The 253,244-nt window shown below is 40.1% G+C and overlaps 4 protein-coding genes across 10 annotated transcripts in view; 1 reads left to right on the top strand and 3 right to left on the bottom strand.

Annotated features, from left to right (window-relative positions):
• Nucleotides 1-25,521: 25,521 nt before the first annotated feature.
• LOC116995179 (sucrase-isomaltase, intestinal-like) lies at nucleotides 25,522-82,950 on the bottom strand (the record flags this gene model as incomplete). Its single annotated transcript, XM_033057585.1, has 22 exons — nucleotides 25,522-25,614; nucleotides 28,276-28,434; nucleotides 32,186-32,235; nucleotides 33,277-33,365; nucleotides 34,172-34,302; nucleotides 35,939-35,995; nucleotides 38,465-38,549; nucleotides 42,328-42,476; nucleotides 45,027-45,143; nucleotides 45,658-45,826; nucleotides 48,663-48,780; nucleotides 52,920-53,004; nucleotides 53,084-53,200; nucleotides 53,311-53,424; nucleotides 59,136-59,267; nucleotides 60,241-60,366; nucleotides 69,174-69,286; nucleotides 70,297-70,393; nucleotides 71,013-71,181; nucleotides 81,200-81,345; nucleotides 81,433-81,535; nucleotides 82,775-82,950. Coding segments are annotated over 22 exons (2,562 nt in total), but the record flags the coding sequence as incomplete, so codon positions are not given.
• Nucleotides 82,951-87,450: 4,500 nt separating this feature from the next.
• Nucleotides 87,451-172,512, bottom strand: KIF21A (kinesin family member 21A). 7 transcript variants are annotated; one of them, XM_033058914.2, is made up of 37 exons: nucleotides 172,260-172,511; nucleotides 144,399-144,621; nucleotides 142,968-143,150; nucleotides 139,908-140,057; nucleotides 139,075-139,209; nucleotides 135,905-136,072; nucleotides 134,517-134,632; nucleotides 130,322-130,517; nucleotides 129,464-129,653; nucleotides 128,821-128,884; nucleotides 127,905-128,108; nucleotides 124,692-124,730; nucleotides 122,434-122,518; nucleotides 122,144-122,261; nucleotides 120,807-120,995; nucleotides 119,713-119,912; nucleotides 119,230-119,337; nucleotides 118,652-118,720; nucleotides 118,333-118,544; nucleotides 117,476-117,629; nucleotides 115,993-116,193; nucleotides 115,565-115,666; nucleotides 113,751-113,916; nucleotides 113,251-113,271; nucleotides 109,376-109,436; nucleotides 109,121-109,175; nucleotides 107,536-107,750; nucleotides 104,437-104,547; nucleotides 103,763-103,891; nucleotides 102,175-102,213; nucleotides 100,099-100,235; nucleotides 97,555-97,735; nucleotides 97,042-97,206; nucleotides 96,242-96,359; nucleotides 93,221-93,391; nucleotides 90,377-90,576; nucleotides 87,451-88,690 (listed from the first exon to the last, which is right to left on the bottom strand). In XM_033058914.2, exons 1-37 carry the CDS (start codon nucleotides 172,301-172,303, stop codon nucleotides 88,597-88,599), a joined length of 5,013 nt encoding a protein of 1,670 aa, XP_032914805.1. In that variant the 5' UTR covers nucleotides 172,304-172,511; the 3' UTR covers nucleotides 87,451-88,596. The 7 variants fall into 7 exon arrangements, with proteins under 7 accessions (XP_032914805.1, XP_032914806.1, XP_032914807.1 ...); XM_033058915.2 differs by lacking the exon at nucleotides 172,260-172,511 and adding an exon at nucleotides 146,181-146,224; XM_033058916.2 differs by lacking the exon at nucleotides 113,251-113,271 and having other exon boundaries at nucleotides 172,260-172,512.
• Nucleotides 172,513-197,661: 25,149 nt separating this feature from the next.
• ABCD2 (ATP binding cassette subfamily D member 2) lies at nucleotides 197,662-239,434 on the bottom strand. The gene is made up of 10 exons (XM_033057988.1): nucleotides 238,321-239,434; nucleotides 236,795-236,975; nucleotides 232,345-232,466; nucleotides 229,436-229,604; nucleotides 226,282-226,376; nucleotides 224,727-224,872; nucleotides 210,865-211,010; nucleotides 204,420-204,504; nucleotides 203,575-203,700; nucleotides 197,662-201,982 (listed from the first exon to the last, which is right to left on the bottom strand). The coding sequence occupies exons 1-10, from the start codon at nucleotides 239,242-239,244 to the stop codon at nucleotides 201,772-201,774; spliced, it is 2,205 nt and encodes a 734-aa protein (XP_032913879.1). The 5' UTR covers nucleotides 239,245-239,434; the 3' UTR covers nucleotides 197,662-201,771.
• Nucleotides 239,435-252,021: 12,587 nt separating this feature from the next.
• The window catches only part of C4H12orf40 (chromosome 4 C12orf40 homolog), a 10,225-nt gene continuing 9,002 nt past the window's right edge, over nucleotides 252,022-253,244 (top strand). Inside the window, exon 1 of the mRNA XM_033058541.2 lies at nucleotides 252,022-252,139. Coding sequence (XP_032914432.2) covers nucleotides 252,037-252,139 — 103 coding nt within the window. The 5' untranslated portion in view covers nucleotides 252,022-252,036. The remainder of the gene's footprint in view (nucleotides 252,140-253,244) is intronic.

The raw sequence follows: 253,244 nt of genomic DNA, 5'->3' as shown, positions 1-253,244 counted from the left end.
TTCCCCCCGGCTCCTGCACAGGAACTCCCGTGCCGCTCCGTCCCGTCCCGTCGGCTGTCCGGGCAATGTCCTCCCTATGCGTTAGTGAGTGAGGAACCTCCCCGGTGTCTTCCCCTTGGCTCTTGCAGGGAAACTCCCGTTCCGCTCTGTCCCGTTGCGCAGGCTGTGCGGGGAATCCCCTCCTTTCGCGTTAGTGCGTGTGCGGTCCCCGCGCCCCGAGCAGCCTCAGCGGCGGCTGGGACAGCGTGTGCGGGCCAAGCTGCGAGTCCTGGCACGGGGTCATCACTTCTCCCGAATCCCGGGCGGCGAACGCGGGGTGTGCGGGAGCGGCGGGGCAGGGCCGGGGCGCGGGGCAGGGCCGGGGCCGCCAGGGGGCGCGGCGGAGCGGCCGCAGGGTGCGCGCTCCTCGGGCGGTCTCCGGCGCAGGGAGGATCTCCGTGGTCAGCGCCTCGGGAATGCCGATGGCTGTTCCAATTGCACGGCAGTCGAGGGAATAGAGGTGAATTTACCCTGGGTACTGTGTGCATTGACACGCTGAAAAACGGGGCTTTCACTCTCTCACCCGTGCGCAGATATATTCCTTTTTTTCCCCAAGTACCACCGATCCAGTTGCCCTGAATCTGTTCATATGAATTCACAATAATCACCACAGCTCCATCCTTATATGTAATGTGTATAAATTGTATCCATATTACGGCATCTAAGTAGTCTCCAATTATTTCTCATCATGACAGTTTGAAAAGAGATGGAAGTGCTACCATTCCCATGTCACAGGTGGGAAATTAGAGCAAAGGCAAATTAAATGCCATGTAACCACACAATATGTAGGATAGGTTGAAGACATCAACTCAAAATTATGTCTGAATTTCTTCACTGCTCTGTCAGTAGTTTTGCATACAGCAATAAAGAAGTTTGATGTGTTTATTTGTAAAAAAAATTAACTCAAGCCACAAACAGTTTCAAAATACATTAATTTTGAATTTCATTTCTAGATTCTTGTTGCTGTAATTCAAGTTCAATGCTTGATCTCAGGTAGTACATCAAAATAATGGTAAGAGAACCTGAATGTCAACACTTGGTTAGCTCATAGCAAACAGAAGGAACAGCAGTGGGAATGCAGAAGACAGTAACATGTTCTCATGAACAGGAGATACACTCCCTGTGCACAGCACATGTCTGAAACCTAACTGCAGTGGCAGAAACTCAAGGAAGATATCATGGATATTTTGTTCAGAAAATTCTGACCACATCCCAGTTCTAATCTTCTGGCTCTTTGTTTTCAGGAGGTTATTATCTGAAGTCTCATTTCTTTATTTTCATTCTTTTGTCCAGAGCAATTTGTTAAGCACAGAGCAATTTCTCATCAGATATCTCTAAAGTACTTCCTCTTAAACCAACCTGTCTAAAGTTGTCAGAACAGCTGAGAAACCACATACCTTCACAAGTATTCTAGGTATGTCTGCAGGCAGCCAAACCAGTAAGCCCACAGCTGAAATTGCTTTAAAATGCCAAACCACAAAACTCAAACAGAAAGACAAGAAGAAATTTAATTATATCTTTGTCTGTACAGTAGTGAGAAGGGAAAGTGAAGGACCAATGGTGTCTTGAGAGGCTAACGCCAAGTACAAATAAGGTGCTAGATGACTAAAAGCTGAAGAACAGTTTTGGAGAAAAAACCACTGTTTTTTAGCTTCATAATACAGTTCTTCCCTCTTTTATAATCCACTATAAGGATGTAAACAGGATCAGTGTTTCCCACAAGGCATGGCATGAATAACCAGAAATGTATGAAGATTTATTATAGTAAGGATAGTACATCACTATAAATGACATAACTGTTAAAATAATATAGGTGTGAGTAACCTAAAAGTATATCATGTGACATGACTTTACATTATTGTCTACTAATCCACTTTACTTTTAGCTACGTGGGTTTTTTTTTTTTATCCTTTTTTATATTACCTGATCTTAATATTTATTCTGCTTAGAAAAATGGAAATTGTTGGTAATTGTTGATTCCATAAATAGAGCACCCTATGAAAATAATGGAGGAGTTAAGGAAATTCAAGTCTTCAGTGTTGCTGGGGAGATATCCATCTTCTCTCATCACGTTTATAAAGGCACAATTATTTTGTCTTTTAGTGTTTCAGCTTAGAGTAAGTACATAGTTCTCATGCACTGAGAGTGATTTCTATGGGAAAGAAAAACTTCAAACCAAACCAAGGGGTAGTTGAAAGATATGCACCAATGAGACTAAATACACATTATTATCATTCCAGAGAGGCACCTTGTATTTTCTCACGCTTAAATGGCACTGAGGTGTGGGGACTGGAGCAATGCCCAAGTATTAGGACTGAGGCAGTTTTAGTATCTGAAATTTATGTGCAAAATACCTATCAGATTACAGTGCAAAAAGAAACATAAGAGCTGTGTGTGTTATATAGTTAGCTGACATTTTTGAATGACATCAGTGACTCTCGGAAAATTTTGCAATGGAAAATAGGACTTATTTTCCTTGCTTTCTTTTGTGATTGTTACTTTATTATTACTAGCTGTTGCTAATTATCAGATACCTACATAACTTGTTTCAATACCCACTACCTAATTTAAGGAATGAGGGATATATCTGCAGTAATTATAGCATAAACTATGAACAAACTAGAGATTCCAGAATAGCTGTAATGCGTAACACTGGATGATTGCTTTAAAACATCACAGCTTCCAGGTTTCAGCAGTATAATTGAAGCCGAATGCCACAGGATGCAAACATTGATTACTCCCCTCCACCCCCTCAGCTTTCTGCCTTGTAGATCATTATTAGACATCTCAAAAAAGAAGTTTAATGATTAAATCTTTGCGCTACTAAAAAAAATAAACCACACACAAAACCAACACGGACTAATCTGTAGGAACTGGAAATGGCATCTATTCTAGTTATGTGGTAGAATAGGTGGATGATTATAGAAGTGAGCTTCAGCATTACTGGAACAGAACAATGTGACTACAATGCATTTTCATGACAATGACATGCCTACTCAGTCTGTATTTGTGATGAACATACCATATTCCCTTGTTCTTCTTCAAGTATCCGTTCAATAGTTCGCTCAAGTAACATTAATCAAACGTTGTATTTTTATCCTGGCTGCCACCAAACTGTTTTTTTTTTTTTTCAAAACCTGAAGAATAGAGTGAACTTAGCCATAACTTGGTCCTTTCTGGTAACTGAATATAGCACTGAAACAATTCCAATATCCTAATGTACACTACAGTTTGAGAATTGTTATATCTTTCTTTCCTGCCTTTGATTAATATAGTTGATTTCTTCCTTCTTTGCTAGTGCTGATTGTTTCAATCCATTGAAGAAAGACAAGGAATTTGGCATTTGCTGGGACAAGTGGAACCATCAGTGCCACCAGCACTACTGGAACCATCAGCAAGAACTGTGGCTTAATACAGACCACAGGCTTAAGAAACCATCTGTAATAGAACATGCTGATGGATACATTCAGTCTCTTTGTTCTTCTAGGATGAATTATCTCCTATAACTCCATTATTTTTTGTTCTGTTTTCAAAACACACAAATACTGATGAAGGTCTATTTTTGTGAAAGTAAAGTCTAAAGGAGGTGTCAGACTCAGAGATTTGATGTAAAGAAAAACTCTCCACTTCTTTAAGATTTTCACTTTAAACACTAGTTTTTCATGGGCTAATATCTGCAGTCTCACAGGTGTCAAGGGGAATACATTCTTCTGCAAAAAGTATCTAGGCCTTCTGTGTTTAAAAGCCTTTGAAACCTATCCTCCCTGTCTGCATAAGAGCACCTCTGTTGTGAGGAGCTGGAAAACCTTGTCACCATGGCATAAGCTGAGGAAGGTTAGTGAGTCATCAGTGCAGAGACTGCTGATAATTTCACCCTTTCTGTACCATGATGAAATCAGTAATGTATTTATTTGTATATCCATGTACTGTTTCCTTGCAGAATAAAATCACAAAGTATAAATCACTTCCCCTCTTCAAACACACAAAGGACAGCTATCCAACAAATACTCTTGTCTCACTATTTATTTGTTTACACTAGAACTAGGTTATGTATCAAAGTACCTTTAGCACTAGATAATTCTCCTGTATTTTTTCAAATTTTCTTCCAGTTTGATCCAGGCCAGAAGAGAGAGATCAGCAGCACAACTGTAAGGTTCCTTCCTGCCACATCCTAAAGTGTTCTTCCACAGAATCAGGTTAAGTACTGTCAGTTCCTGACACAGTTTTCAGTTAGTTCAAGAGCTCTTCAAAATAGCAAGGACCCCTGAAGCATTTTCAGAGTCATCCAGGAGGTGTAATGGAATCCATTTCACATCTTATACTCAAGACTGCATAGTAAGGTCTCTACGTCTATAAACAGAGGAATTTTAAATCTACTGAGCACTTTTTCTGGCTCTCAGAGTGAAGCAAGTAGAGTGGAACTCGAGTTCTAAAAATTCGACTTGGGAGTATTTTTAGTACAGGTGTTTAACTGTTAACAAAGTCATATTAAAGTTCAGAAGTTCAGGTTTCATTTTAAAGGACAAGGAAAACTTATTAGGTGTTTTTGGGTGAAAAAGTGTTATTCATGCACCTTCAACTGAGCATTGGCCATCCAGATTTCATTTGTGGACAGGCTGCCAGACAAATGTAAGGATGTATTTAAAATAATTTTTCTAGAAAGACAATTTATGACTGGCTCATGGCAGCAGATAATTCTAGGTTCTGCTAAACTATGTGTTTAGTATGGCAGAAAGGATGGTAACAAGAAGATTGTCTGCATACAATTTATCTCAAAAATTCTAAATAACAATGTTCTTTTTAATGGACATAAAATTAGACAGTTCCAAAATGAAACCTCAAGATATTTGTCACAAGATCAGCTGAACAATTCAGGAAAGTATTTCAGTCTCAGAAGATGTAGAGGAGAATCTACTTCTTGCTCTTCAGTTACTTCCCATGTTCTTGGACTACTCTTGATGATTGGAATTATTTTTTCCTTCCCTTTGCTGCCCAATCACTTCTAGGCCTTCTAAGAAATATTAGCTGATTTGCAGAAAATATTTGTTTGCTACAAGTCTTTTAGGAATAATATATTTCAGTTTCTTTCTCTGCTTAATTTCAACCCACATCTTTTCCCTCAGCATGCTTCCAGAATATTCATAAAATCAATGCCACCATTAGCAATACATCTTGGGAGGCCAAGTCTTCTTTTGTAACAGCTGCTTAGTGAATTTGGCTAACACAGAAGAAATTAGCACATAGCCTATAAAATTTAAAGGTATGTTATCCAGTTATTTTCTTCATGGCAACTGAAGTCAAATTCAGTTCTTTCAGGAATAAGATGATTACAGTATTTCTGAACCCAACAGCAGCAATGCCCAAACTGCTACATCCTCCTCCATCATCCAGGTGGTGGCTTCAGTACTCATGCACATGACTTTGTGTATCTCCTGCTAAAGGAGATATTGGGTCACACCATTCTAGGCATGGAAGAAATCAGTAACTCTTCCAAAACAGACACAGATTTAATCTTTGCAAGTAGACTCCAACACAGATTTCATAAAGGAGCACCAATTGCTTTTCTATTACCTAGCTGTAAATATTCAGACAGATGTGTACACGGTGAGGGTTAATCTGGACTAATCTGGTTAAGTGTTGGATCCACTGCTTGTCAATAGTCACACACTTGAACACACATAAATAAACGCTCTAGATGATATATCAGGTTATCTTATCATTTCATCTTCCCAGAAGGATCCCTGTGGAGTCAGGGTAACGCTACATATTCTAATTAGCCAGCAAGAAGTGAACCCAAACTTTTCTGTCAATTGCTTTTTAACAGTTTCTTTCACAAATTTCTCAGTGTAAGCCAGGATAGTGGAATCTCAAAAAACTTGTCACCATATGTTCCCATACCATTTCTATGACTTCCTCATTTTGAAAAAAATACTGGTGGGTGTTTCTGTATTTCTTCAAAGATCAGTGAAATCCCAGCGTGTTGTCAGGTCCCTCCATGTACTATTTTTCATGCAGTCAAGCTTACAGTGAAGCTCTGTCCCAAATTAATTTTGAAGGCTGAGTGTGATTTACTTTATTGGCTTCTTGATTATTTTTTTTCCCAAGATTATATTTGTTTTGTGGAAGAAACTGACAAATGCCCTTTGGACAAAAAGAGACCATGGTTCTGTTTCAGAGAGGAAAAACTTTATGGCTCCTTAAGACTCTCTGTCATATTTGATAACTCACTGTTAAGTACAGAACCAGAAAGCATAAGCCTCTCCCACACAATGGGTTCCTATGCTCTGGGTTCTGGAAAGAGGAAGAATTGTGTCTGGAAAGATTTGTGAAGTTGTGTGAGGATATAAGATTCTGTTTCCCAGCTGAAGGACTTTCTGAGTGGGTAACAGATCTTACCAGTACTATCAGTGATGTCTGTTTGGCTTCCTCAGTTGATTTTATGCCTCCACCTACAAGGACACAAGCAGCAATAACTGAAATAACTGGAATATCATTAAACACCTCCAGTCCCATAATTATCAATTATTAGTGCTTGATAGGAGCTTCAAGGTCATATGCTCAGTCTGACAAAGCAGACTTTAATCCATTGAATCACTTCAGCTTTCATCTCCAGGGAGGGCGTCCAACAGTAGAGGCTTTTTCTTCAGCTATTCAAAGAAAGTTTATCCTTCTAGATAAAGGGCAATTTTCTGAGCTACTGAGTATGGTTGGGTTCTATAGTTTTCTTCCAGGGTGCAGACACCAGGTTTCTCTCAGGGAAGGAGCTGTGCAGTGGTCTGGGTTGGTCTGCCCCTGAGTGAGCCTGGCTCTTTGCTACACAGCTGGGAGATCTCTGCAGCAAAAGGGAGGTCCTTGTACACAACATATATTGAAGAAATATAATTACTGCAGGGCATCGTCTTTTTTTTCTCCCATTTACCAGAAGCAAGCTCCAAAGAGGGTATACAGACTCTCAGAGAAGCTGATTTTAATCACTCATGACTCATTTATAACTATGAATTAAATTTTCCAACTTTACAGCATTTATTTTGATTGCATTTTATAATGAAAGTTGCCATTCTAGTTAACAAACACTAATTTATGATATCGGTTAATTTTGCGTTATTAATGAACTACCAAAAAGGCAGTGTGACTTATAGTACTGACATTTAGCAAGTCACTAAAATATCTGGAGAAAAACTTCAGAGAGTTGCTTCTTTTTTTTTCATGAAAACAGAAAAGAACCACAGATAGAAAAGTGAATTTTGAATATTTCTTCTTTTTTTCATCCTCATTAATGAATTTTAATGTTACATTATTTTCTGTTCAATTAAAATACCTTAAACAAACAGTTAACAGAATGTAGATTGTCTTTTGGGAGCACTGTCCATCAGGTTTTTCTCATTTCATGGCAACATTCAAGCAATTAAGGTTTTAATGAGGCTGAAAATTTCCAGCCCAAATAATGTAATGAGTTTGACTATCTTCCAGAACAACTGTGGCACTAATGCAGGAATGCATTTAACCATATGCTTGAATTCATAACTGTGTTGTTGGGCAGCAGCTGTCTGCCTCTTAAGTGAGGTGTAAAGCTCACACTTAACATTTGCTGGACTTGGAGGGTTCATTGCACCATTGCTTTGCCTGTGTGAGAAGTACAGGTACGATATTGCCATTTTCTCTTGTCACATTCTGCTCTCTCAATGCACTTATATCCACAAATTATTCAAATGATACCTGATCCATTACTTATTTTCAGCTTTAAAATACCACTAAAGACTCCACAATATTTCTCAAATGGGAGGTAAATAAGATTCTGTTACTTAACAGAATATGAAAAATTAAACTGTCTCGGCACCATGGACTGAGCTTTACTAATGAGTTTCAGGACTTCTAATTCTGTATATGTGTTGAGAACCTTTTATTTCCTCTTCTTTTCAGAAGGGTTTTGCATCCTGATAAAAACAGTGTTTGTTTTCCTAAAATGACTTCATACACATTATTTATTTGACATTCATCTTCAAAAATAAAGAACTAATTAGTTTGGGGCAATTGCCAGATACCAGCAGCGTACTTTCCAGAGCCACAGCAGCAAGAATTCTGTGGAAATTATTCCACTATTTAGGTAACCATAGAACAGTTGTCTTCAAGTTATTTTGAAAAAAAGATGCTGGCTTGCTGCCAGCACAAACTAGCATTTGTACCAGCTGAGAAAGTAACTTCATAAACACTTCAATGGTTTTTTTTCTGGTGGTAACAAATAAGTAAAAAGGAAACAAACCACTAGATAATTATTGAAATAATTCTAAAATAAATGTAAAGAAAAAGTAAATGGCCAGTTTTAAAACTGTCACATGGACTGCAATTCTGAATGTGCTTCAGAGATATACACAAAACTTCTTGAAATAAGAAAAGTATTTTATTTGAATAGTGATTTCCTGTTTTATACTTATATGTTTGATTTAAAATTTAACTATAAGCACACACAAAATTAAATCATCTAGTTCAGTAGCTTTTAAAATGATAACTTAACCTTACTTTGAATAATTAAGAGGATTAGAATGATTCTTAAACACATTGGCCAAATTTATCCTTATAGGAACTTAACAGAACTGAAATGATCAATGAACTAATTAACTCTCTTTAATTTAACAGATAATTCAGTACAAATTAATATTGCACTTTAAATATTAACTTCAGGTCCTTAATTATTTACAGTTTTGGTGTATCTTTTCCATAGTGATATAGTTAGCATAGCTATGTGGGGATAAATAGTAATTTTAGAAGAAGTTTGATTGCAAGATGTATTTTGATTCCAGTTTGTGTGTCTCCCAAGCATTATAAACTTTTGAAAGGGAAGGGCACTAAAAATCTTTTACTGTTGAAAGTTTCTAGTTTTAAAAATCCTTTTGAGAAAATACTATGCATTCTTCAGCATTAATCTATATAAAGAACAAACCTGGCTCCTAACACAGGGCTAAACTCCCTACACATAATTGCTGATTCTACATAATACTACACTGCATTATTGCTACACATAACACTAATCCTACCACTCAGTCCGGTTTTAGTCTTGCAGCATACCTAAATCCAAGAACCAGTCCTAATTCAATACAGAATAAAATCCTCTGCTACCTGGTACCTGGTAGAAGCAGACTCCCAACACAAGCATTCTCCTAAGTGCCACTTAGATCCAAGAACTGTATCATGCACTGTATGTCAGAAAGGGTCACTCTCATCTGTAGTAAAAACTCAGCTTCTTTTTGCAGCTTCATCAGTAATCTTGTGCAAGACCAACCTTTGCCTTGGCTTAGCATTAGCTGAGAAGCCACTCACTGCACAAGCTTGGTATGGCAAAGAAAGTTTAGGAGTCTCATGCTTCAAAACCTATTTTATCATTCCTTTTCAAATTAAAAACATGCTTTACCTAGTATTTTCTGATTCTAACATCTCTAGACTTAACAGTCCTTCCAGGTAAAAAATCTTAATTATGGAAATTTGTTATTCTTCATTATTATCTAAAGAATAGTTTTTATCCAGCTTTTTTAAACTCACTTGTTTTCATTTTCCTTATTGCTGTAGATGTTTGTCAAACTATAAATCAAACATAAACCTTAACACATCATGAGGCCATCTTGGCATGGCAGCTAACTTAGCAGGGAAAGCTGTTTCGCATATAGGATAATGCTGGGTAATGTTTCACAATCCAAAGCATTGAAACCTGCTGGTTTTTATCAAAGAATGATGGGATCATTGGAGTTGAAAGTGACCTTCATGTTTCACCTAGTCCTCCTGCTCTGAGCACGGCCATTGTCAAAGCTCTGAGCATAGCTATTGCCAAAGGAAGGACAAGTCGCTCAGGACTGTGTTCAGCTGAGATTTAAAACTCCCTAAGGCTGGCCAAGTGCCCCTTTCCAACATCTAAACACTAGTAAAAATTTGCCCTATGTCCAGTTAGGTTTTCCTTTGCTGCAGCTTGTGACCACTGCCTTTTGTCCTTTCTGTTGTGCACCCCCAAGGCAACACTCCCACATGTCATCAGAGAGCTGCACTAAGGTAACAGACAGCACTGCTCATCCTTCTCATCTCCAGGCTGCACAGGGAGAGTTCCCTCTGCTCTTCTTGCTCATTATGATCTAATCATCAGCTCCCTAATCATCCTAATGATCCTGCACTTACGTGTCTCTGCAGTTTAATGCCTTAATAGCAGAGGTCCCAATGCAGTTCAAAGATGTGATCTGGGGAAAAAATCCCTGCTGGCTCTCCTACCAGAACCTGGAGTGTTGTGGTGTCTGGGGTGATCTCTGCTCATTCATGTTCAGTTTGTTGTCTGCCCAGGGCTTTGCTGCAGAGCTGCTGTCCACCCCTCAGACCCTCTCCTTTACCCATGTCTGGGTGCATCCACACCAAGTGCAGGCTTGTGCTTTGGTCTGCATTGAAACCCCCAGTGCTCCTGTTGACCTGACACAGGGGACTTTCTCAACACAGCAAATCAATGTGATAAAATTTTTATTGCTTATTGTCTCAAACTTGATCAGGGTTGGGTTTTTTGTTGTTTTTTGGTGTCTGATGATAGCTTTTTACAGCACAACATAATGTGGTAAAGCAATAAACATCAGTTTACAAAAATTAGCTCAATTTGGGTTTTTTTTAACTAAACCATTAATTTTTGTTTCTTTCAGAAGTCCAAATCATAGGCAGAATGTAGTGTAAGTCCTAATACCATCCTTGGCACATCTTCCCAAAGAGTTCTGTGAACTTGACATAGTAAAAGAGTCTCTCAAGTTGCAGAAGCCAAGCCATAACCACCACTGACTCGTGTCCTCCTCACAGCCCTTGGTGTTCCTAAAAAGCAAATACAGCACAAGAATCTATTTGGCATTAGATATGTATAGATAGATATATATTTCACTATACAATGAATCTTTGCACTTCACATTTACCTCATTCTTTATATTGTCTGAAACTGAATTTCTAATATTACCATTTTAGTTTATCTCTGTAAAACTCTCTTAATATATGCTGTTTCTTTTATAGTTGCCTTCCTAAATAAGCTTCTTACACACATTTACTATCTAAATCAAATTAATTAAATTGAATTTTCTTTTGTATTAAAGGAAGACAAATAGGGTGAGATATGCAAATAGTAACATATATCACTTCTCCATCAAAGGCTTTTTCTCCCAGTATGCTTTCAGAAAAATTGCTTCTGCAATGCAAATGAAAAATAGTTGATATACAAACAAATAGATTGTATACAGCTTTATTTAACTCTCGTTTTTTGATGTTTAAAACATTTCTAAATGCCACTTTCGCTTTGCAGAGAAAGGCCTTTGAAACATAAATATTTTAGAGCTGCAGAATTGTTCAGATTTTAACTGCTCATGTCCTCTTTCATTTTTTGTGTCAGTGGAATGCATTACTTTATTTACAGTCATAGAGAAAGAAATAGTCTCATGATCTGTTTGTCATATTGAGGAATAGATCAGATATGTAAAAAAGGTCCTACAAGGAAAAGGGACAGCTTCAATTGTATAAGCAACATTATTGCTGCAGACTTTAGAATTGCAGAAGTTATCTATCTAAACATATGGAACTATGACTACAGAAAAAAAATCTATCTTTTAAAAACTACTTGCTTAGAATAAAATAAAGTTAAAAATTAATGGGTTTAAAATATGATGTAATGATTTTTTATGTTGCCACTGTTCCATACCAGTGTTATTATATAAAAGGGAATTCTGAGACCAATGTTGCATTCAAAATCACCTTCAAATTCAAAAAAGAAAACACCTTATATGGAAAAAAAGAATTTATCATTAGTCTAATGAAAATCTCAACACTAATTACAATACAACAGACAATTACTAAGATTAGCCTGACCACAATAATACTTCCTGCTACAGTACAAATTATCTGATCAATTCAGAATAACATTAATAATGGAGTCAAAACTGTTGTACAAAACCTTCCTGGTACATAGCTCTGCTCTTGGGGTCTGCTGTTGGGCTCTCCCATGGGCTTTCATGTTTGGTCCTGTATTTGATGGCATCAGTACTGCTTGAGAAAAAGAGGGCTGCAGCAAGCCATCAGCACCTTGTGCCCTTTGCCAGGGTAAGTGTGATGTACTTGGAGTTCTGATGCAGTTCCTTCTTTGCTGGAAGGAGGTGTATAATGTTGATGGTTTCTGGCTCCCTACTATGAGAACCCTCAACTGGGGCAGTTTTTCAAGACTGATTCTTTGAGCTCCTGCCTGATTGCCCTGCAACTCCATTTTACATTTAAATTTACTGTATATGGTAAGCTTTGCTCTTTCAGCCCTTTTGGCTTTGTCCAGCTCCCAGACTTCACTTCCTTACCAGCCACTGGTGACCTCTTTACAGCACTGGGGTCTCCAGTAGGAGGACATCCCAAGCACTCACTTTTCACCCTCTGCTCTCACAACTGGCATCCTGTACTCCCATTTGCAACGTTTCTGCTATCACACCATGACAATGCTCCTCTGCACCACACCATTCTGTAAGGGTCACAAATATATCATTATACACATAATAACTACTTGCTACTACTATCTGTAGAAAAATTCTAATTATCTCTCTTTTTCAGGTGTGGGTGAGTATATATGTTCTAATTAAGAAGTGAGAACTTCTAGCATAGGCTTTAAAATTCTTCTTAAAGGGAAAATCTGATCATTTAGATACTTCAAGATACTTGTAGGGACTTTGGTACTTCTGGACTTGGTACTTCAAATTCTGTTCTGACCAAAGTAATGCAATAAATGTGAAACAACTAAATCACAACAGACAGCTGAAGAATAGTTGGCACACAGTTATTATTAATAGTTCTCTGAATTCTCAGTGCTCTGCACTGTCCTAACACTGGAATTGTTCCTGCCTCAAAGAGATTAAATTAGGCTAAGGTTCAACATGTGGATTTTAAAGATAACTGCAAAGGATGGGTAGCAGAGAGCACACAGAAAACAAATAATGCTGGATAATTACTTCTATTGATAAAATCTGTGAATGGAGACAATGCAATATAATACATCTAGATTTTACTAAAGGATTTGATATAATTTCTCACCAAATGATGTGTTGATTAAAAATTAGCACTATACAAAATGAATGCTGCACATGCTAAAAAGAATGTGATTCAGAAAGTAATTCTAGAGAGCATCTATAATGGAGTGTTTCAGGATCAGTTCTATTCAATGTATTTATCCTTTACTGGGAAACTTCACAGATAAAACATAATGGAGGCCATTATAAGGAAAAGAAGTAGGTTGATCAAGTGATTGGAATTTTATGGTAATCTGGGTTCCCTGGAATAATGGTGCAGTGCAGTTCAATGCAAATATATGCCTATAAGATGCAAAGATATGGATCATTCACTTAATATACAAAGCCCCGTTTTAGAGAGCAACAAGTTGAACCAAAATTCAAGACAAGATGGATAGCACTGCTAAACAGTTTATAGTGCTGAAGGACAGGACATGTTGTAGCCCTGTCCCCAAGGCACAAGCAGCAGATACTGTTCTCAAGAGGCCTTACAAAATACAGAACAGGAGTCTGAGTGTCTCAGGGGAATTAAATCAATGCACCTAAACCAGGAAAATTATCCCTCATTAACAAACTATTTTGTACACAAGTTTAAATAATAAAAGCTTTTAAGGGATTGGCTGCAAGACAATTGGCTGCAAGGAAAACTACCCTTCCTCAGAACATACTGGCTGTAGTCCACTCCTCTTTTAATGATCCCCCTTTTCATCATATAATCCACTTGGTCAGGAATCGAGTTGCTGTCCCAAGAAACAGAGCTTGGCTGGTGCTGCATCAGTTTACCACGTCACCGCTCTGTTGGTTGGAGGAGCCAGAAAGGTCCCTGTGCTCTAAGCTGAAGTTTGTAGCTGCACTCGGCTGCTCAGCAGCCCCTGGCCCCTGGGCTGGCTCGCAGCTGCTCCTGCCAGCTGTGCTCTGTGCCAGTTGTGCCCTCAGCTGTGTTTGCTGCCTGCCGGGCCTCTGCAGGCAGAGCAGCTGCTCGGCACTCTCAGCTGCAGGCTGCTCCCACGCTTTGCTGGGTTATTTCACTTGGGGTGTTTCAGCTCTTAGGGAAGGTTCAGTGAAGTGCAGCAATGTGGTAAAGTCACTGCCACAGAAAGAGGAGTCCCCAGATACTATGTCTTAAAGATAAATTCAGTCACTCCTTGGGATTACTTTTGTAAACTCTTCCAACTTCAGCAATTTACTGTAGATTTGTAGGATTGTTCAGGCTTTTCCCATCCCTATACCTTAGCTGATTTTAACAGGTATTACAAAATACCTATGAAATGTAAATATGTTAAAGCCTGATATGTTGTCTGTTGAAGTCAGTACTTCCTGCTGTTCCACGGGTCCCCAGAGTATAAGCTGCACCATTTTGACTAAAATTTTGGTGCGAACCCAAAGTGCGGCTTATAATCAGGTGCGGCTTATATATGGACAAAGAAAAAAAAGTTGCTGTTTTAGTTTGGAGGACAGGTGTCTGCTGAGAAAGGCAGGAACTTCTCTTTGAAATGGAGAATGTAAACCCCCTCCCTCCAAATTATTATCATTTTGAAATCAAGGGGCTTTCAGGAAAAAATATGGGAATTAGGAATAGCAGTTATTTTCTAGAGAAATTAAAATAGAAATAGAGTACTACAAAGAAACAAACTCCAAACTCTGACAAAGTCAGAGTGCAACCTGACATCCCGTCAGGCAGGGTGTTGGTAGCAGTCCCATTAAATGATGGCTGCATCCTCCTGCAGTGACAGATGTGGCTCAGTTGAAGCAGTGCTCCTGTAGAAGGTGCAGTTTCCCTCTAAAGGTCCAGTGGTGATGTGGAGAAGTCCGGTTTTCCTCTGGAGTCCAGTGAAGAAAGGGGCTCCCTTAGTGTCCCAAAACCTCTTTTTTTTATTTTGTTTAGAAATGTTGGGCTCTTCCCCCTGGCTGGAGCAACTTCCAATGGGATGCAGTAATTTTATCAGTCCCACAGTGGGACTCAATGGGCCATTAGCAGAAAATGACTCGCTGGAGGAAGGATGGGTTGTGAAAAGATAAAGAACAACGCCCAACCTGGTTTCAATGGATGGCCCATTAGCAGAATATCTGCCATTGAAATAAGGATCACTGCCCCCACCCTCAACAGATGGTGATAGAATAGATACCTTTTATCACACTCTGTATTGTAACGTGCGGCTTATAATCAGGTGTGGCTTGTGTACAGACAAAGAATGAAAAGTTGCTGGCACCCGGAAGTGCGGCTTATACTCAGTGTGGCTTATAATCGTGAAATTACTGTACACCCAAAGAAGGTCCACTGGTCCCTGAACAGCTTACCTGAGCAGAAATAAAACTTTGAAACTAATGCATCCCAGTAACTGCATGTAACAGGACAAAGAGCAAAAGCAAAAGCTTGCAAAAATAATGCTTCAGACTGTGGTGGAGTTTTGAGGTTTTTGGGGTTTTTTTCGGTGGACTTTCTCTCTGCAAGAAATTGTTTTCATTCCTTGTTTTTCTTACAGCTTCAGCTCCACAGTTTGAGTATCCAGCTTTGTCTGCAGCATTTGCTGCATTTGCTGAAGCAACTGGAAAAGAGCAGACTTGTTAGGCAACATCAGTAAGACTGATCACTTACCTATTTTTGGCTGGTTGTCAGAGCAAGATTAAGCAACCAGTTATCCTGCAAGCTAACTTTTAATGGCACCCTGAAGTGCTACTATAGCTCACTTAACTGAGCCACCAGTTAGATGGTCACTACTGTCATGTCATACATACAGGATGCAAATATTTCCCAAATTTAATGCTTAAACTATTAGCCTTGCTCTTCACTCCTTCTTCAGATAAATTTTATTTAAAAACTCCATTTCAAAGAAATCTAAAAAAACAGAGATGGCTCTAAAACTAGTCTAAGGGATTATGTGGTAGGCTCCCCAATGAGTTCAGGCTGAAAGAACCACAGTTTGAATGGGAAGGAGGAAAAGCTCTAAAACTACTGCTCTGTGATCAGCTGTGCTATTCTGAACAGTGCTGATAGTAAAACCATAGCCCATTTTCATGTCTCATAAGTCCATACTCACACACAATTATTGTGTCCCTTCCTACCTGTTGACAAAATCTTTATAGGTTATAGTGTGAATAGCATAAACTGCTTAATTCTTGTAATTGGTCTTGCAGTGTTTTAGTTAACATTGTTTTTCTGCAGCACAATACATTTCATGCTGACGGACAGTTTATGGAAATTATGGTCCACTCACCTACAGTACAAGCTGGCTTACCTTCTGGGCATCAATTCCTGGGAGCCAAAGGACCATCTCAAGAAGGAGCCCTCCCTCACATACTTTCTTGGGGATTCATCCAGGGGAAAAAAATTTCACAGTGAGATTTGCTATTCAGTTCCAATTCGCAGCCTGATGACCTGAATAGCTGCAATTTACAATCAGTTGAAACTCCTCGGATTGAAGTCTTGTTATCTGGTATTAAGGTCTACAGAGTAGGTGTGCATGTGGGGATAGGTGTCTGGGCTCCTGCTGTGATCTGTGAGACCTAGCAAATGCTAGCAGTGGAATCCAGGCTGGGGTGGACCCAGCCAGATGTATGAGCCTGCTTCAGTGTGGGTGATGCATTCTGGAGGTCTGCATTGGTGGCAAGGGCACCCCCAAGTCTGGGCTGCAGATACTGCATTTAAACAGGAGGAATCTCACTCCTCCTCTTTTATTTCTGGTGCTCAGCAAGACCAAAGAAAGCAGAGCACATAGCAATAATCCTGTGGCAATTTATAGTCATAAATGATATAAAACAAATAGCATTAAGAAAAGGCTTGACTTGTTAAACATATGCAAGCATTGGTTGCATAGGAACTAACACATAAAACTCATGGTAATTTTGTCAGTTATAATAGCAACTACAGGGAATATAAATTTCATACTCTCTCTAAATTAGCGTCTCCTGTTTTCTAGAGGTGAAAAAGAAGAAACCATGAAGAAAACATTTGCAGTTTAGGGCTGGATTGTGAGATCTACTTATAATAAGATAATAATTGGTTTTTAAGGTTTGGCAGAAGATATGCTTATTAAGCTTAGTAATGGCTCTATTAAAAACACAAAGCCAAATAATCAACAGTTGTCCTGCCTCACAAGAGTAACAATTAAAGGGTGTGATCTGGAGCAGAAAAAGGAATAACAGCAAAGTAGACAGAAGTGAGAGATAAAACACTCTGTTTGGAAACAGTATTGCAGAACAAAAAGCTATTAAAGAGTATCTGAAGTAACCATAATGCTTACAGTAGAGAATATTTGCCAAGGCAATGAGTATGAATAAACAAAAACTTAAATCACATTTAAAAGCAGATTTTTTTCATAAAGTAGCTTTTCAGTTATGCTGATCTGACCTCTACAACCTCAAAACAAAATAACACGACAGTATTATAGATGTAACATTAGGAATTTGAGAGTTGATTCATTGTCCCATAAAAACTAGCAGTAGCAGGCTAAACTGATAATGCAGAAAGAGGAGCACTAGGAGTATTTTAACATTCTGCTGGGAGTGCTAGAATTGCACTGTCCCTCCAGATGTTAGACTGAAAGTTTTTCAAATTTCTGCTGGAAATGAGCTTTTGCAGGGGGAAAAGATACAGTATGTGTCCTCCCTGATGTGTAAGGATTAGCTCAAACAAAAATAAAAAGACCAAATTTCTCTAGTATTTTTTCCTGATTTCTTTCTGTCCTTTCACAAGTTCTTTTAATCTTTAGGAGATGCTTCAAACCATTTTCAGACTATTTAGCCAAACTGCTGGGCTAAATTTGACCTGTCTAACTTAGAAGTCAGTAGGAATTCTATGCACCACCCAAAATATGAAATTGAGTCCTCAGAAAAGTTAAAAACAATAAAGTATACAAGTATTTTATATAACAGTATAAAATCTTATAAAAATAAAATATATATAACTATAAAATCTTTAATAAAACATTGTGTTATTCCATATTTATTGCCAGCTTGACATGAACATTTAAAGTCTGTTTTTCGACTTTTTCAAAACAGAATTTGAATGGGTATCTGCAAGTGATCTACTAAGAAAGAAAGAAAGAGAGAAGAAGGAGAGAGAAAGAGAAAAAGAAAGAGAGAGAGAGAAAGAAAGAAAAAAGAAAGAAAAAGAAAGAGATAGAAAAGAAAGAAAAAGAAAAAAGAAAGAAAAAGAAAGAAAAGAAAGAAAAAGAAAGAGATAGAAAAGAAAGAAAGAAAGAAAGAAAGAAAAAGAAAGAAAGAAAGAAAGAAAGAAAGAAAGAAAGAAAGAAAGAAAGAAAGAAAGAAAGAAAGAAAGAAAAAGAAAGGAAAGAAAGAAAGAAAGAAAGAAAGAAAGAAAGAAAGAAAGAAAGAAAGAAAGAAAGAAAGAAAGAAAGAAAGAAAGAAAGAAAGAAAGAAAGAAAGAAAGAAAGAAAGAAAGAAAGAAAGAAAGAAAGAAAGAGAAAGAAAGAAAGCCATCTCACTGGAAATGCTGTTTTAATTTCCATTGCTTTCCAGCTGCCTATAAATTCCAGACATTTTAAGTTAGAGCTTCTCAAACACATTCTCCTTTTCTAGCCTCTAAACCTCTATGATCACATGAAACAAATTAAGAAATAATGAAATGCTGCATAGTTTGTGCACTATATTATTTTCTTTTATGTGTTACTAAAAGAATTGTTTCTTTTCTGCCATTAAGTACAGTACTTCCAGCTGCTTGATCTAAAAACACATCAGTGTTATGGAACTGTTCTTTTGTCTTTTTCAGCTTGGCAATGGCTCAGAACAGCTTTCCCATCAGACTTTGCCTGTGGAAGGAAAAAGAGAGGAACATTGCTTGTATCTTCAAAATTATTTTATGAAGTTGTATATATATATATATATGTATGTGTATGTGCATATGCATATATATATATATATCCCATAATTGCCATGCTTTTTATCTCAACTTTCTCTGATTTATTCTCCAGAAAGCATAATCAGGTGGTGAAAAAAAATGATCAACACCCTTTCAAAAAGCAGAGAAAATTGTTTCTTTCCTTTTTGCTTCCTCTGAATTCATATTGAAATTTTTATATTTTATTTGGCCTAATTATTTTTTTTTTATTTTTATTTTTTTTTTACTAGGAGTTTAGATGGATGATTGAAAAGCAATCATGGCATCATGGTCTACCAAAGAAGTATTACAAATCCATGATCTTGACTCTTGATATAGGGGGAAAATGCTCCAAAATGGCATTATTACTGCTCAGAGAAAATATTGGGACAAATATTTACAGGGAAATGTTCAGAGAGATCTAGAATGGGAAACTGTGGCAGAACTGAGATCATCCACCATCATCTATTGATAAAGAGAGGATCTGGAGAAGGCAACTAGCAACTGAGACAGTATTTTTCACAACAGTTTTATTAATGGTTATTCAATGACCACAGATGTCCTGTTAAGTAAACATCTCACTTGGCAGACACAATGCAGTCTAATCATTCCTGACCATGAAAGATAAACTAAAAGTGGTATCTCTGGGGACAGCATAAAGTAAAAGCACGGCCAAAGAACAGGAAGGGTAACATTTTCAGCAGCTTGCCTGATGTGAGCAACCTTCTAGGTGTCAGTTTCAGCAGTATCCCAAAACACCAAGCTCTGCATTGCTGTGCACTCTTGTTTGATAAGTGAGAAATAGATTGTATCTCACAGCACTTTTCCAGCGGAGGGTGGTCTTTTGTTCTCCAAATAATCCCTGTATCTGCAGAAGTTTGAGATCAGCAGCACATTCAATTTCTACACAGCCCCATTATCTCTCCTCCACACGTGTGTTTATGTGGGGGAGAGAGGGAAAAGGCGGGAGGAAGCAGCGTAGTCCTGAGCTATCAGCAAGAGACTGGAAAGATTTTTTTGTATCCCACAAGTGCTGGACTTTGGTTTCACCAAAACAGGAGGTGGGGCTGCTATCAAGTGCCTGAACCAAGGAGTGGAGAGAGCAGAAAACTTGGCAGGAAACTTTGCTTTACAAATAGCACCCCAAAATATTTTTGGTACATCCCTGAAGCTCCATTATATTTGAGCACAAGTTACAACTGCAACAACCTCCCAAGCAAAGTTCAGTGAACAGAAAGGACACACAACTCTCATTACTTTGGGGTTTTTTTCTATTTGGGCCTTTCTCTGTGGTGAAATTCTACAACAACCTTTAGAAGAGTGTCTACTCAATCCCTTCTGGGTCACTAGTCTCACCATCTGTCTCAGGCCTGGAATTGCTCAGAATAGCTCCAAGGCTCTGCTCCTGCTTTCCATGCACCTTTCTCTGCCTCTGCACTTTCAGAACTTCTCCAGTTGACAGCATTGCTCCCAGGAAAGGGTATTTTCCTGTCCCCCCTCCTTCATGGTTTTCACTGTGCCCTGAACGTAGCAGTCAGGACAGTGCACAGGAGTGTTTGGGGACCACCAGCATTGCTATTTGGAACTGTGTTGTCTCCCTAAAATTCACAAGGCTTGCTCATTTCCTTGAGTGACTAACAGGAGAGGACACCAGAATGCTCTAGTGCACAATTTTTTCTTTGGGATAATTGTAGGATGACTTCTTGGTAGCCATTGAGTAGTGGCTACCAAATCTGGGGCATGACCTGGGAGCAATGCTGGAGCTTATAGAAGCAACATTCTGCATCTGTGCTAGTTTTAATCCCTGTAGTTAGTTAGTTCCTAGAGAGAGAACCCAGGTTTGTAGGCACGCCCTCTGGCAGCTCTATGTCCCTCTTGGGATGGAAATGTGCCCCACAAGAGAAAGCCCTGGCAGTCTCCTTCCCTCTGAGCCCAATAGGTTCATGTCACCTTCATTTCCTAATCCTCCACTGCAGTATTTACATTTTATGCATTTGCAGTGAGCACAGTGGCAAGTCTCCAGCCAAGGTCTCCACAGGTCACTGCTGAGGCTCCAGATGCCTCCCCCATGGATCTGGGAGCAGGGAAGCCAAGGTGGCACTTCCAGCCCAGGCCATGGATCCTGCAGGGTCCCTGCACTGGGAGCCTCCCAGGAGAGGCTGCATTCTGGCTTGCACGATGGTGCTGAGCCCTGACATCTGGCTGTTCCTATACCCACCCCTGGTCACATTACCCCATTCCCAAATGCCACACTCACCCTCCTGTGTCACATCAGCAGCTGTGTGGGTTTTGTCCCTGGGCAAGGGGTGAGAGCCAGGAACAGCATCACTGCTCCCCAGGGCCAGGCACCAGCTCTGCGGGGGGAGACTTGTTGTGTACCTCATGCACACTCCAGACTCAGTGATATTTTTCATCTTGGTTGCAGATCTGTTGGCAACATGAGTAGCAAATATTTCCTGCATGAGAATGGCAATGAATTGCTTTGATTTTCAGGTAGATTCAGATTCCACCTGGTGACAGGAAAAAGCAGTTACCAAAACCTTCACAAGAAGTTATTAAAATATATTCAAAATATATTGCATGCCAATATTTACCAAAAATCCAGTCATAGCAATGATATTTTGTAATCTTTGTAGCTCTGTGGAGACCTCCAAAAGCACTGACTTGTCACAGAAATCTCCATATGTTTTGCAATAAACCTACAAAATATCCTTTCATTATTCATTATCGTGAACCCATGAGACACTGCTATGATCACTTGGCATGACACAGGCTAGGAATACAGTTCCAAAAAACTTATTAATTACTGAGCAAGAGCATTTCTTTTAGAAAAACATCCACTTCTCTTATAAAAAAGTCTACTGCAGGAGAATTCACCATAGTTCTTGAAAAGCTGCTCCAGCAATTAAATTATCCGTGTTTGAATTTGTCTAATTTCTTTAACAGACACCAAATCTTACCTTTGCTAATTTAGAGAGTTTCTGCTACTACATTTCTGCCCCCACAGGTACACTGAGACTCTCATGGAACTGAGCCTTCTCCTGGCCATTAGAGACAGGTTGAGCTCCACAGTGCATTCACCAGAAAATGCTTTTTTTTGGGTGCGTTTCAGACATTGTTGTGGCTTTATTTTGTGGCAAGCTTATTTATTTCAGTATATTCCACATACTTCTGATCCCAGAATGGAACAGATTATTCCAACAAGATGGTACCAGTATGACAAACAGATGAGTTATAGCATCTCTGCCTTTACTTGTCCATATCTCTGAGGTTGCTCTACCTCCTTTTTGAATAAATCTTTCATTGGGAGCTCATGCTCAGGTCCAACAAGCTCCCACATCTCCTCCAGCGTCTCCTTTGCTCTAGCAGAGTCACATCATCCTTTGTCTCTTCTTCATTCCAAGACATGCAATACCTCATTGGGTCTATCAGAACCGATTTTTTGTGTTTGGCTTACTGAGCACAGCAGCTCCTTCTGTGCATGTCCCCTTCGTTTAATTTGTTCTGCTTCAGCCATGTAGCTGATTCAGGCTGCCACCATCTTTTCATGTTACACAAAATCAATGTAAGCCTTTTGCAAGAATGAACAGTGGGGATCCTTTGAGATTAAACTTCAAAACATCCATTTTCGATGAAAAAAAAAAAGAAGTGTACATGGGGCAGTATGAAGAATGTTTGTTTTTCCTTTCTCTGCAGAAGAGAAGCCTAATGACATATTCTTAGGAGTGGGTCACTGTACCTTGGCTGGTGAATTTCTGTGTTCTCTTTATGGCTTTGTAAGGCAGGAGCACAGAATCACCAGGGTTTTGAAATGCAAAGTAAGTTTTTTCCATTTACATTTCAACTCCTTCAGATTCTGAGGGACTCAGCTGGTGGGTTTTATGGCTAACAAAGGCAGGATGGAGAAAGCAGCTGACTACAAATGCTTTTAAATTCCAGCCTGAGAAGTTCTCACTCCACTGAAAATCTGTATCTGTAATAAATATAATCCACACCAACACTTGGGGAAGTTCATTCATTAATCCAAACTAACCTTAGAAGACAGTAAAATATTTGTCTGTAGATTCTTGACTCATACCACTTTTAACAGATGATCAGAAGTTTTTGTTGAAGTTGTTATCTTTTTCACAAGAATAAAAAAGAAATTGTTGGAATGGGAACGAATAAGCAGTGTAACCAGAACTTCAAAAAAGTGTAAATAATCCAAAAGTACACCTGCATCTCAATGCTCAGAGAGGATAAATAGCCAGATACACACACATGGCCCCACAGTTTTTCTTTGATGTCCCTATTACAAATGCTGACCAAGGGCTGTCTTGCTTAGATTTTGAAATAAATATGTGAAATCAGAGCCCAAGGCAGACGTATTACTGACTAGTGATTTCCTGTTTTGTTCACTGAAGCTACAAGGCTCAAAATAACAAGAAAGAAATAAAATCCAGGTTGTAATACAAGCTTGAACAGCATATTGATGCTGGTAAGAGTGTATTTTACTGCACTTGTTTTATTAAGATATATGTGCAAGTGGCAGCTCAGTCACTGATTTCACAAAAAACTTGTGAGCACTGGCTGATTCAACATGCTTATCCAGCAAAGAGCTCTTTACAGAGGTGACATGTCCAACATCTCCATTGTGCTCTAGCCACATCTGTGCTCCTGTTTCCACACCAGTCACCTTTTTCACCCTTTGTCAGCAAATTCACCTCCTCTCCTCTCCTCTCCTCTCCTCTCCTCTCCTCTCCTCTCCTCTCCTCTCCTCTCCTCTCCTCTCCTCTCCTCTCCTCTCCTCTCCTCTCCTCTCCTCTCCTCTCCTCTCCTCTCCTCTCCTCTCCTCTCCTCTCCTCTCCTCTCCTCTCCTCTCCTCTCCTCTCCTCTCCTCTCCTCTCCTCTCCTCTCCTCTCCTCTCCTCTCCTCTCCTCTCCTCTCCTCTCCTCTCCTCTCCTCTCCTCTCCTCTCCTCTCCTCTCCTCTCCCAATCCTGCTTTTGCCCACACTGTAAGGTGGATTAGAGAGAAATCCACTGAAACAAAAAAAGCCCTACTCACAAACCAACCAAATTCTGCTCCCCAGTCCAGGCCAGGGTGTTTACAAATTTGCTTTCTCTAATACATTGGTCTCTTGCTCTCTCTCTTTGCTCTTTTGCCATGGTGAGGAACTAACATCCTCATATTTTGAGGAAAACTGAGAGCAGGTACCTCTTGCTATTGCTGCAAAGAAACATGGAAGAGATTGGATTCTGCACAGAGCTGGTCTGCTTTATTGGTCCTCATTCATCCCACATTGTCAAACCATGCAGCAGTTTTCTGTGTTTATGTCTGCCACATGCTCAGGGTGAGCAGGCACGGGGCTCTCACAGGCAGCACGAGAGGATGACTGGCAGTGTGGCCAAGCCCAAGACAATGTCTGTGGCCAGCAGCCTCTGGACCAGCACCTCCTGTGCTGCTGGAGCCCCTACTTGTGGCTCTGCTCTGGGATCTCTAGTGCAGAGCCATGACACACCGTGCAGACACATCCTCTGGGCCTCTGCTCTTCCTCAGGTTTGTGCAGCAAGCACTGCTCTGGCTGCCTGCTGATGGTGTCTGCTCCAAAGGATGCTCTCCTCCTTTCCTCTGTCCCATGTGCACAGCTCTCACAAACCCTGCTAACATCACTAACAGCACAGCGACCTTCATTTGCACAGTCCATAGACTCAGAGTGCCGCACTTTTCAAGTGTTTATTTCATCAAGGACTGTAGTCATGTGCTGTATCCTACATCAATGAAGATAGCTCATCTGTCACCTTGAATCCTCCTTCACCTCACTGCCCATATTCCGCTCTTCCTCACCATCTTCAGCTACACTTTTTTGTAATATCTTATTTTCTCCAGCTTCTTCCCACAAAAAAAGCTGATGTGCAAGTTGCTTGTTCTGCGTTGTGCAGAGCAAACATATGTCCCATCAGATCTTACAGCAAAGACTCTGGAGAGACCAAAGTCTTAAGGTTCCTCCACAAGACCTAGCGCACTTTGAGAAAGATATGCCCAGGCTGCAATCACATTTCAGGATGGAGACAAGAGTGAGTAATCACTATAGTTGTAGATCTTGTAGTCTGGGACAATGGGTTGGTTTTTTAGCTATTATTATAGAATATTTAATATAATACTACATTAATATTTATTAGATTATATATTACAATATAATAATATATTAATATTTATTAGATTATATATTGTATGTATTGCATATTATATTAATGGTAGGTTATGTACTGGGCTATGGAAATTAATTAGGTATTTTAAATTAATTTGTTTTTTTTCCCTACCATAGCCTTGAAAAAAACCCAAACAGTGTATGCTGTGTAGAATATGGTTCCATTGAGAACATTTCCAAATATTATCCCCATCTGTTATGAGACAGAATTTTCAGGATGATTTCTTTTATGCTATTTTGCACACACATCAGTTTATGTTAATATTCATTAGCTACTATTGAAAATTTTATTTGAGGAATAATGAGTTACAAATACTACATAAGAAAAGATCAGTCATCAGTCATCAGGTTCATTTGAAATGTTTTAATGACTTTTTTTTTTTCATTAAAATCAAAGTGAGATCAATATCTGAGGGCCAAAGGTGCTAAATTAAGTCAGTGTGTTCTGACCTTTCTAGTAAAACTTAATGTTGAGTTCCTGGGTAAGTGGAGCAGAAATCCGCAACACCAGTTTCTGTAGGGGGGAAAAAAAAAAGACACACATGTAAAAAAAAAAACAAACGACAAAACAGTTCAAAACAGATATTAAGAACTGAAACTTGAGTTTAGACCTTCATGATTTTTTTTAACATATCTGGTAGTGTGAGACTAACTTGATGGCAGTATGCTGTATCCAATTCAACATCCCTTTTAGAAATTCAGGAATGGTTTAAAATTAATTAATTACATGAATTAAATATTAAATTATAAATACAATATCTGTCCTTCTCTCTCCCTGTTCAGTGTTAAATTTAATGCATTTTGTGCTACTCACATAATTTCCATTTTCAGCACTTCACCAGTTTTATCTTTAGGTTTCAGAATTAATAATCTTTTAAAATGCATGATATCCATTCACTTTGCCAGCCCACAAATTCATGTTAACATTACTCTAACAGTCTGTGCTTACTTAGATGACTTTGTCAAATTATCTAATATTTTCATCTTTCATCAGAAACAGTTCTCTACCACTGCTTAGTGAAGTGGAATTCCACTTCTTGAATAATTTACCTTTTCTTCAAATACAGGAAAAATCCAGACAAAAGTCCTGCAAAACCATCCAGACTCTAACCTGAAAATTGCCAGGCAGCCAGAGAGGCTACTCCAGACTGCAATACTGCATGGACACTGGGAGCTATGGATGTTAGCAATCTGCACTTCCCAGAGGATGCAAGTGTGATAAAAAGAACCTTCCCTATGCCCACTGTCAGCACAAGCCTGGCCAACAGATGTAGCCTTCCAGCATCCCTGCTGCAGTCACTGCACAGTTCCTTAAGGCATGAGACTCCAGAGGAAAAAAAGATAACAGATTCCTAATAATAGGAAGATTCTGTGATATTGCAAATGTCAGATCAGGGTAGCGCTGCATGAATCAGAGAAAGAAGTGGCTTATTACTAAGCAACCTGTTTCTATTTATATACAAATAAATATGGCTCAATAAGCATTTTAGCACTGCTATTAGGTAAATTTGCTTTCTGTAAAGCAAAACCAATATGGTAGAAGTTACTTTCTACTGTAGCCCTTTAAACAGTGGGGTCTCTGCTTGTAAAACTATTATAAGAATCTAATCTCACTAAGACTGTAAGAAAGTGGCAAATTCGCCCTTTGCATTTTATTTTTAAAATTAAATTAGTAAGTTTTCAAGATATAAACCCAAGGTGCTGCTAGTGCTCTTTTAGTTTTTGTTTTTAATTATTAAATTTTTTTATTAGAGGGTCAAACATGAGAGGAATATAGGTAGTGACATTGTAACATCTGTTCAGGTATTGTGGGAGAGGTTTGACTGAATGTCTTAGAATTGTGAGAGGAATATATTTATCTGGTGTAGAAAATTTAACTCTTTTGCAGTTTTGGATCCCTACATCATCAGCTTGATGGGTTTTTTGCTCCAGCATTCGAAGTAGATCTTAAGTCACCAAGATAATATTTTGCTCTTAAATCAAATTTAAAATTATATTTTTGATTTTTTTTAAATCATCTTTGTACGTGAGGCTGCAGTTATCTTCTGTATTTCTGTGATTGGTACCTTCAAGCATGTCTCAATGGAATGTTTTCTTTAACCTGCTACATTTATGTTGCTTTCAGATTGCTTAGAGGCTCTTAAACAATTTCATCCCTTGAGGCAATACTGATTACATTGATTTATAACATTGTCCCTGAAAGGGAGATGTTTACAATTCTCCAAGGCAGAAATTTATTTTCAGCAATTTTCTTCCTTTGCAGATTCCTTCAATAAAATAAATGGTAGTACAGGTATTTATAATGGAGATCACTCTTTGGTTACAAATGAAACTTAATCGCTAAGCCAGGTGGGTAGGGTAACACAAGGTGTGACATCCACTACTTGTTGCCTCAGATATCTTTCACTGCATGACTTAGTGGCATTTTGCAGTGTTAACACCAGGAGTTCCCTAGATGCAGACCAGTGCTGAGATGTGAGTACACATCTCAGAGTGTGAATGGCCACTTCAGCTTGGCGGCTGGTGACAGATATGGGAAAGTGGCCAGAGGAAAGGAAGAAAAAGTTCTGCTCCTTCTGTCTACACTCCTGTGCAAAACAAAATTGGGACCACAGAGGCTGTTGCCACTTAGGGCTTTTCAGGGGTGTTCAGTCCATCCCCTCTGCAATGTCCCCGTGTTGGTGCCAGAGAAGAAATGCACAAGCAAGTCATGCATTTTGCTCTGGAACACTGAAGCTTGGCACTTTAAGATGATGAAATTATATCTCTTTGGATGATAGGGAGATGCTCCTTAGAGCAAATTACACTGGAATAATTTTTGGATACCAAGTAATCATGAGAAAAAAATCCACAACACTTCTTTTCAGCAGCAGATTAAAAGCTTGGACAAGTTTTGTCATTTTATCAGAATGATAAGAATGCCCATAAAACTACTAACTGCACTCTCAGCTCAGGGATCTTTAGCTTTTTTCCAGTATTTCATTAGTTTAAAAATTTGTGTAAGTGGCAGACATTAAGTAAAAGAGAGATAAACATTAAGTAAAAGAATTGGTGTCTGGTTGAACATGTAAAGGGGTGTGGTGAGAAACAGTTCCTGTCCTTCAGTGACTTCATCTCTCTTCACTGTTCTTCACTCTCCCTATGTTTTTTCTTAACCTCTCAATTCAAGTCTTACCCCATTCATCTCATAGGACACAGCATCTCCACGGATGGATTTTCCATTCAGAGACACAGCTTGAGGTCTCAGTTTCAGGCCAAGAATGGTAATTTTGTTGTACTTCAGAGTGTCAGCTCCACGGTAGCCATTTTTAACTATTTCTGTCTTCAGACTTCCCTGGAAAAAGCCACAGAGAAAACTTTAGGACCATGACAGCTCTTTAGAGGTGACGTGCTGCACAGTTACAAGATTTCATCCTTGTCAATGAACATACAGAATGCCTTCCAACGTAGACACTGAAGTCATAAAAGAAAAAACAACAGTCAATTAATTTGTACATAAGAAAGGTTTCATGTATGATTATTAACTAAGAAAGTAAATAGTATTTACAGAATTTATTGGATTACAAATAGAAAAAATGTCCAAGAAGACATTTTTCTTCTTTTAATCAATGTAAATTTTGTTCTTGAATCCATTACAGAGTACAGTGGCATATGCAAAGCCAAAATCCAGATACAGAGATTCAATTAGTGACCTCAAGACAGATTTAATTAACATCCAAAACTAACTGCTTTAAAACACTAGTATCTTCCACAAACATTAACTGCTAGATGTTTTGCCCCTATTTTATGTACCACATCTAGAAATCCCCCCTATATCCCAGCTTTAAGGGGACTAAAGGAATATTGTATGTCCACAGAACTTTGTTTGTTGTACTTTTTATTTACTATACATCCAATATTTAGGGGTGCACCAAGAGGACATGCAAAGTCATTACACTAATTCATTTGGATCATCAGTGACAGTAATTTCCCATACATGCAATGAAGAGGAATCATCGCATTTGTTATGTGATCAAAGTTGTTGAGGAAATAAAGATTAATTACACTGCTCAGGAAATGATGGACTGCTATGCAATCATGACTTTTTAAAAATATGCCAAGGAGAAACCCATGATGGAACCTTTTGCATAAATTAGCTTATGTTATTTCAGTAGTGCATTGTAGGAGGGGAGCAGGAGCTAGATCACAGTATGTGTAACTTAGGGCTATGCTTAGACTGCTTATTTCAGGCATCCACACTAAAAATAAGTGCTAAGCCCCAGTACACTGATTTAAACTGCCTAAATAAGGAATGTTGGCTATTATTTAGCAAATGAGGAGAGGCCTGCAAAAGCCTCCAGAGAATTTTTTAGGGTACCTGTTGCAAGTGGTGTCTTATCCCCTCTGGCAGAGCTCCAGCACAGAGGGAGGCTCAGTTTAGAGAGAGCACCTTCCTAGGATGCTTTGCTGCTGTCTCAGGTGTGGCTAAGCAGGAGAGCCAGCTCAGGTGGCCACACAGATATAGGAAGCACAATGTGACATTGAACTCAGCTCTGAAGCTCAAAGGCTCAAGACAGGACTCTTCAGCAGACACCATTTTCCCTGACCAAGGTGTAGAACTGGAGGTCTTGGGGAAACAGAATCACAGAATATGCTGACTTGGAAAGGACTCATAAGGATCATGGAGTCCAACTCCCTGCCCTGCACAGGGCAATGGGATGGTCCAGGTGGATGTGACCTTCTCCTCCCCAGGCATCTAATGGCTAAAACAATTGCACAGGAAGGTCCTGAGTTATTGTTCGAGGGAGTTATGGATATCACTCAAAACCAAGCAACATGAAGCCTTTGATCTGATGTCAGAAACCAGAACAAAACTTGTGTGTTGTCCTAAAACTAGATGTGATTAAATTATTCTTCCGTACTTTTTAAAGAATATAGAAATGTGCAACAAATACTAAGACATTCATACATTTCTCATACCTCAAATTTGCTATATGAGATGGACTGTTTTCTTTATAAACACATGATAAAAACTCAGCATTAAAGATTATTGGAACGCAGATAGGGAATTCACTCATGGATTTACAGGCAGAAGTCAAATATGAGCAATGAGAAATGGAAGTACCAGAGAAGCAACAATCTAATTTGCACAGTTCAAAATTTAATATAAAACTGGATATTGTTTTTCTGTAGCCCTCCTGCAATAAAATACACAGACTATAGAAAACCTAAAGTGATGTTTCTTCCTTTTTGCTGTTGAAATATTCTTTTTTCTCTGAAGAAGAAGGAATTTTTTCTTGGTAAATCAAGAACAAAATAAGTTAAATTTAAAGTTAATGGTATTAAACTAATACCATGTAGTACTAGTTCCAGGAAAATATCTCATGAATATACCAGTCTACATAATAAAGCCCATTGGCTTACCCTGGATTGTTCTTGCTCCTGGAAGACAGATCTTCTAAGATCAGTATCACAATAGGGATTAACATGATTTTATTGTTTTGACTATTTTCTGTAGATTACTTTGGGGCTTTTAGGACAGTAATTTCACGATTATAAGCCGCACTGAGTATAAGCTGCACTGAGTATAAGCCAACCGCACCAAAATTTTAGTCAAAATGGTGCGGCTTATAATCGTGAAATTACTGTACATGGCATGAAAATAATGAAATAATTTATGTTGGAAAATACCTTTAAGGTTATCAAGTTCAACTATTAACCCAGCACTGATAAGTCCACCACTAAACCATGTCCCCAAAGGGCAATAGCTACATGTCTTTTAAATACCTCCAGGGATGATGACTTCACCACTTCTCTGAGCAGCCTGTTCTAGGGCTTGACAGCCCTTTCAGTGAAGAAATTTTTCCCAATATCGAATCTAATCCTTCCCTGGTGTAACCTGAGGCCTCTGGTCCTATCACTTGTTACTTAGAAGAAGAGACTGACCCCCACCTGGCTCACCCTCCTTTCATACAGTTGTGGATAGCAATAAAGTCTCCCATGAGCCTCCTTTTCTCCAGGCCAAACAGCCCCAGCTCCCTCAGCTGCTCCTCACACGACTTGTGCTCTAGACCCTCCACCAGCTTCACTGCCCCTCTCTGAACACAGGATCTGAGGTGTGGCCTCACCCGTGACAAGTACAGAGGTACAGTCATTGCCCCAGTCCTGTATATTTCTGGTACAAGCTAGGATGCCCTTGGCCTTCTTGGCCATCTGGGCACATGCTGGCTCATATTCAGAAGGTTGGGGACCAAACCATGCCGTAGTCTATATGCAATATCCTATTTCTTACCAAATGCTATAATTGCAGATGAAATAAATCTGTAGAGATAGGTTGTTGAAGTAGGGTAAGGTTTTGTTACAATAACTCCCACAACTTACTATCATATACTTAATGAGCTTATGGTAGATATATTTTATAATATTTTACTCAATTGAATCCTTGACTGTTGGGCTTTTCTATAGATCTTTCTCAGGACACGTCTGCACAGAACTGAGTGCTGTGGGAAAGGCATCAGTGCACTGACCCTGAGCCAATCTGTTCCTGTGCTGCACAGAGCATCTGAGCAGCACAGTGGGTGGCCAGTAGCATGCTGGATCTCTCCACAGGACACCCACCATGGGAGCTGTGTCTGTGCTGTCAGACAAGGAAATGCAAGCTAAAGAATTGAGACTACATAATTCTCTGCACCACCAAACAAAATCATCAAGTGATCGAAGTTAAAAGGTTACTGGAATATCCTGAAGAGAAGATTCTAGCTTTCTCCCACCTGTCAGACTGAAAGTGCTCACTAGGAGGAACACAAGAAAAAGGTCCCTCGTCCCCAGAAGCTGCAACTAAGGAAAAAAATGTTGAAAAAGTGGGTTTTTTTCAGATTCGTATTGCAGCAGGGACGTTAATGACATGTGTCGCTGCAAACATAAAACTGTAGGATCACAGTTGGACTATTTTGTAGCTAGCTGTAAATGAAAGCATTAGGTATCTTATCTGGTTTATAGACTGAGCTAGAAGATAAAAAGTTTTCCAGAGAAAAGTTAGACATCAGCACCTTACAGTGGCTACATTAAAATACAGCTACCTATATGTACGTAGGTGTCTTACTTACTTTGCTGAATGTGTATTTAGCCAAGAAGTAGTTCTCGTTTTCAATAGTATCTGTTAAAACACAAAGCAAAGAGGATTGATATCAAAACAGGCAGCAAAATCCATAAACAGTTCACATTATTGTAGCAAGTGGCTAAGGTCAGGCTAAGATCATTTGTGGGCTATTTAATCTCTTTCTCTGGTCTTAGGTTGATCTCAGGAGAACACAATGTGAGAGATTGCCCTCTCTAGCAGATTAGCTGCTCCCAGTGTCACATGTTTCCCATATCATAACACTGACTTCAACAGCAACCAGCTTTTCACCTTCACAGAATCACAGAATAAGATGACTTAGAAAGGACCCTCAAGGATCATCAAGCCCAATTCCTGGCCCTGCACAGCACCATCCCCTAGAGTCACACCCTGTGCCTGAGAGCATTGGCCTAAGACTCCTTAAACTCTGTCAGGTTGCTTCTGTGACTGCTTCCCTGTGGAGCCTGTTCAGTGCCCCACCACCCTCTTTGGTGAAGAACCTTTTTCTAATATCCAACATCAACCTCCCCTGACACAACTTCAGGCCATGCCCTCAGGTCCTGTCACTGTCACCACAGAGCAGAGATCAGTGCCTGCCCCTCCTCTTCCCCCCATGAGGAAGCTGCAACTGCAGCGAGGTCTCCCCTCAGTCTCCTCCAGGCTGAACAGACCAAGCGACCTCAGCCACTCCTCACATGGCTTCTCCTCAAGGTCCTTCTCCATCTTTGTCACCTTCCTTTGGACACTCTCTAATAGTTTCATGTCTTTTATGTTGTGGTGCCCAAAACTGCCCCCAGCACACGAGGTGAGGCTGTCCCAGCTCAGAGCAGAGGGGACAATCCCCTCCCTTTCCTGGCTGTGATGCTGTGCCTGATGCCCCCAGGACACAGGTGGCCCTCCTGGTGCCAGGGCACTGTTGACTCACATTCAACTTGCCATTGACCTTTCTACCATTCAATCTGGGGTCAGCTCTCCAGCTATTTCTAGCAGGAGCCAGTGCCATTATACTGCTGAAAAGGTGGCCTGAGGAGAAAGAGCCCTGTATGCAGGTACTGCTTCACAGCAGGGCACCAGGCTTACCAATGGAATCACCATCATCCCAGAAGAGAGATCCAGAAGCTTGTCCTTGCTCATCCAGGGCAATGAGGAGCCCAAATGGGTTCAGGCGGCTGTTGACAAACATGTTGAGAAGTGTCAATACAAACCTTGGGGCACTGTCCCTTCCAAGTAACTTAACTAAAACTGTGGAACACAACTCCCATTTTAAGGTTACAAAATGGTCCTGACAGAAGAATGACAACAGTGTTCACCAAATGACTCTCAAAGTGATGGCAAAATCTTTGCCTTGCCTTGTCCCACTGAAATCCAGACTTCCCATGGTTTGAGTGCTCATATGGACAAGCTCCCCCTTCTTTTGTGCTCTCAGTGGATAACTGGATTGTCTGGGACTCACCTGGTAACCAGTACTACCTTACTATGGCTGCTGCACAGTGCTGTCCCCTCTCTTTCCTACTCAAATTAGCTTCTGAGCATGGTTTGGACTTGAGACCAGTATATTACCCATAGGCATGGTGAAATATTTTTTCTGAAGAAAGATTTGAGCTTTTCCATCTTGTCTATGGCATTTGGTAAATTCACCCAAGAAGAATTTTGCATTTCCTCTTGCACACATTTCTTTTGAGTGACTGACAGCAGGTCAGTGTGGCAGTAAGAGGTGCAAAAGCTTTTCTGAGCATAATCACAGAACCAGGAGTAGGCGTCAGCTGTGCTAACAGTGACGTGGGTCATCTCTGAGGTGATTTCACCTAATGAAATGGAGTGAATTGTGGTATAAAAATACTGTACTTATCACTTGGGATGGCAGCTGGGAGCTGCAGATAGTCTCTCTTCTGCACTTTCTTTTGATTGATTTTTTGACTCTCTGTGGGTCTCACCCACACCATGGCTGCTTGGTGACAAACACAGGTGACATTACCTCTCAGTAGTGGTTGTGGCTGGTTCCTGTTGTGGCAGAATGTACCCTCCACGGATGTACAGAGGGATCCTGTTCAGTGGGGCAGACACAGTAGCATAGTTCTTCCTCCAGGCACTTGGAACTTTAAGGCCCTACCACAAAAATTAATGCAGTTAAAAAAAATGCCAATCTAGGCACTATACTTATAGACCACTGAAAAAGAAAAAAATTTGATTCCAGTTACATCAGTGAAAAAAAATATGGATTTCAGGAGTATTATTCTAGTTTCCTTTCTAACATGAAAGAGGATCTAGCCCCTGCAATTATGCATATGCCTGAGATAGAAGCATCATGACTGAAAGACAGCAATTGGTCTTTAAAAATGGTATCATTATTCCATATGCTATGAAAAAAACACTCATCAAGACACTGAGCAAAAAGGAAAAGAAACTTTTGCTTCCTCTTTTTATACATATGGAGCCTGTCACAATTGAGTTTAAGGTAAGTGATTCATAGTCATTTGGGAATGTAAACTGTAGATTTTCTTCTCTTCTAAGAACAATTCTTCCCCTTTCAAAAAGTAATTACAGCATTCAGTGAGTGAAATTTGTGTGTGTATAGACAACCAGCATTAAGTTCTCTCATCCTTTTCTGATTTAATGCCTCAAAACCAGCTGTAGGCAAGACATGTACAGAGCAAATAACAGGAAGGCTTTGCTCTTGCCCTCTGTAAATGATAATTATGATTTATGGCAAGTACCCAACTTTGGTTTGGATAAGCATCATGTGCATGACAAGTAAGTGCCAAATACTGGGAGGTGAGCAATGCCGGGGCAGGCACGCAGGCAGGGCAAGAGACACAGGCCACTCTCCCCGTGCCCAGCCCAGTTCAGAGGAAACCACAACGAGACTTAAATCAGTTAAATTATGCATCACAGTCTCATGAAAAGAGAAAAAGGAAAGGGTTGGATGAACATCCATGTGAGGACACCAGCCAAATGCTGAAAATGACCAAACTTATTTAAAAATATTTAAAAATAAGTCTGCATTTCCTCTGAGAGCAGTTCTGTTCTGCCTGCTCCTCTGCCAGGGACACTCAGGAGAGTTAACAATAGCCTGATGATCCTGGGCTCACATTTCTGAAAGCTCTTAGCATCAGGTTAACTGCTTCCATTGAAGCCAACGCTGGGTTTAGCCTGCAGATTGCAGCAGAGCACTTTTGGGAGTGCAGTCCTGGGGATGGTGTTGGAAAGCTCAAGACTCAGGCCCTGAAGAGAAGGCACTGGTATGTCCCACAGAGCAGATTGTTCTGCAGTTCTTGGACACATCTTCCAGAGGGGTGCCTCACCTTGTGCTCCCAATATGCCTTCTGTCAAAAATGATGTGTGTGCAAAAGCACATGCACAGGAGGGTTTGTGGCATGTTCTCAGGAGTGTGGTTTGGGCTTATGCCTCTGTGTGTGGAAGTGTATCAGAACAAGAATTAAAACTGGGGGGGAAAGAAAGAAATCCTGGCATTTTCATGCATGTCTAGGCTGCTCTTGAAAATTCTGTTTGCTGTGTCTCAGAGCTTTACATGGCAAAAATAGAAAATAAAATGTTACTGAAAAGCTGTGTCATTTACTCTCCCATCGCTAGGCTGATGTAAACTTTTTTCCTCTAGTTTTCTTAAATACAGATGCTAAGGTAAAAATACTGCAGAAGTTTGCTAAAAGTTATTTTGCTGGAATTGTACAAATTTAAATTATTTTATTAAAGAAGTAGGAAAATTAATCTTAAAAATACATACGGTATAGTAGTCGAACCACTGTGCATCAGGGAAGTATACAGTCACAGATCTTGCTCCCTGTAATTGTTATAAAGATTAAAGAGATTAAAGTCCTTTTTCTTTTTGCATTTCTGATATTACATTAGCTTTATTATATTTGTGCATGGAGAGATGTATGCTGAATATTCTAATAACGTCAAATTTTGGATATTATGGCTGAGTTATTGTCATAGCAGTGGACTAGTGCTGGATACTAAACAGACAAGCCTATCCTATTTGTGGGGGGTTCACTGCCATAGCCTGGGATGAGTCAATGTTACATGATTATTTTATATCTCTATATCTTACAAATGTAACTGGCCTAGGTGCACTCCTCCAACATCTGAGTAGCCCCAGCAAGAGCTATGACAGACTTTGCAAGACAGGGCCTCAGATCTAAAGTGGGAGGACACTGCTCAGTGCCCCTTGCACCATTCCTGTCCCAGAAACAGGCAGAGAATGAGCTATAGCACACAGAGGCTACTGATCCTTCTCTTCTTGTAAACAATTTAAAGTTGCAGATAAGTAATAATAAATAATAAATGCTTTGCTAATTGCACAATTACTGTACTTCGTTTTGCAGCATGTGTTGTGTCAGATCACTGCAGGGATGAAATCAAGCTAAAGGCACTTTGCATTAATAACTCCAGGAACAGTTGGAATCAAAGCATACTTCCATTTTTGTCACAAATTGCCTATTCTCACAAACAGATTAATTTTTACTCTCAGTGCAGATATTAGCCCCAAGGACTACCACAGGAATCTTGTGGATCAAGAAAATAAAGGTGGAAGAGAAGAGTTAAGGCAAAGCTACCATTTGACATTTTAGGGATTTTAGATATATGAAAAACCCTATAAAGGCAAGATGTTCCCTTCTCCATCTTTTCCCTGTGGTATTATGACAACCCTTGATATTCTGGTCTACAGAAAAGTGTGTAACCACCATCTGAGTTGTGATGATTTCAGGGCCAGGTTGGATGGGGCTTTGAGCAATGTGGTCTAGTGGGAGGTGTCCCTGCCCATGACAGGGGGGTTGGAACTAGATGATCTTTAAGGTCCCTTCCAACACAAACTGTTCTGTGACTCCATGATTCCATGAGCCTCACCATCATGACTCCCTAAATAACAAACCAGTGTGCAAGGCAGACTCCATTCTAATTTTTTTTTGACGTCTCACTTGCTCTCATCCTAGGACTCAAGGAGTGAAGATCAAGTCATCCCTTACTCATCTTCTCTACACAGGCAGATGCCAAGCTGCAGGTTGACAGTCACTGCCACAGTGAGGGGCTCACAGCTCACCTCTGCCCCTGCCCTGCCAGCTGCACAGCCCTGGCTGCCAGCTGTCATGCTGCAAGATCCAGCAATGTGCTGCCTTCAAAGTTCTGCTTTCCTCATCAGGCCACAGGCATGCAGCCTTCCTTTTGTGATGTTCTCCAAAAAACATCAAGAACTCCTTATTTAGACCTTCTTACATTTTACATATCCTTATAATGTCCACTTTTATTCAATTCTTTGCAGCAAGCCTCCCCTGGCTTGTCCCTCCATCTTCATGGGAAGGTTTTTTTCCTATCCTTCATCATCTTACTGGTCTAAGACCCTGTGAAATATTCTTTCTACTCATTAGCTATTAGAAACCTGTGGGAGTCTGAAGATAAAGGACTGATGAATGAAATGCCTCAGTGGGGACAGAATGGTTTTAGAATTTAATTTATATTAAATTCACAGAGACAAAAGGGCTGGTTAGAAAACAAGGTGAGTAACAGTGTCCTGTTTATGTGTTTGACCATCAGCAACATCTAGAAATACATCAGATATTCTGGCAGCATGCTGATTACAAACAGCACTAGGATACATCACATGCAAATACTCAGATCTGCTCAGACATAACTCTCTTTTGCTGCCAGCAGTCAGTGGTGGGCAAGGAGAGAAACACACCCTTGCTCCAGCCAAGCAGCGAGAGCCATGACCCCAGCACTGTGCCCAGCACAGCAGAGGAAAATGCTGCTTTTTAAAACCTGTCCTGTTAGCAGCTTACGTTATCATTATTGTTTCCATAATGACTGCCTTTGCCTGTGATGCTGGGAAACTCCTACCACAGCCCTTGAGATGCTGCAGTTCCAAAACACTGTGGGTGAGCAGTAATATGGATACCAGTTTGCTTTCATATCTGTGTGTTTTCTCCTAGCTCAACAATTACTGCTCTGTGTGTGTCCTTGGGGACTGCTGCCAGCACAATAACAGGAGCATGTGAGGGGCAGAATCCAGCCTCTTTACATCCATTCCTCACTTGGAGTAAAAGGGAAAGGCTGTGCCCTCACTTTCATCCTCCCACTTCAAGTACTGAGACGCTCTGTACTGTCTGCACTGTTCAGAAATTCTGCAAGCTCTGACAGTGGAAAGTAGAAAGGGATAGATATGAGCAAACATGCTCTGAATGTCAGCAAATGCCCTAAGCACCATTCATTTCTTTTATTCCAGTATGATGGCATTTTTAATTACAGTACTTGCCTCTTCAAGAACAGGAGCAATCATAAAGGCAGATCCCCAAAGGAAGGCAGTATCTATTCCATGAGTTTCCTGATCAGAGGTAAATCTGTTTTGAAAGTAAAATACTCAATGTTAATTCATAGTTGTCAGAATTTGCCAAATATTTTGATATTACTCATTGTGACATGAAATCTGCTTCCTCAAAGTATCCTTCAACACAGCCAAGTATTTTTCCTGATTGAGGGAATGCCAAAAGCTGGACAGAGATTCAGACATTTCAGTAGTACGTACCATCCCAAAGCAGACCAGAATTCTCATAAAATTATGAAGCTGATTTCTTTCCAGAACAGCAACAGTGGAAAAACAGTTCACTTCTGCTCAGTGGGCTGAGACTTCATTGTGGAGCCAATGAGCAGGATAGGGGCCAGGCCCAGGAGAGAGAACACAAAGGAAAAACACTATGCTTTAGGATCTAAAGCATTTGTGAAAATCCTTGGATTTGGCCTCCCACACCTTTCACAGATTTACATTTGAAATTGTTTGCAAGGCAAACAGAGAGCAACACTCATACATCTTGTGCATTTTAGCTGCCTCTCCGGAACGGATGGAAAACCTGTGGAATTCAGTCCATTTTATTCAATGCACTAAAATTGTTTTGGATTCTGATCATATTCTCCAGAATGCTCACAGTCCTGTTTGCCTGGCATCACCTACCTTCTCTTGGGAAGAGACCTCTATTCCACCATGCATCAGCTAATGAAAATATTGAATAGCACCTGGCAAAGAAGAGAGATCCTTCCCAACTCAGGAACCTTCCTTTCATCCAGCATAAAATCCTTGAGAATTTAAATAGGTTTTCAATCATCTGTGAGTCTCCTCCTGAGGAAATACTTTATGGATCCCAGTTCTCATAAAAATGCCACATGGACAAAAAAATCCACATCTCAAATCCCCTTTAAACCAAGGTACCTTGTACCTCCTGACTTCTGCTACTCCTCTGCCCCTTTGCTCCTCCAACAGCCCTGCTGCCTTGTCAGAGATAGCAACTGGTCTGGTTTTCATGCATTTTTGACAAATTCACAACTGGCCATTGCATATTTACATATTATTCTCTAAGGACGTACAAACTCCTTGTTTAAAACTTCCTTTACTGTGTCTGTCTCATGGACTTTGCAGCTGCCCCTGTCTAAAGCCAGGTCTCTGTTGAACACTGGCTGGAGCAGAGTGGTTCAGTGTCACTGCTCTGCTCTGCCACCCTGCCTGCTCGGGGCAAAGGCACACACCGCACCCAGCCCAGCCTTACAGAAATTTCCCCAACTAAGTAAAGACAACTTGGCAATAAAAAGATACCTACTGAGTGAAAAAATGCTCTTGAAGGAATGCCTTGAGCTCTGCTTGAAAAAAACTTCAATTTGTTCAGAGTTTCTTTTTCTGTCCAGAACAGTAGATCTTTTGGACACCTTAATCTTGGTCATTATTGCATTTTGACATAATACTTTGTAAATGTTTAAAGCAGATTATGGTTTTTGATGAATTACCTTGTCCTAAAGTTTTTGAAATATAAACCCTGAGTTTTTCTCATCACCTCAATAGGTTCTCTGTATTTTTAATTCCATGGTAATAAAATTGTAATAGTAATAAAATATATTTTGTTGTGGGAGATTGCAGGACAAAAAGATGATCAAGAAATTATGAAAAAAGAAGAATCAATCGTATCTGTACATGGAAACAAACTTCTCACCCTTTCACTCAGCACAATTTTCTCTTGCAATTACAGCAATCACTAGCACAAATTCAGCAAACAAATGAACTTTCCTATTTTGAAAACATAAGCCATTAAAGTATGTTGTCATCTATGAAAGGTCTTTAATTCCGTCTACTACTTCTGTTTAGATGCTGGCCTGTTTTCTGTCACACCTCCCCCTTGGTTAGCCATTAAACACAGCCTTCCCTTCCACTAATGGATTACTACCTCACAGTCTTTTTTTGACACCTGAGATATTGACACTTCTGCTTTATGGAGTGAAAGCCTCCTTGGCACCAAATGCACCTAAAAAAATCTACTGGGATATTGTTCTTGTTTGTTACTTGAAACAAGACCCTAAATGTTCAAAATGGAATGAAATGTCCACAGGAAATCACTATTACTTGGAGACTCCCTGCCTGGGTACACTTGTTTTCATGGTAAGGATTCTGAACCTGTAAGAATTTCATCTGAAAAACTAATGCAGGAGTTTTTTAGTTTTCCTTTGTATTTTTTACAAGTAAGAGGCAAGGTTGATGTAAACTTCCATCATCAATACACTGAAAATTCTGTTTGAGTTCTCTTTCTCAAAACCCCACATTTCTCCTCCTGTTAGCACCTGGGATCACTTTCTCTAATTGGGCAGACCCACTACTAAATTAATATTAATTAGAAATAGTAAGAAATACACAGTAAGTAATAACAGTAAATAACAGTAACCTGAATTAACTAGTAGTAGTAAGAAACACTTCTAAGCCATTCTAGGATCTAGCTATGGCAACATCAGCAAGTGATGGGACTAGGATGCCAGTAGGGGCACTGGGGAGGGAAACAGTTTGATCAGCAGTGTTGATCTCCTGATGCCTACCCTACTTACATGCATTTGAGAGGTTTTATTTCCATTATGGTAATGGTCAGAAAGGCAGCTTTAATGACACTAAAGTAATTCTGTATTAGCAGAGATTAGCTAATATTAATGTCAAAATTAACTTGGGCATTTCCAATACTAACACAAATCACAATAAGCAAAAATAGACCTAAAACAAATACTTGAAATAGCATATAGCTGATTGTAAGTTATGAGTAACTATAAAATTCTCCCTAATTTTATCTAGTAAAACAACATTGCCAAGTAGAAAGAGGAAGGATACTGCTTTTAAAATTTATCAGTTAACCATTATGCTGAGTAAGCAAAACAGATTTTGTGCTTATCCTTTCCATACTTGAATGGTCTGCACTTTAGAGTAACCTCAGTTTAATTTGCAAAAAATGCCTTACCCTTTAACCAGAATATTTTTAATCTAAAGGGAAAATAAACAGTCTATTACATAGCCTTCACCAATGAAATGAAATTGTGGCAGAGCTTCAGGCTTTCATATGTATTGTTTGCACTCCTTTTGCTCTAGTCTTTGCATAAAGCATCTTGAAGTAGAAAATTCAGCAAAAGCAGGTAAAAAACTAATTAAAATATGAGGACAGGGAAACTAAACCTCAGCTGGATTCCTGCTTCTTCCAAAAAGAAAAAATGAGTTGTGCCAAAAATCTGAGTTTAATTTTCAAAGGGGCTTTTCAGTCTGCATGTATTAATCTCAGTTTTGCACCTGCTTCTACACTCAGACATCTCTATCTCTGTTTTCTCTGTGCAATTTGTGGACACAGATGTGGATTTCACAGATAGCATGCAGATGCAAGTGCTAAATTGGAAAAAAAACCCCAAATGCTATGGATCATTGGACTCTCTGTATGAGGCCTTTTAGCATTCTGGTTCAGAATACAGTTTTCATTGATTTCATTCAAGTGCAGAAAATACAGGTATGTGACTCTCATTTTTGAAATAAAAAAGAACTATATATTTGCCTAAGATTAAAAATTTTCAGAATTCTTCTTTCTTAAGTTTGTCTTTTTCACCCCACTGTTAACAAATACAGGTCATCTATTAAAGTAAATTAATTGCATATATTAAGAGTTCTCTTTGTGCATATAATTTGTTTTATATAATTGTTCAACTGTTCTTTTAAGAGAGAGCATGCAATATATAAATAAAACTGTAACTGGTCTCCTAAGGATATCAAGCAGTATATACAAAAAAGTTCAACTACTTTGTGAGCAAATTATGATAAAAAAGAGACTCCAAACTCACTCGTGCATCAGTGACCGCACCACCGTGCCTCCGTAAACGTGAGACTCGTAGAACAGGGTGTATAAGTATGGCAGCAGGGAGTATCTGATCCGAAGAGTAGCACGAGATATCTTGGCAAAAGCATCTCCAAACACAGCTGGGTCTTGTTCCTGTTCAAGAAGAACTTAGATTTGTACTGACCACTGACACAAACTCAGCAGAGAAGCTGTGTGCAATGTAGGGAGAGCTATGGCTGGCATGATGCTATGGAAGTGAGTGCTTAAATAAGAAAAAGTACTTATTTCAAACTATAAGATATATTAAGAACAACATCCATTATTCTCAAATTAGCATTTGTATAAAATTCTTAATTTGAAAAATACCAGTGAGTTAAAAAAAGATCAGGCCCCACCACAACGTATGTGAGCCCTCTGCAACCACCCCTAGCCTTGAGAAGAGAAGGAAGCTGGGCTCCATGCCTGTGCTCAGGAAATTAATTTATCTTGGAGATATAAGCCCTCTCAGACAAAGGAGATGAAACATGGGAAAAAGGGAAGACTGATAATCTGCAGATCAAAGTCAAAAGCATAATTACGTTGGCCATGAATATAAAGACAAATCTACTCAAAAGAGTAAACTTACAAACCTGCTGAAGCAAGTAGGTGTGACCAAAGTCACTGTGTGAGGTACAGAAAACATTTCATCCATTAAGAAACTTGATTTCTCCTCCCATGTGCCCCATTTTAGGATGCCCTGACTGACAGTACCCCCACACATCAGCAGTGCCCCTCACTGGCAGCAATGCTGTCCTGTGAGACAGGGCATGCCCTGTGCCCACCATCGAGAGGGCAGGCTGGAGCAGTCTGTCTGTGTTCATCAGCTGGGCTTGGTCTTACTCCAGCACAGCCTTGGCTCTCCCCTGGGATGGCAGGGAGCATGCAGCCAAGGGCAGTGCTGATATGGGGAAGAGTTACAACTCCTTTAATTCCTCCTGTCAGCCTCTCCAGTGCTAAACAGCCAGCTTACGAATCACATGGCTCCCTCTCTCCTTCATGAAATCTTTCCAGAGTACTCAATTTTCTCATTAAAGATGAAGACTATACAATGAATTCCAAGGATAATGAAACGCAAAAGTAACAGAAGTAGAAAAGCTTTTAATATTATCTAGTGCTTTTCAGACAAGAAAAATATTAATTAAACTGTTTGAAATACCTAATTAATTAGGCAAAGTGGGTATATAAGATTTTATTTTAACACTAACCTAATGTTAATTAAATTCAATACTTAAGTAAAATTTCACTATTATTATGTTTATGCCAGAATTACTCACTAAGAATACTCCCTGCTGACTCTGAGCTCCAGAGCATCCATCTATTATTTCAAAAATTGCACTATATTTTTACCAGTGTTCTGACACTGTACAAACACTGCTTAATTCCACAAAAAAGTCAGAATTCTTAGGTGATGCTGAGTCATCCAAAATATCTGTTCATTTCTTTCTGTGAACATAATATTTTAAATGAATTTAAGCAATCCAACAAAACCAAATATATCTCTGACCTTCAGCACCCATCATATAGACCACTACTCTCTTCTTGTTTATTAAATTGTACATATGAGATTGATATCCACTCACCCAGGTCAGACTCTGTTTGCATGCTCACAGAGCCAAGCAACCACATACATGCATATCACTAACTTTAGTGAAGAGGCAAATAGAAAATAAATATTTTACAACAGCAACAGCTAATACCTCACAGACATAAGTTCTCCTACAAAGAAATACCTCAGGGATCTACAGGCTAATTTCTGGTCCTCTTAATGGTAGCACAATAGTTTATTATTCCTGCATTTGCTCAATTGCTGAGCATCCATCATACTTTCATGCCGAGACAAAGGTCTTCCTGGGAGTGCAAATATTGCAGCATTTTGATGATGCAACTTCAAAGAAACTGAAGGTTAGCAAATAACCTGAGCTGTGAGCATTGCACAGACGGATCAGAAGGAAAAAAAACCTAAACATTTCTTGAACAAGCAGAACCATTTCATCACGTTTGCAGATAAACAGAATAATTACAAAGGCTACAAGACCTTCAAACTTCATAGCTAGAAAAAACCTGATACTTCTTGCTGTTTGCCACAAGTCTTTAAGTACTTTTATGATGTTGAAACCAGGACATGGATTTGGACTAAGGCTGCACTTTTTCATTCATCTCATGGGCTCATTAGCCTTTTCTGGTCTTGGTTGTCTCTTGGCTGATAACGATGTCACTATTGGTGCCTCTCCTTGGAATTCTCACATTTTTGTAACTTGCTTTTAAACAGCAAGGATGATGTATAATGATCTCTCTCCCCTCCCTGCAAAACTTGCTGTAATTACAGAAGTATTGAAACAAAAGTTGTAGCAATTAAGGGGGTAGCAAGATACACTGACACTCACTGGCTCTTATATAAAACTTGGGTTTCAGTAGGTAAAAGATGAAACAGATGAATCTTACAAACAGTGTGAGAAGACCAGCATTTCTATGTTATCTTTACTTTACGGATAGGAAAAATTTATATTTCACTGTGTAATTCCTGCTCTTGGTGCAGCACTCCTTTTCACTCACTGCTCTAGTTTACCCAAGAATGGCAGGTTAATTTTGGAGAAAGTAGTACAAATTACTGTCCCACATAACTGTAATCATAGGCTACAGCTTTATGTAACTTTGTTTACTTACGCTGTTTCCCTCTGCATTGTGATTTCTGGAAAACGGATAGAAAGAGCCAACCTGCATCCAGCGCAGGCAGAGTTCGTAGGTAGTGTTGTAGTTAAACCCGCAGATATCAGCACCAATCTAAGGAAAAATAAAATTGTGTTTGTGATTGTCACTGAGGCCCAAAAATGAGAGACTACAGAAATCTACTGATAAAAATAATTTTTGAAAGGAATCCTGTTTCCAATTACTTTATAAGAATGCTCTATAATGACACAAATTTATCTGTGACTGAGGCTGTACTGTCTCCTAGAGCATTAAGTTCACTGTGAAAGATCTGACTGTATTTTAATACTTCTACAAATTCTCCATCCCAACTTGCAAACCCAGAAATATATGAAGTGGCCCTAATCATAACATACATAATACAAAGAGATGGGTTTTGGATGGCATACATTAAGTCAGTCTGAATCTCGCAGTGCTGTTTTTGTTTCTCTTCAGCAGCCAAGACTGACATTTAGCCTTTTAATCTGTAGTTCCTTAGGCTGTGGCTTACTGCTGGCCACCTTAAGTGGCTTGTATCAGAAAACATTTGAGTTAATTTGAAGTGATACTGTGCATAAGCCACCACCTGCCCAGAGGATGCCAGACTTACATAAGGAATGCCAAAGAGGTTGAATTCCAGGATTCCAACGATTGAGCGGCGCAGGTCCTTCCACTGAGAGAAGTTGTCACCGAGCCAGTGACCACCATGCTTCCCACTGCCAACGAACGTGGACCGACTCAGGACAAATGCCCTCTTTCCAGTGGCCTGCTGGACAACACTGCAAAGAAATGCAACAAGATTATCAAAAACCAGAATGGCAAGCAAAACATTTTATAATCAACCTGAGCACTCAGGCACAATTTTATCTGCAAGGGTATTATTCATGAAACAATTATTATTGTAGTCCCTGATCACATGAAAATGCGGCTGCAAATCTGCAAATAAAAGGAAGATTTATGCAGTGGTCAAAACAAAAAAAACAAACAAAGAAACAAAAATAAATCTATCTGTATCTAACTAAACAATTTGTCTCAGGTATTTTTAATCTTCCTAAATAATAATTTGTGTTTAATTTATTCTCAGCAGTGTCTCAAAAGGAATAGTCAAATCATAATTTTCTTTCTATATTTAATTAAGTGTCTGATGAGTTCCTAAAACACAATATGATAGGTATCTTTTTAACACAGGATTTATTTAGAGATTTGTATTCGTAAACAAAGTTCCAATACCCAGGATTTAAAAACATAAAGAACCCCAACAAAACACAAAAACCAAAAAACAAAAACTGCACAAAAATATTAAAATTATAGCTAAACATCTTATAAAAAATAAATAATCAATATAGAAAGCAAACCTGTAATCATCCAAAATGCCACCCCATCTCTGTAGTATTTTCTCTGGTTTCCTGTCAGTTTTGATATATGAGGTTTCATTACAGCATTAGTGGTACAATTAATTTATCTTTGCTTTTTGAAAATAATTTTGCTGCATCACCAGAAAATTAAGGAATGTGCCTTACTTACAAATCTATTACAAAATTCCTTATAAGAGGATCCTCTTCATACATAATTATAAATTGCAGAATTTTATATTGCAGGAACTCAAATTCCACTCTGCTTTAATATAATATGGGCAACACAATTTAGATTCTCTGGGAAATTCTAGCATGAAATATTAGTCATGTTGTTCACCATCTCCTTCTTTCTTCCTTTTCTTAATGAGATTTCATCAAGAGTTCTTTCACCCATATTCATAATGGCCTAGTGTTTGCTCGTGGTCTATAATGGCACAGAGACTTTAAAGTGCTTCAACACTTGCAAAAGCCCAGCAGCTTTCTTGGAAGACTGAATGTATCAACCTTACCACGAGGGACCTGCTGGTTCTGATTCGCAGGTGCACTGTTAGGCCAATAACTGCACAATACTCTGTGTGCTTTGTATAGATGTTATTTTGGACCCTTTCATGGATGTCTTGAGCAGGAGTGCTCTCCTCTGGCTGTCTTTGGCTCCATTTGCAAATACAGGTGCTAATGAGAGCAATATCAGATCAACTCAACTATGATCCAGATCTGCATAAACAATTTGTAACAAGTAATTTATTGAATAATTTCAGTCTTTCATGAAACACTGCAGAACAGGTCCTAATGTTGTCAAATGCATTTGTTGATATAAATTATCTACAGAATATCATGTGCAAATAACTCTTGGCATTTAGCTATGCACAAACTGATTGCTGCTAGTTTATGTATTCAAATTCAAGCCGTTTGACATAGGCCAGATGACACATTTCCTATTCTCTGTCTGCCTTAGAATAATTCTTAGAATTGTTTTTTTCATACGATTATGAAGTTGTCATTCATTTTCATCCAATATCCTGTAATTGATGCTGGGTACTAAATATTCCTGTCAGTAATTTCATTTCATATATTTTTTGTGAAGAGTGATTGCAGAAAGGATATACAACCAGCCTTGAAAAGAAATGTACTTGAGAAACCCAAATGAATATTTACAAAAAATACTTCACCAAAGTTTCCCAGTTTTGCAGCAAAATCAACCTCTGCATATACTTTTGGTTGTCATCTCCACATTTGGCCAAGCAAAATAAGTTTGTTGGGAGGATCTCTTCAATGACTGGGAAATAGGGGCCCAAAAACCATGGTAAGAAGTCCAGGGTTCAAGGGCTTCCTGTTCTTTCTCTCAAAAGCTGAACTGTGCTTCAGCCAGGCCCATAAGAGCTGGCCAACTACTTCTGATTTTTCCCAGGGCTTCCTTTGCCCTGGACTTGGCATATAAAGTAGAAATGCATAAACAGCAGAATTAGCTCACTTAACCATGTCCTCTGGATGCTATCAGAATCCAGCTTCTAAAAATGAGTGCTAAATGCTGAAATAGGCCACACATGGACCCCTGCTTTGGCTCTTCCATTGTGTTATTAAATTTCCTAGTGTTTTAGCTCAATCCCTGCTGGAAAAGGCATGATTTGCCCATTTCATTTAATCCAACAGCTAGCTTTCCACAGCAACAGTCTGCCTGCGTAAGCTGGCTCTGAGTGCTTCCCAGCTGCAAAATGAGTTTTACAGTAGCTGACAGCAACTGTGCTGCAATGCAGCTCTAACCTCCCGAACCAACTGAGCCCCAAGCCAATTTGCAAAACACGGCCTGCCAGGAGCCAGAGGCAGCTCCAGAAGCAGCCAGGGGACCTGTACAGTTTGGATTCTCCATTGACAGTGACAGAAACTCCTCTACCACAATAGTGAAGGGACAGATAAATACCCCTGACACCACACAAGGCTGTTTCTGCTGCAAGCGCTCATGAGAAGCTCTAACAGAGCACAGGAGAATCTTGCTCTAGATAAACAAAAGCAGTAGCTGAAAACTTGGGCCCTACACACACATCCTGATTTAGCTGAGGAAAGTAAAATTAGAAAGGATTCTGTTTCTTTTTACAAGGTTCTATTTTCCTTGAAACTTCTTACTACTAAATGGCAAACAATAAAATGAAACATGGGTCTGTTTCTTATTAAATACTATTACAGATTTTCCAGCTAACATCAGTGGCTTTTAAAATGCATTTTTATCACTTGGAATCTGATTAGAAATATTTAGAAAACTTACTTGAAAGTTGGTTCTGTCTGTGACCAGCCAAAGAGAGAGTGTGTGTTGTAATGGTCTCCAAGGTAAGTCTTGGAGTCAGGACACAGGGTCTTTTCCGCCAGGGAACGATCAGAGATGCCTGAGAATGATAAAATCATTCTGTAAAATCATATACATCACAATTCAAATGTCTTCAAATTTCTACACATTTAGGGGTGAAAACACCAAAAGGTTTGGGAAGGAGAAAAGCTGAAGCGCTGGACCAGCACTCATTTGAGGTTAGCACATAGTTACAAATACTTGTTTGCAGGCAGGCACGTGCCCTTTGAGAGGGGAAAGGATTGAGTAAACACTGATAATTATTTTCAAGTTCTATGCCCAGAAATTCAAAACATCTGTATAGGTGTCATGTATTCAGTAAGTAATAGTCAGAAAGAAAATTTCTGCTTTGCTGAATTAAGAATATATTCTTTTACACAACAACAAGTTTTAGTTAACAGCAAAAATATTGCATAGACACTGCCTGGTTCTTTGATCCCATATCAAAGAAATTCTGGCAAAACCCATTTGGTGCTAAAAAATTTCCATCCTCTTCAGGTTATCACCATAAAATGCCACATGAAGTTCAGCAGGGCAGGGCAGATAGTTTATACATTTCTTGGGGGTTAGGTTTCTGTCCTTTTGTTCCTTTTTACTTGTAAGGGAATTTTTTCCCATAAGTTGCTAGAAAACACTAACGACTACATACTTAATAAATTATAAAAAGTTAATTTTAAGGAAGTCAGATAAAGCATGGAATAATGTCTGCTTGCACAGCAATAAGGAACTTGTGGTCACATCTGCTTGCTTGTGGTTATGCCCATCCGCACAAAAAATAAGAAACCTGTGTATATTTGCTTGCATAGAACAAAAATTAAGCAAATTATGAAAACTATACTAAGCAAATAACTGCAGATATATAAACAGCTGATAAGTACACATGCAGAAAGAAAAGGTCAAGAAAAAGACTGAGGAAGACAGCGAGCCTTCATTTAAAAGACCACCGAAAGAGGGCAAATGACCCCCTAGTAACAGCCAACGCCTCCGCAGAAGGTAACCATTGATGTAGAATCAAGGAAACGAAAGAAGATGGCGGATACCGGGAAAACGAAACTCATATAAATAAAAAGGTGAAACTAATGCTAATGCATCATTGGTGGAGCAGTGACCCCCCTGGCACACCCAGCGCTGTTTGCTTGCTGCTTTTTCTATTAATAAATAATCATTGGAGAGAGATCATAATTTCTAGTGAATTTATAACATAAAGCAAAGCCTCTCCTCCATCCCTTCCCGTCTGGGCACTGGGATTGGCTGCCCCAGGGGTTTTTAGAACCAAGGCCTCTCCTCCATCCCTGCCTGTTCGGGCCCAGCCGCCATTCCCGCGTGCTCCCCTCCCCACAGTGCCCCCTGCAGGCGCGGGGGAATCACCACACAGGCCCTGCCCGGCCGTGAGCCCACAGCACCCCTGCTGGCCGTGCCCGGAACTGCACCAAGGGAAAGTGTCCACAGCCAGGAAGGGTCCCTGGGTTCCTGCTCTGGTTGGTGTCAATGCTGCAGCTGTTGTTGTTTGTTTGCTTTATCATACACACCAGTAAAGAAATGCTATTCCTATTCTCATATCTTTGCCTGAGAGACCCTCAATTTCAAAATTATAATAACTTCAAGGAGGGGGTTTTACATTTTCCATTCCAAGGGAGGCTCCTGCCTTCCTTAGCAGACACCTGTCTTTCAAACCAAGATAACATTGTATTTATTTTTAGAGATGGAGTTGCAAATGCAATAAAATTGTCTCAAAAAAAAGAAAAAAGAATTCTCAAAAATCCTTTGTATTCATGCTTAATTAGGTGCATGCATTATTGTAAATATTTCTCCAAGAACAAGCAATCTCCCTGCCTAATCACACTTCCTGTATGGTTGCAGTTCATTATCACAATTTCTCTGTACTTGAAACTCCATTAGCCTCTCAATCCTGCTGTGCCACTACAGCTACAATCCTTGTGTTTGGATCTTTAGACACAAAGACTCCAATGTGTGCGATCTACATCAAAAATAATTTATAGGCAATTTCCAAGTAACTTTGACCGATATGTCTTTGAAGAAGACTTTGAAAACTTTGAAGTTTCTGAGGAAAGTCATACTTAATGTCCCAGTGGCTCTTGATTATTAGCCCCATAAATTTAAGGTGGGATAGGAGAGAAAATGCTACGACATGAATCATAGGTTCATGTTTCATTCTTATTCTGAGTATTTTGTATTCTGCCTCAGTAATACTGATTATTTTACAATTGCATATTAATCTTCAGTATAAAATGTTTTATAGAAAATTGATTTGAAGGACATCTGGCTTTAGAAGTTCAAACCATGGTTATGTGTAATCATGGTTATAAAATTTAGAAAGGAGGTTGAAGGCTACACTGGCAAAAAGCCTGAGGGTCTGAGACTGGGACTTGCACAAGTGAAACGACCTAAGACAATAGTGAGTTCCCAGAGCTCTGCTAACCCCAGGGAGGTCCAAATGTATTACTAGACTAAACAGTTTAGGTCACCTCTCATACCTACATAAGTTGAGGGCTTGGACAGCTAGGAACAGGCACCTATTCTATAAAGTGGAAAGCCCTTAAAAACTGGTTCAAAATAGATTCCCTACATGCTGGGATGTAATGCTTAGGGATCCTGGCTGCAGAAGGGAGACCAATACCAGGGAAGTCTCTGGGAAGACCTTAGAGCAGCCTGGTCTGGTATCCCTGCCCATGGTAGGGGGGTGGAACAAGACGGTTTTGAAGGTCCCTTCAATGGTTCTATGATATCATTCTAACACTGAGACACAAGTAGAAGTAGGGGCATATGTGCATGAGTCAAGTCAGAGAAACTGGGCTCAAAACACACCTGTCTTCAGTATCTCTCAGTGTTCTTACATATCACATAGGCCTCTAGGTGTGAGTCCCTTCTAGTAGCTCAGATTTCAATGCTAATCTTCACAAAGCTCAACTGCATGGCTCAGAAGCCACTGCATGAGTTCACTCTCAGTCCTTTATTTGTGAAGAGCTCTGCTCTTTTGGCCAGTTTACCCAGTGTCTCACACCTTTTTTGCAGCTCTGAAGGCTAACAAAAAATGAAGGTAGTTTAAGGCAAAGATGGAAATTCTCATCAGTTCCTGGGCTTTGAACCCCACAGGGTCAGTATGGAGTGGTTACCCCCAAAAAGAGCAAACACCCAAATCATCATTAAAAGCCCTGCTTCTGCTTTCAAAAATTTACAATCACTTTCTAATATGTTGTCATGTTTGTTATGTTTATGTTTCTCTTATATTCAATTTTTTAAAAAAAATTGCAATTTAATAAAGACAATTTAGAAGTTTCATGAGTACAAGAGCCTGAAGGGAAAAAGGGACATTTCCATTACTCCACTGCCAATACTCCAACTCTCAGGTATTATCTTCCTGCTGCATACTAACATTGTTCAGGCAGCTGGGCTGTCCTGGGGAAATGTTGGCTGGATTAACTGCCACACCACTGACAATAATCATAGGTACTCATGACTTCCTGGGAAGAATGAGCATATAATTAACTCAGCTGCTGGAAGAGATTTTCCCATTCCTGTAGGTCTCCCATAGGCTTAGACATTTTAAAACTTATTTTTAGCCCATTTCTAGTAACACAGTGAAAATTTCTTTCCTAAGAGAAAGGAAATGTATTGAACTAAGGCACCAGGGAGATACCATCTCTCTTGTGATGGTTTGTGAGAAGGCAGAAGCTGCCCATCTCTGAGACCAGCAGTGGCAAGGCAGAAGGGTTACTCCATGAGTCTGTAGCTGAGTTACAGTATATAGGTATCGTGCCCTTTTTCTGATGTGGACCAGTTGCTCAGAGAATGGCTGGAAAGGTCCTTTTTCTAGTCCTGTTTCAAGGCAGAACCTTGGACAGAGGAAAGTGATTGCTTTTGATACTTCACCAAAGCTGAGCCACTGGAGTCTTGAACAAATATGTAACTGAGCATCCAGAAGGGGCAGGGAAAGATGGAAAATGAGAGAATGGAATTTTTTTCCCCCTAAAATATAGCCTATCCAGGTTTAAAACAAAACAAACCAGAAAACCAAAGAAACAAACAAAAAAAACCTCCCCAATGAAATTATAATATTATTATTGTTATAAAATATAATATAATATTATATAAAATATAAATGAAAATTATAATATTAATAAATATTTCATGGCAATGAAATTATGCTATTATACTTACTAGGAGTGTAAGGAGGGTAATTGAGTTCATTTTCAGAACATCCAGGCATCTGGCCTCTCATGAAATTGGAGGGTTCGTTCATATCCTTTAATAAAGAGAGTAAGATGTGAAAATCTTAATTTTCTTTTTTTTAAAGAAGGGAGGGCAGATATAATGAGACATACAATCCAGATCCCATCGTAGTCAAGGACATCCTTAAGCTCCAGACACAGCTGGGTCCACCATTCCACTGTCCTGGGGTTGGTGTAGTCAGGAAACACAGAATCGCCAGGAGGCCAGGCCTAAGGGTTACATACGGAAATCCCGGTTATTTTCTCATTTCTATTACACTGCTGCTTTATTGTTTTGAAGCAGCACTAGACAAAATACATCACAAAATTTAAAAACCCACCTGCCCAACAGCAGGAGTCACACCATCAGAGTTGTTCACCCACACTCCCATTTCCTGGCCGAGTTCATAAGCTCTGTAAGTGCCTGGCTCCTCATCCTTGGTTATGAAAGGGTCCTGAAAACAGCAATTACACTTCCTTTATTGCAATCCCAGAGGTAACAATTACTCTTCTATTTGTATATTTTAGAAAACTTTGGTTCATGTTCTTAATGCTGATTACAAAAATATTGGAAGGAAACAGCATTAAAATTTAATAAGAGTTGAGATCACATAATAATTTAGAAAAAGTCATTAAGGATATGTCATGAGTATTTCTTGTGTAAGGCAAAAGCAATGTGAAATGACTAAATACCCTCATGTTTATTTTTTATGAGACTTTCTATGTTCAAATTACTTCAGAGAGGCACTGGATTTTACTCCCCCTCCACCAAGGTCTCTGCTCTTGACTGGGTGCAATGCTGGGCATTCCCACACTTGAGCACCTCTGGGTTTCCTCCACGGCAATCCTTATTCCAGCTGCCTCAGCATCAACAGCTCAATGCTTGAATAACTATTCAAGAGGCTTGAAGTTAGACACATCTAACCTCAAAAGGGCTCTGATAGCCCTCCATTCCAAACCAGTGTTGGACAAGGATGCTTTATGCCAGTCTGATGCAGAGTAACCCAATTCACACTTGTCTGTGAGGCCTTACACCTCTGTTCTCCCCAGACACCAAGACCACAGCATTTCACACCCCACAGCTTGTCCTTTTCTGCCCCTTTTCACTGCTGCCAGTGATATTGACACCATCAAATTCTCTGCTTCAGGATGACCAGCAGTAGCCACCAAGCTGATCCGAAGTGAGCCTGATCAGCTCCTGGGGATGATCGAGACCCACCCACCATGCAGGAAAGTAATAAAGTTTGGAATACTTTGAGATGTCAGTGAATGAAAAGGTATTCTGCAACTCTTCCCAGCAGTCAGCTGCAACCAAAAGGAGTTAAGTGCATTTTACAATGCATCCCTAATTGGAAGCATCTATCTGCTTTGTGTTTTTTAGAACAGATAAAGCCATTTTAGAAGGGAACTCTTTACTTTCTCCTTAGAAAATCTTACTTCCTCAGGTTCTGCTTTAGGCAAAACTTTACAGATATGAAACACAATGGATAAAAAAAACATTGAAACAATTCTTCCACTCTGTTGTAGCATGTGTAATAATTTATGTGAACATTCATCAAAATATGACAGAAGTCTAACTAATAAATGTCTTGAGAAGAAAAAAGTATCAGACCCCAAATGGTAAGTTGCTTTAAAGGTTTGTTTAAATCTCATTTAAATACCCGAATTAATTGCTTGATTTACTTGTGAGCCCTCCAATAGCTACAGCTCTGGTGAGGGAAGTATATTCTTCCATGCCTCAGCAACAGCTACAGCTAAATCCCTACTTCAAGTGTGAAATTCTGTTTAACTTCATCTAGCTCTAGTGTCACCTCCATAAGGACTATAACTGTCCATTACATTTTTAACTTCTTCAATAGTCCAACTTTGCAAAAGAGAAAACTGTCCATCTGCAATAATTATCTTATAATTGTGGTAAAGATGCCTCTCAAGGGACTTGAAGGCTAGAAGTCATCAGCTTAATTAGCTACTCCTAATCCAAACTTATAGTTCCCTTCAGCTGAAAGGTTATTCCAGTGCATAAATCTAATACATTATGCAGGCTTAGTATTGCCCTAAAGAAAACAAAACCTCTCTATGCATGCAGGGGTTGTTTGTGGGGAAGGAGTTACATGCCTGTTAAACCTTCACTCATCTTTTTAGTATTTTGGGGAAGAAGTGCTGAGCATCCTTAACTCCAGCTGACTGCCTAAAGACCTGAGAGCAGCCATCATGTACCCAGACTGATGCACTTCCACCTGTGGCCCCAACCCAAACATATATTTTGATGCACATCCATAAAAACTCATCTCTGGAAATTTTTGCCTCTACAGCTCACAAAAATGAACTTAAAAATGGTAAAGACATCAAGCACAGTTTTGAATCATGAGCATGTTGCTTTTGACTTTTAAGTACTTCGTCACTTATGTCATTTCTAGCTGTTTCTATTTTTGGTATGATTTAATAGATGGCATAAAAGGTCTTTCATTAAAGATCCTCTTTAGTAAAAATGTTTAGAATTTTTCAATGCAGTCATTGTTACTTTAGAATTTCTTTGTTTCTAAAGAACATATCTGTTCTGATACAGTTGAAAGGACAGATTGGCTCAGCTTTTGTCCTTTTTTCACAAGTTTGGTTAAAGAACTAGAGCAGAAGACAGGCCTTAGTTTCAGGTTAGTACAAGGATGAAAGAAAGGCTTCCTATCTGGATTCCCATTAGCTCACTGTATTAATTCAGAGTTGCTATATTCCTTGCATTTGTCTAACAGCTGAATTTATATAGCAACACCTCCCTGCACTGCTGCAGAATGTGCCATCTCAGAAAAAGGCTTTAAAAATTTCATTGAAGTTAAACTCATAAGGAAGAATATAGTGCAGCTCACCCACTAAACCAAGACTGCTTGCCTGTAGCTTCATACCCAATAGGAAGTGCAAAACAACTGGAGATAACCAAGCATTAATGAAAAAGAGATGACCACCATGTATTCACTCAAAGGCAAGAGTGGATAGGAAGAGCTACCCCAAACTCCTGGTATTTTGCTCCTATATTAATGTTTTGCAAACTATTTTGAGATAAACCAATAAATAGGCATGAGGTATTTAATGTTACAGCTCTAAGAGATTGGATCATTTTTAGAGCAGTATTGCAGTTACGAGAGCCTAAACTGCCTAAGAATTAGAAAGATCAAACAGTCCTGACAGCAAGTGTGCTCACTACTGCTTAGTTATTTACAATGATGTATCCATTCAATTTGGGTCTATTTTTGTCTTAAAGTTTTTCTCCATCAAAGTGACTTAGTAATCTGTTATATTTAAATGCTGTGCCTTGAACATTCACTGATGGAAACAGATTTCACTGCTGCAACCCCAAGCTTCTCAGAATGGAACCTTCAGGGGAAGGTATCTTTAGGGACAAATTGCTAGCAAGCAGCATTCACTGCATAGACTGCTGTTTCCATTATCAATATGTAATTGATCACTTGGCCTGCATGGGGTTTTTTTGAGATTCCTAGTAGTAAATGGAATTATAGTACACCAAAGCAAAGATTAGGCAAATAATAAAAGGTACTTTTAAAGAAACTATCAGAAAACTCCCAACTAAAAAGAAAATATACTGATATAGCTGTCTATGGTGCTGACTAGCGCATCATCCTCAGTCATATTCACAATTTCACAACAAATTGTGAAGAAGGAATAAGGACAAGGGGAGGCACTTCTGCCTTTATCCATTAACAAGATAATGTGACTTTTAGATGAGGAAACTGCAGTAGCTTTTGCTTATCTTGACTCCAGATACACTAGCACAAATGAAAGAGGAACTGTACCAATTCAGGGCTCTGCTGTTCAGTCTGTGTCTCCATAAGCCTTTGACAAGACCTCCAGGGTAAGAACAGGAACAGGGCCCTTATACTAAAAGGACTGGATTGACAGGGTCTGAACATTGGTGACCTGTCCATTAGGCTGAGGGAGAACACACTTATTTGAATCAGTGTATCGAGAAAGAAAATAGAAGGGTGAGAGATTAGCAGTTGCAGGTAAGGACAATAGTACCCTAATGAAAGAGATAAACTCACCATTTAGGTAGAAAACAGATTACAAAACTACAGTTACAGCAAAAAGTCCTGAGAGGAGCTCTGTGGGATTGTCCCCTCCTCCTTCCCCTGTGGCTGCTGGCTCAGCTCAGCCCAAACCATGAGAGGTATCTGGCCCCAGCAGCTGTCAGTAGCTCAGCTCAGCTTGCAGACAGGCAGCTTTACCCTAATGTTTGCCTTGAATCTGTCCTACTGCAATTTAAAATGCTTTTCTTCCTATCCTGTCCCCAGTGGTTATGGAGAACAAACTGCAGCCTGCTCTGGGGAGTGCAGCCCTCCTACTGCTAAGTTGCTGGGGGACCCTGGAGAGCAAGATCAATGGATTTTATTAAATTTCTTAATCTATTTTCATCTTTACTTAAATTTTGATTAAATTGGTCTCCAGTTTCCTTGCCATCATTAGTGCTCACTTAGCTGTTGTGACAGAGTCATTTTGGCACAAGGACATGTACAAGGAAGTGCTGGAGAGAAACAGCAAATTTTGTTGGAAAAATTTACTGGGAAAAATGGAAAACTCCAATTTTCACTTGTATCAAAATTACAGTAATTTCACAGCCATAAGGCGCACCAGATTATAAGGCGCACTTCTGGGTGTCGGAAAATTTCCAAACTTTGTCCATATATAAGGCGCACTGGACGATAAGGCGCATTCTTTTTTTGCAGCGAGGATCCGTGCGGAACAAAGTAACGAATTAGTAACGGAATCGCACGATCGTGGTGTTTACTGGCAGGTGCTCAATTTGCAAACATTTTTCACAGATCGGTGTAGCCTTTAAACGCAGCCCCAGGCGCACTCCCTGTGCTGTGGGCCCCAGCTCCCTTGCCTGCCCCCGGCGCCGGCTGGGGTGGCTGGCGTGTCTCTTGCGGCTGGCACGGCTCACGTGGCTCTCGTGGCTCTCGCGGCTCTCTCGGCTGGCATGGCTGGCACGGTTCACGCGGCTCTCATGGCTCTCGCGGCTGGCATGGCTCTTGCGGTTCTTGCGGCTGGCACAGCTCATGCGGCTCTCGTGGTTCTCGCGGCTGGCGCGGCTCTTGCGGTTGGCATGGCTGGCGTGGCTCTCACGGTTGGCACAGCTCACGCGGCTCTCGTGGCTCTTGTGGCTCACGCGGCTCTCGTGGCTCTCGCAGCTGGTGCGGCTCACGCGGTTCTTGTGGCTCTCACAGCTGGCGCGGCTCACGCAGCTCTCACGGCTCATGCGGTTGGCGTGGTTCTCGTGGCTGGCGCGGCTCTCGCGGCTGGCGTGGCTCTTGCCGCTGGCACGGCTCACGCGGCTCCCATGGTTCTCACGGCTCACGTGGCTCTCGTGGCTCTCACGGCTGGCACGGCTCTCGCGGCTGGCGCAGCTCTCACAGTTTGTGGTTCGGCTCGCGGCTCGGCTTGCGGCTCTTGCGGCTGGCACAGCTCAGGAGGCTCTCATGGTTCACAGCTTGGTTCACGGCTCGGACTTCTGGGTTGGCAAATTTCTGAACTTGTGCATGCATAACGCGCACCGGATTAGAAGGTGTACTTCCAGGTTTCAATCAAAATTTTAGTCAAAAGGGTGCGCCTTATAGTCATGAAATTACTGTAGTTCATTTGGCCATATGCCAATATTGGTTAGAGGTTGAACATACATTTTCCACAAATTTGCATACAGGTAATCATCTCTAACACTAAACTTAAGATAAAAAGTAAGTACACGGAAACTCGAATTGTAGTTAATAGCTTTCAGAATGATTAGGAATAGGGGTTTTTTCCGCTATTTAGCTATTTTTGTATGTGTATTAAATTAATTTGTTCATTTCAGGGAAAGAATTGCATAAAAGCAATCTCATGTCAACTCAGGGGCAAAATTTCTCATAACTCAGTGGGGGAAAAGTGACAGAGAATTAATGTTTTGGTATAGAGATGATACTGGTAGAGAGATATCAACTAAAGACAACACTTTTAAAAATCAAATCTGTGAGAAATTGTTCTTCAGCTTTTGTCAACATATGAGAAAATGGAAAATCTGCTACATTAGTATACATGTGTTAGCACCTAGGTACTGCTATAAAGACTATGCTGTGAATAGTTCTTATAAATTGAGAAATAGTTAGCAACATTGTTAGTTTACCAGAATCACAACATTGTGCTTTCCATTCTTCTTCAGCTCCTTCATGAACTCTGGCAGACCAGCAAATTTCACTTTATCATAGGTAAAGTCCAGGCGACGTTCCATGTAGTCAATATCATAATGTTGGACATCCTAAATATTTTTAAAGTAAAAAAATTACATCAATACTTCGTCCAGCTCTGGAGTACTCAGACAGGGAAGACTGGATGTGTTGGAGCAAGTCTAGAGGATGGCCACAAAAATGATCAGAAGGGCTGGAGCACCTCTGCTATGAGGACAGGCTGAGACAGACAGGGCTGTTCAGCCTGGAGAAGAAAAGGCTCTGGGGAGAACTTACTGAAGTCTTTAAATATCTAGAGGGGGCTTGTAAGAAAGTTGGAGTCAGACTTTTTGATAGGGTCTGTAACAATAGGACGAGGGATGATGGCTGTAAGCTAAAGGAGTGTAGATTCAGACTAGATATATAAAGGAAGGAATTTTTTTACAATGGTTGCACAGGTAGATGGTGAATGTCCCATCCCTAGAGACATTCAAGATTAAGCTGGATGGGACTCTGAGCAGCTTGATTTAGTTGAAGATGCTCCTCCTCATTGCAGGGGGGGTTGGATTAGGTGGCCTTTAATGGTTTCTTCCAACTCCAACTATTCGGTGATTCTATGACTGAAGTATCTAATACAGAAATCAGAATGTATGCAACTGCATTTCTAAAAGGCAACTAATGTATGTAATGAAACCTAAGAGATTGTCATTGTAATCCTAGCAATGGACTACAAGAAAATGTAGAAGCCCAAGTTTAGCAACTATTTTGCAATGATCTGCATCAGAAGTTTTTTCATTATTTGTTTTTAAAATGCCAGCACTTCATACTGCATAACAACAAATCCACACCAGAATCACTTGCTATGCAGCCAAGAGCAGCACTTAAACATCTTGTTCACAGCCCACTTTAAATGTTCTTTTAAGCATTATGAGGATACTGCATGCAAACCCACTACATAAGACTATGAATTCTCTTTGTAAGGTAAGTATTTTTCCTCCATTATAATTCTATTCACCTCACTTCAGAGTGTAAGATTAGCAGACACAGTGAAGAATTCAAACTTACATATGGGATGTCGTAGCGCTTCATGCGATCCACAGTTTCCTTTAAAACATCCAGGCTGCCGTAGCCCCAGCGGGAGAGCTGGAATCCCAGAGACCAGTAGGCTGGCATGTGTGGGCGTCCAATGGCCTGCAGCAGGAATGAGAAATACGTAAACACAAGGAAGGAGAGGAAAAGAAGTTATTCTGAAACACCAGGAGAGGCCTCCAGATCATTTAAGGCACAAAGCCCAGGGCACAGACATCACACGCCCATTAAATACTCATTCCTGTCTCTGAGTGGCTCTCAGCACAGCATGGTTGGTACCTCTCCTGGTGGATCCTTGCCCTCCACAGAGACTCCAAGAGCACCAACACTGAGCATCACTTCTAAGAACACCCCAGTGGAAGACATGGTGTATAAAAGCTAGGTTAGTGTTAGCTGTGGTCTCAGCCTCTGCACAGCAGCACATGCCTTCACTCACAGGGCACATGCCAGCAGAAATCCAGCATGGATCTTCATGCCACCAGATTCATGACAAGTCCACAAACCCCTTGGTCAACAGAAGGCAAATCTCCAACAACACACAGCAACACAAGCTTTACAAACTTCTCTTGCCACGTCCAGCTGAACTAACTTCTCAAGAGTCTGATATTTATTTGAGCTCTCTGAAGTTTTAATCATATTTACACACCAATCTGATGAAAATCAGTTACTTATGGCTGACTACTGTCATTGCTGGCCCACAGCCTTGTGTTGCCAGGCACTGACAACCCTTTTCAAAGCCAGAGTTACTATTTGGTCCTGAAATTTTCAACTGAAACACAAGGTAATGAGTTAAATATGATTTTATAAATATTTGATTTCCACTGTCTGAATGTAATCCATCTGTAAATGGCATGAGGAAACTCAATTGAAAGCACAGGGAAGCAAGGCACTCTGCTCTGCATCTGGTGAGAGCTGCTGTGGTAACCTGGGTGAGCAGTGGGCAATCACGATGTGTCTGTTCTGCAAATAAGCTGAAATCTGGCTTTGTACACACCAGTGTTTTCTGGGGGACATCTCCTGAAATCCTTACTTCAGTTATATCCAATGAAACTAACCTTTGATTTGTATTTCTAACACCTTTGCAGGCAATACATGAAAATCTAGTTGCTAGTAAGCACCCATGACTTATTAATCAGCTGCAGCTATTGTCCCCCTTTGGCTAAATAACAGTTCTTGCCTTATTTCCTTGTGGATCTCCACAGTTAGGAGTTATAATTACGCTAAGAAGTGAAAAACAACAAAACTTGCATATTGGCAGCTAAACCCCATCTACTTTAAATAAATAAAACAAGGCACTTCTGGCAGTCTGTGTCTATTGCATTGCTAAACTCTCTGGAGATGCATTTTACAAAGGCACACCTTCCTATGGGATTTTCTGTAAGAAGAGCCTGGCCTGGGAAAGCAAGGCTGAACTTGAAATTGCTCTAAAATACATCACATGTTAGAGCATCAGTACACGGATGGACAAAGTGCATCAGACAGAAAACCACATGTGGGAGAGAGGCAGAGAAAAGCTGAGGATGTTTTCAATGCCCCTGAGCTTGGAAACACACTGGGTAAATTGCTTTCAAACAAGAAAGGCTCAGGAACACACAGTCAAACATTACAAATTTGGCTACAGTGTGCTTTCACTTGCTGAGGTGCTGCTGTTTCACATAAGCAAAACCATAAGGAGGCCATAACCCCTGGTGAGGTTAATGCCTTGGTGTCTCCAGGTGCAGCACTGGCTGATCAGCACAGCTGCCCTGTACATCTGCTGCTTGTCCTGTCCCACCAGGCTTAACTTTCCTGATCCTCCTCAACACCTACTTCTCCTCCAGTTCAGCTGGAGGCTGGAGTTTTCAGAAGAAGCAAGAGCAGCTCTCAGCAGCATGCTCCAGCCACAGAGGCACTCAGCTTCCCCTGCACACTGCTGTGGGCAGGCACATGCCAAAACTACCTGGTGCTATCCCATCTCCTTGCACATGTCATCAGCTTTTTTCCCAGAATCTGTGGACACACTTGGTCACCCAGACCATCTTTCAAGCTCTGTTGGGGTTTTCCCTGGAGGGCTGAATGGAGTGTGATGGCTCAGTTCTATCTCCCAGACGACTTGTGAGCCAGCACCAAGGTGTCCAACACAGCATGGCAAGCATCAGGGCAAGAAGTCTTCTCTGTCACATCCACACTCAGCATGTTAAGGATAAATTCTGAGTCTCTAATTCTCATCTGAGGAGGCAGCAGAGCTTGTTTTAGATCAGCAAAGACTGCAGGATGAGCTTTGTGAACCCACCATTTTGTGCTTCTAAAGCAGATGCATATTTTGCCCTTGCTTTCTCTACTATAAACAGAGAATGACCTCTAGAAAGAAGGTTAAAAAACAGACCAAAACAAAAGAACTCCCTAATGAAATAAAATGTTTTGTGCACAGGCTTCTCATCTTGGACAAGAGAAATAGGGAAAACTGGCTGATAAATATTAATCCTGCAGCTAAATGCAGAGCCCTGTGCCCTGGCAGGATTTCTGCATGGCATCTGCTGCCTCTTCCCAAGCAGGCTGGGAAATGGGAAAGGGGTGACCAGCCTGGGCAGAGACAGTGGAACTGCTGAGCAGCTCTGCTCTGGGTCCTGTGATACCACGGGTCACTCCTGGCTGGGGAGGACAGTCAGTCTGGAACATTGCCAATAGAATGCATTTCAAGAGCTGGATGGGGATTGGCTTCTTCCACCTATCAAGTATCCAGGTGGAGAGCAGTAGGCTGGAGGAGGAGCTGTGGCCACTGGTGTGTCAGTCAGAGCCCTTCCAAAAGGGCATTTCCCCAGCACTGGAGGTTGCTAGGTTCACCTGCTCACCTTATGGGATGGTGCTGTGTCACTGTAGACCACAGAGTGAGACAGTATTTTGTGACAGCAATCCTTAAGGAGCTTGGGATTACAGCTAAACCAACAGAAAAATATCCACATTGCAAGGAAGATACTAATTTTTTAAAGCAATTAGTTCTCCAGGTTCACCAGGCCAGTGCATCTATGGTGAGCTTAATTGAAACCAGCAGAATATTTGAAGAGGAAGGATGAAAACAAGGCAGCTGGGAAAACAAATGTTCTTTTTTCTAATTATGTTGTGGACTCTCTCTAATGGATCCCCCTGAAGCTTCCTGATAAAGTAACTGACATATGGTACCCACTCACAGATGGATCAGCAGAGGCAGGAATGTAATTTTGCAAACCTGAAAACTCAAGTTGGATTTGATGTATATTTAGGATCTAGTTAATTCATACAGTTGCATTCTGCATACAAATGAACAGAAAGTGCAGCAGCCAGACAAAGCCTGCTTGGCAAAATTGACTCCTATAGAATCAGAAAAGGTAGATGGGATATGGCAGGGAAACTGAGGGAGAAAAATGGAGAAACAGCAAACATGTGGGGTATCCAAAATGAGGGGGGGAAAGAAAGTGCAAAAGTATGGTAGTGCAGAAAGAGTAAAAAAAAAAAATTTAAAAAATCCTGTATTCTGTTCCAGAATTCTTCCTGCACTTGCTTTCCTGGTGTTTAATAAATTCACTGTTAGCTTTTCCATGTTTACCTAACTTAGCATTTTGTGGGTTTTTTTCCACTTTTTCAGAGCCACCTGAGAGCTGATGCATTGAGGAGGCACCCTTGGAAGCATTTTGTGATAAGATTGAAGTTCAGTGCAAACAGGTATATCTAACAGATATAACCTGTGTCTAGGGAGCAGGTGATCTGTATTCATTTTCCCTGTGTTGGATTATTGGACAAAAAATGTTATTAATATTTAAATTAAATTAATTTATTAAAAATAAGCATAAATTATATGAACTAGGTTATAAGTTCTACAGAGAAATCAGGATCCTATTCTGTTAACACTATGACCAAAGACTTTGATGAGAGAGACTCAGCTGCAGAGTTATGCCTATATACCACAGGGGCTGGAGAGAGGTACTGTTTCCTGTGCTCACAAAAGGAGCTGAGATGTCCAGCAATGTAGATTGCTAACTTTATTGAGTTAATTAGCCACACAAAATGATTTCTGAAGCTTGATATTTGCTCCAACTCCCTTTCTTCAGAGAGGAGTTACAGGAGGAAACCATAAAAGCCAGGTGGGCTAAGGCACTGGGTTTAGTGCTTCTGTATAGTTACACAGTGGCTAAATTCCACAGGTCTCCTATGGCCCACGGATCTGTACCCACCTCATCTGCTACGACTGAGGCAAGCAGCTGAGTGCTGTGGGCACCTAGTCAGTTAGAGGGTAACCTTCCCTCTCAGTCTGCTAACAGAGACTAAGATTTGATTTATGAGAGCAAAAAGAAAGCCCCTGCAGCTGCTGAACCATAAAGAAGATGCTCACAACAACAAAAAATTAAGGATTTTTCAACACCAAGATCTTCAAATCTTGATTTTTGCTGCACAAAACAATTATCAGCTGTTTATTCCTTCTTGGGAAATTCAGCTGCAAGACCCTCACTGAATCATATGTGATAAAATCTATGCTCAAGCAGGTTCCCCATGTTACCTCTCCAGTAGGAGAGTGGACTGAGGTCCCTTACACCTGTAACTCAGCCACACTTCTGTCAGGAAGAGGCAAACCAGCAATTTTCTCTCCAAAGAGAATTAGGAGACTTACAGTTTGCTCACTCGTAGCTTGTTACTGGATAATTTGTGATAAAATAACAAATTCATGGCCTTTACCAAGAGCTATTAAATATCTGTTTTTTGAACCCTAACATTCCTGAGTGCCTTGTTATGGAGCTCACACGCTATTGCTCTGCACTGTTGGTCTGTTCTGGAAGGCCACCAGCGGTCTTGGCAATGTTGGCCTGTATTAGGTGTGGCTGCAGAGCCTCACCAGCCTCAGGTCAGTGCCTGAACTCTTTAGCTTGTTACTGCTCTTTCTCACCCTCCTGCAAGCTGAGGTGTTTGCTGTTAAAAGTGAGATTTGTGTTACATAACTGTTCTGCACACCAGACCTCTTCTGCAGTAGGAGAAAAATGTGATCACTGTCATATACAGAGAGCTGTACAGGACAAACTTAGATGTCTCAGCTGTGGCAGGAGCAATACCCCACACAGCTCAGGGGCAGGAGGGAGCAGAAGAATCAGGCTGGAGGCTCCTCCTTCCCACAGGACCCTGCCCAGCACATCCCCTATAGCTGCTGCCACAGCTACAGCTGTATCCTACAGCTCACCTCTGCTCCATGCAGCACACAGCAGAGGGACAGAGGTACCAGCATTTACCTCTGCTCCCTTCTCACACCCTGCCTCGCTCTTGGAGCACATTTAAAGGTATTATCCTTGGCCAGGCTGGCATCCAGGGCCACCACAGCTTTTGCTGGTGCTTGTCCTCACTCCAAGGATGCAGTGGCTCTTGGCAGAGCACACACAATCAACCTTATCACCACACTGAGAGCCAAGAGCCCTGATCTTGGCGTAGCCTGGACCCAGCAGCTCTGGCCAAGAATCCACCCTGGGTGCTGGTGACAACCTGGAGGGGTGTGTGGGAAAACTTGCATACTCCAGAGGCCAAATAAAGAGCTTTGTTACAAAGCTGTCCTAACTCACTGTTTTGTGTGGGGACATGTGAAAGCACAGAGCAGAGCTGTGTTCCTAAACCTCTCACAGAAACAAGCATAGCATAGAGAGGTGGCTCAGACATTGAAGTGGCACTGAAGGCAATGGCTGAAGACATTTGTGAAAGGTGTAAAGCGCTTTGCTCTGGAAACAGCTCCCTTGTTAGCTGTGTGTTGTAACCCAATACCCTACTGCTTTAAGAATGGTATGTCCCTTTAACCCTGTAACCCCTGCAAGACCAATGGACTGACCCCTGCGATGGGATTGGCAAGAAGGCAAGGCTATCCCCTCCCCTTTCCTGACCCTTAAAAACCTGAGCCCTCAAGTGGGACTTTATCCTCCTCCTCTCCCACTCTGCCCACATGGAAGCCTAAGAATAAAACAGAATATCAACCCTGGGATTAAGAGCCTCTGATATCTCATCTGTTCTACATGATACAGCACCCCTGGCCAGCTCTGCAGGATAACTGGGGACAGGGCCAGGCTAGGGTGCTGTTTCAGCTGTGCACCTGCTGGCACCTGGCCACCCTGCCACGCCAGTGGGGCCATCCTGGAGAGATAAAATGAGTGGTCCCTGCAAAAAGCAGAGCTTGCTCAGGAGGGAGGCAGTGCTACTCCACCAAGCTCTGCAGCAGTGCAACCTGGTCCCACCAGGGGCTCTGCAGCCAGGAGCTCCCAAAACACCAATTCCCAGAGGAGACCCCTGCAAACAGCTGAGAGAGCCGAGCCGTGCTGCTGAGCAGCACCTTGCAGACATCAGTCACACTTCTCCTCTCTACCCCTTCTCTTTCCCTACAGCATGACAATGACTGCACAGGGAAAATCCTCTCAGTGTGACAGAAAAGACAATTGAAAAATAAAGTCTTTTCTGTCTCCTTCACCTTCCCACATATCTTGTACATAAAAGCCAAATTATTACCCTAGAGAATAATATGGTAATTGCAACATTTTTGACCTTGGAATTTCAGGATGTTTACTGAAGAAGTTATTATTTCACATTGAAATTACTAACATGCATTCTTTAAGATTCCCTAGAGGGTTGAGCACAAGCTCAAAGAATACAGAACAGGGATTTTTTTTTGTCCTGGCATGTGACATGTCTCATTAGGAGACGCCCACTGCTTTCCTTTACCTTGTTTGCTTTGCTCCAGCTCCATTTCCAGAGACAGGGGTGGAAAGTGAGCTGCCACTACCCATCAGCTGGGGAGTGAGAACTCTCTCATTTTATTTTCAGATGCTGACCACCTGCTAAGCCACAGAAATGCTGCCTTCAAACACCAGTAAAAGACTTTGAAAAGGAACAGGCGTGGCTCTAATTTCCATCGTACTGCTGCACTAACTCCCTTGAAATGGGGATCAAAGCTCCAACCTGGGGGCAAGATGCTTTACTTTTCCCTGTGGCACTGGAATCAGAGATGGTGTGTGCTGGTTTGAGCTGGAATATAGTTAATTTTCTTCATAGTTACTGGTATGGGCTGTATTTTGGATTTGTGCTGGAAATAGTGATGATAATTCAGGGATATATTTGATTTTGCTGAGCAGTGCCTACAGAGAGTCAAGGCCTTCTTTGCCCCTTACTCCACACCACCGGTGAGGAGGCTGGGGGTACACAAGGAGCTTGGGAGGGGACACAGCCAGGACAGCAGAGCCCAGCTGACCAAAGGGATGGCCCATATCAAATGGCTTCATACTTAGCACATAAATCTGGGGGAAGAGGAAAGGAGAGCAGGATATTCCGAGTGATGGCATTTGTCTTCCCCAATAATTGTCACATGTTCAGCCATTCCCCCGATTCCTGGGGGTGGCTAAACACCCTCCTGCTCCTGGGAACTGGTGAATGAATTCCTAGTTTTGCCTTGCTTGCATGCACAGTTTTGCTTTACCCATTAAACTGTCTTTATCTCAACCCACGAATTTTCTCACTTTTACCCTTTGGATGCTCTCCCCCATCCCACTGAGTGAGTTACTGTTTGGGGCTGAGTTGCCAGCTGGAGTTAAACCATGACAGACAGCTGGTGGGGTTGATGTGCAGAGGGAGCTGGAACCCTCCAAGTAACAGAGCAGTTGTTCCTGCTCCAGGACATGGAGGAGCACCATCAGCCTCTCACTTGCCTGGGAGGTAGCACCTGAACCTCTGCTTGGGAAAGGAAGGTTTGGCAAAGCCCACCTTCCCAAAACAGCAGCATGAGCAAGTCTTATCCCTTCCTTCACCAAACCAGAACCCAAAAATACCTTCCTTCTGGGCTAAACCCTTTTTCCCTCACTCTGAACCACAGTATTTCTGTTCCCATACAGGCACTTTAAAATAAGGCAAGTATAGGATAGGGGAGCTTTAAAAAAAGCCAAGAAAGACAAAATGTTTTCTAAAGATCAGAGCTCAGGCTCCTTTGAGGGGTGGCACATCTCACTGTGAGCTCTGAGTGCCCAGCTCTGGGATGCCCCACCCTGTTCAGCCTCCTAGTTGCAGCCTAATCCTGCACAGTGACCCCCTTCTCACAGTAATATGCTTACTCCAGCTTTGCTCCACGCTCTTTAGGTTTGACACTCATTTCTTTATGTACACAGCTTGGGTCTGAGGTCACAATTTTCTGTGGAAAGGCCCAGCTGAAGCATCATTTGGTGACCAGGAAAAACATGTTATCTGTTTTTTCTGCACAGTTCTCACTAGATAAGATTTGCATGTGCAAATCTTCCAGATCAGCCATTTGCATGTGCATTCTCAGTTCTCTGGAAAACATTGGGCAACTGGGTAGCAAGTAGTTACACTCCACGAGACAGCAATAAATGCATTGTTGTACAATGCATTTGTATGGGTTTATACTTCAATGGAATTATATGGGTTTTCATTAGTGAAAAAACAGCCTGATGGCTTCAAAATCAGCAAGAGATTTCACTGGCAAATAGAGGCTTGAAGACTTTAAAGTCCATTCAATATCTCTGAAATCCAGCATATGTGACGTTCCCAAACATTCCCATCTGTGCTCTGCCTAGTTTGTGTTCCTGGCCTGCAGTGTCAAAATGCAGTCATGTCATACAGCAAAGACTATAACTGTGATGGCCCAGAGAGGAGTAAGCTTAGACAGATTTCTTTCTATACATCCCTTTAGTGCATTCATCCTGCATCCCATCCTGATAGATTGCAGGAAAGGCTGGAGATGTGCACTGAACAGCCTGCAATGCTCAGACAGACTGTTCACAGATGCTTGAGCATAATCCAGTTTTCCCATGGATCTGAAGCTACAGCTTTGTACAAACGGATCAGGACAAAGCTCTGGGTGCACTACCCTCTGATAGGACTGTGTTACAAGGCACTGCTCCATGTGCCACGTGCACTTTTCTACTAACCTCAGTGTACTGCTGAACCACGCTTTCAGGAGTCGGTCCCATGAAGAGATAGAAGTCGAGGATCCCTCCAATAGTGCGGAAAGTCAAAGATGGGTTTGGAGACAGAGTAACATCTAAAAGGGAAAAAAAGGGTCCTCAGTACAAACCAGCTCTGCACTATACTATACATAAGTCTGAGACTCAACTTGAGGAGGCATTACTTTACTGAGGGAGGTCAAATGCTGTACCAGGCTTCCTAGAGATGTTGTTGATGCCCCGAGCCTGTCAGTGTTTAAGAGGCATTTGGACAATGCCTTAGCAACATGTTTAGCTTTTGGTCAGCCTTGAAGTGTTCAGGCAGTTGCACTACAAGTATGTTTTATGTCTCTTCCAACTGAAATACTCTATTCTATCCTATCCATCCTAGGTGTGTGCCTGGTGGGCTCTGCTGTGCACCTTGTGGGTATGACTGGATGAGCAAACAGGGCCTGAAGGTAGGCAGGCCATTGCCCAGTGTTTCTGTAATCTCTGCTTTCAGACTGGCATGGAGCAGCAAAAATCACAGAAACCCCACAGAGCACATTGCATACCTCCATTTGTCTCAGTTTCATATACATAAAAAGGATCAACAAGTTTGTGTTTAGGGTTCCTCTATACTATTTTAATCTTATTGAAAGCCATTGTCTGCCAGGGGAAACTGATTTTATAGACTAAGTGAAGATTCCCCTTTTCTGAAATTATACCACTAGATTAATGCAGTAAGGTGACCATGGCAACATAGAAAACTATGCTCCAAAGACAGAATATAGGACTAACCTAAACTGATTTGATTTTGTTATGCCAATCTCAGGGGAAATTTCTTCTACGTTCTTTTTTCCCTCTATTTGCATGTATTTTCATTACAAAAAGTTGAGAATGTATTTTCCATGAAAATGCCTAAAAATGCCCAAATTCCTTGCTAAAAATTCATTCTACTGAAATCCCTTTGAAAAATCTTTTAAAAATCTATTAGTCCAGGAAGCTTAGTTAGAGTGCAGTCACTCGCATCCCATTGATAAAGCAATCAGTGAAACAGTATTTTATACTTACTAATCCATCATATTTCTATATGGAGTCTATATAGGGAATACATGTATATTTTTACCTTGTGCATTGGAGTTCAGAAGGAGAACACCGTGGGCATTGGAGTCTGGTTCCACGCACATATAGAAAGGGTGAACTCCATAGAGGTTGGCAAATGACTGAAACAAAAACAGCACACAAGGTATGACTTCAGTTTACCATTTTGTGTAGCTTTTGTTAGGTAGATACATATGCACAGACAAGGAAATAAATTCATTCATAGTTAGAGATTTATTTTGAAAGGTTGGGGATTTTTTAATCTAAATTGGTGTGAAGTCAAATTGACAGAAAAGAGTTATTTTTTCCTGCCTTATCACAATGGAATTTTTTAGTCTTTCCAAGTTACATTTTTGATATTCTGCCAAACCCTTCAAAATGGCATGAGTAAGAATCACTTTTCTGGTTAAAACAGACTCATTAACCACTGACTCCAGTTCAGCCAAATATCTAATGAGTCCTGTTGGAGTCCAGCTTGTTTGGATGAACAGGGATGCATCCGAGCATGAAATGCAAAGCTCTCCTGAATCAGGATCTTGGCACACAATATACTTTTTTTTCCTGAAAACTGCACTCACTGTGAGAAAGGTTCTGATAAAAGGTTGCAAAGTTCCCTCAAAACAATTAATGGCTTTGTGTTTAATGAAAACTGATGACACCTGCAAAGCTTGTGACATTCCATGTTTGCCACCTCCTTTTGGTGACACAAGCTAGGACAACATGTTGCATAGAGCGAATTACCGTTGGTGCCTGGTCCCTGGAGTACATGCCATAGGTAACAAAGTCCATGTTGTGCTTGAAGGTGGGGTGCTCATGCTCACCAAACCCATACACAGAAGTGGATGGCACAGTGGTGGTGATCTGAAGGAATTGGTTGGAGAAGAACAGATCAATCAGGGGACTGTCCCACCTGTGACAAACAGAGAGAGACAGGATTAGTTTGCTTCTCTTAGGAAGGTATAATTTTGAGTTTGTCTGGCTATGTATACTTTTTATGTATTTTGGAGAATAACAGTATTAAAAATCCATTAAATTCTATGCATGCGTCTAATGCACTTAACCTAACACATTAAATTAATCTTGCAATGGTTGAAGATATCTCATCTACTTATGCAAAAAAATGCATCAATATAATTTTTGAAAAGAGCAACTAAAACAACAGAAGACAGGCTATAAATCTATTATCAAAATAAGTAGTTGCTTGTGCTATTTCTATGACAACCAACATGAAAGGCTAAAAATTGTTATTACACAGTGGAGTTCAGAATACTTAATGAGAACAACAGACATTTTATAAGCTTTTTTTAATGTTTTGCTGTATCAGGACCTAAATACCTCCAACTTCATGCAGATGCCTAAAATAGAGATATAGCTTTCTCCAGACTGCTTGAACAAGATGTTTTTATTGTGATGACTCTCTCCTGCTTCTCTCACCAGCTTAATGCATTTATTTCTATTGAATCATCTGTGGACACAGGCTCACATTTTAATTAGGTGCTACATTCTGTTTCCTATCTCTAGAGCTATAATGAGCTGCAAGTTAGATGGGGGAGAACATAGTCAAGCTGTGGAGAAGTGTTTTGTTAATGGTCCTGTGTATGCCATGAGTAGCTCATTTAGATAGCACCCTCTCGAGCCTTGTTTAACCATGAATTTGTTACAGCTAATTAAAATAAATGAGCCCAAGCCATAGAGCACAGAAGTGGCATAACTATCTTTTTAATGTTCTTCTGTCAATGGTTTTGACAAAATTAAATGGTTGATAAAATTGACTGGTAAATCAGAGAAATGGGAGATGGGTAGTGTTGATGGGGAGCAGCTCTACCCCCATGAGGGGAGTGCTCTGGTGGGTGGCCTGCCACCTGTGCCACCAGCACCCCTGCCTGGGGACAAGTGCCTGCTGCTGGGAGGACTGGGAGGGCACCACTGCTCCCATCACTCTGGTGGGCTCTCCCTTGGTTGCAAGGACAGCCTCTCATGGGTATGCTTAAGGCACTCCCTTGCCTCTCCATGCAAAATGCAGGCACAGGCTATCCCTAAATTTTCCTAGACAAATCCAAAGTCACACACAGATACTAAAGGGTTTGTGTATTTTTTGAAAAGTTTATTTGTCCTTTCTTACATGCAGGAAAAGTAAGAATTTGTATATAACTCTCAATTTGTTCTTTTTTGCCAGCAGGAACCACTCCCTCCCTCCTTTCCATCATCTCCACCTACATGCAGTACTGAATAAAATTATTTTCTTTTAGGAGGGTTATGCATGCAAAACATCCCTGAGAATCAGATCCAGTCCTTGACAAATAGAGGCCTTTCTGTAAGAAGCAGTTGCTATATAGGAATAAGGATGGCCTCTGGAGCTATATTCCTGCCCAAAGGAGAGTTGTCACACAGCCAAGACAGGAAGGGTCACTGCTCTAAGCAGACCACAGGGTTATAAAAATCTCAAACTATGCCAGAGGGGAAATGCTTTGGGAAGAGTTTAAATATCTGTCCTAAGTCATTGAGCTCTCCCCATGATGTCTGTTCAGAGGACATGAGGCTTTATACATTTGTGGTACCCACATTATAGCATGGACATTTCCTACCATGAGAACACTTAATGTTACCATGGCATTAAAGTATTCCTTCAGCTCAGCAAAACCCCTCCCTGACCAGGAGGGTGACTGGGGTGGTGCAAACGACAACCCTAGGAACAAGCCCCCTGCCCCACCACATCTTTGCATGTTGTGGAGAAACTGGTTTATGACTCATGCATTCCTTCAAGCAGCTGTCATGCACTCGACCTCTGCATGACATTGCCATAACAGTGCCCTGCTCTGCACCCCTCCATGGCTCAGCTCCCTGGGGGCTGCCACCCCTACCTGCACAGCTCCCCATGCTGTGCCACCAGCCCTGCTCCCCATCAGCCTTGTCTTTCCCTAGACCTCTGCATTCCAGCATGGCTATGTGCTAAATACAACATTAACCATGACATAAAAAGGCTGGCAATTACTCTTGGTTTTTTTGGGCATAATGTAGAGAGTTAGGGACATGCGTACGGAAGATCTCGTGCTGTACAGTTAGTTAGGACACACCCCCCCTCTGTAACCAGACCCCTGCCCTGTACCTGGATGTACCTGGATGTACCTGGATGTACCTTGCTGACGTAAGCAGGAGGAAGTGACAGCAACTACCCAGGCTATAAGAACCCTTGAAACCCCCCAATAAACGCCATTTGTTTTCCACCACGTTGGTGTCAGGAGCATTTGGACCGAGTGATCCTGGGGTTTGGGTCACCGTGCCGGGCCAAAGACCAGATCGCCACGCCTTGAGAAGGCGACAGCATCATTATGTCATTTCCATCTGAAGGAAAGTATGGACAGGTTTTCTGTTTTCCCCTGGCACTACTCTCTGCCTTCCCTCCCAAGCAGCTTCCTTGTGCTCTCTCCAGCACACTGTGGTAGGCTGTTGTGCTACTTTATGACTTTTCTCGTGTGGTGCTGGCAAAGAGCAATTATTTAAATTTTAAAAAAAAAGTCTGTCATTCCTTAAACCCTTGGACACAATAAAAGAAAACGTCATATTTCTCACACCTTCTCTTCTGCTGGTTTAAAGCTAATAGAAGGAAGAAAACAGGAGGGAGCATAAAATGACATCATATCTGCAGGAATTAGCATGGTTCTCCTCCAAGAGTCCTATGTACCATAACAGCACTGTGATGGACTACAGAAAGGGTCTAAAAAATCTTAAAACACAGCTGAACAGTTCCTGTCAAAAATGCAAACTCTGCTACAAGTTAGACAAGGCAAAGTCTGTGAGGACAAGAACTCTTCTTTTTGCTCGAGGGGTAGTAGCTACAATCACATTTACTGCTGAAAGTCTTAACCTGTTACTACTGTGTCTGTGTAGGAACATTCCTGCCTGTGGAAATACAAACCAGCCTCCCCACACATCTGCCTGGCCCATTGTCTGTGAACAGCCAGCAGTTGTCTGTCCAAGGAGTCTGACTGAAAAAAGCTACTCTTCCATACACAGTGCACTATACTAAAGAGTAAACCTCTCTAATTTTTAACCTCTTATCAGGAAAAAAATTAATTACTCAGATTGAAAACGTCTCTGTAAAAATTAACATTTTTTGGCCAGCCAGGGAACTAGTCTCACACCCAGCAGTCAAGCCACTGACTATCAGGATGAAATGTAACTGGAGTGGACCAAGGAAATAGTATTAAAGGAAGATGAGTAGGCAGATAGATAAAATATCCTGTTCATATTGAAGGTGTAGTTCATGACTAACATTGTCACAATGTTTGAGAGGGATGACTAAAAGGCTGTACAAGATGTTTTTCAGGAATGCAATAATCAGTCCTTTGTAATACAAAGTGAACATGACAATTTACCTTTCTGAACAACTACTCTGTTGAGGTTTATTGGAGGCCAATGACTGCAGTGTGTGCAATGACTTGAAGCACTGATGCACCTGCAGTGAGCAACCAGCTGGTGACACTTCTAAAGGTGGTCTTACAAAACCTCCAGATTTAGGAGACTTGGGACACATATATGGTAAATCATTCGGACAGGCATCATGCATTAGCTGGACATTTGAAAAGAATTTTATGTTGGGAGAGGTTTGGTCTTTTTTTCTTCCTGTTGGAATGAGTCCTGTAGAACTGAGCTCATTATTTTAAGTTGTAAATAACTGGTCCACTCAGTCACTCGGAGAAAAATGTCTTCTATAACATCTGCTTTTCTTGGCCTTCAGACCACCCTGTATATTATCTGTGTGCAAATTTAGTTGCAACTTCACACAGCTATCCAAAAAGGGGGTCTGAGCCTCCTGACAAAGCTTGGGCTCACCCTTCCAGAGGGCCTGGGCTATCATAGTACGCATAGTAAAGTGCTAAAGCACCCTAGGGAGTGAGGAGCACACAGCCTATTTTCAAATGAACCTCAAATACACTGACTGACTCAACACACTTGAGCTGCTGAGGAGCATCACCTTAGGAGCCCAGATCTCCATGGTTTTCCACTGATCTCAGATTGCTAAAAATACTTCCACTGACTTCTGCTTTTGCCTGAAGTTAACCTTCTTCATATTAGCTGATACAGTGTGATGTTTTGGGTTTGTGCTGAAAGCTGCTGATAATTCAGGGATGTTTTAGTTACTGCTGAGCAGCTCTTAACAGAGCAAAACAAGGCTTTGCTGCTCCTCACTCTGCCCCACCAGCAAGGAGGCTGAGAGTGCACAAGTAGCAGGGAGGGGACACAGCTGGGATAGTTGGCCTCAACTGACCTAAGGGATGTCCCATACCATATGGCTTCAGGCTGAGCATTAAAACTAGCAGGAAGGTTGGCTGGGAGACTGCTGAGACTGCTGCTCAGGGACTGGTAGGCATCAGTCATCAGATGGTGGTGAGTAATTGTTGTCATTTGCATCACTTTTCTTTCTTGGGTTTTATTATTCTCTCTGTTATTTTCCTTTTAATAACTATTATTATTATTATTATTATTATTATTATTATTATTATTATTATTATTATTATTATTATTACTACTACTACTAGTAGTAATTTTTTTTTTTGTTATTAAACTGTTATTGTCTCAACCCATGAGTTTTCTCACTTTTACCCTTCCAATATTCTCCATTTTTCAGGCAGGAGTGAGCAAGCAGCTGTGTGGTGCTTGGCTGCTGGGTAGGGTTAAACCATAACACTGTTTCACAACAGCTGTATTCATTTTTAGCTGTAACTCATGGGACACCATTGGAGTGCAGAAGGCCCACTAAGACTGAATTTTTATATGTTTATCTTATTTTAAAGGTGATTTGTCAAGTAGGTGGAGAAAACCAGCAGGAGTAATCAACAGATTTTCCACAAACATGACATTTATAAAAACATAAGTGTGGAGTATATTTAAAGTTATTGACACAGTTCTGTTCTACTTCTACTGCATTCATTATTGTGATATCAGAAAATGTCCTATAACTCACTGGACATACAATGCTTAATTTTTACTCTGAAAAACACTTGGCTAAGTGATATACCTACAATACTTCTTGCCTAGATAACATACATCTTAATGATTAGAAGACTAAGATAATGGCTCTTACAAACTAGGAACAAACCCATTCTACTCATGGTGCATGCAATTTCCTCCCCTTGCTTTCACCAAAACTGCAGTTATGACAATAGTATTATAAATCACTCTAATAGTGTTGCCTATGTAAAAACACCTTCATGGTGAGGGGTGTCTGTGCTGACTACCACAAACAATAAAAAAGGCAGCTGAACTCTGCAGCAGCCTTTTTGGAAATTAGGAAAAATCTTTATTAGATTTTGGTTATTTGTGCAGTATATTCCCAAGTGCAATAGCAAACAAGGTATTCCAAATGCTTAATAGAAAGTAGTCCCTATCTGGCTTGTAAAAAATAAATGTTCTGCCTTCCATTATTTGTGTGACATCATGAAGGAAAAGTCAGGATATTAAAGTAGAGAATCAAATCAGTAGTCCATCCCTCTGCAGCCTGTCTCCAGCAATGGCCCAGGCCAGATATCACAGAGGAAGGCATAAGATGTCACTCAGAGCCAGTCTTGCAATAATCTGCTTATACAGGAAGTTTCTGGCTGTTTCCATAGAATTAACTGATGCTGTGAAGCATGGAGACAAAAGTATTTGGGGGTTTTATTTTCCTACAGATGATTTTTTTGTTATGCCTGAATGTGTATCCTGCTAGGCCTCTTGTGCCAGTGCTGCCCTGGGGAAATGAGTGCCACAGAGTAATCACACACTGCAAAATGAGCATGTGTTTGTTATTTATCACTGTCTTAAAGCAAACAGTTCCCAGCCTTTTACTTTCTATTCTTGAGAAAATATGTGCTTTCTTGGAGCTTTCATGCTCCCAGTTGATACCACCTCCTCCAGTGGTTGCTGTTAGTGTGGCAGGAGAAGTAAGGAAAATAGCACTTAACCTGAGTTTATGTGCCACAGAACAACTCACAGGCTGTTTAGCTTCCTCATCTGCCTTATTACAACACAGTATTTTCTTTCTGTTTCTACTAATGTAGGGCCCTTGCCAATGATAGGGCAATTTCCCATTAGAGCTGCAAGATCAACCAGGATATCCTAAGCAAGGATTTACTAAACTAAAGCCAATCTCTTGAACATTTTTCCACTGACCACACCAATTTTGCCAAAGCAGTTATTTTCCAAGCATGATGGGAGTGAAAAGAGGCTCCCTGCGGTCCCCACTGCCCAATAAAGATGGTAGTTTGGGAGCTTCACCTCTGGGGCAGGAGATCCATGCACCAGTCCCTGTCCCTCATGGTTCAGAACTGTGACTTGCAGCCTTAAATCAGATGCAGGTTTCTAGTTTCCTTGTGGAAAGCACCTGATGCCTGCTTGGGAGCAGAAGCTTTGCTGTGTCTCATCATCTGATCCCCTTGGAATCTCCCCAGGGAATGCACCTCCCTAGTGTACATGGACATGGCACCTCTTTACCCCCCCAGCTTTTGATAGCTACTGGCACAGAAAAGGACCTTTCCTGGCTAGTGTAAAAACAGCAGGAGCATTGGATAGGGTGAAAAGCAGAGCAGAAGGATGCAGGGTGAGATGGAACAGAGAACAGGACAGTAGTGGATGAGAAGGAGAGAAGTAAGAGGGAGTAAGACAAAAGAGGTATTACTGGGAGGAGGAAGGGAGGCAGCCCAAGAGCTCCTGGTCCCAGCAGCCCCCAGCAGTGCCTGGATCATCTCCCTACACGACTCTGTCTAATTTTCACCCCATGCAGGCAAAGCAGCAGCTGTCAACTGATTGGAGCAAGCTGAAAATGGAGCAGGACTTGGCCTTTTATCCTTGCTCCTGGCTCTGCATGAGGTTTGCAATCAGCTGTTAATGTCTCTGCCCACACATAGTTTATTCCTCTCCCCTGTTATTGTGATTACATGGAGCCCTGAGTTTGTCCTGCCCTCCTTGGGTAGCTCAGCTACATCTCCCTGCATGCAGTGAGTGTGAGAAATGCCTGTAAAGCACACTCAAAGTCTCCTCTGCCTCTCCCTTGCAGCATTTCCAATGCAGAATGAAATCATTCCTCACAAGGAGGAGGCTTTGCACACGAGTGGCAGAGTGGGGATGGGGTTTTCTATCAAGCAGACAGATAGGAGCCTGACACTCCATTGCTTCACAGCCTACAGCACAGACACAGGTGGCAGGACGCTGCAGCTCGGAAAGGAGGGTGGGGAAACTCAGGTGCGGACTTTGAAAGAGCCACCCAAACCTACACTGTGTTTCTGCTTGGGACAGGATGTTCCCTTCCCAGATAGACTGTCAGCTGTGTCAGAGCATGCTGGGCATCACGAGGGAATTTAGGGTTTTTGGGGGTAGGTCATCCAGCAGCATGGCTCTGCTAGCACAGGATAAGAAGCATAATGAAAAGTAGATTTCTGATGATCTGGGATTTCTTTACTATGGAAAAGCTTTCCTCAGAGATATTTAAAAGGTCCAGCAGAGACCTGGTTTGGTCTCTTGGCAGATACAAGCTGTTACCCACCCACATCCGGGGAGTGCAATTGCAGCACCTGTTGGAGAGGCTTTATTTGCCCACATTGACTGTTCTGAGCAGTGTTTGTGTGCATATGGAAATCAATGATTGATTCAGCTGTTTATTGAGACAGTAAGGCCATAGCTGTTCTCATCTGAAAATAAGAGGCTAAAGTCCTTCCAGGTGTCAGGCACTTGCCTTTATCTCAGGGACAGTCTCTCACACAGCCTGCCCTAACCTGGCACAGAGGCCACCAGCTGTGCAGCTTGATGCCTGGGTGCCCTGCAGCAGCTGTTCCCACTTCTGGAGGGAGCCCAAAGGAAAAGATTTGGATTTTAGCATTCAAACCTGCCTTTGACAGGTTGAACTAACATGAAAATCTACTTAACATGCCAGATGCCACCAGAGCACCTCTGGACTTGGGCAGTCAAGTGCAGCCCCTGATGGGGATGTTCCTATAATGCTGATTGCTGAGGGTTCATCCTTCCCAGTAAAATAAATGCAGCCACCCATAGCTTTTAGGCCAGGATATAAAACCTGCTTCCCTGTTTTGAAAGATTCCATCTGCACAGCTCTTTTGGTGGCTAAGGAGATTGCAAATCCCTCTAAGACAGGCTATGGAGCTATCTCTGAGCACCTGCATTTCCTCACTCTGACAGGATGGACAGGCAAACAAATGAAGGGGAAGCATTTTTGCTCCTCACACGGGGAATATAACTAAACTAAATATCATTCAGCTGTGAGAGGAATGGCTTCCTGACAGGATCCTTCAGTCTACAGTACTGGCTGTGCCATTTCATATGAAACAAGAATTCCCAGGAACACATGATTTCCCTTTCTGTACACAAAATCTCATGTCTCTGCTGATGAGAATATTTTGGGAGCAGCCTTGCCATTGCTCGCAGGACAAAAGCCCATTATCTGTGCATTGTATTCACCCACACTTTCCTGTTTTTGGGGTTGGCTGGGTTTCAGGAGCACTCCTTTACCTGCCTGGAGGCAGTGTACAATTTCCCTCGGGGATGCTGGTGCTGTGCTGGTGCTGCAAACCAAGGCTGCCCTCTGCCTCCCTGGGCTGTGCAGCACAGCAGTGCTGCAGCCCTCACCTCTGCTGCTGCTGGGCACTGACCTTGGTGCACAAGGACATGGAGGGCAATGAGGAGCCTTCCCCAGGCCCACAACAGGCACTGAATGTGCCCTCCTGGAAACCTGCTTGGTGGGGACCGACTTGTTCTCCTCTACCTGTCACTGGAGCTGTGCCTCCTGCAGACCCTGCATCTGCTCCATGGCAGGCCCCTTCCCTTAGCTGGGACATCTCAAGTTTCACCAACCCAGGCTAAATCCTTGGGGTCTGGGTGAAGGTGAGGAGGGCTGACTGACAATGGGCCGTGAGCTAGCCGCTTGTTATGCATTCGCCCCTTGCACCAGCATTCCAATTAATATGCCTTTACAGAAAGAAGAAGAAAACTGGGACTTTAACAAAAGCCCACTGTTTACACAGAACTGTTAAGTTTAATGAGAAATTTAATTATTTTTGTTATCAGAGTAAGGCATAATACATTAATTTAAAATAGCCTGCATAAATAAAACTTTACAGAATTGATTGTGAGGTATAAGGAGATGCCATGAGACTGTAGTTCAAAAGGATGGTCAGCTCATTAAATCCCAGCATAATGGTTCCATCTGCAGACCATTCTAGAGGCTGTATTGTCTTATTTGCATCACTCATGTTAAGCCATCCTTAAATTGCTCACTGCTGCATTCCCAAAAGCAGCTGGCAGGAATGCACCCTGATTGAGACTCTCTTTCTAAGTAGTACTATGCCCTAGAGATGTGTTGATGGAAGCCAAGGAAAGGCGAAATTATGACACCTGGTGACATTTGTTAGTGAGGGGAGCTTTTGCTGAAGTTAAACTTACAGTACTAGCTTGAGAAAATAAATGGTATTTTTGCAGAGGGACACTCTATATCCAGTGCAATTCACTGACATCAGTGGAAATCAGAGGCTCATGGCCTCCATGGCTTTGAGCTTCCTAGACCTGCCTACTGGAAAGTGTCAGGAGATTGGGTGCTCAGTCCCTGACACCTCAAATTTCAGAAATCTTAGCTCAGTGCTTTGATGAGTTGAGTTGACCAGCATCCCAAGCCATGAAACTGTATCATCAGAAGTTTTTTGACTTACTGAATAAACTTTTGTGCACGCACATAGATAACTGTCTGTTATACACGCACATACCCCTATTAATGCCGAAACTCCTTCAGAAACAAGGTATAAATCTGCATTTACATACACCACCTCCAATTTGCCTTTGACCCCTTGTCACACAAACCCAAGCAACAGGGTGCAAGGAAACAGTGCTGATCCCATCACACCTAATTTCTACAAAAAACAATGTGAATCACATGTAGTACTCACAGCACGGTGCCAGTGCTTTTCCTCCTGATCGTGAAGTGCGTGGAATCATCTGAGAACTCAACCTCATAGTTGGCTTCTTCAGCAGTAACCCCAGGGCCATTGATCTTCAGGGGGACTTCAAACCGCTCCTTGTTGGGGTCGTAGAGCTAAAGCAAGGCAAGCAGGGGGCAGGTCAGCTCACTCCTCAGCATGGGTTGCTTTGGTTAAATGATTCCAGCCCCTCAGGTACTCACCCTGAACCGGAGTCTGTCCTTTGTCTGGAACTCCACTTCCAAGACGACCGGGGAAATGTCATTTCCAAAGAGGGTCAGGGCCTGGCGCTTGTTCAGTGTGACTCTGCAGTGGAAATGCACACGTGTTGGTGAATCACGATTTTAAAGAGTTAAGATTTTTGCTTAGGGTTAGAAGTGATTTGTATTGATCAGGATGTAAGTTAGGCAAATGGTAGGTTAATGATTATTAGATGCTTAAACTGGAGCTAATTGTTATATTGTTTGCTGTTGTGAGCTTGCTTATAGAAGAAAGTGGAGTAAGTGAACCATTGTGAGAACAGACTGAAACCAATAAGAACGATGGTCAGCACCTGGACTGTATACCAATTAATCACAAAGCGGGGGGCCTTGGATAGTGCCAGAGGGTCACACAGACCTGATGAAGACTCTCCTGACTTCATCCTTTAGGACCACTTACCCATTTTGAGACCACTCACCCATTGCACACACATGAAAGACTAATAGCCTCATTTTAATATTGAATGGGGATGGGAGGTGCTGGGCTTATGAATATGAATTGCATGTAAGATCTTGGGAAATAAACAGAGGGCAAAGAACCTTGTTCGGCGTGGTCACACCTTTTGGAGATGACTCCTGTGCTGCCCTCTGGTGAATAAACATACCACTTTCTAACTTTAATTAGTTAGAGAGTCTTTGTCCATGATCATATAGATTTTTAACGATTCATTGGTGCACACCACCATCGATCACTGGGGCAGGGCAGGGGATCCAGCCAGCTACAGTAATTTCACGACTATAAGGCGCACCCTTTTGACTAAAATTTTCCCTGGAACCCGGAAGTGAGCCTTATAGTCGGGTGTGTCTTATCTGATTGACAAAGTTGCGAAATTTGCCAAACCGGAAGTGTGAGCTGTGAGCCCTGGGGGAAGCCAGAAGTGCCATGGCAGCCGGCTAGAGGCGGGCCCAGGGGCCCGCGGCACTGCCCCTGCCAGGTGAAGGCGGGCCTGGGGGCCCATGACTGCCGGGTGAAGGCGGGCCTCTGGGCCCGTGGCACTGCCCCTCCTTAATGTTAACGGATAAAATAGGGGCCACCAAAGAAAGGAGACCTCATCGTTTCCTGGGGCACAGCTCCCAGGGTGAGAGGGACCACTCTGTGCCTGCTCCTGGTGTCCTCACCTGTGGTGCAGTGGGAGCACAAGCTCTAATTCTATGGCATGTGCCCAGGGCAAGGTGTCCCTTACCCTCCTTGTCACACGTGTGTTGGAGCAGCTGGGGAACTTTCCAGCGAGAACCCCGGGGTAGCAGCGGTGGCCATGGGACCCAAGGAGCCACAGACACTCACCTCCAGCCCTTGTCCGTCTTCTCGACGTTCCCGCTGCGGGCGTAGCCGTAGGGGCTGTCCTCAGGGAAGAAGCACCAGGGAGCGTTGGGCACATCGGTGGAGCACCAGGTGCAGCCTCGTGCCTCGCAGACCTCCTGCGAAGCGCCGGGCTGCGGGTGGCAGTCGATGCGCTTCTGCACCGCCATGGAGCTGGGGCACTGCGCATCCTGCTCCGAGCCCCAGCACCCAGTGAGGGCTGCACATGGGAAAGAGCAGCAGGGAACCGCGTTAGAAACCCCCAGCACTGCAAACTTCAGTCACGCTTCTTTGGGATGTGCTTTCTCCCCATCTTAGGGCTCGTACCCACGATCCCTGGGACTAAGGTGACACAGCAGCTGTCTGCTCATCATGGAGCCAGAGCAACAACCACTGGGTCTGTGTTCTTCAGCACCCAGAGCTGCCTGTGCTCAGCTGAAGCACGACTTGCTTGAAATACTCATAGAAAGTTAAATCGCAGCGTTATGAAGCTGCTGGTGAGGCATGAAAGCAGCACTGCAGGCTGGCAGAACAGGAGGGGTTCTTCAATAAGGACTGCTATCAATATTAAAACGTTACATTTTCTGTATACTTATGTTATGCACAGATGTTTTCTATCTATAGAGATACAAATATGTGATGAGCAGCATGCACTTGTATGATATAAATAGAAATATAGTGAGTATATGTTCATATTGAGTTTCTTTTCTGCATTGTATGACTACTGTATCTACGTAGTATTAGGAGTTTGTGTTAATACAGGTACAGTTATGAGTAAAGGGAAGATGCCAGCAGTAAAAGAAAAGCCATATATTTATTAGTCATTTGCAGAATTGTCATGAAAATATCCTGTTAGTAAGGTGCTAAATTTTCCCTTTTTACGGCTGCAGGTCAAGCCCCTCTGGTTGAGAGCCTCCCAAGAGCAGGGGGACCACAACATCAGCTCCCTGTTGTGCTGACAAACTGCTGTTAGCAAATATTCTCAGAGAGAGCAGGCATATCACAGGCAGCATACTTATTTTGAAGTTAATTTATGTCATTTTAGTCATTATAGCAATATTCAAAGATTAAATCTACTTGAACGATAATTGCCCTTTTCTACAAAATGACTAATACCTCTGCTTTCATTTTTTTTTCCCATGTGGACTGTTGTGTGCTTGAAAGCCTAAAATATGATTGCTGATGCAGTCTGGGCTTCTCCACAGAAAGAATTCTACAAGCAGATGTGCACAAGCAGTAATTATGTATACTGGAAAAATTTACGGAATGAAATAGTAGATTTTCGCTAGAGAAGACATCATGCTGCAATGCCAGAGTTGATTTCCAAGTGGGAGATATGAACACAGAAAAACAGGAGTGCCACCTCCTTTTTTTTTTTTTTTTGAGAAAACTCTCATGCCCCTTTTATACAGGAACATCTGACACTCAGGTCTGATGCTCCCAGGCTGCTCAGCAGAGCTCACTGCTCACAGCCACAGTGCCTCATTATCATCTTCTAGAGGCTGGAATTAACAGGAATTATCTGGCTGTTAACCTTTGCCAGGTGCTGGGCAGGCAGGATTGGTTTCCACCTCTGTTTTCAGGGGCAGAGAGTCAGGTCCCACAGGCTGACTGCTCTCTGTCCAGCATTCACCCCTCGTGACCTGTCACACAGAAAAGCTCCAAATTCTTATCCTCTTTTTCATCTAAAGCATAATAGGAATAGGAGCATCCTTCTGCAATCCCTCAACTATTTCTTCTTGGAGCATGAAATAAACTAAACCCATCACATTTTATTTTGGTTTAGTGTATGTTTTCTTATGGGAGTCAAATGCAGCATTAGTGTTTTCATTGCTGAAAATAAAGAGTATGACTGAACAAACTACAGCAGATTACTCACGTGGAGTCATTTTACACAGTACAGGTTTGTGAAAGACTTTTACAAACTAATTTGTATTGTAAAATACTTTCAAAATACTTCTTATGAATGATATTTTGAATGAAAAAACTAGTTCAAGAAAAAAAAAACGTTGCCTGAGCAGAAGCCAAGAAATTTCTTCCATTTTTTCTCCCATTAATGCAAAGCTTACATTTTCCAGAAAATTTATTTAAAAAAAAGACTTGCAGGTGTGCGAAGCTGAATAGGGCTGCAACCTTGTTCATCGCTTGTTCCTGGATTTATTTCTGTTCTAGTACCAACACAATAGCAGCAAGTGGGAAGATATAATCTTCCTTCCCTACTGTTAAAAATAATTTTAAAACCATCATTTTCACTGTATTTACGGCCCATGTCTGTAAACGTACAAAGACGACAAAATCCAAACAAGCAGCTGAATATATAGCAACAGCTATGGCTACTTGCTGCTTTTCCATGATAATTTCCATGGGAACAGAAGCTAAAGCAAGGCAGTTGGAAAGATGTATGTGAAAAATAATCCTCATTGATTTTTAAAACCTTGACTTTACTTTTGCAAAAATATATTAAAAACAAGGCATAAGGAAGGAATTAAAGCATTACGACACAGATTTTTATTTAATAGTAATAATCTTTGTATTTTGGGCTCGTCCATATATTTCAAAGGCAGTTGCTGCAGAGGTTCCCTCCTCCAGCAGCAAAATCATGTGTATTCTCCCTTTACTATGCTATAGACCAAATTAACCTCTGGTATGCCGGGGTACAAATTACAGGAAAAAAGCTAACGAAGCAATAGGTCACCTTCAGGAGCTGAATGATCCCACTGATCCCCTTCTGCCTGTGCTGATGCCCAAGTGCTGAATACACTGTAGGACTGGGGCATATTTCTAAATAAGCCAGCTGTGTTGTCCTCCCACAGTCACCTCAGGTGGAGTCAGTGCCATGTCTATTCTCTCCTTTGACATGGAAAACAATCATCTCTTTTAACAGCTCTTCTGTCATTATCACGTACATATTTTGCTTTTGAACCCTACAACAAAATAAAAATGTGGCATATTTACCTGCGAGCACAACAGCCAAGAAACACAAGCTCCTCATCCCTGCCATGGTTGAAGGAGGACTTCCACAGGCAGTCTGAAGCCTTTTATACAAGGCAGGGGCACGATAAGCACTTGTTTTCATACACAATCAGAAGCATTGCAAATATTTTCTCAGCACTCATATCTTTGATGAGATTAATTGCAACATATGACCTTGTCTGTATCAAAGCAGATAAAACGAGTTACAGTCTAATTTTTCCACACACTTCGCTAAATTCTGGATGCCAACTTTGAGAGGAAAACATGACTTCCCCATGACTTCTTAGAATATTAATTTATCCGAGACCACTTTTTTTTGTTTTTTGACACAAACATGTTCAGAGAGTGGGAGTCTAGTGCTTACCTTTTTCTGATTCCATATTATCTTTTGTCACATATGTGGGTTTACAACACGGATGAAGTTAGGAGAAAAACAAACAGTCAAAGAATTCTCCATTAAAACAAAGCACTGATACTGTGACCTTTACAAAATGACATTTCTCTTCCAATTGGCAAGTACTTTCAGAGTAAAGGTGTGAAAGCTTTGTTCTATCATAAGACCTGGTTTAGGTGGAATATCTTTCTGGACGAAAAAAAAATTAAAACTAGATATTTTTATGAATACATTAAGTAACATTGGTGCCTATCAGGAGATAAGTGAAACAAAATATGTGCACTTCCAAGCATCACTGGAGAGGAACATCTGCAGCTCAGGCCACAGCCACACAGCTGGACAGAGGGAAGTTTTTCCCAGGTCTGGTCTGCAAGGGCTTTTGTCCTGAAGTTACAAAACACAGTATTCATATGAATCTTACATACAGCTATGAGTGTTCAGCCCCAAAACCAGGGGTCACACAGCTGTTGGTATCATTTGTGCAGCTTGGCACAACACCTACTGGGCCAAGGAGAATGGGGACCCTCCACCAGGTACAAAAAGCCTCTCATATGAGTCTTGCATGTAAATCCACTCTTCACTGGGAATTTGCTCAAGGTAGTGATATAGTCCCAAATCATTTGTGTATGTCCTTTGAGTAGCTAAAAAGCATGATATTCAAACACTAAGTGGTAGTGCTGCTGCTTATTTTAACTAATTTATACATTGTTTTTTAACAATCTATATAATTCATCAACCGTTTATATCAAAACTTGGAATACATCAGTAACCTCAAATTGTAAGCGGTATTTTCTACTCCTTTCAAGCTGAGCAGAGAAGGAAGTACAGTAATTTCACGACCGTAAGGCGCACCGGATTATAAGGTGCACCTCCAGGAGTCAGCAAATTCTGGGTTCGGACCAAAATTTTAGTCTAAAGAGTGCGCCTTATAGTCGTGAAATTACTGTAATTCCTGCAAGATCAGTAAGAGGCATCGCAACTTTTCCTCGTTTGACAGCCCATGTGCAATAAGGTAAGAGAAGTGTCACCTCATAGGAACAGGAGTTACTTGCTTCATTTTATGTCTGCACTGTACTAAGTGTGAGGGAATCTCCCTAGGGTTTCCTAAGTACTGTAAAAACACAAATAATGGCCAAGGAGAATGGAGACATGGGATATGAGAACAATGTATGGGCTATAGTACTCACCAAGCTACTCTACTGCACTGTGTAAAATTGTGGGGTTTATATTCAACACCTTTGCAAGGGAAGTGAATTTTTTATAAGGAAATATGATGAACAAGACAAAAAAGCAGTTCACATTCACATCTTTATTTGTTAACTACACAAGCTATAATTTACAGACTGATATTTTCTGAATAATAAAAACAAAACAACAAAAAAACCTCAATATCCAAACACTGCTTCTGAATCTACATAAAATTTTAAAATTTGCAGAATTTACAAAATAATTTTCAGAGCAGCTGGGTAAATTATACATCCTCCCTCAATATCCAGGTTCCAAGAAATTTAGAAGTCATACAGGCACAAGATAAGATATTTTCTTTATACAACCATCTATTTACATAGCTTTTTCCAATATACGTGGTTCAGTTCTCAGAAGTAACTGCCAAGGTTTGCAAAACAGTGTATTTAAAATACATTTAGCAGCATATAAAATTAGATAAAAAGGAAAGACAATTTGCTTAAAAAAAGAAAATGTGAGATGATAGAAACAAATCTAAGAAAAATAGATTAAAATACATTTGTCATGACATTAAGAACACCTAGTCATTGCAGAACATAGGCAAAACAAATAAAACATAGCCATTTCTGGGCATTTGAGTTCTAGTCCTGAGCACAGAGTATACACAGCTGCACAACTTTGGTCAACACAGATTATATGCTATCAACACACAAATCATATGGCATTTGCTGTTAGCAGGATACAGCCATGTCAGGTAGATGTATCGTTAACAGCTTCTTCCCATCTATTATTCACTTCACTTTCCTAACAACAGTGTAAGTGACCTTTAAAATCTTCAAACTGCCTCTCATAATCAAAGGCTTATTCCTGGGACACATTCCTTCCCCTGTTACCCTAAAATACAAAACAGCTGATCATACCTGTGAGTGAAATACAGCAGAGCACTTTTGTTATATATTTCAGGTTATAATTTTGAGATGGTCTTTAGAGAAGACTGAATTCCAGTTAATTTAAACTGCAAGTATTACATATGCACACAAATTCAGCCATAATATATAGAGATACACATGACTGTTGAGACTCAAGCATGTTACCAAGAGGTTATTAAATACAGTACATATTTTAAGGACAGCAGGTCTAGTGAAAGAGTTCACGCATTTTCAGTCCATTCCAGTCATCAGTGTTTAACTAATAAACATGCAGCAAACAGAGTGCACCTCAAACTGATCAATGTATTCCTTTATCTCCTCTAATTTCAGTTACTGGCAAGATCTTCACTTGCATCTCCTGTATCTGAGATCTGTCCATCCATTATATTTCGAGCTTTCCAGATCCTCACAGTGCGATCACTGAAAACCAAAACAAAGCAGTATTAGAGCACTGTAACTACACTGGGGAAGAAGGAAGGGTGAAGGGAGGCAGGGGAAGCTTCCTTAAAAGCTTGAGTGTCTTATTCAGAAAGGTATTGTTGGCAAAATAACAGCTCTTTGATGGACATGCAAGGGTTATTCCACCCCCAGGAGACTTTGTAATCTAACATGAACAACACTGAAGATTCCCTAACGTTATCACAGCACTGACTATACCCTTTAACCATCTAAGAAGGTATAAAGACTTTATGCCTAAAGGAAAGAGGCATCAGAAAAAGTAAAAAAAGCACAGAACCACAAGACATGAAGTCCTAACTCTCCAGCAAAAAATTCCCAACGAACCCAAACCCATTTGCAAGCTGCTCTATAGCATATACCAGTGAGCTGGCACTTCAAAGTCCAGACTGTAGTTCTGAATTTGGGAAAAAAATCACTATTTACACAATTTGAAAGTATGTGTAAATAAAATACCACATAGAATGTGTTCAAAACTCTATTATAAATAAAAATAAAAATAAGTAAAATAAATTTAGTCTTGTTAAATAGCAATTTATTCCATGAAAGGGATGTCATGAATTTCTCATAAACATTAACTTGAGTGAATAGCCAACACTGATCCCTCACAATCCCCTCAAAAGAAAGCAGCAGGCAGAGGAGACTTTGTGATAGTTAGAAGTTTTTCCTGACTTGTGCTTTCATTTCACTGTAAGTTGTTAGGAACACTCCAAATTTTTTAGACCTTAAGCCCAGTGCTAGAAATATCAAAAGGCTGAACTTTTTTTTTAATGACAAAAAACATAATAAGTTCAGATGCATGTATGTTCTAGATGGATTAATAATCTTTCGGCAAACAGAGACATTAGCTTTGACACGACCACCAAATACGAACTTGGCAACTTTGAAATCCTGCTATGACTCAAAGATCTGCTTTTAATCCATAAGCTTCCACAACTGGCACAAGAATGTAACATGTCAGCTTTCACAGCTCCTGTGCTCAGACAGAGCCACAAAGAGGCTCTGTTGCTCTCTTGCACATTCTTCATGACAAGGTATATTTCTTGGTCAATTCCCCTGAGGTTTCAGGTCCTCAACTTGCTCACTTTTACTGAGGAAACAAGCCTTCAAATCGAGGTGTTTACAGTACAGTAGGATGGCTTGCAAAACTTCTGCTGTATGCCAGCACTTAAAAACAAACCAGCAGCCATGTGCCATGGCTTTTAAGAGAATTTGCATGGGTCAGGAATTGGTTCTATCAGGAAATAGTCCAACTGTAAAGACAAGCTTATAAAGTTCTCAAGTACTGCCAAATTCTCCCTGCCATCTTTTAGATCAGTGGTCTCCAAACTTTTTTTGATCATGCACCCCACCCCTACCACTAAAATTTTTTAAGCCCACACTGCTGTGCATATTTATGAATTATATACACACACCACTGAATTCTAATAATTTATTCCAGCACCCCACCGAGTCATGTTGTTCGTCCCTTGGGGTGCAAGCATCCCACTTTGGAGATGGCTGTGACAGATCTCAGCACTGAGGGGCACGGACTGGAGAAGGTCTCATGATGCTTTCTATGAAGTGACTTACACATGTCCTAAATACATGTGCATGAACAGAATTTTAGCAGAGGACACAGAAAAGAAAGTTCAATGGAGAAGAACTCACTCTGCTGCTGTAAAAATCTGGCTGGAGTTGGTGCAGATGGCATTTATAGGGCTGTCATGTCCCTTCATCTCCCCAATGGGGGCGAAGGTATCCACGTTCCAGAGCTTGAGGGTGCCTCCCCTGCAGCCGCTGAGCAGAACCGGCACGCCGGGCACCAGGCCAAGGGCACAGACCCAGTCCTTGTGAGCATTAGGAACTTGCTGAAACAGAGAAGGCAGACAAGTCTCACAGAGCTGCAAAAAATTCCAGAGGAACAAGCACACAAGTGGAAAAATCCCAAGATGCAAGCCTGATTCCTGTCCTGCAGCAGTTTTGCTACATGGCAGCTCTGGGTGGTTTCTGCACCTTTAGAGCAAGGAGAGTGTTAACTTCCAATAGTGTTTCTTTTTGTGAAATAGCGCTGCAAAACAAGAAGAAAATCTAACATGCACAACTGACCTAATGTGAAACAGAAATCAGTTTAGGATAATGCAAAGTCTGCATGTTTTCAAATGCATATTTGAATGCATTTTTGAACATATGGTCTCTGTTTCAAGTCTGTAAAACTGTTATAAAACACATAAAAAGAAAATCCAAAATACTGCACCAAAATATGCCAGGAAGACAGAAACTGTTTCTGTATTTGCCTTCTTTCTTTCTTTCTTCTTTTCCCACTACACATTATAAATTGTTTTTATGACGTTGCACTTCACAGAAACACATTAATTCTTTATTGAGTAAGGGCACTAGCATTTTAGTTCTAATTCAGAAAGCAAAATGCTGCACAGACCAGCTGAGAACAACATTCTTTTGTTGTTCTCAAATTTATTTGAGCAAATATGGGGAAAAATAAAAATAGGGGGAAATAATAGCCCAAATTTGCTGTCTTTTGGGGATACCAAAAGTGACTTTTCTCCAGTTCAGTTTGGTAAGAATTTCTTTGCTGCATTGCTCACAGTGGAGTACATTCAGCTTTCTAGGATCACCTTGGTGTTTCATCTACAGTATCCCCAGCTACCACAGCACTGGTAGTCTGGTTCTGCAGCACTTCATGAAACTGAGGCAGGGGGTGCTTGTGGTTCTTACAAATCCCAATTTTGTCACAGCAGGGTTTTGTGATTTGGGATGTGTACACCAAGTGAAGTAGATGATCTCCAAATTCTTTTGAATAGCATACTTGTTAAGGGATATCTGGTTTTGGTTGCTGGGTAGATTAAGATTTACTGCTGTTCAACCTGTGACCTTGGAGGCTTTGAAAGCTCAGCTGGGCAAGGCCTTGAGAGACCGGCACTAACTACAAAGTTGGCCTTGACTGGACCAGCAGGACAACTTCACATTGTGTAACCTCCAGTGGGCCCTTCCACTCTGAATTATCACATGATTAGCAGAGTAACAGCACTTCTCATTCCCTAAGAAAGACAATTAATAAAATTATTTCTATTCTGTCCAATGCTTCAGTCCCACCTCCTTGAAAAACATACAGCATTTTATAGAAATAAAAAAGAAAGAGGGGAGTGTGAAATTATTCTTATCAAGTTCTATTTTTAAAACCAACAAACAGGGGAAGACAAAGTAGAGAAATTATGAAATTATGAAAACAAGAAAAGTGATATAACTAGTCCAATTGACATACTTCATCCCAATCCTGTATTCTTTCTGATGTTAAATTAATTGCAATAGCAAAAATGCATATTGCATAATATTTTAATGAGCCTAAAATGCAAGAGTGAAGACACTTCTTATAAATTTAATGAAGTCATTCTGAGAATACAAAATCTTTCCAGTGATTTTGGTGCAAGCTGCTTAGTACATTTTTCTGGAGAGACAGATGTGAGGGCAGATGTCCCAATATGGCCAAGTGAAGATTTTCTGTAAGAAGCTACATTTATAATCCTTATTTTAACTCTGAAGTCTTCATAGTATTCTGAAAAGGAACTGGCGCCACACTGGACAATTTTGAATGAAGGTTAAGAAAGTTTATATATTTATGGAAGACTAAGTATACCCATATAGAAATTTTCTTTTTAAAGTAGCCAGTCCATTTTTTTCCTCATGTCCCAACACTTTAAAATTCTATTTATTTCCTTGCTATCAATCTGCATATTAAATGCATGCTCCTCCTTTTCAAAAAAATTTTTGCAAAAACAGCACTCTCTTCTGGTATTTGTTTTTCTGTCTTCCAGTTCTCACTCAGTTAAATAACCACAATGATACCCAAAGAACCTCTCATAAGACCTAGAAGAGCAGATCAGCTTATAGCAGGTAGGCAAAAATCAAAGTTCTTCATGCCAAACAAATTGCAAATTCACTGGACTTGAGGTCCTTTTTCCTTTTTGCATAAGGAAAAATATATAGCAAATATGTTCTGACAGCAAGCATTATTATGAGTGTGTTCTGTACATTACATAACACACATACTGTATAAGGAGATGAATCCAAAGTTTGAGACTGGGGGGAGTCAGATAGGCTGTAAAACCTCTTCACAAGAAAATATTCTGTAGCCTGATCTAAAGTATTGTTTCTCATTAATGCGTTCCCAATCCAAAATGTACTAACTTGTCAAAGACAAGTATCCAGTGATTCCATCACAGATGAGGCAAGTGCTGCTTTTATTCTGAAGCAGAAAAACAAACCCCACGTACTCAGAGCTAAAACAGGATAACCACTTCATCACAATTTCCTGATGCTACATGCACAGAAAAGCAACTGCATGTAAAGATCAAGTACATTATTGATTTCTCTTAGTGCTCTATGCATTCCCTATTAAAAGCATCAATGCCTATGTGAATAGTCATTCTATGAGCCTGAACATTTATACAACCTCAAAACATGACTGCCACAGCAGGTCATGATTTTTTTCATTACCTGAAGAAGGTCTTTTTGAGACAAATCCCATTTCTTAATTCCATTATCTCTTGATCCACTAAAAAGGTTATCTCCCATAATAGCAAGTGCTTCAATGCCATCATAATGAGGAGGTTCAAAATTGTGTGTAGGACTTACGCTTCCAAGAGCCCCTTCAGTCACATCAAACATCTAAAATAAATAATAAAATATGTTATGTGAAATTTTCTGCCATCTAACCTGCTTGAAACTCATGCAGCAAATAACTTTAGGGAAAAAAAAACTTGGTAAGTCTTATTACACGTCATATTTATGTATAATGTATGTAGAATTTATCTACCAGAACCACTGTTTTCTCCTCTTCCACTTCTTCCTGAAGTGGGAATACTCCACTGACTTTAGACAAGACTGCCATGGGAAGAAGAGTTACTACTTAAATATCATATACAGTAGTAGCTTCACAGGATGGATCCATATGTACCCTGTGTGGTGGGCTGGAGAAACAAAGCTCATGATTGAGTTTGGGAAACATAACTCTCACTGGGAGAATTGCATGGGTAAGTAGCTTCAGAAAGAGGCATTAATATATTTTTCTGGACAAGTTGTTTCAGTAAGTGTTATATATTATTACACACTGATGCTTTTCATGGACTAGACCTCTCCTTATCTGTGCTCCAAGAATTGGGTGTTAAAACAGAATCTTTAAGAAAGGCTATTTTAACAGTTTAAGCCATAATCAATCCCATCAGGTCTTTTTTGCTAGAGCTGCAGTGTAAGCAATCCTGATTCATTCTGCGTTGTAGGGAGCCAGAACTCACCCAGTGAGACTGAGCTGAAAGAACAGATGAGCTGTAACTTTTTAAACCACCAGCTCTGTTTCACAAGCAAATGTCAAACTTCATCCTCTATTATTTACTCTTTATTGGCCTTTTAGAATGAATAAGCTTGACAGTAGAAAAGGGAGAGCTTGGTAGCGTAAAATAATACTTGTGAGCTAAAAGTATTTTAGAAGTTACCACATTCAATTAATATGCATCAGTTCCAACTGTAACAAAAAATTCAATGATAAACCAGAAAAATCAGGTACCTAGAGATGACTAATATTACTGCCTCAGTAGACAAGACAGTAGTTTCCTGTGGCCTGACAGTCTCTGTCACCAGACCTGACAGCCCAACAGACCTACCCATGCAGAGAATCGCAGATTACAGGGTTAAAATGGCCCTTAAAGACCATCTTGTCTCAAGCCCTCTTCAGCAGTAGGGACACCTCCCACTGTACCAGGCTACTCAAGGCCTTATCCAGCCTGGCTTTGAATACTGCCAGCATTGGGGCATCCACAACCTCACTGGGCAACCCGTTTCAGTGTCTCACCACCTTCGCAGTGAAAAATTTCATGCTAATACCGTAACTTACATTTCCCCTTTTTCAATCTGTACCCATTACTCCTTGTTCTGTCACTACAGTTCCTGATGAAGAGTTCCTCCCTGGCTTCCCTGTAAGCACCCTCTAATACTGGAAAGTTATGAGGTCTCCACATAACTTTCTCTTTTCCAGGTTGAACAGAAGCATTGAGAATTCGTAGACAGCTGCACTGACTATGCACATACAGATCATTTATACTATCCAAAGTGGTTTGACAGCTCTGGAGGCATTCACTTTGGAGAACACACACAGAAATGGCTGAAATATCCCTGGACATTCTAGTGGTGTAAGTCAAGAGGTAGGCAGACTTAGGAGGATTTATGTAGCCTGGTCATGGAAAATGAACATACAAGAAAGACAGATAAACTTCTGTGTGTTGACAGCTTTGTTTTCCAAAAGTCTTCCCACCTCTTTGCTTGTCACATGAGTTCACAGCAGGACAAACTTGCATTACATCATCACACCCTGTTGTTCCCACCAAGGTCCTTCACTCATTACTGTGCCAGGATGGCGGCTCATAACTAACCCAATATTCTGAACTGTGCAGAGAAGTAATTCTCAGAGTACCTGTTTCTGTCTCCCCATTGCCTAAGAATCCCCTGGCCTCTACTATCAGAACACTGTTGATAGGATTCAAATCCACAGCCCAACCTGTCAAACTGTGCACCAACCTCTCAGGCATTTTTTTGCATCTGGCACAGTGCCCAGTGCTTACATCCAAGAATTGTAGAACAATATGAAAAATAGCCCAGTTCAGTGAGAAAGCTCACATAGGTTCTGGATCCTCCACCCCCAGCTGTGTTCATACACTTTTTCCAGGGTGTGAGAAGAACAGAACAAAGGGTATTCTCTCATAAAAAGCTAGAGTTTCTTGCTCATTCTCTCTTCGGCCTCATGCATCACACATTCTTTGCAGTGTGAGGGTCAGCTTTACAGATGATCTACAATTCCCTGAGTCTGGCGATTTGGGTGTAGCCCTGAGAAACAGAGCTTGTGGGTTCAAATAGCCACTGGCTATTATAGCCAGGCTGAGGTGAGCCAAAAACAAAAAGAAAGAAAAAGAAAAAAACAATACCCTCCTCCCAAAAACCAGATTCCATATCCTTGAGTGAATTAATCACAGTTCCAAGAAGCAGAAAAGTGTATTTTGGCCACCTTGGCCAAGAAGTGCTGAACTTCCCCACTTCAGAACACAGGGAACACTTCAGAAAGAGCCTGGGCTAAACCCTGGACTCTTATGTGAGGAACGCACAGTGTGTCTCTGCTGAAACAATTAGGTCTGCACTCCAAAACAGAGGCACTGACTTAATACACTGTAAAGAGTTAAATGTTACCTAAAAGTAGGAGTTATGAATATTTCTCCAAGACTTTGTACATTTGACATTCAATTTAATGGGGATTAGGGAAAAACTTAACTAGAGACAACCACGCATCCATCTTCCTTGGTGAAACAAAAAAGGCACTGAAGTGGTGAGTGTTTATTATGACTGAATATTATGGTTGGTGAAATATTTTTCATCTTGGATATGACATTTTGCATGTGCACATGTAAGCCACTTCTGCTGAAGCCTGCATCCCACGCTGATGTGCCAAGTTAAAAGCAAATACTAGTGGTTTACCTTTATATAATGATCCTTTGAACCAGTGACAATAAGATCTTGTCCATTGGAAATCTGATCGACAGTAAGGCACATAACAGGACCTTGGTGACCAGTTAGCTTTCCTGTAGACTGAAATCTTTAAGGATAAAAGAAGAAATAAGGATTTGTTAATTTTTCATATATCCAGTAGAGTCCATAGAACAGTTTCTGACAGAATGGATCTTTTTATTTTTCCTATGTCTTCAGAACTCATCCTCTGGTTTACCTATACTCTATTGTTCATGTCTATGGACAAATATTAAATCTATGTTAAATACAACAAAACCCCTCTATTAGTGCAAAATAAGAATTAAAACATTTTAAAGTAAAGATTAATCAGTCCCCTCATAAGTATTTTCTATATTTCAAACACAGTCTTTTGGAGCAGTTTCTGTTTAGAAAAGTGTAATTATAGTGCAGCTATCATAATCCCATATTATATTGCATTACTTCCATTGGTTTCCACCATCTCATCAACAATTACTAGTCAGGTTTCCCATACTCACAAAAGTGTGTTTTGTAGTACCTGTCAAACAAAACCCTGTGTTTTTCCAGTCATTTTTACTGAAATGATTCACTACAACCTTAACACATGAGAAAATAATTTTCAGTAACCACCACAGATGGATTAGCTGATCTGTAACTGATACCATATTTTGCCCACATATGGACACCACCATACAGAAGAAACACTTCACTGACTGTTTCATGTGCTCAGCTTTGGTGCCTATGCACATGTAGCCACCTACAGAACATTCTCTTGGGCTGGTGTTCAGTACCTTTTCAGGTCCCACATCCTCACGGAGTTTCCAGCAGCTGCATAGAGGAATGTGCCAGTTGGATTTAGTGCAATTTGATTGATCTGGTTCTCTCCAGCTGGGATAGCAACTGTTCTGTTAGTACTCCCTGAACACACATCAGCAGGCATAGCTTGGCCTGAAGACCTGAGTACAGAGAAGGAGGAGAAAAAAAGAAAAAAAACCAGAAAAAACCCAAATTCTTCAGTTTGTTCACCATACTTTGTATACTCTCTCAAAACAAACCTATTTCACTGAGTAAAAAAGGCTAGAAACCAACTATGAATACTGAACAGCCGATAAAACTGTATATGCAAATTGTTTTGTGTTCCCGTATGTTACTGGTGCCCCATACTGACTTAGTCTGAACATGTAAAGAAAGCTTACATTCCCAACACTGCACTTATATTACACAATATTGAATTAAATATAATAAAATGTATCTAAAACTAAGACTCAGTTGAATGCTCGCCATCTGAGGTTCAGCATACTCACGTCAGTGTCCGAATGCACTTTGCAGAATCTCTGATGTCCCACACCTTGATATAGGAGGTTGAAACTGTGAAGACCAGGCTAGTGTAGTTGCAATATTTAATAGAAACTACATTATTTGGATGACCCCCTAAAGACATAATCTCTTGTCCAGTTACTAGATTCCAGACTTTACAGGTACGATCTAAATAAAAACAAACAAAAAGGGAAATAATATTAACAGCAATTTTTAAAACCCTGAAAAAAAATCTCTTGGTTTTACTAATTAAAAAAAAGTACACGCATTCATTTCCACTCATACATTTTTTCTCCATTCTGTAGACACTGCAGAAAAACAGCTAAATTAAGGAGGTCTTAAAAATACACATAGTCATTCATCTATCTTCATCACAAAACTAAGCAAGGTTAACCATTAAATGTGCATTCAAGATCTGCATATTAGCTCCTGAAGCATTTTAAAAGGATAAAAAAATCTCACAGGAAGTGAAAATACAGACAATTTAGAGGCTATAAAGTGGATAGATGAAGAGAAGAATCCAATTTTTAATTCAAAAAGTCATTATCAAAAACATAGGACAAGTTTTGAGGCATAGTATGGTCGAATTCTGACTGCCACAACAAAACTACAAAGGTGAGAAGGGATCCAAACTCTTCAGTATATTGAGGGCCACTGAAAATTCCAGCAGAACGCTTTAGTCACCGTTTTGACTCTGTAGCAAAGGAATTTAAATATTACAAACTTTTATGTGTTAAAATCCCAAATGCATAGAAGTTTTCAAGAAATCTATAACACTACTGGCAATAACAGAAAACTTGCCTTGCTACACCATGTCTGTATCACTCCATGTATTTTAGACATACATTTATACCAAAATAAGTACTGGAAGGAGAAAGAGAAAGCTTCATGTATAGACTCTAGTTATGATGGCTTGAAGGTAAGTATAGCAAGACCTGTCTGCCACTTTAAAACACCAACTACCAAAATCAAAGATCTGCAATGCACATGAGAGCTTACTGGCCTTTCTGAATTTGTCTGTAAGTATTATCTGGTGTCAGTGAGCTGAGACTTTCTGCTTCAGTAACAATTTCCAAAAGATTTAACCTAATTTAATTAAACAACTGTCTACACTCTTGAGTAAAAGCACACTTGATAAACTTCCCTCAAAAAATATATCCAGGACAAATTCTCCCATAAGTTTAAGAAGCTAGGATATGATCTCAAAAAAGTAACACCTGCAAACATCAGTTAAAAAAAAAAAATTACCAAACCTTTAGAATACAAATCTAGATGCAAAATAAAATTTTAAAACATGGTCTTCTTTTCCTCACATAGCTACTAAATTCAAAATCAACAGAAATCAACTAAGTATAATTTACAAAATCTAAATCAATGCCCTTTTTTGCAATTGTATCTGCTCACACAAATGTTGAAATGTTGGCTTAAAACTTGCAAGATCAAAGGTTTGCCAACTCACTCAATGTGTGTGCTTTGGTATTTTTAATAGCCAGCCAGTAGAACAGCCACAGAAACCATACTTGAGTATTAGCAGTGGAAGACCTGCATCTGATGGGGTTGTCAGCTATGCTAATATGGGGATAAAAAGGGATGTCCTGAAATGTCAATGTTTATTCATTAAATGAACTAGTGAAAAGGAGAGTCTCCCTGTCAACAGGAGTTAACTTCTTCCCAGCCACTCTAGATCATCTCAGCTTTGACACTTTCAGAAAAAGAGTCTGCCATGGTTTCAGCTGCACAACTAAGACTATAACAAATCCTTTACCATAAGTGCTTTATGTGAAAAGGCCCAGAGAAAAAGCACAACATATAAAAAAATCACTTTTTGAACAATATTAAAATAGGTGTTTGCAAAAAGTAAACATTGAGCTCTGGTGGCCTCTGGTGGTATCTTCAAGTCAAACTGAGTAACAACAATGGAAATTCACTACAGACAGGAGGAAAATGTTTTCTTCAAAACAGTGCTTCTATTAGTTTGAGAAGTTTATAGAGTGATTGTGCCATCCAGTAAGCAAATTAAAGACTACAAAAATTCCAGGCCCTCCTATAACTGCCATACAGTTCTTATAACAACAAAGGACAGGCAGCAAGATGCACAGAGGAAGCAGAAGACACCCTCAGATGAAGAAGATAGATACAAGAACCAACTATGGCATGAAGGGTATTCAAACTCTGTGCAATAGAGTCAAACATGTGCCAGTTCACACCTCCACTCTTACCCTGAAGCTACTACTTTGCATTGCATATCAAGTGTGTACATGCTACCACGACTGCTTCCATCATATCACTCAACAAGCATTAATGTTACTGGTTTTTGTGGTTTTCCACTACAAATAAGCAGCCAAATACTACACACTGGAGTTGGAACCTGTAGGTAATTACTGTAAATCCTTCTTCAGCTTACACTGAGAAACGGACCCTTATAATTTTCCTCTGTGTTTACAGCAGTAAGCACAAATTGAGAATTTAACAACACTCCAAGTTATCAAAGCAGCCTCAGCAGGCAGCAGAGCTGCCAGAGCTTGCCCAACCTTTAGATCCAGTGAAGAGAAGATCATCAGTTGCATCAACACAAAGCACAGCCTTGGTATGTCCCTCAGCTGTATAGATACATTGAAGCGGGGACGATCGGACGCATTTTGAAGCGGGAAATGGGTTAATTATCCCCCTAAACAAAAAAAAGAAACGTGAATTTGGCATAGTAATAGACACTGATAAAATTAGTTTACTTGCATGTAGGGAAAAAAAATTAACCTAGTGTTCTTAGATGTGAAGGCAGAACAGCTGAATGCCTTTGATAAACTATGTAAGGATTTTTACTATTTAGCCTCAACACATGCCAACTCTGGACTATCAGTTAAAGGAAATCACATACAAAAACAAACAAATGAAAAGACAACAAGGTGCTAAATGCTGGGTACATGGCAAAATCTGCATACTACTGAGCAAACCAGGCACTTAAAGCTTCTGTATGCCCAACATCAACCATAAGACATCTTAGTTTAAACAGCACAATCTGAAAAATGGAGCAAATGTAACGTGCACTGCCAATTCCAAACTCAGCATGCATTTCACGTCATCTGCATTCTATGGGCAGACACAGAGAACTGCTGTTAACATCTGTGCCTGAAGAAGGTTCCCACTGCACCCTGAACCCATCAACACACTCTTGCTCAAATGGCCAAAAGGGAGATTGATTGGAATGCTGACACCCCAGAGGAATCTTCCTGGACACTTTCAGCTAATTCTGTGGTGATGCCAAAAGACTAACCCACCTGGTAAAAAGGCCTCACAATTCATTACCAAACAAAAATTACTACCAGTCTAAGACCCCATGCATACAACTGCACACATAGAGACCCTTTTATTTCTGTGAAGTGGAGAAAAGCCTCAAGGTAATGCCCAAAACATGCAACCCAGTTGTGACCTGGCGAGCTTGCAGTTAAGACTCAGTCATGCTCTTTTGGGAATCACACGCAAAACTGTGAGGAACAGGAACTAAACCATAGCCCTATCTCATCAAAACAAAAACAAAAAAAGTATCACATGCTTTAGGAAAATTTAATTTTTTTAAAATATTGTCCAGAAGTTTGCTATAGAAAGGAAAAAGTCCTTTATGATACAAATTAACTTTGTGACAACTGATTAGATGATCTTGTACATTAAAATTTTGATTTAAAACATTTTTATAGCTCAGGACATCTTCACTCATATAATTCATTACTCCTCAGCAATCCTTCTATAGATTTTACTAATATTAATAACACCTTAAATTGTGCAACATTATCTTCCTCATTTTGGAAAGGCATTCATCTTTCATCTGCGCTGTTTTATGTTTTCAATTAATTTAAGTCTTTCCATTTCTGTTTTTCTAACATCACACTAAACTAACATGATTTTCTCCATAGTATTCCCTAGTGGATCATGCTGCCTCTGAACTGAATTATTCCTCCTGCTGTTCTCACCCACTCACACTTCTGTGACAAGCCATGTGAAATACATGTCCTGGAGCTATTTATCTACCTATGTGCAGTGTTCTAAAATCTGCAAACAAAAAACAGTACAACTGCTACAATGACCAGACAAAGCCAACATCACTTTATTATCAGTTCTTTGACTGCCCTTCTCTAGATAAACTAATTTTTCACTGACTACCAAAGTCCACAGGGACATGAATGGAAACATTCCTTTCATCTCTTAATCCACTGTGCATTCTCTCAGAAAGATGTAATAAAAAACTACTCATTTTTAATTACACTAGGATTTCATTTTTTTGTGATCAAAGCATACAATGGAAAAAGAAAAACAAAAATAAAGAGAGAAGTGATAAAACATAAGAAAATGTCTTTTTTAAAAAAAATATGTCTAAAGAAATGTTTACACCATACTTCAGTTATAATTAAAATACCTGACATGCTCAACAATAATTTTTAAAAAACCCTAAGAAAGGAGAGAGGGAGACATGCTTGATGAAAATGTTCTGGCAAAACCAAGAGAAACAATGCACAGGTATCAGGAAAAATCATGCAGCAAAATGAAATGTCTTAAGAACTGGAATAACTTTGGTGAGAGATGCCAAGAAAACAGAAAAGAGAAAGAGAGAGTACCTTTGTACCTCCGACAGAGAGGAATCACTTTCATCAGACCTACAATCAAGAGTGGTGGAATTGTGAGGAGAAAGAATATAGGTATCAGCAAAGGAATGCCTCCATATGAGAAGAACAAACAACAGCATGGCCAACTCAGAAAAGCAATGCAAATCCACACTCATTATGCAGCATTGCTCAAGGTATATATCAAACCCATGATGTTATGAGGGTATGGGGGAAAGAAAAGTTATCTTAAAATATCACTCTCAGCAGTAAGTTACAGTAGACTGTTTCCACTCCAGAGGATGAATAACAGTAGCTGAGCCACTTCTTATTTCCCCAACAGTTTCTTAAAGAAGTAAAGGCAAAAAATTAAAAAATAGATGCACAAGTTAACCTCCATAAGATAGGGTTTGTTGAGAACATAAAAATAAAATGAATATTCTGAACATCAATGCCTGCTAAATGTAGAAGAGACATGCAATATATTAGTCATAGAGATGTTAAATATGACAACTCACTCAAATAAATACAGCAATTTTCAAGCCATCCTAAGTTCAAAATCCTTCACTCCTCATTTTGAAAAATGTTTAAAAATAAAAAAGAAAACATACAAGACAATATTTCCCAAAGAGGTGATGATTTTCAGTATGTCTTAAGATGTCCTTCATTTTCAACTCAAACAGAATCAGCAGTTTCTATTTGATTTCAAACCAGTTCAGAGAAAATGAAAAGGGTTCAGTGGGAGTTAGTAATAAGAAAGGTAAGCTAAGATAAAGAAGTCACAAGCACAGTTACTGAAAGCCTTGCAAGCCACTGCTTGGTATGTGGTGGCTGTACACCTCTGAAAAAAACCACATTTTATTCAAAAAACAGTGGAAACAGACAACAGCAAATTCTTATCTTGGTAGTTAGAAAATAGGCTTATTTTAAATCTGAGTTGCAGTCCATAAGCACTGCATGGTATTAGTATCAGTACTGAAACCTGTAATAGAGATTCTAGTCAAGTAAAGTCCACTGCCATTTGGAGTAAGGCTCCTAAACAGATGCCTAACGTGAGAAAAATCTGTTCTACTTCTTCTAAACAAGATATGAATATCATCTACTCCTGCAGATCACCTCCTAAAGTCAGTCTGTTCAATAATTTGGATAATGTCTAAACAAATGTTTTCTAGCCATTTCAATGTCCCATCCCTTGAGGTGCTGTTGTGAAAGCACTCTGAGCAACGCTGGAGCAACTGAGAAACTATCAAAAGCACAATCTCCTAAATTACCGCCTAGAATCTATTTTTGAGTGTAAATACACACACAAATACACAAACATCTAAGAATTCTACCATTCTTTTCTATTTTGGGTTTGAAACTACAAATACCAGACATAGCCTAGAAAACAGGAAACAAGGTTCAGCAGGAAATTTCTTTTGTCAAATTTTTACAGTGATTCCATGGTAGTTTAAAATAATTCCTTTGAAAACTACACAAAAACATGATAAATATTTCCTCTTGTCTTGCAGAAGGGCAAAATTTCTACCAGACACTACACTGAAAACTTGAGCACACTTTGCATTTCCCTGGTTGGGGGCTGAGGCTTCCCTTTGTGACTTACTTATCCTGCTGAACTGATGTGTTTCCCTGAGAAACAGTAAGACGACTAAAAACATTCATTTCATTACGGGGCCGGCTTGGTGGGGAAGTAGGAGGTGACAGACTAGCCTCTGGGGCTCCAGAATCTGAGCTACAAAAAAAAAAGAACATCTTCTTTAACAGGTTATGAATGGTTAGAAAAGTTATATGCAACATGCCTCAAATGTTAGATGCTCTTTTCTTAAGCAAGTAATTAAGATTGTAATACTAGCTACAGATATTTCTGTAGAAGGCAAAAAGCTTAAGGCTGCAGAGTGCAAGATGGCACAACATTCAAAGATTAAGTGGTAAAAGTGAAAGCTACAGGCAGAAATAACCATGTAAAATGAAGACATTCTCATAAAATTGAAGGTTCTTAGAGATATTGCTGACTTTGATTAAAAAAAAATTAAAAATAAAAAAAATAATAATTTGCAAACACTCCAAAGGACATTTTCTCAGGGCTCTGTTCCTGAGTTATTTTGTACAGAAAAAAAAACCTAGAAAAAACCCCAAACAACCACACACAGGCTGAGCAATGATTATCAGTGCTGACAACAATTTTAACTGTCCTGAAAGAAAAGAAATGGAAAAATAGAAATTTATTTTTCCGGAAAATTCAAAGTTCAAATTGAAATAAATTTCAAAGACTCTTACAGTTTTTGTTCTTTTGTCTTTGTCTTTTCCATTGTTTTTTCATAGGCTTTTCTCTTTGCTAAAGGTGAAGGCTCTGGTATCTTCTTCTCTGGAAGAGATGGTTGTCTCGAGCTAAAACAAGAACAATCATTATCTCACTCTAAGGCCCTTCACAGAACCTGCTTTTCTTACAATACCTGTCATTCTCTCAGTGTGATTTCAAATTTTAGAATGTACTTAATCTACTATTGTCTGTCTTGAATTTAAGGATTATAAACTTGTTTTGACACTTGAATATAAAAATATACCAAGTTATTAATGTTCAGAGTTGTTTAGCATATAGTCAGATACTGAACAGTTAAAGGAGATTTACTAATTCAATCATAAAAGAGACTCACTAAAAGAAATATAGTGGAGCGTGCATCCCATGTTAAGATCATAGAAATTCTAAAATTTGAGATTCCACATTTGCATCTACAATAGACCATTAACAGTCATGAAGAACAGGGAAATCACAATGATTCTTACACACAAATTAATGTCTGCAGTAACATATTATTCATGTTAATTAGGAAGTGAGAAAAGGTACTTCCCATTGACAACCTGACTATTATAACATAGCTTCTCTTTGTCCCCCACTTCCCTTCTCCCTTGCTGTTCATCCCTCATTTGTCTCTCCAGTTCTTGCTCTGAAACAATTCCAGTTCAGAGTCACTATGGTCTTTTTCCCAACCTTTTATTCCCCCTTAAAATTAGCAAAAATATCAAGAGGACAATATTAAAGCTGACACCCAAATGTTACAATTTCACCACAGTCAAACAAAAGAAAAAAAGAAAGGAATCTGAGTGATCTCCATTTTTCTGAACTTCCATTTGTCACTAGTTGAGCAATCACAAAAACAGTATTTGTTTTATTTTTTCGTATTTCTTTGTATTTAGAAGGATTTTTTCGATGATTATGAAACACTTATTAAAAGCAGAAAAAAAAGCAGATTCTAAAAGTGTTTTTGCTCCACACAACTCCATTAAGCAGGTGAAGTTCATTTGGCAGACCAACTGCCTGACATGGTTACTGCCATCAATCTCAGAGCTCCACAGAGTCTGAATATGCATAGCTCCAACTTCCATACATGTTTCCCTTGAGAGGAAGTCTGTGCTATATAAAATCCACCTGGAGACTGAAATGCAGCATAACATGATTTACCATGGACAGCACAATCACAAACAGCTACTTGACTCAAGTAGATGAGACAGTCTCAAGTGATCACAAACCTTAACTGCAAAGTGCAGGACCTGTAGGACCTAGTGCCAAGAACTGCATGTCAACCCTAGGGCTCCCCAGGGTCTTCAAGAGACAGGAAAAGGAGAACAAGTAATAACCTGCCTGGTTTTGCACACAAGCCTAGCAGTTAAGTTACAAAAAAAGTAGAGAAAGGGGGTCCAATTCCCTCAAGGCCAGAGCACTCATTTCTACATCTGGTTCCTTCACCTCCAGGCATACTGAGCAAAGGACACCAAAAAAGGTGGAACAGGACACACTTCCTTCCCCCTCATTATGCCTTTAGGAACGTATGAGGGAAGGTCAGACAGCTTATAAAGACAAGCTCTCTTCAATTATGACCAGATAAACCAGCAAGAGTTCTAGTTTTGAAAAACATATACACTTGCAGTGAGAAAGTCACTGCAAACTGATTGTGGGAATTTTTCATTGCTTATCTACTAAAACATGATGAATAACAATTCAATATGTGAGACCTACTGCTGACTGAATTTTTTGACAATATGTAACTCTCAAATGCTTGCAGAAGAGAGTTTTAGGAAAACCCTGGTTTTTGCCTTGTTGCTGGGTCACTTTCATAAATGAATTCTAGAAGATGGAGTGAGGCAAAAGTTGGTATTACCTGAGTCTTGGATGTCAGGTCATAACACTTGATGTTTTAGATCTTGAAGCTTCAAAAGTCTCTACTCATCTCAATGCTAACTGCTGAAACAAGTGGGTTTTCTCCACTTATGCTCACCCTCAAGAGCGTTCTTTCCAAGCAGATTCTATTCGCACTGAAGCCATCAGCATGGGTTAATAATTGCTGTCAGCACTGTTTTACTGCTCATAATTGCCACCTCAAGCACATGCCAGAAATACATAGTAAAAAATCCAAATTGCAAATGTACATTAGGTAGAGACTGCTGTAAAGATATTATGTAAATAGGACAGATGAATATTAAAAGATGCTTAACTCTAGAACCTGTAGCATGAAGATAGCGATGGGACACTAATTTTCACATCACAATGTGGGAAGTGCATTCAATTTACACGTGTGCTTGTTCAACACAGGAGCTAGCATCTAAAAAGCCAAGAAAAGGGTCTCTAGCAGTGAATGGCTAATAACCAGCAGTGGTATCGGTAGATATAAAAAGAACAGCAAGAGCAAAAGAAAAGAAAAAAGTGTGCATGTGAGAGATATCTGCTGGTCCCAAAGCAAAAAGACAAAAATATTTTTAGTTCTCTTTATAATCAAGAGATACTTTCAATTAGTAAAACTGTTTTGTAGGTAAATGCAACCTGCAAACAGGATTTTTGAGGATTTATATCTAACATTTTCCTTTCAACTTTTTACCTGCATACTCTACTGTTGCAGAGACTTCTTCATTTTAAGCATGGTCCATACAAGACAACAGAAAGATTTTTCCTAATAATTAGGACCATATACAAATGCCATGTTATATGAAACTTTTGGGTTGTGTGTTGTTGGTTTTTTTTAAATCTCTCTGCTGTTCTAAGCAGATTCTCAGTTCCTCCCTAGAATGTGCATTTCCAATAGTACTAATACAGCAAATTCAAGGTATTAGAGGGGTTTCTCCCTCTATACAGAACAGTTACAGTAACTTTAACAAAACAACCTAACAGAACTTACACCTTCAGTAAGAACCACAGTACTTACAACACTGCATTTATAATTTCTAGAGTGATGATGGTAGAAAGTAAGGAGCTTTGTCAGTAGTATTTAGTAAGCTTCAAGTATATCAACCTCATTTGTGAAGTTAAAATAACAGATTACAAGAAATTGGCAACATGCATTTTGTAAAAGCAAGGGATAATTAGTACAGCATGGCCAAACTTACATGCTGCCTATCTTAGAAGGTAAGCCAGATGGTGGGGGGATAAACTCTCTGTCCCTAGCAGAAGTATCATGTGTGTCAGCAGCCACCCCACTTTCTTGGGTTTCTGCAACTGATGCGATAGAGCCGGAGGCAGAGTCTGCAGCACTGCTGTCAGAGCCCAGGTCACTGCTGGCTGCATACAGCAATTCCATCTGGGTGGTGGTCCTCCGGCGGGCCTGGGGACAGATGAAAACCAAACTGCCATTTAAACATGCAATGCTATGTGTCTAGAGTCCTACACTCAAGCTTATCATTAGTGGGCAATTAGCATCCCCCTCAAACACCTGGCAACTGCCTTTGAAACTGAATCAAGAGGCTCACCTCTGCTTTTGGGCAATGATTTCAGAGGAGGCAATTCAAATTCAATGGCATGAAACGCTGATTTGACAAGTGGTTTCCAAGGATATCCTTTCAACCAGCTGCCTGTCAATACTACATGAGTACAATATTACTCAGCTACAGTTTATCCAAATGAAATGTTATAAGGCAGAGAGGAATAAAGCAAAATGTAAATTTAAATAGCTACAATTATACTCGTGTGACTTCTAATATCACTGTTTCTTCTCATATACAAACTCTGCTTCTTACTCAGTTTAAGTCAGCTCAGAAGTCCATATGAATTAAGATTCATTAAGCATTTCAACTACTTGAAAACAAAGAAAAACTGACGAAGGACCTAAGCATTATGCAACACAGTAATTTGTAAAAAATGGATCATACATGTTAGATGTGATTTTATTGTGAAATTAAGATCTATTCCTCAGGAAGAAAAAGACCAATGGGGAAGACAAAGATCCAGTCTGAAAACAGCCATTACAAAAATGACATGTTCATTTCACGGTGTTTTCAGACCAAACTCATTTAGTTAAACTGCCGAAACAGCTGCACACCAAGGAGTGTTACCAAATAACAGTCAACAGTGATGTTTTCTTCCAAAGCCAATTGCAATTGGAAAAGTAGAAGTTAAGCTTCTATTTACTTTGCAAACTTGGTTTATGCTCCCGTGAGCACAGAAGCAAAATTGCCATCAGTGCACATTTCCAGTTCCCACTGCCATTAATATTAAACTACAGTCAGCCTAGAGATATTCCTCCAATGTCAACTGCAATTAAGACCCTGGAGATCAAACTTCTATTTGTTTCATAAACTTCCTGAAGATTGCTGTGACAAATTGCAAACAATAAGCATGTTCACAGTTCCCACTGGCAACAGCACTGACCTGTAGCCTTCCTAATCTGCCAAACAACATCAGTTTGGAGTGCAAGTAACTGGAAGAACACATCTCCTTCTGGAATTCTAATAACTTAACCCCAAAATACTGAATAAATTATTTTTATCATTGCTTCTTAGAGAGGAGCGTCAAACAAAATCATATTGCACAGAAATCACATGAGAAGTACATGAGTTCACCTTTTACATGTCTTCATTCATTGAAGTCTCTTGGGCAAAGCAAGAGCATTCTCTAGAAGGTATCATTAAATTATGATTTACTATAGAATCATAGAATCACTTAAAAGACTTGTAAAAGAATTATCATACATCCTACCTTGCTTTTGGGTTTGACTTCACCACAAAGCTTCAAGAGATCTGAAGATAATGAACTAAAAGAAAAATTGCATCACAGTTAGAAAGTCATCCTTTTTGCAGATGTGTATTTTTATTCTTCTTTGTACTGAAATCGTGGGCAAAGTATAATGAAACTATGTCAGAGATATTTTCTAAAGGATATGTGATTTTGCACTACAAAAGGAGGAAAAGACAGTAATTTTTCTAGAATTGGTAGTAACAAAGACTTGCTCACCTTCCTTCTGTTCCAGGACTATGCAATGGGGCATCCTCATCAGTACTATCTTCCAAATTTTCTAGAAAATTTCCAAAAGAATAACATTAGTCTGTCTATCTACAACAGGATGTGAAGGCTTTAACTGCTACACAGAACAACTCTGACAATGTTGAATACAGATGAACAGAGTATACAAAAGATAGGGATTTTCAAAATATTTTGACTATTTTCTGTCCAGTCCCCACTGCCATCTAAACTAGGTTTTTTCATACAATCTAAATACATCATACATCTAGGCACACTAGATGGCTAAACATGGTCCTCTATCTACTGTAGCAGAGCAACAGATGACAGAAAAACAGAAATTCTAGAAGGAAATCTGTAAGAAAGCAGATAAAGCAAAGAAAACTATCTGCAAGACATGGAAGATAAGGGATGTAAATCAATGGACAGTAAGAACGTCTCTTTCTTTCATCTTGCTCCAAGACAAAATGAAAAGGAAAATCATATTTTTAACTTGCTAATGAGCTGAGGCTCAGCCTCCTCTGATACAGAATGTCACCATTTGAGCTCACATAAAGCAAACACTTTATTAGTATATAAGGATTCATTTCAAAAGAGGATGATGCTATCACTTAATACTATAGAACAGCTTCCTAAAAAGACAATAATTTCTAAAGGAAGCTGCTCAGTAGAAATGTTCCTGAAGCAAAAATGGGTAGACAAACCTTTCCATAGAAGACAAAACCAGCATGCATGCCACACACTAACACTGTCAAACATCCAATTAACATGTCTGCATGCAAACAGTGCAAAACATTAAGCTGAGACAATGAGTCAAGGGCACATGTACAATCAGTTCCAAACAGCTGGGAAAGCAAATCCCCCAACTTGTATGTTATTCCAATAACATATTTCAGGCATAGATCAAGGACATAAGTAACACATTTTTGCGAGTAAAGTCCCTTATTTTTGAACATTCTCAAAAAATACTAAGGATTAAATAACCTTGTAATAACACTCCATTACACCTCCTCTTTACTAGTAGAGACACTGAATTTTACTTAATTTCTGTCAAAAAGCAGATACCATTTGCACTGCATAGGACCAATATATTTGTAACCCATATTAAAACAGGTTTCTCCATGTATATGTTTTAAGTGCAAGTTCATGCTTTGGAGAAAGACAGAGAAGATACGCAGTTTTCAGCTGAATTTTGAGAAGGAATCAAAAAAAGAGAAGGAAAATACTGCCCTTTTGGGTATGCTGCATCTAAACATGTTTCCTGAAAAAGTTAAAATCATCAACCTAGAACAAACACCAAGAATGCACTTCAGCGTTACTCAATTGCTGTATTGATCTTAACAAGGTAATCTTAATTATCAGAAATACAACAATATTATTAAAAAAAGCAGGGTCACAAGAATAGCACTCTGAATTTTGGGGGTTTTTTTGTTCCATCCTGGATTTGAGGCCAGATTAAAACTTTTCAATACTACTTCTTCTTATTATTATTGTTATTATTGCTATAATTATTATGTGCCTTCTGCAAAAGGAGGGATTTTAAGTACTGCTCCTTTCAGTATGACAAAAGTAGTATCCCTAAAATCAAACACATTTTTTAAAAATACAGGAATCCTATCAGAATTATGTTACTTCATCTCCTTCTCATAAAGAACTTGTGATCTCTTTTTACAAGTAACTAAGTTGAAAGTGTGGAATGACCACAAAAGATCTGGGATTTTATTTTTAGGCTCACTCTCATGTGACCTGATGAGTTCTTCAGCTTGCCTGCAATTTAACACAGGAAGATTGCCCAAAGCCCCAAGATAGAAACCAGTGCACAGAATCAATAAAAAGGTAGAAAGAGCAAGATTCTGCAAGGCTAAGAAGAAATGAAAGGAGAAATAAAGTTAGTAAAGACAGTAATGTTTGCAGGGATAGCTTCTAGTAAACCAGTAATTGCAGAACAGGTGGAGAATTTTCTGATTATTCGTCTTCATCCTCACGCATTGGCAACTGGATGGTACCAGATGAATGCCATACACCAGCAGAGCTCACCCAGAGGAAATGACATTTGACCAGCCCTCTCAAAATCTATACATAGATGGTTGTGAGTCACATCCATGAATGTCCATATGTCACAGGTGGGAAGAAAAAGCAGCTCCCGCAACTCCTCAAAGAGTCATCATTTCAGCAACATTCAAAACTCAATTTCATGGTCATTTTAACTCTTCACAAGAGTAGATGAATAGTGAATGGCAGCTAGTTCATCCACCAAGGTTGATGTGCATCGAAAATCCATTCAAGTCAAAACCTAAGCCCATGATTTACTTTTCTGCAGACTGAAACTTCATGTCTGCACTTGAATGCAAGTGCACAACTACACTGGGGAATGTTCAAGCTTTCTGAGCCAAGTGTACTGAAACAGCTAAGAACTTTTCAAGGTATTGGATCTGAAAGCAGACATCAAGAGGGACAATCACAAACACCCTGGGAAGGGAAGTGAATCCCTTTGCTTGGGATAGGGCTCTCTGTGCTCTGAGATGTCAGGCATCCTGGTGAGACTGATCTCAGGACCTGCTGCCCCCCACACTTCTGCCTACAGGAACTGTGTCAGGCCCTGCACCAACAGTCCCTGTGAATCAGCTGGCAATCCCAGCATCAAAGCCTCACCACAGTGGTGTCTGAACTCCCTGCAGCTCAGTTTGGTGACTAGTGATCCAAAACACAGACTACCAACAGTTGGGATTTCAATTTGGACCTCAGTTAGTGCAGCATATTCAACTGCATTTCCTTTCTATAAAGTGTTAGCAGAGTCTTGGGTTGTTTAGACACTCTAAAAGCCTCAGATCATACTTGCAAAGTGTTAAAAAGCTCCCTTGATGAGATAACACTACAAAAAATTTGATGACAGAACTACTTTTGAATACAGTTAGCAAGTGGCTTTTCATTGCTTCAAATGTTGTTAATAAGTAAAAGCCTGTCCAGAGCTAAAGAAAATGCAATGCTGTCAGCAGAAACAATGCTCCAACAGGGGTGAACATGCACACACATTAAAGGCCTGTTCTAGAGACACTATGATACTACAAACCTCTGAGGTTCCTGAATAAACAACTGGCTGCATGCAGCAAGATCCCCTGACAGATCTTCACCTGACAGGAAGCTGGCAAAGTTCTCACCATCTCTAGACTATGATCAGTATATTTCTAGGTAGTTTTGTGCTTTTGAAATGCTGTGCAAACTAGCACAGAAAAGCATAATGTGATTAAAAACAGCACAAGACAACAAAAAAGGAATTATCACTGGTAACAGGAATATTTTTCTCAAGTTCCAAATACAGCCAATTTTTTGGAGGGAAGAAAATAAGCTTAATTCATTTGGGAATAACTTTAAAGCAACAGCAACAAGAGACTTATCTCAAAATCGGTGAAGCCAGTAACTTAAAGAAAATTGAAAAAGTGAGAGATAATCCTGCACTCTGTAAAATTACATTACAAAATGAGCTATTTGCAGAAGTTTAAAAATGACCTGCAAGTTAAGAATTGCCTTTTTTCAAGCCTAAAAGATGAGCATAATTTGTCACAACAGTAGTATATCACAAAATAGTTTTACATAGTCTGAACATACTTTGAGTTCTCAAGTTATAAGTTAGAAATACAACTCTGCTTACTGTCTTCGCTTCTAACTACCACAAAGGCTACTACCACAAGAGCTAGGGGTTGTTTCAGAAAGGAAGAAATGCTCTTTAAGTTCATGATAACGAGTAAATTTACAGAACAGTCCATGCAAACTTCACACACTCACAAATTCTAAGATGCATCAGTTAGTGAACAGGAATGAATTAGTAACTCATGCAGCTGTACAGTACACAGAAAGCTAAATATACTTACCCAGTGGTATGCTATCTAGGTCTGTGTAAATACAGCAACAAGGGAAAAAAAGCAACATTCCAATCAAAACATATCCATTTATAAAAAGAAATAAAACAAAAATACCCAAATGTATTCTAAATTTTTCTTAGTATCATCATCTCATGAGTAGAATAGATGCCGTAACGACACAAATTCCAAAATCCCTAGTGTATGATAACTGAACAGGATTAAATTTTTGAATTTCACATTCAGAAGTTAAAATAATTCCAAATTGTAAACACAGCAAGCAGATTATTTGAATTTTAAAAAATCCCAATAATAAAAAAACTTTGTTTCCTACATTTCACTGCTGAGGGTCTACTTAAAAATGTCATACATGCATGTCAATTGTGAAGTATAAGATGTTACAATACAGCATCTATTCAGAAAAGAAATAGTCTAGAATGCCCGGTACAGCATGCACAAAAGGCAAACTTGACATGCAGCTGACTATTCAAAAAACAAGATGAAAAAATTACCTTGCAAAGCATGACCCAGAAAAGCATCAAGTTCAGGATTTAATTCAGCTTTTTCCTTCAGCATATGAAACAGCAGTTGGTTTTGAGTAGCACTAGTAATTTCTGTCTGCTTAAGGCGTCCCTCAAGAACTTTGATCTGAGCTTCTTTCTGAGCTGCTTGAAGACCCTAGGAGAAAAAAAGATGACAAATGTTTTACCACAACCCTCTCTCTTTGTACAAAATGAAAATTGTCAAAATTTTTGAAAAACTACAAACACGAGCAATGTGTACATTGCAGCTGCCTTCTCAGATCCTGAAGATCAGGTGTCAACAAAGGGTCCTTTTCTTTCCTTCACCTTTTGAAGAGACTCATTAAGCATTCCTCAGACTACCTTTCAAATATGCATCTAGTGGCTAAGTGGGACATGACTCCCAAGTGCAATTCAGAGTCTTTGCATTTTTTAAGAGTAGCAAGCATCTGAAGGAGCAACACCTCCACTTTTCACAAATAAGCAACACCTCCACTTTTCACAAATAACTACTTTTAAAAAAAATATTACCTATGATACTCTATGGCAAAGAACAGAGGGGAGGTGGAAGTAGGAGAGGGTGGGACCCAGAACTGTAATCTTTCCTACACAATCACTCAGTGAACTTTCAGTTTCTAAAGAAAAATCTTATGGCTTAACTTATGATAGAATTCATTCTAAGGGAACTTCCCTAGATTCATGGATTGGTGGGAATCTTTTATTGTAGAAAACAGCCAAAAAAATTTATAGGAAACAGTTTCCAAATAGATTTCCAAATTCCAAAAGAAACAGTATGGAAAAATTACTTGCAGGGCAACAGCAGACTTTGAGTGCTAATGCTTGAGTAACAAGTGTAGCCCTATGAATTTACACACTATATTCTGATTGAACTAAAGCTACATATCAATAGACACATTTTACAGTGAAAACAAACAATAGAATAGAGAGTAGGCATAACCAATTTTGCAAAAAATTATCCTTTCAGCTTTTCTATGTGATAATTACTAAACAAAAAGATGATAGAATCCTTCACATAATGGAGCTTTTTATCATCATAAAGAGAAATTGTTAACAGAGTGAGTCAGAGGCACTTTTCTCACATTAACTCTTTTGCAAGATCCATTCAAACACATCCAAGGGCTGGAAAAAACATTAAAAGATTGAAATTTCCAGAAGCCAATGTGATTGTGGAAACTTCCTTTCTCCTTTTTTATTTTCTCCACAAAGTTTTTGAATTACCTGCACAGTGATGAATCAAGAGTGCAAAAGAAGCCACAGATAATTGGTCGGGGGGTTGACCTGAAGACAGTTGCAGAATCACTGAAATCTTTCATTTGACTCAATGAGACTGACCACCATCCTCCAGACAGAAAGAAAAGCAGCAGCAAGAGCACAAGGTGCACAGGGTTAAATACTTATTTTGAAAATATGAAAGAAAACATATGTTCCCAAGACCTTTAGAAGAATCCCTGTGGCTCTAGTCAGATTGAAGTATGTCACACATCAAGATATGTTAAAATAAATTTTTTGAGGCTCATATTGATACAAAGGTGGTTGAGCCAGACTGTTAAAAAAAAGATCTTGAGCTCTCTTGAGGAGTTTGATAAAAACAGAGATTTATTTGATTACAAAAAGCTAGTGCTCTTGTAAGAGCATGAGCTAATTAATACAGTGAAGTAGGCTCTACCGGGGGTTGAAAAACAGTTAAAGAGGACAACAGATCTCAAGGGCCTTCACACTGAGAACCAGCATGACTCAGTAATGTTGACCAGCTTTGCTTACACATACTTCACTTAACACATTACCTTATTGATACCCATCATAAGGAAGTGGTCAAGCAAATATCGAGCTTCTGTCAAAGTGCAAGCATTAATCACTGCTGTTACGTCCAAGGTTTCTCCTTCTTCCTATGTGTACAAGAATAAGCCCAGTCAGATTGTGAAAAAGTACCAAGAATTATACTAATTTATTGCCAGCATACTAGAAAGCATCAGTTTTGACATTTAAATACTTTGTAATCTTAATTTGCATTACATAATTGACACTAAAATTGAAGTATCAATTGTGTAAGTCTTCATCCCAAACTTCACATGAAAGTTTTCACCAATTTTTACTTCCTGGTTCAATAATTACACAGACAAAAACTAATTTCTAAATGAAAACATCTTCAAGACTAACACAGTTGTGTTTTCTTGTCCCCATTTTACCATTTTTGCAATAACATTTGACCTACCTTTGCTTCTTCCATTTGCATAATGTTTGCTTGGCAGTCAGAAATGCTGTCATTAATGTAGTCTATATTTGCAGTTACTGATTCCATCTCCTCATTTATATTCTGGACATTTCTATCTGCTTCAGTGCCACCCCCACCCTTGATGAGTTTCTCCCTTTTCTTCAAAAGCTTATCTCTTCTTTTGGTGAGTTCTTCACGTTGCTGTTTTCCACAAAGACAATATTACAGGAAAAAGAATTAGTAAGTCCTTAGAACATCTAAGTGCCTTTTTGTTTGCCTTCATTTGCTACAGTTTAACTAACATATCATGCTTTCCATAGGAAGTTGTTACACAGGGGAATACAGTAATTTCACGATTATAAGCCGCACTTCCGGGTGTCAGCACCTTTTCATTCTTTGTCCATACATAAGCCGCACCTGATTATAAGCAGCACGTTACAATACAGAGTGTGATAAAAGGTATCTATTCTATCACCATCTGTTGAGGGTGGGGGCCGTGATCCTTATCTCCGTGGGAGATGTTCTGCTAATGGGCCATCCATTGAAACCAGGCAGGGCATTGTTCTTTATCTTTTCACAACCCATCCTTCCTCCAGCCAGTCATATTCTGCTAATGGCCCATTGAGTCCCACTGCGTGACTGATAAAATTACTTCATCCCAGTGGAAGTTGCTCCAGCCAGGAGGAGGAGCCCAACATTTCTTACCAAGATAAAAACAGAGGTTTTGGGACACTAAGGGAGCCCCTTTCTCCACTGGACTCCAGAGGAAAACCGGATTTCTCCACATCACCACTGGACCTCCAGAGGGAAACTGCACCTTCTACAGGAGCACTGCTCCAACTGAGCCACATCTGTCACTGCAGGAGGATGCAGCCACCATTTAATGGGACTGCTACCAACACCCTGCCTGACGGGGTGTCAGGTTGTACTCTGACTTTGTCAGGGTTTGGGGTTTGTTCTTTGTAGTACTGTATTTCTATTTTACTTTCCCTAGTAAAGAACTGTTATTCCTAATTCCCATATGTTTGCCTGAAAGCCCCTTGATTTCAAAATTATGATAATTTGGAGGGAGGGGGTTTACATTCTCCATTTCAAAGAGAAGCTTCTGCTTTTCTCAGCAGACACCTGTCCTCCAAACTAAAACAGCAGCTTTTAGTTCTTTGTCCATATATAAGCCGCACCTGATTATAAGCCACACTCCGGGTTTGGACCAAAATTTTAGTCAAAATGGTGCGGCTTATAATCGTGAAATTACTGTAATCTATTTACATAATGCCATTAATGTTGCTTCTTAGTTCTTACTAAGCACAGCAACCCCATGGTTCAAATGCTCACTGAAGTCAAAAGCATCTTCACTGACTGCAGTAGATTCCACCCCCTTTGCCAATGCTGCCATAACAGCAATTAATTTACTGCAAACATACTTGTAGTGCTCCCTATTTAATACAACGATACAGCCAACAGTGCACAGCAGATCACCCACCGTAAGCAACCTGTTCATGTCTGCCTCCATATTGGAAATAGTCATCCTCTGCATAATAATATCCGTCACTCTGCGTTCCAGTAACTGCCACTTCATCCTGGCTGCCCTCGAGGAGTAAACTCTGCTTGTCACTGCTTTCCGCTGGTACTTCTTTCTGTGATACATTCCAGAGAAATACACAGCTAAGTCTAAAGTAGTCCAGTTACAAATTTCAATGTGGAATTGATCAGGCTGGAATATTTTTCACAAACAACTTAAAAATTTCATGCAGAAGTTCTTGTAGGTTTTCACTGCACCAGACAGCTGCCTTTACCCAGCCCCAAACTCTACTGTCCTCTAACGTGCTGCACTGGAAAAACAGGTATCAAACACTGCAGCATCTTTCATGATGCACTATTGAGTTCAAATGTCACACAGGTGCTGTTCCCTATTTAACAAGGAGATCTGCTTCAAACCATAATGAAAAAGCATAGTGAAAAACCTGATACACTGAACTGCATTTTCGAACAATCTTTTCTGTGAATTTAACACTGCTGGCATTGGACCACCAAGGTAATTTCTCTTGAAGAGCAGATTTTAAACCCCTCAAGATTTCAAAATCCAGTTTATGTGACTTGCCCTTTAATGCCATTTTATATTATTATATTATTGTCTTAAACTCAGAAAACTGAAATTGCATTTGATAATGGTAAATGGTAATGGTAATGCCCATGATAATGGTAAAATGCCCATTTTATGAGCATTACAGTTTGACAAACAACAGTTGCTACAACATGTATCATCACAACAGTATCTGCTAGAAAGTCCACACAAATTTCAGTTCTTGTAAGAGTGTCCTAAAAAGTTTTAGCCCTTACCCTGTTCCATTTGTTGCAGTTACAGATAATGCTTGAACCCTTGCAACCGGAATTCTCATCTTCTGCTGTGCTGCTGTTCTGGAGCCGTCGTGCTCGCCTGACAAACTAGAGCTTGCCTCCTGCACGGAATGCTCAGGCAGACTCAGCTTCCGACTCACTTTTCCTGCCACTTTATCAGACAGAGGCCTTACTTGCCGACGAAGGGCTGTGACCTGAAACAGTGCAAAGACACGAGTAACTCTCCCAAAACTGAGTTCTAAGTTACAGGAATGTAACATCACTCTGTTTTCCAAAATGCATCACTCTTTTACCACAGTACCTCTTCAGTTTTGCGACGTAAGATCACTTCCTGGTTTCTTTTCTGAGCTTCCAGAAGCTTGAGCTGATGCTGTGAAAACAGAGAAACAGCAAATTATATTTTTTCCATTATCTCTCACAATGACTGCAATGTATAAACAACAAAAAAAAAAAAGACCTCTATGCATTAATACAAATCTGCAAAATTGCTGTGACATGAAGACTCAAGTCATGATCTTCCTTGGGCAGAACAAAAATAAGTGTTTCATGAAATCAATTCCATCAAAAAGAATAATTCCATGCAAGCAAGGTGGTAGCAACTGCTTTGTGAAGATTCACTAATCATCAGTTCACTGACAACATTGATATACATACCCAATAAGTACAACAGGAAATAGAAGACTTACCACCTGAAGCTAGGAACTGTGTTCACATGGAAGTCAAACCAGTCAAACCAAATTTTGTACATTCTCACTGGTGAAAATACACAGGTTCATGCCTGCCTAAGTGAATGCATATACACAGCATGTGCTTGCAAGGAAAGGCACATCATAATGACAAGTGCTTATTCCAAACAAAAGTTCTTTATTGTCAAATCACCTCTCGTTTGCGTTGTTCCTTTTTAAGCTGTGCAATCTCTCTATTTCTTCTAGATTCAGTCATTCTAGCTTTCTCCTGCTCTTCTTTCATTTGTTTCATCAAGCGAACCTGTAAAGAGGTCATCACTTAGTTGCTCACACTGGAGTGCTGCTCCCTGCCCCAACCATATATTGCCATTTTCCAGTATATTGCATGCTTTTAGCCATTTACCTCTTCCATCTAATGTCTTCTTCACTCAGTGCTGAATAACAGCTAATAAGCTGTGCAAGCTTATGCATGTTTGATACCTTAATTTCTGTTCATTAAACCTAAAAGCTACCCCTCTCCCCCAGGAACAGCCTGGTGCTCGCATCTCTTCTATTTTCAGACTTTCAAGCAGATAACAGCAAGAACAGAGCTATAAGGTAGATGGATGCACAGGAGATTTCAACCCAATTTTCAGTAAACATTCATTGTGCAACACTTCCATTTACTGAAATATACCTTGGTTTTCTTCATCTCTGTCACCTCCTGCTGCAGTTTCTTCAGTTGTTTTTCATACTGAGACTGATTTTTAAGCAATCGTGCATGTTCCTTCTGCGCTGTTTGAAGTCTCTGCAGTTCTTTATTCATGGCTTGGAGTTTCTTTTCATATTCTGACTTGATTTTTTTTGCCTTTTCTTCTGAATAGGTCTCTACAGAACCTAGATCAAAAAGGAATTCTTAATCTGCTTTTGTTCAGGGCACTTTCACTTTGCCAGCCACAGCAGATAGCTACTTCCTCTGCTCTAACATTATCTGCAATACCTTTAAAACAACCTAATTTGTCTCTAGCTCCTGCCACCTGCACTGCTTTGAACTTTCCACCTCGTATGCATTCTGGGATAAGAGATCAAGTATTAACACTTTCCTGACTTCTTTGCAACAAATCTGAGCACCTGAAAGCATAAATACACACATTCACACATATGTACACAGGAGTAGAACAACACTCTTAAAAGCCATCAAGTCTGGTATTCATCTGACACTGAACAACAGGGTCTAAGGAATAACAGGGGAATAGCAAAAGCTTAGACAGTGTGTAATCATAAAGCATATACAGTATATGTTTAAAAAAGAAAAACAAACAAAATGCTTTCCATAGCACACCCAAGGTGCAGTTATTTGTGGCTCGCAACTCCTGAGTCATAGGTGGTTTGTCATCTCAATACTGACACATATTTAAAAAGGTTTGGTTAGTAAAACACCTCTGAAAGGTCACTGATCCTTGTTCTTATTTTTATGCAAATAAAAAGAAAGTAGGGAGGAAAGGACACAAAAAAAACTTTTTAATTCAGGAACTATGTCCAGGATTATGAGAGCTCTTAGAAAACTGAAAATGATTATGCACCCAAATGCCTGTCAGTAGCAATACTTCTCAAAAAAATTTTCTCTCAATTCTGATAGAAACTAGAATGAGTAAAGAATGATTCACTGGCATTATGGATACAAACCATATTTCTGTTTTCTGCAATGTCTCATAAAATTTAAAAAAGAAAATGAGAGAAGTAAAAAACAGTTCAACTTGAACAGCTTATACAAGAGCAATGATTTCTTACCCAAGTTTTGAAGGACCTGATCTCTTTCAAGCTGAGTGTCTCGAATTTTATGCTGTAGCATCATTAGTTTCTCTTCATACTGTCTTTTCAGTGTTTGCAGCCTTCGCTGGCTGTTTTCTAGCTCATCTATCAGTTTCTGCTTAATGGCGATTTCACAGGTGATATTTGCCAAGTCAGCTTGATAATTTTCTAAAATAGAAATATTTCTGTTAAAGTAAGAGCAAGGACCATACGAATACATGTGCAATCTTAGGCTCACTGAAAATACATATTGTGCACAGGAGGATTTCATACAAATCACAATGCACCAGACAACCCTCTTATCTGTAATTCATGATAAAATCACCTTCTTAAAACTCTCAATCCTAGAACTGGAAAAGAGGTAGGGAAAGATGTCACACTGGATCACAGTTGCCCCTATGCTCTAACTACTCACACTTAAATTGCAGTATCAGCAATCTGACCTTCCCCATCCAAAAGGCTTCAAGATTTCAGTCACATCTCAGGGTTGAAGAATAACTATCATTCATAACCCCAGCAAGTTATAATTGGAAAAACTGACTGCTGGCAGATTCCAAATGCAGACTTTCCCTTCTCTAACTCTTAGGAAGACAGTCAGAATTCTCAGAAGAGAGGTGCCATCTCAGTTATGGAAGTGGAATGGTCAAGGGAAAAAGCAGGAGGAAAAAGCAAGGAAAAAGTACTAACCCACATGATAAATTCATTAAAGTGAAATTAACTTATGTAGCCAATTAGATCCTTTTTTGTTTTACGACTATGTGCTTCAGAATGAAGATATTAGTTGAGGATTATTATTTTTCAGGTTCTTGCTGATGGTTTGCATGACTCATAAACAAGAGGAAACCAAGAGATTTGGTTTGGCCCATTTGGCCCAACTCACATAAGAGAACTGAATTTCTGGTGATGCTGTTTCTGACTATCACCATATAAAAATGAGGAAGGCTGATAGACCCCCGGCCTTTCAAAATTAAATTCTGCCATTTCCAAATGAGCTGATAGGAGCGATCACCTTGGTATTAGTCCAGAGACATAAAAATAAACCAGTACTTAAACCTTACACTTTGGATGTCTTAATAAAGGAAAAAACACATTATCAAACATCGGATGTCCTCGGGTCAATTTCAAAACCCATACAGGGACACTTGATCACCTGTCTATTACATGTTTGAGCATCATTACAAAAAAATAATTCACTGGACATACTTTTCACAGAGACTTACAGACAGATGGTTGACAACACACTTTCTTGCCTACCAAGACCTAAGGTTTGACAGATATTATCTGTAAAACTCTGCAGAATACTGCACCGACATCACCTTTTTCATCAGAGTCAGAATCTGATTCATCTGAGCTTTCAACAACTTCCATATCATCTTCGTCCTCATCATCTTCCTCTTCTTCATCATCATGATCGCTGACCTCCTGAATTTCCTCCTACAAAACATAGACATTAAAGCAACCCCACACTTTTCCATGCCTCAATGATTTATGACTCTCACTGTGAAGCTGCAGTATTCATCTAGTCCATTCCTAATTTTCTTTCTATAACCTTGTAAATATTTCAACAGACAATGAACAAATAAACCAAACACTTAAAAATACTTACTCCCTCCAATTCGTTATTCTCTCTCTCTGAAGTGCCTTTTTCATCTCTCTTCTCCTGCTCATTGTCTGTGTTATCTTCTTTAACACTGGTAGAAAAGGCAGACACAAATTATTGACAATCTGAAAAGGCAAGTGTTTCCCATCTCCCCAAACCAGTAAGTTGTAATTGCAAATAAAGATGAAAAACAAAGTGTAGTTAGAGAAACGTACAGGTGTTGGGCATGGGTAAAACACAACTTCCAAACTTCTGCAGATAATAAAATAAATGCATAATTACTCTTAATCTTGGTCTGCAAGGTAATAGTAATGATTAGCACATTGTTCCAGCACAACTGGGACAATCAGAATACACATTTCCATATATTACAGCAGTACTCATTTTGCATGGAAGTTGCAGTTTACCCAGAGTAGCTTTTAAAAAACAATTCAAGAACATTGTGTGCAAGTACAACGTACATTACAGGTATTCCTACACTGTCAGGCTGTAACAGAGCCTACTGTACTTAGGATAGTCTTAAAATTTATGTGTAAACATTAAACAATATCCTAATTCATCATACTATAATCACTCTTCTGATTAGTTATCTACTTTGACAGAAAGGGAATGCTAAAAATATGCATTGATACAACAATAAAAAGGGTTTACAGCAGGTAGTTTTGTTTTGTTCTAAAGGTTTGGTCTACTACCCCTTAAGGCAAGTTTTAACATTTTTAAGTGCACATTTAAGACATCACATGCAAATATAAAACAAAAAAATCATTGGCACTCTGCAAACTGTCACAGACCAGGTATCAGTCCCTCTAGTGCTACATGTACAAAATCCAAAGCTTCAGTGGATGGGAAATTGTGACAGACTAGAGCTAGACACCATAGGAGGTATAATGAAAAAATGTGGTTAGGATTGCACAATGTGGAATCCACCTCAACTAACTTCAGCTACATAATAGTCTGGTAAGTAGTCTTGTCACTGATGAGACACAAAAACTAGAAATGCACACCTTCCTCCACTTATACCAACAGGAGCTCAGATTCAAGATCAAACTCTTGGGCAAATCCAATACTCAGTGAAGTGATAGGAAACATACAGTAGATTTGAGACTCTGTAATTTGGTGACACCTTTAAAACAGAGCTCAAATCTAAAAAGTGCCTGTTGAGTAACACTGCTTCTGTGTACATATGATTTTCTGTTTTATTACTTTTTAATCTGTTCAATGCTAACTGATTCCCTTCTGTCCCACTCATTACCAGATAGGAGCTGACCATGTACAAGGCAGAAAGCTTTTGCTTGGGCCCTCTGAATCCATGCAGCAGCTGGGGATGCTAGAATTAAAAAATCTAACCAGACTTGTACACAATAAAATGTCTAACAGGGAGCACTGTGTCATACAATCTCATTTCCACAGATTCTCATCTCCCTCATGTTCTATGTTGGTTATTAAGCCTAAAAGATAAAGGATCTTAGCTGCAATCCTTATGCTTATTGAGGTAAACTCCCAGTTTCCCTTCCAGCTGCAGTCAGTACAGAACTAACCACTACACAGAATTTGTGTTCTGCCTAAGAAAGGGGAGAGACAGGAGGAAGGAGAGCCAGCAGCTCTCCCAGGCAGGACTATACTGCTTAACGTGTATGCTGCTGGTCTGTGGATTCACATCATCTGCATCAATTCAGTGACTGGGTTTTTTGGATCAAAGTAGACAGTAGAAAAAAAAACAAACTCGTTTAGTATCACTTTTAATCATAATATAGCTCTCTTTTTACAGCCCTCAACTTAACTGTTCTCTGTGAATGACTAGACTGAAACAGAATTGGAAGAATGATCATCGCTTCAGTCATATGCTTTCAGAAACCAAAGCAGCAGACTCGACTGAGATGCAATGGTCCAAGACACTCTTGATCTCATATGCCAAAACTATTATTGTCATATACTGCCTGCTAGACATTTCATACAGTGTGTGCTACTGCACCTTCCTCCTGCCTTTCATTTCACTTAGGCCATGTAAGAAAGAAAACAATTAATTTAACAGGAACTCCCAAAGGTGCCACCTCCTCACAAAAACTTGTTCAACACTGTGTAACTCCAGAGTCAGCCTCAATTCCGCAACAGAGGTTTCTACCTGTTAAAACACTGGTTGAAAGTGAAAACTCAGGAAAATTAGCTACTCCTGAAGTACCTATGAATCTGCCCAACTTCTTTTCATGTATGACAACCAGTTAATTGAAATGACAGGTAATTAAAAACCTGGGAAATATTCCAACCTTCTTTCTTCTTGACTGCTTTCCTCAAGTTTCTGTAGCCTTCAAAAGCACGAGGTACAGTATTGGAAGGCCAAGCCAATGAAGGACAAACCAGACAGTGAAAAGCAAAAGTGATAAGAAGGTAAAAAAATGATATATATGAGCTTGCGGAGTTTAAAATGAAATTTTTAAAGATACCATCAAGAGACAACAAGTAGTAAAAGGCAATACATTCTGGACAGTTGGAAAGTAAATAGAAAACAAAGAAGAAGCATATGTAGGTTAACTAATCTGCCACTGATAACAAGTGTAAATTCAAGTTACACTATGGAAGAAATTTTAAACAATACATTTAACTTCGTGAATTATTTATAATAACAGATTAAGAAAATATCTCAATTCTAGAAAAAGCTTTCTCCTCTTTCTCCACTTAAAACTGGCAGCTAAAATACTGAAAACTGCAAATACTGCCAGGGACCCAAAGTTAAATATTCTCAGCAACATATCAGGAAAAAAAAGCAATGCACTAGTTATATATATGTTAATAACATATTATAATAAAAGTAGGAATAAGAAAACTTTAGTATTAATATTCTAAACAATATATTCTGAATATAATTAATACAAAAAATCTTCAAACTGCATTCATGTTTTGTTTGGGTTTTGTTGTTTGTTTTTAAATAAAAAGTAGAAAACTACAGTTTATTTTTCTGGGATTCAAAAAGTACATGTCAATAATGTCTTGTTATTTTTAAATACATTAACAAAAAACATGCACAAGAAGCAATGAGATGGACAGAATGTTAGTATTTCTGCCTGTATTTTTTCCTCTTGAATATGTGTGGATTTATCAGTAAAAAAAGTCTGCATGACATGTAAGCATAGAGATGGCTTAAAATTCATCAACTACTGAAATTCCTCATTTCCCATTATGACAAACTTTCCAATAAGAGCTTTTGCTGCCTTTTCACCTTATACTGCCGACCATCTTTCTTTGGTATCAGCTAGGAGCTAGCATGCTGAACCCTAACTTTCATCACTAATTTAGTTTAATAAAAGTTAGGGGAGTCAAAAGAAAACAGTCAGAAATGGTTGCCAGGTATAGATTTACTATGGGGTTTCTAGTGGGTAAGTCACACTGTGGGACACTCCAGTCAGGTCAGGTTTTCAGTAGGCAAAATATTACTGCTATGTAAACTGTTTCCAATAAACTTTATGGCAGATGCTTACTTAAAGGCTACAGATATATAGCAGTACATACCTGCTGCTCATTTGGAACCTTCCTCTTAGGCCTTCAGCCTACCTCACAACAATTTAAATAAGTTGTACATATTTAAAATTGTGCACCTCTTGTTGTACTGACCCATAACCAGGAAACAAAAGACCAAGAGAGGCAGCAGATGGGACAGAACTAGTAAACTAGGCTTACCAATCTCATTCTAATAGAAAAACACTAGTTAGACAACTTTAAAAGAACAGAAACACTAAAAAGTAACAGTAGAGTAAATGTAACTAAATGCCTGTAGGAGACAGAATTAAAACAAAGACTCCCCATCAAACTGCATGGCAAAGCATCTGTGCATTATATTAATGTACACACCACCAATTCCTGAAATTTCAATAGAATAAAAATTCACAGTGATGGAACAACACAGATTTTTCACTAATTGGAGAGAAGCACTCCGCAGATATCAAGCATGACCACGTACAATCCCTAAAATTCTAGTATTTCTTAACATTTAAGGAATTTTCCTCCCAATACAAGTACCTCAGAAATTTCTAGATATTTATTACAAAGCAATCTGCAGATAAGCCAGTAGATATATTCAAACCTTACAGCGCTTTGAAGAGCATGACCCCATTTTACAGAACACAAAGCCCACTTTAAGATGGCGCCATCAAGACATCTCTTCCAACTTTAATTTTTCTCTAGCTCTCTAATTTTATAATACTAGGATTCAAAACTGATCTCAAAAATAATTTATAGTAAGTAGTCCCTACTTTCACACCAGATTACTTGGCCATCCTATCACAATATTATTTTCTTGGCGTGAAAAAGTATGACTGGCTTTGGGAAAAAACAAACACAAACCACAAAAACACAACCTAACAACTGAGGTTCTATCTAAGCATGTAGTTAAATGCATGCTTGATATTAAAATATGTTAAAAAATACAAAATCACATCTCGTTGTTCCTGCATTTACAGTTAAAGGACATGTTGAAGTGCTTGGATGAAGATAGGACAGAACATTCTGCTGATTTTATTTAATACTTCCATCTTGCCCTCAAGTTCCTACGAAAATGAGACAAAATCTATCAAAATCCCCATAGAAGTCTAAGAGCTTCCTGGAAAATGATATGCAAAGAATCTAGTTTTTCTTAAAATGAGTTTTCTCTAAAAGTATTAGACATTTGTGTAGAGAACGGATTTATGGATTTTAGGACCTAAATTTAAAGATACGAATGACCCTCATCTACTTTATACTTTGACTACTTCAAACTTACACTATTACAGTTTTAGTCTGAACTTAGAGAAGTGTGAAGGACCATTATTAAAAAGAGTAAGAGATTAGAAGCATGGAAAATTTCAACTAGAACTGAGAGATTTCCAATGTATGCAAAGTCTCCAAGAACATAAAGCCTTGTTGTGCTAACTGCTATCTAAACAGGCATTTATGTCAATGTCTGTGAGGATTTTAGTAGATGAGAAGTTGGACAGCAAAAAAACCAGCAAAGCATGATATTGCAGAGAATTAGGAAACCTCAAATTAAAAAACATTCATAGAAGCAAAAGATAAAGCAAAAGAAGTCATTCCAACAGCTCCCAAAGAATCCCCAGCTATTCAGAATATCTTTTCTTCAGAAAGCTTATTCACTTTTGAGAGAGAGTTCAAAAAAACTGTTATAATTTTTTCAAACTTCCGTCAAGTTTCTGGTGTATTTTAGAATTTTTTAAAGTATCAAAATTTAGAGAGAGTACCTCTGCTTTTCTCATTGTGCATAATTACATAGAAAAGTACATTACAAAGGAGACATTTATTCTACAAATAATGCACACTTCACTGGAAGAAAAGATACAAAAGAAAAACTATAACTTCAACACATAAAAGGGTTTGAAGGAAGAGCAGTTTAGGGTCCAAACCCACACAACAAGCCTTTTTAAGTATCAATAGGTAAAAAATAGGCCTTTTTACAAAGAAAGAGACAAATAGCATTATAATTCATACACCACCTCTTTTTCTTTTTCCTTTCTTTTTTTTTCAGCTTTTCTAGATCTTTTTTGGCTATATCTAGAATTTCCATTGTCTCCTTCTCTGAGGAAAGCATAGAAGCAGAAAATGCTGATGGTCCACCAAAGAACGTGGCTCTTGATGAAGCTCTTGACAAGTTGCGTCGAAGATTTTCATTCACTGCTTCACTTTCCAATAATTTTGCTCTTAAAAAAAAAGGAAGAATTGTAGACCATGAATTACAAGTACAGCCAGTACATGAGATGTACACTCTTTTGCCTCTGTAACTTCAATGCATTACATGCAGTCTAAAAGGAAACTACAAACCAAAGTGAAGTCCGAAAAAATACAATGTAGTAAATTCCTTTAAAATACCATTTCCCACAATGGTTATAGGTATTGTACATAAATCATATAACCTAGACAGAACACATGAAAATATGTCTGTACGAATATGCACACGCATATATATACACACACACAGATACATACTTGAATACGCTTTATGAATATACCCCATCTATGAAAGCTACACAAAAGTTGTAACATTAACTGAGGATAGGCCCGATAATTTTTTGCATGGTATATGTCCAAGACAGAGATAAATAAAACATATTTTTTTTAAGCAAGTAATTTCTCAGTACTATCATTTTGATATGAGGTGATAAAGTTATAAAAGAATCTAAGTTTTACTGTGTTTGGCACAGCAAAAAAATGTTATCACCATAATTAAGGTGACATTCTCATTTCTGTTGTCAGTTTGATCTCTACCATTTTACCTTTTTGTGTTCAAGAGCAACACCAGATGGTCTTAGAAGCTGAAGGACCACCCTCCTAAAGTAATCCTACACAGGAAGTGCTAACACTTCTATTATTTTTTTTAAATAAAAATTGTCCAAATACATATTATGCAAATACCTGAGATCTTCAATTTCCTTGATATAATTATGAATCATGTTGCTAATTTCTTCATTTCCTTCCCCTTTGAAGGACAGAGAGAAAAGGGGAATGAGGGGAAAGAAAAATTAAGAAACAGAGATAACATTATAAATATCTGAATATAGCTACTAGGCACGAGGTACCAGCAAAGGGAAACAGTCACATGGACTACACACGTAAATCTTATTTGTAAAATAGTTTCCCTTCTTAAACTGAATTACGTGCATTTTTTGTTCCTCTTCATGCGATCACTGTATGACTACCAGTAACTTGTTTTCCATATTAGCATATTTCAACAATGCTTAAATCAAAATTACTTATCTGGAGTTTAATTTGGAGTCAAATTTATTTGGTTTGGTTGTCAAAGTGCCACAGGAACTAAGCATACAAATAATTCCTATACAAAAATATTATTTCATGTTTCCAGTGGTTCATATTTCTAAATGGATGGCTAAATCAGGGTACCACAAGACAATCATATGGGGGCCTATCTCTCCTAAAGGAGGTCTTACATTGCTAATAAAAAGGCATCACTTCATTCCAAGGGATCAATGAAGCAAGAACATATAATTAACTCAAGTTCATGAATGTATGAAGCAGCTTATACACATTCACAGCATACCTGTCCTGGCTAGCACTTGGTTGGCCTGGTCACTCATGAGCTGTGTTATTCTGGCTCTAAGAGCATCGATAGTCTCTTGCATTGCTTTAATCCTAACACGCAGGTTGTTGTTTTCTGTTTGCAGCATTGCATTTTCATGGAACATGTCATTGATGCTTTCAACACCTTCTTCATCTATAATCCTTTTACCCTTTAAGAAAGTAAAAATATTTTATTACTAGTCAAGGCTGACCTACACTTAAAAGAAATTCTAACTTTGTAAATGCAATCCACAGATAACTCAGAATTCCAAGCAGACACTTGTAGCACAGAGAGTTTAAAACAATGATAAAGGGATAGTTTTCAAAAGACTGATGTCTGGGTCAACACCTTAACATCTGGGTTTTGACTAATTCCGCTTTAGTCTGAAATACACGTTCTTGAAGAGGTTAAAAATGAGAAGATAACTCTTTATCAAATCAGAATACTATCTCAAGAAGAGCAAAATGTGATTCTGTTTGGTAACGACATTTATTGCCAAAAACACTGTGTAAACTTCAGGAAGAAATGAGCACGAGTATTTGCCTCATATACTTGACATTGTGGTTTTAAAACATAAACAGTTTTAGCTATCTAGTAAGTTTTCAAAAGCAACACACAGTAACTGTACACATTCACTTATGCATCAAAGTTGTGGTTTGGCTCTACATCTTCTAAAAATATCTGGTAATCACTGGAATTAAGTGTTGTTTATGTTAGAGTTGCTTTTCCAGTGTTTTTAGTGTACAAAGTGGAAACAGTCAACAGAAAAAAAAAAAAAAAAAGCTGTGGAATATTAAGCATTTTAAAGCAGAAGAAATCCTAAGAGGATAAACTTACGGTTTTGTATTCCATGAGTTCCATCTGCAGTCGTGCAATCTCACTGCGCAAAGCATTTATTTGTTGACTGGCCCTATCCTGATTAACCATCACCTTGTTCTTGATGTTCCGTGCCCGATTGGCATACTTCAATGTGTTCAAAGTTTCCATGAAGTCTCGATCTGAAGGGCTCACACATGCTATCATGAGTGTTTGACTGCAAGTCAGAAACACAGGTCAGCATTACACACCAAGAACAAAAAGAGCAGAGAGAAGCTAACAGGTCCTCAGGCAGAAGTTTAACCAAGAAGAGTAACTTCATAGTATTTGTGAAAATACTTCTGCATCTAGCTCACTGCAAACTGTGAATCACAAAGGTCAGCAGGTGCTATATCTTATATCTCCCTAGCATGGCATAGGAGATCCTAGATTATTATTTGTTTCACACATGAAAATGTAAAAGCAACTAATGGGTGTTTCCAGAAATGTTTCTCAAATTACATTCAATTTGCCTAATTATAAATAAACTAAGATTAAGGAATTTATAGTCAACCTAAATTCCTAGACAGTGATTTGAATCATGCAGCCTTGAGTACTGTCTACTGCAATTCCTGAATTGCTTACCTGCTACAACTGAAAGATGCCCAAATGCTCATTTTACCTGTCCACACATGCCTAATGTGTGTTCTCTACCTCAGGTTTCAAACTGACTGAATTCTCCAGTGCAAATTACCTCCTGCTCTCCAACAGAAGCCAAAACTAAAACTTACCCTTAGCATTCTATGTCTATAACCGTATTTATGCCACGTTTCATAGTGGTTGCTTAGAGCAACTTTCTGCAACAAAAAGCAGCAGGATCTGAGCTCTTGGCCCAAGGGGCCAACCATCCTCCTTTTAGCTTCCTGCAGCATCCCCTAGACATCCCATCATGGGATACTATTGCAGGATGAGAACATATTCCATGCTCCAAATGAAAGATCAAGCACCAGTAGGAACTAGTAGGAAAAAAGCAGGAAAAAAACCCCTCAAAACTATTTTCACTCAAGTGCTTTCATCATTCAACAGGTTCCTTCCCTCACTCCCTGGAGCATACTCATTTCACATCAGGTAAGAACAGTAGCCTAGAGGGTCAGAACCAGAATTCCAGCTGCAGATCACTCTGAAGGTGCATACATTGCCTAAATTCTCAACAGAAAGGGCAAAGATCTGCATTTGATGGTCTGAGTACATTCCTCCAAGTTTTAAAGGAATTTGCTTCATACAATGAAATTGTCCATCAGAGCTTGGGTAGTTACAATAGAAAGAGTGAACTGTCTGTGGGGCAGAGGAGCAAAATCTGCATCAGGCAGGCTAGTTTCCAGTCTTTACTTCCCATAACCTCAGACTGAAACAACAAATGAATCCCTGCAATGCTCTGTGAGGTAAACAGTTATATTCACAATACACACTGCGAAACTAAACTAGAAAGAGTAACTAGCCTGGGCTACAAAGAAGATTCACTTTCAGCAACTCTTCCTCAGCTCTCACCCGTACCTTTGTGTCAGCTCTCCAAACTCTTAGTCATCAAGATAAGGCCATGCAAGATTAGGAACAAATTCTCTTATTCTGATATTGAGAATGTGCTTATTTTTCTAAATCTCAGAGGACTGGTTCTGCTATGTGTCCATCTTGAAAACTGAACAACTTGAACTCCAGTTTCCTATCTGAATTGTAAAATGGGCTAGGGTATTTTGACACTGTTCTACTTCCTTTATGTCACCATTTCTTTACATTGTTCCCCCTGCTCCTGAAGTTAAGGAGGTTTTCATTATTCATATTACACATTATAGCATCCCTTTTAAAACACCAATGCTCCATATTTGCCTTTGAATAATTCAAGAAGTATTAATATTTAAGTGCTGTTTCAGAATTGTTACAGCATTATACTAAAAATACGGATTCTTGTGAGAATAATACAGTGATGCAATGTCTTCACCACTGTTAACTCAAGATTTACTACAATCTAACCCAAATCATTACTAAATGTAATATAAATTACGTTTAGTAAACTTCTGTAAGAATTTGTTAAGAGAGAAACAGTAATGTGGACAGTTATACCTAGGGTGGAAGTTGGAAAGCTACAGAACAAGCTTAAAGAAATCTGATTCTCCAGAAGAAAAAAACCATATATTTGTTAAAATTTAGCCTTTCCATGTGTTTTGATTGCCAAAGCCCAGATAAGAAATCACTAAAAATGTGAGGGTTTTATATATAAATATATATGAAAAAGTCTTCCTTAACAGCAAAGTGCTGATTTGAGATGTGTCAGCATGCATGTCACATACAAAAAAACTGAGGGGAAGGAAGGCATCCACACAATTCTTATTAATCAGAAAAAGACAAAGAATACATGCAAGTATCATTAAAAATATTCTGGGCAGCATTTGCTATCTGAACATTTGTGGTGGTTTTGGTTGGCAAAGAGTTAATTTTCTTCACAGCAGCTAGTTTGGGCTGTTTTGGATTTGTGCTGGAAACACCTACTATGGTCCATAATGCAGGTATGTCTGAGCTGCTGCTGAGCAGGGCTTACACAGAGTCAGAGCCTTTTCTGCTCCTCTGACTGCTCCACCAGTGGGGTGCACAAGGATTTGTTAGGGGATGCAGCTGGGATGGTTGAGCCCAGCTGACCCAAGGGATATTCCATCCCATACGGAATCATGCTCAGCATATAAAGCTGGGGACATGTGAAGGAAATGAGGGGATATTTAGAGTGACAGCATTTGTCTTCCCAAGTCACCCTAAGGCATGATGGAGCCCTGCTTTCCTGGGAATGGCTGAACACCTGCCTGCCCATGGGAAGTGAATGATTTCCTTTGTTTTGCTTGCATAGATGACTTTTGCTTTACCTAATGAAGTGTCCTTATGTCAAATCCTGACTTTTCCCCTTCTACCCTTGTGATTCTCTCCAGGGGGGCAGGGAGGGAGTGTCCCCAACCCCATCACACACTGAAGTCTGTGATTGCTCCTGAAGAACACAGCAGGGAGACACGGAGCTCTGAGATGCAGAAATATTTCAGAGTCAAAATAGTATTTCTATAGTTTCTAGAGTTTGGAAAAAACACATGCTCACTAGTTGGTGTATTTGATAAAAAATTAATGAAGTGGTTTTTGCATTTATTTACAGAAAGAGTTTAGAAGAGCTATGCTGTTTGATTTCTGCTGATGTTTTTTAAATTCTTGAGTTTCTTCCTCCCTTTTGCACTCTTGAAAGTTTCTAGCCCTTATTTTACTTGTTTTTTCTGGCTCTCCTTTCCCTCACACTGCAGTGCTTCAACTTGTTAATAAAGTTATCTCTCTGAAGAGCATAGGAACAGTTTGAGAATTTTCTTCTACTTCCCCCTACTCATTTGTGAAAAAAACTTCCTACTCTCCTGAACATAGGAGCCAGGCATATTGGATCACATAGAAAACAAGAGTACTACCTTACTAAAATATACTCAGCTGTGATGCCTCTTATATTTGTACATGTTAGCATTACAAATACAAAATCTGTATTATTTGAACAAATTTGTTAATGTTTCCTTGTTTAAAGCCTTCAGAGATCAAAGCTTCCCTTCATTGCATATGCAGGATGTACACAAATGGATTCATACAAACAACCCTGCTGAAAGATTACTTTGTTTTTATTAGGCTGCAATCCAACATCAGGTAACTGAACAGATGCATCATAGGCTGAGATATATAATCTCTAAAAAGATGGATATGACTGTGGTAAACTGACTCCAAGCTCTACTGCATGGTAGTCAGAGCAAAGACACACTGACATTTAAAAAACAAAACGACAAAAACAAAACAAAAACATACAAAAACCAAAACAACCTCCACAGGAGAAACTCATCACAGTTTTAAAATATGCTGTAAACAAAACCTACCATTTGTATTACCTACAATCTACGATATTCTATGGGAAGAACTTGCCTGAAAATGTTAAGTTCCAAGTAACCTGAAGCTTCATGTCTAGTAATATAACAATAGCATTGAAAATAACAAAGCAAAAATCCTCTTCAAAATATTTTCCTTCTATTTACAGCATTATTTTCATAGCAATTTATCTCCACATCCTTCCTCCAACAAGATTTTTATTGGCATTTAATGTTCATTTTACTTTCTGCAGATTATGTTCTCATTCGCGCTCATTCACAATGAAGTACATAAAATGTTCCAATTTTCATACCTGTTTCCCCCAAGAGAATCTTGAAGTAGCCTTGTAAGCTTTGAATCTCTGTATGGTACATGAGTTGCCTTCTTACTTTTATCTCCCAGTGCACTTATTACATTGCCAAGTGCCAGCTATAAAACACCAAATCAGTAACACAAGTCAGAATCAGCTCCTGTGTAGTTTTACTTTAAAATACCTATAAACTGGAATCAGCATATTGCAAGAAAATTAATATACTCATGAAAGTTACAACAAAAATATTTCTGAAGATTTCTGTATTTTACATTCAGAAATGTTTGTGCTACCACCAGTGCATGGGTGACTTACAGTCTGGTACCTGGAAGTGCTAAGCACAACTCAATATGCACTGCTCATTAGTATCTCATGTCAGTCACAAACTAAAAGTTGGTACTAATAAATCTAACAAACATTTGCTTTGGATGATAAAGGTGATCTCTAACAGTAGCTATAATTTCTTTCAAATTAATTTTATCAATCGGCTTTATTGCTACATTCAATGCTACATTTAGAATAAAATAGGCTTGTAGTCCACACCTATGCTGTTCCATTACTAAAAGGTTCTAATGCATGTTTATAAACAAACATTTGGCTGTGAAATTATTTTTGTGTGGAACTGCACACACTTCAAACTGAAGGATTTTGCTTTAGGTGGCGCCCTGCACTGCAAGTTCTTGCTTTGGAAATGGTGCAGCTGCCACCAGCAGATGGAGAACTGCACACACCCCATGCTGTCCCTGCTTGCTTTGAAGGATTTAAAGCACTTTCAATCTGTTTCACTCAACTGAGGGCTGGATCTCACTGTAAATAAAAGTTTTGTGATCTTATAGGTACATCACACTGATTTTCACCTTCATGCACTTTATGTGCTCTTTGTTAAAGACACAGATATGTCATCTAAATCCCCCAAATCCTGCTGGCTTTGTGCTTAGGGCAATGATGAAATGTAACTGAATATTCCTTCTTTTCCATATAACCAGAACAACTACAGAAAATAACCAATGTCATGATGGCAAGAGAATCACTGAGAAAAGTCTAATTGCACAATACTCCAGAAAACTGGTACTGACAATAGCCCAGAAAAAAATGAGACATTTTCACATATAGAACAGACATGTATATTGTGTCTTGTTCACAAGGGCTGCACAGAGCCTCCACATAGCCATGTAGTACAAAACAAAGACATGAAACTACAATCTCCACTGATAATCACCAGCTCTACTTTTCAGTGCAGTTTAGTGTTAAGTATAACATTTAATAGTTTAAAAATTACATAACAAGCCAGTACACAGACAAAAAAAATTAAGCTACAAGTCATAAATGTCATTTCTAAGTGTTTTGCCTGGGGTTTTTTTATATTATATTGCATAGTTGTGTAGTCTTACTAGTCCACAGTTGATGGAAATGCCTTCTTTTGCCCTTTCTCCTGTAGCTCCTGTTCGCTTCAACCTTTCAGATCCCGCCAGATCAACAAAATGAAACTTGGCAGTAAGAGTTTCATATTCATTCATCTCAGAAGATTCAGATATTATCCTGTTATCAGTGGCATTATCCTGAAGCAAAGAAGAACCCACAAAGCTTGGTGAGATTTTTCATATTAACATTTGCAAAGTTCAATCAACAATTGTTTACAAAACTACCGCTTTACCATGACCATCTCCTCATTCTTTTGTAACAGTATTTTGAAACATATTATCTCCATTTTAATCATACCTACTAACATATTCTTGAAGACCCAGTTCTACATGCATGTGAATACAAATTACTTTAAGTACGAGCTAGCATTGCTTCTTGATGAGGAAATGAGCAGACACATCTATTACAATATAGAAGTCTCCAGCAAGGTGAGCAACAAATTTGTAGCTCTCCTAGAATGCACTCCTGAATTGATTGTCAAAGGAAAATTATTTAAAAATAAAACTTTAATTACATTATTACCCCACAAAATCACCTGAACCACCTAATTCATAAACTGGCCAAATAGCTGAAGGTTATTTTGATTTTATACCTCTCTAAATCCCATCACCAGCCTCCCTGTGGGATGATTCTTCAGCCTAGTTTAGGAATTATTGTAGGAAGCCATTTCTCCTAGCAGCCAGTATTCCACTAGCACTTCTGACTTCCCCAGCAAATAAGAACAGTAGAGGGAACAAGGAAAAACGAAGAGGCTCCTTTCTCTCTTCCACCTTCCTCCCCCAGGCAATGACTGGCACTTGCAGCGAGGCTCTATCAGTGCAGGGAGTCCACCCAGGAACACACTGCACTGGGGCAGGTAGCACAGCCTCAGCCTCTTTCCACTTCACATCCCAAAGCACAGCAGGAAAATCATCCTTTTCCATTACACAATCCCAAACTTTTTTTCTGTCTATTAGTTTAGTTCTACCAGACTTTTTTAGACTTTTATTTTACTCCAAGTGCAGTTAGATTTATAGTCAGGAAAGTAACACAATGAGAAAAATCTTTAAATTACTCACTTCTTGACCTTATTGGTAAGACACCCATTGCAGGGTAATTTTTATAAACTTGGCATGGTGTCAGATAATAAGTCTATATCGAGAGTATACGAGATTCATAATAAAAATCTCACAGCCCAAACCAGAAGCTTTATTAGGAACTTCTAATCACATTAAGCATAGAAAATCTAGAAAAACCTTAAAAGAAAGCAATAAAGCAAACAATCAAAAAGACAAACACAGACCCTCAAGTATTCTGCAGTGACCTTTATGTCCTTGGCCAGTGAATCTAGAGCTCCTTTCACTAATACAAGGGGTGATGCAGGTCTCTGCAGACCAAGCCATTCTCATGGTAGTTAAATATTTCATGCATCCTTTTGTAGCAGTAACAGAAGAGAATGGGAACTGTGCCACTTCCACAAGACCAGGAATCATTATTTCAATTATTTTGATGTTTACACTCTGGGGGCCACACTCTCATTCCCAGTCATGATTAATGGATCCTTTCACTCTCTTTCATTTAGCAAGTGAAGGGCACATCCAGAAGCTTCCAAGAGGCATGGCTGGTGTGAGGAGCCCCAGGAGCATGTCTGTGCACTGCAGCCCTGGCTGCCTGCCAGCCCTGGGCACGGGCCACCGCGCACAGAGGGGCACGGCCAAGGCTGTCATCCGAGAAGGACAAACTGCGTTGCCCTAGTAACAAAAGTCTCCCAAAACTGTTGTCTACAGAAACTTGAGCTACATGTCTCCTGGCCACCCAATAATAGCTTGTATGGATTTAGATTCCAGGAGCGTTCAGAGGACAATGTCGGGTCTATCCTCCACAGGGAAAGAAGAGGGTGCTGTCTTAACAAATTAAGGATTTAGAAATGCCCAGCCCCACAGTCAGATTATCTTGTGCATATCTCCCCAGAAAAGTAGCAAAAGAACAGTTTGACATCAGGTAGAAGACGGCCACCTCTTCTCCTCTAACACAAGCCTCTGTAAAATCACAGGCAGAGCCAGGCAAGTGTCCCCTGGGGCAGCTCAGCTGGCAGGGAAGGCAAGTGCACCAGCACAGGGGGACTGCTGTGCCAACAGCCTGCAGGAAACAGGTTCCCAGTGACTTCTCGCTCTTCAACAGATAGTTTGCCACACAAATTTTTAAGCAGTGTTACCACGCAGTGACTGAGACACCCTGTGTGGGCTTGGAGTGTAACACCAATCCCTTCCAAGCTAACCATGCCACCAAATCCACAGTTTCAGCACGGAAAGCAGAAAGAAGTGTTTTTAGCAGGTGTATAAAACAGTTCTACGTATCACAAAGGACCAGGAACACTCATTTTGCCCATAAATGATTATTTGTAGTATTAAAAAAAAAAAGCAACCACCCCAGAAAGCACTGTAAATCCAATTCACTGTTACACATGCTTAAAAATGTGATGTCTATGGGTAGGATGCTATCCAGATAGTATTTAATATTTTAAAATTATATGCAAAAGATCTTTAGAATATTCAAGTCCCCCTGAAGGTACTGTAGATTTCAGTGATGGGGATTTATTCAGAACTCTCCCCTTCACAAGATACACCCAACAGCAACTAACAACTGTTCATCCGTAGTTTGAATTTCAGGTGCATAAATTTAACAAAATACCTGCACCCCAAACATATAGCCATTTAAAATAAATACACTGAGCCTCAGAATTTGATGCTTTTCTACTTGCAATTGGATATTAAAATTAATCTGAAATATCCAAGCAGTTTCAGTTAGCTGATTGCAAATTTAAACTCACTACTAAGACATTTAAATATGCTTTCCCAATTAAGACAAATTATATTTTAACTTTCTCACTTGTGTATGTCGCAACAAAATACTGAAGAAAACGCTAGAGGAGAATAGGTAGATCCCTCTAAGACTGCAATTTATGGTTGCCTCTGGCTAGAGGATGGTTACATATGCACAGATTAAATCAAATTATTATAATGCTTAGCAAATTCATCAAGCATTATGATGACTACAGCATCCTTACTAAGTGCAATTCAAATAGCAGTGGCTGCCAAAACTACCCCCATTTTGAAAAACGGTTGTTAAAGAGAAGTTGACCAACAGCAGAAATACGCACAGCGTTAAACGCGGGACAGACTCTGGTCTGACACAGGTGTATAGTGAAGATAGCGTGGGACCGTGAGCTCTGAACGTTCATCTGAGTGCTGGCAGTGGTCCGAGACAGAGCTCCCAGCTTCAGGCACTGCATCATCTGGAAAACAGGCAACAAGTACATTGCACCCTTTGCAGGTTAAAGCAAAAATGCTCCTAGAACACTTACTGTTTTGGATATATGACTAAAATTTCTCTCTTTGCTATGAATTCAGTTCCTATATTAAAAAAAAAAAAAGATCCTTAGATAAACAAACTGAAAGTATTTTTTGTGAATTCTGTAAGAAAATTCTTAAATCTTCATATTCCTCTCTCTACTGTACCCGAGTAGTATTTACATGCAGCAAAAAATGCATTATTTTTGTACTTTTCATAAAAAACCACAAACAACAACAAAAAAAGAGCACAATAACATTTGTAATGAGATTTGCAGTGGACATGAACAGTCGTTTATTTCACATCAGACATAATGCAAAGCTTTCCTCTCAAAGAAAAAATAACATGTATAAGATCTGGAAGATCAGATTTACATACATGCCAAAATTCTCCCAGTAGAACTAAATTATGAACAAAAGCCTGTTGCTAGCCTTAAAGTGACATGTACATAGTATCACACATATCAGATTTAAAGCTATAAAGGATTAAGAAAATAAAAATTGTAGCTAGCTTTTACACTTAAATTGCTCAGAAGATAGATATTGGCTAGCATGACCTCTATTTTTAACCGTTCATCAAAGCACACAGACATTTTTAGAAACTAATTGGCATGTTGTAGTGTAATTTATTTCCAATTATCACCTCAGATTCTCCGTTCACAGTTCGGGTTGTAACGCCCACTGTATAAATTCCTCCTGCTGAATCTTCATGTATTTTAATATTTGATTTTTTATTCTTTGCATCGATATCACGAGTGGTATCAAACAGATCAAGAATTTCTTCATTGTAAAGCTGAGGAGAAGACAAAAAACATATCATTTTTGGAAGGAATCCCTCTGATGACTAACAAATCTGTGCATGGCACGTACCAAAATATTTAAAACTCCAAATGTCTCGGCTCCCAAAAGATGTGAAATATCCAAACTTACAAGGACAATAGGTGACAGAGCAGCTGCAAATTAAGTGACCTGCACAACTCCCTAAGCCACCCAAAGATGCAGTAACTTCCTCCACATCTCCAGATCCAAGATAAAATTCTTTAGTGAGACCAGGGAAGAGGAGGAGTTTGGTGCCAGCAGAACAAGAGTAGTTTCTGTGGCAGGCACCTGCTATCTTCAGGCTTAACCTTGGGCTTTTCTTTTGTGGATTCAGTTGGCTGCACCCTGCTCCAAACACTTCCAACTCACTCCACTTGCTCTCCCTGCTATTACATCTTTCCTCATCTCCTCTCTCACACTTTGATAATTCTATGGCTCTCATTTAGATAAATTCTTCCTGCCCAAGAAGGAATTTGACATATAATAATAGTTTTTGAGCAAGTTGTTTCTTAAAGATACCAAGCATCAGTCCAAAAATACTATGGCATGGTTTCTTGAGCGGGGCTTTTGTACTCCATAAGAATGTTCTGAGCTTTATGCAAAGTGTTTATGTCCAATTGAAGATACCAGGGAGAAAAAAAACAGACAACCCACCCAGAAAAACACTATGCAACTGGCAATCTCATGGCTCAAGTCTCTGCCTGTGTACACTGGAACATATCAAGTGTCTTTAATTTAGTTATACTAATTCATGTCAGCAAAGCTCAGCCCAGACTAATTCAATTCCTGATCAAAATCCTTAGGTAACAGTCAAAGAACCACCACAACAGATCTGTATTCATGCAATACAATTCTCATAACACTGAAAGTAAGTGACTTTCTCCTCTCAAAAGCAAAAAGTCATCCTTGAGAAGAAAAAGCTCAGCATTTGTGAATGTGATGCTTTTAATCCTTTACATATTCAAAAGTGGATTGTATTTAATTGTTAGGCATAGATATTCTATGTAAGAATCTTCTTACTAATGTTTTACCTTCATAAGTTCAAACAAACTGATGCCACAATTTAGAGCAGATCCTGATAATGCACCTGCAATTGGATGGGACTGCATATGCCTGTCTTTTGAAAAAGCAGGAAAGCAAGGAGTTAAGCGAGGCAGACTGCTGCCAACTAAAGAAAGGCAATAAAGTAGCAAACAGAAGCCACTGTTCCTAACAGTTATCCAGCTGTAAGACTTCAAAGTTATTCCAAAAAATACAATCTTGCTTCAACTTGTTCAACGACTAAATTACTGTTTATGCAATCCAGCTCTAATAGTAGATAGGATGGGAGGAAGAAGATACTTTTTGATACAAGAATAGTGTATAATATCAAACTAATCGGAAAAATCTTCTGGGAAAGCCTCAGTTAAAAAAAGAAAAAATCTACCAAGTAAAATGACATTTTGTTAAGGGAAAAATTATCACGTACATCATTTAACCTTTCTCTAAATTAGATAAAGAAGATAGGTTTCAGTACGTACAGTTCAGCTGAAATACATTGTAATGGCTGCAATTTTTCATACCATTCTCACTGTAACATTTAATCACTGCCCTGTATGTTGGGACTCAGTCATACTCGTAGTGTTATCTCAAAAACACAAATTCAGAAAGCACAGTGGTTACTGCTCCTTATGCTACTCATGTTGCAGCTGCCTAAGCAAAGCTGCAGCTCCCTGGTGCACAGAGTAGAGCATTCCCACAGCACATGCTCAAGCCAACTCTCTCTAGGCAAATATTAGCCAGAGCAACAAAAAGTTCTGCATAAGGGTAGCAGTGACAAACCTAGACCAATACAAAACTAATGCCAGCATGTTAATCTTTAAAACAGTTATAGAAATGTATGACTAATGGACTTAGTTTACTTCATCAGTAATCAAACCAAGACTTTTCTCAGGGGTAATAAAAAAGTGGGAGCTACCATCCCCAAAGTAGATACAACAGTACATACTTCAGTAAGCAAAACAAATTTACACCTACTCTTCCTAAAATTGATTCTGCTTCTTTCTCTGTGTGCCTGCAGTATCAGATTTTGCAGGTTGGTAGTAAACGTAAATATGTTACGCCCAAATCAATCCACTTAAAAAGCAGTTTCATTGCCAGGAGACAAAATATAAAACCTACAAAGCATAAAGCAAGAGCTGCTGCAGGTCAGAAAGATCACAGATGTTATGGCCCCTTTACCACTAACTGTGTCTACAAGAAAACACAAGGGGAGCAGTTTTGCCTCAGTATTGACCAGGGCTTTTTTCTCTGGGTCTAAGAAAGAAGGGAACAGTGACACTGAAGCCCAATTCTAAACCAGAAAGAAGTATTTTCATGCTAGGTCTCTTCTTTGGTGAAAGGAAATCTCCTGAACAGATTTTGACAGCTAAAGAAATCAATGGCAAAATGACAAAAGCAGGCAAAGCAGGGTCAGTACTCAAAGCCACAAAGTACAATTAGGGTTTTTTTAATAATTTCTTGTTTTAAAGTTTTGTCAAGAATTACCAACAGACAACAGCAATAAGCCCTACAAAGAGAAAGATAAATTATGATGAACATAACTATTTTTATACTTCAAAGTAACACTATGAAAGGAAGTAGTAAAATAATTGGAATAAGATAAAAAGACTTCGCCATAAATTGAAGAGCTGAAGCAAATCCCATAAATTTTCCTTTTGAAATCTTGAATATTAATTCAAAACATCCTGGGAGAAAAGAAAATTTAAAACAAGCAACCAGAAAAAAATATGTAACTGGTTTTCTAAAAACAAAACAAAAAAACCAACCCCTTACCCCCCAAAAAAAACCAAACACACCAAAAAACCCACATAAAGTTACACCCAGAAATGTGGATTGTATTTACCTCTAAGAACTGTGCATTCACTTTAAAATCTGGAGGTGGAAGTCCTTGTTTTACAGCACCTTGTTTCTTTTCTTCAATACATCTGAAAAGGTGCTTAACAGCACGTGATATAATGCCTTGTTCCTCTTCTGTTATGTTGACATCAAATCCAGTGCCCATGGTATATGTTTTGCCAGCACCTGTCTAGTTTGAAAGGGGAGTAGTCACTAGAACATGTTAATAGTACCAAATCATCATAGAAATACAGTTTGTGACACTAGTGTTCACATCAATCTGCCTGCTTTACAATATTAACATACACAACATTTGAAAAATTTGGACAACTCTACTGTTTATCCAGAGATCACATACAGGAAGGCAGGGAGCAGTTCAATCTTTCATAACCCTTCCCCTACAAACTTCCCCTAACTGGCTTGCAGAAGCCTTGAGCGATCGCCTCTAGGTCAAAAGATGAGTTTATGTTTCCAACCAAGGTTGTTAATTAAAGTCTCCACTTTGGAGGTAAAAGCAGCATTTGCAATTCTTTACTGACGTAGAAAAAATGATTCAGACATCTTAATTAATGGAATATCTCAGCTATTATATTCCCATTGTTCTCACTTTATACTAAAGAATACAAGCTCTATCTTCACTAGGAAGATAAACTAATTTAAATGTGAAGTCCAATACAAGACAAGGTAGTGTAGTGTTTGCACTTAATTAGTGGGTCAAGTCTAAGACTAAGATAGGATCACACAGCTGAACATAATCTGCTAAACTGGATCTGCAAACTGCTTTGTTTGACTAGGAATAGACTTCACCTGGCTAACTTGAGGTGCAACACCTGAGAGTGGTGAAATACAGCATCCAAGGCCACATTTCCTGCCATCAACTCCTAAGGGAATATTCACAAGACAACACCACATTCTCTGCACTCTGCTCAGTTTTGAGTGTGCCCAGTGTACTAAGAGGGTGTGTTCTCTATGAAAAGTTCTGACTTTGGAATCTGATCTCTACATTTTGCCCACAAGCAAACAATGTGGCCTGAAGTTCCCCAGGATCTATTTCAAAAAAGCTCCTATTCCCAGAAGTCTCTAAAAATGCACTGGGTTGAAAAGTTGCTCAGAAAAGAATCTCAGTAGAGCCTATCTCTCTATGTTCCAGTGATGAAGTCAATAATTTGTACTGCTGCACTGAGGTGAACTCAGGAATTATATGGACTGATACTATTTTCAGTATTACTATTAAATTCAGATCTGCAGCCTATGTGTGTTACAATTGCCAGTCTAAACGGAATCTATATAAACTCACTCTCCTACAGGGTAACTCATTGAAAATAAACCCAAGATGCTAAAAAGCAGATTAATGAGTTCAGAAATTTAAGTGAAAAATCAGTTGCAAAAAACTGTTTATTCCAAAATTAACACTTTAAAATAAACTCCTGATGCTTACCTGGCCATAAGCAAAGACAGTAGCATTATAGCCTTCAAAGCAACCTTCAATCAGCTTTTCTATGCACTGTACATAAATCTCTTCTTGCTGTGAGTCAATGTTAAACACATAATCAAAAGTGAAGGCCTTATCTTTTCCCAAGAACACTTGAGGTTCACCAGGTGTGACAGATGTACAAATATGGCATCCTTCAATTTTCTCTTTGGCTAACTGTGGTCTAATTCTGTTTTGGAAGAGATAAAAAGGACTATTAGAATTTCTCATCATCAAAAAGAGGAGGAGTATACAATGAAAATAAGAGATCTGAGAATTCCTTAATGACTGAAAAGTCAAAATTTTTCTTCACCAAGCCAGGAGGTTTTCTGTTGTCCGAGCCACAGTACTGACTGTATCAGAATCCCAGCCATAAAACTGCTCATGCAAATGACACCATCTTTTCTGAAGGTTCACCTACTTCAAGCTGACGACCTGCCTAGAACACTGAATGTTTCTGTATGTATATTATGCATTATTGAAGACCCATTTTTACAAGTTATTTCAGACTCAGAAATCAAGCTTTCCAGTTTTATCAAACTGTCATGCTTTAATGGTAAAAACAGTAATTTTACTTTTTTTTTTGCAAGCAAGTTAAACGTGGAAAGAAATACAGGATAGTTTAAATAGCAATTTGGGAGCAACACCTAGCTCAGTTGGCTAAAGCCTGGTGCTAGTGACGCCAAGATTGTGGATTCAGTTCCTGTATGTATTCACTTCAGAGCTGGACATGAAGATTCATATGTGTCCCTACTAACTCAGAATATTCTGTGATATCATCTTAAATGAAAGCATCCTTTCTATGAGAGCAATGACAGCAGGGAAAAGGCTCACATTTCTCTTTTCCTTTTTTCAGAAAAGGAGCTTTGTGCAGCCAGAACACTTCTGTGAAATCTTTGGTTTCAGAGAAGTATACCTTCAGAAAACAGGAAAGGAACAATATTTAACAAGTTCTAGAGGTAAGAGTGTCTCATTCCTCATTATTGCTCCTCTGAGGTAAATTTCAGCTTTTATTTCAGCATGTCCAGTTTTTTATTTTACAGAATAACTTGAACTTTTTATATTCTATCATTTTGTCAATTCCTCTGTGTTCTTAACACTCGTACAGCCTCATCAAAACTGAATTCATATACTGAGCTTGTGATTCAATTGGTTTAATGATTAACTATCAAGCAGAAAAACTCTGGCCCACTTAACACACTATTCTAGCTGTAAGTAGTTAATTATTTGTTCACAAAGCTACCTTTTAAAAAAATATTTTCAAGTTCCCAAAGAAGCACCAAGAAAACAACCCAAACAAACAAAACCCACACCAAAATGTGTGCAGTATGCAGCTTAAAAGATGTGACAAGAAAGCCTAATAAGAATGATAAAGCAGCAGTACAGCTACATACAAACAGAATAATGTAATACTTTATATAGGTCCTCCAATTAAAAAAAGCTTCAGTGTGGCTACTTTCAGTTAGACAGGGTCAAAGATCTGCATGCACAGATCTTAAAGGCACATATTCCTCTCATATTCCATGCTTTAAGGGCCACATGCACATTTAATGCTCTCTTTAGAGTAGCTGTGCTGCCTTGAAGCAAATTCCCCAACATCTTCAGATATCACATGTTGGTTTGGATCGTGAAGCAGTTTCAGTGTGCACAATTTACAGCCCCTTCAGAGCAAACTAAGCCAAAATGCTCGACTCCAAACACACAAAACCTGTTCCAAAATCTAATGGGAGCATAAGGGCCCAAAGCTACCTGCTGATCTGCTGTGACTGTGCCAACATCTGCTGATACAGAGAGAGCTTGTCTCCAACAACTGAGTGGACTGTTGCAGACTAATTATGTGGATGTTGGGTGAAGTTAGAAATATCCTGCTCGAAAAAAAAATACCAAAAAAAAAAAAGTCACACAGAGTATGATGTATCTACTTTTTATTGCATATTCTGAATTTTTCATCCAGGGATGTGCATTGCTGTCATGAGTATTTTTCATTCTGAGGGTTTCATTAGATCCCATGTGTGACACTAGAGATTAACCTTAATTTATCTGTAAGGTTTTCTACACATTAATTCCAGTATGGAAACTTTATTAATGATCAGGAGGTACCACCCTTGTCAGCTTACCCTCTAGTATAAAGGGAAAATTAAGTATACCTTTGAAAAATCTTTGAAAAGATTGTATGATGTGCAAAACAGGCATAAATATTCTACAACGAGTATTTGCATTTAAGGACACAAAGTATGTAATATGGGTCACATTTTCTCTCTAACAACATCATAAGGAGGTGGTTATTTTCTTTAAATTAAATAAGAACACTAAAAGTAATACAGGATTTACCTAACTCCTTCAATAAGGACCAACCTGATCCTCTTGTACTTCTGTTGACTAAACACAGAATCTGATAAATATGTACAGAAGCTTGTAATACATTTACTTCCTTCTAAATTAAAGAAAATTTTGGCAATAAAATAGCTTTTATTTCTAATAGAAAAACTCTTCAAAGAAAAATTAATCATATGCCTTTTCTAAAAGCATTCTACACAACTGGAAGGTTGAGCAAATAAAACACTGCAGCTTGCTAAAAAGCAATTGTCTAAAACAATATTTAGAAAATGCCTACTCAGTAGGTTACTCTGCCTTTTTTTACTGCCGTGAAGTCAGTCAGAGGGCAAGCTCTTTTTTCAGACTAAGCACTCTTATTCTTTCACTAATCCAGACCACACAGTACAGAAGCCATCAATTGTCCTTACAAGAAGGAACTCTGGGGGTTTGTAAATCTCCACAGGTATGTCTCATTGCATTCCAGAGCAAAAAAGCCTAGGAAGATCTCTTCTAGGAATCTAGATGGAAAATACATTTTCAACATCAAGCAAGTTTTAGTGCATCCCAACTCCTCTCCAGTTCCAAAAGGCTTTTAGCATTAACTTGCAGAATGAAGTTGACAAGGTTTTTTTAAGAAGCTTTTCTTCATATGTTTTTATTCTATGCTTAAAAAAAAATTTCTACATTGATGAAATGATGCAATTAAGACAGGTGCCAAATAAATTTCTCCTTTCTACTACTAAGTAAAGGCTGAGTGACCATGAAAAGGAACAACATGCCTAAAATACCAGTGATTTGCATGATAATTATGACACTGATGACAGGACTGTGCAGTAAGCAGTTTCAATGTCACCTGGCAGAGACTTCCCATGGGAATCCTCCCAGCCAGGTCCTGCCTTGCAGCCAGGAGCACCTCCCAGAGCTGTGCCAACAACAGCGAGTCTGTCCATTTCAGCCCAGCATAACCAGCCCACAGTGAGACACCACACCACAGACCAGCTGGGCTGAGGGGCACCTGTGTCACTGCCAGCAGCTTCTTACCAGCTCAGTCACTTCCCCAGGTTCTAACACAACATTTAGAGATCCAGCAGTGATGATGGTGTCCTTCCTCCCCAGCTTACCACTAAATCTGAAGACAGTGCAAGGAGAAAAAGCAGCATTTCACCAGCACTAATGCAACACAAAGGAAAAACAAAGCAAGGCTCGCCACAACAGGGAAGCTTCATGCTAAAGACAGACTCCCTTCTCATGCTGTCATTGATCTTCAACAATGTTCCTCTGCTATGGAGTTGAGAGGTAGCAGAGACAGATCATGACTGCATCAGGTTTGAATGACACCTTCCCCCAAAGAGATGTGCAGACAAGAAACTTTCATTACCCAACCTGAGGTTTCCTCAAGGGATACTTCATGCTCTGAAATCTATACAGTTGTCTTGGTAAGTTTGCCATGAAGCTAATGTGATGTCTCAATGAGTAAGCAAGAGATTTTTCCCCTTCAACCTGATTTCTGGCCACCTACACTCATAATGTTTGTATCATCCAAATCTCAAGAGTCTCAGTCTTACTATTGGCACTGAATGTGTGATCCAGCAAACAGAAGTCCTTATGCAAGTCAGATTCTGCTCCAGCACTGCCTATAGCAACATCTCCTTCTCCACCCCACACATGAATTGGGAAAGTGATTTTTTCCTTTCTGCTTACAGCCAAGTATTTTTCACTCTCACGTCTTAATGTGGTCACTTCTGTCAGCAAAGCAGGCAGCACCCACACTTTGAAAGTGAAAGAGCTCATTCTGGTCATCTCTCCTTGCCCAGCCTGTGGTCTGGCAGTCTGCCATTGAGATTTTTCTCCAAGACCAATTTGACTTCACCCATTTTGTCTTCTACATGGCCCCACTCCACCTGTTTTTCAGGCTACTCTCTTAATTGCAGACAATCTGGTGTTTTCTGCCTATTTCCAATCATATCTCCTCAGATGTGGCAACTTCCCAAACAACATTTTGCTTTACATCCTTCCCTCTTCTCCTCTCCAAAGCATGAACACACCCAATTCTTGTTTATGTGTACTTTGCAGCACCTCCAGGCCACACACATGAAACTTAATCCCCTGAATCTCTCCTGCCTCAGCACACTAGGACAAGTTGTCAAATTAGGGAGTGCTAAACCAGCCAGTGGCTGCACAGTAATGCACTGTATTGTACTGGAACTAATCCCCCAGTAGAACAGGGGCACAATGTCTCTGGTAAAAGTATTGTCAGCTAGAACAGGCTCAGATAATGCAGTTCAGGGACTACAGTCATCATCTGGCAATACCCTGTGTTATGCAAGACATCAGACTCTACAGAATTGATTCCTGTTTAAACTAGATTATATCATAATATCTCTTTGAAAAGTATTCTAAGTTTACTTCTAGGGATGAAAAACTGTCCCAGTGATCTAAATATATATTATTTATACACATAACTACATGCATATATAAGGATGTACAGTAATTTCACGACTATAAGGTTTACCTTTTTGACTAAAATTTTCCCCTGAACATGGAAGGGCGCCTTACAGTCTGGTGCGCCTTATCTGATGGACAAAGTTCGGAAATTTGCCTACCTGGAAGTGTGAGCTGTGAGCCATGGGCGGAGCTGGCAGGGCCATGGCTGCCAGGTGGAGGCGGAGCGGAGCAGCGGTGGGCTCGCCCCGGCCCCGTGGAGGGGGCACGGAGGGGCGGCAGGCACAGCCTGGCCCCACCGGGTACAGGCGGGCCCAGGGCCCAATGGCTGCCGGGTTGAGGCGGGGCCTCAGCCAGCAACCGCGCAGGGGGAGCTGGGGGCGGAGCCTCGCTGCAAAAAAAAAGTGCGCCTTATAGTCCGGTGCGCCTTATCTGATCTACAAAGTTGCGAATTTTGCCAACTCCCGGGGGGTGCGCCTTATAGTACGGTGCGCCTTATGGTCGTGAAATTACTGTATATTCCATACACACACATCCCTTTTCAGCTACTAAACAGTTTTACCTCTATGTCTGTTTATTTAAAACCCTCTCCATTATTTAATTTTTCCCTAGCAACCTCTAACCATCTATGATCACGTCACCCCTTAATCTCATCTCATACACTTAACAAGACCAGTGATTTTTAAATTTGCATCTCCATGAGAAGAACTGTAAACTCTAACAAAGGGTAATAATCAAAGTGTTTACCATATGCCTTCTCAGCACCTCTGCAGAATAGCAATAAGAACACAAGAACTTCTAGAAGTGATCTAAACAGGGCAAATAATCAAATTATTCTTGTTTTACAGAAAGCACAGCAGAAAAGAATAATCATAGGTTAATCTTTCAGACCGCAGTGACTATCCAGAAGCTATGTGTTGGAAAGAAAAGATTACTCTGAAGCCTCATGTAAAGTTCTTTTTCATTAAAAAGGCTCTGTGGGGAAAGGGCTGTTTTGACCTTGCTCAGAAAAGCATAAATTCAAACCACGTGCTATGCTGAGCAGGAAACGAGTTAACCTATAAGCCCAAGGCTCTCCAATACTTCTCTTACTTCACTAAGCCTATTAAATTTCACACAATTCAGTTTCACATGTGGAGATATGAAATATTAAATCCAGAAACACCTAATAAAATACTTAGCAAAGCATAGCAGACAATATGAACTGGGAAACAGACAAAAAGAATGCCCAAAACCAGAAGAAAACAGCTTCCAACTCTTACTTCAGTATTAAAATTCCCTCACATTACTACTCTCTTAAATTTACATTCATCAAATCACTCTCATTAGACTCCCTTCAAAGCATGCAGGGAGTAAAGCTAAGCAAGTTTCATCTCAAAGACACCTGATACTTAGGCTAGCATAAACTCAGTATTTTTGCTTGCACACACTGGAATCTTGCTCTGTGATCAGCCACACTTTCAAATGAGACAACAACTATAATGTCTGAAGGCATTCATCTGAACTACACCTCTCAAGGAGCTTTAAGGACACAAAAAGATCTGGCATATGAGAAACTCCAGGTTTATCTCCTGTTAACACAGCAAAAAAGGTGCAGGAGCAAATCTTTAGGCTCATACCAGCAACCATCACCCACAGAGAGTTTCTGAATAGTGGCATCACTAGTGGTGTAACTCCATATTAATGGTATCAATCACCAGTATTACATGTACTGGTTCAAGATGAAGAATGGACATGCAATTGCAGACACACAAATAACAGTTACCACACAAGACACAGCTCAGCAGCTGAGCCACCCAGCCCATGGCCAAGTCCTTCACCTTGATATTAGCATCCCTTCAAACCATGTGGAGCCATTAAATATGACCATTAAGCCTTAACTTAAAACACGCAGCAAAATCAGCCAGTAAATTACCAAATGGGCTCTGAGATAGCACATTTTCAATAGCTCACTTACAGTAATGCAAACAAAAAAAAAAACCTATCCAAAAACATACGCAGAAAATATTTTGTTCCAGTGCTGCAGACTGTCACTTCCAGTTTGAATTTAATGAGAAAGCAACAAATGGAAAACTAAAATGAAATTAAATTGAGGAAATATACCACTGTCATAATTAGATTTGTCCAGTTCTCCCTCTCTACAATAATTTATTGGGTTTTTTTTACACACAAATTTAATTCCCTGGAACAATTACCCTTTTCAGTAGCTTGGGTCTGGTCAGCTCCCATACCCATTAGCTGCTCATGCTGGAGATGACATTGGCAGTGCCAGGCTGAGGCAGTTCCACAGGCTGCTGCTCTGCCTTGGCTCCTGAAGAGCTGTACAACAGCTGTATCTCCAGGCAGCCACCGAGGCCAGGACAGTTCAACAGTGTGATTTCAGATTAATTCTTGTGCAATTCTGTAACAGCTGAGCAGGCTGTGCAATGCAGATGGCATCCTCACTGGCAGGCACAGCCTCACACTTTCACTAAAAGAAAACATAGAGGGGAAGCACCCAGGCCTGCTCTCACATAATTCCTACTGCTCCATGATTCCTTCCTCACACCACCCCCACAGGAGGGCAAGCAGACCTTCCAGAAGATCTAGAAGACTTCCAACATCTTTCTTGATAACATGAATGAAGGTGCTCACGCAGACCTCCTTCATGTGGTTTTACTGTGAAGTAATTTACTCTCTAGTGAGCAAAGAAATCCATAACTTTTGAGAAAAAATTGACTTTTGAGAGAGAGAGAAGGGAGAACTGTATTGCAGGATTTGTACTGGCCTTGGTAATTTCTAGTTCAAGACAAGGTCATCTCTGATGGAAAAGCTGCACTACCATAAGTTTCCACATGCCTGCCAAGCACAGGACTGGCACACCTCCAGATCCAAGTGCAGTTTGAGTAGAACTAAACAGAAGTGCCTTTTCCAAAGGCAAACAGATTTTTTTAAATTGTTCTACTGTGCTAATTGCCTTGGTTTTCTTAACATCTATTGTTATATGTGCCACCTCTCTCAGAAAGGTAGAAGAGAGATAACAACACAATACCTTAGATAAAATGAGAGCTAAGCAAATGCAGCAAAGTTTAACTTATGAGCTAAGACTTGAAGTGCTTATGGTTTATGAGCAAGAAATGAAAGAAAGAGGCCTTCCTAAAACTCTGAATTAATTTCATACTATATAGGAATGCTGGCTCACCTGTATTGTGCAATGCAGTGGCAGAATAGAGACCTCAGTCACAGTAATCAGGGGTCAAACATGCTTTGGTGCTGAAAGGGTCAAATGCATTCTGGTGCTGAAAGGACTACAGTCACCTGATCTCCCTGCTGATCAGCCCGAAGCAATTGCCTCTCCCCATCAGGGAGCATGAACAAGTCATTCTGAGAGTAAGAAGCAAAATAAGTGTTTCTGCAGCATAATGAAACACAGCACTGAGCTGCACTACAGTGTGACTGGCATTAGCTCAAGGTCTGGACACCATGCTGTATGCAACACGTGGACACACACTGAAAAACAGCTCACTCACTAGATACTTCTCCTTTAAGGATTAGCTCTGAAAACACAATCCCTGAGAATCTTTAACACCGTTAAAATAGAGGGGGAAAAAGGAACTCCAGAAGGTGCTAGGTCATTTCAGTTTTTATTTGAGAGGTAGCTTCTGGTCCCAGAAACTCCTGTGTACACTTTCAGCTTTTTGTCTGCTTACACAGCACTTGTGGATATCACCCCACAGCTGGTAGAACAGCAGAGACATCCCAAATACTTGGTTCAGACATGAACAACAGGTTTCTTCCCAGGTGGTCTGGGAACCTAACATTTCCAAAAGGCAAATCAAAGAAATGTCTTCTGAACCAACACAAGAAATACAAAATAAAGAGAAATTATAACCAAAACATTCACCCCAGGGAAGCAGAACCATCTGTGGCTATGGGTTTGGATAGCTGCTCCGTTTCACTAAAACTGTAATTTACCAGAGGGTTCAACCAGCCTGCAATCTGATGGCTGTGTTCCACATATATTTATATACCAAGTCCAATATCCACAAAGCAAATTTAGGACATTACTGCTGCCTTTAAACTGTGTATTAAATCTGTCCCTCTTACAATGACTGCACTTGATTCTTGTAAGTTAAAGGTTTCTATTGAAAAACATATTTTAGCTTTTATGACTATTAAGCTCATACACAGAAGTATGAAACACCATCTTCATTTCACTGGTGGGGTCTGACATCAATCACTAAGCACAACAATAATGAAGACTACTACAGATTACTATTATGAAAAATTTATGGCAATAGTACCTGATGATTACAATACTTAAAAAACACAGAGGTCACAAATTCAAGAGAAAAGGGAAAAGATCTTTTGGTGTGTTCCCAGAGCAGTGTCTAACTATGGCTCTCTGGATACAAAGAGGCCAATTAAGCCTGCAAGAATATCCTTCTGAGGATAAGGATTCATGAACAAAGCAACTCTACATATAAAAGAAAGAGAATGACACCCTGTATTTCTTTTGCAAATTATGGAGGGGTTTTTCCTCCAAAATATAGCTTTAGCACGAAACTCATTCCTGCTCATTCATTTAGCCTTCCTCATTCCTGCTCTGGGGCTCACAGCTGTAAGAAGTGGCTGAGTCACACTGCTGGGGTAAAGCTTTCCAGAGCCTGGTACTAATTATGTAACAAGAGTAGCATCAGGAAAAGGAATACACTTCCCATGGCAACTTTCTGCAGTATGACTGAATGCTTTACAGAGCTTACATGTGCTAAACAATTACCATTATAAGTAAATTCAGATGAAAATCATTTAAGGAAGCCTTTTTGAAGAGTGCACAGCCCAGCAGCCTAGTATCCCTGAGCCAGGATAACAAGTGCTGCCAGTATCTTAGAGACAGTCTGCTTCCAGAAATTTTAGCTTCAGAATTCAGCTGACAAAGTAATGTACTGTCAAAACTAATGTAGTGAATATAGGCTACCCAACCACCCAAACCACTATAGTCATTGCTGCTTTATCAAGCTACAGAATAACATTTACTTAGGTCCAAGGGGGAAAGAATTAAAAACAAACAAAAACTTAGACAAAGCCAAAAAATTCAACAGTAAATATCCTCAACACCATCAAACAACACCAAACCACCAAACCACTGTCTGAGTACCTCCAAACCTAAATTCAGTCATATTTACAGGATTTTGAGATAATTCAGGCATCTCTTGTATGCCAGCAACCAATCAACATACCCAAATATACTAAGCCTGTAAAAAGTACATTGGTCAACAAAAATGTCGTGGGTGTCAAGTCTTTTTAGAAAGCACACTTGTAACATATGTTTAACTACCAGAGTCAAGCTTTACTAAAAGCAAAGTTTTGTGAGACAGTTGGTTTCAAAAACATTGTCAGCAGCATCATTACATCAACAAATGACCCAATAATGCCCACATAAAGGCAGTGGATTTCTGGTTCAAAAGCTGAAAAGTCCTTCTTGCAGAGCAATAACATTATTTTTGCACATCCTCCTACAAAAAGATTTATCTGCAAATTTAAATGAGCAACTTAAAAATATAATTATTTAATGCAATGAAGTGAAATATTTTAAGAATAAGTACATGCACTCGGGAGCTTCCTCACATTGCAATTTATCCTTGATTTCTTAAAGGCATCAATAAGCACCACAAATATATTCAGAAATGAGTGAGAAAAAAAATGTTTCTTCACTATAGCAAAACAATTTTTGAATAGGGCAACGAACTGATATATTGCAAGGCTATCTAGATGACCAAAAAATTGTCAGTCATGACAACACTAGGCTTCATTCCATTTCTTGCTCTTCGGTTAAATGCATGTCTGTTCTAGAAGTTCACTACTTCTCCCAAGTAACCTAGTTTTTAAAAGTAGGTACTCAGTTATTTTTAAACAAAGTTAAAAGTATTTGCTATGTCTGCAGCAAAAAACTCCTAATTGCCTCTCTTACCCGGATTTTCCTTTCCTTTTTAAACACCCACTCATATTCACTCAGGCTCCTAGCTCTTATAGCTATAGTACACAAATCACTACACTTCATGGAAAGACTACTGTAGCGCTGAAAGATTTTTTCATTTCTTTTCCCTCCATACAGAAACACCATCTTCCCAGTTGTATATTCTCAAATTTCAGGCATTTGGTTGCTTTACAGGTCCATATAATTGTACTTCACCAAATCAAAACAAACACAGAGTTACTAACATACCTATAGGTAAAGCTATAAGCCACTTCATAAGTAATTACAGTTAAATAATAAAACAAAAGAACAGGAGGGTCAGGTCAGTTTAAAAAAAAATAATTACAAGTTGTCATTAATCATTACTGAAATGACTGCTCAGCTAATACTACTAAAATAACCAGAAATTTCACAATGGGACAAGACAGCTAAAAACAGTGTTTCAATAAAATCTGCTGAATAGTGCCTTCACTCTGTTAACTTCCAAAGCAACATTCCTGGAACAAAAACCACTGTATGACTTTTTTGCCACGCCTTCAAAAAGAAAAAAAATCAACACAAAAAACCACGTGGTATCCATAACACCCGATACACCAAGTTCCAAAGCAAACTGCAGAAAATTTCTTCATATTTATTGTTGACTGTTTCTAATGAACAGAAGTTGCTCTGTTCCAAAACAGAAGGTAGACTGTTCAAGCAGTGACTGAAAGGTCTGAGCTTGTAAATCCTAACTCTGGAGTAAGGAAAAATAACTCACTTGCTTTATTTAGTCTGTTTTCAAACTTGCAAAACAGAAAGAAACAATGTTATCCACCTTCTCCAGTCACACTGTTTCAGCTACATATTGTTTTATGTTTGAATGACAACCCTCACATTTTTATTTTCTTCATGTCTATTCATTCTACTTGCAAGGCTGCAAAATCATTCACATCAACAGCATCAGAGTTTTTCCATCCTTCCATTCCTATGCAATGACACTGTATTAAGCTGCATTCTAAATTTGACTACCTTGCTGCTCTTTCTTGGCTTGAAAAATTTAATTAAAATCAGGACAACACAGGAAACTACGCTAAAAATTTGGTAGGCAGCTGTTTCCCCACACTGAGCCATGTTTCAAACAGATTGCTCAGTACTGCTGGATGCTCTTTTTCTGAAAGCATTTCAGGCAAACATAAAATGTCAATCATCAAACTCTCCCCCACCTCTTTTCCATTCCTCAATCCCCACCAAAGCTGCTAAACAACAGTCTCCATAAAGTTTCAACCAGGGGCAAAACTTTGGTTATCTACAGGCCATAGTCTTTTGTTCAGCAAAATGCAGGCTGACTTTCAGACGTGGTAGATATGTGGAAAATTGTTAGCAAGAGAGTCTTTAGCATTTATATGGAATACCAGTGGGAACCTGAAATAATTGGAGCTTAAGTAACACAAGAGTCAAAATAATGTGATTTATCACAGGTAACTGGTGAAGAAAGTTTGGAGTTGGTATTGCTCTATGAGGGCCTCATTCAACATCATCTGTGCAAGAAATCCGCTGGAATCTGGAACCTCACAGGAAAGCCAGTTTCCACACAAAAATTCACATCCCAAAGTTAGAAGAAAGAGAGCTTTTTTCTGCAACAACACTCATACTTAGGACTGAGATGCTGCCATTTCACTTGCTCAGCCTTTCTTTGACTCCAGAAGGGCTTATATAAATATAAGCCCTATATAAATAGTGACTACAATATCCAATATATCACTGGAAATTTTAAACTAAGAGAAAGAGAATGCTTTGCTGCCTCATCAGGAAAGCATGACCTTCCACACTAGGGCAGGTAGGAGCTCCTTGTTGCCTAGGCTAAACAAATTCAGTGTGGAAATCATTGTGGAAATGCAGTCATTCTCCTGGTTTAATTGCTACTGGCATGCAGACCTTGCTGCATTAGCAAGCTGACAGTTTGGAATTACCACGAGTAGTAATACTGGCACATTTCACCAAAATATTAGCTCCAGGACAGTACATCCATGAAACAAGTGCACCCTGGTCATGCACCACAATGTAAACTGACAGTTGCACAGGACTCATGGCAAACACTCTGAATAAAGTTTATAAAGAACCAACTACTTCCTTGCTACCTATACCTGTTTAGATAGCCATTATCTATGCTGGCCTAACAGCAAGGCTAAGCACTTTCTGCTTCATGTCCTAGCTGTAGGCTTAATTTTTCATTACAGCTCAGGTTCCCTGATAAGATTACAAATTCAACCAGAAATCCAAAACTATTAATGCAAAGTCACTTCACAAAAACAAACAAAACAACCAACCACAAAAAAAAAAAAATGCAGCAGGGTAGCTTACACAAATTGAGAGCAACTATCTCTATTTTATATCACAGGACTGGGAGGCTCTGACTCCATTTCTCATTTCTGGAACAGTTCTCTGCTGTGTGCAGCTGCTGGCCTGGGCATTGCCCTGCCAGTCTCCCTCAGCTCCAGTGCACACAAAGCAGCAACACCTGATCCTGGGATCATTTCTGTCTGCTGAATGCTTGGCCACAGCTCCTTGGGGACATAAGGTAAAGTCTGTCCTGACAAGCTGCTTCAAGGTCAAAACCCATTTCTTTTGCCTTGACTCAATTAAATCAGCTCTTCTTGGCAACTAATACTTCCAAATCGGGCGTTTCCCAGCTGCTCTCAGAAATCACCAATGCAAATCACTTGTGGTCTATTAGCATCAGAGTTCATAGTCCCTTATACACTGGAGTAGCACAGATCCTTTCAAATTAAGTATTCATGTATTAACTGTTTCAAATTGCCTTAGAAATTTAAGTTTATGGTAACTGCCTTCTGTAGTCCTGATCTGTAAACCAACTGAGATGGTTACAGACCTGCCATAAAATTTGTGACAAAGCATCTCATTTCTCCAAGCACTTAACATCAGACAACAAAAAAAGCTTCTTTGGCTTAAATGAGACCTAAGAGGACAGTGCATGAAGGGAGCACTCATAAGGTTTTCCAGGAGTTAAGAAGCAACTTATGAGCTCATACAAAATAGTGTGTTAATGGCATACTGGTAGTGCCTCAAGGCCAGGGAAGGTATTACACCAAGGCTTATATAAAGCTTTCATAATGGGTCACACATCTATTAAAAGCCACAGACAGATATATCTCTCTAATAATCCATAACTTTACAGCTGTTTCAGACAGTTTTCCTCACCAGCACCATGAAGCCAGAAGACTGGTTATTAGCACAAGCTACAAACTCTGCACTGCCAACTGCTATGAACCAGGCAGCTGCCTCCCACACCTCTTCCACTCCATGGCTGCACTCAGCTTCAACCACTTACTACACTGTTTTTACAGAAAAAAGAGGAGGGGGGGGAAAGTGGGGGGGAAGAAAAAGTCATTCCACAATAACAAAGCGTTCTGGCAACCTTGTTTCCACTTAAAAGAATTTTTCTTAGCACTACAGACAACATTTGAGGGATGGGGAAAACAGGCAAAAGGCCATTTACTCCAGCATACAGTACCAGATATTTAGAAAGAAAAATGGAGTATTTAGACAAAACTTGTTCGGGTAACTGGTGTTCTACAGAAATTGTCAGCAAGTATTTAAAAAGTCTTAAGAGGGTATCAATAGATCAATTTTTAGATCATAGAAAGAGATCAACTTTTCTCCCTGGAATTTACAGATTTCTCCAAAACAGATACTTAAAATTTTTTCTAAGACAGTTTGCTTTTACAATTTGTGTCAAAGAGAAAAAATTCTGTGCTGTTTAAAGTTTTAATATCTTACTACATCCTGCTATCCAAACTGTTAATTGTGTGTTTTAAGGGATATCACCACTGAATCTGAAGAAAGGCTAAAGCAAGAAAGATAGCAAAGAAGGCTCTCTCAGCTTTTTAAAAGTTTTTTTTAAATAAAATACTGTCAGGATTGGGTTTTTATGGAGGTTTTTAATTATTGTTTGTTTGTGGGGGTTTTTTTAAGAAACATGACAGCTAAGCAGATAGTATGACCTTAAGATCCTCCCATGAAAGTTTGTTTTCTCCCTGGTTTCAACTATAGACTTTGCCATGCCTTATCACTCGACTTTGTTTACACAGAAATACAGCACTCTGTCATCAAATGAAGCGCAACTGTAATGCAGCCCTTACGTAAGCTCTATCACATGAATAATTAGCAGGGCATAGAAAACTACAAATAGCTTATTTCCCAACTTACCATTAGAGTTAACCATTTCTAGACCACTGAACCAAGGATCAGTGGCTGAAGAATGGAAACAAGATAAATTGAAACTGGAGAAAGATTCAGGACAGGCAGTAGAATTACCTAGCACAAATGAAAGGAGAGGATTTCTCTGACTCAGCATTTGAGGTCAGGACTGGTTTTACTTCAAATACAGTCATGTTTTTAACAGAACACAGAATTACATTCTCAATCAAATCCAGTTGACCGGTGTGCACAATATGTCATTAAGTGTCAGAATGGACAAAAAATTTAAACAATCTTTTGTGTCTTTCCTACACCACCATCCTCATCTCAAGGTATCACAGTTTTCAGTTCAGGAAAACAAGACTCTGTTCCCTGGCAGCCATTGCAATGCATCAAGCTGTTTCTCTCTGATCTGCAGCAGCAATATTGGAGAGGGGTCTTGCAACAGAACCAAAAATGGAGCAACACAAAGACTCAGCAGCTGAAAAATACTCCAACAGTGACACTCCACCTAAAACTTGCTGACAAAGCAGAAACGAATTCAGAACCTCTAGCAATTCTAGCAGGGACTTAAAAGAACAAAACAAACAAACAAGAAAACCACACACCACAATGAAATCTTATGTGTAGTCCTTTGCTACCTACCTTAGCTAACAATTTAAACTAACTAGACCAAGACTCAAGTGTGGAAAAATAGTCCAAAAAAAAAGCTTTTCCTTTTTAAAAGAAAAAGCCCTACACCCCCCAAGGGAGCTCCTTGTGTAATCTGTAGTTCTCCTCTAATTTTTGCATCAGTCACAAGCACACTGAACTAAGCAAGTCAAGTATGCAATGGCACATAACAAGGATGTCCACAAGGACTCATGCATTAGATGGAACAATTTTTGGTGGTCTTTGAACAGTACAGCAGTACAGTACATGACAAGCATTCTGTCCCACTGGATACTCCCTGGACAGACATATAGCCTTGAACAAAGGAAGTTTTCTTAAGGTGAAAACTGCATGTATAAATTATAGAATACACATATAAAAGGAGCAGTTAGTTGCCCAGCTAGACTACAATTAGCCATGTTTCCTTGACATATCCGATAAAGTTTGGAAGTCAGTAGCATTTCCTAGCTACAATCTGAGAAATCAAAAGCATTTCAATTCAAGAGACACAGATATGAGCTTTGAAGCACTTTATTCAGTCTACCAATACATTCCTCTGTTTTAAACAGATTGAACTTCAACCAGACAACTCTTACACATACTAGGCAGATATCCAGCAATACAAACCAAACTGAATGTGAACTTTGCCCAGTGCACCACATGCATTCTATGAATACAGAAATCTAAATAAATAAATCAAGTTTTAAAATCCATTTTTCATACACAAGACAAAAACTGATAATGCACAAATTATAATTAATTTCCAAAGAGTCATAAGAAACTACTCCAAGGTAATCAATGCTTTGGGTTGTATTCACAAGAATATCACATGCTTCATGAAAACCACTGACTATTGTACACGTTTCTTTCTACCATACAGAAGATACTGTCTGAACAACCCAAAAGAACTGAAAGAATGAAATATGAACTCTCACAGCACAGAACAGGGAAATAGTTTATTCTATGAGATGACTGAAAAGAGCACATCTGAAAAGCAAAGAAATATTAAGCAGTGATGGAGGGTAATTATTCCCATCAGTCAGCTCAGTCAAAATAATGAGCAAGCATAAACTGTGGCAGAAAAAATGCATACAGGTGAGCACCACATATTCCTGCTGGGAAAAAAGACAGTCTGTTAGCCCAAACTGAATCACACTCCAAATGCTTTTACAGCTGCTATGTCATATTTACCATGTAACAGTCCTCAAAACAGGTAGGAGTAGGTCATATGAGGAGAATGACTAGACTTGACACAGAAAAAGTATAGAAACCATGCAAATAAAAAACATAAGCCTCCAGTACTTGCTTACAATACAGCATCTCCTAATAGCAGCCATATCACCAGCATCACTGGATGACTGGCAGTTCCCAAGAATCTGCTTTACCATACTCAGGACTGGAGAAGAGGCTGCACCTCCTTTGCTGGAATAGATCATAGCCACAGAGCTCTTCAGCATCTTCTTGGCTTCCAGGCCTTGTGTCCTCTCTTTCAATGCAGAAGAGAAGACTACAAAGACAAAAGGCTCAAGCTCCTTTCTGAGGTTCACATTGGGAAGACAAAAGGCACAGGTCATAAAACAAAGCAGGAGATTTCCCAACTTGGCATAAGGAAGAAATCTGACCATCAAAAATTGGAACAGTCAAGTACTGGTTGCCCAGAGACATGGATGAACCTCTAACTCATAGGTTTTTCCTAGACCTAACTTCAGACAGAGCCTTGCAAAACCTCACCTGAACTTAATTTTGACACTGCTTTGAGGAAGAGGCTGGATCAGATGATCTCTTGAGTGCACTTCAAACTTGGATTTATCTAAGCTTACGCTTCCAAATCAGTAAGGCTTTACTGTTCATGTGGACATTGTCACACCTCTGTGAACACATTCTGACATTTGAATGGGATCATTCAATTGTGCTGAATTCAGGTCTCCTGGCACTCTACATGCAGCTTCACAGAATTACAAACAATTGGGGTAGAAAAAGACCTGAGAATGTCAGAATCTATTCACCCACTCTAGCTTTCTGGTCCAAAGTATTATCAATTAATCCAAAATCTTCCTGGCAGTTACCAGTCTGAACTGTTTTGAAGAGTTTCCTGTCTGGACAATTTCACATCTCCATAGACAAAGCACAGCTTTATTTCCCTCCCTGGTCTGGTAATTCCACAATACCCATTGTTACAATGGAAAATATATTTTCTCCCCTCTTTTATTTTTCTTACTGAAATTTAAATCTACTACATTTTATCGACTTGACCTTGAGCATTAAGAACTTTTATTCCCTTCCCCTCTGTACTTGACTCTTGGTATTTTAGAATGTGTCTCTTACAAATCTTCACTCCTCATATCTCACATGGAACTGGTCCTGTTTCTAGACAAAGAGCCCTTTCCCTCCCCTTTTAATTCCTCTTAGTCCACATTTTTCCTGAGCAGCAGGACCCAAAACCTACCACTAAACTTCAGCAGTACTGAACAAAAAATGGATTTCAGAGTGCCAGTTTCTATGAGTTTCTTCTTTTGCTAGAATATAACACTTACATTCCACACCTATGAATAATGTGCACATTACTTGAACATTTGCCTACAGCAGCAGCAGAGCGCATCAGTCCTTGGTTTTTAATCAAGTATCTTCCAAGATGTAGGTCAACAGCATTCTGTGCAAGTTCCCTCTTCTCAAAGAGGCATTCGCACAATTCTGTGCAAGTTCACTCTTCCCAAAGAGGCATTTGCACACTCAGCAGTGGTGGGAGCTCGAAATCAGCAGAAGCATGGCCAGCTGGCAGGGGCCAACCCTGTTCCTGGGGCTGCAAGCACAGAACAAAGCACTTCATTTGAAACTCTCAGCTGTACAGTGTTTCTTGGAGGTCCTTTCCAACCTTGACAAGCCCATGATTCCTCTTCAGGGCCTAGCAGCACTACACTTGTTGACATTTAGAGAACAATAAAGTGTCCATCTGTTCCTAAAAGCTTTGCTAACAACAACAATCAAACAGATCTACAGCTACATTTTAAAATGCAGAGCCAGAACAGCGGGTTGACCAGCCAATGTAGATCACTTCGAAGACTGCACGAGGAAGACAAGAAAAGAAAGAGAGCAAACAGGAAAAAAAGAAATGCACAAAACAAGAAACTGAAACAATGAATCAAACAAAAAAAGATCAAAAAATCCCACAGACACAGCCCCCAACAGCAAATTCAATTCAATCCCAATTCAAACAAAACCCTTTTGGGAGTGCAAAAAAAGAACATTTATTTATACTAATGTTTAACTGCCAAATAGTTTAGTTGCAAATAGCAATGCAGTCCTATCTCTCGTCTCATTTTTAGAGCTTACTGAATATCAATCCACTTTTGCTTAACTCAGAGTTTTGCTTGTAAAGATCAGAATGGCAATTTTATTGTTCCTGAGTGATGGGCTGACTGATCAGATTAGACAGACTATAAGCTGCACTCTAAGTGACACAGATTGAACAGGTGGCCTTCCCTCTGATCCACAGCCTCTTCAAACACAAGTAGAATCCTTCTCATTTCGCTCACTGCTAGAAAATGTGCATTCAGATACTTAGTCATCTTAACCCGACATAAAAATATTTTTCTGATCTTTAATGCATTTCAAACAGCTTGGTCATAAACACATCAGCCTTTCCCAAATATACCAGTAATTCACACGCATGATATAATTTTAATTTTAAAAAAAGGAAATACAGACGTTTAGATGGTATCAACATCTATAGTCTGCAAAGTAATATGTACAGATAATTTTAAGGAAAATTCAAAGGCTTCACATTACAGAGACAGTCTAAAAACTATTTCACATCTACTTAAAATTAAAGATTAGACTTCAAAAATAATGCATTTAAGACTAGGGAGTGAAATAAACCTTACCTGGACAACTTATGCAGACTGACAACTAAAACAATGTACAGTTTGCTTAGCTGGTTAAAAAAAAGTATTCAGCTACTTCCTCCAGATCAAAGTGTCTGGCACAGGCATAATTTTTTTTACTCTTCACAGAAATTAATGAAGAGGAGAGGGAGAAACAAAGCCATATATAGAATTTTTAATTGTAAGACTTTTCATAGAAGGTAATGACTAACCCAGGTGCTTTAGCAGAGTTGGTTTTCTCATGATATTACATCATGTATTATTTATATCATGTCTACTTTGAAGCTACATCTTTGGCCTGAGGATCTTACAACAATATACTAAGATGACAATAAAGTGCCAGGGGAGCATGGGGAAGGAAAAGCAGGAAAAGAATATTTTTTAAAAACCACAAAAACTTACTACCTATTCTCATACCTCTCTCATATTCTCATACAGATGGAGATGAGTACACAGGGATAGTGTCCTATGACAGACTCCAGCACAAACTAAGAGCCACTGCTGCAGCTGGTAAATCAATACTATTGAGAGAGTGATTAGCAACTCTAAGACTTGGGATAATGAGCTACGCAAAATGACACAAAAGATCTCCGGACTCATCTCCCAATTGGTCCCATGCTTAAGGGAAAAAACGTCCAACAAATGAATGCTAAGGATTACTGACTTTGAAAAACAAAGTTAATTAGGTAAGTATTTTGAATAATATACACACACACATCTTAAGTCAGTCTACTTCTTTCACTTTATTCCAAGAAGTCTCACACACAATGTGGTACCAAATACTTAAAGGAACCCAGATATGCCACTTTCTACACTTTAGGCAATATTAGAGGTTTTACTATATACAAGAAATTTCCTAGCAAACCTGCTAGTGAGCTCAAAATTATACAAGACTGTTTTTCATCATTTGTAATATATTTCTAGAGGATAAACTCCTCTTTTTGTACTTTAGCCTATTACTGAGGATTTGCATAACTTCTTAAACAACATTGCTAACAAGTCCTGTATTTAATATACTTTCTTGACTGACATTAGTACTTCACAGCTATGCAGCTTTCCAGCTTAATATCATCTTAAATTTGTTTTAGTAGTATTAAGTAAAGGATAACTAACATAATCAGAAATGGAAGGAAAAAGCAGCTCATTGAAAGAATTCTCAGCTTAAAGACAATATCCAAGAGGTTGGAGAATTGACTCAAGATGTGGAACACCTTTTTTCAAGGCCCCAGATGAGATTAGACCCAGTAAACATAGAAGCCTGTTTAATCAAACTCTTCCATTATCAAAAGAGAACCCAGCAGAAAAGATAAAGTGTCAGACTTTGAGATGTCTCACAAAAGGGAAACATTTTCTGTCTAGTCCTATTATCCATAAGATTCCATGTGTTCAGCTCTGGTAGTTGAACTGGTAATGCTACAGTGTGCTGCAGTCCTTTAACACTTACTCCCCTTGAAAACACTGCTTTACTCATGCTTTTACAGGATCAATTATGCTGAACATAAAGGAAAAAGAAAATAAGTATCCTTCAAATCTACAACATCCAAAAGGAAGCACTTCAAGAAACCTGGAGTATTTGAGAGCTAGTTTGGAAAGACAAGATTAAATCTATTGTGTCCTGCAAAGAGACAGTTGTTATTTGCTAACCAACTGAACTATGCAGAGTTCCTATAGCAGCATAAATGCAAGGGCCAACGGTGAGACACCAAATTACCTAGACAACAAATCCTTTAGTCCTTTTTTAAATTCAACAGGGGAAGTGCACTATTCAACTCGAATGCATATAAATTGCTGTGTATAGCAGAACAATCACAACCTTTTACTAAGGTCTTGTTGCTCTCAGCTTTCTGTGTTGAAGCTCCAGAACAAACAGGCTCAAGGGATAAGTCATCCATTTTTGTTAGGCAGACTCAAAGAAAGTGCTTAAAGGGCGCACTGTCCCCACCAGCACTTGTCAGTTGATTTAAAGAAAAAAACCCAAATGTCTTTATGCAGAAAAATCATTATTCCAGCACTGATCAAATCTACAAAATCTGTGGAGAATACTACCAGAATAAAGGAACTGATGGTACTCGCTTCTCACTCTTTATTTCCATTCAGGTTCTATTCAGGAAATATTTTATGCTAATCAATCATAAGCTCTGTATCAGCACATTTTCACATTTTAGAATACATTTTGAATGTTTTGTTTCTCTTTGAATCAAACTCATTGTGACACTAACCTTACTATTCAATATTTTCCATTTGTATCTTGTTCCTGTAATAAACACATCAAACAAGACCATTTTTGAAAAATAAGGCAGCATTTCTCCCCTTACACTGGAGCAGATTTTCATTAGGGAAAAGCAGAAATTAACACAGAACTAAAAAGAAGAAAACAAAAACAAACAAAACAAACACCCCCCACCCCCCAAGGACGAATAGAAAGAAAATGAACAAAGATTTAAAACTCTTCAAGAGAAGAGAAAGAGAGCACAATAAGGCACAGTTCATGCAGTTACTCTTGCTAGACTTGTTTAGATCTGGTTTGATTTCTAATTGGGCTTTCTTGTTCACCAGTTCAAATGACACTTCCTGAAAGAGTCTTACATGGAAATCATATTAGAATAAAAAAAAATTTCTCTAGTCACCACAGATATATAGTATTCTGCTGCAATTTCCTTAAAATAAAAAAAGTTACTAAAGTTGCTTGATTTCAACAGCAGTAGTCAGGCAACAGAACATGAAAGCAAGAATTCCAACAGCCATCTCCGAGTGGGCAGCAAGGGCAATCTATAAAAGGCTTAAAGCAAATCAAGGGAAAGCAGAGGGAGGGAGCAGGACTCTCTTGATCCCATGCACAAGGGTCATTCAACTACTACAGAAGAATTTACAGATGTCACACGGTAAACCTGAAAATGTGAAGCCCTGAGCTCAGTAACAAAGGAATGTCTAGGCCAGCAGATCACAAGTAGTAAAGGAAACACCATTAAATGGAAATCAGTGACTAACTCAATGGTTTTTCAAAGCAAACCCCCAAGTCTTCTACAAACTTTGGAAAGTGACAAATTAAAAATATAATTCATCCAAAAGCATGAGCAGACTGATGAGGTACACCACTCCTTGCTTTTTCTTCTTCCTAAATTCAAGACACCATCTTTTGGCAATACATGGCATTAAGGGAAAGGTCCAAGTAGGATTTCTTTCCCCTCCATCCAAGAATGAGTTTGTGTTTAAAACATGAGTGGTGAAAAGGGAAGTTTATTTCCTAGAAAGCAAGATTACAGATTTCACCCTGCCCCAAGCAATATCAGTAACGGATGATCAACTCGGATATTAAGAAACCAGAATTAATTCAGCAGCAGATGGTGCCGTGACTTTTCTTCAGTTGAAATACAAAACATACCAACGGGGTAAAGTTTCAGAGAAGGACAAGGGGATGTTTGTTTAAGTCAGAGAGCAAAGAAAAACATCAAAACTAACAAAAAGATATGCAACAGGAGTTTTCTAAAACCAGATCTCCTTTGTAGCTTTCCATTAACAGACTCCATGCAGAAGAGTTATTTCCCAGTACCTTGCTATTTAATGCTGTTTATAATTTCTCTTCCATTATTCTGGGGCATTCTGGTGTACTTACAGGCTGCTGAACTTCATTAACACAGTTACATATTTTCCCCAAAAAAAACCTTTTACAGCTGATTACAGATGGGTAATAACTACTGTCTACTAAAATAAAAAGCTTGGTTTATTTTAAGGAACCGATGGATAGTACTGCAGTCTATTGCTGTTGCTTATCTAGTTACAGAATGATTTATGAGAATGCTTAGCATTTTATGGGAAGCATGAAATTAGTATCTCCAGAGCTTATAATACATACCACAGCATACATGTCCATTCATCTGGCATCTGAGGATCTACTCATGGTGGGAAGCTTAAACACATCTGTAACTGTTCACACAACAGCGGCCCAAGAAAGAAAAATCAATCAATCAGTGCCATCAAAGTGCTTCAAAACAACCTGTCTAAAACACACCTTTTACTCAGTTCCTTCTTTCCTAGTGTATCTAACAGTAGCTGGATCTAGCACAAAGGAAAACAACCTCACTACAAAAGCTTAAAAAGAAAATGCTTAAAAAGAATGCAAAAATGTAAGAAGGTAGAAGAAGGCATGACCACAAACAGCAGATTCTATATGAAAAAAAAAAAAAAAACAACCTACACAGAAACCAGTGAAGCAGGAAAAAAAACCCGACATAAGACAACCAACTGATAACACAGTTTCAGGAACTGGGGGTATGAAAAGAATTCCATACCAAAGCTTTGCAATGGGAAGCCAAAGCTGCAATGGATGAACATATCCCACTTCCCTAATCAAAAGTCAACACTGTACCTTAACGTCATGCCACACTAAGTTTTAGTTGTGAAAATCTCTAATCTCCACTGAACTGAATTAGTAACCAATGTGTTTTTCCAGTATACTTCATCTCCCTTTTGGAAAACAAGAAACAGGAGCCATGTGGTTTTAATTCATCAGCTGTACTTATTACTTCTACTGTTACTAAAAACATTTACCAGTAGATCCACTACATTTTGCACACAGTTTCCATACTTGGCAAACATCAACATTTCACTTTTGTGAATCAGTGTCACAACATATTGCAGACACCCAGGGTGGGTATGAAATTTTTTAGACATCTCAAGACTGAACCAGGTGCCCAGATTCCAGAGCCTCTCTACACACATGAGGAGAGCAGCAACATTCCCATTCTTCACTTGAGGGATGAAACAAAGCAGATGTCAATCCCAGCAGATGAAACAGTACCAGTGAGGCACTTCTGCCAAAGCAGGGAAGAAGGCAGATAGAGAGACATACCTAGGATGATGAAAAGTGGAAACTTTCACTATTCTGTTCTTTACAGATATGAAATATGTCTGATTATAAAACACCATCCCCTGAAGCTTCTTTGTGTTCTGCCCATTAACAGAGTTTCAACTGGGCTCCATCTTTCACGAGAACACACCCAATGCCAAAGCTCTTCAGCTTCACCAACTCACACTTCACACTCTTTCAGCATCCACTCCACCTGAGGTGTCACCCAAGCATGTCAGAGTAACCATTTTCTCTTGACTACTGGTCAGCTTGTACAGCAATTCCTCTTTTTACACCATACTTATTTCTTCTTCTGTTTCAATACAGCATCTCTAACAAATCAACACTGAAGCTTTTCATCTATACATCCAGGGCCTTCACTGACTCAAAATGGATCAAGGCCACCTTTCACCCTTGAAGGGCTAGAAGACAGACATCTCCTTCAATGTTCTACATTGTTATTTGGATCCTGTTACGGAGAAGACACAACAGACACTCTTCCATGCTTTATCAGGTACAGTCCTCCATACAAGACTTCTGGTTAGACCTATCCAAACATTATGGTTCTCCAAAAGTTTCCTTTGTTTAACATGTATCCAAAAATCAAAAGGACTGAAATGCAACTTTGTCTTCTTAGATCACTACTGCTAGAACATCCCAAGGGCGTGGCCCCAAGCCACATGGAGCGAGGACAGGCACTAACTGTTGGAGCCATTTCAATTCCTTTGACCCAGAGCAGGTCTGGTAAAAGGGTAAAAGTAACTGCACGCTTCCAAGTGCAGTGACCCCATCCAGCCCCTTCCACGGGTCATACAACAGCTTAAAGTGCAGTAACAGACCTAGACCATTGGCTGTTGAGGATCTAAATCGTAGGTGAGAACTTCATCTACTCAACATGCTCAGAATACATACACACTGTATTCTGCCAGTGGACACCACTAAACTGGCAAGAGACAAGAAATAGAAACTGTAATCTACATCCTTTTGTGAACTTGAAACAGTTGCCTATGATGCTGATAACATGTCACAGCCTTCTTGTCAAAAGTGCTGCAAAGACACTTAAAAAAGCAAGAGCTACAAAAATTATAGTTTTTCACGTTTGAAAGAAAGTTCAGATGACTGTTTTCTATCATGGGGGCTCTCCGACTTTATCTGAAAACAGACACTACACACAGCCACACAGAGAGCAAAGCTCTTTGCCGAAGTTGCACACCATCATCCACAAAGTCCACAAGTCTTTGAGTGGTGGGCGCCTAGAGAAAAACGTTTTCTTAATTGGGGAATTTAACATTAGTTACTGGATTATCTGCCAAACTACTTTCAGCTTTCATGCTTCACTAAACCAGAGCTCATCAGTCACAAACCCATTATTACACTGAAGAAAATGGGGAGCAATTAGCATACAAGATGATAGCTTAAAGCTGGTGCTAATTGGAAAGAATGAAGTATTTTTCATTCCTGTTGGATACAATTAGGTGAGACAACCAGGTTCTGGAAAAACAATTTGCTAAACAATTTCAGTGATGTCTATTCTGTAACCTGTGTTTAAAGTCTAAACAAATTCATGCCTTTGCAGCACATCTTGCAAGTATGGGGGTTGCAAATTAAAAGCTGGTTCAGCTGTAGAGCTAGCCTTGTTCAGAAACATACATACAAAACACAACGACTAATTCATCACAACTGTGGAGATCATCACTGAACTAAGCTCAAGTTGCCAAAAAGAGCTGAAGAGCAAAACCAACAAGGAAACAGACTGTAATACTCATAATGCACGGTACAGCATGGCACCAATACACACTGAGATGCAAAATCAGTTCAATTATAGGACTGCACAAAATACACCATCAGAAATAAAAGAAAAACATCTACAAAGAGCTACTGGTGCAAAAACAATTACTGTGCATGCTTTTGTTCGCGAATGCTAAACAGAGAGGGGGAAACCTTGTATATTAATAGTTAATTTGCCAAAAGGAAGAAAGCAGAGAGGAGGATAAATGCAAATCCTCATTATTAGTGAACTGCACTCAGGCACAAAATGTTAGACAATTATACTGCAGAAATATACCTTACAACATTAGGGATTTGTTGTAAAGAAGTACAGCTGGGTGATTTTAATTTACTTCTACAAATTCTTTACCATATTTTACTCCTAATCTATTCATCACACACCTACAATTATAAATGTATTTCTACCAGTAGGTTTTTTTATTTAATTCCAAGCTGCAACAAACCTCTGCATTTGTAAATTAACTTCTACATCACTATTTCTTTTGGCTCAGAACATGTTTAATATTTTCTTCAAATGAGACAGCAGTCTGTAAACCTGTAACACACCCTGTTTTTAGGATCACACCTACCTCATATTTTCCTTTTTAAAAATACAGCCTTATTATGCTTTAGAATAGAACCTCCCTGAACATTATGTGAAAAATGCTACAACAGATAGCACCCACCAAAGCATCTCTCCCAACAAAAAATGCTGCTGCAATCAGACTTTAATGAACAACTGCAGCATACACCCCATGTTATCATGCAGGGGTGGTGCTTCTCTGTTTACTGAAATGTTATTGCACCGTTCCCCCTACACCGTGTACCAACAATAGCATGCAGCAACAGCGCTTATTTCCACACCTTTCAGAAAAAACAAAACAAACCTAAGGAATCACCCTCTCCGTCTTCCTGAACAACCCTGAATTCTCTAATTCAAGATTAGAGATTGTCCGAGGACCCACTGAGACAGACCCTCCCAAGTCTGATTTCTTCAAGTGTGCCAACATAAAGGAACTTCTTTGAAGTACAGAAATAAATCAGCAGTATCACAATTAAACCCCAAATATTGACACATATACATAAACAAACATCGACATATGCACACATACATGTATTTCTCCTCATGCTTCAATCATGTAAAGACATTTTGAAAACTGAAGCATCCACAGGCTAAATTGGAAGCTCTTCAAACAGCAAAATAGTATTTTCACATAGAAAACTGAGAAGAGTCAAGCGCTCACTGATGAACAGTAGATTTTTATCTCCGATTAAAGAGCAATTTGAATTAACTGATGTTTTAAAATTATTTAAGCTCCCCTCCCATCAAGACTTCTACATACACCTAACTGCTACGTGCTGTGAGCAGTCTTATGGGAGTCCACCCCTGTGGTACGCGAGGTTACACAGCCTCCGTGGGATAAATCCTTTATCCTTCTAAAAATACCAGCGCGCCAGGACCCACTCTCGTGGAGCTCCGTGATGCAGACGGCACCGCCACAGTCCAGGGGCTGCTCCGCTTCCATGAGTAAGCACTAGCAGCACCGGGCTATAATTAGTTGGGGTATTTTTAGGGTCACTGCTTAAAATCAGAGAGAAATGACTGAGAAAGAGCTCAGAATGGTGGGGGTTTCCCCTCTCCTTTGGCTATTTCGTACTGCGGCGAGGAAAAGGCGGCTCGGCAGGCGCCGAGGGCAGGTGACCCCGCCGTGCAGGGAAGATGCGCCCGGCTGCGGTCCGCGGGGAGCACGGCCCGCAGGAGCCCCGCTTACCTGACCGCCACCCGCACCGAGCTCTCGTCCGCGCCGGCCGACATGGTGCGGCGGGCGAGGGGCGGCCGCAGCCTCGCCGGGAGCTCCGGGCCGCGGAGGAGCTGGGGCACCGCTGCGGCTCCCCCTCACCTCCTCCTCCTGCTCCGCCACCGCCGCTCTCCAGCCATCTTAGGCGACTGAATGAATAGGTAGGAGCCGCGGCAGCGCAGGGCGGTCCGCACCGCTCCTCCTCCCGCCCGGCCCGGCCCTTGCAGCGCCTGGGCGGGGAGCGCTGTCAGTCAGCCCCCGGCGGGCCGAGCCTCGGCCCCGGTCAGCGGCCCCCACCCCGCCGGGCCCGGCGCCTCCGCCCGCTGCAGCCGCAGTGCGTCACGGCCCCGCCCCGGCGGCCGCCAGCGCGGCCCGGGAGACGGCGGTGCGGGCACCGTGCTCTGGGTGCACACAGAGACACAGACAGACAGACACACCGAGACAACGCCCCTTCTCCGCACAGCCCTTCTCCACGTACCCCCTTCACACACACACAGCCCCTGCCGCGCCGTCTCTCCACGCACACCTGTTCGCTATGTGGACACACGCTCCTCGCGTTTGCCTTTCCACGCGCACACTCGGTGCTTGCCTCAGTGCACGCACGGCTCCGCTCACGCGGCTCGCCCATGAAGGCCCAGCACTCGCCCTGCCCGCGCACTGTGCGGGCCGCTGTGGGCACACACGGCACTCCGAGGTGCCAGGCTCACACCTGTCTGTTCCTCGGCTCACGCGTGTCTGTTCCTCGGCTCACGCGTGTCTGTTCCTCGGCTCATACGTGTCTGTTCCTTGGCTCACGCGTGTCTGTTCTCTCAACTCATGCGTGTCTGTTCCCAAGGCTCACACCGGTCTGTTCCCCCAGTTCACGCGTGTGTGTTCGTTGGCTCATGCGTGTCTGTTCCTCAGCTCACACCTGTCTGTTCTCCAGGCTCATGGGTGTCTGTTCCCAAGGCTCACACCTGTCTGTTCCCCAGCTCACGCGTGTCTTTCCCCAGCTCACACAGGCACAGACACGCTGGGTTCCACACGCACAGCTCGTCCCCACACACCGCTCCACTCACGCTATCAACACACAACGGATCTGCACGCAGCCTCCAAGGCCTCCCTCCTGGGAAAGAGGGGCTTATCCCACTGTCTGGGCTGGGTCGTTTGCCCGTGCACATATTTCCCTTTCCCAGGCAGGACTGAGATGTCCTCATTCCTCTTCTGGCCCGAGTGGTTCTCTCTGACCCTGGTGCCCGTGGGGGCACGCAGTTCTTCCACCTTTCTGGCGGTACTGGCAGGTTTGTTTGCCGAAGCTGCTCCAGTCAGGCATCTCTGTTCTCACTTCGCTAATGAAATGCCTGGCTTTGAGCTGGAAACTGAGTGGGTGGATGACACTAATTTTTGATGCAAATAGTATCCCTGCCAGGAAAGAAGCCTGATTATTTTGCCCAAAACAATTCTCATTCCTAAGGAAGATTTTCCATCAGAATAGGCCCAGGTTTGAATTTGTAATGATATGCTAAAAACCTTGCAGTTCTAGTTTTTGCTTCTGATAGTGAAGGTTGATCACACCCAGGCCCCAACCTCTGTCAAAGATGGGCAGGTGAGGTCTCCTGCTGGATGGGGCCTCTAGCCATAGCCCTGAACCTTTCAAAAGTCTCCTTCTCAGCAGGAATCCACTGTGTTACTGTTACTCTGCCTATTTCTCATAGTCATTTTCTCTAACTTTTCTATTTTTCTTTACTTACTTAGAAATTGGATTGTTTCTAAAAAATGGCCCACCTGGAAGTTGCTATACAAAATGATGGTCTTTCTTCTGAATTACAGAGCACCAGCATTAAAATCCCCAGCATTTGAAAATATGGGGAACTTAAGCTGCATACCATATTGCTGAGGTAAACTGAGGTAATATTTATCCAAAAGGTAAAAAAATGGAGATACAGATAGTTCAGTATGAAATCATTGAGGGAATCTGGTACAGGCAGAACAAAGACTACTTTTCCCTGAGCTTCTCAGCTCACTATTCTGTATTTGATGCCATGGGCCAGATGCCTTTTTTCTCCTTTTGCAATGGTATTTTATGGGATGAGCAAGATAGCAGATAAAGAAAAAGTTCCTGCAGGTGAATTGTGTTGTATTCATAACCAAACAGCCTCAAAATGAAAGTGATAGGAGTTTCATAGCTCAGGACATTTCCATCTAGAGGGGACTGAACACTTGTGACAGTGTCATGGATCTGTGGGTATTGTACTGATCTCTTTAAAAATACCTGCAGCCCACCCACAGTGAGTGGAATCCTATGGCATAATTAGGTTCTGACAATTTATGTGCACCAGATTTACAAAGCCAAATCTTATCCAAAAGTATCCAATGCATTTTTTTTCAGCTGGCACAGATACAAGGTTAATGTAATAAGCATACTCAAGCCAAATTTGTACCTTGGCAGTATCTTCCTGTATTTGTTTCACACAGCATCTTTTGCTGGATGGGCCACAGTCACATATCACATTGCCTGTAAAATCCTGCTAAGTCAGTGTCTCCAGTTCACCATGTGAGCTGTGCTGAAAACCCAGCAGGGAGTAGCAGCTGCAGGATGCTCAGACTCAGAATCATCTTCTAGACCTTTCCAGGGCCATTTCTTTTCTGGCTGTTGTGTGGCTATTAGACATTTGCTTCAGCATTACTTCATCCAGCCCTCTCTCTTCCATACTGAAAAAATAAGTTAGCAGATCAAAAAGTCTGGCAGAAGTTCTGCTGAGCTTAATGTCATGTATATAAATGGGCTGGTATCTGCAGATTTCAGACCTTAATGACAAAGATTTTTTTTTCCACATTGGTGTTAAACAATTTTGATGCTATAGTAAAATTATTCTATTCTAAGTTATGGTTATTTCAGTCCTACAGTATTACCCACGTATTTTATATCTTGGATATTTCACTCCAATGCCAGACTCTTTGGAAATTGATACAGCAAGTGACATTTAGCTTCTTACCATGTTTCATGCAAATTGCCTGATTTGTGTCCATTCAGATGTAAAGCAGGAAAAAGACATAGGTGTTGTTTCTATGCAGGATTTTTCTCTGTGTTCCCCATTTCCGGAAAGCATACAACCCTTCTGTCAAAATGAGCTTTTATTTTGGTTTTTCCCAACTTGTCCAATGTAAACAAGGAGAGTGGTGTACTGTTAATTTGACTGCTTTTCATTTCTTATAATGTGAATGACCTGTGCCCTCCAGCATCCTATTCACCTCTTTGAAGGATTAACCTGAATAATTAAGAGCACAGTACTTCCTTTTTTTTCATTGTCTAAGTACATAGCTAAATGCCAATGCCTTATCTTTATATAAAGCTATATAAGCTAGATGGTAGTGTTTGTCAGATTGTCCAGTGTTGGGCAGATTTGTCCAATCTCACAGCTAATGAATGAGGCTTTCCTAAGGGTCCCCTCTCCTCATGGCTACAACATCAGACACCTCTGGTCACTCCGTGGTCAGCTGCAGACAGAAGGGGGACAAACTGCAAGGCTGGGGAGCAGAGAGGTGTTGTAGACAGGTAAAAGATGTTATAAAAGAAAGTCCTTATGAAATCAGGCCTTGCTTTGCTGAATTATGAAGCTAGCCTGTCACTTCTTCTAGGTGCAACTTGCAAGTTCCTATGCAAAACAATCTTAGGTATGAAAATTCATTGACACAACAACGATTCTTGGGGAGAAAAGCAAGTATACCTATATAAACATTAGATATATCCCCTGAGAGTCCACAATGGAAAATGTAAACACCTGAATCTTAGCGCACACACACAAATCGCCTACTGACCAATGCATGAAGTAGTAAGAAAACTACTAGCCAATTGGTGTTGCACACAATGTCTGTGACAACTGTACAAAATTATTTATGTAAATAAAGAATAGACTTTTCCTGCATGAAGAAATTGAGTCCCAGCTGAATTATTACGACAGGGAGGGAGTTTACAGTTCTGGTCCCTGTTAGTGCTTAGAGGACTGCTGGGAACACTGCTCATCCCTCCCTGGCAGCTATCCCAGTGACGGCTGTCACACTTTCACTGCCTCCATTCTCCTGCCATATGACTCAGCACCATGAGCTTCATTCACTGGGCAGCCAAACAAAAACCTGTGTTTGGAAGGGTGAGTGCTCTGCCTGACACTCACACACACAGAGCACACTCTGCACAGATGGTCAAGCTGCCCACAGAGCTCCTGTAAGCCTCAGAAGCTGCCTAAAATCACTGAGCTGCACACAACCTGAATGGGCCAAGCAGACTCCACTTAGGAGTCAGAGCCCTGTGCTTTGACCTATGCATGTTTGCAGCCAAGTTGTATCAGCTGTGCCTATGCTGTACCAGTTGGTTTTGAAATTATCTAATTGACAATAAACCACTTAAAATGGAAGAGACCCCACTTCAAAAATTCTAACTGATAACAGTGCTAAATAAGCAAATTTAATCAAAGATTTGACTTGTTAGTTGCTTATTTCTTTGACCTGTTGAAGGCAGAGATTATTTGAGATACAGACAGTGGAACATGAAATATTCAAGTGTATAAAAGAAAAATATTGAAGGACATTACGTCTCATCATCTGCATAGTTCATGCTTTAATCAAATTCACACACACAAATAATCAGCTAGTTTATCATCTCATTAGTTACTATTGTTTTCTTGAATGTATATACTAAATAAACTCTTCTTTGCCACATAGAAGCCACAATTTATTCAGTGATTTTTGACACACCATGAAGCCTAAACATTAGGCAAATAGAATGTAATGTGTACATTATAATAAGCAAAATTTATATCATATTCATTCATACCATAGTTTGGAAAATAGGGATATTTTGGCTCATTTAAGTGTCCACAGATTTTCTCTATAGCTTTTTGCTTGTTCATATCTGTCCATGAACTGGGTGGCCCAAAAACTCCTTGTATTTCCAGCATCTTCTGATACAGGAAAGGTAACTGGACTCCTATGGGTTTCATGAGCTGTTGCTGATGGAAATTATGTCAGCAGTGTTCACGCATCAGCAATAATCACTCCATTTTCTCTCATAAACACTAAACTCTTCAACATTAATGTATACAGTGCTTCCAGCTCTCTACTTGGCAAAGTGAAACTTCTGTTTGTATCTTCTGCTTGATGCCTTGGGCTTACATGAACCTTAGGTTTTTCCATAGTCGTCTTTTGAAAGATCTTCGCTACAAACAAAACTAAACTTCTAAAAACTGTTACGTCTTGATTTTTAAGAACTTTCTGAAAATAGTTTTTTTCTTCTCCGACTTCTCATTTTAAACTGCAGGTCTTGGAAAGCAGTCAAGCCTATAAAGGACATTTAAAATACCTTCCATTTTCTTCCCATCACTCACGAGGACCTTTGGTTAAATAGCAATGAGTAAAGAAAAGTTTTAAGCCATTCTTAACTGGCAGGCTAAAATACACAACAGAGGAGTCTTGGCTTTCTGTGACTATAGAGAAGAAAGCAAGCTGCTGAAGGAAATTTTCACTTGGCTCATGACAGGATGGGGGGAAGTAATCTCAAAGTTGAGAGGGGAAAAAACAAGTGCAAGGTGATGTTTATGTAATCAGAATAACACCAGATAAGGAAAGGAAACAGACTGGTTTAGTACAGATGTCTGTGGAGAGAAGGTAGAGAAACCAGAAAGGACAGGGTGGAGAAGGAAGAGCGATTTCTGGAATCAAAGCCAAACAATGGCTCTGGGGGTTATTTCTGGAGCTGATCAGCATAAGAGGAAAAGCAGCATGAGGCACCTCTGAAGTGAGAAGAAAGGAGGTTGGTGTTTTCCATCTATCTTCCAGAAAATGAATGAACTCTACAGGACAAAATATAATGAAAAAAAAACGTGTTATAAAAGGATCATACCTGGAGCTGAGCAGAGGATTCAGTGGGAATAGAACCACTACACTTGATGCATAATGAAAGAATTTCATTATGTACTAATGCTTTTTACTCATAAAAACTTTACTGTGTTAACTATATTGTTGTTAACAAGGCAGTATCTTTCCTTTGTTCCTGGCAGGCCAGCATGGTTGTGTTACATAACAAAAAAAATATGCTTTTACCTATACCCTTATTTATCTTTCTTCTGTGCCTAAGGAATGCTGTAATTTGTACTACTATAACTGCTGTCTATACTAAGATGGTCATATCAGGGTCATATATATTTTGATATAAACATGCTTTTTGTATTATGCCCCGTGTAGCACAAATACACATTAGATCCCCACTGAACCAGTACTGCTAGACTAGAAGAAAATACATTAAAAAACAGGGCTAAAACGTATCTCTGGGGAAAAGCTCCACTATGTGATCCTAAACAGATTCATGATTCAAATCAGTTGATATCACTAAGAATGAATATGCCTTTTTTGGCACTGTGTTTTGAGGATTGGTTGGTTAACTCAGAGTTAACCAACAAGGATCGCCTGTTTTGCATTAAAATCTTTGCAGTAAAAGTTCACCCTGGCAACTGGAAGTCCCTTCAGGTGTTAAAGGAAGAATCTAAATAATGGAGATGAGAGGAAAAAAGACCAGGAAGTAGTCTTAACAATAATGTAATTTAGTTCAATCATTTATGATAATGCTATTAAAATCTAGCACAATATGAAGAATAAAATAAGTCTTAGCAGGACAAGACCTTACTGGGTCTTCGGGTGGTTAAATATCTCCCAAGGTTAGCCAGGTCCTGTAGTTTTTTGTGAGGGATTTAATCCTGTGGATCAGAATCTTGTGTTTTTAAACCTGGCCCTTGGGCCTGATTCACTAATGCTTTGAAATAAACACAAAATGATCAGGATAGCTGAATGTTATGCTGTTCTTCGTGTTGTTGCAAAAGACTACAGAGTAGTAACAGTGTAGTAGCCAGCTACTTTACAGGTCTTAACCAAAGCTTGTACAGCTCTTTCCCTTCCTTGGACAGAGAAATAGAGGCAAGAACAACATGTGAAATCACAGATGCCTGTAGAAGAGATGATTGTCAAAAACAATATTAGGTCTGACTCCTGTGCCTGTGCAAACACTATTAGACCACACCTTAACGAGATGAATTATAAATACAAAAGCTACACGGGAAATTAATTTCTGCTGCCTCTCACCAAAACCAGCTGTTCCAACTTGAATGTGTCACAGTTGCACAACATAAATTTTGCCTTAAGAATACAGTTACCCAACGTGATGGATTTTTTCATTATGTCCTTCCTAATAGTGTCCTCATCCTTCCTCTGTCCTTCCCATTTCCCTCTGCACCACCATGATTTCAATTTTTGGTTCAGCCTTCTGGAAGGTACTGAATGATGGGAGTTCTGTATTTGCATGGTGAGCACAGCATTAGCAGTCACAGGGCAGACTCCTCTGGGCAGCATCCTCTGGGCAGCCTTGCTGATCTGCCCTGGATAAGATAGAAAAAAATTGATTTACATATTTAAATGACAAGCATCAAGCCCTAGCACATTCCAGATGAAATCAACGTTAAGCTACCCATCTCTGGTAAAATATCCAGATGAAAGTAATTCCAATGAGGCTGGGAAATTTTCTATTCCCCTACAGAACCTGCTGATGACTACTAGCAGAGGTTACTTGCTGGCCAGTTCTATCATTACACATCTATAAGATGTGTAAACATCTTATCCCGCTGTACTGTGTTCCCAGACTCCCTCCCACTTCTCTATTCACTACCTATGCCTAAGACCTGATGGTGAGTTCTTCAGTTTAGAGCTTGTACAATTTTTTACAAAATCCTGTTTCCTAATTGGCATCCTTAGGCATTACCACAATAAAACCAATAAATAGTAATAACAAAAAAAGAAGGATGGAAGGTGGGTGAAGACATGACTAATTACCTAAACAATACCTGGACCACAAGCCACAGGCAACACAGGCGCTTGGGGAAGAGCAAGTGGGTGGAGAGTTGCCTGAACAACAGAGGGTTGGGCAGGTAAAAAGTAGATATTGCAAGACAAAACTGAGAGTTTTTATTTTGATAGCATCATGGAATTTATAAATTAAGGGATGACAGCTGTAGATTAAGCATGGCACAGGTTGCTTTACTCTCTGTGTGTGTGGAGCCTGGCTTGGCACTGTCACACAGACTCATGAGAAAAAAAGTTTGTTGAAATGGTGGTATAACAAGCTGGGAGATGTGAGAAGCAGAAGTTCCCAAACAAGGTTTGCAGAAGGACCACATGCTGTACCATGGCAGCTGCAGCACCAAGCCTCGCCTCCCCTTCCCATGAGGAAGGATGTGCTCCCCTCTCAGGGCTGGGCTTACACTTAGGCAGAGAAGAAGGATGCACTTATCCAGGTAGTAACAATGGTTAAACAATAGCTCCTCACCTACCCCTGGAGAAATGCAAGAAACTGAGCCATGTTTGCCTTAATATTTATTTTAATTCATCTTCATACCACTCACTGTGTGTATATCACTTGGAAACACTTAGCCAAAAGATGATACTCACAACAGTGACAGACTGAATTTTATTTAAATCTTTTTTTTTTTTTGGGCCGAGAGCATAGAGCATAGATATTGTTGCTCCTGAATTGAAAGAGCACTTCTTTGTGCAGTGGGTAATGAACTTCCGGAATTTGTTGCCACAGGAGGTTGGGAAAGCAGGTTATTAGCAGGCATAAAAAGGGATTAGACAAGATTTGTGAACAATGCTTCTATTAACAGATAATAAAAGGAACAGGCAGTTCCAATGAGCTTAGGAGACTGGACCAGAGGAAGAGGCCAGGTACACGTGCTCTCCCTGAAAAGCATCTCCTGTGTTGTCAGACTTTGCTATCTGGTTCTGCCTGCCCCATCTCTGTTAATGTTGTGCTGGGAGTGGGGGGGCACTTTCCAGGCCCTGCTGGGGCCTTCAAAACCTGTGTCTCAGCCAGGGCAGATGGCCAGCACCCATGCAGCAATAGCACCTGCAGAGCATTAAGCACAAAGTGGTGCTGCTCTCAAAGAGGGCCAGAAATTATCATGGTGGAGTTGAAAAGGAACTACAAAGAAAAAAAAGTGATCTGGCCTTAACAAACCATTCATTGAGGATCAGGAATGATGGAGGGAGACAGAAAATACAATATGAGTTTGATAATTGTTTGGGAAAGCACTGAAGGGGCTCACTATCCAAAAAGTGAATAAAAGCAGGTATTCCTTTATTTCAGGGGAGCCACTTAAAGGAAGAGTGAACATCAAACTACATGTGACTTTTTAGCTGTCTTTTTTTCCAGCTGAAGGCTCTAAATCCATTTGATTTTGCTCATACAATTTCTGAGTATTTCTGGATTCTTCCTACTGTGTTATGTCCTACCTGAAATCAGGAGACTGGACTGGAATATACTCCATGTTAGGCTGTACCATGGATTCTTACCGTAGCACAAGCATGTTCTCTGTTTTTCCCATTTCATTTGCAAGTCCTGAGGCTGTGTTTGTCTGCTTGACCAGCAGTGAGCTGGCATTTTTTATTCACCATCTAATATCGTTTTCCTGTATGGTAATAACAAAATCTTTTTTTGTTTTATTATCCCTGTAAAATGAAAGATCATTTTCTCCTCTGTCTTTGTGCTCTGAATTTAATTTACCACTTTTTATCACTGAGTCATTCTGTATTAGGAGATTCTTCTAGATATCTTTATAACAAAGTTATTATCTCACTGTCTGGCTTTTCATGGATAATGTAGATAATATTTGTAGATCTGCAAATATTCTTCTGAGGCTCAGATAATGAAAGCATTGACAAAATTAAGGCTGTTTCTAGAAAAATACAAGGAATGAGGAAGACCTGTAACATGTGATAGGCTGGTACAAGGGAAAAGACTTAAATCAGAAACTCTGTGTGTGTGTGTGCGGGTGTGTGTATCCCTGGTTACATAATAGCCACAGAGCACATAACTAAAGAACAGAAATACCTGGAGGGAATGAACAAAGTGACTTGGAGAGGAACAGACTCTGACTGAGAATGCAGGAGGGAACATAGAGGATCTCAGGAATGCAGTTCATCACAGTGATCTATGTACATATCCAAGAAAATCTCTTTAGGAAAGTAAGACACTGTGAATACCACTGGCGAGAAAGGACCAGGAGCAAAGCAGTGTCCATTTAGAAATGGACTGTGACATTATTTGTACCCCTGAGCCCATGGACAATGACTAATCAACTCAAGAAAGAATTCTGGTTTGCTTTATGCTTTTTCTTCCGCTTTTTCTGTTCTTTAAGTCCTACTGTAACAAATGTGGCATGAGTGTAATGAAAAAAAGTTCCCTCACAACCACTGAATAGTGATATAGTTAGAGAAAAGAGCACCACCTAGTGCTAAGTGCTGTTTCTTGATGCTGAGGTGTCTCCATGCATTCTTATCTTCTGGATGTCTTGATTTTAGGGTTTTTTTCCTGCCATTTACCCATCCAGAGAGGATTTAATCCTTAGCATCAAGGAGTATCCAGGTTCCTGATAAGAGTAGCTGGTTCATCAAGAGCTCAACATCTCTCAGAGTTTTGTGCACATTAAGATAATGCCCTAGGCACCTAGTTAACATAATTGTGGTTATTCGTCTGATTCATTTGGGCTGGATTCTACCTTACTCACCCAATGGAGTTTTGTGCTCCACAGATAAGTCTCTCTGCTTTCACTCTAGTGAAAATTAATCAGCCTTATGGAACAGGCTTAAGGTACCAGAAGATCAGTCTTCTAATGCTTGCACTTATAAAGACAAGGGTTCATTGGATTTACAGATCCTACACTCACATCAAATTTTCAAGCTTTTCTTGGATATGTGGAAATTGTACTTTTAGTTTGTTTGTTTGCCTGCTGTGTTTTTCCTGTTTGATTTGGGTTGTTTGTTTGTTTGGTTTTGCTTAAAATATCCAGGAGATCTTCAGAAAAACCATTGTTTTACATGAGAGTTGCCTTCCTCATCACAATGATAGATCATATGCAACCTTAATTATTTTTTAAGCATTTATAGTTAAAATGTATTATTGTTTGGGGTTTTTTTTTTGATTATCAAGCCACATTATGTTAGTGTTCTTATTTTTGGTCTTCAAAGCCTTCCACTTTGTATCACAGCACTGAGTTTTCTGTCATAATGTAATTAAAATTTCAAAAGAAGACAAGAAGCAGGTAAATCAACTTAGAATGGTTCTGCATCAGCAATCATTATGTATTATTTAAATAGCTCCAGACTTGAAGATACATGTAGCATTGGTTATGTGAGTTAATTTGCATATGGGTGCCTATAGTAAAATGCCATTTAAATGTCTTACTCTATTAAAATTTGTGGTCTTCAGTGACATCTGTGGCAGGATTAAATTTCTCTAATAATGGAGTTATTTCTTCTTCCCTTGAAATTATTCAACGTTCACCACCTTTTTAACAGGAAGATGAAGAAACTTAGCTACTCGAATTCCTTCCACATCCTCTGATTTGCAAAGCAGAGTTTAGCCCATAGAGCTTTTTTTCCTGTTTTTTATAGTCCAACTTTTTTATCCTATAAGGCAAACCACCAAGTGTAGTCTTCACCTGAAAAAAAATGCTCTGTGACTCCTAGAGCTCTTTGTGCCATATTGTGTCTATGGTCTCACTGTTGCAAATATTGCCACCCATTAATGATCATTTCTTATTTTAATTTCTAAACTATCAGGTAGTTGGTTCAGATGTTTTTCTTCATAGGCATGTTTTATTGTTTTGTGGGGTTTTTTGTGTTTATAGGATCTTGGTTTATTCTTACATATTTTTGTCCTCTACCAAGTGAAAACAGCAGAATTTGTCTGAGTATGTGTGTATATATGCATATATATAGAATACTTTGGAAAGGGCTGGAATTTTGTGTCTTTTTTGTAGAAACAACTGTGGGGAGCATGGGAGAGTCTGTGGGGAGTATCTCATTGCACGTGGGTTTAATTCTGTCACCACACTCAGCAGTAGAACCTAACAACTATACACAACTACTCTATTGGCACAGTAATTAACTAATTAGCAGGGACTAATTGTTAAAAATATGGTATTGCAACTACAGTGAATTAAATAACCTATGCATTTCTAACTGGGAGAGTTATGAGTTCATACTTTTTCTCCTCAGGAAGCAAACAAACTCCTGAGAAATGAAACCAAACTCAGCAGTTCAAAGCAAAATTATACTTTGCTATGAGTAAGCCAAGAGCAATACGAGACTGGCAACTGCATAAAGTTCAGGTTTATGGCCCCATGCAGGGAGAGCGTGCAGCCCAGTAGCAGTTAACATCCCTGCTGTCACCAAGGGCCTGCTGCTCTGCCCTCCCCAGTCTGGCACCTTGGCTTTTTGTTCTGGAAAAAGCAGAGGTCACCAATCCTACCCTTCAAACTGAGTGGTGCTGGACTCTACACCAGTGCAAGGAGAGGGTAAGCCCTGCACTGCAGGGCAGCTGTTCAATCCTCCTCCCCCTGTTTGTTCCACAGGGTCTAGGGAAGGAAAAAAGTATATCAGTGTTAATGCCAGCTTGGGAGAGATAGTTATTCCCTAGGGACTTCTTTCTTTTCCCACGCAGCATGGCCACTGTCAGGAAAGTTTGGCAAGGGTGAGGCTATTTGCAAGCAAGAAGCCACAGTCCTGCTGTGCTGTGATAACAGTTTTTGCAGGAGCAAACAAATGGCATCTATTTAAAAATTGTTACAGACCAAAGATTTTTTTTTCCCAGACTGTCTATTTGCTCCCAGTTCTGGTTTTGTTCTGTGTTTTCAGAGAGCATATAATTACCATGAATTATATAGCAGAACAGGGTGTGTGTAAGGCACACCTTGAGCAAGCAGGTTCTCATTGGCTTGAGCAATGGCTTGAGAGGTGTTGTTTCCCAAGCACAGCTTGCAAACACACGGTCTGGGAGGCCTCTGCCGAAAACTGCTTTGTTTTAAAACTCTAAAAAGTGACATATTGTAGCTCCTGCAACAACAGGGCGTTCTGTATCTCTTGGATTAACTAACCAAAGCCTCTCTTATATCAAACATGGAAAAATTAAAGATCTCAAACTGAAATTATCTTATAGCATATGCAGATACTGACTGTCAATCATTTTTAGCAGATGTCAAATAAATCCTTCTTTGTATGTTTGGGCAGGGTAAAGTAACCATCTTGCAGATTTCATCATCATATTTCAATTTAGTCCTAAGATTATTCATAGAATGGTTTGGTTGTGAAGGGACCTTATAGATCATCTCGTTCCAGCCCTCCTGCCATGGGTGTCAAGAGATGCCTTCCACTAGATGAGGTTTCTCAGGGCCCCATCCAGCCTGGCTTTGAACACTCTCCAAGATCTGTAGTTCTGAATTCTTTCTTTTTTCCTTTTTTAAAAATGAGGGTTATGTTTCCTCTTTTTTAGTCAGTGGTAAATTCACTGGACCACCACCACTTCTTAAATATTATGTATATTGTCTTCCCCACTTCCTCCACCCCAGGACCCACAGATGGATGTCATCAGGTATCATGGACCTGTGCACCTTCAGGTTCCTTAGGTGGTCTGAAAACTCCTCTTCTCCAAACAGTGGGCAGTTCTTCATTCTCTCAGTCCTGCTGACTTCTTTGCATCACTTCTGAGTCTGGAGGAAGAGAACTTTGAATATTAACCACCTTTCTTAGGCTTCTCTTCCCTCCAGGACTTTCTCCCATGTCACTCTATCGAGCAGATCCTTGATTAGGCCAAAATCTGCTCTGCTGAAGTCCAGGGTACTGAGCTTGCTGAGCACCCTAATCACCACCCTGAGGATCTCAAACTCCACCACTCCATGGTCACTGCAGCCCAGGCTGCCCTGGAGATTCACATTCCCCACCAGATCCAGTAGGTGAGAACAAGGTCCAGCAAAGAACCCCGCTTTGTTGGCTCCCCTATCTCTTGGAGGAGGCAATCAGTGCATTCCAGGGATCTCCTGGATTGCTTGTGCTCTGTTGTGTTGTCCTTCCAACAGATACTGGGGTGGGTGAAGCCCCCCATGAATACCAGGACTTCTGAAGGTGAGAACACCCACAGTGGACCTCATGTGCTTCCTGGCCTGGCAGCTGGGGCAGATCCCCACTACAAAGTCACCTCTCCCTGCCCTCCCTTTAATCCTGACCTCCATGCTCTGGGCTGGCTCCTCTTCCCCCCAGACTCTGCTCCATGCACTCCAGCTGTCACTGGCATAGAGGGTGCCACCTCCCCTCATCTCTCCTGCCTGTCCTTCTCAAAGAGCCATGTCCTTCCATTCCAACACTCCTGTCACAGCAGCCATGCCAGGACACAGGATCACAGCCCTGCAGTGTGTGCAGGTCTCTCAGAGCCATGTCCTTCCATTCCAACACTCCTGTCACAGCAGCCATGCCAGGACACAGGATCACAGCCCTGCAGTGTGTGCAGGTCTCTGCCTCCTCCTGTTCATCCCCTGTGCTGTGTGCACTTGCACAGGGGCAGGGAAGGGTCCCAGTGAAACCAACTCTCTGGCTGCAGCGCCTGGAATTCCTTAGTGCTGCCCTTCAAGTGCTCTCCTGCTGACCTGTGATTCCATTTCAGTGTCTGGGCATTTCTTGCTTTCCCTGGCATCGAACTGGTAGGACTGGAAAGGACTGAGGTTTCCCTCCCCTGGTACCTTTGGTTTAAAGCTCTCTTCACCAGCTGGGCAAGCCCTTGACCAAAGATCCCTTTCTCTGACAGATGGACCTCATCAATAGTCCAGTTTTCTCAGAGTGGGTCCCATGCTCTAAGCAGCCAAACCCTGGCTGTGGCCCCACTTCTGTAACCATTTGTTGAGTCACCAGGTTTGTGTGCCCTTTCAAACCCCTTCCCTTTGACCAGGAGAATGGATGAAAAAATTACTGCTCCCCAGAGTCCCTCAGTCTCCTGCCTCTGTAGTCCTTCTTGGTAACTCCTGTTACAGCATGAACTTGATACCCCTGTCAGAGGTTCTGTTACAGAAGCCTTTCATGAAGGCATCCTGAAGGCTTCAACATCAAGGTGGTTGAAAAAACTATCAAAAACTAAAGAGAAGAGCAAATTGTTGTCAGATAAGCACATGGACAGATGGAGTTCACCTGACTGAAAAGCAGTGCTGATGCTCCAGTCAAAAGAAGTAACTGATTATCATTATAGGCACAGGACAAATACATAGGGAATATTTGTTGATATTATTCTTCCTATTTACTTTTTCCTGCATAGATCTTCTCAGTCTAATTCCTAGGTCAATACAGCAGCAATTCAGATTTTTTTTCTGGGAACTTGTTACAGGTACCTTCCATGTTCCTCACTGACAGTAAAATGCAGTAAACCCAACTCCTACCTGAATGGTGGTTAGCTCAGGTGCTAGATGGGGGCAGGATACAAAGAAGCCCCCAGAGTATTAGGGAGTATTTCAACACTAGTCCCTTTTACAGAGTTAAGGTTTTTAGACTGAAGACCCAAGGACAGCCTCTGTGCTCTGAATTTCAGTATTTACCTGGTAAAACAGTGACCACATTTTGCTGCTGTGGGACAAACTGTGGGACAAAGTTCTAACTCACTTCCTTCTTGCTCAAGCATGAAGTGCATAATGTCATGCAGGCCTGTGACGTGTACATGACACCCCTGTCACAAGATACCCTCAGAGCAAAGCCCCCAGTGATACTCAGAAGTGACAGAAGTTTTCCTGTGTCCTTGTTGAGGAGCTCCTTGTTGTACAGCAGAGTGGTGCTGGTAGCCTGTACTTTGCCATGTGATTACCAATGATAATTACCAATAAATAAACCCTTTACATACCAAAGTCCAAGCCACGTGAATAACTGGGGTTACAGTGAGCTGCCCCTATGGGCAGATTTTTATATAATTGTCCTCTATGGGTACATGTTCACACAGCTACCAAACTGTCTTTTAAATTAAGCTAAACCACTCAGACAAGTGGCATCTCATTCACCTGGCAACTCTCTTGAGACCCACAGAAATTTGGTTGGAATTTGAGTTAAAACCAAAGGAACTGATGTAATGCTGGTTTTGAGAGGCAATTCCTGCCTTCCTTTGGCTAGGCAGTGATGTGTGCAGCCATGTCATTAGAGAGACAGAATTTGTCATTAAAGCCTTTATGCTGCCTTTTTCCTCTAAACCCTAAGTTAGTTAATCAATGAGTTGTGCTTAAAGCCCATAAGCCCAGAATCCTTCTACATAATAACTCAATATTCATCATTGTCTAATTTGCCATACGGTCTTTAGGGTAACTGAATGTGTTCCTCCAGAATAAAACATTCTTCATTATACAGACTTTCCAGTAAATTTTTTAACTGAACTACTACTTACAGTATTTCTTTTTAACCTGTGGGTCATATTCTCTGAAATTAATCTGAACTTTACCCTGTTACTGTCATCAGTGATCAACCACCTGCTGAGCTATCTTCTATTACCCAACAAGTTTTTGTGTAGAAAACACTGTGATTTATGTACTGTAATACAACCCTCTATTTAGTTATACATAAAATCTTGTGAAATCTTTTCTGGGAAGACTGAAATTTTCCTGACTTGACTCAATTTAAAGGTGTACACATAAAATAAAATAAAATAAAATAAAAAATCTTTTGTTAATGTTTTGTTTCGTTAAATGGCATAAAGACAAAGTTATTTTAAAAATTTTGTAGTTGGGCTAAATCTTGTCATCTTATCTTGTTGTTAAGCATTTCAAAGATGTGATGTTTTTCATAAAGGCCAAACTCCTAAACACTCATAGTTATGCAAGAGTAAAATCTTTCCAGGTTAATGGGAAAGTATCCAGCACTCCTATTGACAAAGAAAATATGAAAACTCAGATTAGCCACATATTGGAGGCTTGTTAGTCAGAAATATTAAGATAATGACAAACCAGTATTTATTTTTTTGTTAAAATATCACTAATTTTAAGAAAAACTTCTCAAGGTGTGGCATTAGCAAACATGAAATCTTGCTCTATTTTTCTTCATTAAACTATCAGAAGTGTTTGAACTCTGCATTGGAAACAGATTGTGCAAGCCATCCCCAGCACGTAGAACCTAGTTTTGAAGCATGAAGAAACAGGTTTGGAATCACCAGGGAAATGGTACTGAAATAACTCCAGCTAAGAACAGGCAGGGGAACATTTCATCATGTTCTGTAACTCACAGGTCCAGCTGTTCGAGGCACGTGCAGCAGCACTCGTAAGAAAACCTATTTTCCACAGTCATTTACACAAGACATGTGGCATGCCATGAGAGTCATATCAAGGCAGCATCTGCTGGATGCAGAGGAAGAACTATGCAGAAGAGGCAAAAGTGCCATAAGACTTTGCCCACATATTTCCCAGGCTGCAGCAAGCAGCAGGTTAGAAACATTCCGATCTTGCCATCGTGTTCAGGACACAATTGATAATCTCCAGGAAACACACCTGAAGATAGGCATGGGTGTCAGTCTGTGCTGGCAACATTGATGGTGCTCCATCCGTGAGGCACATCACTGGCTCTCATAAATCTTGATTACAGTGGAAATAAAGAGCAATTTCACATTCATATGGGCTGATTGGCAATCCACCAAGAACCCTCATGCACTGCTTTCTGTCCCACCCACACAACAGTCACCAGTTCAGCTGCTCTACTCTGGAGTCCCCTCCTCTGGGCGATGAGGAGCTGGCTGCTGTGGGTACTCGTGTCAGCACATGCCACACACGAAGCACTAGGTGGCCTTTGCAGTCTGTCCCTGTGCCCCACACGCTCACCGTGTTCATCATTGGACCCAGTGGGTGGCCTGGGACAAGTGTATTCCAGCGTGACAGGAGGATGCTGGACGTGCTGGTGTTCAGCCAGAAGAACCACAGCATGCCAGAAAGGTGGCTGTGCTCATGGCTGGATGTGGCCAGAGGTTCCCAAAGGCATCCGGGTGTCCCATAAGGACCAGGGGTTCAAAGAAGTTGTACAAATGAGTTAGAAAGGAAGCATTGAAATTTTCTTTGGCCCATACAATACTGGCTGGAGGGGTTGAAGGGAGCCTGGCTCTAATGATTCACTAAAAGTGGGCAGCAGCTACCTTGGCTGTGGGCAGGCTCTTCTAGAGTGGGAATGAGGGCTCTCTGCCGTGGAAAGAGTGGTTTTCCAGCTGCTCCACCTCCCCCTGGCAGATGGTGAGGGATGGGTCCTTGGCTGGCAGTCCCACCCCACTGCTCTGCCTGGGGAGCGGCTCCTCCATCTCATTCTTGGTTGACTTCATGGCAGCCCTTGCACAATCCCTGGAACTACTGCCAGGCATCTCTGTTATGTGAACACCCTCAGAGCTCTCATGCACTCAGTTTGAAACAGACTTCAAAGATGTGCTGCTTCTAGTCTTCAAAAGAAAGTTCTACTGCCCCCAGAGGGGAAGCATTCCCTGGCTTCCCTCTTCCCCAGCTTTCCCTTTCCTCCACCGCACTGCTGGATTTTGGCTCCACTGAAGTGCAGCTGCCCTTGAAGCCTCCAAGCCTTTAACCTCACCCCATCAGCATGAGAAAGGAGTAATGTTTCCTCCTCCCCACTCACTTCCCCAGCGCAGGGCCTGGCAGAGCAGCAGGGTGCACTGGAAGGTGTCCTCATCCAGGATCCCTGCAGGACACCCAGGATTGCTGCTGGCCTCAGCCCCACTCCTTCACTGGGGCCAGAACATGGTGTTTGGGGGAGCCAGGATGGCAGCCCTGCTTCCCAAACAGCACAAATGCTTAAGCTGGAACAGATCAGAGGAACTAACCTGTTTTCTCAACAAAGCAAATTCTCACCCTTTTTATCACAAATCTCTTAAGAGCTGGATTTCACCCTGCCCTGGGAATTCCAGTTCTGGGAGGTAAGTAAAGGAGAAATATACACAGATTTATTTTTTTTTTAAGAAAATAAATAAAAAGGAAGCTATTTTTAGTTTCACAACCAGAGACTAAAGCCTGAAAATATGAAGCACAGGCAAGGACAAATGCACAGCAGTGCTGTGGGTGTGTGTGCTGGTAGGTGCTGCCTGTGCTGTGTGGCAGCTCCCTGTTCTGGACCTTCACCAGCACCTCCTCTTGAGAAAGACATTCCAGGGTGTAAACAGTTGTGCTCAAAACTCAGTGAATAAACAGAACCACAAGCACAAGCAGAAAAATACTAAAATTCCAAAATTTCCATTTCCAAAATATATGACCTCCCCTTACTTCACCTTTCAGGAGCATGTCCCTCTGTCTCTTGTCTTCAAACTCTGTGGTCTGTCTGCTGACAAACAGCCTCAGTGATCTCTGCAGTGCAAACCTGTCTGAAAGGGAGCTCTGGCAGTCTCAGATCTGCTCTCTGGAAGCTCTTCTGGGCTAACCTCTTCAAAGAGCAGGAGGGACACACCATCTGCCTGCTGGATCAGAGGAAGAGTGCATGAGATTTAATTAAGATGATTTTGCCCTCCAGTCAGGGTGTTTAAAAATTCATTTTAGTTTTCCTACCTCTTCCATAAAATTCATAAGCTAGAGGGAGCAGTGCACCCTGAAATATTGATTGTGCCTCTCAGATGGCAATGACCTACATTCATGGGTGCTCAGCCACGAGCTGATGCCTGGGACTGCTGCTGTCCCACCACTCTGCAGGCTGGAGGAATGATCAAGGTGCTGGTTTGGATTAGACATTAATCCTTTACTTTCTTTTAAATGCACTATGATTCATTATCTCAGGCAGGATCCCATATCAGGTGCATTAGGAAAGCTTTGTGAGAGACAAGCTGAGGCTGTTTGATCAAAGCTATGCCCTAGGCAGCATGAGAGCTCTTCCCAGCCTACTACAGCTGGTTTCTGTAAAGGCAGACAGCACTGGTTTGAGTGCTGGAATTGACTGGAAGGAAACTTAGATGTGTTTCATTTTTTTCCCCAAGTTTTTCCCCCTCAGCTTATCAGTCATGTCAGTCCTATTAAACAAGGAATAACTAAAGGCCAAATTCAATTAATCTTTTATTTGCACCTGCAAAGCTTACATCATCCTCACTGCAGGCTTCCTAAGTGTGTAGATGAGTATTCAGCTAGGAAAATGTCAGCCTGGAAGAGATAAAGTGATGAAACTCTTGGGAAATGCTGTGATTACTGAGCCTTGCCCACAGCAGTGCTGCTCCAATTTAATAATGTAGTGTGCAAACAGTGGGGAAAGAATTTGGGAAGGAATTTAGGATTTGTGAATAATTTTGCCTTCAAATCTCACCAATTAAATATGCAGTGTATTGCATAGTCAGTCACACCAAAGAGCAACTAAGCACCTTAAAATTATATTCATAGAAAACAAAACTGTTAAGTGCCTTCACAATGTTAGGGGACATGAATACAGCCACAATTTTGTATGTTATGCCTGAAAGTAATGACAATTTCTTAGCCCACTAATGGCAAAAGGAGTTGCACATGTCATCATTGGAACTCACTCACTATCAATAATCTTTACAGGAAATTACTGTAAGGAAGCAAGCCTGGATTGAGAGCAAACCTTGGCAGTGCTATGCTGATAGGAGTCTGCCAACTCAGCAGTAATGTGGGTTCTTTCAAGCTCCTCTCTAATAATCTAATCAGTGTCATTAAGGAAACCTTTTCAGAACAGCTGAGTGACTGCTGACTGTGACTCTAAGCTTTATGGTTCAAACCTTTGCTTTGTTTAGTTTCCCTCACATGCTCTGTGCTTCACCAGCAACAAATTTGGCTCCACTGCTCAACATGTTGCTCAGCTCAGCATCACTTTTCACTCCTGCCAGAAGCCCACAAGACTGGAGTTCTACCAGCACTTTCCAAACAGCATTCCTGAGGCTTAGCATTACATGTGGAACAGGAAACCTAAGCCTCTAAGACAAAAGAGACAATACAGAAAAGCTTGTGTACAAGTGCATGAATCTGGTGCTCAGTCAGCTGCAGGACCATCTGATTGAGTTAAAGGAGCAAGACAGAAGATGAAGAACTCTCCCAGGTCTGGAGTATTCCTGAATGCTCATGGAGTGCATTCCTGGTGAAACTCCCAGCCTGAAAACTCTTCATGGCATGCAGCAGAATTCTTACCTGAGCCACTGTGGGTGAGGACTCATCTTCAAGGGCAACAAAGCAAATAGTTTCTGCTCACACACGCCTCATTCTTCAGGAGAGCGTGTAGCCGTGCCTCTTCTGCCTCTACCCACAAGAAATTTAAAAAAGCCCTTGAAAAGATAGTGACAGTCAGATAGGATTAAAGAACAAGCCCAGGTAGATTATACCAGTCTAAGACCTGTTTGGGCAGGCGGGTGCAGACAGCAGAGGTCTGCTGGCCATGCTCTGGGCTGGTGTGGCAGGAGCCTGCTTTGGTCTGGAGCAGCCCAGCACTGCATTTCATGCAACCCAGCATCGTGTTCTGCCTGGCACTGGGTAATGCAGGGCAGCTCCTGAGGGATGAAGTGAGTGCCTTTCAGAGGGGCAACGCTGACTAAATGTGCTTTTATGGGTGCTGGGGCAGGGCAGCTCAGGTCTGTCTGTACTTGCTTCCAGCAAATGCAGGAAAAGAGGCTGAGAGACTTGTCCTCCTTCATGGCTCCAGGTCTTCAGCCCTTTCCTCCCAAGCTCACAGCAGCTCTTCTGTGCAGCAGAGCTCAGCAGGGTGGCTGTGTTGCCCATGAAAGCACAGGGTACTGCAGTCCTTGACTCCAGCAGCACAGGAGTTCCCACTTTCCTGCTGGCCAGGAGGGACTGGTTTGGCACCACTTAACACAAGCCATAGATGCCATCAAACAACACCCTGTGCCAAACAGACACTTTCTGCCGGAGTACCCCAGCAACCATCAGAGGTAAAACCTGTCCTGGCTTCATTAGAGTCTGAATTTGTCTACTTCTACCTTCTCCATCTCGTTTATGTCTCTTGCAGCAGCATAAGCAAAGTAAACACACATCTTCAAGCACAGCATTAAACAAACTGACCTAAAATACTTTGAACATGGCATTACACTCACAGCAGACTAGGCAGGTATTTAGTGATACAGCTCTAAACTATGTCCTAGGTAAGAACATGATTTGAGTCCATCTGGTTTGTCTTTAAGGTGCCCCTGAGAACTCCAAACTCCCCTGGAAATTTGGACAGGCAAAATAGGAGTGAAAGTCAAGAGAGTGAGAAGATTTTTTAGGGAATCATCATCATCCTTTTTTGGAGTGGAAGAGGTTGGAAAGGTTGGGGCCCATGCTGGTGCACTAAGCTCTGATTTCCCACAGGCACTCAGAGGGGCAGAGGAGCACCTTGATGTTGGCCCAGTTCTCACCAGTACAGCTCCATCCTTGCCCAGTGTCAGAGCAGGAGAGAGGGTCTCAGGAACTAAACAGGTCAGATCAATTAAGGGAGCATCTATCTGGCTCATTTTTTAGAAACAGATACTTTTAAAAACCTTTTAAACTGATGTTGCCACTGGGGGTTTTTTGTTTGTTTTTTGGGTTTGTTTGTTTGTTTGTTTGTTTGTTTGTTTGTTTGTTTGTTTGGGGTTTTTTCCCCTGGTTTTAATTAAATCCTCTGCCAGACAGAAGCAGTTTTCAGCCCATGACTTGAAAGAGGAATTGAACCTTCCTTCAGAAGTCCCTGGGAAGAAATCCTTACAAAGGAAGTGCAGTTGTTCTCCCAGGCTGGATTACATTACTTCCACTTTCATCTTGGCATGAAATACATTAATCACTCTTTTTTTACCCATAATAATTTCAGTGAGAGTCTAATATACAGAGTCTCCATCCTCTGATGCTCAGCAATGAGCCACATGGCACATACATAAGGGAACATTAGCGAATAGACAGCAGTTGAATTCTCTCTAACATGATTAAATATAAAAATAGGCCAGCAAGAGACTGCAAGAGCGCCTCTTTGTATGCTCATTTTGCTAGCAAGGATATGGGGATTTTCAGAATTTTGCTTCTGTGGCTGCCATTTCATACTGCATAGAAAGGGATTTTGGTTGAATAGCAGAGCTCAGACAAAGCATGTTGTTATTTAAGAACAGATTATACATGTGGGTTACCTAGAAATACTCCAAAGGACACTATAAAGGCAATTATGTGCTTTGGATAAAAATTGTGGGCTAGGATTAAAAGAGTATTTTTTTTCACAAGTAGGAGCTGTGTAAGTTTTAAATCAACCTGGCTTTGCAGATACAAAGTGATGCTGGGAAGTGTTTGCTCAGTGCAGGAATGGCCTGTCACTGTAAGTGTACATCTAGCAGAACCCAGCTTTACCACTACCAGCTGCTGCACCTAAGTATTTTGCATCACTACCTTGCCAGCTGCTGCATTTTAGTTGTGCAGACATTACTCCTTCAGAATTTTCCTCCAGGTGTTTGGATCTTTAAAAAAAGCTGATGTATTAGACAGGACCCACCACCTCACTCCCTCTCTTTCAGCACCTGCCATCAAAGGCACTGGCCCCGGGTGTCTCAGCGCTGCATCCATCCCAGTGGGACAAAAGGATAGGAAGGAAGACTTAGTGACACCCATTTCATAAAGATAGAGATCTCTGAACACACCAGCACAGCAAACAGCAACTGATAAAGAAGTATCTCATAAACTTGATGTATTTATAGCACACTGTGGCTACAATTGAAGGGAAGAACACTTTACCTGAGAGCAAGAATATTGGAATTACTGAATACAATTTTTTGGGTTGCTTTAAATATGAGTAGATTTGGTTTGCTTCAATATTGTATTATTTAAGGCAACAACAATTTCTAATTCCCAAAGTCTCAAATCTTTATGAAAAGCATTGTGAATCTGATACATTTGAAATGAAACTCTAAAATCCAACAAATATGAACTCTCTTTCAAAGACATTTCAATCTAAATAACTTTTATGACATTTTTTTTCATGCTAGAATTGATCAATAAATGAGTGGTTTGGGGTTTTTGTTTGTGTTACCCTAGAAATGCTGTGTCAGACATAGCTTGTCTTTGTATGTTTGACAAAAAAAGAAAACTAATGTACTATTGCACAATTACTTTATTTCCAAGACATGTTTCATTATTTTCTTTTTCTAAAATCTGGCTCCTCCCATGGGCTCTCCCAGACTATTTTTTTTCCAGAGCTCATCCCAGCCTGGTGTGTCACTGGGAGCTCAGCCCCAGGACCCAGCTGGCTCCTCAGCCCTGCATCAGCCACCATCACAATCTCTTTCTCCCTTTGTTAATTACCTGTTTGAAACCAGATTGTTCACACACATCAGACTTGCATTGAGTCAGTACAGTATTTTTGAAAAGTCACTGTTACCCTCTCAGAGATGGTATCACATTAGGTTAAAGACACTAATTTAAAAAATACAAAGCAGGTGCAGCAGAATGAGCTATAATCAGAAATAAGCCCTACAGAGACAGCATTAAGATGTTCTTCCAGATATTCCCCACCTAATAGAAAATTTAACTTGTGGGAAGTCTTTGAACACCTTTGCTCTGAATATTTCCTGAGTCCTTTTAGCTCCATGATGCAAGTCTTGCTGTTCCTTCTCTTCTGGGAACACCTAACCCTTGAGCAGAGGCTCAGGACTTTGACACTTCACATCAAACCCACAGTACCAGTGGTATGCTCTCCAAGGAGTGGACACCAAAGCATATCATGTCAAAAAAGGTGAAACTGAAGTGCAACCTCAGCTTTCTCCTCACCTTCTCCACTACCATGATGCGTGAGCTCCAGCCTGGTCCTCCAGCCCACCCAGAGACCCCTAAAGGTGAATTTCTCATTGTTCATGTCCTGGACTTCACTCTCTGCCAGTGCTCTCCCTCTGAGTGTGTGCAGTGGCTGCAAGGGAGGCACAGGGGACCAGACTCCAGCCATCCATAAGAATCTAGTTCTCAAGTGACCACCATCTCCACTGGCTCCTCAGCTGTATAATCCAGGTCCTGTACCCCACAGTACCTCACCATCTCCTGCCACACAGCTGGAAAGGCACTGGACACAAGCCAGCTCTGTATCACACCTGCTAAGGAGCCAACCATTGCCCTCATGCTCCCTAAGAGAAGACTCACTCCTCTGCTAGTCCATCTTGAGCTCTTGCTTGTTGATTATTTGTGGCACTGATACTCTATGCATAACTGTATCTTACAAAACCCCTAACAGCAGCCTTTGGGAGTGATGCTGCTGAGGCACCCGAAGTTGCACTGCTGACACAGTCCTCTGGCTCACTGCTTGGTGTAGTCCACCGGCAGAAAGCCTCAGCAAGGGGTGGCAGCTCTTGTCACCTTCCTGTCATCGATCAGGTACACACTGAAGTGGATGGCAAGAAAGATGAGAAACCTCACAGCAGCCTTTGAGCCAGCCTGACCTAGGAATGAAATACTTGTTTTAACTTGAAAATGCACAGCATCCACCCTGAGCTTTCCTGCTCCATCACAGAAACAAGGGCTGGGAAAGGACTCACAGAGCACATGCAGGCAGGTCCTGACTGCTTTGTGAATGACTCATAAGGAATACTGTAAACTGAAAGTAAATGCAACATGTTTTATTTGAGGTTGGAATAAATTACAACTGTAAAGCACATTTTATTGCTTTATAAATTGTCTGCTCTTAAAAGGCATTAATATCAAACATGAACAAAACAAAGACACATTTGATTAACAGTTCAATTCTCCTAAGCTTCATGAACAGCTCAGTAGGGGGATTTCTTTATATGATTGGCTCAGAAATTTTACTTTGACATGCATTATCACCATTCATAAGTTTGAGTGGACTGCAGATGTGTTCATTTGCTTTAAAATACAATTTTCTCTAAAATATCCCATTTAATACCCAGTCCTTCATTCTCTACTCATATGCAAATGCCACTGCTTTTGAAAAAATCCTTTGAATCATACATGGGGTTTTCTGTCCCTGCAGAAGGAGGACATTCAAGTCCAAACCAGGAAAGAGTCTGACCCCAAAACTAAAAACAAACTCCTCCCAGGTTAAAAGAGTGAAATCCCATGCACAAAAAATGTGTCCTTTCATTCTGAAGATTCTTGCAAAAACACTTTGCATTATCTGGAGAATGTGGAGATGTGGATAATTCATATTTTTATTTTACAGATACTACCTGCCTGAGGCAGGTATGAATTTTGCTCATCACCTGTACTCCTCTAGGTGCAAACAGACCCAGGCAATCCAGTCTGCCCTAAGCCTGGGGGGATGAGAGGGTGCTCCCAGGGCTGGGTGTGCTCAGCACTGGGCAGTACCCAGCCCTGAATGCACAGACACCTTGACAGGGTTTGGCTAGCTCCAGATAGGTACGACAGGCAGAAAGGAGGCAAAAAAGTCACCTCCTCAGCCTCCTGGGGAGTCACAGCTCCTGAACACCAAAAAGGGCATGAATATTCATAAGCAGTTCTCATTGCACCACAGAAAAGCTTCTGCCAAGGTATCCTGTCCCATTTGGACACTCTTGCACTGCCAGGGCCATGTGCTCTCCAGAACAATGTCTCAGAACAATGTCTCCCTGAGCCACTCCTGACCAGGGAGCATGCACCTCTGCTAGGCTGGGCCCAAAGTAGCACAAAATGAGCTGGACTATGCCCTGTAAAACTCTCCAGAAACAGAAATGGAGATTCCAGACTCAACTAGCCCTTGGAACAACACAGAAATTTTGCAGAAATACCTCCAGGGCAGCATCTCTTCCTGTCACAAAACAAACTTGAAAAATAAAAAGCCACTAGAACAGAAATTCCTTCTAAAACCGGCTCAGTATCACCCAGAAAGCTGCTGTTTAGAGAAGTGTTTCTTCTCACAGCAGCCTCTAATTCTCTTGCCATGCCTACAGGAACACAAACAGCTGAGTGAGACACTAGAGTATTTTACATTATACAGCTGAATGGGAATAGTTGTCTATTATTGGATCCAAGAAATGTATATCCAACTTCAAAGAAAATACTATTAGATTGATCCTGGTGTGATTTCAGTTCTTATCAACATTTCATCAGTAACATATATAAATTTTGCATGTTTTATGCATAATCTCATTTAAAAAACCAGCAAACAAACTTTTTTCTACTAAACATGGTTTCCTCAGAAGAGATTTGTTTTGTGCCATGAGGAATATCCAGCTTTGATCTCTGTAAGGCATACAGCAGATTTCAGGTTCTGCACTTGCCCATAATGGCACCCAGCAAGTCAAAGGACAGGGGCAAAGCTTTGGTGGGATACCTGGAGCTGTGCCAAACTGGGCCAATTCTTCATCACTTTTCAGTATCCCACTCATTTAGGGACTGGATAAGCCTGGTTTAGTTCCCAGCCACATGTTAAAGTGCTTATGGAGAGGTGGGGAACAGCAATGCCCCTTCTTCCACCTCAGGTCCTGGCCTGGGAAAGGCTTGTGGAAAAGTAGCTTTGTGGCTGCCTTGTGCTCACAGGATGCACTGCAGCTGGGACAAGGGTATGTGCATGGTGTGCCCTGATTCCTCTCATCTTAGAGAAACATCAATCAGAAACCTGCAAGCTTTTACACTCATCAGTCATCTCGGTTATGCTCACCGAGAACAGATTCTTGGCTGACTTCTTTTTTTCCTTAGCAGTTATGAATTTATGCTTTGAAGATGAGAAGGGGGAGAGCTCACCTTCAGGGAGAGGGACAAGCACAGACATTTGCAAATTAAAATGCATACACGTCAGCCACCTCAGGAGTGACCTCCATCTGCGCTTTATGACACAACATCTTATTATCGTGAACCTTAATTTTTCAGTCCTTTCAAAGGTTCCTAGGAGCATTCCTTTCAATATCAGTGGGATGTCTCAGGGGGGTCTACAGAAAAAACTAATGAAAGGAACCAACTGTTGTCACCAGGCTAAGTTACAGGGTTACATTCAAGCCACAGACTCTGGAGAGAGCAGACTTGCTCCATTTTCTGGTGCAAATGCCATACCAAGCAGCAAGCTGAGCACACTGAGAAGGAATATGAGCTGATGTACACCAGACTGGGATTTGGCAGATGGAATTAATTCACCTTCCTCTTGTTCTTGAAGCAATCAGAAAAAAGAAACAGTTTATACTAACTTCAGGTTGCTCAAACATTTCCAGCTCAGCAAATGCCCCTAAAATATTTCTTGTCTCCAAACAGGTCTTAGCAGTTTACACACTGCCTCTTTTAGACTAAGAACACCAGACAGAAATCTTCTAAGGAATCACACTTCTGAGAGAAAAAAAGAACCAACAAACTTCAGGATTGCTACATCTCGGCTAAGGCTCATTTACCCATCAGCAAAGCCTCTTACCCCTCTGGATCTTCACTCCTGAGCTGCCCATTCATCATGAACTTGCAGTCAGAGAGAACAGGAGTTCTTAAATACATTCACATCTTTTATTTCTAATTCTCCAGCTTTTGCATTCAGCAAGGCACTCAGGCCAGCACTGTCTCAGGCAGTTCTGTTAAAGCACCCTCTGACTGATTGGGGACCTGAACTGAAAAGCTGACGGGACAATCAGTGAATGCATCTGAAAGCAAGGCTGTTAACCAGTGCATTTGCTCACAGGGAGGGCAATGTTCAGCCACTCCACCAAAATATGGCAGGTATATTCATTAGTGGTTACCAAATGCTCTAACTTTTCACAGACCTTTTCACAGCATTTCATTTGGCAGGACAGCCATGTCTGAGAATTCAGCATATTGTTACAAACTGCCATCTCCTTCTCCTACAGTACTTCCCATCACAAAGTGTCTCATGGAACAAACAAGTGTGCATACTGTGATTATGCCAATGGAGGAACTGGGCCAGACATGGATGCCAGCTGGATCAGACCCATAGAACAGATGAATGATTTAGTCAAGCAAAAACTAAATCACTTGATGCCAGGCCCAGTGCTCCATCCACACCACCAGAGGTTACCGAGTAAGGGACATAAATAATCCCCCAAAGGAACTGATACATCATGAAGGGCAAAGAGCCTCTGAAGCTATGTGTAATGGCATGAAGTACAAGTGTATTACATGCTCAGCTCTGTCCCTGCTTCTCTGTCATGAGGGCAGTGGGCTGCTCAGACAGTTGTGTTCTGGTGAGCCTATTACATTATTTCCTATGGAAATGCAGGTAAAGGCATGTATACTATTCAGTAGTAGAACAGAAGTCTTGTTTTACATGGGCTGAGAGAATGTTTCTTATACCCAAATGAGATTTTTGCATGCATCTGCATACTCACCCAGATAGTGCCCCTGCTGTGCTCCATGCCTGAGTGTCATGCCCGGTTGCTCTGCGTAGCAGGCATGTCATACGCACACAGTGACCGGTACAAGAGCACATTCTGCAGGCCAAGTCTCAGGCAAAAATTCACCTATAAAACCTAAGTGTGTTGGTCGCTTCTTGCAGTGAATTGGGCTTTCACTAGGAATTAACGTAAGCTGTAATGACTAATCTTATACTCTGTGCACTGGCTTATTTTCACAGTTCAACCACTTTCCTCCTTAATACTAAAACACTAAAGTCTTACATAGCGTTCAGAGCATTATTTTCTGCTGGCTGTGTTTTGCTATGCTCTAAGCCTCTGTCACAATGCATGCAAAGGATAATGGCTGAATTTGTAATGCTTTTAACTAAAAAAATACTTTTAAAAACATAAACCATAAATTATTTATTCCTCTTTGTCCATTGTTTTAAGCACTGAATCTTCTCCCAGGATTTTACACAGTTCATTCAGTCTCTGCTGCATTTTAGGAATTCCTGCAAGCTGGGATTCCAGTCTCTGTTTTTCCTCACTCAATGATAAACGGATAGCAGTGTCCAACTGCTCGAAACGCCAGCCTCCTTGTCCGTCAAACTGCAGCAAGTGAGTGTGGTACTTCCTGCAGTAGAAATGAAAACATTATATTATGGTTCAGGAACAGATGGTTGTTTTTGCATGCAAATTTAGATGTATGTGTCTCTTTTCAAAGGTGCCTCGCAGGAATTTGTCCAGTTCTGGATCACTGGGTAAGACTTCTTTTCCAATGACCCTCATCCCAGGACACTCTTTCATAAGAGATTTGGGTATTTCAAAGGCTGTCACCAGGACTGCCCCAGGCCAATAGTGAAATTCAGCAGGTGCCAGCTGGAAGTAACAGCACTGGTGTGGGCTCCCAGCTGGGGCAGTCATTGCCTCTGCAGCCCTGATGGGGCTCTGAGCTCCTCCACACCTGCAGGGATGCTGGCAGCAGTGGGCAGCAGGACCATGGAAGGTCCACTCATCACCTGCTGTCCCTGGCCAAGGTGGTGGCCCCTTCTTACTGCCTCCATCTTAGAAACACTGTGGCTACACTTGCCTTCACTACAACTCCATCAGATGCCTTTTTCCCCAGGAGCCAGAACAGCAGCATCAGACAAAGTTCATTTCTCCCTCAGGAATTGTAGTCCCAGGTAATTTTATTTACCTCCCTTTTTGATAGATGTCTTACCTCCTTAGCAGCAAATACAGTGAGGCAGGCAGGATGCACCTGATTCTACTGATAAAACTCAAGTTTGTTCAATTACACCTCAGTTTGTTCCCCTGTGTCTTATAAGGTTGGCTAAAGGTTACTTTACTCCTAAAACATGGTTCAGTTTGCAAGGGGCCAAAAAAGTCTGTGTAGGAGTCATAGATCTTTCAGTGAGTATCAGGGTGTGTGCACTGAAAATATTCAAAGGTGTACATGTTAAGTTTGTCAAGACCTGACAAAACATTTTTTAGGAGGTGCCACAGGAAGAGCAGTGAGTTCCCTCAGAGCTGCTGGTGTGACAGTGGAATTTATCACTATAAATTATAGAATGTAAAATGCATCATAAAACACTGATTATAGATCCCACCCAGGGAATGTGACAGCTTTAATAAACTCAATGGCTTATGACATGGAACTGAAAAGATACTCATCTCTAGACCAATATTCACCACTTCTTGTATATTATCCTTTGTGATACCAAATGCTTAACCCACCCTTCTATTTCTCCCCCACCAAACTCCTGAAAATTAAGAAGCTAAATGCTGCAGATAGAGGACACAACTGTTAAAAAAGCAGACACAATATTCCTATGGAAGAAAAAGCATAGTTTAACCACTTGCCATGTTTCCCATCTCTTCCCTGCACTGGTAAACTTCCCCAGGACACCTCACATATCTTGTCACCTCTACAGAATAAACCTGGTGATGATACCTGTTGTGGCTGTGGTTTAGACTAATTAATTACCTCTTGGAAATCTGCATATTAATAACTGAAACACATTTGAAAAATAAGAGGGATGGATAAATACCTTTCAAAGAATGAAAAATTAATTAATTAACATCACTACTGTTGTAGACAGCTTATCTTAGAAACTGCAGTAGATACTGACTAAACAACCGTCCCAGTACAAAGAATAAAGACCAATCCAGTGCTTGTCAGAGAGCTAAAAGCAAGGAGGATGATAAAGCCCTGAATATACTTACCAAAGAGAAGGTCTGTGTGTTATGGAAAGCAGGGATATCCCAGCAGCTTTTGCAGCTTGGAATATTTTTCCTTCCACATCAATGCTTACAGCACTTGTACATTCATCCAGCAATGCATATTTCGGCCTTTTAAAAGCAGATAAAGAACATTACTCTTCTAGGTTTTGGACAGTATTCCCATGTACAAGGTTTAACTGAAAGAACAACAGGAAGTAGAGAGCTATTTTTGCCAGACAGCTGTCTCTTATTTACAGCTGGAAGCTGGCTAGAAACATGAAGTTTCCATGCATTATTCAGGTGAAAAGACAACTTCCAGGAAAAATGGGCTTTATTTCCTGGCCTGTTTGAGTACATAGTGATCTAACTTCTATGTCCTAGTCTGACCTAGAATTATTTTGTACTCTCATCAAGTAATGCAGTAGCTAAAGCCAGCTCAAAACTTCCTATCCACTGCTACGTAAGGACTGAGCTGCCTTTGTGTGTTTGCAGTCCTCAAAATCAAAAGGTTAAGGAGCTTGGCTTTCAAACCCCCAGAGTTTCTTGCAACAGCTCATCACACTTCACCCACATTTGTAGGAGGGAAGATGTTTGTGCCTTAGATGTTAAAGAAAGGAATATCTGAAAAAGATAATGCTATGATGCCAAAAGCAAAGCTTAAAAAGCATTATCCAAACCAAAGGCAGAGCTTGTATGAATAAACAACAAGATTTATGCAGGTCCTATGCTAGACAGTATTGCATATTGCATGCAGATTATAGTCTACTACTGCTCAAACTGTAACAGGAAATCTGCAAAGCTCTTTCTCATTTTCAAATGCTTCTTAAAGAATGAACCATAACACTTACTTATGGTAAAACATCCGGGCCATGCCCATCCTTTGTTTTTCTCCTCCTGATAAGACATCTTTCCAATCCATGATTGCATCCCAACCTTTCAAAAAAAATGCAAACAAAATGAGTCAGGACAACAGAAGTTTATGAAGGAAATGCTGCTTCACTTGCAACACCTCTGCAATCTGTAACCAAAATCATAAAGACCATTTCAGCTGCAAAAGAGACAGCTCATGCTACTGAATCACACATTCAGAAATACTTAAATGCATATCCATTGGCAATCAACTGGAAAAATGTCCCTTATATCATGACAATTTTGAAAGTGGAATTTAGACTTTTTTGTCATATAGATATTATCAAAAAACTTTACTTACCGTCTCTTTGAAAAAAACTTTTTGACCTGTATATAACTAGTAATTTTATTTTGTCATACTTGTTTCATGGAACAACTATCTAGTTTTTCTTGCAAGGTATGAGTGGAAATTTAAAAGCAAAGTAAAATAAATAAAGTGTAAAAAATAAAGAGCAGTGTCAGACTGCACTCACTACTGTAGGCCAAGAAAACTTTCAGCACACCCAACAGAAACACAACTGCAGACACAGGGATGTACCTTTGCCCTAAACTAGGACAAATAGGGTATTCTTATTTAATATTCTGCATGGTCTCTAACTGATTTATTTCTTTATCACTTTCAGGTACATGCAACAGGACTGTGAGGCATTTTATCTGTGATCTTACAGCAGACTGGTGTTCTGTGACTACTTGGGCATGATTAATTCCTCCTACTGAAAAAAATAAAGCAAAAAATTACCTTACTGAAAATAAGTTTTCAGTCAAACAATCCAGATGGATAGAGTAGCAATATAGACAAGTTTTCAAAAAGAAGAGTGTGGATGTAGCAAAAAATCTGATAAGACATTTTTCTCAACAGATCATCTATTCATGAGACAAGCAGCTGAAGCAGGACTGAGAGGAAGAGAACATTTTTTCAGATCAGCCCCAGAAACACTGTAACCAAAAAGTTAATAACACAGCCAAAACCCCTTTTCTGCCACTGTCAAAATAAATATTTGCCAGAAAAGACTATAAATAAGATAAAGCAAGGAAGGTAGGCTATGTTATTTCTGATACCTGCACAAATGTGAGACAATGGGGCTTGTGAAGGTGCAGGAGGCTTGGTACTGCTCTGCTTGTGCTTGGTGCTATATCAGGACTGAACAAAACATCAATCAATCAATCAACATCTGATGAGGGGCTGTGTGACCAAAGCAGTAATTGATAATGACAGAGACTAAATTTCAAGATCTTGCTCTACATAAAATTAGAAAATACAGTGCAATGATTTTTTAACAAATATTTATAAAGTCAGATTTTAAAACCGGGCATATGTAAGAAAGACATCACCTTTAGTGATCCTACAGTTTTTCCCTATTTTCCTTCCATTCTTGTTTAAGGGTGCCAGGGGGTACCATCCCAGGAGCATGTAGAGCGCTTTCTATGAGCAGGCTCCCAACAATGCTGAGTTGTGTAGTGATTAACTGAATCACCATTTGGATATACTCTGCTAAAGGGAACAGATACACACAGGCTGCTATTGCTGAGCAGTCCCAGTGCTGGGACCTCACAGAGAGCTGGAGTGCTGTTCCACCAAAACCCTGAGCTTCCAGAAAGCTGTTCCACCTTGAGCTTCCAAAAAGCACTGTAAAACACCTGGAGCACTCCCTCTTGGCAAAGGGTTCTAGCAAGGGATGGGAACCATTCTTCACAAAGGCCATAGAAACAACTATGCTTTTGAAGACAACATTCAAGCTGCTGCTTATGTTCTGTTATTTTTAAGCTGAGAATACAGATGAGCTTCAGGACCTGGATCTGAGCTAGGGTGTGGGTGGGTGTGCATGTGTGCACATGTGCCTGGGGAAGCATTGCCTGTGTTCATACAGTTTCTTCCTGATCGGCTGGTTTATAAAGGCTTACTAAAAGACAAAAAGGGAATGAAGTTCAAAAGAAGTATCATCTTGTCAGCAAAATAATTCTATTATTTACTCTAAAGGTGTAAGATTTAACCTCCACTTACCAGGATACAAATGATCATCTCTGTGGTTACCTCAACTTATGTTCTAAATGAATATGACATGTGCATCTTGTCTCTTCCTCCCTAGCACCAGCCCTGAACTCCCCTATTTTCCACTTGGAATGCCTCAAACAACAGATAAGGAAGTGTGCAATTTTATATTATCCCTTTAAAAATTCTTTTCTAATGTCTAAATAATTTCATCGGAACACTTAGGCATTGTAACTCACACTAAACTGACTCCCCCCTGTCTGTGAACAATAGTGCACCTCACATGTCTCCTGTTTCTTCCTGCTGACATGGCACAGGTCAGTGAAGGTCCTTAAGTGTTCTGGAAGTATCAGCCAAGTCAGTGGCTCAGGTCACCCATAACTACATCCACTTCAGAAATGAAGAAATGAAATGGCTGGCCCATGAATGCAGCACAAATCTCTCTGTAAGTGCCAGCACAATCCTGGCTTTCAGAGTCCAAATTCCTTGCCCACCTTCTTGTTATGGCTTTTGCAGCCAGTAAGACAAAGAGCATGTTTAATGTGCTGGGGCATAGTAACAGCAGAAGAAATACATACAGCTGCCTGCAAAAACTAGTGATAGTTTTAGTCATAGTGATAGCTTCTTTTATAATTCCCTAATCTCCATTTGCTGAAGGAAAATGCAAGCTGTATCTGGCAAAACCCAAATGGGTTACTCCTGGGATCCATAGCCCTCTGTATCCCTCCTCCTCGTGAATCCTTGCATTTTCATGCAAGACTGAGCATTTGGCTGCCATTAAAAGAGTTTCTTTTTCAGATCTACATTCCAATGCATCTTATCAGACATGGGCTGAAGGACAGAAGAAAGGCTAGCACAGCAGACCACAGCCAGAGTGACCACCCATGCAGGGTTTTTGGGCATGGAATCCTCTTTCACAGCTTATGTAAATAGAGCCCAGTGCTCTGCAGGATGAATATGCAAAGGACATCCTGGAGCTGAGCAAGGAACAAAGAGACCATGGATTGCATGAGCCCCAGCTCAGCATGACACTGCAGGGATTTGTGTCTCTGGATTTCAGAGGCACTGGAAAAGCTGGCAGAGCTCTCCAGAGTTCCTGCTGGTACCAGTAACAAAAGCAAATCCAGGGCTAAAGCAATCAGGTGAAAAAATCTCAGAGAGAGGAAATGGTTTGTCCGTCTGTTTATATGTGGCTAGCACAAAGGCTCCCTGGACAACACCCAAAGATATGACAAATGCTCAAAATAATGAGGAACAATTATAATCTGGGGTGCTGAGAAACCATAAACAGGTTGAACTTGCTCAGTAATGTCATCAGCCCCAACCGGACAGGCCCAGTCACGCGTGGAGGCAGCTCCACGGCCTCATGGCTCCTCTCGTGTGACAGGCTGCTGGCAGCCTAGGGCTGCATCTCCACTGACACTTGCTAAATATACACAGATTTTCAGAATATGTACTGCACATTTCCATGCTTTTAGCCCCCATTTCTGGACATGCTTTTTCACCACACACGCTGAATAAAACCTTCATTTTGTATGACATTATGGTTCTGCTAGAGCTAACAACTTTGCAAATGTTGATGAGGGTATTTTAGAGATAATAAAAAGGTAAATGACAAAACAGCATTTGTCTAATATCCAGGTGGTGAAAAGAACATTAGGGTGGGCCTCAGTGGAAAGGGAGCTCTGCCCCCAGCAGCAAGGAGGGTACTGCCAACAGCCACTGCACTGTGTTCTTCCAGGGCTTGGGCTCAGAAACACCCAGAACAGCAGTGCTGGCGAGGGGCATCATTGTTTTGGTGGATTTGATGTATTCTGTTGATACCGACTGAAAAATGTTACATGAGGGTAACACAAAAGTTAAATGCCAAACTGGGCTATTTGTTTTACTTACTTCTAACTGGGTCAAACCTTAATACTAGAAAAAAGAGAGGAATTTCTGTCATTGGCAGCAGCAGAAACAACATCAGACGTAACACTTGGAATGCGGTGATCCTTGTACTGTTGCAATGTGGAAATAATTCAGCTAAAAACAATAACGTCATGCCAGGACAAATAATTTGAGTCAAAGTTGTGCACCTCTAGCTTCATCTGGCTTTTTCAAAACTGCCCACAAGGAACAGAATATAAAACTGCAAAACATTGGATTATATGCACATTACATTCATGATCAATTGAAGTACAAGAGGTTTATATGAGATTTTTCATTATTTCAAAAAGAAAAAAGTTTCATTTTTAAAAAAATATTCTTAGTTAAAAATATTATTTTAAACAAAATAAAAATATAAAAATTGGAATTAAAAAATATTAGTCTATGTATAAACATAAAATGTCAATTGCTGACTTTCAGCAAGTATTTCTCTGTCTTGCTGGTTCAAAAAACCCCAGAACATGAGTCTTTGTCCCACACCAGGGCAGCTTTAAAAAATATCTAAGCATATGAAATCCATGTAATGTGTCAAATCATATGTCACGGATTTCCTCTCTGCTCTTACCTTGGCACTTGTCTCCTGTAAATGCCCAAGAAGAAAAGGGAACAAGTAAGTGTATTATGATCCTAAGAACTTCCTGGTATGTGGTAATCCCTCTCCCTGTTTTCTGGCTTTGCCCATTTTTTCCCAACATTTGTTTGTGCAACTTTTGCACAGTGTTCTTATCCTGAGCTTCAATATAACACCAGGGAACATAGACTTTGTAATAGACTGTGTTTGTTGTGCATGTGCAGTCAGACAGGCAGAAGAGCAAGAACAGGGTCAGCAATAAATACTTTCTTTGGCAAGGAAAGCAGCATGAGACTGATCCAAACCTGGGGTTTCAGTGACTGTAGCCAAGGTATCTTGGGCATGGGGCACAGTGACTGCCCCATCAGCAGTTACACACTCCAGCTGCAGGGGCAGACACCACAACCACGTGCACTCAGAGACTGCTGAGGGTTGGCTTTGGCCACCAAGGATCATGTGCTGTGCAGTCCAACCACAACCACCAGCACAAAGTGAATGGTCACGCTCCACAGCGACTTCTTGCCACTGAAAATTTAACTGCTCCTCCTTTTCCAGCTGCCCATTCCAGCATTCCTGCTTGTTCTTCTGCAATCTGGGCACCTCAGTGAAGTAAATGACTCAGGAATACTAACAAGAATAGTTGTAGTGTCAGTGTAGGAAGGAAAGGCCTTCTCTGCAATTGTTCTGGTCACTGAGCTTAGCTCTGCCTACTTTTTCTTGTGTTACAGGATCAGATTTGAAAAATAACATGAATCAGAATGATGGCAGATTCTTATTTTCTATTGCAACAGTCATTATTTCTTAACAAAGAAGCATTAACCCATGGTGAAGTATCTTTAGGTATACAGTTGCTGTTTTAAACGATTACTACTTTCCACTCTAAAATGTGCAGAAAAGAATCTGAAGTATGCACACATTCTTTTGAAAAAAAGACAGCTTCTGCCTCTTTAAAAAAACAGGCTGCCATCCAGGAATGGGAATTTAGACATTGGAATTACCAGTGGCTGAAGCATTACTCTGTGTTGTCAGAACAATCCTGAGACTCACCAAGCACACACAAGGCAAAGTACCTGATCTAAACCAGCACCAAAGGCTGGCAAAGAAAGGCAGGGTACAGCTGCTTCTCTCTAAATGTTATCAACTTTATCCTATGTCTGTTTTAAAAGCATAATAATGAGGAGGAAGTTGAAACTAGAGATTGGTGTCTGATAGGAATAAAAAGATAAAAATTATTGCTGTGCTTGGGGGGAAAAGGCCATGAAATGCTCCAGTTCCTTAGATACAAAAGAAGCCTTTAGCATCCTGACATTTATAGTGCCAGTATATATATTTGTACACACTGTCCCCAACTCTGAGAACAAACAACACTGAGAACACATGGCAACTTAAACAGCAAGCAGTAGATGGCAACATCCTACTGCCAGACAGTGTTGCTTGGTTATTTTTAACTTGTTCACTCTGGTGGGGTGGTCTCAGACGCTCCTTCTCATGGCACATAGACCTGCTGATGCCACAAACCAGGGAGGTGAAAGCAGATCTGACTCTCTCTTCATTCACATGCTTTCAAGTTGATGTAGTCATTGACATTACAATGTTTTAAGATAGATTACAGGTTTTATGAAAATCAAGGACAGTAAATGATCCCACAATACCAGAAAAAGACAGCTCATCACAAGGTAGTGAGGATGTTCAGCTTGGATTTACTGAGAAGGGGAGGAGCACTCAGCTCTTCTCTCTGTTAGCATCAGAAACAACAACCATGTGTCTGTGCAGCTCCCACAACGATAAAATCTGAATCCAATTTTGCCAGTTCAGTTATTAAAGTTCAGTCACACTAAGAAACACATGCAAGGAATGGATTTTGTCAAGTTTTTAACAAAAATAGGCAATTTACCTCCTTCTCTTTGAACTATGTGGTACAGATGAACCATATGCAGAATAGACTCCAGATCTTGATCTTGGTAGCCTTTCTCATGCATGTCTTCCACTGAGTCTGGATAGATAACTTGATCTCGTAGTGTACCAATGGACATGTAGGGCCTGAGGAACAACACAGGGAAACTGATAATCTGAAGATGGCTTCAAATGAGCACATCTTGCTGATGTTCTATGAACAGAGCATAAAGCTTTAAACACTATGTTGCTAAAACTGCATTTATCCAGCAGGTGCATTGTGGTGAACATTTTTCTAAACTTACCTTAGGGACAATGTATTGTTTCTGTAACAAGGGTAGTGCTAGCATGGAAACACAGTAACAGGCAGAATAAATATCCACTTCATAGCCCATTTTGAAATCTTTCACTTGGAAGCAGCAGAGCTATCCTGTATTCAAGGCGCGGTACTCTTAAGAGGTTTAGAAACTGATTTAAACACACGCATTAAAATCAAGTTGTAACAAAAACACTGCAGCTTAAACTGGTAAAGAATTCCACGGTGCAGCAGGAGACACACAAGTCAGACAAGAGAGCACTGAAAACCTTTGCACTGAAAATCTTCTTTCTCTACTATTCTGGAGTGCAGAATTCAGACTGGGCATAACTTATCTGACTCTGGAAGCCAGTGCCATCACCTCTAAATTGCAAAGTAGCACATATTAAAGGCGCTGGTCACCTTAAACTTCCCAGCACCAGCCTCCCTCTGCCAAGTACAAGGCTGTGCTGTATGTGAAGCAGCTTCTTAGTCATCAGTATTTCCAGACCAGGTAATACCATCTGTCTTACTAAAACAGGCTGCCTCCAATCTGAAGCCAGAATTCCCAGTCATGGTTGGGGAATGGCTATGGCCAATTGCCACAATGCCATGAACTGTGCCCAGCCTCTGGTACAGCCCAGGACACAAAAATCCTCCTAGTCTCAAAACACAGAAAACTGAAAGAATAGTTTCACAGTTCCCTAAAAGATATTAACCATTCTGGTTAAGACAGCAAAGGCAGCCTAAAACACATCTACTTGACCATTTCCTTTGCTGGTGTAAGGATTTCTTGCAAAGGAAAAGTATCCATCCTGTCTCACAGACACTGCTGATAGCTCTAGGAAACTGGAAACACCACAGGAACAGTCTGTGAGATTTTGAGTTTGGAAGGAAAGTCAGAGCCAAAGAACAGTCAGGCTCCAGACTCTGTCCTGCTTTCTGTGCCAAGTGTTCCACAACTCCCTCTGGGTTCATCTGCTAAAACAATACTAGTCTTATTAAAGCTGTAGTGCCAGGGGATGATGATAGAGAGAAGCAGTCAAAACCGGGCCAGCAATGAGGAGGCTTCCAGGCAGCTTGCTCTTGCCTCCAACAACTTTCCAGTGCGTTAAAAAGCAGGCAGTTTTCTTCCCTAAAAAGCTCTGGACCTGTATGGTGGGAAGGTCACAGCCATGCAGAGGCTGTGCCTGGCAGAGATGTGTAATACCTTAGCAGATTTCTTCCCTCAGAGGTGTCTGCAGAAAGGTGGATCTATGCATTGTTATTCTGAGTCCCTGAAATACACTATAGAATAATGTGAAGAAACTCACAGTGCAACAAATGAAGAATTACAGAACTAAAGCCCCCATATAAACTAAAATTCACATGCAAGCTGGCATCAGCTGCATTGGTTTTAGTGCTGCAAACATCCACAGTGAACTGTCTGTACTGGCCTGTGGTTAAACTACTTTCACCACCAACTGGGTGAGAGTGGGAAGGGCAGGGGATCTGAACTCTTCACAAATATTTGGTCATCTCCATGTTGTGGCAGGCACCCAGATGGAGCAAAACCAGAACCACAAGTCAAATACAAGCACTGCTTGCTCCTTGTTGCTTATTGTTCTGCTCTCTGCTTATTGTGGCAATAGTACTGCTCTGGGCTGCTGCATCACCAAGTGCAGTGAACCACTTACATTAATTGTGATATTGCAAAATCTCAACTCTAAACATTAAGTAACTTCATGAAGTAATGAGTTATTACATATCCACAATGCTCTCCATCTAAAATCCCAAAGGGCTTGACTTCTTGCATGTGTAGAAATCATTTCACTTGCTCCAGACTGCTGCCATCTCTGGGACAGAAGAGCAACTCCACCAGGGCTCAGAAAGGTTTAAATCAGCAGGTAAGACTGTGTCACTTAGGTGAAGCTGCAGGTAAGGGCAAGGAAGACAGAGTTACCTATCATATAATTTGTCTGGGGTTTAATACCTTACTCTTGTGAAGTATGATCCTGTAATGACTAGCAGCTCTGAGATTTAACCTATGGCAAAACAGAGAAAGCAATGCTCAAATGCCCTGTGCCAGGACACTTGGTGCCATGCTGTTTATTGAGTCGCCAGTACTGCTTCCTGACTGACACAGCTGGATTTTCCCTCAGGCCTCCCAGCTAAACACACTGGTAACACCAAGCATGCTTTTCCCCGCCTAGTTTGTAAAAATTACAGGAAAGCCCAGCTGGCAGTAGAGTAACAAACCCCATCAATTACTAACTAGCAGAAAATAAGAATGGCTGACAAGGAAACTGCTGTTAAGAGTCAGGAATCATGTGTCCAAAGAGAGAGTTAATGGAAGGAGCCTAATTATATCCTATACCAGTCAGAGTCCTCAACTGGAAGGATGGAGACTTTAGTACCTAATCTTTTTTTCCCCAGTGCTCTCTAAGATAGAATCCAGTAACTACCCTAACCCTTCAGTAGCATTGTAAAAACATTTAAGGGGGGTTCTTATCTTATTTAGGTGCCTGTCCTCAGGAGAGATAAATGTTTGACACCTAAGCGGCAGTAAGTGGCAGAAGATCAGACGTATATTTTTATGTAGAGATTCCTATAGGTTAACTCTAGGTGGCTCCCTTTACCTACTACATAGATACTTTGGACCATTTTCCAAAAACTCAAAATCTCTGCCTGACCATCTAGGGGATCCCTAGATTCATCTAGGAGTTGAATTTTCTACCACCTTGCTTGCCAAGATCATAATTTTATGAGCTGCTATACATTGTCTGGAATTACCTCAGGCAAAACTCCAGCTATTGCAATGCTCCTGGTTTAGATTAACAGTAAAAATTCCAGTTTTCACCAACAGCAAATCTTGATCATCAGCGATCAACAAGAAACAACAGCCCCCACTGATTAAAGTAACTGAATTCTTAACAATTCTTCGATCACATTAATAAAATAAACAGGAAAAAAAGATGGCACCACTACTACAAATTTGAGAAAATAAAATGTCTTGAATGAATGTGAATTAAGTTCTTTTTAAGTAGTGTTGTATCCACTACTGTCAAGCAGAAGGTGCTATCACCAAGTAGTTAAACAATAAATAATATTTATCAAAATTTTAAAAAATATAACAGGCTGTTTCTTAATCACACTGTGTCTAGTTCAAGGGATTTTAGGGCCAGCTAAAGTTTCAGTAACTGTTCTAAATAAATAAATAATTGATCTGTCTTTAAACTGCCCTACATTGAACTTTGCTCTCCACTTATACAGAACTGCCCACAAACATCTCCTAAATATTTCAAATAGATCAGTTACCTAGTGGAAAATCCCACCAGAAAACTAAAGACCATAATGCCAAGGAATATAGCTAATAGGAAATGAAATGCACAGTATAAAAGGCTGAATTCTCAATGTATATAATTAGAATCTTGTATCAAAGGCTGAAAAAAATCACATTAATCACTCTGTGGGTATTTTGTTTTGTTTTGTTTTAATGCAAAAAAGCTGTGCGCATTTCTGCAAGAAAACAATCTAGGAGCAAATAATAAACTGAAAGGTAAAATAAGCCTTTAAAGTGCTATTCATTCTCAGGTTTCATCTCACCTCATGATTTTTCTCTATTACCAAGATCATAGACAGAATATTATTAGAACTGGTCAGATGGCAAAAAAATGTTTAAGGTGAGCAATTCACACAATTATCCAGTTCAGTCTGTTTGTATCTTGTGGTAGGCAGAGAAAACACACAAAAATGCACATTTAATTAAAATCAAACCCCAAACAATTTCTACAGAATTTTAGTAGCTAATGCATTCTGAAATAACTATACCATCTGCAACAAATCAATCAAATGAAGAGAAAATACTCTTCTTTTCTTAAACTACCTCTAGCAGTACTGTTGATAAAAGATTATCTGGATGGATGATCATGAAGATCAATGAACTGAAGAAAGAACAGTGAGCTGTTCTGGACAAGATTCTAGCCTGTCAGTCCTACCAAGCATACTCCAGCCTAAGAGGTGTTTCTGAGTTTTATCACAGAAGTGTAACACAATGAGCAAGGCAATTTCCCTCTTCTAGAATGATCCCAAATTATTCACAGTTTTGTAGATGAGAAGTGACACCCTATTTCACAGAGAAGAGGAAGTGCAGACAACAAAGCCTCTAGAACAAAGGCTGGTTTTGCTCTGGATTTTTTAGTTGTCCATGGCGTAACGTTTTCCATGCACTGTGATATGAATACACAAGTATTCACAGAGCAGTAGTGTGTCTGCAGTGAAACACCTGCCAACAAGTAAGAAGCCACACACTGCACTGACTTCCTGTTTTATCTGCTGCGTAACACTGCATTGCACTGACAGCCAGAATAGAGACACACTATGTATATGGATACATGGAACATTATTATAGACATTTTATAAGCATTATTGGTATGTGACACAGCTCTTCAAGGGAGCTGCAGCAATAAGCAGAAACTAAGATTGAGAGGGTATAATTAATGCAAGATGCCAGGCAAATAACCAAGTCTGGAAAAGTCTTCCCTCTTGGGAAAGCCACACTCCCATCTAAGCTAGGTAGATGCACACATGATGTACTGCAGAAAAAATCCCACCTGCCACATTCTCCCATGAGACTATGACATAATTAACGGCTAAAGAACAATGAAGTGAAAACCCAGTGTTGTGGGGACTACTCTGCATTGTCAGCAGGAGAGACTCATCTCACCTAGAAGTTACTCACATAAGACTGAGCTAATTACCCCTCACTCTCTTTGCAGTCAATGGTGTCCTCTAGTGAGCTGCTCCTAGGACACAGGCCAAGCAGCTGCAGTGACCCCAGCTGCAAGACTGCTGTGCCTTATGGAGTTGGTGATCTGTGCAACAGCTGCCTTGAGTGACCACAGGCCTGTGCTACACTTTGCTGCACTGTGCTGGATTGCAACAGTCCTTGGCCTACAGGCCTGTGCTGCACTGCACTTATCTCCTGGGTGCAGGATAAACTTTGTCAACTAATCTTCACAGAGGAGCCTGCAAGCAGCTCCCACTTGGCACCAGCAATTACACCACTGGCTTGTCCTTGTCTTTATCTTGAAGTGAAGCAGCATGTTCTCATGGTAACACCCTTTGGTCTGACAGTAGACCTGACAAATGGCATTGTTTACTCCTAAGAAAATCCTACCAGAGTGCTCAAGGCCACAGTGCCAAGAAACCTTAGCACAGATGGGCCCAAGTACAGCATATGCTGTGCTGTGACTAGAGGTCTGTCTGATGCTGCACAATGCTGGGCTCCTGCATCGCATGGGATTCAAGTACCACAGAACTGGTCAAGGAACTGGAGCAGCTCTCCTATGAGGAAAGAGACCTGGAGGTGGTTAGCCTGGAAAAGTCTCAAGGGAATCTTATCAACATATATAAGTACCTGAAGGGAGGGTGCAAAGAGGACAGAGCTGGGCTCTTCTTGCTGGTGTCAAGTGACAGGATCATAGCTAATGGGCACAAACTGAAACAAGAGACACCATATGAGCATCTGGAACAATTTTTTACTGTGAGGGTGATAAAGCACTGAAGCAAGTTTCCCAGAGAGGCTAGGGAATCTCCATCCTTGGAGATATTCAAATGCCATCTGGATATGGTCTTGGGCAAACAGGTTTAGTCTGCAGGCAGTCAAACACAGAACTAGAACCTAAGAAACGTGTCAGAGTGAGCAGACCATGGAGAAGCTGGGAGAAGGCTGAATGACTTTGGAGATGGGACACAGTTCTGGAGTTTTGGAGTCCAGGACATGGGTACAGACAAATGGCAAAGCCTAAAGGGCATGGAAATAAATACTACCTTCTCCTCAAGAAGGAGGTGTTGGCTATGCCTACCACCTGGATTTTTAAAAGCATAAGGCACCATAATGGAGCTTCTGATTAAAAACTATAATAGGAAGGAGGAGAAAGGACTTATTCCCAGGAAAGTTGATACCAGTTGTTATTAGAGCTTTCAGCTGTCTTTCCCTTACAAAAGCCAGCATCCTTTTGGTCATTTCATATCAAGCTTTTTATGTCAGGCAGATTTCATAGTTGATGCTTCCCAGTGCTTCCCATTGTTATGTAACCAAATTGTTTCTCATTACTCAATATGCATAAAGCATTTGAAGCGTGCTTTATGATGCTCCTAGGTAAAATATTACTGAAATAGCAAACAGTTGCCATTCTGTTCATCTGTCAAAGATCCTTTGTTGCACAGTTGCAGGGCAGGTGCATTAAGCTGGATGTAACTGCTCAAGCTGGATGGAGTAATGGGAGCTTAGTGCAGAAACTAGGTCATGTAAATGCAAGCACCAGATTACTCCCTAACATGCAACTTTGTCTGTACCACTGCTAAGCTACACGGAGTTCTCAGTTAACCTCTAGATGAATTTGCTTCCTTGGCACTGGTATCAAAACTAAATTTTAAAGGCAAAAGAAGTTGTGGATACTCCCTTCCTCTAAATGTTCAAGGCCAGGCTGGACAGGCCTTTGTGCAACCCAATCTAGTGGAAGGTGTCCCTGCTCTTGGCAGGGGGGTGGAACTGGATGGTCTTAAAGGCCCCTTTTAACTCAAGGCATGCTATGATGCTATGAGGTGCTTGTATCAGCAAAATAAACCTAACACAGATTAAACAGATTGCCACTGTTTTGCAGAATAGATCCTATAAAGATTAGCCATGTATTCAGTTCTTGTAAATGGCTTTGTAATTATAAAATGTTTGTCAAGCTTAACCTGACTACATACTTTTAAAAAGCTCAAAGCTTTTTTTTCCTAGTTTTTAAATGAAGTTTCATAAACAGCCTGGCACATAGATAGATGACTGGAGTAAAAGTTGAGTATGCATCAACACATTTCAATTCCTCACCCACATTTGGTCCTCTTGGTATCTCCCATAGCCACAGCTTGTTCCAGACATGCACCAGTCTGAAGGCACTGAGGGACCAAACCCCAGGGAATGCTGAAGTCCTTCACAAACATCAGTTTAGCAGTAGCCCTTAAATGTTGGATTTATGTAAATACTTTTTAGACCTAAGGTAAACCTCAATGCAGCAAATTGACTATATATTTCAATCTGGAATTTATGCAACATTTTCCTTAATAACAGCAAATAACAGCAAATACCTGTAAACTGTGCTTTAATCAGAGAAGTCTTGTGTCTGGCCAGTAGAGAAGACACCTGCCATGGCTTGAGGGGGAGTAGCAGCTAATCCACAAAACCATTTCCCACCTCTGACTATCAGTGCTGGTGAATTTTGTACACAGTGTCCTACCAAGAGGTACTGCCAGTAATTGGGAGCAGTCAACACATAGATCTAATAATAAACATTTAAACTTTACAACTCTGAGTGAGCCTCCAGTGGAAATGGAAAGGTTTCACAGAGCTCCTGGTAGGCAAAGCTTCAGCCAACCTACAGGGCAGCAAAGCAAGAACTGTTCTGTTCTAGATCAGGCAAGATGGAACTTTCATCAATCAGGAAGGGTAAGTGCAGGCATTTCTACAGGAACGCCAAAAAGATGAAATGAAGGAGCTATGCTCTGGCCAAGGGGAGAGCCTGACAAGCCCTCGCAGATGCCAGGCCACAGTTTCTAACAAGCAACAGAACTGAGGAAAGCTGTCTGGAACTGATTAGTCTCAAAAGAAAAATAAGATACAAATAACAGGTAATCTTTAAAGCATATCTATATCAAAATAGTATGCAAACTATTGCACACAGTATGAAGTGTGTTGTGTCATGGTTTTTTTCATGCTTATCTACCAAAGACCTTCTTCTCATCTGTCAGTTAAGTGGTGAACTTTGGAAACAAACACATTGAATAGGAGCATCATGAACTTGATAAAAGCAAGTCCAAAGACAGATCCAGTGTGCCAGGGAGCAGGTAGAGCATGACATGAACTGATGGCAAAGTATTGAAGGAACAAGTGGATGTGAGGATGCACTCTCAGCAAAATGCAGTGACAATCACTGGTGCAGTGTTGGCATGGGCAGAGTATAGCTTAACTCCACCTGACTCAACTAAAAAGATCATAGTTAAAGACAGAGCAATATTAGCTGACAACAAATTAGGACATGCAAAATACAACACGGGACAGGGACATCTGCGCCAATCTAAATGAGATGAGGCAACAGAACTTATATAGGGGTATTTGCACAGCACTTAGTTCAGGCTACTTCTACAGCAGACCACACACTAACATCAAAGTAATCTGATACAGAAGAACCATATAGATACATACTCCATTTGCACAAACTTCCATATGTCATATAGGGTATCTGAGAGTGAAACACAGCAATTTTGCAAGATTAAATTGTTTACTAATCAAGAACTGTTTCAGGATGAGAGTGGCCACTACTAACTACTTCATGCTTAAAACAACATTTGTGTTGCATTATAATCTTCAAGTTTTCATCTACTTATAATCTAAAATTTACTTTTATTCTATCACTTTATTATTTTTATCACTTAGAACTGAGACTTTCTTGCTTCATTCATCCACATGATGAATATCCTTGGACTACCTGAAGCAAATCACATCAGACATTTGGATAACTCAGTAGAGCTAAGGAGAGGAAAAACATCTCTGTGGCTGATGTAATTTTGTTTTGTATCCAAGGATATTTTTAGAATACAGAAGGAAAAATGCCAGACAGGAGAAGACTTGTAAATGAACCCCAAATAAAATATCAGAAATAGAGCAGATGTATGCAAAATAGCTTAGGAGGGCTAAATAAACCTCTAAACTGTTCTATTCCATACTGTCCTAGCATCAGTAAGAAGGTAGCAAGATATAGGTACATAAATTTTAAATGACAAAGAACAAACAACATTTGACACTAGTTTATCTTTGGTTGCCTCCCTTTTAGTATTTGATAATACTGGTGTTGAAAGAAAGAAGTGTTAGAGAGCTACTTGAATGAGCACTAGCAAGACAGAGAATACAGAATTGGGCCATTGCTGTGACTACTGAGAAAGTGAGTAGGTCTTCTACTAGAATGGCACACAGAATAATAAAGAAACTATGCATGCTACACCTTTCACAAAAATACCCAAATTACAGTAAAAGCAAGCTGGAGAGAAAGAACAGTGACAATGGATGAGGAGAAAGAAGTAAAATGTATTACTCCAGGGTCTGATAATCAGGTCTCAAGAAAGAGAAAATGCTGATGGACATTTTAGATAGGTGCTGTGCTAGGAAGACTTGAGAGTCATGATCAAAGGTTATGGAACTAACAAAGACCGCATGAGACATTCCTTCATGCAAATAACACAATATGACACAGTAGGCAGAAAATGATTAACAATTTATACCAATAACCCAGTGGTAATTAGAGCTTTACTTCTACTTACAGTGCAGAGATATTGAAGAATATTCCCGTACTGTTGTCAAGGTAACCTGCAAGTATGTAGGTGTGCAATTCTGCTGGCGTTTATATCAAACTAAGGAAATGAGAGCCAACATGCACACAATCTGTTTCCTTACATCTTAAAAAGCTGAGACTTTTAACTGGAGAGCAAGAAAAGCTAGAGTAAATGCTAGGAGGAATTGTGTGCCACAGCTCTCTTGTTTCATGAAGATGGAGTCTCCTCCCAAGTATAAGATCAACAGAGTAGAACTAGGGCGCAGTCTGGAGAAATAGGCGACTTTCAGAAAGGTTTGAAAGGCTAATTCCTGAAGTGCTTCAGATACATCACGTGTCATTCTCTACAACTCCCTGAAAGGTGGTTGTAGTCATGTGGGGCTGGTCTCTTTCTCCGAGTAACAACTGACAGAATGAGAGGACACAGTCTCAAGCTGCACCAGAGGAGATACAGGTTGGATATTAGGAAAAAGTTCTTCACAGAAAGAGTGATAAAGTACTGGAATTGTCTGCCTGGGGAGGTGGTAGACTCATCATCCCTGGATATGTTTAAAAAAAGACTGGATGAGGCACTCAGTGCCATGGTTTAGTTGAGGGGTTATTATGGCATGGGTTGGACTTGTGATCTTAAAGGTCTCTTCCAACCTAGTGATTCTGTGATTCTGTGTGTGGCATATCTTCAGCATCAGTACCCATGTTACCCACTGCATACTTTTGTTAACTATCTATTATTTAAAATTATATTTCTGGATTTTGATTTGAACCATGACTCCTTACCAATTAGAGTGCCACAAGTGCTTATTTTTTCATTCACACTACATTCTTGGTCAGTTGATTCAAAAAAGAATGCAAAGAGGTGGTTAACACAAATGAATTTTACTTTGCAAAAGAGGGACAGAGAGAAGTAGAAGGGATACACTCTACCAGTTACTAAGTCTCCAATGAGACCTGAACTTTGTTGAGGTTTGACCAGTTCCTAGCACTGAAACTACAAGCTGCTTCAGGCACCAAATGATGCTGGATTGCTTAAGGGCTCTTCAAGCCTCCTTCTCTCCTGCCTGCCCCCCTTCTGCACACTGTCCTCTTGGACAGGCCTGTCAGGGACAGCGGCAGAGCCCCTGAAATTCCTGGGCTTTTCTAATTCTGCCCCCAAAAGAGCAGTTTGTGCCATCAGCATCCACTAGAACTGTGACTGGTTACAGATAAATTCTGCAAGGCCTAGTCCTACTTAAGGGGAGAAAAAATGCCCTCACAATGATTCACAGCAAAAGACAAAAAAGAGTATAATTATGCTAAGAAATCTAAAAACCTAAAAAGACAGGGATTCTTAAGGCTCTGTTTTAAAGCCTACAAACCACTAAGTAATGCTGCTAACTACAAAGTGCCTGCAATGTGGATGAAATTTGGAGTATACAATTTGGAGCTAATTCATATTTAATAAATCATAGTTTTGTATGTAGCTTTTGAACTTGAAAAAGACACATGATTTCCCACACATTTCTGGAATACTATGCTGGAACATTAAAAAACAGAAAAGAAAACAAATCTTTTCAGTGAGCTCCCTTTTACTGTGGAGCATTCTGTCACTCAGTAGTCACTATGTTCTCCACCATTCATATCTGCAGATGAGGTTTCCCATACTTGACTCAAAATGGGCTGATGCAGAATTAAACTCAGCCACAGGAATGCAGATGCTTCAATGGTAACTGTGTCCACTAATGGAAAGTCATCTGCTGTGTCTTAGACCAGAGATGTAATGTATGTACATAAACCCAGGGAAGTCATCCTAACTTGCTGCTCTGGTGGACATCCACCAATTCAAGAGCTTTCTGCTGTACCACAGTTTCACCTACTCACCAAACAAAACAGTGAGGTAAGCTGATGCCAAGTTGATCCCATCCTACCACCTCCCAGATCCTGTCAGTCTGAAACACTTCCCAGAACTCTTTCCAGATTGACAGAAGCAACTTTCCCTAAAGTTATGATGAAATGCAAACATGCTGGAATGTAGACAGGACACTCTATTCTTCAGCCCAGAATTCACAGAATTATGTCTAACAAAAATAAACAAACAGAAGATAATCTTGATAAAGCAGCAATTTGGACAGCATTAATAAGCAAAATGGTTGCACTAGCAGGACCTTACAAAACAAACCTCTTTAATTTGGGGATTTCAGGACAGTGTAAAAACAAATACAAAAATTATAAATGTATACTAGAGCCAGAGACAGACAAAAAACCCTGAGTGAATGTGTGATTTATTGAGGCCACAAATAAAAGAACTCTTAAAACGCTCACTGGTAGATTACAGGCAAAAAAAAAAAAAAGAAAAACCTGGACAATGTAAGGCAATCAACACAAAATCCCTAAAATTCCAGCTGATCTGCTGCAAATCTTGTCCTGAATGTGCAAACTTCAATGTAAAACTGGATACCCTTCAAGTAATTCTTAGTATCTCAGATATTCATCGAAGACTCTGTATGCAGTGGCAAAAAACCAATTTGAGATCCTCAAGGACAGCCAAGCAAACTGCTGTCTTTTATCAACCCCTTTAGCCACATTCACCCAGAAATCCCTACTCAGTCCCTGTCCAAATACACTTATGAGTGACAGGCCACATTTCTGAGTGTACAAAACACACCCTGACACAGCTGAACTGTCCTCCAGAGTAGACTTCAGAACCTTCAGCCACAGTCAAGGTGTAGCACCTTTACAGAAGAGCCCTCTCTGTCACACACTGTTGCCCCATTTACCCAGACACTGCTCTGTCCCTTAGGAAGGGAAGCACAGAGCTCATGAAGAGTCACAGAGCTGAGCTAAGGCAGTGTCCCTTGGATGCTGCAAGGACATTGCAGCAGAACCCTTCCTGCTGGGGATCCTACTGAAATGGACTGCATTTGTCAATGCACGGCTTTGGTCACAGAGGGCTGCAAAAACGTTGGGTGAATTCTGACTAAAACTTTTTGAAATGTTTAATAGAAGAGGTTCACTGGGCAAACTCTTCAGCACTGCAAAGTTAGGGGAAGCAGCTAAGAAAGAACCACGTTTATGGAAATGAAAACTCAGCAGATATGATGCAATCCCCTCAACCAGCTCCTTGGCAAATCTGCCTGAATGTGAGTCTGTTTGCTCTCACAGAATAAAGGGAACCTAGGTAAAGGGAAAGGGCTATAAGCAAGCCAACCACAGACGTTGATCTGAGTAGGGGTTGGGATCAGATAGAGGAAGGAAGTGGTTGAAACTCAAGATCTTCTTCAAGAAAAAATTCAGATTAGCTTTTGTTTTGAGTATACCAGTTTTAAGAATGTTCCACACAATGGGTATTCTGAAATGTCTTGAAAAACATTTAATAAGTATTTTGCTCCAAACTTCTGAATAAAAGTCTTGAGTGAATCAGAAAAATTACAATGGCTAGCAATAAATTATACTGATATTTGAAAAAAATCATAGAGCAGTGTTCTTTGCTACCTTCACCTGCAGCAAGGAAAATCTGCTGATCAGTTCAGTAGATTCCATTCATCTTAATATGTTTTTAAACAAGGCTACAAACTGTTATCAGGAATACTTCTTTTGCCCATGGGAAGAAATGAACTAACAGGAAGCAAAGATGCAGTGTTTGACATTGCTTTTGCAAAACAACATAGTTAAAGGTCTCTAAGGAGATACTCTAGAACCAATTGCATAAGAGTATGTACTGAGAGTCCAACGGCATGTCAGAATACAAAGAAAGCACAACAAAGCCAAGCTTCCATTAGTGAAATGAGCACATATTATTAAAAAGGCAGTCTGCAGTTGCTGTTGGATTGGATTGTGCTCTTGCAGTGTGAAAGTTTTTGGTTACTTTGACACTTAAGAATCAAACCACTCTCACTTGCTTCGATCCTTGGTTTTTAAAAGAAATCAGATTTGAGATATACCAGGTCTATTTCAAACTTCTTTCAGGCTCCAATCTGCTCCCATGATCCCAATTATCCAGGACTTTAGCCATCTGAGGAACACAGGCTCCAACACAAGTATATGTGAGCCCTTTCCAACGACTTATGACATTGAAACACCAAGGAGAAAAGATCTCTTTTTATAAACACACTTCACACACCTGAGGTTGTGCTTAGCACCTTTCAACTTGGACGTATACATCACAGATTAGAAATATGAGGAGAAGGGTCAAAATTAATTTAACCAGATAAGAGGCATCACCTTCAGCAAGACACATACCTTTGTGGTATATAAAACATGTGTTGTGGAGGGGGCTTGTAGAGAACTCCTTCATACACAGGCCACAAACCACTTAAAATTCTGAAGAGTGAACTCTTTCCACAGCCATTGGGTCCAGTGATTAAAAGATTCATTCCCTCCTCGACCTGCAGAGGGATGAAAATGCAAAGATGTTACTACACAGTGTATGTGGTACAAGAGAGTCTAAGACCCCCTGAAAGGGGTCACATAAGCATTTATATAAAATTATCAACCAATTTCATTGATAAGCTGCATGTATTCATGCAACTATTCTGGAAGCAGTGGCATTAGATAAAATATGTGGGTTGAGATAATGAAAATAATTTCTATTATATCTGAGTATCTCTATAATCAATGTTTACAGTAGTAAATAGTAGTAATATTTATAGCAATATATTATTATATTCATGTAATGCAATATGTAATATTATTATATTACAGTGTCAACACATCACAGTCAGAATCAATTGTTCTACTGCAGATTAGGTCCAAGGGTGCAGTATTGTGCCTATCTGTGATAATTGCATGCATTGGAGACCAATCAAGTGATTTGGAAAATTCATTTCAAATTGCCATTTCCCACTTAATTACCTATGTTAACTTTGCTGTGATGCCCAGATTTTTTTAACTCATTTGACTATTATCCTGTGTATATATGAGTGTATATTTATGTTTATTCACAATGTCATTATCTATGTTTTATAAAAATATACTGACTTCTTTATTTTCTTTGTTTCTGTCTCTTGAGACAAATGAATTAATAGAAATAGCTATTGATCATAAAGTTGTAATTTTAAAATTCTGAAATTCCTACACTGAAGTTGTTTCAAGTTTTGCCATAGCTAGGACCCTTTCCTCTTAGTTCCTAATTCAGAGGAAAAGGATCATCCTGCTTTAGCTAAATTAAAAAATCTGCCAGAATTGTTACAGTTATTTCTGATAACATCAACTCTTTTTAAAAATAACAACATCTGCACTGGAACACCAGATCAGAATACATATGAGAATAAATCAGTTAAGGTCGCTCATTAAAATGGTGAACAGGTACCAAGAGGTGTCTGGAATAGGTTTTTTAAAATAATACAAGTTTCTACTGAGTGAATGCTCCCCAAATGGACTTGTGAACTATGCCATCATAGCTATTAGTTAACACTGCTCTTTGTGGTGATCAAGAAAAAATATGGGTTTGATTTTTTCACTGTTGCAGTGGCCTCAGACTTTTAAAGGAGCCTTTGTGAGTAAAGCATCCCAGTTTGATTGAAATTAACTAAAGATGGATGCATACTCCCATAAACACCTTTGAAAATCTCACATCAGTTTTTCACCTGGCAACAGCAACAGAAATCCTCCCTCTTCTTTCTCTGAGCAGGACAAACTACATATGTCTGCCTCTATTGAGCTACTATGCCTACCTTTCTGGATTTCCCCTTTTATCCATATGCTCCTCCAAGTACTTAACATAAGGTATATGAATTCTGTGCTGTTTATGTTAATGTGATGGCAACAATCAGAAGATTCTTGCATATCATCTTACTTTGAAGTTTAGTCTGGAAACCACCACATCGCCATTCGGAGTAATTATAGGAACATTTTCACAAATAATTCCTTGATCAACATCAATTACTTTCCCTAGAAAGACAAAAAAACCAAAAATTAGAGTTTGTGAAGCCCTCCATTAAGCAATCACTTGTGACAGCCTCTGCGCACAACTGAGTATATTCTCAAGTAAGGACTGATGTTTGAAACAGCTCTTGTATGTGCTCCAGGTTCCCCTAGTGGAAAATCTGGATAATAAATCTTAGCTAGTCCAAAAGACATTGCCAACAGTAGCCAAGAATGTGCAATGAAACCTAAATTTGATCCTAAACACAATGCAAATGCACAGTATGCATCATAAATATATGACACACTATGAAGATGCGTTCATTAAAATTCTACTTGTATTTTCTGTATTCTGTTTTAAATAGCTATTTAATACCAAGCAGTGAAAAACGTTCACGGACAGCCTTAGCCACAGGCAAACAGTTAACCTTTTTTTCAGGATTTAATTAGGAATCACTACCAGCTCTGAACATAGGAGCACCTTTCAGTCTCCTCCAGCAACAAGAGCAAAGCAGAAAACATTTAATGGCTTTCTTCCATCTCTTTTTGATGCCACAGACACTGTAAACATGTCTTGTAAGTAATTGCAGAAACTCATATAACATTTCAGTCAGGTAGATACACTTGGAATTTAGATTTCTGGCAAATTAAATATACAATCTCTATTGGATATCTGGATACTTTGTAATACAAGGACTTTGATATTAACTGTCCTGGAAACAGTAAAAGGATGAAACTAACATCTCAGTCACCTGTTAATGGTCTTGTCTAACAGAATCCAACCAGTTTGATTCCTAGAAAAATACTAGAAATTACCTTTATACACAAAATGCAAGAGAAATACATTCCTCTTTGTATTAGAAAGTTGTTTATTTATAACTTAAACTAATCTGAACAAAGAAAAATGTAACAAAGACCAAGTTAGTTAATTTTAAAAGGTTCTGGTAGCATTTCCTTCATTAAGTTTAGTCTTGTATTTTTCATTTAGAGGCTCTTTGTTCAATTGCTTTCAACTTTGTCAAACTATAACTACCTGGGCAGAAATTTTTATGCTGTGTATCAGTCCAAGCATTCTTCTTTCAAGAAATAAATTTTACTTAAAACAGCATGAGATTATGGGGAAAAAAGTGTTTTTCTGTTAAAAAGAAATTACTTTGATACAGTGGAGACATTGTAGTTAAAACAAATCTATGATAAAAATATAGTCAGCTAGTAAGAATTAAGTAAACCTAATTCTCATTTCTTAATCCTAACTTCACGGCATTTGATTGCAAATTTAGCATGTCTTTAAAGTATATTTATGTGTAATCAGGAATACAATTTGACAGTATTTGTACAAGATGTACAAAATTCCATTTAATTTTTAAAATTCTGAAATATTAAATATGCTATAAGGCAATATTATTATCTGTACAATATTATTATAGTTTTTGTATTTTCACACTCTTACTGACAACAGTAAATGCAAGGCACGAAACAGAATTTGCTTAGTTACAAAGACTTATACTGGATGATTCAAAAGGAAATAAGTATTATGTGTTCAAAGAGCCATTGGGGAAGCTAAGTATTAAGATTTTTTTCTTCTCTAATAATGCAGACACATGAAGGTTTGTGAGCACATGTACTTTTACCCACACACAGTCCACTCTTCGGGGATTTCCAAGTATCACGACTGAAATAAGGAGCAAAACCAGTATTACAATAGCACTGGTCATAAAAAATGTGAAGCCTGTGGCCTAGATTCATCTGGCCTAAATTCTTCTTAAATCCCTGTGCACAATGCTTGGTCTTGGCTAGCTGCCTCTGAGAGCCACAACTACACAAGAGCAAATGCTAGTCACCATGGTTTAGGAGGAATTCAGACTGGACAAAAAGGGACTGTAGTGGAATGAAATCTTGGGAAAAGGTTGCAGAGAAAAGAGGGTTGGGGTTAAGATACAGTAGACCTAAAGAAAATATGAAGAGCACACTTGCATATCTGAACTGTATTTGGTTTTGGTTTAAACACAGTTATCTAAATAGAGCCCCCAAATTATTTAGTTGCTCCAGGAACTACAAACCTTTTTTCATGTACATGACAAAATGCAATAGTTATAAAATGCCATTCCTTTCAACATCAGCCAAGTATGACCAAGATCTACAAGATTAAGACATCAGCTATTTCCATACCTATCCATCACACTTTATTATGATGAACCTTGTCAGAGGACCTTTGAGAAATATGAGCTGAAGGGCAGCACTGTCGAAATTGCTGCAAGAAATTATTTCACAAAGAGCCCTCTGGGGCCTATAACTCAACTGAAGCTTAACTTTTCAAAAGCTAAAGGAAGAGAATGAGGCTTTTCAACACCACAGAGGGCAGTAGCAGAAATGGTATGCTGGGAAAATGCGGAAAAACCCATTGCAAATGCTGCCTTTGAGTACATCAGAGAGAAGCTGGATGCAAGAGGCAGAGAGAGGTGGCAAAAAATAATGGAGCACAATAAGAAATGGACGTACACAGAAAATGCTCCAGGGAGGGTGAAGAGAGAAAGACAGTGGTACCAGATAGACACAGGATGGGATCAGGAGGGGAAAAGTACATATTTTTCAGATCCTTTGGGAGGTGAGGAGAAGATTAAAATTCCCACTAAATTATGAAAAAATGAGCACAGGCTGATCTTAAACCATGGAAAACATGGTACTTTTGGTAAAAACTACTGAACCAATCTGTCTTTTTCCTCCTACCTCAAACAAAATAATGTGATGGTTGAAGATGAGAATGTTACAATCCTCACTTTCTGAAGAAAATGACTAGGCACTGTAAGAATACTAACATCACCATCACATGTAACCGTCTAGTTGAAATGCCTTTTCATTGAAAGTTTTTACAGAAAACACTTGAGCCATGTGTACTAGAAAAGCACACCATAAGGACAGAGTCATGAGGTAGCAGGGGGTTAAAATGAAAAGCAACATGGTCTCTGGGGCATTAAGGCTGAGAGGCTGATTACTTACAGAAAAAAACCCTCTGTTCACCTCCTGTCCCACTGCTCCATGCCTCCCCCACCACCCCTGGGAAATTCATACAAATATGAATTAATTACCTTTGATTTCTAAGGGCCCATCAGTGTGTAACTCTGCTTTATCTTCACTCCTGCTGTTGTTTACAGACCCTTGAATAACAGCAGTTCTTTTGTAGATGCCTCTCTTCACCTCGTCAAAGACTGAAAACATGTTGTAGACACGGGCGGTATAGCCTGCTAGCTCAGTGACCTGAGAAACAACAAACACCTTGTTTCAGTTGTGCTTACAAATTCTACAAATTGAATGTTTGGCCAAAGTTCAACATGAGCAACAATGTTGATCAACACCTATTGATTTTCATTCCTTGAAATTCTAACCATATGAGTGCTAACCCATATGCCACCTGCAGCTCCTACCAATCAGCAGAAAGGACAGTTTGAGTTAAGCCCAGGTAAGCTATGATAACTCCAATAAATGAAGAGGTTAAAGAGATGCTGATTTTTGTAGTCTTCAATGAATAGAGAACAGCTACTAACATATCTGAAAACAAAGAGGCTGGTACACAAGAAAAAAAACCAAAATCTTTTAATTTTCTAGCAAAAATAGAAGTCCAGAGAAATGAGAAAAAAATGGCATCTGTAATTACTTATGTTTACTTGCTTGTATTCCTGAAACCTGCTGTGGGAGAAGTGTGTTTTTCTGTGTAAAAGAGGCAGTTCCAGGGCATCCTAACCTAAAATACAGTACAAACCAGAAATGAGTTTCTATCAACTGTATGCTCAATCTGACACCTTAGAATAAAACTGGGCATTTTTAAGATGGTGAGGTCTCTTAAACAGCTTTCTCCTTTTTTTTTCTTTTTGGTTCACTTGTCACAATTTTCACCTGGTGAAGACAGAAAGAGCAGATCTCTGGACCTTCATATTCATGAGTTATTTAAGAGCTTCCAAAGAACTGCCTCCATCTGCTGGTAGCAAAGAATTAAGCCAAGGCCTTTTATTTTAAATATACTATTAGATGGTTTTAAAAGGATACATTTTTATACAAAATGCAGAGAAGACAAGAATAGTAACAAAATTAGATCAAGATTTAAAATCCTTGGCTAGTTGTGTTAAATACTGAGTTCACCCACTACAGTGTACATAATTCCAAGATTATTAGAAATAACTGGAAATAATTCCACAATTCTTCTGTAAGTTTCACTATTTGTGCCAGACTCAGAAGTGAGCACTAGTTCTGGCCACATGGCAATCACTTCACTGGAGGACAACGGAAAGAATCCTGCATGTGATAAATGAAACTTGTACCACTGTCCCAGGAGAACCATAAGGTATAGTAAGCTTCTATACCATGACTGTAGAAACTCACTTTGTTCAAACACTAAATCCCTAAATACTGAACTATTGACTGCAAAGAAAAGTTGAGCCCATCTCATCTGCACAGTGAATTACATTGACTTGAAGAAGGCTGCGTTGGTGGAGGAGATGGGCAAGAACTAGAACTGTACTACCACTTGAGGTGGGTTGAAGTACACTGTCCTTTGAAACTGCCTGAATCACAAAATGGGAATGACAATGTGGCTGAAGTACTGCACTGTCTCTGGAAGAAAAGCATAAATGTAAAATTAAGATGGAAATTCATATAACTGCTCTTTGGTCTCATGTCTGGATTAGTATCTTACCATGTTATAGACAAAGTGAGTTTGCTCAGTTCTTCCTCTAATGTTTTGTGGGTATGTTTTTTACCAAAAAAATAAAACCATGTTTTTTCTAAGGCCTCACGTACATTATATAAATTACTTAATGCTGAAAACAAAACAGATATTACATCAGTGTATAACAGGTTATCTGACCATATCTTGAGAGCAGAGATCAAGCAGGGGAACAGCTTAAAGAGAACAGGTCAGAAATCACAACCTATTAGAAGGACTCTGGCTTTGTCAAAGTCTGTATCCAAAGGTGCCCAACTACCCCTCCTCTGCCAATTTACAAAGTTGTAGCTGTTATGGCTGGATTCCAAATAACAGAATCCATAGTCTTTGATTAGCTGCCTAGCTAATGCGTCCCTCCTCGCACTGCAGTGGGAAAAGGGATTCCCACCAAAGGGACAAGCAAACACCAATTAAAATATGAAGAACAAACATTCAGAAGGAAATGTTGGGATTAGCAGCACTGCCTCACGTTTCTTTGGCTTAACAGTTGGCATTTAAAGAAATCCACAAGAGATACAACACATCAAAGCCCAGCTCTACTGGAATTTGGGTAAGGACCTGAAACAGTATCTCTGATCTTCTAGATAAATATTCTGTGCTTCTAGACTACTTGTACTCTGAACATGAACTTTTTCCTTCTAAACTGTCTCTGTTTTGAAAAATTACTTACAATTTAACAGGTTCACAAGATACTGAAAACAGCCTTACAGTTTAAGTGTCCCAGAAATAAGTATTCAAATTCTCCTTGTTTTTCATACAGAAACAGGTTGCCCCATCTCTGGAAACATTCAAGGTCAGGTTGGACGGGACTCTGAGCAGTCCAATAATAGTTGAAGATGTACCTGCTCATGGTGGGGTTGTTGGACTAGAAGACCTTCAAAGATTCTCACAATTAAACTATTATATGCTTTTATGACACTTCAAACAGAAGAATCCCAGTACACTGAAGGCAGACAGCCTGAATTCAGGTCTGTGCTCCAAACAGAAGAGGAATGTGAATCTTTATCACTGACATTCCAGGAACTTTTGCTGCTCTCTGATGACACCTGAACACAAGTATTAAAAATGACATCTACACATTGCATCATGCAGGCAACTGTGCACTTTAGACTCTGTCAATCCTAAAGATCAAACTAACAGTTCAAAGATCTCCATGGATTTAGTTGCAATAGAACTTGCCTTTAAAAACTGCACTACATTTTTAAATATTTTATATTAAATTCAAATTGTTTTTTCTTTTTTTCCTCTTGTGTTTCATGCATACAAGATGTGCAGTACCTCTTTGTATGAAGACATAATCCTTTCAATAGCATCTGCTCCAGAGATCAGCAAGTTTCGTGATGTAGTAAAAGCTTCTGTTCTTTCACTAACCATTGCCTGTTTCTGGCCATCTTCCAACTCTAAATTAAAAAAAAAAAAACCTTTGTTAAAATATTCTGCTGAATATTATCTCTACAAACTAAATTATTATTGCAATGTGAGACATTATAGAGCAGTCTTTTTAAGAAAAAGTTAACTCTATGAAGACAACCTTTCAAAAAGACCTCTTGAATGCAACTACAATAGCTTGGTCAAAAAGAGTCAGTGGGAGCATATGGAATTCTTCTTGTTAGACAAAACATCCTATTATTTTCTCTATTTATCTACATGGATCATTTTCCTTTTAATACACCATCACACAACATAAATTTTTCAAAATATGCAAAAAGTAAAACCTAAGAAATTATCTGAAACAGATTTTAAACATCATTTATAACATTTTTGTGATTATTAATTTTCAGCCTTACTTATTTACTCACTTCATGTAGAAGGAACCCTTCATATTTGTGTAAATCTAGCAACACAATTAGATTTCTGTAAGAAAGCAATAAACTCTTTCGGTATCAAAGGCATGGTTTCAGTAGGATAATTCTCCCTCACAATGAAGTTTCACTCTTCATCTGACCTCAGAACAAAGCTGTAAGGCTTTATGACACTGCATCCTGTTAACAAGAATACTCAAGCTCCAAAGAAAGGACTTGTCTCATAAGAATGTCAGCAGCATTAGGCAAGGAGAAAACAGCAGCAGAATTTATAGAAGATACATGAGAAGTAAGTATATTTAACATATCTACATATACCATCTTGCTACCATGGATCCCACAGATTCAACCTGCAAGGTTTGTTTCCTGAAGGAAACAAGACTTAAAAAGAAGTGGATGACTATTTTGAGGCTAAATGTTGTTTCAGTGTTTATAACTGAAACTACAAATCACTGGTATAGTAAACCAGTGGTGTAGTAAACCACTCCTAAAGATTTTCCACATAAGAGATTTACAATGAAAGATCTAAAAGGTTTTCTGCATCACATAACTTTATATGTATCTCCACATACGGCTTAAATCTTCTGCAAAATGGGATCTGGATATTATTTTTTTTCCCTCAAATTTGTAAAGTTTTTTTTAAGTTTCTTTTTTAAACTAAGTTGATGCTAGGAATCATACTAGGCAAGGTAATAGGTGGATCCACTGTGGCAACTCCTGTACTGGCAATTGTTACTAACATCCGGGTCTCCACAGTGCTCATGATCAAGAAAATCTAGGAGGAATTCCTTGCACGTGTAATGGAACCATAAATTTCATGGGCTAAGTCAAGCAATACAAGAGTAGAGCAAACAGCATTTTCTTACTCTCACTTCCCTGACACATCAGATTCTAGAACTCTGGTGCCTGAGAATCTACAGGCAGTATCAAAGCCAGATGAATCTTTCTGTCTTTATTGGTTAAACCTAAATACTATTCTGTTTCCATTTACACATCCATCAAGCTATTTCTACATAACTGGATCACTGAAATACACTGTATTACAGTGAAATACGCTGGAATAATAATAAAATATAATACTAATTACACTGAATTATTTCACTGTATTTCATTGAAATACAGTGAAATAATTAATGAAGAACTTTAAAACTGCTACATCATAACTTTTCATATATGCATGTGTATATGTATATACCCACAGACAGTATATATATTTATGTTATTTCTCCTGGTTTTAATTATGATTTTCCTTCAGTTCTGCATCAACACACTGCAAACTATTTGCATGCAATCTTGCAAAGACACAATGAGAGAGACATGTTTTGAAAAATAATACAGAAAAGCTCTTGCAAAGAGATTACAAAATTCTTACTGATGTGGCTCTCACTTTCAAGTTATTTCCACTCTAAGAAGAATACATTTAGTAAATAGGGAGCATTCAGTTAATTCATTAGTAAAAGAGGATTTGAGATTTGTTTACTTCTGACATGACCAATTTTTGCTGATGTTCTTGGGATTATAGCACATGCAGCCTATACTATGTAGAACCACAATTAAATAATCTAGGAATGAGGTATGTTTTAACTACACTGATGCAGCATTCCTCCTTAATGTAAATGCAGGATCTACTGATGGCTTCTTCCAGCACCCAGGCCAGCTCATCTAGCAAGAGTTTAAGGATCACTACAAGCCACTGCATCAGTCAGTTGAGGGGCATTTTAAAAATCGAAATTATATAGAATTTATGAGCATTTCACAGCCCAAAAAGACAAGCTCCTCTATTATATAACCCACCGATATAATTTTTCTTGAACATTTTGTCCAAAACATTTTTTCACATAGCAGGCCTCCTGTGTTTGAAATTGTCACATTTTAACAGACAGACTGTCTCTATCTCATACAGAAAGTAACTTTTCCTTTTTCCTCTTCACTTATTTAATTGATAGCCACACTTATTTTACAAACAAAAATAAATGTTCACTGTGTCTATCAATCAGTCTTGCTTCAAAAAATAGTTACTCTCCATAAACTGAGACAGAACATTAGGAATGTGAATGGTTTAATACAAAAAGAATGAGAAATGTTATCAAACAGAAATCTTGTCTTTTCCATCTAAATTCTTCATTTAAATATATATATAGCAAAATCTTAGAATTTCAGTCAGAAATATCACTGTCAAAGAATGTTCTTTTTTCTTATTACTGAAGAATTTTTTTTACTTTTTCTTTCTCCTTTCTGAGGAAGTGTACGAAATCTATGGCTTTACACCTGTAGTCTCAAGTCTGTCCATGGTAGCAGTTTTGTACATATCCCTGACTCTTTTGATTCAACCTAAAGCAATAAATCTACTCGTCTTCCTTCAGATATAAGGAAACAAACAGATATAAGTGAACAAACTTGTATCTGATCTGCTGAGGCAAAGAGCACTGTTTTCCCAGGCAGGTCAGTGGTAATTTCAGGTGTGCTTGATTCTTTGAATACCTTTAATAGCTCAAACTGGTCTTGACAGTGCTGCCAGTATAATGTTTGTGAACCACCATTACGGTAAGCCCCATGACTCAATAATAAACCTCATGTTTTAATAGTTTAGGTTGCTGGTAGGAAACATAATTCTGCTTTACAATGTGAGCCACTGCTGCATCTTTGTTTTCTCCCACATTTGAAATGCATTTAACAAAAGAACAATCATGAGTAACAGGAATGTTATTTAGTTTAGCATGAATATGAGTCCTTTTTTATTCATGCTCCAATACCAAGAAGATATTTACAGCATGTGGTTAAATGCTCCTTTTCTTGATTGTACCCATTTCCATCCTAGCAGAAAGACTCTTATCACTTTTTCTGTTGTGCTGATAACCTTCACTGTGAGGTGAAATACCTTTGTACAGCCTCTTCAGTTTAGAACAAGACATGCTGATATTTTTGAAGCTGTTCCCAGGATGCCAGCCAGGGTGCTGATGTATTGCCCTCCTAAGCCACATGATGGGCAGGAGGTCAGGGAGCTGAGCACCCAGCCCTGCACAGGCACAACTTTTTATCAGACAGGCAACCACGTGGGCACTGCACGAAGACATCCTACAGCTCACACCAAGTTTGTCCACTTGGACAGTCCTGATTTGGAATATAACTTCCAAGAAAGAAACAGAACTACTGCACAGAAAAGAATTATTCACTCATTCCTAATTCAAAGAACCCAGTTTAGAACTGATCCTTCTGAAGACTTTGTAGGATTCATGCTACAGGAATCCTAGGAAATTTGTAATATATTAAGTTCTAATTGTGCATGAGGAAGGTTGTTAAACCAAATTAATCAGTAGCCCTCCTTAATACCTTTCTTTTTGCTATCTCTTTTTTTGTTTAGTATTTAACAGCATCTGCAGTTGCAACACTCTCTGAGTCTCATTTCACTTCCATGAAAGTTGTGATAAGATGTCAAAAATGATACTATCCTAACCTGGAATCTGAATTTTACCTTCTCCCAGGGAGTTGGGAGATCCAGCGGTTTCCCACAGGTCAACAATAAGAGAAAAATTACCTATAATTACCAGTAATTACACTATCGTTTATGGAAGGATAAGATAAGCACTCTAGGAAAGTTCATAGTATCATTTTGCAGAAGGAGATGGTGCAAAAATCAGCCTGCCATTCCAACAGTGACCAGTGAAATAAGAGACTGCAATGATCATTACAATCTTGTGTGATACAAGGATCCTCTAAGTCCTGACTTCGTACTACTTATCACACACTCTCTAAGTTGGATCATTTGCTCAGCTGACTTGCTATGCCTGCAAGTTATACAGAAGACAGATGTTGTAAGCAAGTCTGTGAAAAATAAACCAATGTGAACAGCACTCAAGGGAACTAGAGTCTTTTGAGGACTATAACTTTAAAAAATCATTCAGGAATTAGGTAAAATATGGTATTACCGCCATCTGCAAATCCCGTTGCGGTGATGATGGGCACAGCGACCATGATCATACCACAGCTACTCCAGACATACTTCATCAGGAACTGCTCTATCATGATGTACCATAAACGTTTGGACAAAATGAGATTCATTTGATCTGTCAAATCCTTGTAGCTTTTTTGCAGTTGTTTCAATTCTACCTACAGTTAAAATAAAAAAAATCATGTATACAGTGAAATAAAGATACACGTGCAGTACAAGGTATGTTCACATGTGTACATGAAATAATCAGGTACCCAGAGTAGTCACTTCTGCATCACATCTGCCATGTGGTACTTTATGCTCACTGTGCTGCAGTCTCACGGCAAAACTGCACAGATTTATGGAAGTCACTGGACCTGGTTCTTATTTACACCATTGTCCCTTGACAGAACATTGGCAAGTTTTCAAGTCTTTTGAGATCTCTAATATATACAAGAACAACATAGCAGTAACAACAGTTGATTCTAACAAACAAAATAAGATTGATTCCACGTCCTTTTAATAAAGCTGCAGCTGTAGACCTTCACAGCAACTGAAAATTATATTGGAAAGCATGCGGGGATCAATTATCTTCAGTGACTTAAAGTTGCAGAGTTGATTCCTGAAATGCTGCTTCTTTTTGCAAGCAGTCTGGGGAAAAGACAGAATTATCCCAGGAGGTTCAACAAGTCAAAGACAGTTGCAAGTCAATACAGTATGTATTCAGTTCAAGCCCATATATGTGGGAATAGAGAAAACGTTTAATTTAGCTGCACTTAAAACATTATTACAGGCAGCTTTTGAGATTGTGTCTACAAAAATAAATCATTAACATTATATAATCATTGCTTGAACTGAAAGAGTAATACTTCAAGCTGGTTTCTAGCTTTCATTTTCACCTTACATGAAACAACTTTTTTCCCCCAATTGTGTTTGAAAGGTATTACAGCCAAAATTCACTTCTAATAAAAATATGAAGAGTTCCTTAATAAGGTGGCTTTAAAACAAGCTACTAGTTTATGTAACTGTGATTGCAGAAGTACTGTACTTATGCTATTTTAAGACTGGTGACTACATCTTTGCTTGGCTATGTGAAAGAGTGTCAAAGGTTCTAGCGTGCTCTGAGCCATCACAGTTTCCCCCTAGACTTTCTGGTGTGCCATGGTTGCTGTTTCTGCAGGATTAAATATGGTGGTTCATACACATGGTTAGAAAAACAGAAGTCTGGAAAAGTTATTCAGAACAGACTGGGTGGGGGAAAAACAGTGATGTAGATTAGTTTTCTAGATAAGCATAAAATCGATCTGCAAAACCAGAATATTGCCAGAGTTCAAGAGAACTGTGATCTGCTTCCCCCAGACACTGCTTGTGAGACGTTTTTCCTAAGAAATGGGAAGTGCCAAGATATAAACAAGTTTAAATGTCAGAGGAATCCAAGTGCTCAAGAAGGGCATCAGGGGAAGCATGGGTCCACTCCAGCAGTGCAGGAGCGACCCCAGTGCCTCCAATTTCTCTCCCCCTTACCTTGTGCCCTCGGTAAAAGGCAATCTCCTCCACATTGGCAATGATGCGTGAATGTATGAAGCGCAGGTAGCCCTTCTTGTGAGCCTCCTCAGCCACCAGTTTGCCAAACTTGGGCGAGCAGGCTTTGAGCACGCGGGCCGTGGCGTAGACGACGAGACCAGCCAGGACTGTGGGCCCGATGGGGTTGGCCCCCCGGGACCGTGCTGTGCGGATGAGGGTGTAGGAGGTGAGCACAACATCCAGGATGGGCTTGGTGAGGTTGGAGTAGAGATGCGCCACGGACTGCGAGAACATCATGATGTCCTCGGTGAGGGACTGGTCCGGGTTGGCCAGCCGCCCGTCCATGCTGATCACTTTGTAGTAAGTTTGGTTGGCAAAGTAGGTCTCATAGGCGTGATCCACCAGGCGAGTGCGGAAGGCGAGGGCCAGCTTGCACTCCAGGTACCGTATGGTGCTGTTCACGAAAGTGGCTGGGATTGCAATCATCAGCCACTTGATTAACTTGAAGACAAAGCTCCTGGGCTTTTTCTCCACAATGCTCTTCACAATTTTTCCATCGAGGGCGGCCACATAGATGGAGAGGAAGGTCCTGGATACCAGAGCAAACGAGTGGAGGCAGAGTAAGCCCAGCTCGGCACTCACCAGCTTCGGGAAGAACAGTTTGCGGAGTTCCAGCAGCTGCTTGAAGAATTCCGCGTCCACGGCCGGGGAGACTCTGCCCCGGCCGCCGGTGCCGTGCGGGACCGCCCGGCCCCTCTCATCGTGCGCGCCGCCTCTGCCGCTCGCCCGCCTCACACGCCCGCGGATGATGGGGTAGAGGATTTTGAGCCCGTACGCCGCGGCCAGCAGGCACGCAGCCCTCTTCGCGGCGCCCGCCCGGCTCCACTGCACCCGCCGGGCTGCCGCATGCAGCATGTGGGCCATCCTGCCCGCCGGGGCACCGCTACGAGCCGCTCCTAGCGCGGGTGGCTCATGTCCGCTGGGGAGGCCGGTCCCGCCGGGTCTTCATCGGGGCGCAGGGCCCGGCCCGCCGCCGGCCGCCCTGCCGTGACAGATGCCGAGTGAGCGCTGCCTCCCAGGGGCGATGGTGCCTTCAAAGCGCGGCGCGTTGCACAACGCAGCCCCGCGCGGCGCAGCCCGCCCCGCCGAGCACCATTGGCTGCGCCGCGCGGGGCGGCACCGGCACCGGCACCGGTAGCGGCCCAGCCGCTCAGCACCGCCGCCCCGGCCACAACCGCTATCGCTCGGGGCGCGGCCGCAGCGGCAGCAGCAGCAGCACCGGTCGCCCGGCGCTCGGATCCGGGTTCACGGAGGGTTGCCCGGCCTCGGCTGCGGCCGCACCGTTGATCTCCCGGCGCTCGGCGGGTCCGCGCAGCCCGGCCCTGCAGCGCGCCGGCTCGCCCCAGGCTGCGGCCGGGCCCTTTCCTTCCGCCTGCCCTGCGGAGCAGGCTCCGCCTCCGGCCCCGGCCTCGCCAGCGGCGCGGGGGGAGCGGGACGGGGGGCGGCAGCCCCGGAGAGAGCTCGGCAGCCCCGGAGAGAGCTCGGCAGCCCCGGCAGGATGGGCAGCCCGGCACCCCCCCGAGGCTCCCCGGGGCGGGGGGGCTGTACCGCCGGCACGGGGGGCCCGGTGCGGGAGCGGCGCGGCGGAGGGCGGCGCAGCCGGGCCGGTGGCCTCGGATAGCCCCGGCTCGGAAATCGGCCGGGCGGCCGCGGGAGGGAGCCGGGCAGCTCGGCGTCTCCAGGGCAGCGCCTGCACACTGCTCGTCATTTATTTCCTGTCCTCTCGCAGAAAGGAAACCGGTATTGTGTACTGGCAGCGTTACTGGCCCAGAATAACCCCGACCGAGTCGCACGGCCCCTGCAGTAAAACCCGGCTAATTTCACACAAAGCAATCTACAGTAAAGGCAGCAGTCTTGCTGCATTATTTTCTGTTTTCTTAATTACTTATTTCTACTGCTTCACTTGTTTGGAAAAGGAACTCAAATTGCAAGGGGAGAATCAGAGTACTAACATGCTCTGGACCTTTTACACTTTGAAAATATAGTACTAAGGTAACTATGTAAGATATGATAAAGTATGTGATAAATGTATGATAAATAGAATATGTATATAAAAGTATGTTTTTAAAATGCGATATTAGGCGTTTATGGCAGGGGTGAGGAGCCCGGTTTTTTCGCTAAAAATGAAGAGTGAGACCACCTGCCTCACAGTAACTCAGCAAATACTGTGTTAAATAAGTCACATTACTGTAATAAAACAACCCCCCATCGAATAAAGCGCAGTGATGATGTTTAGATAGCAACACAAGCTTCAGGATGAAGGAATGATAATAATTGATTTGAGAGCAAGTGAGGTTTGCTTTTAAAAATCAGACACCACTTACGAAAACATCTATGTGCCCTCTAAAAAGTAAGCCAAGACCAGTAGGACAAGAAGGAAGCAAGGAAGATCTAGTTCTCATTTCTTCCTAGGAGGTTGCAAAAATTCAGCCCACAGTGGTCTGGACAGTTAGGTAGAGAGGTATGGGGTAGTCTTTAAGTGTATTATATTCTTGCCAGTGAGCACAGGCCAGATATCTGGACAGAGGCCCTTCTTTTTTTCCAAAATGCACAACTCAAAGCTTGGAAAATTCAAAATCTGACCTAGTGTAGTACGAAACACATTAAGTTAGTAGGTAAGCCTGATTTCACTGCAAATTATTTTGTCAGTAAAATAGGTTTTTCAGTGCACAAAGATGCAAGATACAGTGGCTAAGAATTGCTTTGCTTACAACTTGTTATTTTTTTAATCATGCTCTCCACTGGATACTTCCCTTACTGGCTTATGTGTAGCACAGCATACTCTTAGATTTTGCCAAACCACAGCTATTTGCAATATTCCATTACTCTAGCATTTTCTTACCAAGGGGAAAGTTCACAGATCTCTTTCAGTTCTGCATGTCTGCTGACCTTTCACTTCACAGGATCCTGGATGACTGAAACTTCTGGTGACTTGGTGGTTAGTGCACATGTACACCCCACAGTCAGATCTGTGGGAACATTTAAGTGAAGCAAATCTAACCACAGTCTTTTCAGTCAATAAAAGGAATGTGTTTCCTTCTTTTGAAAGGATGAAGAAAAGACTGAACTGTTGTTTTAAATACCCCCTTTCTTCTGTTCTTGCTGTCTCGAGAGTTTTGCTCTGCCACAATCCTGCCCAGTAATCCATGCACAAACTCCTCTTTGTGGAGCATGGCCTTAGGTGTTAGGGTTTTTTTTTTACTGCTGAAGGCAGGAATTTTACTACATTTAGTCATAGTAACACTTCTCAATATTACTGGAAAAATAACTGCCGAAACTGCAGTAACTTTGGTTCAGTGCTCTGCTGTCTTCACATTTTCTACTGACTTTATAATAAAATTCTGGTATATATGTAATCAAATAAGTTTGAGTAGCTGAAGCTGTGGAATTGGAGGGATGTTAATGTTAGATCCAGACTATTTGGGAGTTTATCCTTTCTTAAGGAGAAACTTGATTTTTAGTGTCAAGTGACTTTTTTATAGTCATATGGTTAGTTTTCATCGAGTGTATTAAAATAACTTGTGTGCATTTTTAAAATACAGGAACCAATAACTGAGAAGGAAGAATGATATATGGCAGCAATAAGTATCAGGGTGACTAAAGTCCACAAATGTTTGTATATGCAGGAACTAGGGTGCAGTCATGACAGCTGATGCCTCTTCTTTATCTCCTGTTTTGTGCCCACTGTCTCCCACACCAGCACTTCGTCCTTGCACAGCTTTGTGGTTGTGATGAAGGTAGTGGAATTTGAACATGCAGGCTATTACTCAAGAGATAATCTTAATCATTACTCAATGACCATTTTTTCTACTATTTGATTTAGTGAAAAAATAATGTGCAATTTTTTAACCAAAAGACCAAAAGACCATTTATTTGATGTCTTATATGATTCTAACAGAGGGTACAATAGCTGTAACATCAGTCTGCAGTAAACTGAAATTTCTTTGCTGCTTGTGGAGTTATCCACTGTGCCATAAGGACAACAAAATAAAAATTAAAAGTACTGAAAAATAGATATAAATTCTGTGTTTTGAATAATTGCTATTTAGGACCTTTAAGATTTAGATGTGTGTAGGTCATGCATACAGTACATAGTGGTTTCCATGTGGATGAATGTATGTGAAACATGTAACTTCAATCCACACAGTGCTTGTTTTCAGTTACTAATAGTGAACTGTAAATAATGTCCAAAATATGATGTACTGTAATATGGTAAGCTGGGAACATCTCGTTTTTTCATTATTTTTAGCTGTATGTTTGCATAGTGGTATGGAAATAGTAGGATTTCCTTTGAGTCAGATTCAACAGACTATGAACACAGAAGCCATTATTCAGTAAATACCTTTCTCTGAAGTACTTCCAAACTTTCTATTTACTTTAATGTCATCACTTACATAAGTACAGAAATACACCCACAGAATTAGTTTGCAACATCAAAGCACACCAATGGAAAATTTGATGTTTTTATCAGAAAACAGTGATAAGATACCCTGACCTTTGATTTCAAATTTGTGTCAGCAGAAATTATCTGTTTATTTAGAGAAACTATTGGCTATATTCATATACCTCAGTAGAATATTCAGACACCTGTAAATCCTTTGGGATCTGGAGATCTAAGACAAGCAGGACCTTCAGTTTTAATGTAGCTGGTGTCAGTTAATGGTGATACTGGCACTGCCCACAGCAGAGTCAGTGTTCTACTCTGAAAAATGAAGGCAGGAATAAATCTAGAAAAAACATCTCTTTTACTCCTGCACCCCCCAACATGGGATTTGTTGTCATCCTTTTGTCATGCCTCAAGAATTTATTTGAGGATTTGCAGCTGGTATGACAACAAAAAGATCATCTACTGCAGTTTACTTATTAACTCTTATTTGGGAGAATTCTACATACTAAAAAGCAAATAAGCCAGTGCTTTACCAAGTACAGTATTCTGTCTCTAACAGTAACTTTAAGTAGACACCCAAGAGGGCAAAAAATTACAATTTAATGTGATGCTGCAGCTTCATACTTTCCCAACTTCTGGCCATTTTAAGCTGTGAGAATATAGTGAGACTGGGAGGTTTTTCTACTAAACATTCCTTACAATTACTCTTACAATTACTTGTTCAGTCTCTCTTGAAATCCTGTAAACTTACATAAATAGAAACAGCTGACAAGCCATTCCTCATTTCTTATGTGAAGAAATACTCCTTTCTGCTTAATTTGACCCTGACTCCCACAGGCTCCACTTTACATCCACCTATGGCTGTTCTGGAAGAGACATTCAACAGCAGAGCTCACTCTTGCTCACTCTCTTCCCCTCTCCCCTCAGCCTGCAACTTTCCCATAGCACTTAGGAGTTTGTCCGCCTCTATTCCATGTCAATCCCCAGTGCCTGAGTGCATGAAAACAAGAACTAAATAGTCTCTTCCTTCCTTTTTTCATTTTATTCAGGCAGGACCTTCCCTATTATTTCACAACTTCTTTATTTTCTTGAAACCTTCAGTAACAGATATTGTCAACATCCTTAATTAAATCCATCAAGACAGCAGCAATCACTCTTTTCTACATGTGTCCTACAGCAGCTTCCATCTATAGAAGCTCCACTGGCTTTTCACATGCTGGCCTACTATATAATTTCTGCTGTTTTTTTGTGCAGAAGTGAACTTTCTGGATTGCCACAAAATTCTTTCTTTTTAAATTGTGTCACATTTGCTATCCTCTAGTCTCCAAGATTACTCCAAATTCAGGTGGTCCTTTCCACAGTGCTGCATTATGGAGCTCTTCATTGAATACCATTTAGTCCTGGTGCTTTGCTAGTCTTCATTCTGCCTTGGTATGATCATTCTGACCTCGTCTGCTGTTATTTTCACTTTAGACAGATACTCAATGAGTTCCTCAGGAAGGATTCCTGCATTAAGTTCTCCCCAGTTTCCTCATAAATGAATACTGATGCAAAAAGCCTAACTTTTCTGTAACATCCGTGTCTCTTTTGAATGCCCTGTTGTTCCTTGGCCTTGTCCCTTTAGACTTTTTAGCAAGCTTTTGCTCCTAGTTGATGTGAAGAAAAATTATTTAGTAGTTTGGTTACTTTGCCTAGTTGTTTCCCAGTTTTTTTCTGGCCTGTTGTAATTGCTAATTGTATTTTTCTCTAAGTTTGTGTTCTCCTCTGTTATCTTCTTTTTGCTATGATTCAGACTGTGTCTTTACTTCAAGTCTGGTATCCTTCAGCTCTTTCCTAACCCCTTGTAAGGATTTAATTCTCTTAGCTCCCTCTCCTGATCTGCTTTTGACACTGTTCCTAACTGGAGTTTGGCACATCTACAGAGGATTCTTTTGTCTTTGTTAATCTTTATAGAAATACTGTTTTCATAAAGTGAGGTTTTCAGCACACGACTCTGTAACAGACCTCATGCACTGTTCTATATCAAGCCAAGGACAGCACTTTGTCTTGAGAGTTCATTCTGTAAAAAATTATTCCATCTAAATAATCACCACCTAAGAATGGCATCTGCTTCATGCAGTAATATCAACCTACTGGTCAGTGGTACTGTCCTGGCTGGTGGTTTGTCATGTGGATCCAATCCCTTGTTCTTCCCAGCTGGGCATTGAATTTCAACCCTGGTAGATTAGATGCTTCTCTCTGAGCTGGCCAGTTTGCTGTGTTTGGAAACTATTTAGCCAGTCTACAATCTTCTATCTCTCCACCCTTTAAAGGTGAACAGGAGAAGGATTTTTCATCCACTTAATTGAAGGAGATCTGTCTTTCAAGAGGAACTACTTTTAAAAGGGGAAACTGTTTTTAAATCAAGCTTTGTCTTCTGTTTTGAACTTACTCAGACTCTGTTAAGATTTTGCAATATCACAGCTATCTTTTAAAAAGTTCTCTTTAGAGCAAAACCATCAAACAGGTTACTATAAAGTACCACAAGGTCAATGTTGTTTTATTTCTCTACAAGCTGATCTCTCAAGGAAGGGATTGGCATCAAGTATTGACTGGAAGAAGGCCATGCAACTCTGTAAACAAAGTTTAAACACTGCATTTGCCAAAGAAGAGCTTCCACTTGGAACAGAGTCAGGCTTTTTTTAGTCATGCATTCCTAGCCTTAGATAATTAGGTCAATATTTAGGGATCTAAATAAGTGCATCCTGGTATTTAAACGTGCCAGAAATTCTCACCCTGGACAGACATGGGAAAGCATTTTAGTTTCCTTGAATCTTTTATGCAGTTTTCTACAGATGGATTTAGTTACCTAATGCTAGATATCAAGATCAAATTTAAAAAATCAACGTATGTTAAATTAACATTAAAAAAGTCAGTGATGTTGTAAAATACTTAAACCTAACTGTGAGATTCACCAGTTTGGGTTTGTTTTGGGTTTTTTACTTAACATTTATATCTTTAATAACTCCTTCCTTTATAATTAGCACTAGAGTAGGACACTTGCTGGAAAGGGGAAGATTAATTAAGAAACACAAGAACTATTTGAAGTTAGTTCTAAGACATTTCTTAGAAATGCATCTTCTCTCTGTCCCTGGTGAGTATGATTTTACATAAGCAGTGTCTGTTCACTCAAGGGAACATATTTAAGGAAAGAAGCATCTTCAGACCTTCAGGGTACAATAATGCTGCAGACAGAGTCGGCACACACTTTGAATTCACAGTTTCATTGTCTAAATTAGCTGCTTCCTCTGGGTGTGTTGGGACATAGAGTAGCGGTCTAACAAGTGCCCATCAGACCTCCCTCTCTCTTATTTGATTATACAGAAGTTCTGTAAGGACCTACTGCAAGCTGGGTGCCAAAAGTCAACATTTCAACACCAGCATCCCTGGAGAAATGCTTTCTTAGTCTGCTTTGGGCTGCTTTGATATATCTCTTATATCAAGAGCTGCTCTGATATTGAAGAAGCAAGCCAGAGAGAAAAATTCAGGTGCTGAAGGTTGGAAAGCTGTTCTGCATAAGATCCTGTATAGTATTACCTTAACAAAGGAGCATGAAATATAGTTATTCTGAAGAGTGGCTATAAAAGTTAGAAAAAAGGGAAATCTTTAAACTTCAGTCTCTGACAAATAGAGGAAGCCTTTGTTCTATACTTCTGTACTTCACTTCCCAGAGAATCAACTAAGCTTCATGAAACTCATGACTTTTTAAAAATTAATAATCATGTTATGCAACTCTTGAAAATTATTCCATAATTCAGAAATTCAATTATTTAAAACTTTTAAAATGTTGAGAGTCAAGGTAAAATATGCAAACACTGTCAATATAATCATATTAATCTCAGGTCTTATTTCATTTTTTACTTTGCCCTCCTCAAAAAATACGTTTTTTTATTTTATGACTGTTTGAAGGGTCCTTTGCTTTATTTGCAATAAATAATTTGAGGAGGAGAAGATTTATTATGTTGAAAAATAATTAATTGAAGCTGCCATGTCACTTTTTCTGGATTCTAAAAATAACTGCTAACTACCAGATAAAATAACTCAAACAGAAAGAAAATCCTACTTTTTTCCTTTAAATCTAGACAATACTGTGAAAAAGTAAGAGTAAGGGTGATAGAGAAAAAATCATATATAAAAAAAAATGTGAAAGGGATTTGATTACGTTATACACGAAACTACATTTTAGACATAGTATTAGCAAGTTCAACATTTACACGAGATGGACTTGAAAATAAAAATTAGTATTTGAAGTAATGAAATAAATAAATTTTCAGCCTGTCACCTGTCATATTAGCTGTAGAGACACATAGACTTAAAATACAGATCTAATTTATCATGAAGATTTTCACCTAGTGTTGTTACAAGAAACAATTATGCATACTTATCAGATTCTATAAACACCCCTGCCAAATTAGAAGTAATAGAAAGAAAAACATCTTGGCCAATTTTTAATTTTAGACTCCTCATGAACACTCTTCACATTGTTGTACTAATGCTAGTCAAACTTTACTACCCTGGAAAACTTTAGGCTAAAGATAACTCAAGAAAAGAAACACCACGGGAAAAGATTCATATGGAACTTTGATGATTGTTTTGTAAATGGCTGCCTTCACTTGCTGAGATGATAGCAGTGAGTTACAGGGAAGGGAGTGAGTGGAGCTGTGCTGCTGCCAGGATTCCCCGAGTGGCTCTGCATCCCTCCTGGAGGTTAGTGGCATTTACACTCAACAGCTCATCAGGCAGGACCAAGGGCAACAACTCTGCCAGCAGAAAATGCTCATCGCTTCCCCTGTTGTCCCAAAAATACCTGAGAAAGAGCAGGATGGAAGGAAAGTGCGCTCCTGTCCTAAAAATCACAGTGGTGGTAGCGGAGACAAGCTGGACCTGAAAGACAAATCAATTCACTTGGGACAAGACACTTATGACTCCCCTGGGAAAGGGCGATGGCTTTGGCAGCAGCCTGTAAGGAAACACCAGGGGTGGAAGAAGGGCAGCAGCAAGAAGAGCATCGCCTCTTCCACATCCTTATTTGGCTTCCTGCATCCTTCCCCTTTGTCTGTCAATCCCTGTACCACCCTTTCCTTCTTCTCTGGGGCCACGGAGAGCGGCTGCCCTGCCGCTCCCGGGGAGGAGGAGGCCTCGCGGAAGGGCTCTGTGGTGCTGCTGGGAGGCTGCAAACCATCCCTGGGGCAGCCATTGCCTCTGCCCGCACTGCCAGCAGCACGCAGGGCAGCCCTGCCCTCCCGCCCTGCCTCCTCAGCAGCAGAAAATGAACTGGGTCGGTGGCAGTCGGTGAGTGGAACTCTTCAGAGCTGACTCTTCACAGCTCCATGCTGTGCCAGTGTCCCTCACAGACTGGGCACTGCCATGGTGTGTTTAACCACCCTGGTACTCCCTCACAAACCAGCCACGTTGTGCGAGCCATGGTGTCCCTTTACCAACTGGCACACACAGCCATGGTATCTGTTTCAGGCCTCATTTTCCCTCACAACCTGGCATAGCACGGTGTTTGTGACCGAACTAGTCTCTGCACAGAGCAGTAGTGCCACAGTGTGTGATTCAGGCCTGGCGTGCCCTCACAGACCAGCAGGCCATGGTGGGTGACAGCCCTGGAGTGCCCCCTGAGCCAGACTGTGGGAGAAGGTGCAGGTGCCCTCCCACCCCGGGCAGGCAGTCATGTTTGGGCTCAGTGTCTCTCCACAGACAGGGGCTGCGTGAGGCCTTCCTCACGCCCTCACAAAAAGCAGTGGTTACCATTTGGAGAAAAGGATGCACAGGCATTGAGATTCATTGAAACAGTAAAACATCACAAGCTGAGTTGTAATGATAAAGTAAAAAAATAAAAGATAATGTTCTGTTTCTTTGGGTACTGTGCTCTCTGCCAATCTACTAGAAATCTAAACCCCACAGATTTTGTCAGCCATTGGGAAGCAACATTGCTGAGCACAGCTTTGTAATCATCCAGACTCTATGGAGAATCAAACTAAAAGAACACCCAACCGAGCTGCAAGTCTTCCCAGCAAATTGGGTTTTCTGAATGTTGCCTCTGTGAAGCAAGAGGAAGGAGAGTTTCAGTTGGAAGAAACCCCAAAACACCAACCCAAGCTTTGTCCTAAGTGCCTGTCTCCCATACCCTCTGTAAGAAAACTCAGTGTGTAGGAGTATTGCACGAATTTAGCAAATACAAACCAACCTGCTGCTTGCTGATGCTGGTAGCATCTGCCAGGGGTCCTTGAGTGAATCTGGGGTTTACATTTTAGGTATCAGAAAAACCACACATCACTGAGGTTCCTCCTCACTGCAAGGGCAAATGTACACATAGGGCGTTATACACATATGTTTGGAAAGTTTGCTCAAACTTTAAGCAAAAGGTAATTCCAAGGGAATACTCCGTATTTCCAACCCTCACAAAAAGTCCTAATCTTACTGACCTAAGGACTGCAGCCATGCTCACTCTGCTCATGGAACAGTGGCCCTGACTTCCAATTTTATCCACCAAGTCCTGTAGGCACTTCACATAAGACTGTATTTGACAAGTCAGATGAGTAGTTGGAGATGTAACTGTGTCCTATACTGCACAAACAACAGCAACTTGTAGTGTCAATCTATTTTGCCTTCCTGTTTTACAAAAGGTCCCCAGTATTCTGGAAAGTTACAAAAGGGAAAAGCTCATACAATGCTTCTTTGGTTTGTTTGCTAATATAGTTTTGTAGCTCTGTTGCAGCATGACAATTAGGACAAAATAATATATGGACAAAGATTTCTTTAGTTTTAAGAAATTACAAATTGATGAAATGTTCATTGCATTCAAATGACTGAAAGCTTTTTCTGTGTTCTTTTTTCATGTTAAATGTGCTTGATAGCCCAATATAGAATGTGATCCTATCCTTACTGGAGTAAACTGGGATTTTAGTCAAAATTACTTCAACAGAGATATGTTGACTTTACTACCTAAAGGTTTGATCCATTATAACATGTAACATAACATAACATAACATAACATAACATAACATAACATAACAACATAATTCTCTTTGTGTCCTAAACCTCAGAACCATTGATGAGAAATTCAAGCCATGAGTCAAGATTATACTTTTGCTATTAAAATAATAAATATTTGCATTTTTCAGAAGCAGAATCATATTAAAGCAAGAAAGGAGAAAACAAAAGGTAAACAGTTTCAGCCATATTGGATTTTATATTGTCATATAAAAGCTTTAGGGGGTTCATTTAGGTGAAACTTTCAAAGCATTTGGAGTGCGATTCAAAACAGTAGCTCAGTTATAATGTGTTTCCCTGACTTTTAGGGGAAAAGTCTTGTTCTAGATTTACTAAACTGAATTACGACAAGAAGAGGAGGGAGACAGAGAAGGTGTGAATGAATGGATGGATGCCTGTGCCCAATTTTGGTTTTCCTGGATTACTTCTGTTATCATGTTGTGCTGGTGTGTGGGGACACGAGGGATTGCTTGAAGCCTCGTGTGATAACCACGTGGTCAGCTGGCCTAACACACTCAAACACAGCCATTCTGCTGGGCCAGGTAAAAGGATGTTAGGTTCACTAAAGTCCTTTTTCTGACACTTGCAAAAGGAGGATGGCTTATTTGTATTTTTAATCTGAAAGCAAAATAAGGGAATCAGACTTATCCCTGGCAAAGCAGAAGACATTTCAAACAGGGAAGTTAAAGGAAACAGCAAGAGAAAATTACTATAACCATAATAAGTGGAGTCAGTTTCCTCCTCAGCAGCAGGAAAGAAAGGAAGAAGCAGTATAGGGAAGCTCCACCACTGAAGCTGATAGCCTCAATACCCAGAGCAGGTGCACAGGCACAGATAGAGGAAAAACAGGCAATTATTGAAATTAAAACATTTACATATGGGACTGAGGGACCAATCAGCAGCTTGTCCTCAAGGAGAGGAGGCCCTTGAACTCTCTGTTTTCTCAGAAATTACTGGTCTGAGCCACATAATTTATATTACAGCTATGTAATTTGCTTCAGTGGAGAGGGAAAACAGAAGACAGGATTGGTTTTAGTCATGTAGCATTGAATTTAAAAACTGGTAATTTTGTAATTGCTGTTATACAAGTATTAGTAATTTAGTAATTTAGAGGGGATGGGGCAAAAAGTATCTGGGGCACTGAAGGGAAGTGGTTACATTTTGGGTGTGTGAACCCTGAAGTAACATGAATTTTGAAGTGTTGATTTGTACACAGGATGATTTCACCTTACTGAAGATACTCTTCTTAACAGATATTCTCCATAGATAATATAATCCTGGGAAGCAAAAGATAATAATAAATTATACTAAAAATATACGAACATGTTAAGTACATTAGTTACATGTCAGTAACTAATAGTAAGTAAAATGTCAGTAACTGCAGTCATGAGAAGAATTACATTTCAGAAGAAAAGTCAATGCTTTTTTTTTTTTTTGGTTTTGGCATAGCTTTCAGTTTTCAACATCCTTCTTTTGTTTAGAAAAAAAACTTACTGGGTTTACTTATTCATCTGCTATACTTAATGATTTAAGGATGGTTATTAATAGTCTCTGCAAAATGGAAGTGTTTGCTTCCTATATTATTGTCCTGATATATTCAAAGCATCAGTCGTCAGTCACATTTATTTATTCCTTGTAACAAAAAAGTCTTTCTGACTTCCTAATCTTAGAGACTTTTCTTTTTTACTTTTTCCTCCTTTTTTTTTGGTCAGAAGACTATTTTCTTTGTCAAGAGAGACAAATTTAGAGAACAATAAACTCTTTGTGTTGTTATAGATGGCACATCTAAATGTACGCAAACTTACTGATTTATTTGCTTATCTTATATGCCTCCTGAAAAGCTCTTTCAATTTTTTTTAGGACTTTGTCCTTGCCACATTTGGTGTCTTTCACTTTAAGAAATACTTTTAGTGGTTGTACACAAAGTTTGAGAAATGGGCATTTAAGGACTAAATTTTTGGCATCAAGAAAACAATTATTTACTTTGAATATGACCAAATTATATTTGCATTCTTTTTCAAGGCAATAAAAATAAACTAAGAGCAAATGGGACATGAGAATTCAGAGATATTTAACCATGTGCTTTTATATTAGGAACAGTTTGCTAAGTCTTGCTTGCTGATTTCAAAAGAATTACCTATACTGGTAATGTGTTGAAGCTTCTGTCAAAAACTTATTCTGTCCTTTAAAAAATTAAGGAATACTTTGAAAGAAAGAAACTTAAGTCAAAAATGAAGCTCCTGGAAGTACCATCTCCTAAAAGTTCAGCTGTCAGTTTGGATCTTCTTAATCTATATGTGGTTAACCAGATAGCAACCAAAAAAGACAACACTGGTAAGTTTTGGGCATTCTGACTTCTCAGAATTAGTTATTCTTAACTATTACTGCTGTTATTTTAGCTCTTGTTCTTCTATTTACAACTTAACCCTCAAGTAAGTGTTGCTTTATTTTTAAAATAAAAAACTGTACATAAATACAAAAAGTTATGACTGAATAAAAAGGCAGAGCATAAGAGGAATCAAAAAACCTTGGCTCCTGCCTACTTCACCTTTAAAGTCTTGTGCAGTGTCCTGGTTCCTGGCCTGGCCAGGGTTATTTTTTGCAGTAGCCAGGACAGGCATGGCCAGGACCCTGAGGTGATTCTACACTTCCTCACATCATGCACAGGACTTCCATCCCGTGGGGTAGCAGGAAGCAAGTGGCCAGAGAGCATTGTGCTCCCTGTGGCGAGCACCTGCCTGTGAATCATCACTCTTAATATAATTTCTTATTTCATTGCTGTCTCCAGTAAATTGTCCTTATCTCAACCCACGATCTTTTCATTTTGTGCCTCCAATTCTCCATCCTTCTGCAGAGGGGAGGGAGAAGGAAAGGGAGAGGGAGATGGAAAGGAGGAGAAGGGAGAAAGAGAGAGTGCCACATGGTTTGAAGTGTTTCAGTGGGAGCACTAAATTGGAGGATACCATTTTTAAACCACTACACACACTTATTATCTTCCCCATTCTATTCATTAATTTTACATCACATCCATTTCTTTTCCTCTTTGCTGTTGAATTAAGTCCATTTCCCATCCATTTCCTTTTTCATAATTTTGGTGGCATTTGGAATAGTCTTGTCAGTTCCACCCAGATTATCTTTCTTAAAATCCATTATTAAACTTCTTGGGTAACATCACAAAATCATGAGTCCTAGCTCTTTAAATGTAGATGTGGTATTTAAGGATATGGTTTAATGGTGGACTTGGCAGTGGATTTAATGATTGAATTCAATGATCTTAAAACTCTTCTTCAACCTAAATGATTCTTGTCTTCTGTGACATATTCATAAACCAGATTCTGGAACATTTTTTTTGTCCTAAGCTCAGAAGAGTAGAAGATGACTGAGGAAGGCAACAGAGCCTGTACACACACAGTGGCTGACTAAATAATTTCATCCTATT

This window comes from Catharus ustulatus, chromosome 4 (genome assembly GCF_009819885.2).
Source record: "Catharus ustulatus isolate bCatUst1 chromosome 4, bCatUst1.pri.v2, whole genome shotgun sequence".
Classification (NCBI taxonomy): domain Eukaryota; kingdom Metazoa; phylum Chordata; class Aves; order Passeriformes; family Turdidae; genus Catharus; species Catharus ustulatus.
Note: the sequence above shows the minus strand (reverse complement) of the source record. Positions and strands in the feature narration are given on the sequence as shown.

What these genes read in the sequence shown, in the direction of transcription:
- KIF21A (XM_033058914.2), bottom strand. Translation starts at nt 172,303, where the DNA reads ATGTCGGCCGGCGCGGACGAGAGCTCGGTGCGGGTGGCGGTCAG. An exon ending in GATTCTCTTGGGGGAAACAG is followed by an intron (nt 130,518 to 134,516) that starts GTATGAAAATTG and finishes TCTGACTTGCAG; the next exon opens with TCAAACACTCATGATAGCAT. An exon ending in CCTTCTAAGATAGGCAGCAT is followed by an intron (nt 104,548 to 107,535) that starts GTAAGTTTGGCC and finishes TTCTTGTTTTAG; the next exon opens with CTCGAGACAACCATCTCTTC.
- ABCD2 (XM_033057988.1), bottom strand. Translation starts at nt 239,244, where the DNA reads ATGGCCCACATGCTGCATGCGGCAGCCCGGCGGGTGCAGTGGAGCCGG. An exon ending in CCTTTTACCGAGGGCACAAG is followed by an intron (nt 236,976 to 238,320) that starts GTAAGGGGGAGA and finishes TTTTAACTGTAG; the next exon opens with GTAGAATTGAAACAACTGCA. An exon ending in ATGTTTTATATACCACAAAG is followed by an intron (nt 211,011 to 224,726) that starts GTATGTGTCTTG and finishes GTTGTTCCTCAG; the next exon opens with GCCCTACATGTCCATTGGTA.